The 288,358-nt window shown below is 41.6% G+C and overlaps 3 protein-coding genes, 1 long non-coding RNA gene and 1 pseudogene across 4 annotated transcripts; 3 read left to right on the top strand and 2 right to left on the bottom strand.

The window, feature by feature from the left end:
- The first annotated feature begins 13,965 nt into the window (after positions 1 to 13,965).
- Mid2 (midline 2) lies at positions 13,966 to 124,615 on the top strand. Its single transcript, XM_059250914.1, has 10 exons — positions 13,966 to 14,071; positions 26,984 to 27,699; positions 42,847 to 42,942; positions 89,857 to 89,964; positions 91,528 to 91,676; positions 105,918 to 106,045; positions 107,217 to 107,360; positions 118,096 to 118,257; positions 119,738 to 119,945; positions 120,310 to 124,615. Exons 1-10 carry the CDS (start codon positions 14,068 to 14,070, stop codon positions 120,710 to 120,712), a joined length of 2,118 nt encoding a protein of 705 aa, XP_059106897.1. The 5' UTR covers positions 13,966 to 14,067; the 3' UTR covers positions 120,713 to 124,615.
- LOC131900271 (U6 spliceosomal RNA) lies at positions 28,712 to 28,812 on the top strand (annotated as a pseudogene).
- LOC131899451 (small nuclear ribonucleoprotein G-like) lies at positions 59,995 to 60,305 on the bottom strand. Its single transcript, XM_059250915.1, has one exon. The coding sequence runs from the start codon at positions 60,303 to 60,305 to the stop codon at positions 60,075 to 60,077; it is 231 nt and encodes a 76-aa protein (XP_059106898.1). The 3' UTR covers positions 59,995 to 60,074.
- A 10,890-nt stretch (positions 124,616 to 135,505) lies between the features above and the next one.
- Positions 135,506 to 150,220, top strand: LOC131898898 (uncharacterized). Its single transcript, XR_009376036.1, has 3 exons — positions 135,506 to 135,581; positions 140,001 to 140,067; positions 150,128 to 150,220. It is a non-coding gene; the product is annotated as an uncharacterized LOC131898898 (long non-coding RNA).
- A 23,049-nt stretch (positions 150,221 to 173,269) lies between these two features.
- On the bottom strand, positions 173,270 to 175,841 carry Tex13b (testis expressed 13B). The gene is made up of 3 exons (XM_059250584.1): positions 175,707 to 175,841; positions 175,047 to 175,531; positions 173,270 to 174,945 (listed from the first exon to the last, which is right to left on the bottom strand). The coding sequence occupies exons 2-3, from the start codon at positions 175,497 to 175,499 to the stop codon at positions 174,217 to 174,219; spliced, it is 1,182 nt and encodes a 393-aa protein (XP_059106567.1). The 5' UTR covers positions 175,500 to 175,531; positions 175,707 to 175,841; the 3' UTR covers positions 173,270 to 174,216.
- Between the last annotated feature and the right edge of the window lie 112,517 nt (positions 175,842 to 288,358).

Genomic DNA, 288,358 nt, shown 5'->3' on the forward strand with positions numbered 1-288,358 from the left:
GCTGTTCTGGACCTTGCTCCATAGACCAGACTGGCCTCAAACTCAGAGATCCTCTAGCCTCTGCCTTCCGAGTGCTGGGATTAAAAGTCACACCCAGCTCTAAGCTTTCCTTTAATTCCTTTTTCAGAAGTTGTAAGCTTAGCTGGGTGGGATCTTGCCCTGAGGTCACCACACCCTTTATTCCATTTCTTAATATGTTTATCTCCTTGAATACAGGACTTTGTTCCATTCTACTTCCTGATAATCACTTTCTCCTCAAATTGTACATTTTGTATTTTCCTTGCTTAACTTACTCCTTTTCATTATAAATCTTCTTTAGAGTTAACACTAATAACCATAAGACAGAGTCTATACTAGGCTGATTTGGGATTTCCTCTGTCAAGGGAATTAATCCAAAACTCTTCATTTTAGCCTCAGGCAGACTCTTTGGATAAGGGCAAAAACAGCCGCATTCTTCACCAAAATATCACAAGAACAATCTCTAGGCAACATATTAATAGTCTTGTCCTTTGAAACCTCTTGAGCCAGATACCCATAGTTCAAATCTCATTTAGCACCATTGTCTTCCATGCTCTTACTAGTATAACCCATTAAACAGCACTTAAAGCATTCAACTGCTTTTCTAATTACAGTCCAAAGGTCCATATTCCTTCAAACAAAAGCATGGTGAGGCCTATCACAGCAATACCCCACTCCTGGTACCAATCTCTGTCTTAGTTAGGATTTCTATTGCTGTGAAGAGACACCATGAGCACGGCTACTCTTATAATGGAAAACATTTAATGAGGTGGCTTAAAGTTTCGGAGATTTAGTCCATTATTATGCTGTCACATGATGGCATGCAGGAAGACATGGTGGTGGAGAAGAAGCCAAGAGTTAATACATCTTTTTTTTAATTTTTTTTTATTTATTATGTATACAGTGCACATATCCCTGCAGGCCAGAAGAGGGCACCAGATCTCATTACAGGTGGTTGTGAGCCACCATATGGTTGCTGGGAATTGAACTCAGGACCTTTGGAAGAGCAAGCGGTGCTCTTAACCTCTGAGCCATCTCTCCAGCCCCGAGTTAATACATCTTGATTCACAGGCAACAGGAAGTGAACTAAAATACTGGGTGTGGCTTGAGCATATATGAGACCTCAAAGCCCGCCTCCACAGTGATACACTTCCTCCAACATGGCCACATCTACTCCAACAAAGCTACACATCCTAATAATGCCACTCCCAATGAGTTTATGGGGGCCAATTACATTCAAATCACCACAAAAACCAATAAATATATTTAGCTCTATGGCACCCCACCCTTCTGTTTTTCTTACCTCTCTGGCTGTATGTCTTGTATTTTTCTATGGCTACTTTTCCTCTATCACTCCTTAAATGTTGGTGTCCTCTAAGATTCTGTCCACAGCTCAGTTCTCAATGCATTGTGCAGACTCTTCCTTGAGTAATTTATCTGCTGTTTTAATTCCAATGTGTCTGCTTGTATCCACACCTGTGTCATCAGCCCTCATCTCTTCTGAGAATCACTGGAACATCCATTTTTCAGCTCAGCAATTCCAACTAGTTGTTTCATAACTTCAGTCCAAGCTAATCTTGTTGTTCTTCCTCATTTCCCCATTCCTGTGTCCCTCAAATTTCTCCTCTTCCATCTGTATTCTTTTTGAAGAACTTAGTGGCACTGCTATCCCTCATGTGCAAACAGAAACCTGACCTTTCACTTCTCCCTCAGTTATTTCGTCCCAAAGTTCTATTTACATTTTAAATCCCTTTCAAATATGTGCTCTCTTCATTACTTCTTACTTAACATAATGAAGTTTTTTTCAGAACAGCCCTCTTACTTCAGTCCCTATCCCCTTTGAGTTTATCCTTTCCATAGCTATTTGAGTATTTATTGTACTATGGAATTTCATCATGACAATTCTCCATTCAAAATCACATATTCTGAATTGTGTTCACACTCCTTGGAATGTCACATGGAACTTTTATGACCTATTCTGTGACAACTTCATCAACTTCCTTTCATTTCATTCCACTCCACGTTCAGTTTGTGTGCTCCGAATATCATCACTTCATTGAAGTTAGCACATTTCCTTTGGCTTTTGAGCTACTATCCCATCCTTCACACATGCCCTTCTTCCCTAAGTAGCTGCTATTCTTTTAGACCCATCTTTCCTTACTACCCCCTTCCACTACTTATTATGACTCTATTTTACATGGTCTGTAGCAGCTTGTAATTATTCTACTTTGCTACTTTTTAAATTGTCTGTTTGTCTTCCTCTTACTAAACCATAGGCTCCTTCAGGAAAAGGATTTACATTGGAAAGCTAAACCCTAGAATGATGAGTTTGATTTATATTATGTAAGATATATATGAAAACCAATCAAATTGTTTTATAGCTACAACCATATATCTTATTTTATTATATAAGTATACATTGAAATCTTTTGAAATGAAATAAAAATTGTTGTATTAATTGTCATATATTTCTGCTTATTTTGTCCGGACTACATTTTCACTCTTTGAAATTTAGATTTTCTTGGAAATTTAAAGTCCCTTCTAAAAAACTGTCTTCAGTGAACTTACCTATTCACTAACCAGCTAGTTTCCCACAGTTATACATAATTGAGGTTTTTTTTCCTTTCATGAAAATATGTCACAAATTAAAGAATTTAAGGGTTGGAAAACACTATTATAGGCCCTGTTTTCAGTGATTCTCAACTCATCTAAATCAATCTGTAAATAAACGTATCCTAATAATACAATACAATGTAATAATAACAATACAATGAGAAGTTAGTATTCCTAAAATTTTCTGACCTGATTTCAGTTCCACAGAGAAAGAGGAAGGAAAGAACTGACTTCTGAAAGCTGCCCTCTGACCTCTACAACTGTGTACTCCCACGCATCCATAACACACACACACACACACACACACACACACACACACACACACACTGCACAAATAATAAATAAAGGAAAAAAAGAGCATTTCTGGGAGGCATGTTGAGAATGGAATAGATGCAAAACTAGAGAAGAGACCAAAGGAGTTGACTATAGCTGTGTGATAAGTTGAGAAATCTGAGTAGTAAAATCATTGAGATGAGGCTGGTGTTTAGATATGGGCAGAGTGAAAGCAGAGTGGGAGCAACAGATGATGTCAGTAATTGAGGAGGTGCTATAAGAAAAAGAATAGAAATTTCATTTTGGACATGTAAACTTGAGGTGCTTGTGGGAACTTCTCAGGCTTGAAATAAAAATCGGCCCAGGTATTAGACTGAAGCGTTATCAGGATGCAGCAAAAAATGGAAACAGTAAAAATGGAGGGGACTACTTAAGAGCATTTGGGAAATGGAAAGAGCCAAGGGCTGAGGGTGGAATCCTGGTTAACATCCACAGTTTAGGGGCTGATTGATGGGGTAGAAGATGTTACAAAGGACAAAGTAAAAATATTAAGGTGTACAGGGAACTAGGAAACCAAAAAATGTCATGAAAATCAAACAAAAAGGGAAAGAGAAACAGCATCAAATGACATGGAAAGGTTTTGTGAAATAGAAAATCATGTTTAATGATCTGCTAAAATGAAAATAACACAATGTCTTGATTACTTTTCTATTGCCATTACCAAGGCAACTTATATAAGAAAGAGTTTATTTGGGCTTGCTTACAGTTTCAGAGGGTTAGAGTTAATGACCATCATCATGTCAGGGAGCATGGCAGCAGGCAGGTGTGGTGCCAGAGTAGTAGTTAAGAGCTTACATGCTGATCCACAGCCAGGAGGCAGAGAAAGAGAACTAATTGAGAATGGCATGAACTTTTGAAACCTCAAAGCCAACCCCTAAGGACCTACCTCCTCTGGAAAGGCCACAGCTCCTCCTAACCCTTCCCAAACAGTTCCATCGAATAGAGACCAAGCATTCAAAGATATGAGCCTATAGGGGCCATTCTCATTTAAACCACCACACACAACATTGTACTTTTTTCTTGACTCATCTAGTAGCTTCATCAAAAAAAATCGAATTTCAAATTTATTGAATACTGACTCCCTTTAACAGAGAATCTTAGAATTTTTATTATGTTGACAAATATTTATTGACCAGATGCTAGCCATTGTTCAAGGGCCATCATTAAACAAGACAGATTGGATACACACAATTTGGAGTTTATCATTGAAATGTAATGTAGCACATTGCTTAGGGACCAGGGTCTAAATCCTGGAACCATCACCAACTCAGCTATGAGATTGAGAATAAATTACTTAATGTTTCAGTCTTCATTTCCTCATCTACAAAATGAGTCAATTAAGGATTATTTTCAATATGTTATTATAAATATTAAAAGAGTTAATGCATGTGAAGTGTTCAGAACAGTGCCAAATATACAAAAAAGCTTAATAAATATTAGTTATTATTTTGGTGTGTGGGGGAAATCAACAAGTAAGAAAATAATATTTTGAGATAGGTATAATAGAAATAATTAAAATAGCTAAATTTTAAAGCACATAAAGCAAATTAGTGTGGCTACTTTAGATTGGATAGTATCATTTGAGACAATAATGTTTATGTTAAATTTTTTTTTTTTTTTTTTGGTTTTTCGAGACAGGGTTTCTCTGTGTAGCTTTGCGCCTTTCCTGGGACTCACTTGGTAGCCCAGGCTGGCCTCGAACTCACAGAGATCCGCCTGGCTCTGCCTCCCGAGTGCTGGGATTAAAGGCGTGCGCCACCACCGCCCGGCTATGTTAAATTTTGAATAAAAAGAATTATTTATAAGGATTTTTTTGCAGTGTTTGCTCTAGATTGAACAACATTCTCATTCTGAAAGTAAAGTTTTATTGTTTATGCATCGTTATGGTTACTTTTGCAGTAACAGCAGTGCTGAGTAGTTGGGATAGAGATCATATGCCCCACAAAGCCTGAAATATTTCCATATGCCTACAACAGAAAAAGCTTTGGCTATCTCTGCTCTAGGCAGAGGGAACAGTAACTGCAGAAGCTATAAGCATGAATCAATGTAGAGTGCTCAAAGAACCAAAAGAAATACTAAGATGGGTAAGAGCAATACCGATGTGTCTGACTTCAAGCCAACTTTTATTTCCACTGGTCATTGCAAGTACCACCTTCCCCCCTTCTCTTCTACTTTTTGTTAGACAGGGTCTCACTATGTAGCCCTGGCTGGCCTTCAACTTGCTATGTAGGTCAGACTAGCCTCAAACAGAGATCTGTCCGTCCTTGCCTCTTGTGTACTGGGATTAAAGACAGGTACCACCAAACCTTTTCACACACTTCCCTTATAATAGCTGCTCATTTCTAGTCTTTTAATTTGATATTAATACTTTCCCCTGCTTTTGTGTATTCCTAAGGATCACCAACAGCATATCATTGATATCTGTGTGTATTCATGTGTGTATGCATGTTCATGTGTGTTCAGGTATATATATACATGTGTATACAAGTACCCATGTGGAGGCTAGAGTTACCTAAACTTTAGGTGCTAGCTCTCATGGATCATCCATCTTATTTTTTTTTGAGACAGAGTCTCATTAGAACCTTTGGCTCCAAGTTAGACTAGGCTGGTGGCCAGTGAATCCCCAGGGATCCACCTATCTCTACCTCTCCAGTACTGGTATTAGAAGCATGTGCCACTTTGTTCAGATTCTATGTATGTCTAGGGATCAAATTCAAGACATCAAACTTGCATGGAAAGCATCTTACCAACTGAACTATTTCCATACTCACTTCACCAGTCTTTTCCATATTGTCAGTGATGTAGTAATAATTCTATGAGGCAATAACATTTGAACTAATTTAGAGCAACACTGTTCACCTACTGTAGGCCAGTTCATTCTTAATAGGTCGTCTTAGGGTTTCTATTGCTGTGAAGAGACACCATGACTATGGCAACTCTTTTTTTTTTTTTTTTGGTTTTTCGAGACAGGGTTTCTCTGTGTAGCTTTGCGCCTCTCCTGGAACTCACTTGGTAGCCCAGGCTGGCCTCGAACTCACAGAGATCCGCCTGGCTCTGCCTCCCGAGTGCTGGGATTAAAGGCGTGCGCCACCACCGCCCGGCGACTATGGCAACTCTTATAAAGTAAAACATTTAATTGGGAGTGGCTTACAGTTTCAGAGGTTTAGTCCATTATCATCATGGTGAGAAGAATGGTGGCATGTAGGCAGACATGGTGCTGGAGAAGGAGCTGAGAGTTAGTTCTACATTTTGATCTGCAAGCAGCAGAAGGAGACTGAGAGCCTCTAAGTGAGCTTGAGCTTCTGAGACTACAAAGTGGGCACCAACAGTGACACACTTCCTCCAACAAGGCCACACTTCCTAATAGTGCTATTCATTATGAGCCAAGCATTCAAACACATGAGTCTATGGGGCAATTTCTATTCAAACCACCACTAGGTTTATATTAACAGGATGCACTGTCTCCAATCGTTGCCTTATTTTAAAGATTTATTTATTTTATAAATATTGATGTTTTGTTTGCACATACATCTGCAGATCCCATAAAAGGTTGTGAGCTGTTATATGGGCGCTGGGAATTGTACTCAGGACCTCTGGAGGAGCAGCCAGTGCTCTTAAACTCTGAGCCATCTCTCCAGCCCCTTCATTGTCTTATTTTAAAGTTGCATTCTGATCTACTTCATTTCACAAATGAATCTTTTGATTAAGATTTACTGCTTTGAATCTTAATTTAACATTGATCAATATTCATCACACACACACACACACACACACACACACACACACACACACACACTTTACCTAAATATCTATGGCAGTGCTTCCAAACTATGTTTTGAAGATTGTAGGGCATTGTAAGATGTTGTTTTACTGTGGTGTTAGAGATGGAATCCAGTGCCTTACACATGCTAAACAAGCATTCTACTATGAGCTACATTCCCACCCCACTGTGAGATGTTAATAAGTGGATAGACCATAAATGTTTCATGGTCAAACATGTTGGGGGAAATGTTAAACAAAGTACAAATAGATTTTATTTCTGGCAGAACTTCTTAGAGTCTTAATATGCTAATGTGTGCTGTGAGGCTCTGAGAGAGACTGTAGCATTTTCTACACATCTTTGATCAAATCCTCCTTTTCTCATAATACCAGTTAATGTCTTAAAGGACACTAAATTTATAGAGCCAGTTTAAAAATTAGAATATAGGCAGTTGAGATCTGAGTCATGTGTCTGACCTCCCATCATGAGCCTGTTATGACTGTACTAGTTCTGTTAAGAGAGCTTCTCCATATTCTCAGTATGTGTTGAAAATTAGGGTAAATCTAGGTCAGGTTGCAAAGGTCATTTCTGGACCATATTCTTTTTATCAGTTTACTTATATTATGTGGCAAATACTAGCATTTACTGTGATCCAGGTCCTGTTTGATGTGTTAGAAGTACACCAGTGATAGAGATAGGCAAAACTTTCAGTCTCATGGAATGCATATTTGTGTTTGTGCATAGATATGTGAGTGCATATATGTGAGTGCAAAAAATAAACATGTGATTTTTTAAATCTGGTGATAAGTTTCCCAAAGAAAAGACTAGGCTATACTACATTAGAGGATGATGAAGACAAACAGAAGGGGCTACGTTAGATAGAGTGTTCAGAAAGGATTGTCTGATTAGGTGCTATGTAATCTGAGGGAAGACATTAGACAGCCATGTGGAGAGTGGAAGGAAAAACATTGCAGAAGAAGGAAAAGAGTACGTGGAGTTCTTGGGGGTGTGTGTGTCTAAGAGCAGTGTACAGTTCCAGGGGTGTCAGAAGGCCAGTGTGCTTAGATTGTCATGAGCAAGGATGAGAGTTGGATAAGATGAAGTTGGAGAATTTGGCAGAGAATGGCTGTTATTAGTCAGGGTTCTCTAGAAGCACAGAACTTATGGAATGAATCTCTCTCTCTCCCTATCTCCCTGTATATCTCTTTATCTCTCTCTCTATCATCTATCTGTCTATCATCTGTCTGTCTGTCTGTCTGTCTATGTGGGAATTTATTGGAATGACTTGCAGGCTGCAGTCCGACAATGGCTAGCTATGAGAGGAAAGTCCACGGATCTGGAGTTGCTGAGTCCCACGAGGCCGGGTGTCTCAGCTGGTCTTCTGTAGATGCTGGAATCCTGAAGAAGTAGGCTAGAATGCTAGTGAAGGAATGAATGTGCTGACAAGGTGAGGGCAAGCAGGCCAACAATGAACACTTCCTTCTTCCATTGTCCTTATCTAGGCTTCCAGCAGGAGGTGTGGCCCAGGTTAAAGGTGTGCCTTCCTGCCTCAAGATCTGGATCAAAGAAGTATGTCATCCTGCCCCAACATCCAGATCAAAGGCATGTAGTCATCCTGCCTCAAGATCCGGATCACAAGTGTGCCCTCCATTTCCGGAGGATTGTAGTTCATTCCAGACATAGTCAAGTTGACAACTAAGAACAGCCATCACAACAGCTAATGCCTGGTCTGGCATACCTTATGCAATCTGAAACTCCTTTTAATGGCAATGAGAGGAGGAGACTCAAGAGTTTTAAGCAGGGAATGAAGCTTTAAATGATAGGGTTTCCATTTTGAAAGGATGACTGGCCAGTGTGATTAATGTAAGTAAAAGTGAGAAAATGAAAATCTGACTCGATTATAAGTTAGATGTGGGGCACTGGGGCATGGAAAGTGTCAAGGATGACAACCCCAGTCTGGTTTAAGTAGTTAGATGATGCCACTAAATGAAATGAGGAGGGGTAGAAAATAAGAGTTCATTTTGGGCCACATTGTTTGTGGGGACCTGCCCCACCGGGAACTTAGGTCACCTGTGAAGAGGTGGCCTGGAACCGGAAAGGTAAGTGCGAGCCGCTTGCTGGTTGCCCAGCCTCCCTCTTACCCGGAGACAATCGGACACAGCAGGGAGTCAAGTCAAGCAAGAACTCGTTTATTGATAGGCAGTAAGCCTCTTTTATACCAGAAAACCTCAGAACCCTAGGAGGGGGTGAAGGAACCAACCAATCATTTTAAAGGTCACCCTATTTACAAGTTGTTTATGTCCTGACACCATCTCCTGTTTTTTAGTATCTTATCTTAGCATAAATAACTTGAGCTAACTTCCCTTCTCACTATTTGTCTGTAATCTCCATACAAACAACCCAAGCTAACTTTTTCTTAGCCTGTATCTATTCTCTGCACAAACAGCTTAAACTAACTTCCTCTGGTACCATTTGTATCCACTCTCTGTTCGTAAACAGCTTAAAGCTTAAGCTCTGTTTGTCTAAATTTCTCTTAGCATCCTCTTTGCAGCCCATGTATGCCCCACAATTCTTAGCATTGCCTATGAGGCAGCCAGGTAGAGATGTAAAATACTTATAAGAATATGCAAGCTTGGCCCCGAGGGAGAAGTCTGAGCTGAAGATGAAACTGGGATCCATCAGTATATGGATCATACTGGAAATCATAGGACTAGAGGATGTCCCATAAGAGTGAGTATTTATGGAAAGGGGAACCAAGGCTTGAGTTCTGGGGCATACAGTCTTCAGGAGCAATAAAGCAGGAGGAAGAAACAACGGAAGTTGAGGAACAGGTAGTGAGACTGTAGGAAAACCAGGAAAGGTGTGATGTTGTGGAAGCCAGACAGGAAGTACCTGACACTGTTGATTGGGAAGGCCTGGCCAGCAGTAAGGGTTAGTTAGGCTTGACCTGACGGCACATTAAAACTCCAGGAACAATACAATGCAGATAGCAGTCATACATGTTTATTACAGCAGTTCAGAAAAGTTACAAAACTGACGAAAGCAGGAGCCGAGTATAAATAAAATAACACAGTGCACCAGGCACATGCCATTTCTCCACGTTAGGAACATAATTATTTTGAATCACTCTGTCTCAAGCAGCCTTTGGAGCCTGTTCACCACTGGAGTTTTAGAACAGTGTCCTATTGACGAGACTATGCCAAAAGTGCTTTTCTTCTCACCATCCTGTAAAGAGCTGCTTGGTTAGAAAAGCCTTTGGTCAACCTCTGGATTTCAGACAAGTAGCTGCTTCTTTTGAGAGCAGTATAAGGTCCCCTTCTGCAGAAGCAATGATGCTCTTGTACGACAAAATCACCCTTCTGTGATTTTTTTTTCCCCAATCTGGAACAGACAGGCTTCTGTGCTGTTCTCTGAAGAAAGTATCTGGAGCCACTCCCTCCCCCTTACATTCTCAGCTGGAAAAAAATAGCCCATGAGCTGCCCCTTTCATACTGCGGGCCTGTGGTGTGGTAAGTCTGCTTCAGATTAATTCAATTAAACACCTCCAGCTGCATCTGTCAGACATCTTTTTTTATGGGCCAGATTTATTTTGTTAATAGGATCAACATATGTTATATACAAAGGTAACCATTAAATAATTATAAACAAATAATTTCATCACACATTCCCAGCCAATTTTGCATCTCCTGCCAGATACAAAACATTTACTTTAATAAATTTACAGTGAGCAATTTGCATAAAACCATTGAAAGTGGGGATATTTTCAAAGCAGCTGCTTATGTGATGTGATTAGCAAAATCTCCCCATCCCCCATTCCCACCCACACAAGCCATTAGTCATTCCTTTGAATTAATACATTGAAGGCCTCTGTTAAAATTAAAATATTATCTCCTAATAGAGAGACAAATGAAGCTATTAACATTTAGCTTGAGTTAGTTGATTGAATTCCTTAATCACTTAGCAAGGTCCTTTGTGAAAGCGACCCAGCAGCTGTTAAGTTTTGAGGAGGGAAAGGAAGGGTCCAGAACGTTCCCTTGGAGGGAAGTTCTGTACAGAGCTCTGGTAAGTCAGGGCCCCTTTCTGAAACACTGGAAACTCAGGTGCACGGGAGATGGCTAAAATTCAAAGGATGGGATCATTTCTAAAAGGTGAGAAAAGCCATTAAAGGCAAATCTCCTTTACTGTCAGTTCCGTCAAGAGTGAGCTGGATTTACTCAGGTACATGCCTAATGCAAGTGGTCATTTCTTTACCTTTTAGAAAAGTCTCCATTGCTCTGTGGGGATCTTACCAAGTGAGACTGAAGAACAATTCGCAGGGCCCAACTGATTTCTCACTTCAATTTGTGACTCAACTTTTTTTGTAGATATACTTTTTCTGTTTTGTTTTAAACTATCAAACAGCATCCCCCCCCCCCCGCCCCTTTTTTTTGTATTTTAGAGACAGCGTTTCTCTAACAGCTCTTGCTGTCCTGGAACTTGCTCTGTAGACCAAGTTGGCCTTCAACTCACAGAGATCCTCCTGCCTCAGCCTCCCAAGGAGTGCTGAGATCAAAGGTATGTGCCACCATGCTGGTCTCAAAACAAATTTTTTTTTTTTTTTTTGGTTTTTCGAGACAGGGTTTCTTTGTGCAGTTTTGGTGCCTATCTTGGATCTCACTCTGTAGACCAGGCTGGCCTCGAACTCACTGAGATCCACCTGGCTCTGCCTCCCAAGTGCTGGGATTAAAGGCTTGCACCACTGCCCCCCCCCCAGCTCAAAACAAATTCTTAATGCAGAATATCCAGTTATCAAAAGATTTCCATAAATACTAACGTTAGTTCTAGGTTCACATTGTGTACAGGGTGTTACTGGGCTCTTCTATACATGTGCTGACACATATAATTTGCTTGCACAAGTGGGAATGATCTACACTTGTTCAGTATACTTGCCCTTTTTTCACTTGTTTTCTTTGGTAGAATATACATAACATATAATTTGCCAGCACAATCAGTTTCTGAGGTATCTTTACAGAGAACACGTACATATATACAAAGTACCTCCTTTCTTTTCTCACTACTAGCTAGTAGCATATCACACCCAGTTTTGTACTTACCTTTTTTTTTTTCACTAATATCCTAGGTCTCTCAGCAGGCAGACTAACTCCAGACAAATGTATGTATAGACGCACACACACACACACCAAATATACATATAATTATTTTTTAACACTTATGTAGTATATTTGCCCACTCTATTATGCCAGAATCAGCAGACTTTTCTGACTCATTAACTTAGAAAAAAATCAAGTGTTTCTTTGTGTCAAAAGTCCCATGGCATAGAATTTACCCCTCTGACCATTTCCCAGGATACAGTATAATATTATCAACCCTATGCAACAAATCCCTAGAATTGCCCCCATCATTTTATTTTGCATTTTCCTGGTGGATAGTCATGTTGAACATCTTATTATCTGCTATTCCCCCCCCCACCTTTTTGAGAAATACCCATCCCTTTGTCCTTTGCCCATTTTAAAACACAGGACTCCTTTATATATTTGTTATATATATATATATATATATATATATATATATATATATATATATATACCATATATGGTTTTCCAATATTTTCTCCTATTCCCAACTGTGTTGATTGTGTGCTCTGCTGCGTAGGTGTTAGGTGCTCTGTAGTCTCATTTGTCATTTGCTTTTCTTGTCTGTGCTTGGGTATGACGCATTAACTTTTACATCTCTCGGTACTGCACTTCCCTTAAGGTAACATGACTGGGTTTTTCCCTTCATTTCCACCCCAGAGTTCTCTAGCACACGGTTTAACAGCGCTGTTGGCTGACTGCTATTGGTTCCCGGACAGGACACACCCAGCTACCTTCATTTTTTTTTTTTTTCTGGATTTGTTCCCAAGCACAATAATAAGAGGCTCATGTGAGAAGGACTGTTTTCTGATTGCTTTCCTCTTCTCTCTTTTTGAGTGGAGCTCAAAACAGTATCCTCTGGAGCAGCTTCCTTCTCTCATCCACCTTAAGTGGGGCAGTGGTCTTTGAGCCAATGATAGGTCAATAGGCAGGCTGACTCCAGAGCAATGGGAGGCTCCTGGGTTCCAAATGGACCCATCATCTTACTAGTGACATCGAATTCCTGGATGGCTAGCATCTGCCTCATTGACCTCTTGTTAATGGCCATCTTGTCTTGTTGGTCAAGGATCTGAAGGTGCAAAAGAAACCTTACCGGCCATACACTTTTAGGGTTTTAATCCACCCCAACAACTTGTGCCCAAGGCCAATAGAACACAGCCATTCTCCCTTTGTAAAAAGAAAAAGGGGTTGGGTTTCCTTCAATTGTCTGCCCTTCTCTGTCTCCACTATTTTTGTTTTACTCTCTAGTTAACTTTGCATAGAACAGCTTCACCAGTAGGACCTGTGCGGAGGATCCAGGCAGACTCTTCTCATTGGCGGGTGTAACGGCCTTTTCCTTGCTCTAATCTGGGGGTTTGTAGAGGTAGTGGGTGGTGGGTGGGAGAAGAGTTTGGCCATAGTCTTCCCTCTGCACTTCACACACAGTACCCGCTCGCAGACACACGCACACACACACACACACACACACACACACACACACACACACACACACACACACACACGCCTGCTCAGGCCCCTTCTCCCTGTGTCTTCCATCAAGATGACAGGGCGCTGGAGAAAAGGCTGCTGGAATCAGCTGGTAGGTACAGTAGTAATCTGAACCCCACCCACCCGCTGCCTTTGCTTGCTCAGGTTTCTCCGGTCACTCCTGCCAGGGGAGAAAACATGTAAGCGCGCCTCCAGAGGAGGGGCTCGGGGAGCTGGGAGTGGCGGGGCGGCGGAAGGTGAGCCTAGGAAGGTGGCCCAGCGCCCCTTCTGCCCGGGCCCCTCCCAGTGCTCCCTTGGGGTGTCAGCTTCGGCTCCGCTTGCCCCTACTCCACCCTCCTTTCGAAGGGATTGCCTTTTTTTTTTCCCCCTCTGCGGCGGCGGAAATGACAGTGTGGTGCTGCGGTGGTGTCATGGTGCTGCCTCTGGACTGAGAGGCGAAAACTCCTAAGTTTCGCCCGGGAGACCCAGACGCGGGAACGTCTCGGTCTCCGTGCTGTCCCCTGTGGGGCGCGCGGGCTGGCGGATCCCGGCTGCTGCGCGGCGGCGGCGGCGGCGGCGGCTGCAGCAGCGAAGGCGGGCGGCGGCCTAGAGTGGTGGTGGCGGCGGCGGCAGCGACAGCGGCCCGGGAGCTCGCACGGGAGCCCAAGCCAGCTTGCTGCGGAGGCCGGCGAGCGCCCGGCGCTCTCAGGCGCGCGAAGGAGATGGCTGGCACCCGGGAACAATATGGGTAAAACGCGTCCCCTCACCGCGGCCCTGGGGGGGTCTAGTGTCGCCGCCCGCCGGGGCTCGGCCCCGGCTCCGGTTGCTCTTCAGGTGCTGCCGGGGCCGGCGCCGGCCGAGGACACCCGGGCTCGGCGGGAAGGGGGGAGAACGGGGGAGACGGGGAGACCGGGTCTGCAAGGCTCCAGGCGGCAGTAGCGGGGCCCAGGGTGTCTGTCACACTGTGGTGACCTGGGTTCCTGCCGCTGCCCTCGTGTGAAGGAGTTTGCACTCCTAGATCCCAGGCAGGGGAACGGCCCGAGGCCTCCCGCTTGGCCAGGCCAAGCCGGGAGAAAGCAGTGGAGCGGCTCTCCTGGCGCCTAGGCGCAAGTCTGGGAAAGGGCGCAGCCGCCTTCCCACGCTCCCGCAATCCACGGCGTCCTCGGCCCGGGCGGCACCCCTAGGTTGGCGGTTTGTTCGGCGGAGCTGGCGCAGCAGCCTGCGATGCTGCGGACACCCGGCCGGCGGGATCCCGGGAGAAACTTAATCCCCTTTTCACTGGGGAAAGGCTCTTCAAGTCTCTGTCCCGGTGGTTCCTTCTGGCCTAGCTGTGAAAGCAGCGCCGTGGGGGAGAGGGAAAACTTGAGTGTGTTCACAGGACACACGGCTACCGAAGCAGGGACATGGGAGGCTTTTCCATTTTGGGTTCGTAAGAATTAAGTAAATAACGGCAGAGCAGATTTACTCTAACATTACTGGTGATGAGCTGGTTTAGGTTATTTCGCACTTCACGTGCAGCACATTATGTATTTATTTCGGAGGCATTTCTATTTCGAGCAGGAAATTAGGACCCTGAGATGGTCGGACTCCTCACTTTTCGCTCTCTTCCGCACTCCTTATGCACTGTCTCTATTATGTCTCTTATTCCTGCCTCCCAACATTTGCCCAGCCAGATCTCTCACCAGAGTCCCTGCACTCTCAGCTTTTCTCTATCAACCTGTGCACATCCAGCAACGCAGATTCTTGCTTTTGAATCACTTTTTTTTTTTTTTGAAGATTTCTGGCGGTGGGGCTGGTGAATGGCAGTTGTGTGTCTCCGAGGGGGAGTATTTATAAAGGAAAACACTGGAAACTGTAATAATAGACAACTGTTGAGTGGGGATTAATTAATCCGATTCTCAAATTGAACCATAAGGGCTGATTTTAATCCCATTCTACTTCCTCTCTGAAATCGAAACAGATTTCTGGTAATATTCCAATAGGAGATGGGGTTGCCAAATAGAGAGTTCATATTCCTCACTTCTGCTTACAGAGCTTTTGCTATACTCTGGATTACCCCCCCACACCTTTTTTTTTAACCTCCTCCCCACTCATCACTGCCCTGAGGGAGAGTCAGTCTTCGCTATTTTTATATATTACTGCTCAATCAATTAACTTAATGCAGACTCATAATGGGAATTAAATTTCTCTTGATTGTTTCTTACAAAACTTGATTCATGTGGTTGAAACACAAGTCTTGGAGCCAAGAAGATCAGAGAGTCCATTCCAAATATGATGTTGCATTGGCTTCACGGCCTTTGGACATTCGTATGACCTTTCTTTCACAGTTGCTGCACTTGCATAAAAGGCATAATATTATGTGCTGGGTATTGTGAGTATTGGCTTGGTCCTTTGAAGATAAAAGGATTCTATAAACCTCAGCATTATACTTTTCAATGAAAGCACTTCATTTATCCCTTATTGGGTTACTGGGTTCACTGGGTATAAACGGGAACACTAATTTACAGAAACCTTAATTTGCCATTATTAGTCCCCTTGGGATTCAAATTGCCATTGTAATTTAGACCTTAAGTCAATTTGTTTCACCAAATGTATGTGTAACTGAATGGAAACATATACAATTAGGCATAGAAAGTAATGGTGATGATTTTAAGTCGAGTCATTAATCATATTGATTGCGCTCTAACTTAACAGTCTGAGTCAGACTCATTTGAATATACAACCTCACCCATTTTTAGCCAACATGGGGGCAGTTAGTTAATGCCCAATAAAAAGTGGCATAGATAGTTTTAGGTCTGGCTATACAAGTATGATTAGCACCTTGCAGCAATGAGTCAATATTTTTTAAAGCACCTTTAATTTAGTACAGAGGCCTCTGCTGGCTGGGTTGAGGCCCCAGGCCTGACCCAGTATGTGGGGCTCATATTTGTCCTATGCTGAACTCTACTTACAGCTCCATGGTTAGGACTGGGGCAGGGTTAGGGTGGGGGAGTGTGATATGTGGAGTAGGAAGAGAGGTTATGGGCCATGGAGGGCTCTTTCTCCCATTTACTTTCATAACTACTGGGATTCCTACCTAGCATGTTGTACCTTGCAAGACCACTTCTGCGAGGCACCGTTGCAAAGAGGAGCGACATGGTTGCTTCACGAACAGATCACCTGAACAGTGCAAAGTGACTTAGATAAAATTGGTTTGGTTAATCCTTCCTCTAAGAACAGGGCAACTTGCTCCAACTTGCAGATCTTAAAATAGTGCCAGTGGAGTCTCATAATTATGTCCAACTAGTGTTCTGAGTAGTGAACCTTTCCATTCCCTCCTCCCATAAAATCTGCTGACACCACAATTAAGAAGGAAACTACAGAAGATTGTTTTTTTAATCACTCAGCCAACATCATTGGCTTGACAAAGAGGAAAGAATACTGTCTTTGGTTGTCAGGTCCCTTAGAACTAATTTTTTTTTTTCAACAGGAAGGTAGAACCCTAAAGGCAACGACAGGGATGAGGCACAAAATTATGTCTCAGATGGCTGTTTTTAGAGATAACTGCTTGTTTTTGTGTGTCTGTCATTCACTCTTTATAGATCTTGCTAAATTTCTAGCTGTTAGCTGTGGGACTCAGCTGCTAGAAGAGGCCCGAGTGTGCTCCAACTCCATTTAGTGTGGAGTTTTCCTTCTGTCTTTTGTGCAAAAGAAAGCTTTGAGTCTATGATGTGCCTCCTTAAGCTGAATGTCCAGTGTATCATCAAAGTATGAGGTGTAACATGTCCTAATGGATATAACACAGTTCAAGAGCTTTTAAAGGCAGTTACTTCAATTTTTACACTTTATTTGTGCGCATGTGTGTGCATATGAACACGAATGTATGCCGTAGTGTGCTTGTGGAAGTTAGAGGAAAATGTGTGGAAATCAGTTCCTTCCTTCCACCACATGGGTTCTGTGGATCAAACTCAGGTTGTCAGTCTTGGTGGCCAGCGATCTTTCTAGCTGAGCCGTCTCACTGGCCCTAAATAGAGCCACTTTTTGAAATTTTGGTACAAAGTCTGTATTGTGCTAACTGTCTCTATTTCTGGATCCTCAACAAATACTGTGTTCATCACTGAGTGGGACACAGAGGAGGCTAGAAAAGTGCTTCTCTCTGTGTTGAAGCATACATAGCATCGAGTGAGAAGTTCAGATGAGTGGTGGCGAGAGAAGAAAATCCTCCTTAAGTATCTGCCCTGTGCAGATTGCTAGACCCCTTTACCCTTTCTCCTCCCCTGCAAGGGTTGATATATGTGGTGCTACCCATTTTCACATACTAAAACTCTACTGACAGTTTTCTGTGAGCTGAAGAGGTTTGTGTTCTGTGGCTTTTTCTGTAGGCTGCTTTTTCATCTTTTTGTTTTTCATGACCATAATCACATAACATTTTTTGGAGTCAAACTTCCAGATCCTGTATTTTTCCCTAGAAGGCCTGTAAACTGAGGAGGCTACTAGATGGCATAAGATGCTTCAAGTAAACATGGCAGAGGGATTTTGAAAAACAAAAAAAAAAGTAATGACATCCCATCATTATTTACTCTATGGGAAATTTGCCTGAATAGAATATACACTATGATGTTGGTTCAGCATAAATGGGTTAGAAAAGTGTGGGTTCTTGTGTCTCCACAGCATTCTGCTTGCCTGACCTTGGGCTTGGTCTCAGCCTCTTTCTGCAGGTCAGAGTCCTCTGGTTGATGATGAACAGTATCCTCTGGCTCTGGATCATCCTCTTACAGAGACCAGATGATCCGATAACAAACCCATTATATAATGAAAACTCTTCCTGAAATCTAAAATCTCAATATTTTCAATTTGCTCTGATAAGAACATAATATGTAGGCATGGAAGACAATGTTAATTCAGGAGAGCAAAATGTGTGCATGTATATATATATGTACAGTCCAGAGATAGAAAAACGGTTTCTAGTCCAGAATCCTCTATCACTTTGTCTATAGTCTTTTGTTCAGTGTTGCTAGGATCCATGTGGTTCCCCGGAGAGTAGAAGCTTGATTTAAAATAGGCCTCTGTTTTCTGTCCCTTGTTACTGACCAGAACTTGGGGTCCTTGCAGCCTAACTTTCAATAGAATGCCCTACATACATACATTACAAGTTTTATTATGTAGACGTGGAAATGATTGCCCATCCTGGTAGACCACTAAATACTTTAAAAATCACTGAATATTTAAAAAAATATTTCATTGAAAAAGAGAGGATTGGAAATTCAGTCTTAAAATGGATGAACATCTGTACTAGTAGCATAGGTAAATAAGTTTGTTCTTTATTTGGTCCCCAAACATAACTTTGCCAGTGTAATCTTCATTAACATAATGGTGTTATGAATTATACTTATAATTCTTGTCAAACATTATAAGTTACCTCAGCAACTCCATTTTTGGTTACTTCGATTAATCATTTTTTAAATAATATTTTATTCTTTGAAAATTTCTTATTTATACAATATATTTTGATCATACTTTATGATTAGTCTTTTGTATTTGTGGCAGACTTAGAACTTTTGGTTTTGCTATTTTGATAATCATTTTAATGATGACTACATTATATAAAATACTTGAAGTGTTAGGTTTAGGAGCTAATTATTGGAAGGGATTAGCATTAAATTCATGTACTATAAAATGCTAAGTAGGCTTTAATACCTATTAGGTAGGAACTAGATCAGGTTCTCTGTACCGGTCAGTAATTAACTTCCAGTTCTGAGCTCTCTCAATGTGTGAAGGAAGCCTAAAAGAAAACAGTAGAGATAATTCTCCCCTCAGGAGGACCCTAGCCTAAATGGGAAGACATATGAGTGACACACTATAGTTAAACCCATGGTTTTCCTGGGATTTTTGTGGAGAAGTGTAATTGTCCTCTCTCATGTCAATTATATGTTTGGGATGAATTTCCAAATGTTATTAGCTTGTAAAAAAGTGTTCCGGGTATATCATGTGTGAGTGTGTGATGCAAATAAATGTAATTTAAAAACAGGTTAATTTAGTTTATCCTCATTGGATCATCACAAGAGCCTATGCTATGCATACGACAGGTGCTTTTAATTAAAGAGATAAAGAAGCTATGGTCTAATGAATTTAAATGTTTTGCTTAGCACCACTAAGGTAGCACTGTTTAGATATAAGACTCCAAGAAGACTCTATTATAAGAATGAAATAATGGTTTTTAAAACTATAAAACTACTATGTAAATACAAGATTATTGTTATAATTAATTATAGTCATTGACAACCTACCTAACCTCCATTTTTTTCTTCTATTTTGAGTCCTCATGTAGAATATAGAGAATTCTATGCATTGGCTATTTTTATGTTAGAATTTTTGACAGTTGCTTTGTAACTCAGTCTGGCTTTGAAATCATTATATAGATCAGGCCATCTTTGAAATAATTTGTGATCCTCCTGCTTCAGCTTCCCAAGTGCTGGAATTACAGCCATGTACCAACATTCACAGGGCTCCAAAAGATCTTCTCCGAACTTGAATGAGTCATTCAGTAATCATAAAGTTCTTGTATTTGGTTGTTTTCTTTTTCAGTTTCAGAAGATGTTTGCATTGGTTGATATTCACAAGGAATTCCCCTCCCCTTTAGTTGTTCACTGAAACATTCATTATAATCTTCCTTGAGGTACAATGGGTAAATACATCTACTACACTTTTCATTAGCTTAGCCAAGACACAGTCATACACCTTGTCTCTTTAGTTCCTTTGGTGATAGTGTTTATCACTTCTTAACCTGTCTAGTTACGCTTGTAAATAAGAGTCATGTTTTTAGTACTCGTTTATAGCATCCAAGATCTCTTCTTTTGCAAGATGATAAACAGAAAGAACTCTATAATAATAGGATATGTGATCTAGAAAGCATCTTAAAGGATTATCCAGTGATCCTAGTTCAACTTGAACAGCAGTTTGTACTTGAAGAAACAGACTAAGCCTGGACTTACATGTTCATCTTCCAAGGAAGAAGCATAGTTTCTGATATTTTCAGGAGAGTCTCATGGGTAGTTAATGCTAATATCCTGAAGGATGGTTTTGGTATAACTATTTTTTAAAAATAAAACTCTAGCTCATTTCTTAATCAACAGCCCGGAGGTAAGGCTTAGTTTTTACATTTATGGCTTTTCTAGGAGAAGAAGGGTAGATTGTAGTGTGTGTGTGTGTGTGTGTGTGTGTGTGTGTGTGTGTGTGTGTGTGAGAGAGAGAGAGAGAGAGAGAGAGAGAGAGAGAGAGAGAGAGAGAGAGAGAGAGAGAAGAGAAGATCCATACTCAGAAGATCTGGAAGATGACAACTATATAGGCTATTAGTTGCTGGACTATGTCGGTATTTAGTTACGTTCAAACAGCATTGGAAATAATAGAATTCTGTCAAGTGCAGATCACAGCTGCTTGATCATAACTCTTGATCAGAGCTAGCTAATGCTAGATTTGGAGGGCAATACTTGAATCAATTTTTCATCTTGTAAGTGTAAAATGTGTACTGTTTTGAAATCTTAATCACTTTCATTGAAGCATTTTCTCTTCCTTTTAGGTAGTAGTGATGGGGCATGACTTATTTCAGCACTTGGAAGGCTGAGGCAAGAGAATTGTTAGAGCCTAGCCTAGGGTACTCATTGAGACCCTGTCTCAAGAGAAAGAGAAAGAGGGGACAGAGGGAGGGAGGGAGCGGCAACCCCCTTTTGTGTTTCTCTCCAGGCACAGAGCTTTGTCATACCTCACCACTAAGCTTACTTTCACTGGTAACCCATCCTTCCCCTCTCTTCTTCCTATTTCTTACCAAAGCTCAAGCTGAAGAGGATAGACAGTGAAGATAAACTCTGCAGGAATAATTTTCTAGCAGAAAGAAAAGAACATGCACATTTGTCTTTGTACCGGGAACTAAATCATCTGGAGGGAAACTCTAGGTTGTAGGCACATAGGTATTTATTTCTTTTTTTTTTTGTTTGTTTGTTTTTTGTTTTTCGAGACAGGGTTTCTCTGTGTAGCTTTGCGCCTTTCCTGGGACTCACTTGGTAGCCCAGGCTGGCCTCGAACTCACAGAGATCCGCCTGGCTCTGCCTCCCGAGTGCTGGGATTAAAGGCGTGCGCCACCACCGCCCGACTGGTATTTATTTCTTAATATGTCAGTTGATTCTACCATTTCGTGTATTTCATTAATGTGTTGTATGACAAGCAATTGTGTTTTCTGGGGAAAATGTTGTGATTACCTGTCATTGGGTCATACTCTACCAGATTCAGTCTTTTTTTATCTTTAGCACCCTCTAATTCCAAACATATCAGTGATTCAAAAACTCTGAAGTTGCAACATTTTCTCATTGTTTTGTTTTTGTTGTAAACCTTCCTCTGCTAAAAGCATTTTGTGGTGTAGATAGAGATTAAGTGGTGTTTTTTTTTTTTTTTTAAGCAGCCATTTAAATATTTTTTAAGGCTGGGGGTGGGGTGGGGGGTGGTGGTGGTCGGCGGCGGCGGCGGCGGCGGCGGCGGCGGCGGCGGCGGCGGCGGCGGCGGCGGCGGCGGCGCACGCACGCCTTTAATCCCAGCACTCGGGAGGCAGAGCCAGGCGGATCTCTGTGAGTTCAAGGCCAGCCTGGGCTACCAAGTGAGTCCCAGGAAAGGCGCAAAGCTACACAGAGAAACCCTGTCTCGAAAAACCAAAAAAAAAAAAAAAATTTTTTTTAAGTGAAAAAGAACTGAAGCTTAAGAATTCTCTGACACTTGTTGAACATTGTAGATGTCTCAGGACATTGCAAGACCTAGACAGGGACTTGCTGACCTAGAAAAACAACTTAAGTTAGCGATTCAAGCTGGGAGTTGTGGCGGGCCTGTAGTTCCAGCACTAAGCAGGTGAAGCAGGAGAATCAGTAGCTCAATGTCATCCTTAGCTACATATTGAGTTCAAGGCCTGCTGAGATGCAGGAGATTCTATCTGAAAAAAAAAATGAAGTAAGCTATCAAGAGGAGTCAAAATCCCAGAAAGGAAGTCCACACATATGCGTAGTTACACCTACTCCTTCCCTCTTCTAGGTCTTGATTACTAGTATGCTTTTTATTCCTATGAGTTTCCCTATTCTAGGCATTTCATATAAAGGGAATCACACAATATACTACATTTCTGTGCTGGCTTCTTTCATTTGAAAATATATTTTAAAGGATTATCCGTATTGCAACATTAATCAATACTCTATTCACTTTTATTTTTTTTATCTTTTTTTAACTTTAATTAAATAACTTTTTTTCATTTATTTTACATACAAACCACAGTTTCCCTTCCATCCTCTCCTCCAAGTGCCCCCATGTTTCCCACCTACTGCCCTCCCTTTCCACTCCTTGTCTCTCTCCCCTTTCCAAAAGGGGCAGACCTCCCATGGGCTTCAGCAAAGCATGGCACATCAAGTTGAGGCAGGACTGAGCTCCTCCCCTTGCTTCTGTTCTATCTTATGGATAAACCATGTTTTGATCATTCATATATTAGATGACAGGCTTTGGTTGTTTCCTTCTTGGCTACTATGAGTGTTGCTGCTGTGAACATTGGTGTACATGAGTTTTTGAATGAACACATTTTTTATTTTATTCGGTACATACCTGGCAGTGGAATTGCTTGAGCAGAGGTTAGCTTTACATTTAACTCTAGAGGAAATGCCAAACTACTTCCCAAAGCAGCTGCACCATTTTACATTCGTGTCAACAACAACAACAACAACACACAACACACACACACACACATATATATGAGGGATTCAATTTCTTCACATCCTGGCAGACACTCGCTACGCTACTTTCCCTTTTTGTTTGCTTTGTATTACTATAGCTATTCTAGTGTGTTTGTTTGGTTTGCATTTCCCTAATGGCTAATGATGTTGAGTATCTTTTTTATTTGTTTGCTGGCTATTTGTTTATCTTCTTTGGAAGATCCTTTGCCTTTTCATTCTGCTAATGGTGTTGTTTATAGCTCTAAAGGTTTAAAATTGGATGAAGTAGCATTATCTGTATTGGTTGCTTGTACTTTTGCTGTGACAACTTTTCATGTTGTCTAAGTCATCTCAGATTTACAGGAAAATTTTCTTCTAAGACTTTTACTCTTTTGGTTCTTATACTTAGATGACTGATCCATTTTCATTTATTCATCTTGTAGATTGAGGTTTTTTTTTTGTGTGTGTAGCCCAAGATCTCACTATGTAGTCCAGAGTGGCCTTGAACTCACTATAATCCTTTCCCTTCACCTCTCAAGTGCTGAGATTACAGGCACACAGCACCATGCCTAGTTTGCATTATTTTTGTATGTTGTAAGGTAGGTTTCTAACTTCATTTCTTATGCACATGGACATGAAATTCTCCCAGAACTATTTGTTGAGATTATTCTTTCTTCGCTGAATTATCTTGGAAGCTTTGTCAAAAATAAGTTGGCTGTAAATATACGGGTTTATTTCTAGAGGTTTTTTTTTTTTTTTTTTTTCTAAGTTTGAACATTTGCTGTGCTATTTGCAAGCAAGTATGACCTTGGGCAAATTACTTTTTTGTAATGATGGTACTTATTTTTTAATAAAACTGTGAAAAAGGTAATTGGTATTGTAATGATGCTTAAATAGTAATGGAAGTAGGGAAAATGGAGAATAGTTGCAGACATGCTGAAACAGGATTAATGAAAATCAGGAGCCTTAATAAATGAGAAATGAATAAACAGTTGTTTGAGGAACTTGCAAAAATTATTCAATCCCTCAAATTGGCAAATGGTATTACTGTGTCTTAACAAAATGAAACAGAATGGAGTGCCAGGCATGGTAGCACATGCTTACCATCCCATCCTGTCACTTGGGAGACAGAAATAGGAAGGTCAGATGTTAGAGGTCAGCCTCAGTCTAACCTCAGTGACCTTAAGTAACTATCTTAACTGATTGCAGTTCTGTAAAAATAATATAAGGGGTAGCTTATGTAAGTAATTTTCTGTACTTTGTCTATCCTTTCTATTGTATTCTTTTGTTTGCTTGTTTTTGATGTTAGACTTTACTGTTAAGGACACCTGAGAGTCCATTGAAAGCTATGAACAATCCTCTTCAGGTAATAAATACATATGACATGCACACACTCTGCAGACATTTCTAGGAGGTTCAGAAACCCCTAGTTAAAACTCCTAATTTGACCTTGTATAAGGCAATTGTGCCCCAGAATGTGTTTCCCCAAGCTTACTTTCATAGTGAGATTCAAGGGTCATATTGATTTGGGAACACATTTTAGAGTTGCATATGAAATTGAAAAGGTATTTCCCCACAAAGAAGCATTTATACAGCACCCTCTTAAGGCAGAGGAACTGTGGTACTTTAACTGATTTTCTGTAGGTGTCAACATGTAGAAGTGACTTTCAGCATTGCTTCTGACCAACCTAGGTAGTTTTCAACACAGATACTGTGGAATGCTCGAAGCCCTGAAAGGGTTGTAATGGAAGTGTAGTGTCAGATGGAGATAGTCCTAGAGGAAGGAGTCAGAGAGGCAGACAGATTCAGAGGGACATGGAGAGATGAAAATAGAAGCGGAAGCAGGCCATTTAAAACCCCTCTTGTAAATAGTCAAGATAACTTCAGTGAAGGAAGTAAAAGATGATTAGAGTAAAGGTGTGGGGGAAAAAGCACAGACCTTGGCAGGAGACTGCTTTCTGCTCTTGCTTTGTGTTTCTGGTTGACTTACTAATGACCCTGAGCCTCATTTTCCTAAGTAGGATGGGTCTAGTAATAATACCATATTCACAGTCTGAAAAAATTTAATGAATATTGTATACAAAGTGCTTAACATAGTATTGAGAACCCAGTTAAATAAATAATCAATAAGTGCTATGTATCTTCTTACTTTTGGTTTGAGTAATACTTTATTAGCCATTATTGATTACCTATTTTGTGCCAGTCACCATGCTATGAATAAAAATACAAAATTGTTAATGCTGTCCAGGAGAGGAGGGAGTTAGTTGGAAATACAGATATGTTAATGAAAATGTTCTAGAGGCCCCCAGTATTTGAAATAATAAACACTTTCTAGGCTTGCAAGAACATTCATCATTTAGGGAAATTTGAAAGAGGAAACGATTGCTTTTTTTTTTTTTCCAATGATGGTCAGAGAGTATAAGTTCATTTGTGGCCATGTTCAATTTGAGCATCTAAGGGGTGTCAGGTAAAATTATCTAAGGAAATAATCTTACCTTGTGTGGAAGTTGTAATCTTTCTTCTCTAAAGGCATCCAATTATAAGATTTCTATATAGACATATGTGTGAATATATGTCTAAGTACCTGAAAATTGTAAAATGAAACTATCACGTCTTTTTTTTTTTTTTAAGTGTAGCTAAACAAATCTTTGAACCTATTAAACTAACTGGGAGTGTCTGCCTTATAAAGAAAATCCTTCCCATTTACAGCCCAATTTACTGTAGGAGATTCCATTAAATAGATGGTTAGTTCAGCTCATTGAACAGGTTTGATTTAGAAACAACTTTTTGTGTATACATTTATTGTACTTAAGTGCTAGATTTTTGGGATTGCTGTCAGAGGACTATGCACATATCACTAATCAGTGACAATATTTGAACAAACACCAGTGAAAGAATCAAAAAAAGTGACAAACTGGTTTAGTTCTGTCAGTTGGGAGATTTCTTTTTCTCTCTGGTCCACACTTAAATGAAAGTTACCACATCTGAAGATTTTTGGCTGTTCAACTTGCCAGTTTCCATCTAGATCTTGATTTGCATCTGATCACGCTTTAGTAAGCATGAAAACACACATGGAAGATGAGCTTTGCAACAGGAAGGTGCTAGTTGAAAAAAATATTTAACAATAAAACCAAACTGAAGCCATAATTGATAGAAGTTGTTCCTAAGTCTACGGTTGAAATTTTTTACTACTCAACTTGAGGAAATTAAAGAGTTTTTGAAGGTGAGGGTTTGAGAATGTGAAAGAGAAAACTATCATCTTTTGTCTCTAATGACTCAGTTTACTTAGAAATAGGATAAAACAAGTTTCTATGTGTGGTAATATGAAGTGATTCAAGTTCACACTCTGAAGAAAAAGATATTATCCTGCACTGAAAGCTGCATTTCCCCAAAGCTGTCTGCCTTTTTTTTCATGCATACCCTTAGAATGGAATCATTTCAGGAAGGAGAGAGCGAGTTTGAAATATAGCCTTGTTTTCCTTCCACTGGATGTAAAATAGGAGCAGCCCTTATATCTTGCCTTGACATGAAATAGAAAGCAATATTGGAGAATAGGGATTGAGAAATTTGTAGGGCCTCCAACTCATCACAGTCTCAGAGAAGAGATGTCAGTGGAGAATTTAGGAGAGAATGATCCATGCCAATTGTGTGAGCTGGAATGGTAATGTTAACCAGGAAGCCAAGACACAGAGGTGGCCACTTGCTTCTATTTATTAGCGAAGGAAAAAAAAAAAAAAACCAACAACCTCAAGCAAGTGTCTAAAACAAGATTTGAAGGAGAGTGGGGTGCAGAAAGCCTTCTTGATTAATTTCCCAGTAACTCCTATTGCTTAAGCATCCCTGGGGAGTCTATCAGGCCGAAAGTCTCCATTGGTTACAATATAATTATTCTACAACCACTTTTCCTTTGGAAATGCTTAATGACTCTTACTTTGTATTACTTGCAGGTGAAAGCCCAGCCTCTGCGGTTCTTAATGCCTCAGCAGGATTATTTTCACTAAAGATGGAAACACTGGAGTCTGAATTGACCTGTCCAATCTGCCTCGAGTTGTTTGAAGACCCCCTTCTGCTCCCTTGTGCTCATAGCTTGTGTTTCAGCTGTGCCCATCGCATCCTGGTCTCAAGCTGCAGCTCCGGTGAATCCATTGAACCCATTACTGCTTTTCAGTGTCCTACATGCAGGTATGTTATCTCGCTGAATCACCGGGGCCTGGATGGCCTCAAGAGGAATGTGACCCTGCAGAACATTATTGATCGCTTCCAGAAGGCTTCAGTCAGTGGGCCCAATTCTCCAAGCGAGAGCCGTCGGGAGAGGACTTACAGGCCAAGCTCCGCCATGTCTAGTGAGAGAATTGCTTGCCAATTCTGTGAGCAGGACCCTCCGAGAGATGCTGTGAAGACATGCATCACCTGTGAGGTCTCCTACTGTGACCGTTGCCTTCGGGCCACACACCCTAACAAGAAACCTTTCACCAGTCATCGCCTGGTGGAACCAGTTTCAGACACACATCTTCGAGGGATTACCTGCCTGGACCATGAGAATGAGAAAGTGAACATGTACTGTGTATCTGATGACCAATTGATCTGTGCCTTATGCAAACTGGTGGGTCGTCACCGAGACCATCAGGTCGCTTCCCTGAATGATCGATTTGAGAAACTAAAGGTAAGCAATATCCTCGCCACAATTTCGAATTAATACATAGTTGTACAGTTAGCAAGAGCCCCAATAAACGTAAATAGGATAAGTATGTCAACTCCAAGTTGTTTTCATGGGGAATAACGTATTCACTGCAAGTTTTCACTGGAACTCATCTTTTGCATAAGCCTGATTGCATTTGTGTATTTCTGTGCAATTCTGGGAAAGTAAGCCCATTGTCCACTTCACCAGGGTGACAGCAGTCTCACTTCTCTGGGACACATTGCACATCACAGATCTTTGCTTTGATCTTTCCACCTCTTCTTTTCAGTATATGAGTACCTGTGTAGGTGTACTGCAATTAGCATATGTGCTAATTTGCATACGTTTGGGTGGGTCTCTGTGGAGGTGTGGGCGGAAGTGTCTGAGTATCTATGTGGATGAAAGATTTGTGGAGGACATTAGTACATGTGTTTGCAAGGGCTGAGGATGTGGCTTGGTAGAGTGCTTGCCTAGCAAGTGCCAAGTCCCTGGGTTCTATTTCCGGCTCTGCGAAACAACAAAAAAATGCCTAGTCAGTATAGCAAAGAAAAGAACACTTGGCATTAACCATTGCAAATTGCCTTTGAGCACTTAACTTAGAGCTAATTCTTATACCAATGTATCACCAAGTCAGGAGGTGTGGTTAAACATCTGAACTAAAAATTTAAACTGAAAGTAATGACTGTTAACTTAGTATTTGCTCTTGTGCCCGTGTTTGTTATTGTAGGCCCAGGCTAAAATACTCGTTTTCAGTCTCCATCTTAGAAGTGCCAAGCCTTTGACTGGTGTTCAGTGGGCAGTTCTGTGAAGTTATGTTAAATAACATTTGTTTTCAAGTCTGAGTGCCTAGTTTTAAAAGTACTCTTACCTCACCTTGATGTTCACAAATGTCAGCTCTAGCAAACTGTTCTATTCCTATTATCTTCCTGATATGTGGTATAATTTTTCTCAAGAAGGAAGCCACTTAACATAGATTCCATACAAAATAAAATGTTTAGTGCTTGCTTTGGCAACACATACACTAAAATTGGAATGAAATAGAGAAGATTGGTTAGCATGGTCTTGGCGCAAGGATTATGTGAAGTATTCCATATCTTTCCATGATTGGAATATATGTAGTATGGAAAAAATATTTTCAATTAAAAAAGCTTAAATTTGGTAATGCCTAAGGACTTCCAGAGGACTAAAACATGTAGTGTACATTAGATGCTGGTATATAAAAATCAAGTGTATAATTCCCCACATTGCTGTATAATTAAAAATAATTGTTATTTCTTCAATGAATATTATATTATCATACATTGAATTATAATGTGTTCATTATAAAATAAAATGAAATCTAACAAAAATAAAATGTTTAAATGAATAGCAAGATTAGCACCCTGAAATACAGTCTATGCACATAAGCCAAGCTAGAAGAAAGGCCCAGATTCCATGCAAGCAAGGCAAGAAAGCAATGGAAGTTTTCCTTCTGTCGTAATCTGGTGAACTTATTATTCAGATTTACATTAAAGGAAGTGTTAGTAAGGATAACAGTACTCAAAATAGGATACAGTTTCTTGTCTGTAATTTACTGCACACATATTTAGAGTGTCACACTCTAAGTATTGATTTGTGCCTCTTTTGATAATTATTTGTTTCTAATACATAACCTCTTCTCTTTTTAGTTAAGAGCAACTGTATGCCTAACGTGTATAAGAATCAACATCAGTCTTTTGATTTCAGTTGGTGAAATTTTCATTCTTGTAGGGCTGCAGGGGGGAATGTTACTGACTGAAATTCTTAGAGTCAGCAAATTGTTGGGCCATGGACCTGATCTAGTCAAAGCCTTACACTTGGGAGTTTCATAAACCGAGATTCTGTTATACAAAGTGATTTGGTTAATGTTAGCAGACCTGTTTAGTAATTGGGCTGGAACTGAAAACCAGTCTCCAGGCAGAGTCAACTATCTTTTTTTTTTCCACTGTTGTCTGCTATTACACTGTTGTTTCCCCTCTGAAATGTGACTTAAAACTTAAATCTGGCCGGGCGGTGGTGGCGCACGCCTTTAATCCCAGCACTCGGGAGGCAGAGCCAGGCGGATCTCTGTGAGTTCGAGGCCAGCCTGGACTACCAAGTGAGTCCCAGGAAAGGTGCAAAGCTGCACAGAGAAACCCTGTCTCGAAAAACCAAACCAAACCAAACCAAACCAAAACAAACAAACAAACAAAAAAACAAAACCAAAAACAAAACCAAAAAAAACACACTTAAATCTGTGCTCCAACAACTACTCATTCCATAGGTCACGATACACAATTAGCAGCATCAGGAAAAGGACACAATTACTTAACATTCAGCTTCACAATGGCAAAAGATGGGGGTGGGTTGTAAGAAGAGTGGGAGATATGGAGAGGATGGAGCAATCACTGCCAAATATTTTCGGGTGTTAGGATCATAATAGGGCATTGGCCTTGAAAAATATTCCAGACAGAAATACCGGCATCCATATGTACTGCTGAGATAACAAAGGGACTGAGTAGAGTCAGCCTGTATCTACAGGACACTGGCTTCTTGAAAATAGCTGAAAACATGGGGTGATTGAGCAGGCATTTGGCAACATGCAGCTATAGTCCCCGTCTCCAGGGTTGGGTAAACACAAGTGTATTTTATAAAAAGATGCCTTAGCCTGTGACTAATCAGTAATTTTTGGAGAAAGAGTGGCTATATTTTTTGACAGTTTCCCTTTAATTTTTAGGAAATGTGCAGAAAAGTCTGCTTATAAATTAAGTGGAAACTATTTTTGCTCATTTTTGGATAGAGACTGGAAACATCTGAATCATTCCCAACTGTGTGGTTTGTTATGTTGTCTGGAACATCTAGGGCTTTGGAAAGGAGAAGGAGATGCTATGCGTGTGTGTGTGTGTGTGTGTGTGTGTGTGTGTGTGTGTGTGTTTGTGTGTACAAGAGAGGGGGTGAGGGAGGAAGGGAAGGTCGGGGAGAAACAGAGAGAGGCAGAGGCGGTGGGGGTAGGGGGACTTGGAGAATTTGCTTCATCCAGTGCTAAGTTTCATTCAACAGAAAAGAAGCCTGACTTTTAATGTCATATGTAATATTTTGTTTGAATTTAAAATTAGAAAGCGTTTATGATTATTCACTTGATTCCTTTCTAAGGAGACTAGAGAAAGCCAGGTAGCTGGTAAAGGCTGTGTGGGAGATGACCTAAGAACATTCCCCTGGTCCTGAGAGGAACAGAAAGTTCTGTCAGAAAAGGACAAGAATGATCATGTATACTCTGCATACACACTAACTCATGACACACACACACACACACACACACACACACACACACACACGCACACAAAGTTGACTTATGGTCAATAATTGACGCAATGTTTATTTTTATTTTTGACTCTGGGGCTTCACTTTTGGCCTTTTATAACTGCCTTTTATGTACAACCTCCTTGACGAGGATTAGTGACCTGTAATGCTGTTCAGCAAAAAGCAGGCACACCATTATGGTACAGAAGAAAGGTCAGAGTAATCAGAAGCTAGCTTCCTTTTTGAACATGTCCTCAAAATGGAGTTGAGGACTTGAGGGGTACTTATATAATGTTTTATGATTTTGTTTAGTCTGCCTGTAGGGTTGAGATTCAGGACACACAATCTTTAGAAGACTACCAGTGCTTTAATTAATTCAAACAGTACTCGTGGTCCTGACAGTTACACATACCTTACTTCATGATACATGCTATAATTTTATAAAACTGCTTCACATTTTAGAACTTCCATTCATAAACAGTTCCCATCTTATAAAAGATTGATATTATTATATTATCTAATGTTGGGTTTATATAGAGAGGCCAATTTCAGTGGCTCTCTCCTGCTGGTAGACTTCAACTTAATATTCTAAAATCTACTTTTTATCACTTGCTGCTGATTTACATTTTCCCCTCACAACTCTCAAATTTGCTAGCTTCGTCTACTCAGATAAGCTTCTTAATGGTGTACTAAACATCCACCCCCCTTTTTTTCTTACTACTTTTACCAGTGTTCTTCTGTTGGCCTGCTTAGGAACTCTGCTGGTTTTTTAGAGCTCAAGCCAAACTCCACAAGTCTGCTCCAACATACTACAGATACATCATAATTCCTTGAGGCCAGATGCAAAGTCTTTGTTTCTTCAGTATCTTCCTTAGTGTCCACCCAGCACATGTACATAATATCTCCTTAAGAAATTCAAATAAATTATGTCTTCATAATGACATGGGTTTTTCTGTTTGTTCTATTTTGGGTTGTATGTTTTTTTTTTGAGGCAAGGTTTTGTTATGTAACACAGGCTGACCTTGAATTCATGATCTTCCTGAATTTGCTTCCTGGGTGCTAGGATTATAGGCGAGAGCCACCATGCCATGGATTATAATTATTTTGTAGGACGTATACTAGTGCCCATAGCTTGATTTGGTTCTTATCTTAGTAGACACAAATCAGTCCTGCCATTAGGAATACCTTGGAAATCTGAAAGTGCCTTCTGTGAGCTACTGACAATTTTCAAACCCAGAGTGTGAGCAAAAGTATAGCATGTCCTTAATTTTAAGTGTCTATTCATTTTGATTACTGGATTTTCCAACTGCCTAACCCTATGGTGACATCTGTATAAATCAGATGTGATTATTATAATTCTCTTTGAGAGTGATGTCTTCACATTTCCATACCCACAGCCTGCCAAAAATATAGCTGATGAAAACCAGGGGGATAGAGGAATTTCCTGAAGGGGATAAACAAGCACATTTTCTTTTTCTCCTTTCATTTCCTCTAATTCATCACTACAAATAATTCTTAAATAAAGCTACATTTACATATCAAGAGTCTTGTTGTTACAATATATTACCTGGAATTAGAGTAAGCATCTTCCATAGGGAAGTAAAATACACACACACACACACACACACACACACACACACACACACACACACACGAGAATAGAGGTTGAGACAGAGCTAAAGATTCCCAGACAAAGAGAACGGAGATACAAGACTTGGAGACTGTTCAAAGGAAAGCTACAGGAAGAGTTAAAAGGTTGAAAAATAAGATATTCTAGAATCTTGTCACCTTGATTATTGTCCTTTTTCCTACTCAGACACTCTGTCATCCTCTTACCTATTCTCATTCCACCACCTTACCCCTGTCAATTGTCTGTGCACCCACTTGACACCCACTTCTATTGGCTAAGACAGATACCCTCACAGCTCTGTACCAGTGAGCATTTGATTATAGCTGAACCAATATGAGCATGAATATAAACATGAGAAGATACATATCTTTATGAGAGACTGGGTTGCGAAGAGGGTATATTTGCATAAATATGTATGCATCATCATCTGTGAGTGTGTGCATTCTTGCATGAATTGGTGACTGAGAATGGCTCTGTGGCATTGTACCAGTGTGTCTATAAATATGTGTCACTGTATGTGAAGCTGAGAGAATGTCTGTGATATCTACTGGTAAGTTGGGCAGGTGGGGATCATGAGTATAAGACACACTTTCTGTAGACACCTTAGGCAGATTCTCTAAAGAATCTATGACGCTGTATCAGTGTGTCTATAAATATGTGCCACTGTATGTGACTAGAGAGATTGTCTATGATATTTACTGGTAAGCTGGGCAGGTGGGAATCATGAGTATAAGACAAACTTTCTGTAGACACCTTAGGTGGATTCTCTAAAGAATGTATCCTAAGACGAGGGGTAACTCTAATAAATGAGCCAGACATCTATGCTCAATTAGAAAACTCTTCAGTAGAGACCAGGGTGGGTTATCATAGATGAAGGTAGAGGAAAAACTTGTTTCTATATCTTGCTCACTTGGGTCTAGAATCACAATAGCTAAATATAACAAGAAAAACAGCACTCAGTTTGATACATTTGCTACCAAACTTAAAGAAAAAAAGAAAAAACTGAGTTGGGATTTGTACTCTCTGAGGTGTGGTGATGATTGGAATGGATGTGTTTGTGGATAGGAAGGCTAATACCTGTCAAGGGGTTCTTTGGCTAGCCCTGTCTTCAGCCTTCAACTCAAGATCGTAAAGTTACTATTGCTTGTAAAGCTGGCTTCTCTCTTGTTTCTTAACTGTTCAAGACTTCTCCCCCATCATATGTGTGTGTAAATCCAGAACCAGGTGTGGTGTTGAATGCCTACAATCTTAGTACTTGGGAGGTAGAGGAAGGAGGATGAGGAGTTCAAGGTCATTCTTGGCTCATAGTGAGTTTGAATACACCCTAGACTACATGAGAATGTGTCTCCAAAAAAAAAAAAAACCCACAGAAAAACAAACAGGCAAGGGCATGTTAGCACATGCCTGTAATTTCAGCACTTGGGATGGGCAGGTGGGAGGGTCACTGAAAGTTTCAGGTCTGCCTGATCTATATAATGAGTATGGACCAGCCAGGACTACATAGCCAGATTGTTCTCAAAAATAAGAAAACAGAACATGATTCTAAAACAAAACAAGAAAATCAGGATAACTCTGCAAATGGCCTATGTGGGTGTTTGAGTAAGTGTATTTTAATTTCATCTCTACTAAAACTGCTTTCTAAGGCTCATCTGAATCCTTGTTTTTTCCTTCCAAGATTTCATCGATTTCTCTGCCTCTGCACTCATGTAGTATTAATGGGACCCTGTGCTGGAAGATATTTTCTGTTGTCCCTCTGCTTTACGAGCAAGTTTAGCAACTAGAAACTCCAATTATTTGTGCTCTCACCTTTCTGTTTTGAGATCGTTTTGTCCCAGGGCTTTTAGTCACCAGTGTCTGAGCTAAATCATTATTTTGAAGATACTTCCAAAGATGATGGATGATTCCGATTACTCTCGGGTTGATGAGAATCTTATCTGTTAACTATTGGACAAAGGAACCGATTACATAAACATAAAACATGTAAGGAGAGATTAAGGAAACAAGAATTACTGAAGTTAAAGGAGTGATGTTTGAAGATGAAACTATGGTAATGTCTCTTAAGTTCATGAACACTTGATGTAATGAGATCACACCTTTGTTCTTTGTCTCACCTGAAGATAGAAGAACCATTAACAAACTGTAGCATCAGGGATTTGGGATTGAGAATCCTTCATTCACTTAAGAGACAATGACCACTTACTTTGTTTATTGAAAATTTTGGGCATCGTGGCAGGAGCAGGAGTTACAAGAAATAAGGCATAGTCTTTGCTACAGTGGGGCTTTGAGCTTAGCAGGGAAGACAGACACAGTAATTGAAAAATCCAATTCAGTTTGATTGGTAGCACTATGGAAATTTGCATAGGATACTCCGAAGCCCAGAGTTTAGGTCAGGGAAAAGATGTCATCAGGTTCAGAACTGGCAATTGGAGAGGGATTTGTGATTAAAGAAGGGTCAAACTGGAAAGACCTGAAAGGGCTTGATGAGTGAATGACTACAGTGGTTTTAGATGGTGGGGAGAGTTAAAGAAGGATGTTTGAGTTGGGAATGTCTTAAAAAATGGAGGCACTGAAGACAAATAAAGGAGTTAGGAAGAGGCAACATGTAATTCAACATTCATTCATCAAATATTTGCTGACCACCTATTAGGTGCCAGGCACCAGAAAAGGTGTTGATGTTACAGTGATAAACACAGTTTAATCTCAGCCCTAGTGTACTGAGGAGAGACAGACAATTAAGAACACGGTTTTAAGACAGTGCAAGCATGAGAAGTTATGAGAGCCTCAGAGGGACAGTAGGCGAGACTTTGGGTAGATTTTGGACCTCCTTATTGGGGAGTGGGGGAAAAGTGAGGAAAATGAAGATGTTCTGGTTAAGAGAACAGCATGTGTTCAAACATCTTATGTTATAAGACTTGAAAGGGCAAGGATTCTAGAAGGAATTGAAATTCAAGTTTTTCCAGTGGCTGAGAAATCATGGCTAGAGGAGGAGATTTAATTGGCTTCAGAATGGAGGTACAGCCATGAAAAAGCAGGCTGGAGGGGGTCAAGGGTTGACTCTCACAGTACACTCCTGGTCAGAAATTATATATGAAGGAAAAACAGATGAAAGAGAAAGAAAAGATTGTAGCCAAAAGATTGGCAGTGATGGGGGACAGTGCAGGTAGAATGGGATTCTGAGGCTTCTACAAGAGTAGAGTTGGCTTTTACTCACTATTATGAGTGTTATCAAAATAAGTGCTGTATTTAGATTTTTAGAAAGTCTAAGTAAAATTTACCTATTTAGGCTAAATATTTAATTCTGGTATGCATCCAAAGAGGAAGGGAAGCATGCAGAATGATTCAAATAACATTCCTGGTCATGACAGAGTGGTGGTGTGTGAGTCTGTGCTCAGTGTTTGCAGAGACATCGGAATGAAAGTGGGGGGTGACAATGCATGTCACCTGGCTTGAGAGTCTGGCCATTTTCTAACAAACTTTAAGTAGAGTTGGCCCGTGTGATACACATCTAGTACATCATCTGCATCTCATTGTAGGATATAGCTTGTGTCTATACAACAGCAAATAAATGTTGGGGGAAAGAATAAACTCTGGCATAAGGGTGTGGGCTTCAGTTTGTCGACCAGATGGTGTGTTCTGTTGTTGAAAGGGCATATGTAATTGATATATAAAGTGACAGACTGAAGCAAAAGCGAAGTAAGTATTTCTAAGACAAACATTTGGGGGGTGGGGAGAAGAAAAAGGTAGAACATGACGTGAAAAACATATTAAGATTTTGGCTTCTGGTTTTTGGAAGAGCAGGTAATGTCCATGTATGGATAGGATGCAAAAAAAAAAAAAAAAAGGAAAGAAAAAAGAAAAGGAAAAAATGCTGAAGAATGGGCATCATAATACTGACTCAGATATTTGTTTTGCTTGTGGAGACAAGTTCTCACTCTGTTGGCTAGAACTCATGGATGATCTTCCTGCCTCAGCCTCTTGAGTTCTGTGATGATGGATTATTTTGTAAATTGGTTTCCTCCCACCACACTGAGGTTTGAACATAGGGCCTTATACATGTTAAGCAAGTGCTGTACCACTGAGTTATGTCCCTAGACCTCAGATGATTCTGATGCTGATGATTTTTGTCTGGTCCTTGTTCCTCATCTACCCCATGTTTCCTACTCCTTACCCTGATCTCTATTCACATCCTTTTCTTGCTTTCCACAACTCAATTATATGACATGGGGATCCATGGAAGTTGCTTTCATCTTTAATAGCTTAACTTTGGGGTTGATTTTTTTTCCTTTCTTGCTCCCAACCCCTGCCCCAACGTTCAATTCCCATATCAAAACCCCAAAGTTCTGATGTTGCCTAGGTTTCGACAACATTCTTCCTGTATATTTTGGAAAGCTAGATAGGATACAGGCCTTTGATGGCAATACTAGATGTCTTAACAGAACAAACAAAAAATCTGGACCCTTTTTCAGGTCTTATGACTGTATCAGGTAAGTGTGTATAAGTGCACACATGTGTGTGACTACATATGCCTCCATGGAATGGAGCATGGCAAATGGAGAGCAGGGCCCTTTAATGAAGAGCTGTTTTTTTTTTTTTAACATGTGACTAAATTTATTGAGGGAGTCAATAAGAAGGAAGAATGTTACCTTAAGTAACCTGTGTCTAAGGAAGTGAGAACTAAAAAAAAAAAAAAAAGCAGCGATTATTTAGGTGAGTCAGAGAGGGCATTTTGAAAAATGGGATGCTGTCTGAAAGAAGAGTGGCCTGTGCCTGGCCTCCTGGGTAGAAAATCATGTTCTTTAGGAAAGGGAACTACAGAGCACAAAGAGGCCAAGGCTATACAACACAAACGAAATGGAATTAGGGTGAAAATGGAATCAGTGTAGACTGCCAATTTAGCTAACACAGGCCGCTTACAATCTCAATTATGGAAGCCAGCCAAGTCTTCCCTTCTTCTTGCGTTGTTTAGACACATGTACAATTTTATGAGAGCTAGAATGTAGTCATTAGAAGGTGAAGAGGGTCTCAGAGTTTCATAAGCTAAAATGGCTTCTCACCCTCACAAAAAGGGAAATGCAGAAAGACTCAGAGGTAACCTCCTGCTGCAGGAAATGGGAACTTCATCCTGCTCTCTCTGCCAACCTCCTGTCTCTGTTTCCTCCCAGCAGATATCTCCATTCCAATCTCCCCTGCCACTTTGGCTCTCTTGATGTCATGGTTCAACTGTTTTGAGAAAGTTGTACTAACTGGGCTTGGACAGAGGGAACCTAGCCCAGTCATCAAATGGAATACATAGAAAGGAGCAAAACAAAGCGATTCTTCAAAACTGAATTACAATAACAAAGAGACATGTTTATTTTGACATGAAAAGATTCTGTGTCTGTGCATACACAAACACACACACAAATCAACTTTGTTTACTCAGACATGGTATAGACAAGATCATTACATGCCCAAATTAATCCAAGTCATTCAAACCTAGAGTGGTCCACAAATTTTAGTTCTAAATGATTTGTGAGTGCTGGGCATTTTGGAAAGGGTGAGGAGATAGACTGCATAATTGCTTCAGTTCACTGCTTCCCTTTGCATATGTTCATTATTGAGAATCAATTCCAGTTTGAAAGGAGGCTTTAATTCCTTACAAATGAATAGGAAGTAAGTAAATGTTCACTGTTTTCCCCCAAATTACGTCTCATAATGTAAGAAAACAGTGGCAAAAAGCCATCAACAGATGGTGTTTTCATTAGCCAAAGATTTATTTTTCAAAGCGTTTTTCATATTAATGAAGCAAGGTTGAAATTAGAGTCATCTTGTCAGTTCTAGAACTGTGTTGTTAAAATGGACTGGCATTCTGCAAATTGCTAGGGGGCCAGAGCAAACTAACCATTTGCCATCATTTCGTAATGGTAACCCAAGGCCTGTAGTCTAACCAGACCCTAAATTATGTGTTCAGTCCTAATTTTTGTTTTCCGTAGCTTTATACAAGCCACGACTCTCAGTTCAGGGCCATAAATGAGGAGCGCACAGCAGGGATCTTAGTCCTGTTCTGCAGTATGAATTATTTATGATATATCAATTTGAAGGCCAGCGTTACAACAGGTCTCATGTACTTGTTAAAAAAAAAATTCTCCCAGTGGAATCACATGGAAACACATTTCGGTGAGAAACACAGAATTTTAAATCGTTTTTCTTCTCTGGGTTTATCAGTCAATGGACAATTTATCAAATAGGTCGATATAATGATTTTTGATACTCAGGATTTCCATTGATCTGGGAATGCAGACTACTCTTCAGGAGGAAATTTTTGACTCATTGGCTCCATTAGTAATTTTCCCCTCTCTAATTTACACTAGACCCTTTGATCAAACTGAGATCTATTCTGTTCACTTTATGGTCAAACTTTTGGAGAGGAGTCTAGGCTTGCCACCTTCTGATGAACTCTATCCCTGTACGCTTTAGTGTCTACTTCCAAAACCCTACTGAAACTCCTTTTACAAAGGTTACTTGTGACCTATGATTACCCAATCTAGCCCACCCCTCACCTTTAAAAAAATAAATTTTCACATTTCTCTTGGTCTTTGCATATTTGACAGTGATGAATCTTTTCCTGAAACATGTTTCTCCTGATTATCCTCTGAGTTTGGCCCAGACCCGCATTTGCAACTGCCTTGAATGTTACAGTATCTTTACAACCAGTGTCCCTGCCTCCCAGGCTTTCCTGTTTTGCTCTGTTCCCCATATTGCTGCTAGGCTAATATCCTAAATGTGCCATGATTATGTCATTTCCTTATTCAACAGCCCTTGGTAAACCCCAATACGAAAACAAATAGGTACAAAACCATTTGTACATTCAGGACTCTCAAAACAGGGCTTTTTTTCCCCAGGTGGGTTCTCATTAGGAAGCATTGGTTGGCCTGGAACTTGCTCTATAGCCCTGACTAGCCTAGAACACACAGAAATTAGATTTGCATGTCTTTGTTTCCCAAGTGCTTGGATTAATGGTGTGTACAACCACACCCAGCAAAACAGGGCTTTGATCTCCATTTTCATCCTTATAATCTGTGTTCTAGTCAAACTAAACTCTTGATTGATCCCTGAATAGGAACAATATTTGTTTTTTTTTTTTCTTGAGAAAAGGAGCTTACTATGTTGTTCAGTACAAAGTAACTAAACAACAGTTCAAACTCCTAGGCTCAAGTCGTCTTCCTGCCTCAGCTGTCCCAGTAGCTGGCACTATGGGTGTGTGCCACCACTCTTGGCTGCTTTATTTTTATTTTTGCTCATCTTATTCCTCGTGCCTGGAATACCCTGCCTTCCACCATCCCTGTCTGTTAAATCTGTTAAATTCCTGCTTATCCTTCAAGATCTGTTACTGCACCCTGAGCACACGAGATACTCATATGTTTTTGTTATGGCAAATCTCTGAACTGTCATTTCTTCTTTTTCCCTTTGGCATCTATTTAGTTTAGTGATTATGCCTAATTCAGTGATTGCTGCCCTTCCCTTGTCCTTTCCCCCCAATCCTTTCTACTGAGAACAAAGATTTAGATGATAGCAGAATTAAAGAAAGCTGAGAGAAACACCTCCAGAAATAAATGAAATAAAGCAGAGGTGGCATGGGCTACTTCCATGGAACTGAAGCTAGGGAAACCAAGAAAGATCTGCGTACTAGTGACTTTTCTGTTGCTATGATAAAATACCGAGACCCAAACCAATGAATACAAGAAAGAGTTTCTTTTGGTTTAAGGTTCCACAGGGATAAGAGTCCATCACCGTGGGGGAACCATGGCAGCAAGAGCAGGCATGAGGACAGGACTAGGAAGCTGAGATATCACTCCTTCATCTGTTAGCAAGAAGCAAAGAAAGTGAACTGAAAATGGGGCAAGGCTATGGATTTTCAAAGCCCACTTCTTCCAGCAAGGCTATCACCTCAATAAACAGTGCCAAAGTGTTCAAATACTCGAGTGTATGGAAAATATTTCACATTTCAACTATCAAAGTAAGACATGAAGGGAGCCAGGCAGTGGTGGCGCACACCTTTAATCCCATCGCTCAGGAGGCAGAGGCAGGTGGATCTCTCTGAATTCAAGGCCAGCCTGGTCTACAGAGTGAGTTTCAGGAAAGGCTCCAAAGCTACACAGAGAAACCCTGTCTCAAAAACAACAACAACAACAACAACAACAACAACACAAAGACATGAAGGGAAACAAGAGTTAAGCTGGTCTTCAAAATTCCGTTTGAGAACAAGTGAAATCAGATTAACCACCGTTGCTATACATACATTTATATGAATATATCCTTTTTGACACATTCACAAAACAATGCCAAGGCTATTAAGGAGCCACAGCTACTTCCTAGATAGGAAAAGATTCAAGAACATGAGATCCCTCTCTTTGTCTACATCCCTTTACTCCTCAGTGTCCTTCCCATCCTCTCTTTCAATAGCATGAACTTTGAACAGCTATAAATCATAGCAACCATGGATATAGCGATGAAACAGTGGCCATGACCCTGGGAAAGAATACTACCAGAATAAGGATCTAGGAACTGGGGTATTACGTTTGGGACAGATGTGGTAGTATTGAGATAATGGATAAGAGAGTAGTATATACTGAAACCAGTTCTGGAGGGGAAGCAGCTATCAAAACTAAAATCTGGAGATAGGGAAGAATGAATGTCTATGATCAATATAGAGAGACATAATATTTTATTTTTCACTGAAGGAATGGGAGAGAGTAGCTTGTTCAACTGGAAATATGTTAGAGTTCTAAGTACTGGTACAGCTATGTTATGTTCAAAATATCTGCAGTGATTCTCATGTGAACCTAAAAGGAGCTGTGTACCAGTAAGTGACGGTAAATAGTAGACATTTTCCAGATAGAATCAGGCTTTGTGTTCGAAACTCTTGGTGTTTTGTGGAAGGAAAACTGTGCAATATAAAGTTTGATTTAGATGAATATCGCATTCCAGGTACAATATACTTTTTTTCATGAAGAGGCCTACTAATAAGTATATAATATTATAAATAAAAATGCAAAGCATTATAGAATATTGATTCAAAATTGTGGATTAGTTAGGAATCCAGGCTTCAGTCTTAGCTTTTGCTACGCATTTGTTTTATAGCTACAAAACACTTTACCCTCACTCTGTCACTCACTTCCTCCTCATTAAAATGCTAGCATATCCTTCTTTGTGAAATTGTTATAGTTCTGATACATATGAAATTGTCTGGCAAGAAGCATTCCTTCAATAAACTATAGGGCTGGGGAAACAATTCAGTTGGTAGGCTGCTTGCTGTGAAGACTCAAGTTTGATCATCAGAACCCATAGGGAAAAGCTGAGTGTGGTGGTGTGAACTTGTAACCCCAGTGCTGGAGAGGCAGAGACAGGCAGATTTCTGGGGCTCCCTGGCTAGCCAGCCTAGCCCAATTGGTGAGCACCAGGCAAATGAGTGTCCTTTTTTAAAATGCAAGGTGGGTGGCTCCTGATGAACACAATTCAAAGTTGGCCCGTGGTTTCCACAAGCGTGTACACACACATGTATATGCACTTGCATACATGTGCACCCACACAAACATGCACCTCCCATGCATACGCACATACAAATTATAGTTTTCTTAGTCTACTTAAGCATAAAAAGCATAAAAAAATTACCACCTTGTTTCTCTTGTGTTGCTGGACTTGATTTGAGAGCAAAAGGAGAGGACTACGAAATGATTGAAAAGTTAAAGATAATATAAAATTATAAAAAGTTTAGATTGCCTTAATGTCAGTAAATTCCTACATTAGCCTGCAAAGTCATGGATGTTACCTCTTCCCCAGTTGGGCATATTTACAATTCTTGGTCTGTAGCAGACATGGTAAATCTGTGAAATATGAATCTACTGAGCTGGTGGTGTGACTCAGTAGTACAGCACTTGCTTAGCATGTGTGAGGCCCCCGGTTCTGTATCCATGGAGGAGCATATACCTACAATCCTGGGACTTTGTGGGCTGAGGCAGGAGGATTGCTTTAAGTGTGAAGCCAATATGGGGTATAGAGTGAGGCTCTGTCTCACCTTTATGATATCCCCCCACACACACAAAAGAGGGAGAGAGCTCTGTCTTTTGACTGATTGATTTCCATATTACATTGATTCTCAAGTTCATTTTTCTTTTTTTCCCCCTTTCTCCTGTTTCCCACTGGCCTCATATCATCTGTGATGGCAGCAAACTCTGGAGATGAACCTTACCAACCTGGTTAAACGCAACAGCGAACTAGAAAATCAAATGGCCAAACTAATACAGATCTGCCAGCAGGTTGAGGTATGTAACAGTAATATTTGCAATTCTTTTATTGGATGTAAATTAGATGGTCTTTGGAGGGACTTTGGTTTTGCCAGACTGTAGCACAGCCATTTGGAGTGAAGGACTGAATGGTAGTGTAGATGATCTCATGCCTTTAGGAATTTTGTTCTAATAAAGGTCACAGATATGGATGATTTTTAAAATTAGTTAAATGGGTTGAGGGTAACAACAGATGAAGAGGAACTCCCTTCTTTTCAAACAGTCGGTGGTATGAGAATCATATAGGAAGTGATCCTTCATCAAAATGGATGTCATCACTTGTAAAGTCATTGCTGGACAATTTGGGAATCATGAATCCTCAGGGTAGGGTGATGCTTATTCAGTATAGCATTCTTTCTGATCATCACTGTTTCCTCCATTCCTAGCTCATTCTCCCTTCATCCCACAGCCTTGGTCTTAGCTATGCCCTCACTCCTCATCTTCTCACTTAGTTTTGATTCCCTCTACCTAGTCTTTTTGTAATCAACAAACAATATCTATGATTAAATTGTCTGTGAATTATGAACTGCTGTACAAGTGTAAAAATCTTACCAACAGTGAATGTTAAAAGAGCTTAGAAGGGGAGTTCAGTGCTCTTTGGCAGGGCAGAATAAAAGAAAGGTATTATTTCTCCCTCTTTCTCTTAAAAGCATGTATGAAACTCCATATATATATATATATATATATATATATATATATATATATATATATCATTTTGTTTTGTGTGTGTTTATGGAATAACTGATAATACTACTTAAAGTCTAAATACAGGCCGATAAAATATAGGATTTCTCATGGGCAGTGATTGGGTAAATTTTTTTCTGATTCTATATAGTCTTATAATCCACTCTTAATCTTACTTGTATGACAGATAAGTGTAAGAGATCAAGTTTGTTTTGTTTTAAGTGATGAAATAATTTTATCATGATCCTGGTTTAAGACTGAAGAATATCTCCTAAGGCAATGCATCCTTACGCATAAGTAATTCCACATTCCCAACTGATTGGTCTTCTTAAAGTTTTCGGTTTCTTTTGCTACAGTGAACATACTTAAATGATGAACATACACTAGTAATATAATCTCTGCTGGGCAGTGATCTATATAAAGTCCATGGGTACTGGTTAAACTCACATGTGAAACTGTAGAATGGGATGCTGTGGGTATAGGGAGAAGTATAAAGAATGAAAAGGCGCATTGGAGTGTTGGAAAACTGGATTCCAGACTTTCCTATTCTGTGAACTAACTGCTAACATGAGGGTGAGTCAGTTAGGACCTCTGTTTCAGTGTCCTAACCTGTGAAATGTGACGACAAAGTGACACCGTGCTTTTGGCTGCCTTTCCAGATTTCACAAGTCATGGCTCTGTCAATGGTTACTTTCTTTATTTTGTTCTTTTCCTCTACTATTTCATTCTTTTCAAGAAGGAAGAAACAAAGTAGAAAGTTATTATTTCTGAGTGGTTTTCAACCAATCAAAATCCCTCTGTGTTTCATTTTATCAAAGCTTCTGATTATGCTGTCAGATTATAGCGTAAGAAATCTATAGTGTTGAGGGGACAAGAGAGTATTGTAAGCAGAAAATTGGATACGGGATCCCTCAGTTTAGAATTTGCATGATTAACAGGGGAGTAATAGATAAGAGTGAATAAAATATGGTTAAAAATAAAACTATTCTTGTATTCATTCTAATCAAATGACTACCAAGTATAGAGAAAATAATAGGGAAAAAAAGCAAAATTGCAGTTTATCCCATTTCTCTTTCATGTTAGAATCAATCTCTCTAAAATCTCTTTTCCTGATACCTGGGAAATTTATCATTCTGGCCAGCCTCACCTAAGCATAGCATTCTTCCAACCTTTCACAGGCCGTTCTGGAAACCAGTTCTTTTGATTATTTGCTCTGCTCGTTTGAAGTGGTATCAGCAGGCCTCATAAAATAATCCATCATTGTGTTAGTAGGGGAGGATGCACTCTGGCCTTTGGATAACAGGTGATTTTTCTTTCTTTGGGTGCTGGGGCAAATGCTAGGCAAGTATTATACCATGGAGCAACATCATAGCCCAAGAAGTGATAGTTAGAAAGTAGCTTTCTGAAGTTAGCATTCAGAAGTTAACCTGTACCTTAAGTAAATCGTGCTAGCACTACCATGTGTAAGTAAAGTAAGAGAGAATCCCATGGTGATCCAGCAAAGCAGCTATTTAAATAGCACCCTTAGGGATGCTTGTTAAATCCCATTATGTGAACCACTGCCTGCTCTGGCTACACAAAAGATCAGCTTTTGCTACTACCTTTTTATGTATGGCATCATGCTAGGTACAGGAAAATAGCTTAGGCATACTATCTATACACACAGTGGCTTACACACTGTACAAATCCACTCTGATGTGGTTACACCTGTACAGGGCTATAGATGATGGAATAAAAACACTAGCTGGGATCCAACAAAGAACAGGGAGACAAAACAATAGTGTTCAACCTGAGTCTATAGTTTAGGAGTTAATGATGTCTAGTCTGTTCAGTTCAGGATTCTGTCCTGAATGAAGTTGGGAGGAGTGGTAAGGAGGTGACAGTGAATCTGGCAGGAGTTAGGGGAAAGGTTTGCAGGTGAATGTGATTAAAATACATTGTATAAAATTCTCAAAGAATTCATAATTTTTAAAGAGCCTGTCCTGGACAGGGCCCCTCCAGGAAGGTTTATGGAAGTCCATGGCTTTTCTTTATGACATCATCCCTTCTGAAAGCTTAGAGATATGCCCTTACCTTCCCCTTTAATAATAGGGTGCATCCAGACTACCTATTATACTCATTCAACACAGAGCCTGTATGTCCAAAAGGCTTCAGGACAAGCCTCAGGATTAATAATGCAGTTAAAGAAGGGACTTGAGATTTCAAAAATACTTGTAAGTACTTTATGCAGTGAAATAAATAGTAAGATAATGCTAATTATGAGAGCCAGACACTGAATGGTGTCTGGATTCCCCCCGCCCCCCATTTTATCTCATCTAGATTTGTCTGTAGAGAATGACTACTATATTCACAGTGTAATTCAAGCACTTCACATGGGCGGTGGTGGAGGATGCCAGCTACAACAATTTGGCAAGAACAGGAATAGGTTCTATCCCTGCCAAACCTGTTCCCCTTCCTTATTGTTTGCGAGTGTTTTTGTCACAGATTGACTTTTCATAAAGAGTCCATAAATACTGCCTTCCCATTCTAGTTTTTCTCTCTTCCCTATTCTCCTCAGAAAGTAAACAAAGCTGGACTCTTCCTATTATTACAGAGACAGAGATTAACATCACTCCAGATTTATTAACTGAATTGTATGTAGCTTATGCTTGAGGCTCAGCTTTCAGAATCCCAAAAATAGGTGGTTGGAAATACTTTCATTTAGGGCTGGAGAACACGGGAAAGGGGGAGGTAGATGCAGGCCCATAGCTCTCCTTTAATCTGGTTAAGGAAGGGCATGCTTTGACCTTGATACTCTGGCCACTTGAACTCTATATTTAGTTCTTTGTCCTGGCTCATCAAGCATCCTTTGTTTATTTTTCCAAAGGAAATCTCTGTATAACGCATAGCTAAGGGAAAATGTATACCAACAGATGGTTGCTTCCTTTTGACTTCCAAGACGCCACAGTTTTGTGAATAATAGGCATTCCTGAAAATTTGCCAGGGAAGGAAAATAGTTAACTACGTAGTACTCAGTGCGTCAACAGTGTTTCTTGAGCATGCACTATGTACTCAGTGTGCTGAAAGGTTTAGGGAATTCAAAAGAAACACGTGGCTGATGATCCCCAGGAACTTACAGTCTGGCTAGGGAAAGCACAGCCTGTAGCAAGAAAAGAAGAGCAGCTTGTAGCGGAGGAAGTACAAAGGAAGGTAGCACATTCCATCTCCCTTTGTCTACGTTTGTTCTGAGCTTTTAGACCCCGAGCACATCAAACAAACACATAAACAAACAGCACTTTCCTGAATATTTTGTGTGCCGCTTTCTTTTACTTCTCTCCCAAACTACCACAATATAAGGGCTAATCCACCTCAGAGGCTCTGCGGGCAAGGTGATATCATCTGTCTCCTCTCAAGCCTTTCATGGGGCTGGGCAGCACTGCAGTGTCCAGACAAGAAAGAGACAAAGAAAATGGAAAGAAAGCCTTTGGGTGCGGTGGGGGGTTGCTTCCTTGGCATTGAGGAATTGAAGCTTTATGTCTCTTACCAGTTTGTAGTTCCAGTTGCTTTTGGAAATCTTTCTCTTCGGTCTTGAAAGTTTAGGTGGCTTTATAGTCTTCATCTCTGTTCCTGTCACTTGGGTACTTGGTTTAGGGTGGGCATGAGTGTGTTTAACAGGAGCCTAGCCATTTCTCTGAGTGGAAAGAAAATGGATATTTTTAAAGGAAATCATTTTTTAAAAGCACTTTCTATCATGATTTCAGCAGTGATCCTTAAATACATAAGGTGGTTGAGCTAGAATTAAGAATAGAATCTAAACCATTTGAACACACACACTGAGGACATAATAAAAATGAATGAGTAATTACAGTGAAGTGAGTCCAATCAGGGGAATTTTTTTTTAATGAGAAAATGCATTTTAGCTAAATGCTTAAGGAGGAAAAATAACTCTCTGGAGAGGTAGGCAACAGAGCTATTAATGAAGGTGCAAATGTCAGCTTGCGGGGCGGCGGGGAGCGGGGGAGTGGTACCCCGTGCTCTTGGTGTATAACAATAAATAGAAAATGGTTCCTGCCTCTAAGGAATGTGCAGATTGGCTGAAAACCTGTCAGACAAAGTGGCAAATCAAATGTGAAGGAACCCTTGTTGTAATGAACACAAATGTATGATGACAGGCTGGCACGAAGGAAGAAACATCCAGATGTGCTCAGGGGACTTAGAAAAGAATGCAGAATGGAAATGAAAGTGGAGTTATCTCGAAAGTGAATAAATTTTTGCCAACAAAAATGAGATGAATGATTGAAGGGGCTGCATGCAGGAATATAAAGAGGCGATGGACATAGAGATATTCAGGAGACTAGAAGAACGTTGATTCCACCAAATCTAAGATTTGAGAACCATTGTAAAAAGCAAGTCTGGAGAAATAGCTTAGACCCAGAAAATGATGGGCTTTGTACGCCATGGGCAGATACAGTCTAAACTTTATTCTAAGGAATATAAGGATCTATGGGATGATTTTAAGCAGATGACTAGCTTGATAAAATCTGTGCTTAGAAAAACAGCCAAAACTGTGAGATGGTAAATGGAGCAGGAGTCATGGGTCACAATAGAAGAAAAAAAGACTACTTAGATTTTAACTGATACAGGGAAAGTCTATCACCATACTACCTTGAATCTGGAGATCTCATTTGATACAGGGAAGGATGAAGGGCCTTCTGGAGGTAGTGACAGTAAGGTTAGGGAGGAAGGGAAAAAATCAAAACATTTCTAGAAGGTAGAGTTAATATTACTTGGTGATGCTATGGGTGACTGTGTGTAAGAGAGTATTAGGATAATCCACAGATTTATTTCTTCCTTGACTGACTGACTGAACACATCTATTGCTTTTAACTAGATGAGGAAATACAGAATGAGTTCTTCTTAGACATTGGTGGTTTGGTGTGCTTGGATTAGATAGGATAGATAAGTCAGATAGGAAATGCCTGGTAAGCAGCTGCTGGCTGAATATGGATGTCAGGAGAGAGGAGGAAAGCCATCAGAAATAGAGACTCAAAATGTCAAGGAAAAAGAAGCCTTCATGATATGGAAGATTTGACAGAGTCCACTGCTACAGAGACATCAAAGAAGATACTACTGGCCTTTGAGGGAGAAGGGTGTGTGCAAAGAGGATGGAAGACAGATTTAGAGAGGTCAAGGAGAGAGCAAATTATAAGGAAATGCAAGCTGTAAGAAGTTTGATCATGACCATGAAGGAAGAAATGGGCAGGTAGTTATTATCTTTTTTACATGCAGAACAGTTGGACACATACACATATGCAATCTTCTAGCTATTTTTGTTCTTTCTCTGTGTAATAACAATAGGAATCACTAGATCTACTGCCTCCAACCATACATGTTCCACCTCCCTTCCCGATGGCATCCAGCCACCCTTCCACACAGGACTGTCTTGCCTGGCTCCAAGCCTTGATGTTGACAGCTTGCTTCCAGAAATGGTTGTGTAGGTTCTGGATTTCAGTATGCTATGGTAGCTTTGGAGCTGAATAATCTGTAGTTACACTAGCAGCATAATGTTAGGACAGAGAGCTTCTCTTAGCTCAGTTTCATCATCTACACAGTTTGTACTGATACCTTGAAAGGTAGGGTAATTCATGTAAAGCACCCGTGACTGCGCCTGGTATAAGGCCAAAGCTCCATAATGGATAGTAGAAGGAAGGGGGAGAGAGAGGGAGAGGTGGAGCAGGGAGAGAAGTAGGTAGGAGCAATTGTCAACAGTAGTAATCACCTTCGGGTGCTACACTTACTGCTAGAGAGTCCTCTCCTTGGCCTTAGGACTTGCAGAATTATTTATCACTATCCATGAGGCACAGGAGAAGGTCAATCATTCCAAAATGCTTACAATCAATTTCAAGATCAGCAAATGTATACCAGAGCTTCCCTTGGAAGGACACAGTGGTAATAAAATTGTAACACCTAAAACCTGGGTGTCTCAGCCCCATGGCTCTTAATAAACTGCAAGTAACTTTTACAAATGTGACAAACTAACATTTTGTGCTCAGTGAGCTTTTTCCCCCCCACTTTTATTTGGTAGGTCAAAGTTCACTGCCATTCTACCAGAATAACAAAAGGATTTTTTCCATTGATACTTAAGTAAACTTGTCTATTACTCTGTCCAAATTCCTCTAGATTACTGCCTCTAAGGAAAGGCAAAAGAAAAGTTGGAGAGAAGAACACATGCCTTCAGCTTGAGTAGTTTATAAAGACAGGGAGTTCTTTGGGATTTAGTGTTTGTTCGAGAAAATGTTTAGTGAGCATTTTTATAAAAGGTAGAAGAGCAAGAAAAGCATACTTGATAGCTCCCAAGAAGGACTTAGGGCTACCAGTGCCTTGTGAGAATGAAATACTCATTTTGAAACCACTGTGGAATTACAGGTGGAGAAAATAGTTTCCACGAACAATGGAAAATAAGTGCATACTGACCTAGTCGGTCTATTCAGCAGTGACTAATTCAGAGTATTACATTCAATCTTATTAAGTATATAGCAATTGACATTTAATACAGATGGAGAATCTAAATCTATTGTGCAATCTGAAGTGTGGGCACAACCTATTTTTATACTACAAAAGAAAACACTTTATAATTTTTCAGACACATAATGCATTCAATCCTTCTTCAAAACCACTTTGTGACAAAATCTGATATATTGAAGTAAAATAACAGTTTTGAGCATGTTAACTGTTGCAGTGGGGATATTTAGAGGGTATAGATACATGATGAGGTTGAAGGATAAAATGAATTCAGACTAATATTATTCCCCCACTCCTTTATCTTTAGGACAAGATTTCAAGTGTGGTTACGTCTTCTTAGCCAAGATGGTCCACATAAGCATGCATTCTCATTCTGTTCTAATATACTCCTTCAACATGACAAGCCTCATATTGTAACCCCATTGCCCATTTGCTTACTATGCTTCTCTATTTCCCATTACTCAGTTTCACAATCCCAGAATTCACTAAATGACTAGAACATTTGCCTAATTTTGACCCTTCCTGATTGCTTAACTCTTCAAAGTTTTCCTCATTCTTCATTTTCTCTTAGAACAGTGGCAATTTAGCTAAAGACCTATCGAACCTGGCTTGTACCCTTGAATACCTCTAGCTCTCCTTTTACCTCGTTTCTCTTATATCATCTCAACCAAAAGGGAAAAATTACTTTGGCCTAAAATGAAAACAACCGTTATGACAACCACCATGCATATACAGCCATTGAAACATCCTTTTTTAGCTCTGTCTTGAGAGAGCAGTCCAGCAGCATGGTATGCTTAGCAGGGACTGGGAGGAGAATCATATTTAGGTAATTTATTCTTGGCATTGTGCTAGAGGAATTCTTGTTTGCATTCTCAGTGTTTGAGGCAACCTTGTGATAGAGTAGGTGATTTCCCCACTTCCAAGCAATGAACCCAAGGGTCAGAGGAATGAGATGCCCTACTCAAGGTCACATGTCCAGTAAACTGAGATGTGGTTCTAAATCTCTGGCTCTGAAGCTCCTGTTTTCTGCACTGTACCGTGCAGCTTAGAAAGCCTATTTGTTCTCTGGCCATTGATTCGTATAAGGAGACAGCCCTGGAAAGCCCACTTTTTTTTTTCACTAAATCTCTGAATCTCTAGAAGAATAGATGGTCTGTCTGGGGACTTGGCATTCCTTAACCTAAGCCTCACTGGCACATATTCTTGCCTTTGGTCAATCTTTGGCAGCCCAGGTTAGGCCCCCATATCCTATGAGGCTGTGTTGGGGGAAAAGGAGAGAGAGAATAAAGAAGGCCTCATTATCAAACTCTTATTGCTCAGATTGTTTTAGGACCATGTACTTACTGAAAATAAGGTAGTCAGCTCTAAGTATCAGCACTATCCAGCCTATAGTCAGGCAGTTTACTATGGGACCTGGGCTTGCTTGCTGAAATTGCCTGCACTGTCCTTCTTCTAAAGGCTAGGCATCACGACAGCACAGGGTAAAAGGAGTATCTTTGAGACACAAGTTTTCTAAACAGTTTCAAAGAATTTGGCAGTAAAGAGGTGTTGCCTCAAGTATACTTAATATTATCACGTTGAAAACGGACTCTAAAAATAAACACATTACCAGTGAAAGTATTTCATTTGATTTCCTCTGCAAAAATGAATGCATTTTTTTGTGTGTGTCAGTGGTAAACTTTTGTTTTTTGATGGAATGATAATTGAGAAGTGCATGTACACTCAGGATGTTAGCTACTTACTCCTTCAGCACAGAAAGGCAACCCTACATCTCAGCCCATATGACAGTTGAACAGTATTTGGGCATGCTGTCTCTGTCCTGGTCATCTCTCTAAGAGCATATATCCCAGTACCCTTGCATTGTGCAACACATCTGTTTACTTTATAGATGACTGCCTGGGTGTTCATCTTTGTGCTTGTAGAGGAACAAGGGGTGTGTGTACTGAGATGTTTGTGTTTAAACTGGGTTGTGGGTATTGCTTTGACCCCTGGATTTTCTTTCCCTGTAAAGGGTTCTTTGGATTCATTGTTTCAGTTCCTTGGTGTTTTCTCCATAAAACCAGGAACAATAGAGAACTTGGCATTTTGTTTCTTCTAATCTAAAATATTATCTCTCCCATGAGAAGCTGACTTGCCCCCAACAATTTCTCCTTTTCCATATACCAAGCCTATTTCACGTTCTCCTCCATAAAACCAAAGGCCCAAAACGGTTTTGGAATAATTGTAAGCATGTGAAATTTTAGCTCAAAGATTTCATTGTAACAATTGGAGTCCATGTTACATAGAACCACACTGTTCCACCCTTTGCTCATCAAATGCAATCTGTGTACAAGTGATCATGCATTAGCATCAGTCAGCAGGCATCTGAATGTCCAAAGATGTCTTAGTAGTAAGATCTCAGGTCCAGGGACAATCTTAGGACATAAAGTGGCAAGACTAGGCAGGGAAGGATGACAATGGTGGATGGAGAGAAGCAATGTGTAAAGGAAGAGGAAACAAAGCAAGCCATTCATTTATTTTCTACTGATCCTACTACAAAGTTCTTGCCAAGTTCCTCGGGGGTGTTCTAGCAACTGAAGAGCCCTGAGTCTTTCAGCCCTCTGGGGGCTCTTCTGGGTTTCTGATTGCTGTATGGTCACCAGCCAAGAGATCCAACCCAATTCAGGAAGATTCCATTGGCTTTCTAATGGAATGGAACTTAATGTTGTTTTTGATAGCCTAGATTGGATGCTGATATTTAAGAAGCAAACATCTGATATCACAGATGAGTAGGCAAATTGCATACTGCTTGTTTGCCAGAGAATAGAATTAAGCACCTTTATGATTTCACACTCCATTTCTGTTAAAGCCAGGATATTGGCGGCAAACCATCTGAAAAGAGCCCACTGACTTACAGTGAGTATTGCCAAGTTCCATGCTAACCTAGTGACATGGTAGACTGGAAGGTAAAATCAAATGATGCTCTTGGAGGATGGGGATGGGGCTGGTGTTGATAATTTTGTGATCTTTTATTTTTTTTTAAAGACAAGGTCTCACTATATAACTCAGGTTAGCCTGGAACTTACAGTGTAGCTCAGGCTGGCCTCAATTTCACAGCAATCCTCCTGTCTTTAGCCTTCTAAGTGCTGGAATCACAAGTTTGAGCCACCACTTTGTACTTTGTACTTAAAATAAACTCCTCCAGTGAGACAGTAAAACTTCAACCACTTTTTCCCTCTGTGGACTTTTATCAAAAAGCATCCATTAAACTCCATTGTGTGTCTAGCTTTGTGCTAAGTGCTATTGGGGATTGTAACAGGTGTCTTAAGTCATGATGCTCGTCTTTAAAGACTTTATAGTCTAATTAGCAGAGCCTACGATATAAAACAGCAGTGAGCACTAAAAATAGGAGTTCATGACAGCAGGATTGAGAAAGGCTAACATTCTTATTACCATCAACAATAGATAACACTTATTAATATTTAATATGCACCAGGTAGTGTGCTAACTACTTTACATGTATTATTTCATTTAATCCTCTCAAATACCTCTGAGATAGGCACTTTTATTATCCTTAGTTTTCATTTGAGAAAATTCTGCTGAGATAAGGGACTTGCTCAAGGAGTGCAATAAAAGATGGGGCATGGAGGGACCTGGTCACAAAGGATTGTAAAATAATATTAAGAAGTTTGGAATTTACCCTAAGGTCAGAGAGAAGCCAACTGATATTTAGCATGGAACTATTTAAAGCATGGAATTAATGTGTGTGTCGGGGGGATTAAATTATTCTGTGTGACTACTGGATTAATAATTCTGCAGGGGAACTAGGGATATATCTTAGTGATGGACTGCTTGCTTAGCATGCATAAGACCATGAATCCAACCCTAGTATTGGATCGAGGGAGAATGTACCATGAAGATAAAAAACTGGAGCAGACTAGTTAGGGAATGCTGTGCTTGGTACATGATGCCCTCAGTACACATTTCTTGGATGGGTAGATTAATTTAACAAAGATGCTTTGTTAGATTTAGTGGGGTAATAATTAGAAAGGACAGAGGAAGGAATGAATTGGAGTTATACTTAGCAAGTGAAATATATGGAATGTCATGATTCATTGGATGTACAGACAAGAAAAAAGAGACAGTTCAGAACAATGAATGCCAGTGTTTCTGAGGAGTTAATCATGTGGCACTTCATTCATTACATTTAAGGACATTAGGGAAGATTTAGATTTAATGGGAAGGAGATGAGTTCAACTTTGGAAACACAGTTTGTAGTGCCCATTTTTAGATAAACAACAAGAACAAAAAAATCCAGTAAGTAATTAAGTATATGGGTTCAGATTTTAGGAGAGGTTTGGGATGGAAATATAGATAAGGCAAAATAAGGATCTTTTTCAGTGTAATAGACTTATTCTTCAGTTGGATTTGCTGGGCTGAAGATGGCTCAGTAGTTAAGAGCACTTTCTGTGCTTGCAGAGGACCAGAGTTCAATTCCCTGCCACCACATTGTGGGGCTCAGAACTACCTATAACTCCAACTCCAAGGCATCCGATGCCCTCTTCTGGCTTCTGTGAATATCTGCATGCACACATAAACCTAATTTTTAAAAATCTTTTAAAAATTGGATTGTGCTAATGATTGCATAAGTCTTTAAACATATCCAAAGCCATTAGATTGTTGACTTAATAAAAAATTAGATGTATTGATTGTATGGGATGCAATTTATATCTCAATAAAAATAGGCAAGAAACTAGCATTCAGTGGCAATTGAAGCCTTAGAAATAGATGAGATCAGGCTGGGTGGGCATGGTGATATGCACCTGCAATCCCAGACACTTAAGAGACTTGTGGGAAGATTGAAAGCTCGAGGTCAGCCTGCCTTATTTAGTGAGACATTGTCTCAAAATAAAGTAAAAAAGGGTGTAGCTCAGTGGTAGATTGCTTGCCTCATGTGTGAAAACCCTAGATAAATCCTTAATACAGGAGAAATAAAAAGAAAAACCAACCACCCATACCAAAACAAGGCAAAAATCTCAACCATGAAAACACCAAAAATCGAGTCTGCAAGAATGCCAGCATTCTAAGAATACTGGCATTTAAGATGTGTGTGAAGGAGCTGGAATGTTAGGAAGAAAACTGAGACTGGTGTCATGGAAGCTGAGGGAAGACAGACTTTCTAGAAGAAGTAAATGGGTTTTCAGGGTTTGAGATGATATGAAAACAAGCCTCTTTAAATGCCAGTGGAAATTAACCAATTGTCAGAGAGAGACTGAAAGGCAGGAACAGGGAAGAGTATTGACTGCATAAGTGAGGAACACCAAAAGAGGAGACAATGAGATCCAGAGCTCAGGAAGAGGGTGGGCTTTCTAGAGGGACATACCCCTTTCCTTTCCCTAAAAGACAGAAGGAAGGGAAAATGGTTGAAGAGCGATGCTTGTTGGGTGTTTTGTGATATAATTTTTATTTTTTTCTCTGAAGTAGGAGTGCCATGATTTTGCTGCAAACAAACATGGAGGTGCTGGGACTTGAGGTTTGAAGACTGGACTGCTGTGCTTATAGCTGGGCACCACAAAATTAAAGGGGAGTTAGTTTCTTCATAGGCCACACATGTAGAAGACCATGGGAATGAATAATGTTTTCCAAGGGGAGGCCACTGATTAGATGAGAAGAGTTTGGGAGCTTGTGGAATTCTCTACACAACTAACCTAATCAAACTCTCTGTCTCTGTCTCTGTCTCTGTCTCTCTCTCTGTCTCTCTGTCTCTCTGTCTCTCTGTCTCTCTCCTCTTCCCCTCAATCACTATCTGAGATAGGGCCCTCATGTAGCTGGATAGTATGCAGCCAAGGATGACCTTAACTTCTGCCTCTGCCTCCCAAGTGCTGGGATTGCAGGTGTGTGCCAGCTCACCCAGTTTAAATGGTGGTGGGGCTAAAACCCAGGACCTCGTGCAAGCTACGCAAGCACACTACCAACTGAGCTACATACTCAGCCCTTCCATAAAACTTTCTGCCACATCTGAAATGATTTTACTTTTTATAGTTAAGACATTAATACACCTGACATTATTTTAGGATATATGACGTCTTGAAATTTACTACCAGGGAGATAGTTACCGTGTAAAGGCCATTTGTTAAAATATAAAAAGTCCTTTTCTCATTAAATGGGTGTGTTGCCTTAGTCATATATTGAGTCTTCATGTGGACTTAATCCTAATTCTATACTGTTTTCTGTCCCATTGATTTAATTTTCTACTCATCTGCCAATGCTTTATTATTTTAATTATAGTGGTTTTAACAATTGGACAGGGCATGATGGCACACACCAATAATCTTTGTACTTGGGAGGCTGAGGCAGGATCATCATGACTATACCACCAGTCTAGGATACATAATTCAGGCCAGTCAGCCCTATATAGGGAAAGCTTGTCACAAAACAAACCAGAACAAAACAAAACATATTTAGTATCTGGTATCTGTTTTCCTATTGTTTAGGTACTAGTTTTAAAATATGAAATACAAAATACTCCTATCCAGTTATAAGTCATACTCAGTTTAGGTTGTAATTATTATCTTATTACAATTGCATATTAATTTTTGGAAGAAATACATTTTTATGATGTGAGGTTTTTCATCAAGGAACCTGATAATAGTACATCTCTATATTTTTCAGTTGTTGTTTTTGAAATCATTTCTTTAATATTTTTTTCCAAATAGATACTGTTCCCCTTTGTTAAATCGAATCCTAGGTGTTTTATAGACCTGTTGGAAATGTGTTACTTTTTCATTTTCACTTTTAAAAAGCATGTGGAGAAAAGCTTTCGATTTTGTGTGTTTTCTTGCTGTACTGATAATTTTAGATCTATAGTAAAGTAGTCTCTTGGATTACCCAAGATGCTTTTATCTTCTTTACAAAAATACATCAATTACTTCATTTTCTTTTGCCTCAACCCAACATCAAGAGCTATGATGTCAGATATTCTCACTTTGTCTGTGATTTTACTGGAAAGGGCATGTCACCTTTAGCATGTTACCATCTAGTATGGTGTTGGTGATTTGTTTTGAGCATCTTCAAGCAACTTTTTTTAAAAAAGAAATAGAGTTTTCATTTGGTTTGACTACTGAATTTTTTTAAATTTTAGAATGTGTTACTATAATTTCATATGTTGGTAAATTTTCTAATGTTAAGTCATTCTTTTATTTCTAAAATGATACTTTATTTCTTTGTTGCCATGTTAAAATTAATTTTTAAATGCAGTTAGAATTTTTTATATATATTGAGAAGTGAAATAAATCTATAGTCTTACTATTTTTGATTATCTTTTTTGGCTTTGAGTATTGTGATATTATACTAGATTCACCAGATGCATTTGAGGTCTTTTTATCTTTATCTGTGGTTTTAAATGAATACAATGATGTGGAACTAATCTGTTCTTTCAAGAGACTCTAGAATTCAGCACTCCAACTGTCTGGACCTGGAGCCTATTAAAATCTTCACGTAACTTTCCAATCTTGAGTAAAGTTAGTAGTCTCTTAATATTTTTTACTTCTTCTAAATACTACCTAAAATTAGGTAGTATTTCAATAATTTTTCAACTATGTGTCATAAGTTTACATGTAATATTCCCTTGTAATTACTTTAGTATCTATCCAGTAGTGTGTTGGAACTGGCTGCCAGTTCTATGCCATTCCTTTGCATTTGGGGCTTAGTGGCTACACACTGGTGCTTCAAGTCCACCTTAGTGGAAATTTTATACTATAAAAACAAGTAAGTGCCTTAAATTGTGACCGACTGTTGTATCTTTACCAGCCCACTATTTATTGTCTATAGCTATGGGCATCTCTCCCTTTCTGTTGTTACTATTGTATTTTTTTGTGTGTATGTATGTATGTATGTATATGTATTTTTGAGACAAGATCTCACTATGTAGCAAAGATTATCCTAGAATTCTCTGTGTAGACCGGGCTGGCTTTGAACTCAGAGATTTACTTGCCTCTGTCTCTGGAGTGCTGGGATTCTTTCATTCCTTTTTCATTGAGCTTTGAAAGAGCCACTTTTTATTTTAGTTATGATTATAGTTATCTATGGTGATTTCATTAATGTCACCTTTTTAAAAGTGAATTTCCTCTCTTTATTTACTTTGATTTCCTTTTCCATTTTTTGAGTTAAATTGTTAATTTATCTATTATTTTATAGTCTCTTGAGTCCAATTTTAACAGTATCCAATAGATGTTTTGTATTAAGACTATGTCCTTGGGTCTAGAGAGATGGCTCAGTGGTTAAGAGCACCAGCTGCTTTTCAGGATCTGGGGTCAGTTCCCAGCACCTACATGGTAGCCAACAACCTCCTGTAACTCCAGTTCCAGAGGATCTGATGCCTTCTTCTGCTTATGACAGCCCCAAACAGACATGGTGCACAGATAGACGTGCAAGCAAAACGTCCAAACGCATAAACTTTAAAATAAGACTTTGCTCTTTAATTATTTTCTATAGAATTAACAATTTCAATTTTGATGTTTTTACAGTTATTTAAGAGCCTGTTTCTTAATTTACAAGCAGTTAAGGATTTGGAAATTTATTTTTTGTGATTTTTAGTTCTCTTTTGCAGAATAAAGATCATAGATGATGGAGTTTAAATTCCATACTGTTTTAATGTAACTTTGTTCTTTGTGACTGAATTTAAGAGAAGAATGCAAAATTTCTGTAAGCTACAAAATTCTCAACTCAGCTACTATATTGATTTATTGATAGTTTTATTCAAGTATTTAAATTCTTATTTATTTGTTTGTGTATGCACATGTGTATGTGTGTGGGGATGGAGGCCAGAGGAGGATATTGGTGTCCTGCTCTGTCACTCTTTGCCTTATCTCCTTGAGACAAGGTCTCTTTGTGAATCTGGAGCTTGCCATTGCTCAGCTAGGCTGACTGGCCACTGAGCTCTGGGGTCCCAACTGTCTGCGCCCCACTCCTCAGTGCTGGGACTACAGCTGTTCATTGCCCAGCCTAGCTTTTATGTGGGTGGTGGGGCTCCAAACTCAAGTCTGCACACTTACAAGCAGCAAGTGTTCTTATCTCTTGAGCCATCTCCTCAGCCCTCTTATTTTTTTGTTACTTGATCTGTTTTATACTGTAGCTCTATCTTTCCCCCTTATCATTTCTCTTTGTCCTTTCTTCCACTCTTTTATAGGCTCGGGATGGAACCCTGGGCCTCTTGAATCCTAGACAAGTGTTATATCACTTAGTTACAGCCCCAGGCTTTTTCTTATTTTTAAAGTATTTATTTCCTATATCAGTAACTTTCAATTTAGAGTTATTGAATTGTGTTGTCAACAATCTCAGATTATTGAGGAAATTCATACTCTCATACCAAAAATATACCAGCAAGCAGGTGGGACTTTCTTTCATGTTTTCCTTTACCATGCAATTGCAGAATGAGATCAAATTCAGTCATTTACACCTAGCCCTTTTGGTCAACTCTCTAGTAGAATAATAGATATTGAATTCCAACTAAAGTTGAGAATAGGACCTACCAATTGGTTTAGGGTGTGTACTGACAAATATGTGTTATCCTGTAGGACTAGCCTCTTCTTATAAATATGACAGTTGAGTTTTCCAGACTTGAGTTGCTTCCATACAGAAAGAAATCAGTGAAATAAGAAATAGTTTCAATTGAACAGTTGAATGTCCTCATGTTAGACTGTCTTTCCTAATTCCCGTAACCTCTGCATTCTCCAAGTATCTCCCTTTCTGTTCTACCCAGCGATGTTCTAGTCTTCTGTGTGTCCAATGTTTACTTCACAATTTGTTTTTTTCTCTCTTTTTTTTTAATATCACAAAAGTTTATTTAGCAAAAAGTTTCATATGAAAATGTACATGACCCAATTCTACACCCCAATCAAACAGTCCTTAGGGGAAGGATGTGGACTCCTCTGCTGAACAGCCATTGTTTAGACTCTTTCCAAGGCTTCTAACATGATGATGCTGTTTCCTCGTATGACTACCATGCTGATGTTATTCTGTTGCCCACTAGTTGCCATTTCCACACACTCATCAATCACAAGATTCATAAAGGGATCAAAGCCCCATAGTATTCCTTGTACATGTTGGCCACCATTTAATTTCAATGATAACTTCTTGTCCATAAATTTCTTCAGCTCAGGAGGGTGGGCCTCGCTCATGGCAACCTTTCAGCAGACTCAGTACAGTGGAAAAGCCACAATTTATTTTCAATGACCTGAAATTCACAGTGCTGTGTAAATGAATGAAATACCATTTTACAAGGACCTGCATTTTTATAATGGACAAGATAAATGCTACCACCATGGTTCTCTCTCCTGCAGTAGACTCCAGCATCTCTAGCCTGTGTAGTTATGGCTGCCTTTGATCTTGCTGGTTAGCCCAGGGTAGCCTCTAATTCAAAATCATCTTGCTTCAACAAACTGAGTGCTAGGATTACTGGTGTACACCACCATGTCCCAGTTTCATTTAGCATTTTGAGACAGAGATTCATGCAGCCCAGGCTGAACTGGAGCTCATTTTTAGCCAAGGCTAGCCTGAACTCCTGACCCTCCTGCCATTGCCTCCCAAGTGCTGGGATGATGGGCACAATCTACCATGTCCAGCTCAATGTTTTTTTTTAAGACAATAGAAACAGTGCATAGCGCAAATGAGTGTTTCTATTTTTCCACTATAAAACATGATGATTATTCAAGTATGTGTGGCCTTTGAAAATCCAATACCAAATTCTTCTTCATACATACCAGATTACAATAAGTCAACTGCAAAGGTACTTCTTTTTTTTTTTTTTTGGTTTTTTGAGACAGGGTTTCTCTGTGTAGCTTTGCGCCTTTCCTGGAACTCACTTGGTAGTCCAGGCTGGCCTCGAACTCACAGAGATCCGCCTGGCTCTGCCTCCCGAGTGCTGGGATTAAAGGCGTGCGCCACCACCGCCCGGCCCAAAGGTACTTCTTTATATAACTGGTGAAGATAAACTATGGAACAGGCACTAGATTCTAGTATTAAGAAATTGTGTCAATCCTTATGCAATAAAACATATTTTTGAGGTGTCAACTAAAGTAGTGGGGAATGAAATCATTTCTTGCTTTGAAATACTGCAGCAGAAAGGGAAAAGAACAAATCGAACCAACAGAAATGTTGATGGCTTTTGAAGCTAAAGGATGAGCAATTGGGGTTTCATCATGCTGTCTAGCTTGAGACGTGCTTCGACAATTTCACAACAAAACTGTTGAAGATGGCAGTAATGTTTTCACTGCAACCAGTTACAAACTGTCAAAATGTATAAGGAAAGCGTTTTAGAGCTTTCCTTACCCTCTTGTCAGTCAAACTCCCTAGATCTTACGTTTTTTAATCAAAGTCCTGTATCACCACTCCAGTACTAGCTCAGTCTTCTCCTATGCCCACTGTACCTTCCTTTGTGCCCATTGTTTAACACCCTCCATTGCGGAGAATTTGATAACAGAGAAATAGCTAGGTACAGGCTAAACCACATTGACAGTCTAGATCTAGCCCATGGGAAACTGGATAGTAGTAGCTCTGTCCTTTGCTAGGAAGTCTGTTTGGAATATGGCTCTGAGGACATGAGATCTGAACTTGGTAAGAAATCACAGACATGAAGTATCATCATTTATTCAAATCAAAGTAAGAGAGTAAGTTAGCTCCCTACCCAAATAAGGGCAACCCAAACTTTCTGGTTCTAGCTTATTAAGTGGAAGAAGGCTGATTTATCTCGTTTTATAGCATGGAAGTAATGTCTGAGTAATAGCTTAAACTTTTAAATTATTTAGAAACATGTTCTCATGTTCAAGTACATGAGTGTGTGTGTGTGTGTGTGTGCCCCCCCACGTGTGTGTACACCAGATGGAGGCTCCAGTGTATGCCAAATAACTACGAAAAGATTATGGAGAGCTGAGAGATAGTTCACTGGACACAGTGCTTGCTGTGCAAATGGGAGGGACAGAGTTCAGAACCCCAGAACCCACCTAAAAGGTGAGAAGTCATGGTAGTTAACTGTAATCCCACCACTCAGGAGGCAAAGACAGAGGATCCCTGGAACAAGCCAGCTAGCTAGACCAGCCAGAATTGGCAAACTCTTGGTTCAATGAGAGACCTTGTCTCAAGAAAAAAAACATGGAGAGCAATTGAGGAACGCACTCAGTATGAACTTCAGAACTCCACATGCGTGTGTGCCTGCACGCATGTGAACATGGACACACACATTTGTAATATACATTTTTAAAAAGTTATGAGAGCAACCATTTTCAGTGCTAAACCAAAAGCTGAAATGTGAGCCACCCTGTGTTACAGTAAGACAAGTAGGATCATGAATCAAAGCCTGAATTTCAGCTTTGGGCAAAAGAAGTGTTGCCTGTTTTCAATCCAGCACAGCAAGTTGGAGTGAGAGAGGAACAGGGAAGGCAAACCATATTTATTTAACTCCTACTATGTACTAGGCACTGCGAGGTCCCTATCTCTATTAGTTCATTTGTTTTTCACAACTGCTTCTGAGATAGTTAGTGTTATTTCTGTTTTACAGGTCAGAAAGATAAGCTCAGAGATAAGTGACTTGTTCAAGGTCATCGGTCTTATAAGTTTCAAAGCTGGGATCTAGACAATCCTACTTGACTTCAAATACGGAGCTCTTTCTGCTTGCCTCTGCTGCCTCCTGGGGTAGAAAAAAAAGTGCTAATAAAACACAGAAACAGCACATGAAAATCCTCAAAAGAATGAGGGGCAGTTTTCCCAAATAATAGTTTTAGCTACAAAGAGCATGATCAAAGGGCAGGACAGCTTTGATGGTTCCAATGGTACATGGGTGAGCTGGGGATGTAGTTACATTGCTAGAATTGCCTGCCTAGTGTGCACAAATTCTTGGGTTCAATGTCCAGCACCGAATAAGATCCTAGTACTTGGGAGGCAGAGGCAAGAGGATCAGAAGTTTAGGGTAATCCTTAACTACACAGTGAGTTTGAGCTCCCACTGGGCTACGATACCTCGGGAAAAAAAAAGAAAGAAAAAGAAAAAGAAAGAATGGGAACATAGATGTCTGTTTTGGAATTAGGCAGCCCAGCTTGTGTTGGAACCAACACTTGCTAGCTTATGTGATTTTGATAGTTCACTTTACCACTCTGGGTCTCAGTTTTATCATCCATAAAATGCAGGCATTAGTATCTGCTCCATATACCTCATGGATGTTGTGAAGATAAATATAGACATGAAATATCTCCATGATGACTCTACAGAACTGTTAATCTCCCCATGCTGTTACTAGGTAGATATAGGTGAATAAGGTTAAGGATGTAACTAAGGACAAATTTATATGGAAAAGAAGCTCTATAAAGGTAATCTTTTGGTTAGCAACTATTGGGGTGGGGAGACACACGTTTACTTGCCTTGCCCTACTGGTGGTGGTTCAGAGAGTTACGTAATATGAACATTATACATGCAAATACACATATATGGACACAAATACATATATATGGCTTTTCACTGCAAGGCAACAGTTTGTGGGATCCCTGGGTAAGCCTATGTTATCCTGTGACTCCGGTAGCACTTTTATAGTACCAGAGTTGCTGTTATTTTGATAATCAATCCACCTTCCTACCCCAATGCCAGGCAGGCTAATAGGTGGATTCCCTGCTATGCTACATAGAATGGAGATTGAATGGGGCAGGTATACATTCATTGATGTGTTACCAAGTATTTTTAATGAGCCTCCTGTATGTATATAGATATGTACTCTGCTTGCATCTCAGAGCACAGAACAGATGGAATCCCCTCCCTCCAGAAGCACCATAGAAGAGACTAAAGCTAAATGCAATTGCAGTGTTATATTTTTTTGTAAGTAAGAGAATATGTTAGTTACCTTTCTTTCTTTGACACCTATTTCTTCTAGATTCCAGCTAATATCTTTTGGCCTCAGAGCCTGGGGATTGTGTTAATTATGGGGTAGCCCAGAGCAGAAAAACAAGTTTGTACCAGCCAAATTCCTTTCTAGCTAACCATATGAAATGTAATTGGTGTTTTGTCAGAAATCAGTCGTTGACCTCCCTCCTGGCATAGCCCTTTTGCTCTGAATAATAATAGTAAATAGGTAAAGGTGTGGTTCCTAGTAGGGAGAGAGTGAATCCCTCTTGGCAGTGACCTTTTGTTCTGAACGATGATGAGAAGTATGATGGCGTGGCAGTAGGGAAAGAGTCTATCTTATTTTTAGAGGCAGAGCTAACCCTGTCCTACAGCTTGGAGGTCACTGCATTTGAGAATGAGATCAAGAGGTGTAGATGTAGAAAGAGTAAGAGAAGGGACCTGAGAAATCTCAGGGAAAAACAAATCATGCATGGCCCACTATGTTCCAGAAAACAAAGCAGATTATATTTTTAAACTGAATAAAAGTAATTCAGATGATAAAACAGTACTTGCTTGATTCTGCAGATGTAAATTCTATACCAGTAGGAGTCACTGTTATCATCATTGACGTAGTGGTAAAATAAGACAAAGCAAAAGAAAACTGACACTTAGCATACATTAGAAAATATATAAGATGATTTAATTACATCATTTAATAAACATATACAAACCTTCTGAGACTAGGTGTTAGTATTGTCCTCTATAGAGGAGGAGAAACTGAGGCCACTTCTTGTTAGAGAGGCTTACCTAGCAGTATGTTTTGCTTTAAGGAACATTTTTAAAAATCCATTTCCAATCTTAGTTAAATTTTGTTTTTCAGTTTGTCACCCCACGATTTCCAGGGAACCTTTCTTCCTTTACATTGCCCTTAGAAACTTTCACTTAAAACATGTTCTGGATGATGTGCACATATGTATGTATGTATATATGGACAGACATCGATATATTAATATAGATCTGATTCTTTTTCTCTTTTTTTTTTGGTTTTTTGAGACAGGGTTTCTCTGTGTAGCTTTGCGCCTTTCCTGTATCTCGCTCTATAGACCAGACTGGCCTCGAACTCACAGAGATCTGCCTGCCTCTGCCTCCTGAGTGCTGGGATTAAAGGTGTGCACCACCACTGCCCAGCCTGATTTCTTTTTTTTATCATTAATAAAATTTTATTTTTTTTATACTTTTAGCTTTCTGACATCTCTCCATTCTTCTACAGGCTTTCCCTGTCATTTCTAAGCATTTAAATAGGAAACTAAACCTTTATATTTCATACCGTTATAAAAATGCTCTTTTATTTTATTTTTTATAAATATTTTTATTTTATAATTAATTTAATTTTACATATCAGCCACGGATTCCCCTGTCCTCCCTCCTCCCACTACCCAGCCTTCTCCCCACCAGTTCACCCCCCATTCCCACCTCCTCCAAGGCAAGGTCTACCCGGGGATTCAGCCCAGCCTGGTAGATTCAGTTGAGGCAGGTCCAGTCCCCTCCTCCCTGCACCAAGGCTGAGCAAAGTGTCTCAGCATAGGCCCTAGGTTCCAAAAAGCCAGCTCATGCACCAAGGACAGGTCCTGGTCCCACTGCCTGGGGGCCTCTTAAACAGTTCAAGCTTATCAACTGGCTCATCAACTGGCTCACTTATCCAGAGGGCCTGGTCCAGTTCCATGGGGGCTCCTCAGCTATTGGTTCACAGTCAGCCTGATTCTTTTTCTTAACTCATCACCATCAAGTGCACTAGTCTTTCCTACCATATGAAGTAGTTGAGACCTTTGCAAGTATATCCTCAAGACATATTTGTCTTTTGTCACAGACTTGGAGACTATTCTGAGACTTCCTATCTCAGTGATGTGCTCAAACACAACTCCTCAGGTTCTTGTCCTTGGGGCTCTGCCCTGGTCTTTCTCTATCCTCTCTCTTTACTCTTGACCTGACTGACCCATGTAGCTTAGAGGAATGTGCTTTCTGCTTTAGCTGATTTCATATTTCTGCTTGGGTTTTGTTTTTTTCTGGTGATTATCTGCCTTTTCTGAACATGGAACAAGGACTTTGGTTTTTGTCATCTGAAATCCACTGATTCTGAAAGAATCATTTCTTTCTCTGAATAATTCCCTTCTTGTCCTTAGGTGTTAGACTTGGAATTTCCCTGGACCTTCTAGTAGAGATTGCTGGCTCTGAATGTGTGTAGGGAATATTTGGATGCTGTATCCTTCTTCTGGAGACAAAGGTCTTGGGGAAGAATGCTTATGATAGATGTGAGTGCAAAGAACATCTAAATTTTCCCTGCAGCTCAGTCTGAGACAAAAGGTATAAACTTTTCTTCACTTGCCATGCCTTTCCCTCCTTCTATCATTCTGGAAATCACAGGCAGGACAGCTTTGAATAAAGCTTAACTAGAAGTCAGACGCTGTTTCTGGTACTGCCACTGCCACCCATAAGCTTCCTGAACTCAGGCAGAGCAGCATGTGGACACCTCTACTACCTGTTGTACTGCAATTTCCTGATCATACACATTTCATGTGTTGAACTATCAGCTTCCTGAAGGTGGTGGCCATGGCTTTGCTATAGTCATTTTGAAAACTACAATTCCTAACAGTTCTTTCTGATCCATCCATTTCCTATACTGTCTGAAGGATTGGGCTTTCTAAAATGCAAATGCATCATGTCACTTCCCTTCCGCAAAGACAAAAGTGATTCCTCATTGCACTTAAAAAGATTTATAAGACCCATTATGATCAAAATTTTGTTTCCCTAATTTATGTTACTAGTTTTTTGTTTTGTTTTGTTTTTTTTAGCATCTGCACTTTGTGTTTTGTTCACCAATTTCAAACGTACTTAAGCGTATGTTTACCTTTGGCCAGGTACTTGAAGTACAATGAGGATAGAACGTGTCCCCACAGGAGTTAAACTGTTTTTCTTTTCTTCTGGCTGACAGTTTGTCCCATAGGGCTCTGTTCAAGTGTCTTTCTGCCCCAGGAAGCTATTCCCCATGCCCCATGCATCTTTTTAGTTTAAGTGCCTCCCTTCTCTGTGTCCAGAGTACCCTGAACATACTTTCGTCTCAGCACTTCTGTGTAATAATATTTCTCTCCATCAGGCAAATCTCTAAGAGTAAAGTATCCTGTACTCCTTTAAAACTTTTTTATTCTTCTCTCATACAATACATCCTGACCATAGCTTCCCCTGCCACCTCCACTTCTCCCAGTTCCCCCCACCTCCCCTCTCTCCGAGGTCCACTCTCCTGCCCCATGTCTGTCGGAGCCTGCCAACAGTCAGCTGGGTAGCTGGGTGAGGGTGTGTGGATTGTAGAGACAATGAAGAAGACAGAAAAGTGTCGAGAGGTCTGCAGGTCAATGCCGGACAGTCCCAAGTTTATTTCACAGCCAGCTTATATACAGTTTTGAAGGACAGAGGTAGAGCAATGCACAGCACAGGCATTTAGCCACCATCTATCCTGCCTTGCGTCAAGGAGCAGGCAGTTTCTTTTTCTATCTCAGTGTACCTCTGGCTGGCATCAGCAGGCTGCATCTAGCTAGATAGTGTGTTCCTTCTTGTGGGCTAATCAGGACTTTCTCACAGCCCTTCAAGGAGACTCTGTGGGCTAATCAGGACTTTCTCACAGCCCTGGAGCAAACAAGCCTGAACTCTCTTGACTCAGAATAGACTTCAGATTCAAACTGGGAAACTGAGTCAGTTGTGGGCTCCCACAATTCCTCCCTTTTTATTTATTGTAAGACTCCACTGAGTCTCTCAGATGACCATGCCTGTCTTAGGTGTTTCTTTACCACAGTCCAATCTTACCCATCATGGGAGGGTGAATTCCATTGTTCACATCTTGTCTTAGGTTGAAAGGAGGCAAAACAAACTTACCTGTCTTTGGCTGCCAGCCTCTGGTGTTAAGTCAGAGGAATGTGCAGAGTTTTACTCTGTGGAGTTCTGAGCCCAATCTCCATAATGAGTTCAAAAATCAGCTTGAGAATCATAGACAAACAGATTATGCCTACTAAGTAAGACACATGCTCCAATACCTACAACACTTCTCAAGAGCAAAGTAAATGATGACCATGATGGGATAGCCCTTTTAAATTGTTCTAAAATATCTTCTGCTGTTTTAGCTGCATCAAAATCCAATTTAGCCTTTTTCATTTCTATAATCTCTTGATGTAATTTAGCCAAATCAAAGGATTCATTAGAATCATGCCAAATTCCTTTAAGATGTGCCTTAACCCTTTTTCATCCAATAGCACTTTCATTATACACAGAAGATGTAACACAAATCCACTCATAATTACAATGACATTTCAAATGTTCTCTAGTTTTCAGGCTTTGAAGTTCATCTCCCCAAAATTGTACTGCTTCATACAAAGCATTCAATTTACGTTCCATTTTCACATCTATATCTTCTTAAGTCTCTAAAGTCATAGAAACATTCATAGACAATTGATTAACAGACTCTGTTGTCTGGATGGATTGAGACAAAGCCACTGAAGCAACAGTAGTAATACCAAGCATAATAGCAAGAACTGTAATTCCTGCTAGAACTAACCCAGCAACATGCTTCTGTCTGCTTAAAGCTTTCTTTATTTCCTCAATCACTTGTAACCCTTTATCATCAAACCATGGATCACTCATATATATTGGCAATATTACAAAAGAAAGTTGTTTTAACACCATTACATGAATACGGTTATCCATTTGAGAAATACAATTGGTTAAAATACAATTAAGACATGATACATTAAACATAGAACTGTAGCTTGTGGTTTCTCTCTGGGTCCTGACAAGCCCCTGCAGTCCCATAGCCCACTTATAAAATAAACACACAGACACTTATATTATTTAAACTATTTGGCCTAATGGCTCAGGCTTCTAGCTAGCTAGTTCTTCTATCTTAAATTAACCCATATCTATTAGTCTATAAGTTGCCACGTGGCTCATGGCTTACCGGTACCTTACATCTTGCTTGTCATGGCGGTGGCTGGCAGCATCTCTCTGCCTCAGCCTTCCACTTCCCAGAATTCTCCTCTCTGCTTGTCCTGCCTATACTTCCTGCCTGGCTACTGGCCAATCAGTGTTTTATTTATTAACCAATCAGAGCAACACATTTAACATACAGAACATCCCACAGCATTCATAGAAATATTTGCTTTACCAATTAAAAGAACATAGGGCATTTTGACACAAGCTAAAACAGTTCCTTTCAAAGGAAAAACAGGTTTCAAGTGACTGGAATGCCCTACAACTGTTCCTATGTCAGCAGCAAGTTTCCAAACATAAATTTGTGGAGATCCAGTACTGGAATACCAAATTCCAACTGACAGTCCTTGGTCCCAAGATTCTGCTGTAGACACTGTATAAGAGTCACTATAATTGTCCTGATTTCCAGACCAATCAAGACTATATTGCTGTGTCCATGTGATGTTATATTTTAAAGAAATAATGCCAGTACATCGTCTTCATAACAAAGTTCTGTTAGACTCTTGCAGTTCTTTTGTGCATGGAGGAAATTGTTGAGGGGGTGAAATATTACTTATCCAATTACCTCGAGGAAGCAATCCAAGATATCCCTCCAAAGTAATATTTTTTTTTGCAAAACATACAGGAATCCCTTTACCAATATCCCATATAAGAAAATTGTGAGAAATCTGGAACTCTTGGGTTGCAAGTCGATCTAAAAGCTTGGTATCATTAATTGCAACTACAATTTCTTTTCCTTCCCAAGTTGCAGGATGTAAAATTGGTGGATCAGGAACATAGGCCCAATAGGTCTCCCTCTGGTGTCTCTGGATGGTCATCAGAAACATCAGGATCAGCATCTCTCTGCTCCATACACCGCACCAATCTTTCAGGCAACCAATGAGTTTCATTTTCATCCTGTGAGAAAACATAAAAATGCGCTCATCCCCATATTTAAACAGGGTTGGGGCCCTTCCATAAGCCAGTACAAGGATCTTTACATTTAACTTGAGCAAGTTTTGTGGTGGTGACTTCATGCCAAAAATCAATCAGCTGCAGATTTTCCAGTAGCATATACATTTAAAACATTTTTAAAAACAAATAAGGCATGATTCAAAGCATTATGTAGTAACTAGGGGTATAACTCTCCCTTCTTTTTCTTTTTCTTTTTTTGAAGTTGCATTTTGAGATTGTCATAGGTTTGCTCAAAAATACTTGTCCTTGAGGATTATAAGGAATACCTTTTTTATGTTCAATTTGCTATTGAGAGCAAAATTGATAAAAAGCTTTACTAATTTATCCAGATCCATTATCAGTTTTTAATAACTTTTGGTATCCCCATATAGGAGAAACATTTCAGGCAATGAGCAATTTCATGCTTAGTAGCCTCCATTAAAAATCCTGAATAAGTATCAATTGTCACATGCACATATTTCAATTTTTGTAATGTGAGTGACATCCATTTGCCATAAATGATTAGGAAGACAACCTCAAGGATTTACTCCAAAGTGTAGTACAGTCAAATATTGAGAACACGTAGCACATTTCTTAACGATTTGGTGAGCAGTTTCTCTTGTTAAATCAAATTGTTTTGTTAAGTTTTTACTATTTTGATGATATAAAGCATGTGATCACTGAGCAAGCTCAACTTGAGATAAAGTGATCAACTGAATAAATTTATCAGCTAAAGCATTACCTTCACCCAATGAACCAGATTTAAATGTGCTCTAATATGTTCTACCAAATGTGGCAATTTTCTTAAATGAATTGCCTTCTGAATTTGTTGAAATAATATTCTTATTTGCTCATTAATAGTTTTAATATAAGAAACCGTTTCTATAACTTAAAGAACTCTACAAATATATTGACGATCTGTATGTAAATTAAATAAATTATCTTTAAGAACTTGAAAAACCAACAGCTCAACTCAACAACTTGAGCTGAATCAGGAGTAGTTTGAACTACATATCCTTCACCATTAATCACATAAGCTGCTTTCCCATTAGAAGAACCATCAGTAAAAAACAAAGCAGCATCTTTTACTGGAGTATATATTAATACTTTAGGAAAAAGAAATGAATGCATCTGAGCAAACTATACTTGTTGATCAGGAGGATAATGATTATCAATTTGACCGAAAAACTGAGCAAAAGAAATTGCCCAATAATCATTTTGAAATAGCCAATCAGTTTGTTGTTTAGTAAATGGAACATTTATTACATTTGGTTCCTTTCCAAAATACCTTCTAGAATCAATCCTATTCCATTTTCCTGTGGCTCCTGCTTCTCATGGCCATCACCTGGCAAAACTATTAAGATCCATAACCCTCATCTGTTTCCCATGATCACTCTATGTCTTTAAGACCATTATCATCTGGGAGACTCTTAAATTGCAAAGTTTACCTGCCAGAGCAAGGTGCATCCTTGTGTATAAAAGCATTGAGGTGCAGCTTTAATAGTTCACATCCCCTCTGACCATCTACAACTTACCATTTACCTTCAGGTCACACCTTTCACTATGTTTCCTTTTCTGGTTCAGCCATAGACGAATTCCTTTTTTCCCCTTACCTAACATTATTTCTGTCTTTCACCTTTTCTTTCTTTTCAGACAACATGCAAATTTTCACTAAAGTTCTTTTCCTTGTAGTTTCTTCCCAGCAGTTTAGAACATTGCATAGGTGTAACATTCCAAACAAGAATAGAAACATGTAGATATATACATATATCATAACAAAATCCTCTTTTACACTAATATATTAAAAACCTGTATCAATATGAAATATTTCAGATTAGCAGAAGTTTTTCTTATCTTAATCAATAATGATTTGTAATCAATTCTCTTAAATGATGACAAGTATTTGTAACCCATTAAACTCAAATGACCAGAATTCATGTATTTTTCTTTTCCTGTGAAGGCAAAAACATAATTTTTTTTTCCCAAAACATCTGAGTATGCAGGCTGGTAATTCAACATTTTTTTCAAGCAGTATCAGGACAGAGAAGGGTTAAAGTGGGTTAAAGTTGGAAGTTGCTGGCCAGCAGAAGAGACCTTGACATTATCACAGTGAAGAACTTGGCTTAGGAAGGAAAGGAGGCACAGAGTGTGTCCTTGGCTGCCAGTGCTCCTGAAAAAAATTTTTTTTGTTAACTTCTCTGACTATAATAATTAACAATTAACATCAGATTCTCTTTTCGACGTTTGTTCAGCTTGCTAATTGTAGGAATGAACTCCCTGCCACTTCATTTGCAGCTTCCGTCTCTGCCTGTTCTGCTCCGAGAATGCATACCCTCACCCTCTGAGAGCTGCTGGCTGGCTGCAGGCTTCTCCTGCTGGCCAAGACCAGCTCCACTCATGCTGCGGGCCTCATAGCAAGACGGAGGGAGGCGGCCCTTGCCATGCCTCTCTCTCCTTCTCTTCCAAGAAAACGAGAAAGATTAGTAGACAGAAACAAGTAACACTGACATACACATAAAGCTCCGTTACTTCAGCACTGAGAGGATGGCCTCACTCATGGTTAGCTAGTCTCTTCTAATAGATGGCTTCTCTTGCAATATGCAAATCACACCTGGCAGGAGCTACCTGCTTATCTCAGTTTAGTTGGGGGACCCAGTCCGCTTAAACACATGGAACAGAACAGTAACATAGTAACAGTCAGAACACAGGCCAAGACAAAGAGTGCTCACATTTACATTTACCAGCTGCAGTGAACAGATCTGAAAGTGAGACATTGGGCTAATGGTTTGAGATCACGACACACTTAATCTCTCCAGATGAACCGGTCATAGTCAGGAATGGAGGTGGGGGAGAATCTTGAGGTGTGAGAGAATCTTCATTATAATACTTAGCAGCCTCTTCCTCTAATTCTGCCTCATTGCCAAAATCTAACTGGTCATTATCATCAAATAACTTTGTAAAAGCATCCACGTAAAGCCGTCTCTCTGACAGAGCAGAATGTTTAGTTTCAGTTTTACTTCGTTCAGGAAACACTTTATGCCTTTCAGGACTAAGTTGTCCTGAATTAGTGTCCAGAGACTGAAAATATCTGTTTTAAGTTTTTCTGACCATGCTTATCATAATACTGTTGTATCTTAACTCCAATATGTTCTACAAATTCTAAAAATTTACACAATTGCTTACGTCCTACTTTAGTACCTCTAGCCTTTAAGGTATTTTTAAGTAAATGTACAAACAGCTGTATTCTATTTCCTTGGCCCATACTTATTTTTACACTTATTCACGAATTTTTTTTTTTTTTTACCACGCATCTGGTTTTTTATTTACACTTATTACTTTTAATCTCGAGTTAACTCACACAGCTTCCAGTTTTTTCAAGTGCACTCCTTTTTCTTCTGTGGTGTCCATCATGGACTCCTCCATACCTGCCCCTCACTTGGCGCCACTTGTCAGAGCCTGCCGACAGTCAGCTGGGTAGCTGGGTAAAGGCATGTGGATTGAAGAGACAGTGAAGAAGACAGAAAAGAGTTGAGAGGTCTGCAGTCAATGCCGGACAGTCCCGAGTTTATTTCACAGACAGCTTATATACAGTTTTGAAGGACAGAGGTAGAACAATGCACAGCATAGGCATTCAGCCACCATCTATCCTGTCCTTGTGTCAAGGAGCAGGCGGTTTCTTTTTCTATCTCGATATACCTCTGGCTGGCATCAGCAACCTGCATCTAGCTAGATAGTGTGTTCCTTCTTGTGGGCTAATCAGGACTTTCTCACAGCCCTTCAAGGAGACTCTGTGGGCTAATCAGAACTTTCTCACAGCCCTGGAGCAAACAAGCCTGAACTCTCTTGACTCAGAATAGACTTCAGATTCAAACTGGGAAACTGAGTCAGTTGTGGGCTCCCACACATCTCCCCCCTGAAAAGAGCAGGCCTCCCAGGGACATTGAATGAACATAGCACAACAAGATACAATAAGACCAGGCACACACCCTCACATCAAGGCTGGGTGAGACAACCCAGTAGAAGAAAAAGAACAGGCAAAAGAGTCAGAGACACCCCCCACTCCTACTGTTAGGAGTCCACAAAACACCAAGCTAACTACCATTTTATATATATATGCAGAGGACCTAGCACAGACCAATGCAGACTCTGAGATTGCCACTTCACACAGAGAGCCCCTATGAGAACTGCGTAGTTGATTACTTGTGACCTTGCTCTCCTGGTGCCCTCCTCAACCCCTCTGGCTTCCATAATTTCTCCTCCCCAACTTCTGTGGGGTTCCCTGAGCTCCAAGGGGAGAGACCCTATGGAGACCTCCAACCTGGGCTCTCTCTTCGCCTAATGTTTGGCTGTGGGTCTCTGCATCTGCTCCCATCAGCTGCTGGAGGCAGCCTCTCTGATGATGGGTATACTAGGCACCAATCTATGATTATAGCAGAACACCGTTAGGAATCATTTCATTGATTTTTTTTTTCCAGTTGTGGTTGATTCTACCCCAGGTCTCTGGGCTATCCAGCTTCCAGTTCCTGGCCATCCAGAAAGTGTCAGGCATGGGATCCCTCTCCTGGCCTGGGCCTCAAATTAGACCAGTCATTGGTTGGCTACTCCCACAAGTACTGGCCACTGTTGCTCTAGCACATCTTGCAGGATAGATTGTAGGTCAAAGGTTTTGTAGCTGAGTCGGTGTCCCAGTCCCGCTGTAGGAAGACTTGCTTGGTTACAGGAGATGGCCTGTTCAGGCTCCATATCCTCCATTACTAGGAGTCCTTACTAGGGTCACCCTCATGGATTCCAGGGAGTTTCCATTGCACTAGGTTTACACACAATCTCCCAAATGCCCTCCAATTCCAGTCATCCCTCCCCATATTCTCTCCCCATCCCCACAACCCAGTCCCTTTTATTCCCATCCTCACTTGCCCAGTCCACCCGCAAAATCTATTCTATTTCCCCCTTCCCAGGGAGATCCATTCATCCCCCTCAGAGCCCTCCTTGTTACTTAGCCTCTCTGGGCCTATGGATTGTAGCATGGTTATCATTTACTTAACAGTTAATGTCCACTTAAAAGTGAGTACATAGCATGTTTGTCCTTCTGGATCTGGATTACCTCACTCAGGAGGATTTTTTTTTCTAGTTCCATCCATTTGCCTGCAAATTTCATGATGTCATTTTGTTAAACTGCTGAGTAATATTCCATTGTGTAAATGTGGGAAAAGATTTTCACCAACTCCACATCTGATAGAGGACTAATATCCAAAATGTATAAAGAACTCAAGAAACTAGACATCAAAAACCCTAAGAATTCAATTTTTAAAAATGGGGTACATATCTAAACAGAGAATTCTCAACAGAGGAATCTGAAATGTCTGAGAAATACTTAAAGAAATGTTCAGCATCCTTAGTCATTAGGGAAATGCAAATCAAAACTACTTTGAGATTTCAACCTTACATCTGTCAGAATGGCTATGATCAAAAATACAAGTGACAGCTCAGACTGGAGAGGATGTGGAGCAAGGGGAACACGCCTCCATTGCTTGTGGGAGTGCAATCTTGTACAGCCACTATGGAAATCAATTTGGCTGTTCCTCAGATAACCGTATCTACCTCAAGACCCAGCTATACCACTCTTGGGCATATACCCAAAGGATGCTCAATCATACCACAAAGACACTTGTACAACCATGTTCATTCATTGCAGCTTTATCATAGTAGCTAGAAACTGAAAACAACCTAGATGTTCCTCCACAGAAGAGTGGATAAAGAAAATGTGGCATGCAAACTTCTTTTTTATACCCAGCACATACCTTGGTACTGGTTGTTTTGAGAAGTGATAATTAAGTAAATAGTTCCCTCTGGTGGCTAGCTCTTAGAAGTACAATTTTTAATGCCCCAGCAGGATTAGCCAATACCTAGGTAGGGTAATTTCTTCCTTTCAAAATAAGAAAGGAAATATTTAAAAATACATAATCTCCTAGAACCTATGTTGTTATTCAGATATTTCTCCAATTTTTCATATTTCAGTAAACAATATTGAGATGACAAAACATAAAAAGAAAACAAATTTGGGCAATTGTGTAAAAAGAAAATCTAAGAGCTATTTATCTCGTAATGAAGAAATATAATACAGCACAGTTCTCCCTCAGTATCCATGGAGGATTGGCTCAGATACCAAGATTCACAGATGCTCAAGTCCCTGGCATAGCATGGTGTAGTATTTGCATATAATCTAAGTATGTCCTTATATATACTTTAAATATTTGTAGATTACTAATAATAGCACAGTGTATATGCTATATAAATGGTTGTTGTACTGTATTGCTTGGGAATACAATCAAATATCTGTACATACTCAACGCAGAATCAAATTTGTTCAGACATTTTAAATATGAGGTTGGTTAAATCCACAGGTACAGAACTTATGTGAAAAGTTAACTGTATGGACTTTTCCATTATACCTTGATTTCAGAGCAAGCACACTCATACTCATTCATTGATTATTTTTAACAGATTCAGAGATCCTCCTGCCTCTGCCTCCTGAGTGCTAGGATTAAAAGCATGTGCCACCATGCCTGGTCTTTCAACAGATATTTATAGCTTACCTACAGTATGTTAGGCACTAGGCTATGTGTTGTCCAAACACGTAGTGAGCAATGCCCTCACCCTTAAGGAACTTGCATTCAAATTGTAGGGGGCACAAAATTAAAAACCCAATATTCTTATTAAGTGAGGTACAGAATGATTTGTGTGGGGAGAGGAAGAGATATAAAAAGAGACTGAGACTATATTGGATCCAACTATTTTATCACATATATGTAATTGTTAGAATTTCAGAAAACCGCAGAAACGTTGCTTCCCCAGGCCTGCCTAAATCCTTATGGGGACTCTAGTTTTTAAACTCATTTGTGCTACCTCCTTTTAAAAATAGATTTATGTGTTTATTTGTGTGTATGTTTTGCCTGCATGTATGTCTGTGCACTGTCTGCATGCCTGATGCTCATGGAGGTCAGAAGACAATGTTGGAATCCCTGGATCTGACAATATAGACGGTTGTGAGTCACTGGATATGGGTGCTGGAAACCAAACCCAGGTCTTTTGTGAGAGCAGCCAATGCTCTTAACCACTGAATCATTTCTTCAACCCTATGTTCTACCAATTTGTAGTGTGGTCACATCTGCCTTCCTTACAATCACTGGTCTGTTCATCATTATAATTTAGTCATTTCTGTAATGTTTTGTAAATGGAATCATACAGTATTCAAAATATTATGATTTTCTATGTCACTCATCATAATGTCTCTGTGATCCATTCAACTTGTATCAATAGTTTTTTTTTCTACAATTTGATATGGTTGGTAGTACATTCTATTATATGAATGTTTCCCTATTTGCTTATTATACTCTCAGCAAGGAATTTCAGTTGTTTCCATTTTGGTCCTATTATTATTATATATAAGTTATGTGTACACACTTGCGTAAATGTTCATATTTCTAGAGTAAATGCATAGAAGTATGAGCTAGAGACTTTGGTATCTTCTAAATGGTTTATAACTAATTGCTGTGTAGTGGACAAGTAGTAGAGGGGGAAGAACACCAGATAAGGAGTTCAAAGACTTATCTCTGGGATGACTCTGTCACTTATTAGTAATACAGTGTTGAATGACTCCATGCTTTTTCCAGGACTCATATTTTAACAGTAAGTGATGAGGTAGAAATCTATGGGTTTTTTTTTTTGCCAATCTTTTTTTTCCCATATCTAATCTGCCCATGGTTCTGAAGAGATTTTTTTAAAGTAGGTCTCTCCCTCATTCCACACAGAAATTTTAACTGTGTACATAAAATACTAGATGCACAACCTAGATTTACCTTTCCTGCTTTTTTCTTTCTTGTCCTAAGCAATTGCTTTGTATAAAAAGGGTGTATTGAGGGAGACAGTAGAGAACCAAAGGCTATAAAGGTTTGATGGTCTCATCCCTGAAGAGAAAGTACTCCAAAACCAGCGCAGAATTGCCATATGAAATTATGTTAGAAAAGCCATTCCTAAGACAGTTATGTGGAGCAAATTGTCCCATCTCTTTGCTGTCAAGATTTTTGGTAGCTAGGCAAGGGTAAAATAAACATGGTATATATATGTAAAAATACAGATGTGTACATTGTTCACATTTCTACATATGTTACAATATGTGTTCTTGTATTTTAGCACAAAACTAAGAAAATAAATACACAAAGTATTTCCAGAGAATAATTCTAGAGAATATGATTATCTTGAGAGGAATTACTAAGAGGAAGAGAAGCCTATTTTCTCTGCCTCTGTCTGCCTATCTGTCACTTACACACACACACACACACACACACACACACACACACACACAGAGTGATTAAAATCATAGACATGAACAGACTGCCTAGTTTAAAATCTTGCTTTTGATTCTAGCTATATGACCTTGTGCAAGTTCTATAATCTCTCTGTTTCCTAATTTCTTCTTCAAAAAGAATAATGAATGCTAGTGCCTTCTGCAGAAGGCTAGTGGGAGAAGTAAAGTAGCTAAAAATACATGAAGTAATTAGAAATGTGATAAGCAGCAGAAAGTGTTAAGTATTATGTATCCATCCCATAAGCTGACAGGAAATTTGTCTTTTAGTCAATACCTGTCTGGTGTTCAACTCATTTGCATTCTTACACCGCTAGAGATGGCTTAGCTTCCATTGCCCACTTGTCTGGCTCCAACAGCCATTCCCCATCCACGTCCTAATCTCTCATGCCCCTGCCTTACCAGAGAAATCAACTTAGGAGCTGAGACTGTTAATTGCTTAACTATGCCCAAATAACCCTTGACTTCCCTTCCTAGGTTGTAGTTACCCAAGTACAGGGAGCTAAACATCATATTAATAGTTTCATATATACCTTACTTCTTAAGGTAGACACCTCCCTCCATATCTAAAGGAACAGATCAGACATATTGGAAAAAGTCCTGCTTCCTTTAGTTATTTTTACTTAAAGCTTCAGTAGTGTCTTTGAAATGTTGTGGTGTTTTGAAAACAACATAAAAGATGTCTTTCTTTCCCTTTATTCATTTGAACCTAGCAGCTGTCTGCTGGAAGTGCTGGTGCTGATGATGGGGCCTGTATGTGTATGTCCTTAAAGTGTGATCTGGCTTAACACCTTAGCTTTGATGCTGCCACACTCAGTCCTATGTCTGCTTCATAAACATCGCATTTTCTTGAAGGCATCATGGTAAAAAGCAATGATTTTTTTTTGCAGCTTTGTAAGATGGCAAAGCTGTTCATAACAGCTTCTTGGTAATTCATCAGCTGTCCAATTTACCTCTCACTTTTCCTTCTCATCTCTCTCATACAGAAAGCAACAGCATGCTGAATGACTTCCAACTCGGGCTCTTTTCTCTGATGTTATGGAGTCCGAGAAGGTGGGACAGAACAGTAATGGGAGACAGGAGGTGGGGAGATTGTTGCATTCTCTCTGACTTCTTTGAGTCCTGTGCCTGCTTTCTCTCCCCTCTGTATTGTTAATAATACTTCAGGTGATATTATAGCACCAAGATCCTGACTCAAAATGGCAGCATATCTTTCCATAGTATATCTGCAACCTTCATACTTTTCTCTTTTTGTGTGCATATAAGCACATGTGTGTACATGTGCATGTGTGTACATGTGTGGAAGTAAAGGGCTGATATTGGGTGACTACTTCTACTCCTCCCTGCCTTATTTTCTAAGACAGGGTCTCTCACTGAATCTGGAACTTAGCAATTCAGCAGGACTAGCAGGCCAGTGAGTTCCAGGCACCATCTTGTTTCTTGTTTTTCTTCAACACTAGCAGTGAAAGTGCACACCACTATGCATGGCTTTTTAGAGATCTTAACTGGGGTATTCACACTTGCATGGCAGGCACTTCACCCATGGAGTCATTACCCCATCTCCATTTCTTTCTTTTCCTTAATAAAACACCATCTTGATTTGTACTTCATGGTGGCCTTGGTCTCAGAAACCTCCTGTCTCTTGAGAGTTGTAAGTATAGGTGCAAGCCATTTTGCCTGATTTGAAATCTTGTTAAACATTGTGTGTGTGTGTGTGTGTGTGTGTGTGTGTGTGTGTGTGTGTGTGTGTGTACATGTGTGCAGGGGCATATGCCTGTATGTGCATGTGCCTGTGGAGGTCAGCAGAAGTCATTTGAATGCCTTTTCAATCCCTTTACACCTTCTTTTTTTTGAGATCATGGTCTCATTGTTGAACCTGGAACTTGCTGTTTGGGCTAGACATTTTGTTGGTCAGCGAGCTCCAGAATCTCTGTCTGTTCTTTCCCCCACTACATTGGGGTTACAGGTTCTTGTGGCTACACCTGACTTTTTGCATGTATGTTAGGTATCTGAACTCTGGTCCTCATGCTTGTGCAACAAGCAATTTACCCACCAGACTGTCTCGCAAGCCCTGCCTCGATACTTCCAACCTTACTTCACTCCATTGCACCTGCAACCTGATCTGCTTCACCAGCAGTTCTCTGCTGTTCTTCCTTATGCTCTTGCTTACTCTATTCATACCATTCTCTGCCTGGGCTCTTCTCCCTTTAACCCCACCTTTTTTTTTTTTTTTTTCTTTCGAGACAGGGTTTCTCTGTGTAGCCTTGCGCCTTTCCTGGAACTCACTTGGTAGTCCAGGCTGGCCTCGAACTCACAGAGATCTGCCTGGTTCTGCCTCCCGAGTGCTGGGATTAAAGGCGTGTGCCACCACCGCCCGGCCTTAACCCTACTTCTTCATGCTCAACTCATTTCTTATTCACCTAAGCCAGATCGGCTATGGGAAACGTCAAAATTTTCCTTGATGATCTTTTTCCACTGGCAAAATTCGATGTTTCCTGGTATGTTCTCATTAGGATTTTGCTGTATTGCATTATATTGAGTATTCTTTAAATTGTGATTAGTTGTATTCACACATCCTTCTTTCTACTAAATATTGAGTTCCTCAAAGGCAGAAGCTGTGTTTTTTATCATTACATTCCACTCCTTGTAAATGGCAGGCACTCATTGTTTGCTGAAACAAAAAAGTTCTCCAAATGATCTTTAATGCTGGAATTTTAGGAATTTCTAGGTGGAAGGTGATGATCTATTTGAGTAGATGATTTCTTGGTTGGCACTAACTTGTCGAGTGGAGGACATGAACATAAAAAATGAAATTCACTTGAGTCTGGGTGTGTGGGATAATTTACCACCAAATATGTATTGTTCTGCCTGAACCAGAAATCTCAATGCCTTCTGAACTCCAGCACAACTCTCTAGGACTGATGATGTGACAGTGGAGAGGAGGGCGTGGGTGAGGACATTTCTCACAGAAGCAGAGAGAAGGCTGATGAACTTTAAACATAGGAATGAAACAAAGACTTGGAGACTGAGCACCTGAGAGATTTCCCCCTAAAACTGTCAAGTGCATTTGTGATGGTTTATTGATTGACAGTTGAGAGGGTTTAGAAACAGCAAGGAGATAAGGCTCTGGGCATGCCTGGGAGGGGTTATCTAGATAGGGTTCATTAATGCAGGATGATCCACTTGAACTGTGGGAGGCATCTATGTGGTGTCTTAGAGTGAATACAAAGGAGAAAGCCAGCAAAGCACTAGCACTTACCATCCTTTGCTTATGACTGTGGATGAAATGTAACTAGCTGTCTCAAGTTCTACCTTCTAAGATACCCCTGCCATGATGTACTCTTGGACTGTGAGCAAAGCAAGCTCTTCCTTAAGTTGCTTTTGTCAGGTGTATTGTAGTAGCAATAAAGAAAGCAGTTAATGCAACATCTCTGAAAGGAACCAAGGTTCTAGCCCACTTACATTCCAATACAGAGTTTTAACACTTGCCAAAGTAACTATTTACACTTAAAAAAGGTCTTTGTAACCCATGGCATTTGAAACCTCCCATATATTTATTTCCTTGCAATGGCTGTCACTCAAAATCCTCTCAACAAAAGAATTTGTGAATTTATACTAGAGAAGGGTGGACATTTGGCAAGACTAGACCTTCCTTTACAGTCAATCTTAGAGCTGGGAAATTCTCAGTAGTACAGGGTTTGCTTAGCATGTATGAGGCCTTAGGTTTAATCCTCACTATTCAAAAGAGATGAGTGGTGTACAGCTGGAAAAATATGCAAGTCAAGGTCTCACTGCAGTTGAGAGGAAAGTAAAACATCATGGCATCAAGAAGAAAACCTGGGACCTTGCCAGGGCGGCCTGGGACCTAGTACTTCTTCTTTGAAAGGGTGAGGCTGGGAGTCTTTGTCTTAAATATCACAAACTGCTCCCCAAAGTCTTTTTCAGGTAGGTGGATCCACACAAATAAGTTTGCATGTTGCAGAATACTATTTTAAGGTGTGTTGCATTCTTTTATGTTGTATTTGTTTAACTCTGTAAAGCTGTGTTACTGTGCCTGTCTAAAACACCTGATGGTCTAATAGCGAGGCAGGAGAAAGGATAGGCAGGGCTGGCAGGCAGAGAGAATATATAGAGGGAGAAAAAGAGAAGAAGAAGGAAGGAGCTAGCAGCCAGCGAAGGAAGAGGACTCCAGGGGCCAGCCACTCAGCTACACAGCAAGCCATGGAGTAAGAGTAAGATTTACAGAAGTAAGAGAACAGGAGAAGCCCAGAGGACAAAGGTAGATGGGGGTAATTTAAAGGTAAGGAAAGCTGGCAAAAAATAAGCCAAGCTAAAGCCAGTCATTCATAAGTAATAATAAGCTCCATGTGTGATTTATTTGGAAGCTGGGTGAAGGCCCCCCCCCAAAGAGCCAAAAAGCAACAACATTTGCAGAATTGCCCCAATGATATCTTCAAGGGGGATCATTTTTTTCAAATTAAGCAAATTGGTATTTTTATTTCTTTTAGTGCTCTTGAGATCATAAAAGACAATTTTGTATTTGACACTAGCAGATCTTTTAAAAATCAATCTATCTAAAAATCTATCAACATACTACATCTTTTTTGCTCATTCACTACAAATGTCATTTGTTCCAAAATAATATCTGTATAAATTTAAGGACAAATTAAAGCATAAAGAAATAAAAATCCTTAAATTTCTCTGTGAAGAATGAGCATGGCCTGAACAATAGAGAACAGTGAGGTGTCCTTGCGGTGACTCACATCTGTCCTCATCTCTGTGAGCTCACTAGTCTTTCTTTTTTTCTTTCCATGATAATATATTGCCTCATAATTTTTCTTTTCTTATTTTTTTCATTAATTTTACATACCAACCATAGAGTTTCCCCTCTCTCCTCTCTTCCTATTTCCTCCCTCCACCTCCCATTTAGACCCCCATCCACTCTTCCTCCTCTCAGAAAGGGACAGGCCTCCCATGGGAGTCAAGAAAGTATGGCATATCAAGTTGAGGCAGAACCAAACTCCTCCCCCCTGCATCAAGCCTGAGCAAGACATCCCACCATAGGCAATGAATTCCCAAATGCCAGCTCAAGAGCCAGGGACAGGTCCTGATCCCACTGCAAGGAGCCCCACAAATAGACCAAGCTACACAACTGTCACACACATGCAGAGAGCCTAGGGCGGTATCATGAAGGCTCCCTAGCTGTCAGTCCAGAGTCCATGAGCTTCCACTAGCTCAGGACAGCTGTCTCTGTCGGTTCCAAGGGTGATAAATTTTTATACATAAAATGTAGTATAAATTTTATATAAAATCATTTAGCTAAGCCCACTAACTCAAAACAAATAGCAAAGTTCAAATAAAGAGCTGGAGTCTTTCACACACCAACCAATCTACCAAAGACATTTAAGATAACCTGAGAGTTATTTTCAACTAAAGGTTCATATTTAACTGAAAAAACCTTACTGCATATGCAAATAAAACTGTAAACAAAACATTGGGCTTCCAAATGCCTTCCAAGTAATTTGAGTTATTTTATTCACATCATGAAGACAGATTTTCCCTGGAGTTTTTCCTGTTCAGAAAACATTTCAAGACCTTGCTCTTCTGGGCTGCTTCTTGACATGGAAACATTTTAATGTCATTGCTTTAGCCTTGATTTGGAATTTTGCCTCTTCAGCCAACTTTCTGCTCTACTAGCTGTGTGCTTGGATTTTTTAAATCTCTCCTGATGTAATGGCTACAAATCCCTTCCCATCCTAGCTCCCAAATTTCAACCTAAATTTTCTCAACAAAATATATTTACTATGGCATATTTTCTAAAGTTTTGTCTCCTTGTTGTTTGGCATTTTACTTGGCCAATTCTATTCAACAAATGTTCTATAAGTATTCATTTTGTACAAGGCATTGTTCCAAGTACAGTGGATATAACAAAATGGAAAAATCTTTCCTCAAGGAGCATGTTTTCTAATTGAAGTTTTTTGAGCTAGGAAAGTGTGTTAGTTACAAAATAACTGACAAAAGCAATTGAAGTAAAGAGGTGTTGATCTTGGTTGATAGTTTGAGGATATGGTCCACATGGCAGAAAAGCTATGGCAGCAGGAATGTGAACCGGATGGTCACATTGTATCAGCAGTCAAGAAGCAGAGAGAGGTAAATGCTAGTCAGCTCACTCTCTCTCTTTCTTATTCAGTCTAAGACCCCAGACCATGATGTGGTGCTGCCTGCACTCGGGGTGGGTTTTCCTTCCTTAATTAAGCCTTTCTGGAAACACTCTCATAAATACAATGAGAGCTGTGTTTCTTTGGTGATTTAAAACCCAGTCATGTTGACAATGAAGATTAACCATCATGAGATGGTTTCTTATCTTTGATATGTCCTGTTAACACACAATAACTTCCTCCTCTTCCCTCTCCTCCTCCTCCTCCTCCTCCTCCTCCTCCTCCTCCTCCTCCTCCTCCTCCTCCTCCTCCTCTTCTTTTCAAGACAGGGTTTTTCTGTGTACCTTTGGCTCCTTTCCTGGAACTCACTCTATAGCCCAGGCTGACCTGGAACTCAAAGAGATTTGCCTGCCTCTGCCTCCCAAGTGCTGGGATTAAAGGCATGCTCTACCACTGTCCGGCCACAATAACTTAAGTCATCTTTAAGTTTGTTATTAGCCCAACTGAACCAATGGTATTTCCTCTTCATTAAAAAAGTTAACTGAGCTCTCCTTGGAGGAAGTGAGAATGGGAGGTGGGTTGGGGGGAAAGGCTGGGGGGTGGGAGGAGGGAGGACAGGGGAATCTGTGATTGAAATGTGAAATGAATAGAAAATCTCTTAATAAAAAAAAAGGCCGGGCGGTGGTGGCGCACGCCTTTAATCCCAGCACTCGGGAGGTAGAGTCAGGTGGATCTCTGTGAGTTCGAGGCCAGCCTGGGCTACCAAGTGAGTTCCAGGAAAGGCGCAAAGGTACACGGAGAAACCCTGTCTCAAAAACCAAAAAAAAAAAAAAAAAAAAAAAAAAGTTAGCTGAGGACATCCATCATCTTACTTTCTTTCTCAAGAATATTCAGTGGAGAAATGGCTCAGTGGTTAGGAGAGTTTACTGCCCTTTCAGAAGACTGGAGTTTAGTTCCTATGCATTCATGTCAAGCCACACACAACCACCTGTGACTCCAGCTCCATTCTCTTCTGACCTCTATGGATATCCCACCAACATGCACATACAGGCACAGTCACATATACATACATAAAAAGAAAAAACTAAATCTTAAAAAATATTTTCAGGAATATCATATTGCATAAATAATAAAGTTCTTGACATGGTGTCTCATTCAAGTCTTATTGTTTGGCTTGAAATTTCCTTCCTTTTTAACTTTTAAATCTCCAACACATTCCTTCAAAGTTTAGTATATCCCATCTCATTCTGGATCTTTTCCACTTGCTCACTAAGAGTGTGGTGTTTTCTTTCATTTTCTGTGTTTATAGTTAGCATAGCTCAGCTGGTAATTAATTAACTTATGCTACTGTGATTGATTTGTGACATACAAATGCATACACACACACACACACACACACACACACACACACACACCATTCTTCCTCATCTAGATCGCTAATTGTTTGAAGACAGGGCCTTAGCAGACTGCATCCCACAATAGGTGCTTAATAAATGTTTGAAGAAGGTAAAGGAAGAGTTATGGGGCTGCATGGCAATAAGAATGATTTTGAGGGCAGAGAGCTTAAAGAGGCTTTTTCAAAAGTATGCGAAGGTCAATAAAGGACTCAATGTATTGGCAACTTGACTTAAATCCTCATTTCATTACTAGAGGAACTTTAGGGAGATTGAAATGACAATAGAAAAGGACTTTGGGACTACTGAGAATTTACATGGACTATGAAGGACAAGTTTGGTGTGAGACTGTTTCCTAGTGATCTCATAAAGTCTCACCAACATGACTGCCTAGACATGAGCTGAACAAGGACAACAACAGACATGCCAAAGTGGATGGGGGGAAGACCATGAGGCCTCAACACTCCACAAAGCACTACAGGCAACTAAGGAATGCTGAGAGTGGGAGAAATAGTCTTCCCCAGGGAAGTGCACACCACTTGGCTATGTAATTCCAAACGGTGAACCCTGAAAATATACATACGAGTAATATTATACAGATTGAGCAGACTGTATTTAGGATTATTTATGTATATGCATATATGCATGTAAAAATTAGTGAAAAAAGAGACCATGAATTTGAAGGTGAGTAGGGAGGGGTATATAGAAGAGGTAGGAAAGAAGATAGGGAAGGAGGAAATTATGTAATTATATTATAATATCAAAATTAAAATAAAGAAAAAACTTGTTTTTAAAAAGTTACTAAACTCAAATAACTATAATAACATTATTGACAAAAGATAGTAAATCAGAAGTGGAGATTAGACATGGAGGGAACATGACAATTTAATCTTTAGATATCATATATAGAATTAATATTAACACAGAGAGCCAACTGGACATATTAAACAAGCAGTAAAAAGGAGAATATCATTCAATTCACTGCAACACATACTGGCATAGTGTGTACTATGTACCATTCTCTATTCTGGAGATAGACAAAACACAGCCTCTGCCTCCAGACTTTATGATTAAGTGGGGAAAACACTCTAATACAATTGCAGTAATATGAATTAGTAAGCAGAATTACTGAATTATGGAAGGTATTATGTAAATATAAGTAGGAGAGTGACTGATTGTGTAGTTACCAATGAGAAAAAGTTACAGAAGGGATGATTACTGAGTTTGAAGAGAAATAGAAGTTTTCTCAATAAATGAGGACATACCTTGTCAAGTAAAGGATAATCTCAGGAAAAAGTATAGGGCATACAAATGCATGACATTCTAAACAACAGTAAGAAGTCTGAAATGATGAAAGACAAAAGGATGTCAGAATAAAGATGGGTAGTGCAAAGGGGATCATGATTATCAGAAACCAAAGACAGATGCTCTTATGGTGGGCTAGAGAGGAAGGATGTGTAATTGTTAAAAGTGTGCACCCTAGAGTTGAACCTGGATCCAAATCTCATCCCTATCACTCTTAATTGTATAGGCTCGAACAAGTCACTTAATCTCTCTGGGCTCATGTTTCCTTATCTATCAAATGGGAATAGTGATACCTGCCACAAGTGATTGTTTTGGGGGATTGAAAGGTGATAAATAGAAATGATTACAGTGGTGCCTGGCATAGCATGAGTGTGCTGTAGAGGTTAGCGTAAGGTATAAATTACAAGTAACGAGGCACTGCACCATTCTCTACTCCACCAGCAGCAGCCTGACAAAGAAATTTTAATGGGAAGTGTCTATGTTTCCAGGTATCTGAGCAATGATCCTGGGGAACTAGAGAGATCTCTTATTCTCAGAGGAATGAGAGTTCCTTGAAATGGTATGATGTCTACTTTGGAAAAGTAGATTTAACTTAGGGAAAGAGTCTAAGAAAAACAACAATGGAGACTGTTTATATAGAATAAATAAAAGCTGTCGTTATTGTATCCTCCCCCCCCCCCCGAAAGTGGTAATAAAGAAAAGTAAGGTTGTCATTCATTGGCAAACATTTTGGTTAAATAAGAAATACAAAATTGGGGCTGGATAGATGGCTCAGTGGTTAACTGGCTGCTAACAGTTAACCTGACTGCTCTTGCAGAGAGCTCGGGTTTAGTTACCAGCTGCCACATAGTGGTTCACAACCATCCATAACTCTAGTTCCAAAGGAACCATCACTCTCTTCTGACCTCTGAGGGCAGGCATCAGGTACATACACGGCGCACATTCATACATGAAGGCAAAACACTCATGCACATGAAATTTAAAAAAATATCTTAAAAGGCAATATAAAATTATCCAGCAGGAACTGAGGAACTCTGTTCGGTTGATGGCTTCTCAGAAAGGAAGAGTCAGTTGGGTTTTTTTTTTTTTTAAAGGTGTGGGCCCTGGTGGGTTGACTGCATTCCAGTGAATGGTCCCCACCCAGAAGTATATGGGCAAAAAAATTAGACTCAATGGGTTCTTTTCTTTCTTTTTTTTTAAGTGTTGAAAAGAGGACAGGAAGATGAGGAGGGTAGGGATAGTTCTGGAAGGAGTTAGGGGAAGTGGTTGAGGGTGAATATGCTCAAAATACATCATATGGAATTATAAAATAATTAACAGAACCCTTTTAAAAATATCCAGCAGGGAGCTGAAGGAGTGAGGAGATAAAGGGTCCAGGGGATTTGGAATATGTAGAGGAATCTTTTGAAGAGAGAGTGTGACTGACAGTCCAGTCCCTCCTCCCCAGCTAAACCAGCAATCTAGCTCCTTGGATTTTGATGCACTCAAGGAAACCACTGTCTATTTCTCGGCTTTCTAGAGCTCTGCTCAAGTGGTCCTTGAATACACTCTTGGGATAATTGTGCTTCTCTGTGTCACTGCTCTGTGTGCTGCTGAAATGGAACTGAACCTTGTGTGCTGGCCCCTGCCGATGTTCCTCTTCCACTAGCCCAGGCGTTCATTTAAAAGAGCTCAGTTTGAAATATGGTATTGCCACTTAATTAGCATTGCGATATGGAACAAATTAGTAAAATTCTCAAAGCCTCTGGTTCTGCATTTGTGAAGTGAGGGGAAAAAAGCTTCTGCATTGAAAAGTTATAATGATCATTTAATACATGGACTATTTTTCTGTGTAGTGTTTGGCATATTGAGTGCTTCAAAGATGTCTGCTCCTTGTCTCTTCTTTCTCCATTATATCTGGGGAGTCCCATAATCTCTCTCCTGCATTCATTTTAGCACCTCATGGGACTTCATTCCATCCAATATCAATAGTAGTAGAGAAGAGGAGATGAAGAGATCTGTCCATGGAAAGGCAATGAATAGTGGCTGTTCATTCAACTCCATCCTGACTTTGCAGCAGAGATATCTTGATGTAGACAGTATCTCAAAATAGGAAAAGTATTTAGATATTGGATAGAAATTCTTTCTAAGCCAAGAAATATGAGTAAAACATTATGACAACTATGTGAAAAAATATCTACACATTCATATGTTTCATGTGAAAATAGATCTGCACATTCACATATTTAAAATCAGAAGGGAACAAGGAAAATGGAAAACATTTTAAGCCAGTAGAAATATGTTGTTGCACTGGAATCTTAATATTATTGTGCCTGTGGAAGAGGATCTTCTTTCCTTGAGACACATGAATCTTCTTGCCTTCTTTTCAAAAGAACAGCAGGAGGACAGGGTGCTGGAGTAAAGAGATTTGCACAGTGGGAATAACATTTCCCCATCTCATCTGTCCTGCCCAGCCTTCTATTAACCATCATCACCTACCAGAGGCCTGGAGAGCTTCCTATCTGTGGTCCTTCAATGCCCTTGCATCATTAATATCATCATCTCTACTCTTCTTCTAGGAGTGGATCTTATCGAGGGAGGTATGGAAGAAGTTGTGCATGTTTAGCTGTCAGTCCGAACCTTTGAGAGCCAGCAGGGGACAAAGGCAACAATCACTGTCTAATACTTTGGACTTTCTTGGCAGGTGAATACTGCTATGCATGAGGCAAAACTTATGGAAGAATGTGACGAGTTGGTAGAGATTATCCAGCAGAGGAAGCAAATGATTGCTGTCAAAATCAAAGAGACAAAGGTAAACCACAGTGCTTCAGTGAAACCAAGGTGCAGTTGACTTTTGACAAAAGTTGGAGTTAATTCCTGACGATTGCTGTTTGAAATTGAATCATAAAATCAAAAAGAAATGGGGTCGTAGGGAGAGATACCAAGTAGTAATATTTGGCCTTTGCTGAGTCTGATAAAAAATGATGGCAGCTCTGGGTGCTGCAAACATTCTATGCTTTGACCTGGACGTTGGTTGCGTGTGTGTGTGTGTGTGTGTGTGTGTGTGTGTGTGTGTGTGTGTGTGTTCATTTACTTAGGATTTAGGTGCTTTACTTTAGCATGATTTCAGTTTAATTTTTAACCTTTATTTTGTGTGTATGGGTGTTTTGCCTGGATATATGTCTATATATCATGTGCATGGAGTGCCCTTGGAGGCCATTGGATCTCTTGGGACTGAAGTTAAGGTCAGTTATGGGCCAGCATGTGGATGCTGAGAATAGGACCCAGGTCTTCTGGAAGAGTAATCATTGCTCTTAACCACTAAGCCATCTCTCCAGCCCCCTTCTCTCACATTTTAAGGTAATAAAGACAAATAAATAATGGTAGAAACATAGGTTGGGATTCTAGAATAAATGTGACTGCCATCTTGACTGCTTGGGACTTATAAAATGTGTTGGGAAACTATTGTGACTCTGTGGGAAGGATGCAATCTGATATGGTAGAGGTGGGCATGGTAGATCAGAACATGATGCTGCTGAAGCCAGGAAAGCAAGTTTGGAGATATACAATGATTTCTGGTATGACTTCTGGAAGATGTAAAGCAGACTAGTGATAGAACATATGGAAAGGAAAAGCATATTAATTGCTAGAGAGAGAATAGCATCATTTAACTTATTAGATATTATAGATGAAAGGGAGAGAACAGAGTCAAAGAACTGAAGATTTCTAAGCAGGGAACTGAAGAGTAAGGGTTAAAAAGGGATCAGGTTAGAGTATCCATGCAGCCTCTGTATGTTTTTAGGCTTGTTGGCCTGCTGGTAAATGATGGTGATTATAAACCCTTGCTGTGGGTACAATGGGAAATGTTGCAAGTACCTCATTTGATGACCAATACTTTGTGCCATGCTGGGTGGTTCCAGCTAACATGAACTGAAGTTTCCAAGAATACATTGTGGTAGGTGTAAAGACACTTAGAGAAATATATGCAGCTACTCATAAATAAAAATGAGCTACTTTTGTTAAATGTGTGCAAAAATATATTGCCAATAAAATGTAAACAATGGTGATCTCTAGGTGGTAGAATTTCTTTTTACATTTGTACTTTTTTTGTAATTAACATACATTGCTTTTACATTCAGAACAATGTTATTAATACAAAGAGGAGGTAAATAACAGAGAAATGGCTCAGTGCGAAGTAAATAATCAAGATATAGATTGGGCGAGAGACTTAGCAGCCAGGATGAGAAGGTGAACAGTTGATGCAGGGGCCATGGAATATTAATAACCCTTACTTTTATAATCACTGGGGCAGATCTCCTTCATGGTATTTTATTGTTTTTAATTAAGTACAGTATGTTTTATCTCATCTTTTAAGGTTATGAAACTGAGAAAATTGGCACAGCAGGTTGCTAATTGCCGCCAGTGTCTTGAACGGTCAACAGTCCTCATCAACCAAGCTGAGCACATCTTGAAAGAAAATGACCAAGCACGGTTTCTACAATCTGCAAGAAATATCGCTGAAAGGTATATATGCTCCTCATACTCCTTTGAAATGCCTGCTCTTGTGAAAAGGGGCTGGCTCAAAGTCACTTAATTCTCTTCAGCCATTGTATAGTAGCTGCCACCTGAAGAGTTTTACCAGCTAGGTAGTTATTGAGCCTCAGTGATAAATTACCCTGCAGATTTCTGGACCCTTTTCTCTGTCTTTGCTGTCTGCCAGCTGTTTTAATACACAGCCTTAAGCTTCAAGCTAGGTCTTGAGCAATCTGTTACTCTTGTGGTGTATGAGAAGAGAAACACTGGATTACATTGGTAGGATGTGTCTTTCCTAAGCCTATGCACTTTAAAAAAAATCAAATTCACCCCTATTCTCTTGCCTCCAATTTCTCTCCTATGCTTTTATTCTACTTTTCCCTCCATATTTTGTGTGTTCTCTTTCTTTCAAAACTACTGAGTTCACTTATTGTTGTCTGTATGTGTGTGGGTGTATGTAAAGTTTTTATTGTTTGCACTTAGGTTTTTCTTGCATAAATTCCTTAGAATAGTAATTCTTCGGCTTTTGTTTAATCACTTGGTCTTTTGAAAATTAATGTCATGAGCATTGTTCCAGAGTGTCAAAGAACTCATGGATCATTAACAGTCTATCTATTGGCCCAGAGTCAATGCTCTAAAGTAAATAATTGTCCAGTACAGCCACCAATTCTTCAAGGGGTGCAGTAGACCATTAGGCCATATTGTGGGGATTTATTCAGGCAACTGCACATAGTTAAAAAGGAGGTTTATTTTGGGGGTATCTTACAGCTAGTAAAGGGGTTTGTTACAGGATCTGGGAGAGGTGAGGTGCAGTCTAGCTGGGTTCTCTGGAGAACTCCACTCGATCTACCATCCAGTATCCAGGATCACCAGGAACCCAGAGAGCAGGCATATCTGGATCTCGGGTCTTAAGGGCTCCCATCTTGGCCCCACCTGAGGGGCAGGTCATAGATAGGCGTGACAGTTACCAGAAGCCTCACTGGGGGTAGTACTTCCAGGTCAAAGCTGGAACAGCTAGCTACCACTACAAGGCCAGATATGATCTCCTTTACAAATTTCCCTCTTATTCATTGAAGACTTTTGGTTTTTAAGTTCATGATCTTCCTCCTATTGGTCCTGTCATCATTCTGGAAAAGTTCATTCAGACAACTAACCCACGTAATACTCTAACCACCTAGCCATCCATCCACCTTCTTCTCCACGCTATCTTCTCCAGAGACTCCCAACTTGGATTCATTTCATCCACTCATTTTTCTGGACCACAATGTCCAGTCATTATCATCACTCAGAATCACACAATCATAAACTAAAGCATCACATTTTCTAACCACAGCCTCTTCTTAAATTCAACCTTATTAAGACCTCTAAGTCTTGAATCATATACTTCTCTAGTTTCTACAAGTGACACTTATCTCTACTTTGTTCAAAGCTTATTTGGGCTTTGTGATTTATCACTTTAGCCAATCTTTTTTTCCCCCAATTCACCTTCACATTACCCTTTAGATAATCAGTCTGACAAAATCCCAAACCTGAATCAGTCTACCTTTTTCCATGCCTGTATTTGACTTTCTGAATTTTGGTAGAGAAAAATCACACAACAATCACAGGACTGAGTGTGCAGTACTGACCTAACTCTTTCTGTGTTGCTGTGGTCTGCTTTCTTTTCAACCTATCTCCATCATGCTATTTCAAATCTGACGTACTCACCTTAAATTTCAACACTGCCATGTTTCTACTCACGTTTACTAAATTGTGTAGATAATGGTAAGTATAAAACGACAATGTTTAACTTCTCATATCAAATTTCTAGACATAGTTATGTCCACATTCCTTACTTCCACCTTCCTTCTGTTCTAATAAAAAATTTGTCTTCTCATTTGTGATTTGGCTATGTGCATCCTGGTTTCTTATAGCTTCAATTTTCCACACAGTTGTTGGTTTCACAGCCACTTTTATGCCCACTAATGTCTCTATAGCCAAAAAACCAAATAAAAGCCCATAATTGTCTTCTCCCTCATACCGTCTCCAGTTGTCACTGGATTTCCCTTCTCTTTGCGGACAACTGTTTTTCTATTTCCTCACTCTTTACTTTCATTAAATGTTAAATCTTGTTTGCATAAAAGTGATACTTTGTATATAGTTAGAATGTAAAATATAGCAAAATCATATTGCCAGAAACATCACTCTCCTGTTATCCACTTTCTGTTCTCCGATAATGATGAAGATCATGATGATGATGATGATGATGATGATAACAACAATTTATTTTATTTTGGACACCTATTTTAACCTTTTATTAGTATAAACACAAAGAACCCTTACAAACATTTTATAAGGTAGATATTAATCTTTCCCGATTTTACAAATGAGACCATAAAACTTAATAAGCTTAAATAACTTGCCTAAGATCACCCAACTAGTGAGGGACAGAGGCAGTGTTCAAATCTGAGGAGTTTTGCACCATTATCTACAATTTTTCCAACAACACCAAGCAATTTAAATTCTGTTAGATATTCCTATTGATATGACATTGACATTGATATTTTAGCTATTCTTCATTTTAGATATTGACTTCTGAAAATTTGGCAATATTTTCAGTAACTATTTTGTCAAACATTTTAGCTTGCCTCCTTATTTTTTGAAGATCCCAATTATATGTTTATTAAGATGTTTGATGTTGTCCTGTAGTTCACTGATGTTCTAGGGAGATTTTAGGATTTTTTCTTCTGTATGTTTCTGTTGATATTTTTCTAGTTCACTAGAATTTTGGTGTATAATGTTTAATCTTCTATTGACCCTTTGAATATATTTTTCATCTTAGATATTGCAGTTTTCATCTCTAGCAGATTGGTTTGGGTCATTTCCAAATATCTTCCATCTCTGTAGGTTATGTGTTGAGCAATGCTGCAATGAACATATGACTGCAGAAAGGTTTTTTGACATATTGACTTTTTCCTTTGAGAAGTAAGAATATTGGATCATATAATAGTTCTATTTTTCATTTTCTGAGGAAGCTCCATGAAACTTGCTAACATATATATATATATATATATATATATATATATATATATATATATATATATATAAAATAACTACACTAATTTATATTCTCATCAACAGTATACAAGGATTCCTTTTCTTGATATTTTTGTCAACTTTTATGATTATTTTTTAAAATGATTGCCATCAAAGCCTACAAACTCAGATTTTCCAAAATTTTGCCAAATTGTGTCTTGGTTATTTGTTCTTGGTCATTTTTACTAGACACAAGTGACTTTAAGTTATGGGATCTTGTCTTTTTTGTTCATCTTTCTCCCTTTTATAGTCTCTCTTACTCTTTTTCTAGGAGTATAATTAACTAGATAGTGGGCATCTAAGATTTTTTCCTCTAATTGAAAAACAAAATCTTATCTGGGCCTTGTAATGTTGTCCAGTAATTCCAACTGTTAGGGAGGCTGAGACAAAAGGATTGAAAAGCTCAAGTTCCGTTTGGGCTGTACTGAGTTGAAGGTCAACCTAAACAGCTTTAGTGCAATCTATCTCAAAGTAAAATGTAAAAAGAGTGCTGAGGATGTAGCTCAGCCAGTTCCTACTACCACAAAAATGCCAAATAGCTGCTTCTCGTTTTCCATGATTTTCGTCCTCTATTTCTGCAACATTTATTTAAATTGCCTTTCATTTTTCATTTCTTTAAAAGATACTCATTTTTCAAATAAGTATTTATTCAACATTGAGCACATTTGCCCTAATACCCTCCATTTTTTCAGTTCTCTCTTCTGTTGGTCTCTTTTGTTCTTGAAAATTTCACCCCCATGGGAGGAATTACCCTTTCTGAGTAGGTGGGGGGTGGGGTAGGAAGGAGGTAGGGGGAGGGAACTGGAGAAGGGGAGGGAGGGGAAACTGTGATTGGTATGTGAAATAAATAAATAAATAAATGAATGAATGAATGAATGAATAAAAGAAAGCTTCACTTCCACTTTCATGTCATATATGATTTTATGAATCTGTATGAAATCTAGAAACCACAAATGAGAAGAAAGCATATGATGCTTTTTGAGACTGGCTTCATTTGCTTAATATGAATATCTCTAGTTGCCTTCATTTTCCAACCAATAAAATAGTTTCTTTTTTCTTTATGGACCCCAAAATACATTAATATATATATGTTAAACACACATGTGCGTATATCATATTTTCTTCATTCTCCTCTTGTTGGGCACCTAGGTTGGTTCCATAACTAGACTATTATGAATAGTGCTACAGTAAACATTGATATACAAGAACCTCTGTGATATGTTGACTTGGAGTCCTTGGGGTAAATACCCAGGAATGTTATAGCTGGGTCATATGGTAGATCTATTTTTAAGTCTTGAGTAGCCTTCATACTGATTTTCATAACTAGTTTACATTCCCACTAGCACTATATAAGAGTTTCCTTTTATCCATCTCCTGGCCAGAATTTATCATTTTTTAAATGACTATCATTCTGACCTGGGTAAGATGTAATAACAATGTAGTTTTTATTGGTATTTTTCGATGGCTAGTGAAGTTGAATTTTTTTTCATGATTGTTGGCTGCTTGTATTTCATCTTTCTATTTTTGGATTTGATCTGTGTGTGTATATGCATGCATATATGTATGAAGGTGCACATGTGTTTTCCCATGCCCATTTATATGTGTGCGCATGTGGTGAGGAGGGGACAACCTTAGGTGCCATTACTCAGTCTCCATCTATTTTGTCTTTTGAGACGTGTTTTCTCACTGGCCTAGAATTAACCAAGTAGGTTAGGTTAGCTGGACAGTGAGCCTCAGGGATCTACGAATCTGCCATCCCAGCACTGGAATAATAAGTGTATGCTACCATATCTGGCTGTTTTTTTCATGTGGGTTTTGAGGGTTGAACTCAGGTCCTCATGTATGCACAGTAAGCACTTTACCAACTGAGCTACCACTCCAGCCCCCACATTTTATCTTTTGATAACTATTCATGTCATAAACCCATTTATTGATTGTATTGTTTGATTTATTGTTGTCCAGTATTTGGAGTTCTTCGTATAGTCTAGATATTAACCCTCTGATCATATAAAGTTAGCAAATGTTTTCTCCAATTCTGTTGGCTGTTTCATTACTCAGTTAACTATTTCCTTTGCTAGACAATTTTTAATTTCATGAGGTCCCATTTATCCATCGTTCACATTATTTCTTGAATGACTGGATAAGTTATACTACAGAGCCATATTAACTAGAATAACTAACTAAAATGATCCCTGACTCAAAAACAGAAACATAGATTGATAAAATTAGAATAGAAAATCCAGGTATGAACCCATACAGCCACAGCCACCTGATTTTTTACAAAGATGCCAAAAATACGTATTGGAGGGGAAAAAAGTAGTCTCTTCAACAAATGGTGATTGTGAAAAGGAATATCCACTTGTAGAAGAATGAAGCTAGACCTCCACCTCTCACCCTGCATAAATATTAACTCCAAATGGATCAAAGATCTTAATGTAAAACCTGAAACACTAAAATTGTTAGAGGTTAAAAGCAGGAGGAATATTTCCAGACATGAGGTAGGATGCAATTTTTTGTCTCTTTGAGACAGGGTCTCAATTATAGCTGTTTTTACATGGAACTTTCTCTGCCACACAAACTGTCGTCAAACTCTGAACAATACTCCTGCCTCAGCCTTCTGAGTGCTAAGAATATAGGCATGAACTGCCATAGTTGACTTTCTTAATTTTCTGTCCATCTTTCTATTAAAATTAAACCTTCAGCATTCGTACTTTTACTTACAAGAGACCTTCCTTTTAAAACATTCTATTAATTCCTTGAGAGTTTCATGCACTGTATTTTTATCATATTCACCCTCTCTCCCAACTTTTCTCATCTTCACCTCCACCTCCTTAGCTACCCAATTTCATAGTCTTTCTTTTTGCTCACCAATCATGTACAGTTGGTGCTACCCAGTTACTCTTAGATGTGTGTCCTGCCCTGTAATGCGGTTGACAGATCAGGAGTTACACCACTAAAGAAAACTGACATTCCATCTGTATCAAATGCTATTAAATGCAAATAGCTCCTCAGCTAGGGGTGGGACTCCATGCCCATCTTCCCTCCTCCATACTGAGATTTTGTCTGTATTGAACTAGTTAGTGCATGTCTTGTGCATGCTGTGAGACTTGTTGAGTTCATATGTGCAACAGCCCTGTTGTGTCCAGAAAACAGTTTCTTTGAAGTCCTTCATTACTTCTGACTCTTAAAATTTGTATGTCCACTCTTCCTTGAAGATCCATGATCCGTGAGGAAAGGAATATGATACAGGCATCCTAAATGGGATAAGCACTCTGTAGTCTCTTATTCTTTGCATGTTGACCACATGTGGGTCTTGTGTTGATTGCTATCTACTGTAAGAAAATATCATCTGGAAACCTATAGTAGGAATATGTATATGTCAATAGAAAGAGTTTAAATGAAGGTACTCTATAATAGGGGGATAACACCCCAACTAGATACCACAGCCTAACACATTAAAAAAAATCTCAGTGCAAAGGAATGTGTTATCTATTTTGGAATTTTTGGTCAATGGGATCCCATAGATCCTGAAGAACATTATAGACTATTGCCATTGCTCTTGGTTATTCTGCAGAACTTGGTGCTAAGAATTTATTGCTGAAGACACCACAAAGCTTGAATCATAAAACATGGAGAAATTAAGCAGGTACTGGCCTGCTTTCATAGTGATGGAAAGTACTATATAAACTACTATAAGAGAAAAGTAATCATCAATATCATTGAACTGTGAACTCCGGGAACTACAATAAAGCCTGGCTTGGCAAGATATAGCCACTGGTAAAATAGTGGCACAAATGCCATGGGTGTAACCAATCACTTTCTGCTTTGGATCAAAGGCCTGCTTTGTGAGATGGAATTCATACCTGGAATCATTAATGGGGACAAGAATCTGTGGTTAGATAGGTCATAATCCCTAGAGATGACCTATTATACTGTTGTTCTGCTAAATGGCCACAGTATTAAAATGAGTCGTAATGAGTTATTGCTATGCCCATAGAGCAGTGCATTTCTCAACCCTCATCAGAGCACAGCTATGTTGACGATTCCCAAATCTCTAGGTAAATCTTTTCATGGGCTCAAGTGTGTGGAAAATAAATGATCCTTGTTTCTTTCTTAGCGTTCTATTGTTATTTTTTTGTGTTTATAAACTATTTGCTTGTGTCTTTAGAAGCTCTGCATTGTCTTAGTTTCCTTCAAGTTTCATCCTCTTTTATGGGCACGTAGATTCATAAATATGCCACTTTTTAAAAGCATTTAGGAGACAAGTTGATGATAAGTGAAAATTAATTTACTACCAGTTTAGCCAAAACATGGGAAGACTTCTAGATTCTTTCAGTCCTTCTATTCCAGAGTTCCAATGTTACAGAAAAGATGAAACAAAAGTCAGGAGATATACATAGGTTAAGATATCAGAGCTGTGTGAAATATTTTTCTAGGAGGCAAGTTCCTCTGACTGGCACCAGCACTTAAGCCTTTCCCTCTACCCAGCACAGGATTCTTGGGGAACTGATCATTCTTTGGGATTCATTGTTTCAGCTCTCTGGTAGCCAAAGGGAGAGGCACAAGTGTCTGTATAGTATCTCCTCTCCAGCCAGGCCCATTACATCACTTTCTGTACTTCCCTGAATACCTGGTAAACTTTTGACTTCCCTTTTAAATTTCAACACTGAAAGGTGCTGGGAAGCTATGAGGGGGCGGGGGCAATTTGTTGCTTAGTGAACTTTGCTGTAGGATTATAAGACAGAGTGCCAGTTTTTTATTGTTGGATCTTGACTGTCAGTACTGTAGGTGTTTTCTTTTGGGTCTGTTTCCCTTGGAAACACCCTTCTGCTTTTGGGAGGCAGTGTATATGGAGTATACGGAGCGGGGCAGGCTTATAGGCCCTGCTGTCAGCATTCTAGGGGCCAAGGAGGGAAGGAGACTGAGACATTCCAGACTTTTTTTTTTTTTTTAAGTAAAATGTCAAAACTCTGTCGAAGTAAACCTCACATCTCCTGCCAGGCTAAGGAAAGGGCAGGTTGAGTGGATCTGTAGCTCTTGCTAGTCTTCATGCATACTTTCATCTTTGTGTCACTAAATGAGCTCGTTGTTGTTGGCTTCCTCATCCAGCTTCCTCTGGTCTGTTGTTGGTTACTGAACATCTGTCCCTTTCTAGCTTCCAAACATTTGTTGACAATCTCTTAGTTGCTGGCATCTATTTGTTTCATTCTCTTTGTATTTGTGGGTTTAGGCCATTTTTATTCTTTTTCCTTCCAGTGGGATATTAGGAAAGCAGAGATGAAATATATATTTAAACCACTATATTTAACTGTCTTTACTCTGCAGGCCTCTGAAATGTTTTCTCCCATCTTAACATTATTGAAAGTGTTCTTTTCAAGGTCACCAAAAGAAGACCTTGTTGCTAAATATAAAAGATGCTTCTTTGTTTCATCTTTGCCTTTCATCTTATTGGTATCTCAGGAGCATGTGTCCCTACTGACCACGTTTACTTGCAATCTCCCTGTTTTGTCTCTCATAAAAATTCCTGTTACCTGTCTGTTTTTCTTTCCTTTCCTTTATTTCTCTTTGTTTTCTTCTTTCATCATTGAGAGCAGATCTTCCTTGATCTATTTCCTTAATGATACTGTTCTTCCTGATTCAATATTAGGACAGTTTCTTCTCCCTGCACACAGTTTTCCTTACAAATCCATTAGCCTTTAAGGCTTCAATTTCCATTTAATTATGATCAAATGCTATGTTGATGATTCCCAAATCCCTATGTAAATCTTTTCATGGGCTCAAGTGCATGGAAAATGACTATCCATGTGATACCACTTGAGAATCATCTACCTAATATAAATATCTTTTTCTCTGGTCTCTCACAGAATCTGAAATTCATCCCTCTTCTTATTCATTGTATTGTATTAAGGTGCTATCACTTTACATAAAATTAAATTTTAGCTGGGAGACATATACCCCTCCAACACTTACTTGATGATCTTGTGTGATGATCAAGGCTTTGAAATATTGCCATGAGATGCTAATGTATAAACACAGAATTAGGTTATATGTGGTATGCAGAGAGTATTTGTAGTTATCATTACATGCATCTCAGCTATTTGTTTTGTAAGAATTTTATGAAGGGGACCAATGAGATGGTTCAGAAGTTAAGAGCACTTTCTGTGTAATCATGAAGACTAGAGTTAAGATCCTACCACCTGGGCTGGAGAGATGCCTCCCAGGTTAAGAGCACTGGTTGTTCTTCCAGAGGTCCTGAGTTCAATTCCCAGCAACTACATGGTGGCTCACGGCCACTTATAATGAGATCTGGTGCCCTCTTCTGGCATGTAGCCATACATGCAGGCAGAACACTGTATACATAATAATTAAATCTTTTTTAAAAAAGATCACATGGCCAGGTGGTGGTGCTGCATGCCTTTAATCCCAGCACTCAAGAGGCAGAGCCTGGTAAATCTCTGAAAAAAAAAATCACACCACCTACACAAGATAATTGACCTACCCATGCCTGTAACCCCAACTCTGAGTGGTACAGAGACAGAAGGATTGCTGGAATTGTCTGGATTCTAGTACACATGAAAAACATGGACTCCAGGTTTGGGGAGAGATCTTATCTCAAAGGAATAAGTGGATAATGATAGATGAGGACTCCACATCCTCTTCTGGTGTCTGCATGAATGCATAGGCTCATATACCTGCACACACACAAATAAATAGATGAATATTTTTTTAAAAATTTTTATGAAGTAGAATTAGTGTCAACAAATATTTAATTATATACTGTTTTGATATAGTTATTCTCTGACATCTATCAATTTCAGTTCCAATAAGATATGTACATCAGCACTGAGATACAGCTCCACACTGTTATCCTCAGTAGCCTGAAGAGTTCTCCTAAACTTCTAGAGACCTCAATCCAGACCAAACCAGGATTCATGGATTTGATGTAGAAAAGAATTTCAAAACTAGCCAGTATGATGAAGCAGAGTTGGAGATTTTGTTAAAGGTATTTTAATATGACATTAAGCACAGGGGTTAGGAGAAAGAGGTACCCATGGAAACAAAGGCACACCCAAGAGCATGAATGTGACCTTCCCTAAGAGAGTTACAGAGAGGAAAACACACCCATGTATCAATATGAACTCCTCAAGGGAGTCACAGAAAATAAGACATACACAGAGGATAGGTGTGGGCTCTTCAAGGAAGAGTCATAGAAAATAAAGCATACCAAAGTTGCGGATATGGGCTCCACAAGGGAGACATACATATAGCATTAACCGTATATACCATTGTGGTGGCTCTCAGTTACAGCTTAAAAGGTTACTAGATAAGAAACCTTTTCCCCCTCTCTTTCTCTTTTTTTAAAGAATTGAGGTTATATGGTGGCTCTGGAGATGCCTTGGACTGAATTCTCATCTGATGGGTAAAACCAGAAGACACTGTGGTCTCACAAGGGGCTTAATACATGCCTTTTCTCTGTAAATGGGCTTTCTGGTGAGATTCTAGGAAAATACAGGTTTACAGCTGGGAAGTAAGAAAGTCAAGCAGTTGTTAATTGTGCTAAAATACTTCCTTCATTTCTGGCAAGAAGCGTCTGATTTCTGGGTGAGAGGCCCTGCCTTTCTCATGTCCCCAAATTTTCCATCTTTTTATCTTGTCTCATGTAGGCATTGTTTAGTATAGACACAAAAGCTCTTATATTTAAAAAAAAGCTCTTATATTATCTTTACTTATAATCTAAATGCTTTTTAATCTTAATTTTCATTTCTTCAATTTCTCATGTATTTGGATTTTTTTTTGAGGCAGGATCTTGTTATGGTAGCCCAGACTGGCCTGGAACTCATGATCTTTCTGCATCAACTTCCTGAGTTTTGGGATTCCAGGTGTGTGCCAACATGCTCTGCTATGTACTTGCTCTTTAAAATCTTGTCAGCTATTGTCCCCGTAGGACATTGCTATTATTGCTGTTATTTTTGAGACAGGATATCAGTGTATAGGCTTGGCTAACCTAGAACTAACTCCCTAGTAGGGCTGGCCTCAAATCCTAGAAATCTTCCTGCTGCAGCCTCTTGAGTTCAGGGATTAAAGGTATGCACCACCACATATGGCTTGTTTTCATGTTGCTGTTGTTTTATTTTTTACATTTATTTGTTTGTTTGTTTTTCATTTATTTATTTATTATCCATTCATTTATTTATGTCTCTTTGTGGGTATGTGTGTGAACTCATATGAGTGAGATCAGAAAACAACTTATGACAGTTGATTTTCTCCTTTCACAATGTGAGTTCTGGAGATCAAACTCAGGTAGTCAGGCTTGGTGACAAACACCTTTACCCACTGACCATCTTACTGGCCCCATTGTCCCATTGTTTTCATATTTTTTGAATCATTTTTTTTCAGGTGTGTGTGTGTGTTTGTGTGTGTGTGTGTGGGTGTGTACAGTAAATTAGAGGATTGAACCCAGAGATTTTTGACTGCTTAATCCGTCCTCTACACCCTTTTCAGTTTTGTTTGCAATCTCGTGCCTGTCACAGACAGTGATCTCTGGCAGAAGACACAGCACTCCACTGTCACCTGCAGCAGCCTAAGGAGCACTTTTCAGAGACCTTTCTTTACTCAAGTGAAGACAAGGTTCTTGACTACAAAAAGAATTTCAGGCTGAGTCAATACGAAGCGGAAATGGAGTGTATTAGGAAGAAAGTTTAACATAGATTTGAACGTGGGTGTCAATAGAAAGAAAGGTACTTGGGAAAAGGATACAATACAGTCAAGAGCATGAGTTTGGGCTTCTCAATAAAGCCTTCCCCCTGAATGCCTTAGCAGTAGCTGAATAGAAAATTTTAGAGGCTTTTGAATTATATAGCTTGGGGTGTTTCAAAAGAAACGCCTCTACTCTGTCTCTTTTCTCCTTTTTGATAAGTGAAATAATGGAATATGTCTGTAGGAGCCTTGGGTAAGATTGCAACCTGATAAGGCAAAACCAGGGGTTTTTGGTTACACAAGGGTGTTAAGACATGCCTTTTATTGTAAATGGGGTCGTTATTGTGAGATCCCTTAAGAGTTGAAGGCTTATAGCAGACATCCCTTAATTTTCCTGCCCTGCTATCCTGCCTCATTACTACGTCACTTACTGCTTATTCCTAGGGGACTTAAAAGATCTGACTGACTTCCCTCCAGTATAGCTTTAAAACTGCTCTTAAAACATAAATGTAGGCATATCACTCCTTTATCTAAATTGCTCCAATGGCTCCTATTATTCTTTGGTTAAAGGTCTAAGCTAAAAACAGGGCATATAATACCCTACATGATTTTGCCTCCTTCTCTACCCTTTAAGCAAGGGGGATCATATTTAGCCTTTGTTAAGTATTCATCATGTAGGTCATAGCTTAAAAGTAACTTCCAGCCAGACATGGTGGCACACTACTTTAATCCCAGCACTCTCGAGGCAGAGGCAGAGGCATAGGCTGGATCTTTGAGTTTGAGGCCAACCTGGTCTACAGAGTGAGTTCCAGGTGAACCTGTGCTACACAGAGAAACCCTGTCTCAAGCAACAACAACAAAGTAACTTCCTCTGGGAGAGTTGTCTTTATATTGAGTTTACCGCTTATTTATTTATACTGTCATGCAGTCTATTCCAGAAACATCTTCGTTTTCAGAAATAGTCAATAGCTATTGTTTATAGATATGCAGCAGAGTATATGTTTTTGCTCAATTCCTCATTCCTTTACAAATGGCTCAAGTATAAAAAAAAATTCTGTTCTGATTTTAGTCTACTCCATGCCTCTTCTCTCCACTAGAACATACATAGTGTTTCCAAGGTAATGTTTCCTTCTATCTTGCCATTTGTATGCACAAGGACCTTCATTGACTCTGATTTAGAAGGTCTGATACAGGACTGAAACTTGACTATTTTTGTAAAAGCTCCCCCAGATAAGTCTGATTAATCATGGGATCAGAAGAATTGCTGACATACATAAAACGTTCACTTAAAATTAGGAATAAATAAATGGTTATGGAAACAGAGTTTAGAATCAAATGGATATGGATTCAATTAAATTTTGACTTTTACTATTGTGTGTGATCTTGGCAGCTTACTTAGCTTTTAAATGTGCATGCTTCCTCACTTACAAAATGGAAATAACATCTACTACATAACATTGTGGTAAGGAGAAAATTAGATAATTTATGTAAATTTTCATTTTCATGCACAGTGCCTTATGTATATACTAAGCATTCCATAAACATTAGCATCATACTGTTGTTGTAAGTCATTCAGTTAGTCATTCAACATATATTTATTCACTATATGTCTAACATTGTTTTAGGAACTATAGAAGAAGATACAAAATAGGATCCTTATTGCTGGGTCTCTTCAAAGTAGTTGGGGAAATGAACCCAAGGATGTAACTCAGTTAGCAGAGTGTTTGCTTAGCATCCACAAAGCCGTGGGTTGAATCCCCAGCACATCCTAAATTGGACATGGTGGCACATGTCCATCTTCCTGACCCTCAGGAGATGGAAGTGGGAAAATCAGGAGTTCAAGGTTATTCTTGGCTTTGTAGCAAGTTCAAGATTAGCCTGCAATACATGATACTCTATCTCAAATAAATAAATAGATAAATAAATAAATAAATATATAGGTGGGAAAGAAGGAAAAAACTAGTTTTGGGACATGAAATTATCACAGTATTATGGAATCAGAGAATAATATAATGAAATATAAATATTGTAAATGATAAAATAATGAATAGTATTAATGGGAAGGCATTAATCCAGCATGTTGGTTTGTCAGTTAGCATGAAAAAAGAGATGTAGAAAAACAATCTTAAACTGCTCTTACCAAGCCAGCAGAGGTCTACTTTGATGCTGCCTGCCAGATGGAAAATGATGCAGAGGGGAAAAAATCCTGTATTTACTTCTCAAAATTAAGACAGGATGGAGGAGTGTGTTTGAGGGGTGAACATATGTGTATAAATATGGTACAACTCTTAATTGGTTCCTTACGATTAAAATTGAAACTGTTTCTGTTGGAAAGGCAGAGATATGGTATTTTCACTTCCAAGTGATTTATTTTTACCTCGTTAAATCAGAAATCAAACACTAGATGAAGGTTCCAAGCCTATTTTGATGTATATTGATGTATTTTTTTTTTCTTTTCAGGGTCGCTATGGCAACTGCGTCTTCTCAAGTTCTGATTCCAGACATCAATTTTAATGATGCCTTTGAAAACTTTGCTTTAGATTTTTCTAGAGAAAAGAAACTATTGGAGGGGCTAGACTATTTAACAGGTGTGAATGTACTGTGCTTTCCTTCCCATTTTTTTCTTTCTGTTCCCTTTTAGTCTAAAGTAATCTGAAAAGGAAAAGATTTACGAAGAGAATTTTTTAATAAGCCTTTACATAACACATGTACCTTTTCAGAAAAGATCAGGTATGTTCAGGGTAGTATGGTTGTAGACCACATGTACCTTTTTAGAAGCAATATATTTTAGTTCATGTTACATAAAAGAAAAGTGGACACCTTAGGGGCTATGGCTCATTGGCAGAGATCTCAACCAGTATTTCATATAGTTCAGTCCTCAGTAGCAGCAAAAAATAAGAGTTTTACCAAAACAAATTTGTCAAATTTGTTTCTTATAAAGTATCATATCATTTCCCTAAGCTGTTAGGACTCAGAATTAGTTTTCCAGACAAATTTTTCACAACAAATAGGTGTCAGAAGTGACAGCCTACAATTGTTAAACTGATTGAAATAAAGACTAATAAATATCTATGAACAATGCAAAGAAAGTAAAGGATGAAACCAGCTTATTAAGAATGCTTGGTACTTTCAGGATTACTCAATGTTTGTTTCTTGAGAAAAATCTACACACAACCTTATCGTTTGAAGTGATATTGTTATTGTATCAATGCAGCTATTACTTGTTATCTCCTTCCTTCCAGACACTATATATTAACTTTGTATCATTATTCTTCATAACAAATCTATATGATAATGCCCATTTTACAGTGGGAAATTCTTATTAATTTGCATTTTAAATACGGTCAAATATCTAGGAAAAGATTATTTTGAAATAAAAATAGGTTGAAGTCCATGTAACAAGAAAACACTATTTTGCTTTGGTATATACATATGTGTTTTGACAGGCATTCTAAAAAAGTGGAGAAGTCATTACAATTACTTAGTCTTATATATTTGCCATGAAAGTGATTGGGGAGAGCTTGAGGTCTCAGCACATTGTTTCAGTCTGCGTGATTCTTGCCAAAGTTTGTCTATTAAGACAATTTCTCCAGAGCTGGGGATGTTGCTCAGTGGTACTGTGCTTGTCTAGCATGGGCTTGTCTAGCATGGGCTTAATCCTCACAGCTGAAAAAAATAACACAAGAAACAAAAACTCCTACTTCTTCTGAAAAGACAAGATACTTCCTTACCATTTTCTTTATGTTTTTTTTTTTTCAGCCCCAAACCCACCATCTATCCGAGAAGAACTCTGTACTGCCTCCCATGACACCATTACAGTCCATTGGATCTCGGACGATGAGTTCAGCATCAGCTCCTATGAGCTTCAGTACACCATATTCACTGGCCAGGCTAACTTCATCAGTAAGTCATGGTGTAGTTGGGGCCTGTGGCCAGAGATAAGGAAATGTAAGGAAGCAGTAAGCTGCTCAAGATTGGCCGGTGCGCCACGAGGCAAGTGTTTGTAAGACATGTGAGGTTGTTTAGTATAGACTTTCATAGACAGTGTAAGCTCCCCAGGGTATTGTAAAACATTACTGACGGCTAATAAGCCAGTTGTGTGTTTTCTTGCTGGGTAGTCACTGGGATCAGCCATAATGGTTTATGTAATCCTTAGCCTTTTCTCAGTCCATACCACTCCATTGATCCAAAGTGCTGATTAATATTTGTTCCTGGGTAGCTAAGTCACCACTATTCCATGTGTGTGAACCTCTCTCACTGAGTCTCCTCCCATTTCATTGTCATGATAAAATTATGTTCAAAGACCATCACTTCCTTTATTAAACCTATTTGTTTCTATGAACATGTAGCTCAGTCTTCTTCCCCTATCATTCTTCTCTTTACTATTTCTGCATTTCCACAAGTAATTCCAGTAATGTATAGAAACATAACAGAGCCAGGTACAGTGACTCATGTTGATAACCCCAACATGAAGGAGGTTGAGGTAGTAGAATTGCAATTTCAAGGTCTGTGTCAAAAAGCAAACCAACAAAAAGCAGTATCAGTGGATCCTAGCTCTTTAAAAGGCTGTTCTTCAGCCTCCATGTTAAGTTGGGTTCACCTTCTGTTGAACTGGAGAGAGACCAGGCACAGTAGGAACTTAACTGATTGACTGCACTCAGTAGGCATTGAGCAGAAAGGTCCCCTCAGTTCACAGGAGGGAGAGGGTTGGGGGTAGAGAAAGCAATGGAAACTGTAATGAGTCTTTTTCTGCCCCACAGGCAAGCCAGCTCCCAAATAATGACACAGAGACTTATTAATTATGAAAGCTCAGCCTTTAGCTTAGGCTTGTTTTCAACTAGCTGTTACAACTTAAATTAACCTGTTTATAGTAATCTATGTTCTATCACATGGCGTTATCTCATCTTTCATCTTGCACTTCCTGTTTCCTCTCCGCGTCTCCTGGCATCTCCTGCACCTCTATTATCTCTTCATTCTTCCTCTCTCTGCCCAGAAGTCCCACCTATACCTCCTGCCTAGCTATTGGTCATTCAGTTCTTTATTAAGCCAATCACAACAATGTATCTTCACACACTGTACAAATATTCCACAACAGGAAACAAAGCAGAAAGAAAGCTGAATTCAAGCAGTTGCTTTTGCAAAGCTGCAAATTAATATTTTCTTTTACTTTATACTTTGCATTGATGTTTATCTTCACAGACCAACATGAACAGACTTTATTCAAATATGCCCTCCTTATGGGCTTTCTTTTTCTATTTGGTGACAATTCATGGGCAGAATTCTGTTTTGTGACAGTAGTGGGGAGGAGAGATAAGCAGATATTTGGGAGTAAAACATTAAAAAACACTTGCCTCATGCAGCTCCAATCTAAGCCACTTGACTCATGTAACCATATGTTCCTGGGCATCTCTTCAGATTATGAAGTCACAAGCTCTAAGGTCTTACTATAAGTTTCCTCTTCCAGTTTACTCTATAAGTTCTGGAAGCCAGTGTCAAAGACAGGAACTGTCGTCTACCTTCCTGATAGGGAAAGAGCAATTCCCTCCCAGAAATTGAGAACAGGTTTGAGAATTGACAAACCTAAAAACTGTCACCTCCGGTTTCAAAGCTACAGAATCCTTTGTAAATGAAGGCCTAAAGGAGTTGCTACTAATGCTACTAATGATAAGGTTAATAGTATCTTAAAGGAATCCTAATCTTCTCTTCTATCAGAGAAGTAAACATCTCTGCTTGTACGTTTCTAGTGAGGCCATGTTCATCTTCATGAAAACATCCATTTGATTGTTGGACAGCTATACATTATCTCCAGTACTTCCTTTGTAAATAATGACAAAGTAAAGCTCTGTGTGCATTCTGCTTTGCCGTTCTCACTCATATTCTCTCATTTAGTCCTCATGTGCTCTTAGCCTTCTAAAAGAGATTGTACTGATTCAAATTTTATATATGAAGAAACTGGTGTTCAAGTTAAGTGAGTTTCCCAAGGATATAGAACTCCAAAATGATGGGTCAAGATCGGAACCTGTGACTGCCAGACTTCAAGCTTGATGTTCCTTAATTAATCTTTTTGTGCCTCATTAACAAACTTATTCCATCTGTCACATAACAGTTCCTTAGGCATTTTAGATAACTCATATATAACTACTAAAGTTACATTTTTATATCTCAACATTTTTAGTTCTTTTGATGCTCCTCATACAATATTCTTTTCAGACCTTTTATCAGCTTAGTATTCTTTTTATGGACAATCTTCTGTTGGTCAAAGTGCTTTTACAATGTGCTTTGTGTCAAAAGTGAATAAAAGTGGTTTGACTTCCCCAAAGGATAGATGAATTATGTCTTTTTTCCTCCTCTGAGACAAGGTCTCTTGTAGTTCAAGCTGGCCTTGATTTTACTGTGTAGCAGAGAGTGACTGAGCTTCTGATTCTTCTGTCACTACTGCCTGAGTGCTAGGATGTACTACTACATCTGGTTTTTTGTAGTACTGGAGAAGGACTCTAGGGCTTTCTTCATACTGGGCAAGCACTCGACCAACTCACGTGTATCCCCAGTCAGCAATGGGTTATGTTTCTTGTGCATAAGCCACTTCCTTCTTTTTCTGTACCTTGTTTGGCAGCCAAATTTGCTACTGAATGTTCCCAAGCATATACTTAACTGAGAATCCTACATATGATAAGTTCTATCTGCACTCAACTCAAACTCATCACTTTTGAATGTATCCCTGTTACATTTTGTCTCGTTACCCTTGACTCTGCATCCTATCATGCCAGATCCTCTTAGATCTGGTTTCTACTTTCCAGTATATTTGATTTTCCTCTCAGCCTGACTTCTGTGCTTTCATAAATCAACCGAAAGTTCAGCAGGACAGGAACAAAAGCAAAGCCCTGCAGCAAAAATTCAGATGGCAATGAGTAATTTTTTAAAGATGAATCCTCCCTCTGCAGTTCTAGCTGGCCTGGAACTCACTGTATAGACAAGACTGGCCTTGAATTCAGAGATTCCCTTTGATGGTTTTTTAGTGGTGCTCTTACCCTGTGAGGAAAAGTCACGAAACACGACAGAATCCACTAACAAGAGTTTTATCAAGACAGAGAAAGGGATAGATGTGATCAGGCCTGTGGAAGGACATGTGTGAGAAAGAGAGTGGGGGGAACATGGGGCCTGCCTTTTAAGGGCCAGCTCGCACCTGCGCACACAGGCCCACATGGCTATCCCATGCATGCGCATAGATCATGTGGTCACGTCCGTGCAATTACATGACCACGTAGCTATGGGTCATGGGTTATGCAGGACGTATGATCCGGAAATGACTAGGCAGAGATGACTAAGTGTCCTGCCAGGCATGCGCGACCATGGAGGCGTGGTTAGAATTCCTATCACCCTTTCCTCTGCCCCCTATGTACTGGGATTAAAGGCAATGGACAACCATTTTACTAGAAAGAAATATGAATGATGCTTCAGATTCCCAGTTCTATCAGTCAGGCAGGCCGGCCACTGTTGAATGAATTTCAGTGATGAGAGCTACTTTCTCTTGAGACTTTTTTCACATTGTCATTATCTAGAAATTCCTTCCTTGCTTGCTTCCTCGCTTCCTTCCTTCCTTCCTCCCTTCTCTTTCTCCTCCTCCCCTTCCTCTTTTTGTTGAGGCAGGGAACCCTGGTTAACCTGGGACTCACAGCAATCCTCCTGCCTCAGACTCCCAGAGTACAGGGATCATAGGCATATGTCCCCCTACCTGGTCAAAATTTCTTTCTTGTTGGTTGAAGTTAAGTCAAAAGAGGTAGCTCCCCCTCTCTCTTAACTTTCCCCCTGATTTTGAGCTTTACTACTGCCTCTTCTAAGATTTAAATGATCACAATTAATAAGGTTCCAGGCCATACTCTCAGTTGAATGAGAATTCCAACAGGTGTTTATCTTCCTGGTTGCTACATTATCTTTCTGGTTCAGTGTGTTTGGCGTTACAAGACCATTGGCCATAACTTCTGTCTGGTCAGGCAGTCTATAGCACATTGCAACAAAGACAGAACTTCGTTACTTTTTCTTTTCACTGATGCAGTTGTCTCCACCACACACGTACACCTCACCTTAAACACCGTACACCCCACCTTAAACGCGTGTCTCTTAAATTTCCTTATTTTGGCATTTCCCTTTGAATAAGAAAGAGGTGTGCTTTCATTACCACAGTTCATCAAGTCTTACTGCTAACCGCAAAATCGTATATTTACCTTTATAAACTTAGGAATGGTAGTGAAGGAGATGGTTCAGCGGGTAAAGTGTGAGCACCTGAGTTCAGTCCCCAGAACCTATGTAAATACATCTCAGCAAGGTAGCACACTTGTAATCCCAGTGTTGGGGAGGTAGAAATGCATAGATCCCTAGGGCTTGCTGGCCAGACAACCTGGCCTACTGGATTAGTTCTAAGCCAGTGAGACTCTACCTCAGGAAAAAAAAAATAGATCGTGCTTGAGGAAGGACATCCAGGCTTATCTTCTGGTCTACACACACACACACACACACACACACACACACACACACACACACACACAGAATGATTTCAAAATTAAAGAAAAATTGTAATACCAGCACAAAGAACACCCTGTACTTTTTACCCATATTTGCTTGCTGATGATATTTTACTTTTTCATCTGTTACCATTATCTCTGTATTTTAAGAACCATTTGAGAGTAATTTGCCTCCATCACTCCTTTTCACCCCTAAATTCTTCTATGTAGGTTTCCTATAAGGAAATGTCCTTTAAACTTGATTGTTTTTGTGTTTGACAATTTCATACATGTAAACAACAGTATTGTGATTGCTCTCTTCCTGACATCCTCTCTTATCTCACATTTCTATCAACCTCCCTCATCCTGATGAGGGTATTTCTCAGAATGATAACTTTTGATTTTGTTTTGTGATCCATTTAATTTAACTAGAGCCATCTGTATGACCATTAGATTGGAACTGGCCATCTAAGCCCTGTGGGGGCATTAGAGGGTGTATACCTTAAGGCAGTGATTATCTCCCTCCCTGAATCTATCAGTATCAAATAGTTTATCAGTGAAGGGTAAGGTTCATGTACTCTTCCTCCATCCACGCCTGACTGGTGATAGGCTGATTCTTTTTTTTATTTTGTTTCCGGATTTGTTTATTTAATGTATATGAGTGTTAGCTTGAATACATCCATCGCACCATCCCTGGTGCTACAGAAATTCATGAGCTCAGAAGGGCCCATTCTTATGCAGACTCAGTGCAGGCATCCACACCTGCTGAGTTCTGATTACACTGGCTGAGTCTTGCCCAGAAGATGGTGAGTCACAGCTCTGCTCCCTATCTTCTGGCTCTTACATTATTTCTGCCTCCTCTTCTCCAAAGTTCCCTAATCCTTTATACATCTGTCAACTTTAAGAAATTTAATATCAGAAGCATGTGGATCTCTGTGCGTTCAAGGTCAGCCAGGGCTACAAAATGAGATTCTGTCTCAAAAAAAAAAAAAATAACAACCACATAATACTTTCATATAACTCTCCATTTGTATTTCAGGTTTGACAGTTAATTCAATAATATTCATTTTAATATATAAAGAGTCTAGCATTGATCTTGATAATCTAGGGTTTAGCATTACATTTAATTATTGTATATTTGGCTTTCTTTAGCTTGGTAGACTTCCTCAGTCCTTCTTTGTCTTTGATAATCTTTGCCTTTTAAAACAATGTCCATTTTCTAGATGTGATGGTACACATCAATAATTCCAAGCAGGAGGATTACAGCTCAAGACCAGTCTAGGCTACATAGCACAACCCTGTTTCCTCTTACATTGTTTCTTAATTTGGATTTATCTAATGCTTCCTCACAGTTATATTCAGGTCATGCATTCATCGTTGGAATAGTGCATAGATGATAGAATATAACAATAACAGTGTACTTCTTAGGATATCATCTCTGGATGCATGCAATGTCCATTTATATTACGTTCCTGGTGCTAATTCTGATTATCTGACCAATATGTTACCTGACATTTTAAAATTATGTATTTTTAGTTTCCCCCTCCCCCTGCCCCCCTACCAATAAGCAATCTGTGTAGTGATGCTTTAAAACCATAAAAAATATCCTCCTTCTTCATCAGTCCCATCTCATACCACTCTTACCCCTGATTGGGCACCAACTGATGATTTTTGTTCTATACAGACTTTATATGATGATTGTGAAATGACAGTTCTCCAGCTGAGCATTCTCCCACACTTACAAATTGTCACTCAATTATTCTTTTGTGTAGCAAGAGCCTCTCCCTATTTCATCTTTTTATTTATTCATCAGTGGAGACTTGTGGATGCATTTTCATCAATGATTTAGAATTCTTTAGTACCTTCATTTTTCTTGTGTAAATGTCCCAGATTTAGTCAGCAAGACGCTTTAAAGGCACCTCCAGGGGTTTGTGATATTTTCCTGTTCTTTTTGTGAGCATTTTGTTTTGCTTTCTGGCCTAACAAAAAAATATTGCAGACTCATTTTAACTTTACCCTACTCAAACCTTCAAGTCAGCTATTTTCCCAGGAGCCCTGGTTACTTTTAGTAGAACAATTATATTAGAAACTAAAACCTTAGTCACACACACACACACACACACACGAAATACACTTAATTGTTATTCTTCTGTTGCTGTGATAAAGCACCATGACAAAGATAACCTACAGAAGAATTTATTTGGGCTTATGATTCCAGAGGCTTAGAGTCTATGACAGCATAACTAAAGTATGGCAGCAGGAGCATCAGGCTGATAACTCACATATTGAACTGAAACGGGAAGCAGAAAGACTGAACTATGAATGGCACATGGCTTTTAAAAGCCCCAGTGACATACTTCTTCCAGCCATACCTCCTAAACTTATCCACATAGTGCTACCAACTGGGGACCAAGTATTCAAGCATGTGAGCCTATTGGAAGCATTCTAATTAAAACTACCACATATACATGTGTATATAATCTACATATGCGCACATCTATATGCAAATATGGAAGCATGTATAATTGCCTGTTAATATCCATGTGGGTTTAAATGACCTCCTGAGGATTCCAGAATCTGTCAAGGCTCAAATCCCTACATGGAATGGTGTAGTATTTACATACAATCTATATCCATCTTCCTGTATACTTTAAATTATTTCTAGATTATTTATACTGCCTTGTAAAGTATAAATTCTGTAAATAGTTATTCTATTTTTAGGGAATAACATGAAAAAAACATGTTCAATACAGATATAATTTAGAAAATTATTTTTAGCCTCAGACATCTTGGCACATACAGAGAGGCTATGGCTGAGGTTGAAGGATCACGAATTTGAGGACAGCCTCATCTATTTAGGGAATTTCAGGCTAGCTTGGGCTACATGGTAATGTTCTGTCTCAAATCTTTAAATCTGTAGTTTGTTGGGGCTGGAGAGACAGCTCAGTGATTAAGAAGACTATCTGTTTTTACTGAGGACCTGGAATAATTTTCCAGCACCCACATGGCAGCTCACACCTGTCTGTAACTCCAATTTCAGGGGATTTGACATTCTCTTCTAGTCTCTGTGGGTACTGCGTACACTTGGTGCACATATATACATATAGGCAAAACATCCATAAAATAAAAATAAATCTTTTTTTAAACACCTTAAAATCTATAGTTGATTGAATCCTTGATTGCAGAACCCACAGATAAAGAGGGCTAACTGTACATATTTTAGAAGTCATACAGTGTTGTCTGAGAGGCTTTTCCTGAGGAGCGCCCCCCCACCCATACCTACCCACCCCAGAAAGGGAACTCACAATAGACAAAAGATGACTGCACCGAAGTTCAACTTGCTAAACCAATGTAACTCATAAGAGTATGGGTAAACGGTTACTTGAAAAAGCAGGGATAGCTTAAAAAGCAACTTTATCACTCAAAATCCCACCCCAACAAGAGTCATGGCTTCGGCAATTTGCAAGCCTGGAGTTCTGAGCACAGTTTGCAGGCAGTTCGATGTTCTCTCTCTTCACACCTTGGCTGGTAAAGTCTCCTCCCCAGTAGTTTACTTACTCCTTTATAAAACTGGGGAAGGGCCTTAGAGCACCTTCCCAGTTCCTTCTCCCAGAGGTGTGATGTTTTGTTCTCATGAGCCTCCTGCCCTCTCGTGGAGGGAAAGTTTGAGTGAGGGAAAACTGCCAGACCACATGCAGCCACAGCAAGATCACCCAATTCTAATTCATCTCCACAAGTTAGTTCTCTCATTCCATATGTAAGCTCTTTTCTCCACAGTAAGAATCTTATGTCTCTCTAGAAACCTCATCCAATGATTGAGGGAACCGGATGCAGAGATCCACGGCCAGGCCCCAGGTGGAGCTTCAAAAAAAAAAAAAAAAAAAAAAAAAAAGAATCTTATGTCTCAGCAACATCAATGCTTTTTGCTCAATCCTGTCGTGTGTCTAAAATATTTTTAGAATTGCTTTGCTCAGGGGCTGAGGATGTAGCTGCCTGGAGGATCACTTAAATAGTCTCCCCTTGACTGTATTTTTTTATGGTCATTATTCCTTTAAGATGCAGTGGGTTTAATTTGTTTCAGTTTGTCTTTAGTCCCATCTGTGCTAATTTTTTTGTTGTTGTTGACTTAATTTTAACCTCTTGGATTTATGTGTATTTTTCAAATTTGAAATTAGAATTTATTGATTTAATTTTAATGAAAAATTCCTTAAAAGGGAAAATATGCAAAAAAACTATACTCAGAAAATCATCCTTTTTTCTGGCATCCCTTTTAACTTTGTTTTTTCTAGGTTGTCCTTACTATGGTTATTGTTTTTGTAAATCCAAGAAAATGTAATATGATTTATTATTTACCTTTCCCTCGAAAATGCTATATAATATATGTGGTCTTTTATAATTAGGATTTTTCAGTTGACTATATTTCTTGGAAATCATTCTCAATCAGCTCATAGAGAGCATCCTCCTTGCTCTTTTTTTTAGTAGCTACATGGTACATGGTACTTGACTGTAAAGAATATCTGTAGCTGCTTTTTTTTTTATAATTTTGGGAGACCCTATAGTTTCCTCTTTGTGATAAAAGTTCTTCTGTGTATGTGGTGCTCATACTATCCAACGATAATGCAGTTAGGCCAAAGCTTTGTTCTAGCCCTTATCCATTTTTCACAAGAGTCACTTAACATCACAACCAATTCTTGTGCTACTTCTCTAGTACATCTTTTTGTTCCCCATTATGATTTTTGTTTTTGTTTGTGTATTGCTTGATGCTTTGAGATAGCCTTGGCTGAGCTTAGAAGTTGCTCTATAGCCAAGGCTGACCTTGAACTCCTGATCCTCCTGCCTCTACTTCTGAGGTGCTGGGATTAGAGGTGTGTACCACCATGCCCAGTTTATGTCTCACTTTCTAGTTCTAATTTAGGCCCTTCCTACCTATCTCAAATTAATTATGAATCTCTTGATCAGACCCCGTGTAAGATACTCACAACATGATTTCTAATTTCTATTCTCACTAAACCTTTCATTAGAGCTGTATAAAAATGACTAAATTTGGTCCTTATTTTTCTTACCCTTTCCTCCCCATCTCCAGGTAGAAGTGTGTTTTAAAATTGTATACCAGTTGAGAAACAGATAACAGGAGAGAGAAGCGGGAAAAGAAAAGCAACAGAGTAGAGTATCAGAATTCATTTTACTGAAAGCTAGCCAAATACTTGCTTTTCATTACATATATTTCCTCCTGTTTAAATTAATATTTGTAATCTCAAGATTACAAATCTCAAAAAGCATTCTTGAGATCCTTTTTCCTGCTTGGGAAGAAAAAAATCTTTTGGACAATAATATAGTTGTGGAGCACATGACCCCGGAAGAACATGGGAATCAAGGCAGGAAGAGCTAACATGTGTCCTATCTGAGCAAGCAGATTGTGTCCTGCTTTGCCATGCTATCTTGACTTCTTGGAAATTAAGGGTGCAGCTGAGGGTGGAAAAGCAGAGTACTATAACTCTGGAATTCTCACTATCTTATAGGGACAAAGGGCTATATATTGTCATTCACCCCCACCCCCACCACACACAGTGCACAGCTCATTGGTGTAGGATAAAAAGATCACAGGGTTCTACTTTGAGCACCATCTATGACCGTGGGCGAGTCACTTTCCTTCCATCCTTGTTTGCCCTGTGAAATGAAGGAAATTCACGCCTAGGTGTCCTTTCTGCTCTGGGCTTTCATGTCATTGAGCTCTGTACAGGAGCTTTTCCATCCATGCAGTGCCAGACTGAGTTCGCACAGAAACAGACTTCAGCAGTAAAGATCCAGAGAGTTCATAACTGTGAGAATTTGACCATGTAGAATAGTGGCCATTCTTGTGTTCTTTGGCAGAAAAAAAATGATATAAATTAGCTTTGGTCAGTGGTTGCTAGATGCCAGAAGCCTGGCACAATTCTAAGTGTGTGGCATATAAATAAATCATGAAAGCTTAAGTGCTGGTTCATCTCATTATATCTTTCAAGGCTCAGAAGAAAACAAAATGAATTCACGTGGGTGGGTTATAATTGATTTTCAGTGTTTTTTGTTTTGTTTTGTTTTTAAATCCTGGCTTTTTTTTTTTTACCTGTTGATTGATGCCTTTGTCTTTCCCTACTTCACAGGCCTGTATAATTCAGTGGATAGCTGGATGATTGTGCCCAACATTAAACAGAACCATTACACAGTGCATGGACTCCAGAGTGGGACACGCTACATCTTTATTGTGAAAGCCATAAATCAAGCGGGCAGCCGGAACAGTGAACCCACCAGACTAAAAACAAACAGTACGTTGTGAGATTCTAGGAGGAAAGACCCATTGTCCTCTCTGTGCCAGGGAGGACAGTTAGCCTGAGAGACTCCCATAGTAATGTGTGAGAGCAGTGGTACTGAGCGGAGGAGCTTTACTGTTGTGCTTTGTGTGTGGGATTTATTGGTGTCCATGGGTGTTTGTGGACTAAGATACACAGAATAGTGTGTGGCTTGGAAAAAGGTTAGAGAAGGGTTTTTCTCTGCCTTCCACCCCTGTCTCCCAAGCTTGGGAGAAAATTCAGTTTAAGAGTATTACTTATGGTGATCTACAAAGCTCTACCACAGAGAAGCCATATCTCCTAGGAACGCTCTTGATCACAACTGATAGAGTTTAACAAGTATTTCCAAGTAGCTTAAGTAAATAGTGGTTTTCCTTTATTTGCTTGTCTTTTTTTTTTTTTTTAAACTGCCTGTCATACATAGGAAGAAGTCTGAGGGCAGCATGTTCATGGCTAGTATAGCAGCTCTGAGATCTCATGGAAGGCTGGAGCTCCTTCTTTGTGCATTGGTTTAGCATCAAGGCCACAAGATGGCCAGTGCAACTGCTGATGTCTTACTTCCCTCACAATAAGAAGGGAAAAGTTGGTAATCTTTTAATCAAGGAAACAGAAGCTTAACTGGAAATTTCTTCCAATCTGTTTGACTTGAGCTTCCTTCTTATTAGCTATCCCTAGCAGCAAGGAAGGCTGGAAGACTGAATGAGAGAGAGAAAAAAAGAAATAGACACTGTATTAGCACACGGTGTTTGTCACAGAGGCATATTATATACTAAAGCTCTTGCTATACCCAGCTCCTGGGCCTGGGACAGTGTTTTTATCATATGGTTATGAGTTTCTGCAGTGAAACACATGTTATCTTTCATCATTGATGATGGAGCAGCCATTGTAACAAAGTTGCCTAATTATATGCACACCTCAATTTCAAGAAAGCAAACATCTCCCGTTGCTGAGCTCTTCTCAGTTTTTTTTTCTTTTGTGAACAGTTGTGTCATTAACACAGAGACTTTCCTACCTCAAACATTGCAACACTCTTTAAAAATCTACCCAAATCCTAACCCATTCATTGAAAAAACCAAAGTACCAAGCATATTTGAGGATGCGAGATTTTGTGTGGTCCCTTTTAATTTCATAATGTATGATGGAAACACTTTACTAGCTCCCATTTGCTTAGAAATATGGCTTCCAGGAAAGGACTCATATGAGAGACCCACATTTTTCACACAGAGGGAAAATAATGCCTGCATGAAGGTTATCGTCGGGGGAGTGACTTCTATTCTTAATTGCAAATTGTGTCATCTTGCCTGCTTCCTTAATATAATCCAAACTGCAGCTGATCTGCACTTACCCACGGATCAACATCATATTGACGCTCCTCTGCTAATGATGGTCTTGGAGGGGGAAGGGACAGCTCTTCAGTGCTTGATCATGCTTCCCCCCTTTCTTCTACTTTTTTCAGGCCAACCCTTTAAGCTAGATCCCAAAATGACTCACAAGAAGTTGAAGATATCCAACGATGGATTGCAGATGGAGAAGGACGAAAGCTCTCTGAAGAAAAGCCATACCCCAGAGAGATTTAGTGGAACAGGGTGTTATGGGGCAGCAGGAAATATATTCATTGACAGTGGCTGCCACTACTGGGAGGTGGTCATGGGTTCTTCAACATGGTGAGTGGATCTTTCCTTTCCTTCTCTCATCTTCTCTGCTGTTAGGTTCCTAAGAGATTCAATTCTACAGCACAGCTAAAGGACCAAAAAGTCAAGGTTAAGAGTTAGGCGATAAGAACAAGTCCTAGAAAACTTGGCCAGCTTTTAAAAGATAAAATCATGGGAAATATAGTGGGCTAGGAGATAGGAAGTGTTGTATCATTCTAATTGCTGGCTTTACAAGCTCTGGTGATATTATCATTATGTATGTAAATGTAAACTTGTAAAGGAAGAAGCACATAGTGAGTCACTCTTAGGTCCTAAATAACGTCTAACAGAATTCATATCATTCGTAAATTCTTTTCTGTCTTTTCCACTGTCTCAGGTATGCAATTGGTATTGCCTACAAATCAGCTCCAAAGAATGAGTGGATTGGCAAGAATGCCTCTTCCTGGGTCTTCTCCCGATGTAATAGTAACTTCGTGGTGAGACATAACAACAAGGAAATGCTGGTGGATGTGCCCTCCCAGTTGAAGCGTCTAGGTGTCCTCTTAGATTATGACAACAACATGCTGTCTTTCTACGATCCAGCTAACTCTCTCCATCTCCATACTTTTGATGTGACCTTCATTCTTCCAGTTTGTCCAACATTCACAATCTGGAATAAATCCCTAATGATCCTGTCTGGCTTGCCTGCCCCAGATTTTATTGATTATCCTGAGAGGCAGGAATGCAACTGCAGGCCTCAAGAGTCCCCCTATGTGTCTGGGATGAAAGCCTGCCATTAAGTGTCAAGAGAGCATGTGAGTCACTGGCTCTCCAGTTCAGCACTTCTTCCCCTCTCAAGCCTCCATTAGTGTTTCATATATGAGATACAAAATAAAGTTCATTGGGAGCACCCAAAATAACTAGATAGTGTAGACTTAATTTTTGTGCATTAAAGCTTATGTTCGAATTCATGTATTGAGTTACTCAGAACAAATTATCTGAATAGTGTGGGTTTATGCCATTGGGGAAGATTTTTAGAGAATATCTCTGTCATCATTGGAGAATTAAAAATTCCCAATGATTTGGGAGTATAAATGACACTGGAAGGAATTAGCCTTTCTAGCAGTGGCTTGTTTGACCAGGTAAAATTTGCACAGTGTCAAATTATCACATATTGTATGTCATTTTTTAATAAACTAATAATCAAGGTGTTATGAGAATATCATACATGTGTATATATAATATATAAAATGACTGAATTCATTTTATGAGCAAAATGACATAGATCATTTTATCTATTACATATATACAATAAACCTTAATTTGTTCATATAAATGAGAAATATATTGAAAAGGAAAATAAATTATACTGTCCATTCTTATTCCCTAGATGAGACATCACAGTAGACTGGCGGTTTTCTCTTCTTCCCTTTTAGCCTTTCTTTCCCCCTCTTGTCACACATACAAACACATGCAATCATCAAGACACAGGAAGTAAGAGAGGAGCTCTTGGTTAGATTAGGAGAGATGTGTGGACAAGATTGCATAAGAGATGCTAATGCTACATTGAAAATTGATTCTGGTAGAAGTGTACTGTGTAGCATAATTTCGTTGATATTATTTAATAGAGGAGATTTATTTGAATTATTAAAAATTGCCATAGACTATTTCAAAGAAATATAGTTTTGTTACTCTCAAATACATAGTTACTAGACTTAAGCTGGAAAATAGAGTTGCATAAGGGAGTTTCTATAGAACTCACCTTATTTGATCAGTAAGAATAGTGTTACAGGTTCAACAACTATATGAATACAAATGTACTTGTATTTTCAGATGAAGCACTCCTGAGACACTATTTTCCTCGATAGGATCCATACTTATTCTTTTGTGATTTTGTTTATGTTATTCATTCACTTCATGACAAATAACAAATTCCATCCTACTTTTCATCAGACTAGTTAAAGGAAATTGAGCTTCATGGTCTGTTACTTCATCAGTTATTTTGCAGAGATTGGAAACGCCAGAGAAATAGAGCCTTCTCCCAGGAGCAAAGTCTACTCTGGGTAGTTGTAAAATGATTACCCCTGTGTAATTGTAATGTGACAGTAGTAGCCATTACCTGGATTGTGTGTAGCCTTGATGCAGTGTCAAATGTTTCCCCCTCGTTCTACCAGCATGGTGGATTCTTATTTATTAATTTGTTCAATGAACTATATTAGATGCCACACTACTGCTGCAAGAGTGCACATATTACTAAAATACAGTCCTTGCTGTCAAATGACTCACTCTTATGCACAAGAGACAACATATCTCTGTAAATCCCACTTAATAACACTTATGGATTGTTTGCTTATCTACCATGAAAAGCAAGATCAGTGCCGATACACAAAGAAGGCTCAGATTTACATGTCAAGTGGTGAAGTCAGTTTCTTTGGCTTTAAATGTCATATGTACCTTATGGCTCATCAGGAAATGAGCAACCTCAGTAAAGCTCTGCAGTGCTGGTAACAAGCTTGGGATATTAGAAAGCTCCCAGCCTTGAGATTGAGATAGTTAGTTCTAGCTTCTCTGCCATAAACTAGCAGTGTGACCTCAGGAAAGCACTTCTCCAAGCCTGTTTCCTCTTCTGTAAAATGATTCCGATTTTATAAGGCTGGTGTAAAAGTTTAACAAGGTAGTGTGTATCAGTTGCCTAGCACAGCACCTGGCATTCACTATGTGTGCCACCATCATTCATCTTTCCCCCAATATGATTCATTTATTTTTTTGGAACAAAGCTTTATTCCCTATTCTATATTTGACTGCAGCCTGAGACTGCCTTTCCTTGTCCCCTCTTCCCTCAGTTAACTAGCAACCTCCCAAACTGGTTTATGTGACCCTCTGTGGCACTCCTCTGGCACACTGAGCACCCCCTCTCAGCAATAATCACATTGTATGGTAGTATTTTTCAGGATGTCATTTTCTGAATGCCATCCTCAGCAGACCCATTTTAGATCCACCCTTAGTGATTTCTTCCTTAAAACAATGGATTCTTGGCCCCTACTCCTGATATACTTAATTAGACTGTCTGGGAACATAAATAAACTTACATTTGTGACAGGCTTCTCAGGTTATTCTGATTCACACAAAAGTTTAATGTATAGTAATTATCTTCTCGACTAGAGTGGGAATACCTTGAGGGTAAGGACTGTGGTTTTTGTTGTTGTTGTATTTTTAATACCTAGCACAGTGTCTGGAACAAAGTAGTTGCCTGGCTAATGTTTCTTAAAAGAATGTATGAATGAACAAATGAATAATCAAAATTGCTCTGTTTGACTGTGATGTCCATTAGTGGTATTTGTTATTCTTGGGCAAGTTGGTTACTTATTTAGTCTGTATTGATATTAGTTTGTAAATGTACCAGGGCTTATACATACAAATGAACATTGTTCCAAATTGACAGTTATCATGGAGGATTGTCTTTGGAGCATGTGGTACCATTCTCCCAATAACATTTCATGTTTTCATGAACTTCAATGAACTTTGTTGTTCTTTGAAGGTAGATTTAAGTTTTCATTATAGGCAGAGTTAAGCCTACTGAAATAGGCTACTGAAATATAAACTGGGAAATTTAATAGGGTTTGTGGTAAGCAATGAAGCTTGACTTTGAAATCCCAACTTCTGAGGCACATAATTGAAATGCCTTCCAAGAAACAACATGGTGGCAGATTACTCAGAGGGCTATGATGGGTTCCAGATATTTACTTCAGTAAACTTAAGGACTTTCATAAAATACTGGCAATGGCAGGGACCAGAGGCTACCTCTAGCTAAAGCCAGTTGCACAAACGGAACATGACCTACATTTAACATCTTCAAGAAATGTGATTCCATAAACGTGGTTGTTGTTGCTTTACTTGATCTAACTATTCAGAACTTTTTCTCCTAGAAAATTATTTTCTGTCTGCAATTTATGCTTGTTTCCACTTTTTATATTGTCTTGTTGAAGAAAGCACAAAATAAAGCTAAGCTTGTTTTGAGAATACGAAAGAAATTTTAATGCCACATTGATGTTCTTGCTACTTGTAAGAGTAACTGCATCTGGCTGTGTTTTTATTATGTAATTCCATTGTGTGTCTTTGGATGCAGTGAAGTTCATATTGCAACAAAATCACTTATACATGCTTTTCAGCTCAAGCATTCTAGGTGAATTCTCTCAGCTTTCATGGTTTACATATTTGTATATGACTACCTGGATGGATCAATTAATGGATGGACTTTTAAATAAGCTCAGATGCTGAAACCCCTTCTTTCAAGGAATGGAGAATGTGAGGCAGGTAGACATTAACCACTCCCACAATTATTTGTAGCTCCTGAAGCCAATTCCAGCCTGAGAGCCATTGGGCTGTATTTGGCTGTGCATTACAAGTTGGCCAGATTTATTGCCATCAGGTCAGACAAAACTGCCTTTTATGGTGTGGTCTGCCAGCGTCAGAAATATGCTGTGTTATTGTTATTGGCTAGAATATTTATTAGACTATTGTTGGACTATTTTTTATCAAATGCTTTACCCCAGGCTTGTTTGTACTGGGAGCTCTGGACGAATAGTGTCTCTCCTAGTAACAGAAATATGAGCATCTGTGGATTACACAGTTTCACCCCTCTCTAAAGATCCCAACCCATCCAAAATGCTATATTATGAATTAAATAAATATATATGTATTCATGAGTTGTTGGTTGTCTCTCATTGGAGTTTAACTGGGGAAAAGACTAAGTGAAAGATGGTCATGTGTTGCCAGAATTTGGTAAGTGGCTCAGGGAGGGGTGTGTGTGCACACCAACAATTGTGTAATTGGTAGAGATCTCAGCAAGTAAAATCTAGGAGGCTCTAAATTTGAGGTCCAATCATAAAGACTTTGGTTTTAGGAGAAGAATATAGTCAAAACATCTAAAGAGATCAAGGTCCAAGGTCTAAGGGAACATGATTCATCTAACTTCAGATATTGTAGCAGAAGGCAAGAATTTAACAATTCACCTCCCACTGCTAGAATCTATTAGTTAAGACCAGAACATGATCACAATTGAGATGACTGACTTACTGTTAAACATCTGGCCTGTAGGAGGACCTGGGAGAGTTAAAAGACTCATTGGGCCTGGATTGGACATATCCTATTCAAAGTTGCCACTGAGCTGAGACTAAAGGGTCATGTAACATGGAGTGAACTAGTCAAGGGAAGTAGAGAAATGGATTGAAGAAAGTGGTCAGACCAAGGATGCATAGCTCAAAGGCAAGTGAATTAATACACAAGACAAGAACTTGAAGCACTACAGGTTTTGTTGTTCAGCTTTCTACAGCTCCACATTGGAATGCCAAAATGTTGTTTTTTACTTTTTAGTCTTTGCTCTTTGGCTCTTTTGGGGGGCCCACCATCCAGCTCCCAAATAAATCACACATGGAGGCATATTATCACTTATAAATGACTGGCCTTAGCTTGGCTTGTTTCTTGCCAAGCTTTTCTTAACTTAAAATTATTCCATCTACCCTTTGCCTTTGGGTTTTTTCCTTTTCTTATTTCTGTATATCTTACTTTTACTCTTAATCCCTGGCTCGCTGGTTGTGTGGCTGGGTGGTTGGCTCCTAGCATCCTCTTCTCTTGCTCCTTCTTTTTCTGTCCTCCTAGATTTCTCCTTCTATTTATTCTCTCTGCCTGCGAGCCCTACCTGTCCTTTCTCCTGCCTTGCTATTGGCCATTCAGTTCATTATTAGACCACCAGGTGTTTTAGACAGGCACAGTAACACAGCTTCACAGAGTGAAACAAATGCAGCATAAAAGAATGTAACACATCTTTGCATCATTAAAGCAAATGTTCCACACCATAAACAAATGTAACATACCTTAAAATAATATTCCACAACATCAAAGTGCTTAGCTTGGGTCAGGCACAGTCTGAGAAATCCATCAACGACAAGTCTTGGGATTAGGAAAGTGGTCATTCTTGATAATCTGACGGTCTAGATTATGAATTTCATGAGGGCTAGGACTGTGTTTCTTATATTTGTTGCTGAGCTTCAGCACCTGATACATAGACACTACCAATACATAATTTGTTGAGTAGGTGAATGAATGAATGAATGAATGAACAATGTGAACAATAACTTAAACTAGTGCCTAGACCAAGACTCTCACTTCTGCCATGTAAGAAATGTAGAAGTTCAGAGAAAAGTCTATATAGAGGAAGGTGGTACACAGGACAGGTAGGTTGCCCTTCCAAATGACCTAGGAAGTGGAATATTTTTGGCAGTTTCTTATACAGATATGGAAACCTGTCAAACAGATTATCTGAAATTTAAAATGGAATTATGCTAGACCAGTATTTGTATCTTATAGTTAGTGAGTAAAGGAGGATGGGAGGAGAGGTCTTAACAGGAAATCTCAAAAATAACGATGGTACAAATAGCAAGGCATGATGGTACATACCTGTAATTCCAGCACTCTGAAAGGCCGAGACAAGCAGATATAGAGTTCTAAACCAGCCTGGGCAATGCAGGGAGATAGTCTCAAAACAACAACAACAAAACAAACAAAAAAACCACATGTACAGGGGCTGGAGACATGACTCAGCCCTTAAGAGCACTGGCTGCTTTTCCAGAAGACCCTGGTTCAATTCTCAGCAACTACATGGCAGCTCACACCTGTCTGTAACTCCAGTTCCAGAGGCTCTGATACCCTCACACAGACATACATGCAGGCAAAACACCAATGCACATAAATTAAAAATAAAAGAAAAAACGTGTAAATATGTGGGGAAGATGGATACAGGTGCTCTGAGTAAAATAAAATGTGTGGAGGATTATCACCCTAGAAAAGAATCTTAGGGTGTTCATAAAGTAATAGTAACATCGTCTACCTCTATGTTGAATCCATTGTATTCTTGATGATTGTACCCAATATCTAACACTCTTGGTGGTAATGCTGATTAGACTTGTATAATTATGTTCACTAAATTTTAATTAGTGGAAATCCATACTGTTAAGATAAGAAGAAAAAAAAAAAAGGGCCGGGCGGTGGTGGTGCACGCCTTTAATCCCAGCACTCGGGAGGCAGAGCCAGGCGGATCTCTGTGAGTTCGAGGCCAGCCTGGACTACCAAGTGAGTTCCAGGAAAGGCGCAAAGCTACACAGAGAAACCCTGTCTTGAAAAACCAAAAAAAAAAAAAAAAAAAAAAAAAAAAGATAAGAAGAGACCTTGAAATTATCTGTATAAAGTTGGGCATGGTCAGGGCCATGCTGATGTTAGTGGCCTGCACTGTTACTTGGGACCATGATATTGTCTGTGCCAGGGCTGCTGCCTAGGGCCATGTCTGGGTCCATGGCCCAGCAGCAGCCAGGGTCTGAGTTGATGTTCATGGCTCCTGTTACCACTGAGGGCTGTGGGGATGCCCAGGGTCTGGACAGTCACCTGAGACCATATTGGTGTCCCAGAGCCTTGCTACTGCCAGAGTCATACTGATCTGGGTGGCCTAAGATGCCACCAGGCCATGGTGACATCCAGGACCTGAGCTGATGCCGAGAGCCATATCTGGGTTCCTGCTGCAGCTGGGGTCTGTGATGATGTCCATGGCCTGGGTTACCACAAGGGATCATATGAACTATGCATGTTGAAATTTGAGGGCAGTGCTGAGCCGGCTCCACTCCTCACTGGTCCTGGGATAGCTGGCCCTGCCCCTTGATGGACACTGCAGCAGGAGAGCTGGCCAAATCCCACATGGGAGAGGTAGTCCTGGCACTTACTCAGGAGAGATGTCCCTACCCCTTACCATGGATGTGGGAGAGCTGGCCCTGACGGCATGGGCCTAGGAGAGCTGGCTCTGCCCCTCAACTGAGGGGGGCAGTTGCAGTAGCCCAGACCAAACCAGCTCAGCTACCACTCAGACTCACACTCTGGGCCTTGGGTTGGTGTAGTTGGAGTTTTCTCCAGTCCCTCCCAGGCCCGCAGGTGCTCAGACCCAAATAAACACAGAGACTTATATTACTTATTAACTGTTTGGCTGTGGCAGGCTCCTTGCTATCCAGTTCTTATATCTTAAATTAACCCATTTCTATCAATCTGTAAGTTGCCACGTGGCTTGTGGCTTACCAGTACTTTACATCTTACTTCTCATGGTGGCAGCAGCTGGCAGTGTTTCCTGACTCAGCCTTCACTTCCAGAATTCTCTTCTCTGCTTGTCCTGCCTATACTTTACTTCCGGCCTGGCTACTGGCCAATCAGCGTTTTATTTATCAATCAATCAGAGCAACACATTCACAGCATACAGAACATGCGACAACAGGTTGGCCCACTCTAACATCCACCCCATCTATGACCTGCTGGAGTGCGGGAAGGGTCTGGTCCTGCAGAACAATAACCACAGGATCTCCATGACTCAGGGCAACAACAGGGTATCCGAGAGGAGTTTCAGTGAGGGTCCAGTGACAATGGTGTGCCAGAGGCCTTGAACCAGACCAAAGACTCATTGTAATGAACATTTGTAGGTAGAGATGATTGGACAAAAGGGTATACTTCAGGACACACCACAGCTCCCAGTGCCACTAGGATGAATGAAGAGGGGTTGGGAAGATGGAACAGTGAGGTGGGTTTTTGTTTGTTTTGTATTGTTTTTAATTAATTTGGGGGGAGTTTCTTTGGGGAGGATACTGCAGGGGTAAGATGTGAATATGAAGGGACTGGGAGGTGAGTGGGATTGGGGTGCATGATGTAAAATTCCCAAAGAATTAACAAAGATTTATGCTATTTTTAAAATGCTAGTCATAGTGAGACACACCTGTAATATCAACATTTGGGGAGACTGAGTCAAGAGACTCATGAGTTTGAGCTAAGCCTGGCCTAGATAGTGACATGTTGCCTAAAAATTAAATTTATCCATGAGTAGGTAAGGTGGCTTAATGAGTAAAGATGCCTGTCACCAAGACTAAGGACCTGCCTTCAGTCCCTGGGACTCATATGGTGGAAGGAGAAAACAGAATCCTACAAGTTGTCCTCTCTCTCTCTCTCTCTCTCTTTCTCTCTCTCTCTCTCTCTCTTTCTCTCTCTCTCTCTCTCTCTCTCTCTCTCTCTCTCTCTCTCTCTCTCACACACACACACACACACACACAAATTGTGATAAAAATTTTATTTTAAAACATTATTCATGCAGAAGCTGGAGAGATTCCTCAGTTAAGAGCATTTGCTGCTCTTCCAGAGGAACAGAGTTCAGATTCCAGTACCCATGTCAGGCAGCTCACAATGGCCTGTAACTCCAGTTCCAGGGGATCTGACACTGCCTTCTGTCCTCCATGGGCATCTTCACACTCAACTCTAACTCTCTCTGTCTCTCTCTGTCTCTCTGTCTCTCTGTCTCTGTCTCTGTCTCTCTCTCTCTCTCTGTCTCTCTCTCTCTCTCTGTCTCTCTCTCTCTCTCTCTCTCTCTCTCTCTCTCTCTCACACACACACACACACACACACACACAGAGTGTAAATAAATATTATTCATGCAATACAATTTATACCTGAAAACGTAAGAACCAGAGGACAGAAGATTTGGCCTCTGTGATTACCTGACCTTGGTACTGAATCTTTCAGGCCCTCAATTTAGGTATATTTGGATATTCCTTTAGTTCTCAGTCCATTCCAAACCGATGTTCTGTAAGGACTGGCAATAATGAAAGGATGGATGTGAAGATCAGCAGAAGGGAAGGAGAACAAAAATTCCTTAGCTGACCCTGATTTTACTGCCTTTTGCTTCCTGTGGCTCCCACCTTTACCTCAGGAAAATCAAAGCTCTATAGAAGAAAGGCTTTACTCCATCATTCTGGCATCCTTGCACTATCCAAGTAGGCCCTACAGGCAAACTTGGCCCACAGCTAGTCTGACTCCTAGAAGAATGCCTATGATTCTCTTCCCAGAGCACAGTAGAATGGGAGTCTGGGAGGGACTACTTTAAGGCTATATTACATTTGGCCCCTTCTCTCCATAGGAAAGCTGTCATCAGTTTCACTTTGCCTCCAATCACATGGGTTCTGATGGGACCCAGGCTTTCTAATCATTTTCTTCAGCATAGATCCTAGAATATAAAGCCAATCATAGTGTAAGTAGACTTGGCTTCTGAGTAATGGAACATTCTGCAACATACACAGACGTCCTCAGGCCTTTTGTGGGGAGAGCATTCTTCTTGGTATTTGGACTACCAGAAACTATACTTTTAAACTTCTGTTTCCTTTCACTGAATCTAAAAACTCATTCATTGTATCTTTACCACTGCATCAGTCAGGCCTTGGACTTAGGCTTGCCTTGTGTATTTGACAGCTGTTTGCTATAAAATTTCCCATTTTTGGTATATTATAGCACCTTCCTTTATTCTTCAAGGAGCTGAATTGAACAAAAAGATGTAAATTATAAGGGTGTGTTTCCTGCCAGTTTACATCACAGGGAAAGTTCCACTTCCTGGGCTTTCTAACATAGCTGGAGAAGTAACAGATCTCCTCTGCAGTGTGATATGAGGCCAGCTTCACAGACAGCAGAGTTTGCCTCTATATTCTATCATCTGAAAGCTACCTTTTGTTTGAAAATATGTCTACTATAAGCCTGTACCACATTACCAGATGAATGATTGATTGATTAATTGATTATTTACTATTTTTTTCAGGCTGATTTCAAGATCCCTATGTATCAGAGACTAGTCTTAAGCTCCTGATTCTCCTGCCTCCACCTCCCAAGTACTGAGATGACAGGCATGTGCCACCACATCTGGCTTCAGCTGACCCTTTAAAGCCTGAAAATTCAAAATTTCCTGCCTCTCCTTGTCACCCCTTAATTATATAATGAATTATCTTTAGAAGGTCTTTTTTTTTAATATTTTCTTGGTTACTGAGAAGGAAGAATATAGTCAATAAGAATATTTTTTACCTTTCTCACTGCTGCGATAAAATATCTAATAAAGTAACTCAGGAAAGGGCTTCTTCTGACGCACCACTTGAGGGCGTAGTCTACAATGGTGGGGAGTTATTCCAGCAGAATTTGGAGGCAGTTGATTGTTGTTGGTTGTTTTTGCTCTTTTGGGGGGCCCACCACCCAGCTCCCATATAAATCACACACAGAGGCTTATCTTACTTATAAATGCCCAGCCTTAGCTTGGCTTAGTTTCAAGCCAGCTTTCCTTAACTTAAATTATCCTGTCTACCTTTTGCCTCTGGTCTTTTCCCATTCTCTTACTTCTGTAAATCTTACTCTTATTCTGTAACTTGCTATGTAGCTGGCTGGCTGGCCCCTGGAATCCTCCTCCTTCCCTGGCTCGCTCTCTCTTTTTTTTTCTTTTTCATATTTCTCCTTCTATATAGTCTCTCTGCCTGCCAGCCCTGCCTATCCTTTCTTCTGCCTTGCTATTGGCTGTTTACTTCTTTATTAGACCATCAGGTGTTTCAGACAGACACAGTAACACAGCTTCACAGAGTTAAACAAATGTAACATAAAAGAATGCAACACACCTTAAATTAGTATTCTCCAACAGTTGGTCCCATTTCATCCCCAATGAGAAAGCAGGAAGATAAAAGCTGTCCTCAGCTAGCCTTCTCCTTTTGATTCAATCTGAGACCCCAGCATACTACAGATTGATGCTGCCCAGATTTGTGTTGATTCTTCCCACTTCAATTGACCCCATCTAGGAACGTCCATAGACACGTCCAGATGTTTGTGATTCTAGATCCTGTTGACAATATTAATACATGCAGTAGGGATATATAATTTGCCAATATCTTTCCATTAGCACATTATTCGTGACTAATTTATCAATCCTTCTAATTGTTCCTTGAGTTTAAAGAGCCCAGTTTTCAATAACAATGTTAAGAAGACATCGTGGGAGTGTGGGGCCAGAAGTAAAGGCCTGATAGAGATTACGTATGTGGGCATGCTAAAGCTACCCAAACCAAACCTTGAAATGGACAGGGTGGCCTACTTGTCAGTTTGCTGATCAGGTTCTATTCTAATTTTACTTAGCAACATTTTCCAAGAATTTACTTTGCACAAGTCTCTATATCTTGGTAAGTGTTTCTACTTTCATCTGTGTGTGTTTAAGAAATATTTCCTTTCTCAATTACCAATAAATCATCAAATTCAGAGATTTAAAATTATATGGGGTAATTATTAAATTGCACACTCTATTATAAATATCAGCAATATTTTTCATCTTGGTATCTCCCCCACCCAGTAATGAAAAGAATGCTAGGAACATAATGGGGAGTAAAATTTGTAAGTATAAGTTCTCTATTGACTCCTTGGATATTCCACATCATGCACCCCAATTCCACCCACCTCCCAGTTCCTTCATATCTGCCCTTCACCCTTGCAGAAAGAAAAGAAAATTTAAAAAATTAAAACCAAAACAAACAAAAACCCACCTTGCTCCTCCATCTTTCCTGCCCCTCCAACACTTCCTCATTCATCCCAATGGCATTGGGAGCCAAGCTGCATCATGCAACATACTCTCCTGTCCCATCAGCTTTACTTGTAAATGTTCATTGCAATGAGTCATTGGTCTGGTTCAAGGCCTCTGGTACACCATCATCACTGGACCCTCACTGAAACTCCTCTCGGATATGCTGCTGTTGCTCTAACTCATGGAGATCCTGCTTGTTATCCTCCCACTGGACCTGTCCTTTCCACATACTCCAGCAGGTCCTAGATGGGGTAAATGTTAGGGTGGGCCAACCCAAGGCCCTGGATGTGGGCCTGGGTAGTAGCTGAGCTGGTCAGATCCTGCCACTGGGCCTGCCCTCTCCGGTGAAGGGTAGAGCCAGCTCTCCTAGGCCCGTGCCATCAGGGTCAGTTCTCCCTTGCCCGTGTTGAGGGATGGGGCCATCTCTCCTGAGTGCAAGAGGCCAGCTCTCTGGGCCCAGGTCATTGCAACCAGCTCTTCTGTGAGGGTGAGGGACAGCTCTCTTGCTGCAATGTCCAGTGAGGGATAGGGCCAGCTTTCCCAGGGCCAGAGAAGAGCAGAGCCAACTCAGCCTGGCCCTCAGATTTCATCATGCATGGTTCTTATGGCCCCTTGTGGTAACATGGGCCACAGACATCAACACAGACCCCAGCTGCAGCAGGACCATGGACCCAGACATGGCCCTCGGCAGCAGCTCAGGCCCAGGTATCACCATGCCCCATGCAGAAGCTCAAGTTACTCAGATCAGTATGGCCCCAGTGGCAGCATGGCTCTTGAACAACATGGTCTCAGGTGGCTGACCAGACCCTAGGCATCCGCAGGGCCCTATGTGGTAACAGTGTAGGATCTGAGGAAATGCTGATGGAAGACCTAGACTCAAATAGTATGCAAAAACAAAGAGTGTTTATTATACCAGCATGCATGTGGGGTCATTCACTTGTACAAAATGGTGAGGACCCGAGAGGGATGTGCAAGCTCCTTTTAAGCACAGCTAAGGGGAGTTTCAGGGTCAGTTTCCTAACTGGTTAATCAGGCAGTGGTTACATTAGTATATTTTTATTGGCTGAGGTCTAGTTTTATTATTTTTGGACACATCTGCACAAGCTTGGACGTGACTCAGAAGGGGCTGCTGGGTTTGTCCTTGAGATACTGTGAGGTTGACTTAGACCCTTTGTGTTTGTTTTCTCCCTCTACCTTGAATGTAAGGGCCTTGTAGATAGATGCCCTTTGTTGGAAAAGATATCTGTCCTTCTCAGAGAACTGGAATCTAAGTTCAGTTGTGAAAGGGGGAGAGTTTAACCCCTTCAACAGGAACCACGGATGTCAACTCAGACCCTAACTGCTGTAAGGCTGTGGGCCCAGAGATGGCCCTTGGCAGCAGCTCATGCCTGGATGACATAATGACCCCAGATGGCAGCACAGACCACTCATATCAGCATGGTCCCAGTGGCAGCATGGCTCTCGGACACTAACGTGGCCCCATGTGGAAGGCCAGACCCTGAGCATCCACATGACCTTCGATGGTAACAGGAGCCATGTACATCAACACAGTCCCTGGCCGCAGTAAATGTTTCTTAAATGACCAGACCAAACAAGTGTATATTTGTGTGTTGTGCGCAACAATTATAAGAAGACCACTTTGATCCTCCATGCCTGGAAATTCATAGAGAAAGAGCCATTCACACTAGCGATCATGTCATATATGTTGCCCAACTATGTATGGTACAACTTCACTGACACTCTGGGACTGATTCTGTTCCTACGGAGGGGGATATGAAAGACCCTTTCTGCTATCACATTGAATGAAGCTGGCCTTTCCAAAAATCAACCTCTGTCTGTCTGTCTCTCTCCCTGTCTCTCTCTCTGTCTCTCTGTCTTTCTCTGTCTTTCTCTGTCTCTGTCTCTCTGTCTCTCTCACACACACAGAGACACACACACACCTTATCAAAACTTTAGACAACAGCTTCATATTTGGTAGTCATTCAGGCTATTAACAAGCCATTAAATTCTGTTGTAGAATATTATTTTAAGATGTGTTTTATTTGTTTATGCTGTGAAACATTTGTTTAATGATGTAAAGATGTGTTGCATTCTTTTATGTTGCATTTGTTTAACTCTGTGAAGCTGTGTTACTGTGCCTGTCTAAAACACCTGATGGTCTAATAAAGAACTGAATGGCCAATAGTGAGGCAGGAGAAAGGATGGGCAGGGCTGGCAGGCAGAGAGAATAAATAGAAGGAAAAATCTGGGACAAAAAGAAGAAAGAGCAAGAGAACAAGGACAGGAGGATGCTGGGGCCAGCCACTTAACCAGCAACCGAGTAAGAAAGGAAGATATACAGAAACAGAGAAAGGTAAAAGCCCAGAGGCAAAAGGTAGACGAGATATTTTAAGAAAAGCTGGCTAGAAACAATCCAAGCTAAGACCAGGCATTTATAAGTAATTTATTTATTATTAATTATTAATTATAAATAATAATAAGCCTCTGTGTGTGATTTATTTGGGAGCTGGGTGGCAGGCCCCCCAAAGAGCTAAGAGTAAAAAGCCAAACAACTACATTTTGGTGCCCAAAGTGGTACAATAGAAACCAGCAACACTTTAAGATGTGGTTAATTTAATCCACCCAGTAATCACATGCCCACGAAGTTTATTAAGGCCTCCGTAGAACAGGAAGGTCCTGTGCCCAGATCAGCAGATTCCTGCCTTGCCAACTGCCCGCAAGGGTTTTAGCCGTAGCGACCCATAGTATGGGGTAATCAAGTTTAAGGCCCAACACTGAGAAAATGGTCTAGTCCAGTTGCTTCTGGAATCCTGGTTGAGTAGGTGGATTTCCAAGATAGTCACAATACACTTTTTTGATCAAAGACACAGTTTTCCTACTCTCTGAGTCCTCCCATTCCCTTCCTCTTGGCAGTGCCTTCTCAACTTTTTTTTTTTACGTAAATTAACCCATTTATTAGAGCACAGGCAGGTCTCAAACGGTATGCTTCTACTGGTCTTTCAGTTCCTTCAGTCTTCTGATGGCGGACTTCACTGTGATGGCAGAAGTCATGTTGTAGGTCCTGGCCCCACCAGCCACTGTTTTTATCCAGGCACCTCCCTCTGGACCGCCTCTTTTCGGAGTCATTTCCCCTATCCCCGCCCTGAGACCGTGGCTCCCACGTGGTCCGAATCCCTTCGCTGCTGGCAGAAGTGAGAGAAGAGCAGATTGGCTTTGCAAACCGGGTGAGTGCTTTCTCCCGAGCAGTTGAGAAAACCCTCCCCTGCTTTTCCTGGATTCAGATGGGCAGGAGATAGAGTAGGCCAAGCGGCTGACCTTAGGCGGAGCGGCTAGCGACCCTATCTCCTGATGGCCGGCCCGTGGGAGGTACCACCTCTCTAACCCTGGGGTTCAGCCGCTGTCCTGGCAGAAGTTCCTTGGGGCGGAGGGACTGCCGGTTCCCGCTGCGTGCACGTGGCATGCACAGGCTGGCTCTGTCTTTGGAGCAGGAGGGCTAGTTGGTCAGGTCAGCCTCAAAAGTTTGTTGTTGGTAGGGAGGACAAAAGGTTCTCGACAGGCACGGGGGATAAGCGTGTGAGGGGTACAAAACTGTGTACGTGGCGAGCCGCCGTTAAGGTGAGCCCACCACTACTTATAGTTAGATTTTTTTATTTATTTATTCCAGACAGCTGGGACTAGACCCAGGTATTCCGGATTTAAGTGTAACCCCGAGCATTTTGATCAAGGGGCCTTTAAAGGGCAAAACCCACATCCTATTATCAGCTGCAGAGGGAGGTTTGTACAAGTAAGCAGTTTAACAGAAGCTAAGTTCTGTTAGTTGGAGTATTTTGGTCTCGGGTCCTAGAATAGAGATGGTGATTTTCCACAGTATTCTCCATCAAGGAGATCAAAGTCCCATTAAACCTGATATGGCTTCAGCAACAGTGCAAGATGGAGGGACCTCTGCACTCTTTTGCCCTGTCACGGAGCTTGTGTGTGTAACGTTGTGCATGGGGGAGAAGCAAGTGTATGTTTTACACAACTGCAGAGTTGGGATTGTGTGTCCGGTGACTTGGTGCCATCAAAACCGCAGAAGGATGTGTAGAGGAATGTGGTATTATAGTGTGTGGGCGTGTCTGTTCTTTTGCACGTGCAGAGTGCTTGCAAGCCTCTGAGCCTGAGTGCGAGCCTGGTGCCTGGGCTCTACGTGCGCATGCGTGCTGGGGGGAGGGGAAAACCACCTGGAAGGCCAACCTAAAGCCCGAGTTGGGGCCCACACTAATGTAGTCTGTGTAACTCTTCTGAGCAGCTTTTGCTACCTGCTGGAGGACATGTTTCTTACCCACAGGTTTCCCCCCCCTCCCCCCAAAAAAACCGGGGTTTCTCTGTGCAGTTTTTGGTGCCTGTCCTGGATCTTGCTCTTTAGACCAGGCTGGCCTCTAATTCGCAGAGATCTGTCTGCCTCTGCCTCCTGAGTGCTGGGATTAAAGGCGTGCACCACCACCGCCGCCTGGCACCCCCAGTTTTTTGTTTGTTTCCTTTTCTTTCCTCAGTTGGGCAGAAGAGTGACAAGGGCCTGTTGTAAACCTGAGGAAATTATTCACCACCCCCTCCAAATGCCTACAGTTTGCATATAAGCTTAGAGTTCGCGAAGTGGCCATTCAGAGTTCCCTGGTTGTCATTTAGAGAGGAGAGGGACAGACCCAAATACGTTACTCTATTTGCTGTTGTAGTCTCTTGATTGTGTGAGGGATGAAATGGAACAGGTGACTCAGCTGTTATTTAGTCATTATTTGGGACTGTCCTTAACTTGATACAGCTTTGAGGGGTAGGTATTATATTACATGTGCTGGCGGGTCTGGCGGGTAGAGCCAAGGTGCCCCACAGTGGGTGAGAGACAGAGATGCCATGCAGACAGTGCTCAGTGAACAGTTTTATTTGGTGGGGGGAAAGAGGGAAAGAGAGATAGAGAAGGGTGAGGGGTTCCAGAGGTGCATTCCTCCTGGGAGGAAAGTAGAAGAGAGGGAAATGGGAGGAGTTTTCCCTTAAAATAGGCTTTTATGCCAGGGCATAGGGTGGCCCCAATTGCAGGATCAGAATATTAACAGTAGGTATGCTGCTTCTGTGAGACAGAGTGCTCTCAGAACGAGAAGCCTGTGAAAAAAAGACGCCCCCCCCCCCAATAAGCTTACAGGAGGAAGCCTCTGGACTACAAGTACAGAATTTCACTGTACACCATACCTGCAGATGCCGTCTCTCCCCTAGTCTGTCCTGGGATATCATTAGTGTTGGAGAGTATTGTTCAGCTGCTTGGCAAGTGTGTAGGTAGTGTGGGGAGTATGAATCCAAGGTTGAAACTTTATTGGATCCATGCTTAGGAGGCCCACTAACTTGGGTTCTGACCCCATCTTTACCACTGAGTAACAGAGTGTGAACCTAAGCAGTCTCCTTAATGTTCCTGTGCTTCACTTTCTACACTTATAAAGTTGAATAAGAGTTCACAGAGTGATCAGAAGTGTAAATAAGACTATAATAAACTACTAAGCACATGGGAAGCCTTTAATAAATAGCACCATATCTACAACTATGCATGTATGTATAGAATGCCCCTTTATATCCTAGCAGAATTGATTCCAGGAATCTTCATTTATACCAAAGGAAATTCTTGGAGTCTCAAGTCCCTTACATCAAGTCTTATTAAACTTCTTGTAGGGGAGGGCAGGGGGATAAGCAGTTAAGAGCACTTGTTGCTCTTGCAGAGGACACAGGTTTGATTCCCAGCACCCACACGGTGGTTCACAACTGTCTGTAAACTACAGTTCCAGGGAATCTCATACACTCTTCTGACCTCTGCAGGCACTGGGTGTGCATGTGGTGCACAGATATACATACAAGTAAAACATTCATACACATAAAATAAAACAAGTAAATCTAAAAAAAAAAAATTGAAAACTCAAAATCCCTTTCCCCACTTTTGATACATTTTTGCCCAAGGAAATTTGATGATACTCCAGGTATATAGGTACATACATAGGTATACAATGCAAAACATTTCTGGATAATCCTAAAGAAATTTATTGTATGAGAATTCTTTGGTATACATATAATTTTTTCATCTATTAAAGACAAAAGGAAATCAGCATACTAAGTAGATGGATGTGCTTTATTTTTATAGACAGAACTAAATCATGGTATTGCAAGATATAGAACATCTATAGTTTTCAGAGATGAATGATAGCTTTAATTTTATGATTGTCAATACTGAGATCTCTGCTTTATATAAATGTGTAGTACAAAACAATGCAGATATATTTAGGGCTTTTCCAGAGATTCTTGGAACTTCTGTCATAGTTCTAAGTCAAAAATCACTTGGATTTTTTTTTTTTGAAATTCAAGTCAGCAGCTCAAAGAGAAATTTAAAAATGGAACATCCTAATATAATACAAACCAAAAGTATTCAATATATGCTGAAGAATGACCGTAGGAGGATATTAAAAGTCTTTTTTTCTTAATTAATCCATTATGTCTCTACAGAAGCAGAAAACTGTACTGTAAAGTACTACAACCCCTAATATATAGCAGTCTACAATCTGAGCTGAGCTGTTTCAGGTAGCATTTGCTACTGCTCATAACAGCATGCTCAGTGCAAGTGTACATGTGTATTTAGAGCCAAGTCTGCAGTGAAATTGCATGATGGGGAACATTTCCAGAAGCACCTTGGATTCATTAAGCATTTAATTTTGAATTAAATTTTGGTCATTATACATCTAGAAACCTCATATTTGTCACCAACTTTTTTTTGTGATCTCCACAATCAGTTGGCATTGCTTTAGCTTAAGATGCTATGTCTTGGAGAATGTGGTTCAGAAACCCCACAGTTATAAACCTCCTTGCATATTTGAGTCTTATAAAATGCAACTTAAGTTATAATCTATGCACATACCCACAATATACTTTTTTGTTTTTTGAAACAAGGTCTTTATAGCCTTGGCTTCCCTGGAGCTCACTATGTAGACCAGGCTGGCCTCAAACTCACAGAGATCTGCTTGCCTCTGCCTCCTAAGTGTTGAGATTTAAGGATGTATGCCACCATGCCTGGCCCTGAAATATACTTAAATCATCTCTAGTTATATGTGGCACAATATAAAGCTGTGGTTCTCAACCTTCCTAATACTGCAATCCTTTAATACAAATTCTTCATGTTTTGGTGATCCTCAACCAGTAAATTATTTTCATTGCTACTTCATAACTGTAATTTTGCTACTGTCATGAACTGTAATGTAATATCTGATATGCAGGATATCTGATAGGCAACCCTTGTGAAAGGGTCATTTGACTCCCAAAGGGGTTGGAACCCACAGGTTGAGAACCACTGATATAAAGGCTGTATAAATAGTTGTTATATTGCATTGTTTAGGTAATAATAACAAGGAAATGTCTATATTTATTCAGTCCATTGTTTTCTCAATTATTTTTGATTCCCAATAGCTGAATGTACAGATGTGGAACCCAACATAAGGGCTATTGCAAATACATCTACATACGTATATGTATTTATAACATACAGATATATAAAATGTATAATTATATGTGTACATCTAATGGTATTAAATATTTTCTTCTGATAGAAGATATTAAGCTGATTTCTTTTTGGTTTCTTTTAGGCATATCATGTTGTGCTGCCCTCATCCAGAGCCCACTGAGTCCATCTTGTGAAGTCATACACTGGAAGTAAGTGGGACTTTGTTTTGAATTACAGTGTTCAGGTCCACCATCAAGTTACCTGGATTGTTCCATTGGCCTCCAAGCCTTTGTAATGGCCTTCTTCCCTTCCCTTCCTTCCCTGATCACCCTGTCCCCGCACTCTCTCACTTGTGTGATCCTGTACACAATCCTTTCCCTTGCCAGCACTCCTAATACTGAGAAGGCTGAGGCAGGAGGATAATGATTTTGAGGCCAGGCTATACTATACAGTGAGATCTTCTCTCAAAATAATCCCTTTCCTTATTTGATAAAGTCACCCAGAGTAGCTACACCATAAGTGGTAGATAGCTAGGTATGGTGTTGCATGCCTTTAATCTCAGCATTTATGAGGCAGAGGCAGCAGGAGGACCTCTGAGTTCAAGGCCAGCTTGGTCTATATAGCAAGTCATATATATGTGTGTGTGTGTGTGTGTGTGTGTGTGTGTGTGTGTGTGTGTGTATGTATGTATGTGTATAGCAAGCCAGAGCTACATAAAGGGACCTGTCTCAGAAAAGCAAAAATATATGGTAAATATGACTGAGGTTGTAGCTCAGTGGTAGAGCCCATGCTTAACATTTGTGATGCTCTAGGTTTGACCCCCAGCACTGAACACTCACAGAAAAAAGAATAAAAACAGTGCTCTGTGACACATGCCTGTAATCCTAGCACTCAGGAAGCTGAGGCAGGAGAATAAGTTCTTGGCCAGCTAGGGCTATATAGCAAAATCTTACCTCAAGAAAGACCAGACCACCTCCTACCCCTCCTTAAAGATGGCAATGGCAATGACAGTATATTTATTAGTCAGGGATCTTTTTTTTTTTTTTTTTTTTTGGTTTTTCGAGACAGGGTTTCTCTGTGTAGCTTTGTGCCTTTCTTGGAACTCACTTGGTAGCCCAGGCTGGCCTCAAACTCACAGAGATCTACCTACCTCTGCCTCTCAAGTGCTAGGATTAAAGGCGTGCACCACCACTGCTCAGTTTAGTCAGGGTTCTTTAGAGGAACAGAACCAATGGGATGAATATGAGTATATGTATGTGTGTGTGTGTGTGTGTGTGTGTGTGTGTGTGTGTGACACACACACTAATTTCTTCAGTCAGCTTATGTTAAAAATAGTAACAACAGCTGCATCACCCAAGAGGCTGGGGACCTGGTAGTTGCTCTGTCCTTGATACTGGCTATCTGAGAAGTTGAAGTTGTCCCACAGTAGCTGTCTCTCCTTGAAGGTGCTGACAACCTGGTAGTCCTCAGTCTACCAGGCACCAAAAACCTGGAAGATTTCTGGAGATCCACTGGTCCTTAGTCCATGATAGAAGCCTGGAGTCTTAGTTAGGATTACTAGTGCTGTGATGAAACACCACACCCAAGAGCATCATGGGGAGGAAAGGGGTTATTTTGCTTAAACTTCCATATCACAGGAAGTCAGGGCAGGAACCCTGAGGCAGGAGCTGATGCCGAGGTCATGGAGGAGTGCTACTTACTGTCTTGCTTACATGGCTTGCTCAGCCTGCTTTCTTATAGCACCCAGAGCCATTAGCTAAGTAGTAGCATTGCCCACTGTGAGCTGAGCCCTCCCATATGAACCATCAATCAGGAAAAATATCCCACAGACCTGCCTACAGCCTAATTTTATGGAGGCATTTTCTCAGTTGAGGTTCTTTCTTTTCAGGTGATTCTAGCTTGTGTCAAATTGATATAAAACTAGCTGGTACACCTTGAAATTCTGGATTCCTTATCAGGGAAGGAATCAGCAGCAGCAATAGGGTAAATTAACTTGGTGTCGAGAGGGAAAGACATCAATCTGCCATCTGCCATACCCGTTTTCTCTGGGCTGCTACCAGGAGTGGCCTCCTATAGTCAGCCTGGGTCTGCCCACATCAGCCAAGGCAGTCTGGATACTTCTTCAGGTGACACCTACTGAGGTGATTCTAATTTGTGACAAGTTGATGTTGAAACCAACCCTAATACCTAGCGATCACTGTATTGCTCTGCTCTAGTTGCTACCAAGGACTGACAGGTGAAGTGGCCTGTGGTTAGAGGCTGTTAGAATAGTGAGGCCAGCTCTCCTGCCTGTCACAGGGGGCAAGGGGTGAGGGTCATTTTTCCCTTACCCTTGCCACCCCATGGCATAAGAGGAAAGGGGCAGGGGCAGCTCTCCTGCTCTCACACCCACAGGCCAGCTCACCTGTGCCCGTGCCATCAGGGTCAGCTCTATTGTGCTGCCAGGTGAGGGTCAGGGCTTGTGGTAGGGGCAGTGCCAATTTTCCCACTCTCGTGACTTCAGCACTGGCTCTCCCACCTGCCAAAGGCGGTAAAGGGTCGGGGAGGGGAGGTCCTCTCTCTCTCTCCCACTCCACTATATGGCAGATGAAGGGTGGAGCCGGACCTCCCACGAGGGGCACCGGATAATCTGCATCTCTGTGCTGCAGTTGGTGCAGGGCAGGGCCAGTTCTCCTTAGTGCTGCAACCGGTAAGGGGCGGGGCCAACTCTGTGTAGCCCTGTCCTCACTGCTTTTGGTGGTAATAGGAGCCATGAACATCCACACAGGCAGTACAGACTGTGGCTGTGGCAGGTCCACGGACCCAGACGTGGCCTCTGGCAGCAGCCCAGGCCTGGATGACACCATGCCCAGCCTGGTTGTCAGCATAGGCTACTCAGATCTGTATGGTCCCAGCAGAGGCCTTAGACACTAACCTGGCCATAGGTGGCTGACCAGGCCCTTGATGTCTTTGTGACCCTTAGTGGCACTATGGGCCATGGACATCAATACAAGCCCCCAGCTGTGGTTGGACAATGGGCCCAGATTGTTCCTTGACAGCAGCCGGGCTTGGATGTCACCATGCCCCTGGTTGGCAGTGCAGGTCACTCAGATCTTCATGGACCCAATGGCAGCTTGGCCCTTGTACCATGAAATGGCCCCAGGTGTGGGCCTAGACCCCGGTCATCCACAGGGCCTTCGATGGCAACAGGAGCCTTAGACATCAGCGTACACTCTGGCTACATCAGGGCCTCTGAGTAAAAACGTTTCTATAGATGCTTATAATGGGAACTGACTCTGTCTAGAGTGTCAGAGATGTCCTTCAAGAAGTGATAACAACAAAAGTCCAATAATATATGTGTATGAAAATACAATGAAACGCAATGTATGTTAATAAAACAAAATTCATTAAAAAAGATATTCAGATAGAAGTGAATTGAATGCAGAATTGTGATAGATGGAGGTGGATCCTGAGTAGATAGAAGTGTTCCAGGTCATGGAAATAAACCTGTACACAGGCCTGAAGCTAGATATATAGTGGATTTGAGGAATCAGAAGATGTCTCATAGGAGTAGAGCATTTGAAGTACTGCTGTAGCCATATAAGAATAATGTGATTGAGGGCTAGGTGGTGAGGGATTTGGGCTCTATTGTAGCGACAGTTAGAAATGTTCCTACTTAAGGGTTATGATTAGGTGAGTAACATGATCCATTTTCTCTGTATTTGAATGTTTCTTTTGTGTATGAATTTAAAAGAAAATTATGTGTATGTGTGTGCTCGTGCGCACGCACACATGAACCATGATTTGCCTGTAGAGGTCAGAGGACAACTTTTAGGTGTCCGTTACCTCCTTCTGCCTTGGTTACTGAGGATTAAACACAGGTCATCAGACTCACACAGCAAATATTCATTATACAGGCTGAGTAGGTTATATTTAAGCATATGTATTATATGTGTGTGTGTGTGTGTGTGTGTGTGTGTGTGTGTGTGTGTATGTGGGCACACATAATAGTAAAAAGAGGCCATGAAATTAAGAGAGCAAGGAGGAATATATGGGAGGATTTGGAGGGAGAAAAGGGAAGAGAAAAATGTAATTATAATCTAAAACAAACAACAAAACATGCAGCCATTTTGCTGGCCCTGTTTGTGTTTCTGAGACGTGGTCTCATTTAACTCAGGATAGTCTTGATCTCCTCTTTTGTCTCTGCCTCCCAAGTGCTGGGATTATGGGCATATTTCACCAAGCCTTGCTTTGTCTGTTTCTTTAAGTATGTAAAAGTGTCTAGTCATTGTAAAAAATATACATCACAGAAATAGATTAAATCGTGCAAGTCCAGTTTGTACATTAGCATATATTTATCCATATATATATACACACTCAACATGCATATGTAAAAAATATATGCAAACATATAAGCACAACTAATATGATACCATTGTATAACAAAAAAGTGGATAATCATCATATTTCCACTTCCATGTGTGGAGATCGTTATTTTTTAAAATATCTTTTTATTAATTCTTTGAGAATTTTCTACAGGGAAGAGATCATGTCTTTTTTCTTGAGACAGGGTCTTCCTATGTAAAAATTATCTTTCCTCTATTTGATAAGCCCAATACACTTCCTGTAGGAAAGAGGATTATGTTGAACTCTTTTAGTTGCCACTTTTCCAGATGAGGAGTCAGTGTCCTATTCTACACTGACAGATTCTTAAATGGTGACTCTTTCTGGACAGGATGCATTCTTATTTATTTATTTATTTATTTATTTATTTATTTATTTATTTATTTATTTATTTATTTTTACATACTGGCCACAGTTTCCCCTTCCTCCTCTTCTCCCAGTCCCTTCCCCCCCACCAATCCCACCCCCAATCCACTCCTCCTCCATTTCTGTTCATATCTCCCATGGATATCAACAAAACAGGCATATCAAGTTGCAGGAAGACTAAGCACCTCCCTGTGTATTAAGTCTGGGCAAGGTGACCAAGTATGAGGAATAGGTTCCCAAAAGCTAGTAAAAGGGTCAGAGACAACTTCTGTTCCCATTATTAGGAGTCCCACAAGAGGACCACGCTACACAACTGTCACATATATGCAGAGTGCCCACGTCAGTCCCATGCAGGCTCCCTGGTTGAGTGCCTAGGTCAGTCCCATGCAGGCTCCCTGGTTGTCAGTTCAGTCTCTGTGAGCTGCTAGGAACCCAGGTTAGTTGATTCTGTGGATTTTCTTATGGAGTCCTTGACCTCTCTGGCTCCTACAATCCTTTTTCCTCCTCTTCTGAAGGATTCCTGAGCTCTGCCTAGTGTTTGGCTGTGGGTCTGCATCTATTTATATCAGTTGCTAGATGAAGCCTCTGTCATGACAATTGGCCAGGCACCAATCCATGAGTATAGCAGAGTGTCATTAGGCATCATTACATTGATATTTTTTTTTCCCACCAGTCGTGCTAGAGATTGAAGGACTGGCCACCTCCTACAACCTATACCAGGAGAGTAAGCCTACCTCTGATACTGCCTGGAGGCACCAGGACCCACAGGCTAGATGACTCAGAGACCTAGCATGCATTCTTGTAAATATACCATAGTATCTGAGTGACTGCTGTTTTATTTAGCATATTCTATTTCTGTGTTTTTACGTGTGATTGCCTATAACATGATTCTTAATCTGAGGGAAAACTACTTCTCTAGGGGGCATTTGGAAATGTGTGCAGGTGCTTTTCATTTTCACACTTAATTGAATATGTGTATATCTCTATGGACCATTTTATTAGTATTTAGCAGAAAGGATCTAGGAATGCTGAGAACTGGCCTATCCAAATTGCCAGGTGTTGCCAGATGTGGTGGCACATGCTTTTAATCCTAGCACTTGGAAGACAGAGGCAGGTGGATTTCTGTGAAATGGAGCCCAGCCTTATCTCCGTGGTGAGTTGCAGGCTATCTAGGGTTACATAGTAAGACCTTGTCTAAAAGTGCACGCGTATACACACACACACACACACACACACACACACACACACACACACACACACACACCAAGAAACAAAAAACTCACCAAAAACCAAAAACCAAATTGCTAGCTATGAAAAATGTTTTCTTGTGCTTATCCAATCTTCATAGCAATGTTCTATACTTGTATATTTAGGTTCAAATATAAGCTCATCTCCTTATATTTGTCAGTTTGGGTATCTAGATTATACTAGTCTTACTCTGTGTGCTCTAGTTGCCTGTATTTCTTGTTGCTATGGAAATTTGTATATGACATTTTACCATTTTATAAATTAACTGCTCAGAGGGACACAGTGTAGTGTATGTAATTTGTCTTCTTGGACCTTTTAGTATTTTGCACAGAGATTCCATATGCTCCTGGGGATCTGGTGAAATACATGTTATTTCCTATCCTGGAATTTTGGCCATTCCACCGCCTTTATTCTAGTGTAGATTAGTAACTAGCTATAAATGCTTTCTCCACAACTCCCCAGAGGTATCTTGACTTTAATTCAATCTGTGGCATATGTTTTGAATCAGAATTATTTCATTGTAAGTTGCAGAAATTGATTTTGATAATGCAAGCAAAAGTCAGACTACATGGAAGCACACTGGAGTTGTTCAAATTCAGAATGATGATACTTGGAAAACAAGGTCTTCAGAAATCAGGAACCCATTCAGGAGGCAGAGGCAGGCAGATCTCTGAGTTTGAGGTCAGTCTACAATGGTCTACAGGACGAGTTCCAGGACAGCCAGGTCTAAACAGAGAAACTCTGTTTTGGAAAAAAAAAAGCCAGGAACCAAAGAGCTTTAGGCATTTGGGCGCCGGGGCGGGGGTGGGTGGGTGGGGGAAGAACCTCTGTCTCTAGTATCTTCAATCAGGATTAAAAATTTAAGGATGGAGCTGGGCAGTAGTGGCGTACATCTTTAATCCCAGCACTCAGGAGAAAGAGGCAGGCAGGCAGATCTCTGTGAGTTCCAGGCCAGCCAGGGCTACTCAGAAAAACCCTGTCTCAAAAAAAAAAAAAAAAAAAAAAGATATGCTGAAGAGGTGGCCAAGAAGTGGCTAAGGGAACTGCTCCCTGAGGTTGATTCCCTGTCCCTACATGGCAACTTACAGCTGTCTGTGAGTCCAGATCCAGGATATCTAATGCCCTGTTCTGGACCCCGCAGGTACCAGGCATGCATGCATAGGCAAAACACTTACACACATAAAATATTTTTTTTTTAATTTAAGGATGGAATACTCATCCCAAGGACTGTTTGAGATTCCTTGTTAATATAAAAGGTCAGTGAAAAATAGCAACTAAAGGAAATATAAACATCTGTGAATGAAAATGTTGACTAAGCCGTTAAATATGTACATCAGGATCTCAGAAAGGGTTTGACTGGGATTAAAGAATAAAGAGCCATAAGCATAACTGAATTAATGGACATAATTTAGACTTCTTTGGAAGAAAGTGAGAGATGATGTCTCTCTCCAGCAGGCACGTACTGCTTTTGCAGTAACTTGAGGGTTGATCGTGTCTCAAGGAGGAATTAGACAGACCTGGAGACTGAAAAAAAAACTTGAAGATGTAGAACTCAAACACTGCTGTAAACATCCCATTTCCTAGGAATGAAATTGTTACGTGTAAGTTTTAATGGGATGTAGCCTCTTTTTGCCAACGTTGTAATAAACACCATACTTTCTTCTCTAAAGCTTATCATTTGTGTTGTACCTGTCCCATGCTATGTGTTTCATGAGTGCCATTTTATTTACTCTTCACAACAAATTAATTATGTAGATATTATTTTTTAGAGGCAGGGTTTCTCTGTGTAACAGTCCTGGCTGTCCTGGAACTCACTTTGTAGACCAGGCTGGCCTCAAACTCACAGAGATCTGCCTGCCTCTGCCTCCCAAGTGCTGGGATTAGAGACATGTGCTACTATGCCTGGCTATTATTTTATACATGTGTTCCCAGAGTCTTTGTTTGTTTTCGAGACAGGGTTTCTCTGTGTATTTTTGGTGTATGTCTTGGATCTCACTCTATAGTCCAGGCTGGCCTTGAACTCACAGAGATCCGCCTGGCTCTGTCTCCTGAGTGCTGGGATTAAAGACATGCACCACCACTGCTCGGCTCCTGGAGTCTTGAGAGAGTTTAATTTACTCAAGGTGTTATTACTTGAAAGAGTTAAATAGGACTTAAAGTTTGAGTTGAAAGACATAGATTTCATGTAAGTGTGATACACTACAAACAATAGGTATAGGTTAAGATTTTTGGCCCGGCAGTGGTGGCGTACGCCTTTAATCCCAGCACTCGGGAGGCAGAGCCAGGCGGATCGCTGTGAGTTCGAGGCCAGCCTGGACTACCAAGTGAGTTCCAGGAAAGGCGCAAAGCTACACAGAGAAACCCTGTCTCGAAAAACAAAAACAAAAACAAAAACAAAAACAAAAACAAAAACAACAACAACAACAAAAAAAAAGATTTTTGAACTTTCCCTGTGTACCACATACTGTGCTTAATACTTTAGGCATTATCTCATTTAGTCTTTATAATAACCTTACAAGCAAAATACTATTGTTGTCTGTAATTAAATGATGAGTTTGAGGCTTAAATGTATTAATTCATGACATGGTTGACACATACACATTTTAGTAAATGGAACAGTTGAGCTTGAATATATTTGCTGGATTCTAAAACCTATATGTTTTTTGGATACCTTCTCACATAGCAAAACCCACACAATCTATAACAACAGTTCTCTTCCTCGACCGTGTATTAAGCTCACCTAGTGAGCTTTAAACAAAATAGTGGTGAACCTCATCAAAGATTCTGATTTATCAGAAGTGTGGTCCAATTACTGCATTATTTTTAAAGCTAGTCATTTAGTTTAGTCAATAGATGTTAAACGAGTGTCTGTTCCATTCCAAATGGTCTCTAGGCATTTCTATTCAAGCAGGAGCTATGGATGCCTTACAAAGCCCACAACATTTCTGAATGTTTAGTGAGCGCTTGTTCTCACAGATTTGGAGGCCCGCTGAGACCTAGCTGGTTAGGAGTATTCTCTTGGACACCTCTGATTCAGACTGAGGTGGCTCTCTCTGCTTTTTTTGTGGTAGTACCACAATCAAGCTACAGTGGCTTCATGTATTTCTAATCTCCCTTGGACCAGTGGACTAGCTGGCTTTGCTTCGAAAATAAGCACCACCTTTTGGTGTGCAGAATTGGAAGGTTTATGGGCCAGAGCCAAAGAAGTTGAACCCAATAGTTCAGTTTAGCTGGGAAAGATGATAGAAAACAATATATAAGTACATTATCAAGTATAGTAGAAGGTACCAAGTTGTATTGCAAAGAAAATTAAGTTTTAGAAGCTACTATGAAAGCAATGTGTAGCTAGGACTGTGTGATGGCTTATCTTGCTTGTCAACTTGACTACATCTGGAATGAACTAAAACCCAAGGAGCTGGGCCCACCTGTGAAGGCCACCCACTCTAAATCTGGGCTGCGCCATCTGGTGGCAGCCCCCCAAAAAAGGACATGGAAGAAGGGAACTTGCTTTTTGCCTGCTTGCCCTCACTCTCAATGGCAAGTTCATTTGTCCTGCTGCTGAGACAGACATTCCTTCATTGGTGTTTGAACTTGCTTCTTTGGGGTCCTAACATAGACTGAAGACCAGCAGCTCTGTAGGAATTCCCTGGGATTCTAGCACCAGATCAGGACTGCTGGCATGTCTAGTCTCATGAACTGAGGAGCTGCTGGATTCTTGGCTTTTCCATCAGGGAGACAATCATTGTTAGACTAGCCAGATCACAGCTTGTAAGCCACACTAATAAATCTACTTTTACTATGCCTTAAATATATTAAATATATGAATATATTAATCATATCGGTTCTGTTTCTTTAGAGAACCCTGACTAAACAGACTGAGCCATTGTTCTTAAAGTGATAAGAATGATACTTGGGCTGGCATTGCCTCAGCCATGTTGAAAATAATATAATCCTAAAAGGTGAAGAATCTTACATCTAGCTAGAAATGAAACCAGAGCCTAGGCCTCCTTCTCTGCCTCCCTTTCTTCCTTCTCTGTTGGGATAGTCTCATTTTGTAGGCTTGGCTGGTCTCAAATTCACAGAGATCTGCCTGCCTCTTCATCCCGTGTACAAGGATTGAAGGCATGTACTACCATACCTGGCTTTGCATTTTGGTTTCTTAACTCTCTAAACTACAGTGTTTGAATCTATAGTCTTAGAATTTCCTTTTACCAGAGGCACAAAAAATAAGTTGTAGAGAGCCATTATGTCATTTTCTGTTTCGGATTACAGTGGTGGTCTTGATTTTCCTGGACGGATACTCTGAGGAAAAGAAAAACTATGGGACCTGCTAGTACCTCGAGTTTATTGTCTGGAGAGAAAGGTAAGTAATTTGGTGTAGAGAGAAGTATAAAGGGAAGCCTTCCTACTCTCTTTTATGGCTGCTTCCTGTGGGGAGCAGAGGCCAGTTATCCTCAAGAGACTGTTCACTTGCCAATGACATTCTAACATCTCCCTTTGTAAACCCTGCTTTCTTCTATCCACCTTTATTCCTCATTTTGTCCTGTCTTCTTGCTGACTGTATGTGCCATGCTTTCAAAGGTGTGCAGTAGTTAAAAAAGAAAAATCCAGGGATATAGATATGTGTGTTCCTGTGCATTCTTTATTTGCCTATATGTACAAGTATTTGAATGTAGGCTATAGTATGAATTTGTTGAAATAACATTCAGTAATGCCTTATTCTTCAACATTACCAAGTAGGCTCTGTTGCAGTGTGAATGTGAAATGTCCTCCATGAGCTTATATATCAAAACACCTGGTCTCTAGTTGGTGCTGGTGGTTTGTGTAGGTAGAGTTTCTCTGTGTCCTGGCAGTCACTCCCACATAACCACACAGAGACTTATTATTAATTACAAATGCTTGACTGATAGCTTAGGCTTGTCTCTAGCCAGCTCTTACAGTTTAAATTAACCCATTTCTATTCATCTATGTGCTGCCCCAAGGCTTGTTTACCTCATCTATGAACTTCCCATATTTCTTCTTCCATGTCTGGCTTGAGACTCCCCAGACTCTGCCCTTCTTCTTCCCAGCATTCTCTTTGCCCTGAAAATCCTGCCTAGCTACTTACTAGCCAGTAAGCTTTTTATTAAGAATGAGAGCAACACATTTTCATAATGTACAAAAGGATTATTCCACAGCAGGTTTGGAACTTTGTGAAACCTTTATTACACAGAGTCTTGATGAAACAAGTGGCTTGGTGGGGGTGGACCTTGGGGCTCATTTCTGTCTTCTGCGTGCTGCTTCATTGCAGGGGCAATGTGAATAGCCAATTCACAGCCCTACTGCCAAGCCTTCCCTGCCACAGTGGACCGTATCTCCTTGAACCAGAAGGCAAAGTAAACCCCCTCCTCCTGGAAGGGTCTTCTTGTCAGAGATTTGATTAGAGCCAAAAGAAGAGTAATTAATGCAGGCTCAGAAGGAACTTCACCCCAAGTAGTAGTCTGATGTTCAAAGGAAAGCAAAATGCAAGAAAAGTCACTTCAAATATAGTATATAGCTTGACATCCCTGCCTAAAATTTCTGAATTAATTGTAATGTAAATTATTTGATTTTTTTTCAACTTGACTGTCTTGAGAAATACCTAGGACATTAGTAAAGAATGATTCTGAGCTTTCCTGGGGGGCATTTCAAGAGAAGATTAACTAATCTCAGTGTAGAAAGACCTACCAGTGGGCTGGGGGTCTGTATAGAATTAAAGTGAAGAAGCAGCCCACTAGCATAGGCAAATTCATTGTTGTTCTGGCTGCCATGAGTTGAGCAGATGTGCTTCACCAAAGTCTCTGATCATGATGCTTTTGCCTTAGTACAGACAGAGAAACAATTGATCCCAGCCAACTATGGGCTCTGAAACTCTTGCACTACAAGAAATCCTTCCCTTTATTTTGCTATTTTTCTCGGTTACGTGGCACATCAATAAAAGTTTGACTTAACTTATTAATTATGTAAATTAAAATGGTTATATCTTGACTGTGGATGTCAGGGGAATTTTTACGATTTACTTCATGTTGGACAGGAGCTAAAATACGTTCATAGGTGTACTAGTTACCTTTCTCATTGCTAAGACAAAATAGCCTACTAAAGCAACTTAAGAAAGGAAGGGTTTATTTTGGCTCACAGTCTATCATGGCAATGAAGGCATAGTATCGGGAGCAGAAAGCAAGCAGTCACACAGTGTCCATAGTCAGAAAGCAGGGAGAGATGAGTGCAGATGCTCGGCTGTCTCCTTTTCATTCAGCCCAGACACTAGTCTGTAGAATAGTAGCACCCACATTTAGGGTGGGCCTCACCACCTCAGTCATCCTAATCTAGAAAGTCCCTTACAGACATGCTGAGAGGTCTGTGTCCCAGGTGATTCTAGGTCCTGTCAAATTAGCAATGGGTGCTAACCATCATGAGACCATCCCCTGTCACCTTGACATATGAACACTCACTGATGTGACTAGTGTAGCTAGCTAGCTTGTTCCTGAGTTCCTCTGTCTCTGCCTTCCAGGTGCTGCAATTACAGCCACACCCACCTGGCATGCACTTGAGTTATGGGTGTTTCAAGTCCAGTCCTCAGGCTTGCACGGTAAGTACTTTAGCCACTGAGCTATACCCCTAGCCCTGGACTTTTAAACTATAAACTTCTACTCTTTTTGTTCTCATAGGCTCAGGATCATCCCATAATGCAAAATACTTTAAGTTCATTTCCAAGAGCCCCCATAGTCTTTAAAGTTCTAAGATTGTTCAAAATGTCAGTGGAGAATTCTCTTCTGAGACTCAGGCAGTCTTTTAACTCTGAGCCTCTATAATAAAAACAAAGCAAAACAGGTTACATACTTACAGTCTTTAATGGAACAGAGTAAACATTCCCATTCCAGAAGGAAGAAATGGGGATATAGCAAGGAAAAACTGGGTCAAAGCAGGATGTAAACCTGGCAGGGAAAACATAACTCTTGGAGCTTTCTATCAGGCGTATGGGGCTCATGATGGAATGAATCATATGGGCTTAAAAGAGCTTGGGTAGCCCAGCCTTTCCCATGCTGCCACCTGAAGCACACATAGCCTCACTCTTGAGCTGCCTGTACTGCATACAGGGCTGTGACTTTCCTTAGTGATGTCCCACGACCTTGGCATTTCTAACATCCAATGATGTTTATTGCAGCTCAGGCTTCATCTTTATAGTTTTCAAACAGTGACCTTGTATGGCTTCCTCATAGGAAATTTTACCTTGCCTCACAATTGCTTGACCTTATCAGACTTCTGGAGGCTTTGTATAAGCCTCGATGAACCCTAGCTCTTGTATCTATTTTGTCTATGAAATGAGTACCACTGCTGATAGTGTGAGAGGTAGATTAGTCCTCTTGGACTACAGTTGTATGGACTCAGTGTACCTTACAGCCTGATTCTGGGAAGACACTTTCCTACGTGGTTCAGTTTGAATAGGGAATCCATCTCAGTTGAGGCTCTTGGCTTTTAAATGAATTTAGACTTTTGTAAGTTGGAGCCATAGATGGGTAGCGTTTTACCCTTAGGTTACCTTCCTATTTTCCCAGTGCAGAGTAAAAGATTTATCTCTAATGATGCTACTCACTTGTCTTTACTGCAATTTTAACTTTTTTTTTCTGCTGCACTAACTCACACATTTGTTCATTTACTTTTGCCTGCCCCCTCTATCTCATCTCATCTCTCTTTCTGTCTGTCTGTCTGTCTCTTCCACTATAGACATGGATAAGAGCATTCAGCAGGAAACATTGACGTATTCTAAATGCTGTCCTGTCTTTATATTTCTGCGAACAAACAAGTTAGTCCATAACTTTGAATTCAGCTTTACTGAAGTTCTCAGGACATGGACCAAATACAACCATGTTCTTTGCCAGAATACAATGTATGCATAAGTTCTAGTTCAGTTCCTAATTGAGTCTTTATTTTCCTCCGAGACTTTGTGAATCTCTATGTGTGCATTTTTCTTTGTATTCTAGTCTTATAAACGTCCACCAGAATGGCCCATTAAACTCTGCTGTATTACAGCTTTCGAGGGCTTTGCCCAAAGTTGCAGACTTTTCCACATTTCTTTTATAAACCATTTCTAAAAGTCTAAGAACCACATGTTGAGGTTTCTCACAGCAGGGCTCCATTTCCTTGTAGCAGTTTGCAGTTTGAGTGTCTCTGTCTCTCTCTGCTGTGACAAAATACCTCATAAGCAACTTGAGGAAAGGAAGGCTTATAGAGATCATAGTTTCAGGATCTGGTCTATCATGGCGAGGGAATTGAAGCAGCTGATCACATCTGTGTTTAGGAAACAGGGAGAGGTGAATTTAAATGGTTCAGCTTATTTTCTCCTAGTTAGTCTGGGACCCCAGCCCTTGGAATGGTACCATATAGATTTAGAGTGTGTCCCCCGACATCAATTAACCCACTCTAGAAAATTCCTCACAGTCATGCCCAAAGGTTTGTTTCTTAGGTGACTGACAATATAAACCATCACATTGCATTTATTTGTGGTATTTCTACTTGAGGACTAGCTTGAAGGGCTGTAAAAATGTGGCTTTATTTCTGCATGTTTCATGTTTTGGTATGAAGGCATGTTTATGCTAGTTACCCCAACTCTTCCTCTTACAGCTGCTTCAAGTTCTCTTGTTTAATCTTCTGTGAAGGACCTTATAAGCAAAATGTTATTTTGATTTTACTTTTTTTTTCTATTATGTGATTAGTATCTCCTGGGAGCCCATTACCACCTTGTTCCCACCCTTCTCCCATTTTATTTCATATTTACTAGGGTAATAATTTTTGATTAGCAGTACTATCTATGAAGCTCAAATTTTTAACAAATAGGGTTTCTATATTATACAGAATATATTCAACTAGATATTCAAGTGTTGGAAGGATTACTGATGCTAGTCATCAAGAGCCACAAGAGAGATTTTTGTGGCTATAAAAAAACCAGTTTTCTCTAGAAATTATCTTAAGTGATGCTCACCTACTACAGCCGGTGGACCAAACAAATCCAGCTAGGTGCCTAGTTTTACGTAAAATGTTACTGGAAAACAGCTATCCATTTACATGGCTGCTTTTATGCTAAGATGGCAAAGTTGAGTTATTGTAAAATATTGGAAACCCCAAATTATTTACGAAGCCTTATTGATGTTAGCCTTCTGGAAATGGAATTATATGTAGTACTTGTACCCAGTGTTTGACTAGCTTTACTGTGAGGAAAAAAAGTTCTACTTTCTTTACGAGCAGAAAGTGTCAAGTCAGGATCCCAAAGATGGACTAGGGAGGGAGGCTCACTGGACCTCTTTGTTCCCCTTCCCAATGTGGCCACACTGATCAAATCTCCTTTGTCTGCTTTCCACTGTGAATTTGTCTCTTTAATTGGCCTGTTGAGGTTGAGTGCCCAGTGCTGTTTTTTTTTTTTTTTTTTTTTTTTTAATTTTTCGAGACAGGGTTTCTCTGTGTAGCTTTGCGCCTTTCCTGGAACTCACTTGGTAGCCCAGGCTGGCCTCGAACTCACAGAGATCCGCCTGGCTCTGCCTCGCGAGTGCTGGGATTAAAGGCGTGCGCCACCACCGCCCGGCTCCAGTGCTGGTTTATTAGGGACTGTGACCCTAACAAGTCTGATGACAATTAGGGAAGTCATGGCTGGGAGAGAAGACTCAGTTTGTCAGTAAGCTAACCCCAGGTGGGGAGGAAAGTTTGAGGAGTCCCATACAGTTGCTTGAGTCACTTTATCCCTAAGACATCCCCATCTTCCTACACTCTGCTTCGTGAAAGAGATGAGAATTTGGATTATGTTCCAGATTCTTGAGGAAGCCCGACTCTTGGTGAGCTTTCTCCAGTCAGCACACCTCCCAGTTTGCCTTCCTATTGGTCTGTGGCTTCTCACAATTAATTCAGTGCTTTGAATTTGCTTATCTACGATAGTGACAAAGTATTGCTTGTAGGGGTAGCCTGAGTTCAGTAACACTTTGAGCTGTATATATTCTTTTTGAGCCATTGTTAGCAATTGCCATTTGGTTCTTGGTTTGTCTTTCAGAGTCCAGCTCAGCCATTTCTGGTTCTGTTGAGCCATTTGGGCTATTACACCATGGTATGACAGGCAGTGTCAATTTGGAAGGCTTTGCAGGCCTTTGAGCCCTTGGGGTACTGCTGAGCAATAAGAGTGTGGAGGAGATGTCTGCTGTGATTTATGGAACTGTGTGTATTCTCTTGGTGCCTTTGGCACCCCAGGAGAGAATTCTAGCTGACCAGCCTTTTGTAAACTCAGAATAGCATCTGAAGCAGCACAGGGGAACATTGATCTATTCCTGGACCTCCTGAGAACAAACCTGTAGCCATCTTAATTTTGCATTTATTTTTTTTAATATATTGCTCATTATTTTTGACATATCTCATTAAAATATGTGTGTGGGGGAAGAGCAGAAAGTGTTTTAAACAAGTTAAACAAATTTGTTTGTATTGGAAGAAGCATTTCATATGCTAACAGGCATTGAGGAACTTTAAGAGATAGATGGTTTATACCTGTCTGTTCTCAATATATGAGTTAAGATGTATTGCAACAAATTTCCCTTTGTAATGTGGCTGGGAACCTTGAAAAATAGAGGAGAATGAGAAGGTTCTGCATGAGGTGTGTGTTAAACTAACCTTGTCTTACAGTGATAGCTTCTCAGTGGGCAATGGTATGGACTTGGAAATGGAATATGAGGTATACATGAGGAAAACGGGGAAAGGGAAGAAGGGGGTGCGGTAAGAATTTTTGTTTGGAACTAGAGGGGAAAAGGTCAGATGAGTTTAAATGGATTCTGAGTTATGAAAGATCTTGGTTACAAGGTTAGTTTGAATTGCAGCTTTAATTGAATGGCATATTACAAAGTGAAACAATTATCTAATACATTTGAGTGGTACAAAACACTGATGAAAATAAAAGGAGTTTCTTACTCATTCAGAGTTTCCAGAAAGCCAGCTTTTGTATGGAGTACTGTTGTGTGACATTATTACTGGGAAGACATGGATAAATGTCTATTCACTGCAGATAAGAAAGCAAAGACAGACCAAGGTTAAGGATACCACCAAGTTGCAACTTGGTTTTATTGGGGTTCCATATAGGAATATGGTGAGGAGTTAATTCTAAGAACAGAAATGACTGAAAGACAGCTGAATCACCAAAGTCTTCCCTAGCATGGGTGACAGCTCACAAAAGCTGGAAATCTGGAGCACACTGTACAACTTGCAGGCAGCTCAGTGGGTGTAGGAGAGTGTCTTTTCTGGGCTGCTCAGTTGGTTTGAGCCTATAGCGGCCACACCTCCAAGTACAGGAGTAAAGGATGATAAGATGGCATATCTTTTTTGGAATGGGTCTTAAGATGTCTATAACAGCCTTAGCTGTGCCAAGCCCTTTTTTAAATCAATAAACTCTTGATGCAAATCACATCAGATAAACTACTTCAAACTTAAACATTACCTTAGCTTTTACCAAACTCTGGATTATTAATATCAACGTAATTCTAATATAAACATTATTTATTTACAACTAGCATGGCTATTTACTATGTGTATTTACACTTCTCACAAACTTACGTTCAAAAGCAAACTCTCTAAAGGACTACTGTTATCACTATACATATTTACAACTGTTTACAAGCTTATTTATTTATACTTCTTACAAACTTAGAAGAGATTTCTTAGAAGAACTATTTACCAAACTTATATTTAAGAGGAAACTCTATAAAACTATTAGAAAGAATCTCTTAACAGAACTAACTTACACTAGCAAGCATCTAGAAGAGATTTCTTGCCTAACATTTAGAAGAGATTTCTTAACATTTAACAAGACAGGAAGTGCCCAAATTATTTCTAACATTCAGAGTTTATAATAAAGTTCAGAGTTAATAGTCAGTCAAATCATAGTCAGCGTTGATAACCTCCTTAAAGTTCTCTTTAAAGTTCCCTTGACAGGAGGAGATAAGCACCTAACTTGGTAATGGCTCTTAGAGTTGCTATTGTTATGGAGTTGCAACACTTGGGATGATGCCATTCCCTAAAAGTCACCTTTCCTGCTAGGCTTTCTCAGCTGTTCCAGAACCAGCAGAATGTGCCCAGCGATAGAAGGTTTCTTAGCTAGGGCCTGTCCTTTTACCAAAACTTATTGCAGCTCCCCCTGAGTGACACAATTCAAACAAATGCCATTGACTTCACTCAGTTACATCAGAAGCATCACCTCAGGGTGAGGGTGAAACTACTGTATTGAGCTGCCATAAAGCTCTTAGAAAAAACTTCCTGCACAGTTCTTAGGCACTATCTCAAGCCTGCATTGATTTGCCACTAGTCAGACAAAAGTGGTGTGGCTCCAAGTTTAACTGAGGGTAAAATAGTGGTTTTTAGACATGACTGAGTATAAAATGGGGTAAGATTCCCTCTTCTTTTTTTTTTTTTTGGTTTTTCGAGACAGGGTTTCTCTGTGTAGCTTTGTGCCTTTCCTGGAACTCACTTGGTAGCCCAGGCTGGCCTCGAACTTGCAGAGATCCGCCTGGCTCTGCCTCCCGAGTGCTGGGATTAAAGGCGTGCACCACCACCGCCCGGCTATCTTCTTAATTTTTGAAGTTGCCTTTTAAGTTTATCATGAGCGGTTTTTAATGATGTCAATGTTTCTTTCTTTAATCTTAAGTCCAACTCAATCCCACAAACTCTTTTTCACACCTGAAGCCATCTCCCAGTGTAAGGACCATTTTCCCTTGTTTTCTAAAGGGTTTTTAGCATTTTAACTATCTCCTGAGAGGCAAGCTGTTTGTCTGTTCTTAGTTTTCAGGAAGTAAAGCTAAACTTTCTAACAATGCTTGGAAAAGTAACTTAACTTTCAGCTGAAAATCAGGTTTTTGGTGGGCAGTACTGCCATTTTGAGCAGAAAAACTACATTTGCCATACTGCCTTTTTCTATATTGTCCTGCAGTTACAAATGACTGTACAAACTACATTTCCCATACAGCCTTTTTCTATATTGTCCTGCTGTTACAAATTACCTTACAAACTACATGTCCCATAATGCCTTTTGGGTACACCATACTTCTGTTTCCCTTTACAGGGTTTGGTTTTTGCTTTTGTTTTTACAATGGGGGATTACTTTTTCTTCCCTAAGCTTGATTTGGAATGCCTGTGTTACCATTTAACAAGTGTACCTCTCAAATTAGATCTTTCACTTGCTACTGTTCCCTAAGCAGGTCATGCTTGTCTGCATGCACTCAGACTAGTGTTTTGTTTTTGTCAGAAACAATAAACCCTAGGGGCTTGCTTTCCACTTTACCAGGTTAGTGAAAGAAAGTTAAAAAAAAATCTTTTCAGAAATTTTCCCTCCCAGACAGTTCTCCATCATGTTCTGGCTTGGCTCCTCCCCAAGACAGAGTCTCTGACACTACAGCCAAGGCTTGACTTCACTGCTTCCTCCATGCCAGCAGCTTCCTCAAGCTGCCCTGCTCTCAGCAACTCTCTGCCTAAACTCTTGTTTCTAGAGCCATTACAGGTGATTTTCCCATACTGATATTATCTCCAGGTGAATCTAATTTTTGCCCTTACAGAAAGAGAAAAAAAAATCTCTGTGAAGCAAAGACCTGAAAGGCTTTTTAGCTTTTTAGAAAGAGAGGAAGAGATTAAGTTTTTCCCAAGAAAGCTTTCATTTTTTGAGAAAGACCGCCAAGTTTTCCCAAGACTTCTGTTCTCTAAACTTCTGACTTCATGGCCAAGTGAAAACAGAATGGTATTGTACAAGTTTTCTCAGGCACTGCTGGCAGAGCAGGAGGTTTTGTCTCTCTCACGTCCACCCCAGGGAAAATTTCTTTCCTTCGCCACTTGGACTCAGCATTTTAGCTGTCCTCAGGTCAAAAGCTTCCATAGGAATCTTTTTCTGCCCATTTTTCTCCTCTTTGATAGATTTTTTTTTCTGATTTTTCCGAGAGTTTGCGTTCACAGTCCCATAGTTGGAAATCAAGGATATAGTGCCTCTGTCTTTTTGCTTATCCTAATTTTTTTCTTATGCTATGTTCTTGCATTTTACTTTATATTTTTGTCTTCTTATCCTATATTTTTTTCTACACTGTATTCCTACTTTACCTTACATTTTTTCCTTAATTTTTACAGATAGAATTTAAGAGAGAGAAAAAGAAAGGAACCTTAATAGTGAGAAATCTATGTTGCAGCCTTACTCGGGCATCTTTCAGCCACTTTCACTTTCACTCCTGAGAATAAAATACCATCAACTTTGTCAGTTCTTTATCGGAGTACCTTACACCCATGACACCCCCTGATACCCCTTTCGCTATGTCTCTGGGTCCCTGTTCAGGCACCATCTGTAGAGACCAGCCCTCACTTTTTCCACCCAGGGTACTCCTGAGGAGTGAGGGATAAGAAATTTAGATAAAAATATAGAGGAGAGAAACCTTTGTGGGCTCCTACACCCACCCTCCTTTGTTGCTGAAGTTTTCCTGTGTCCCAGCCTGCTGGCAGTCGAGACAAATCTCTCCCACTTGCAACCCCCAATAAACACACAGAGACTTATATTACTTATAAACTGTATGGCCATGGAAGGCTTCTTGTTATCTGTTTTTATATCTTAAATTAACCCATTTCTATAAATCTATACCTTGCCTCGTGGCTCATGGCTTACCAGTATCTTACATCATGCTTCTCCCTGTGGTGGCTGGCAGCTTCCCCCTTCCTCAGCCCTCCTGTTCCCAGAATTGTCCTCTCTCTTTGCCCTGCCTATACTTCCTGTCTGGCTACTGGCCAATCAGTGTTTTAGTTATCAGTCAATCATCCACAGCACTTCTCCTTTTTTTTTTTTCAAAAAGGAAAGTTTTTAACTTTAACATAGTAAAATTACATATAACAAAACAATTATCAAGCAAGAATTATACTTACAATATCTAGTCTATTTGTATTTGGCAAAATTAAAGAAGATATCCTATCCTATATTTGTGAGTCTAAGGTTTTATATCTAAATTATTTTTTAATCATAACTAAGGAAATTATAACTATCTAGTCTTTAACTACATCAAAGGCCTCAGAAGGTTATAATATTACCTGAGAAATGGTAGAAGGATGTAAGCAACTTTCGGGAGTCTTGTAACAGTAGACAGAGACAGCTGGCAGCCTGGTCAGTCATCCAAAGATCCTCTGTAAAGTTGGGGCATCTGTCTTCAGCCCACAGGTCTAGAGTCTCTCAGTCACTTCTCTCTGTGTCCTGTAGAATGTCTGGCAGTTTCCTCTGCAAAGCAGGAACCTGAAGGACCATTTTGCCAAGCAAAGTTTAGTGGTCACCTTCCTATGGGTCCTGCATGTCCAGTCGATCAAGCAGTCCAGGCAAGAACAATTTCTTGCCCAATTGCGTATCTTTACCGAGAAAAAGATAAACTCCATGTAGAGTGTCTTCGATGTCCATCCTCTCTGAAGTAAATCGGTGTTGCCAGGAGCAGACATGTCTCACTGTCCAGAAAGTCTAAATTTTTAAAACATTTTAAATACCATATTCTGTAGGTCTTTGAAGTGTTTGAAGATTATCTACCTAATTGAATTACATCTATGTATACCTAGAAAACTTAACATGGCTGTAGTTTGGCTATCATAGAAGACTAATTATTAATCTGTATTTCTTAATTATCCATTACAATTTCAAATGAGCTGTGCAAACATAATACCTTAAACAAGAGTAGAAATATATATACAGCATAACAAAATTAAGTTTAAACTTGTATCGATAAACTAAAATCTATACCAATGTAAAACATTTTAAACAAGTTGCTCTTTAAAAGTAGGTTCAATAATCTACCCTTTCATCCTATCATACCTAAACTATCCCCTTTTATTCTTTAGAAAGAGATTGTATTTATAATCAACCTGCTTTAAATAAAGATATTGGTTTTTCTCTGTCCTACACCAGAGGGCTCTTCTGATATGGAACACAACAATCTCTCTACATTTTTTTTTTCTTTTTTGTAGGAATATGCTTGGTTTTAGAGAAGGAGTGAGCCAATTCCATCTCCAATGCCAGATTGGTATATTTGGGAATTTGGGCATAGTTTCTCATACTTCTTCCTGCTGGAAGAGAGTGCTGAATTCTTATGGGGACATAAAGAAAATTTTAGGCTTATGGGGTAGTCCATGAGGCTGTATTGTCTGAGCCAGTGGCCTTGAAACCATTCTGGATGTTGGATCATTTGGGCCATGATGTCACTGGAGACCTTTCAGGGGGTCTTGGCTAGTCAAACCTGATGTATCTTAATCTGGAACAAATCCATAGCCTCTTGCTTTCTGTGGAAACAAAAGCAGAGCCTCCTTTCCAAAGCAACATATGCTTAAATCCAAATTTTGAAATCAAGGTATCTTTAAAATATACATATTGGTTTAACTCAGCAGTCTTTACAATCAAATGTCTTTCTGCAATTAAAAATCCCAAAGACAGCACAATCCAGATTCTCTGTGTGTTATCCATCTTTACGTGGCTTATTTTTTATATTACTTTTACTTTCTCTTTAAAGACTTAATTTTCTAAAAGTATCTATTTCTTTATATAATTGCATATATTCCCTTTTCTCTCTCTTCCAAGTCTACATACATTTTTACACACATTGCAAACCATTTAAAGTCTTGTTCTATTTGAATCTGCTGTAAACCATTTAAAGTCTTGTTCTATCTGAATCTGCTGTAAACCATTTAAAGTCTTGTTCTATCTGAATCTGCCTCGTTGTGTAACTATTGCTTTAAACTGCAGAGGTTAGTACTAAAGCAGAAGTCTTGGCTGTTAGCTCCACCCAATTTAGCTTTTCAACATGGTGGAGATAATTCACTGCTAGCGCTGGGAGCCATAGTGGGTCTATGCTTTTATCCAAGCAGTGTGTAGCCCAGAAACCTTTTTTTTTTGTACTAGCAAAGGCTAAATCCACCACATAGCAGCAGCGTAATGTGCAGCTTGGAGATGCATCCTTCCCGCCATACTGCTGGTCAAGCTCGCAAGCCAGGAACCCACCATATAGTAGCTCAAACCTGCAGGCTGCAGCTAACTTGAGAGAAACAACTAGGAAGCTGTCTTTAGCTCTGTTTTAGAATCTTCTTTCTCAGGTTTTAGGTGGAAACTCTTGCCAACCCATTGGGCGCCATTTGTAGCTGAAATTTTCCTGTGTCCTTGCCTGCTGACAGTTGGGACAAATCTCACCCACTTGCATCCCCCAAGTAAACACACAGAGACTTAGTTTACTTATAAACTGTATGGCCATGGCAGGCTTCTTGTTATCTGTTCTATAAATCTATACCTTGCTACGTGGCTCATGGCTTACAGGTATCTTACATCATGCTTCTCCCTGTGGCGGCTGGCAGCATCCCCCTTCCTCAGCCCTCCTGTTCCCAGAATTCTCCTCTCTCTTTGTCCTGCCTATACTTCCTGTCTGGCTACTGGCTAATCAGTGTTTTATTATCAGTCAATCATCCACAGCACTCCTTTTTTGGTTTTTCACGACAGGGTTTCTCTGTGTAGCTCTAGCTGTCCTGGAACTCACTCTGTAGACCAGGCTGGTCTCAAATTCAGAGATCCACCTGCTTCTACCTCCTAAGTGATAGGATTAAAGGCATGTGCCACTACCGCCTGGCATAACCTTTTTTTAATATCTACCAACTGATATTTATTGCCTCCAATATTCTTGTGGGCCACCAGGAACTGAGACACACTTGTTTCCAGCATCTACCCAAGTCTAAATATTTTTAACATTAATAGTATATCAATAAATTCACAATTCAGCATGGACCCTGTGGTAGTTTGAATGTAATTAGCACCTATAATCTCAGAGGGAGTGGCACTATTAGGTATGGCTTTGTTGAAGTAGGTATGGTATTGTTGGAATAAGTGTGTCCCTGGGCTTTGAGGTCTCATATATAATCAAATCATACCCAGTGTTTCAGTTTACTTCCTATTGCCAGCAGATCAAGATGTAGCACTCTTAGCTCCTTCTCCAGTGCCGTGTCTACCTGCATGTTGTCATGTCCTGCCCATCCTCATTTGCATACATTGGTTAACATAGCCAGGCAATCATACCTTCCAAACTTATCTTTGCTTCTGCCCATTCCCATTGGAGTGCCATTTATGTTGTGTGGCACTACTCCTGAGGAGTCATGAACAAATGTCCATTTACTCCAAATAGGGAGTATAGCTAGAGTTTTCCTGCCTGGCCCACAGTCAGGAAAAACTCTCTCACCTGCCAGCCCCACAGCCGCTCAAACCCGACCAAGTAAACACAGAGACTTATATTGGTTACAAACTGTATGGCCATGGCAGGCTTCTTGCTAACTGTTCTTACAGCTTAAATTAATCCATTTCCATTAATCTATACCTTGCCATATGGCTCGTGGCTTACCGGCATCTTCACATGCTGTTTGTCATTGTGGCAGCTGGCAGTGTCTCTCTGACTCAGCCTTCCACTTCCCAGCTTTATTCTCCTCCTTGTCCCGCCTACGCTTCCTGCCTAGCCAATGGCCAATCAGCGTTTTATTTATTGACTAATTAGCAACACATTTGCCATACAGAACATCCCACAGCACTTCCCCCTTTTTTTTTTTCAAAAAGGAAGGTTTTAACCTTAACAAAGTAAAATTACATATAATTTGGGAATTTGGGCGTAGCTTCTCTTAGTACTTCCTGCTGGAAGGGGGCGCTGTATCTTATGGGGACACAAAGAAAATTTTAGGATCATGGAGTAGTCCATGAGGCTATATCGTCTGAGCCAGTTGCCTTCAAACCATTCTGGATGTTGGATCGTCTGGGCCATGGTATCATCGGAGACCTTTCAGGGGGTCTTGGCTGGTCAAACCTGATGTATCTTAATCTTGAACAAATCCATAGCCTCTGGCTTTCTGTGGGAACAAAAGCAGAGACTCCTTTCCAAGGCAACACATTCTTACATCCAAATTTTGAAGTCAAGGTATCTTTAAAATATGCATATTGGTTTAACTCAGCTTCCTTTACAATCAAATATCTCTCTGCAGTTAAGAATCCCAAAGACAACACAATCCAGATTCTCTGTGTAATATTCATCTTTACGTGGCTTATTTTTTATATTAATTTTACTGTCTCTTTAAAGACTTTATTTTTAAAAACTATGTATTTGTTTATATAACTGTATATATCACCTTTTTTGTCTCTTTTAAGCCTACGTATATTTTACACACATTGTAAACTATTACATCTGAATCTGTCTTACTGTGAATCTATTGCTTTAAACTGCAGCAGCTGTGGCTGCTGGCTCCACCCACCTCAGCTTCCCAACATGGCAGTGGTACATTTACCACCAGCTCTGGGAGCTATCGTGGGTCTATGCTTTTATCCAAGCAGTGTGTAGTCCAGAGACCTCTTTGTTTTGTACTAGCAAAGGCTAAATCTACCACGCAGCTTAATGTGCAGAGGACTCATTCCCGCCATACAGCAGGTTGAGCACGCACGCTAGGAACCCACAAGTAGCTCAAACCGGCAGCTGCCACTCATTTGAGAGAGACAATTAGGAAGCTGTTTTTAGCTCCGTTTTAGAATCTTTTCTCAGGTTTTAGGTGGAAACTCTTGCCACCACGTTGGACGCCATTTGTAGCTAGAGTTTTCCTGCCTGGCCCACAGTCAGGAAAAATCTCTCTCACCTGCCAGTCCCACAGCCACTCAGACCCGACCAAGTAAACACAGAGACTTTTATGGCCGTGGCAGGCTTCTTGCTAACTGTTCTTACAGCTTAAATTAATCCATTTCCATTAATCTATACCTTGCCACATGGCTTGTGGCTTACCGGCATCTTCACATGCTGTTTGTCATTGTGGCAGCTGGCAGTGTCTCTCTGACTCAGCCTTCCACATCCCAGCTTTATTCTCCTCCTTGTCCCGCCTACGCTTCCTGCCTAGCCAATGGCCAATCAGTGTTTTATTTATTGACTAATTAGCAACACATTTGCCATACAGAACATCCCACAGCAAGGGAGCCTACAACAGACCAAAGCAAGAATACTCCTAACGTCCAACTTGGTGCACTCATGAGTATAATGGAGGTTACTTACAGGAGTATAGGTGAGTTATAGGCCTACAGTTACTTACAGAAACTGAAATGAGTAAAGACATTTACATCACCAAAAGCCCACCCCAACATAGGTGATGGCACATGAAAGCTGGAACCAACTTGCAGGAAACTCAATAAATTAGAGAGTGTCTTTTTCAGGTATCTAAGCTAGCTTATACTCTTTTAGACAGCTTAGCTGGTCTCTTCCTCTTCCAGGAAGCTGCTGGGAAGGAAGTATCTGTTGCACAAATTCTAAATGGTCTTATTATAAAAACCCAGAGCCAGATATTGGGGTAAACGCTGAAAGATCAGAGGAAACAAGCCACAGCTACTTCTCACCTTGCCAACTCCTCAGCTGATCCTTTCTCCACGAATCCTCAGACTGAATGCCTCTGAGTTCTTAGCTGAAAGGGCTCTAGTTCCTGTCTTCTCTCACCTTACATGCCTTTCTCTGCCCAGCCATCACTTTCTATCTCAACCTTCCTAGTGCTGGGATTAGTGGCATGTGTGCTTCCTAAATATTAGGGTTAAAGTTATATGCCATCACTACCTGACTCCTATGTTTAAATTTGTGGTTGGCTCTATTCTCTGATCTTCAGGCAAGTTTTATTAGAGTACACCAAAATATCACTACAGGAATCCTAATACATCTGGTCAGTTTCAAGGACTTCCTGAAGCTTTTGAGTTGTTTGCTTCCTGAGTCTTTATTTTTCTTTGGTTTTTCAATACAAGGTTTCTCTGTGTAACAACCCTAGCTGTCCTGGAACTAGCTCTGTAGACCAGGCTGGCCTCAAACTCAGAAATCTGCCTTCCTCTGCCTCCTGAGTGCTGGGATTAAAGGCATGTGCCACCACCACCAGGCGCTTCCTGAGTCTTAATGAGCCTCCTTTTAGAACATCTGAGTCTTAAGAGCTTTCCTATAGGGTGTAATGTTTTACCTGAAAATAAATTACTACACAAGAACCTAACCCAAACTCTTAGTGTCACGGGACATAAGAATATGATATAGGAGTCCAGCTGTATATAACAAGCTATACCTTGATCAACAAAGGAGTCCTTCAAGAGGAAGGCCATTTATCAGGGAATATTTGGTATTATTCAGCTTTTAATATATATAAGCTGTCTTCTGCTATGAAATTCTTATGTGCTCATATACTACTAGGCCATATAGCAAACAGAATAAGCTTCCCAGACCTACTGCTGATCTACTAGGTAATACCCTTAAAGAGCCTAGGAGACAGGCGGACTATAGATGCATAGCTTTGTTTCTTGTGCAAATGAAGCACAGACCATCGCATTCCTTCAGGCCAAATGGCATTTCATAGCATTTGACTCCGAACAAAGGGTTTTTGCATATCCAGGTTCGAGTGAATGCTGGGGCAGAATTCCTGGTCCAAGCAGAGTTGTGTGGCCAGAGAGAAAAGAACAAGGCAGATCTTTTGTAGAGTGTGGCTCAGACTGAGGTGTAAGGAGCAAGGGAGGAAAGAAGGAGGATGTAGGAACAGAGGACAAAGATGAGATCGAAGGCATAAGTGCTTAGTTACTATTAGACTATAAAAGAACAGAAAAAGAAGGGACAAAGAAGAACTGAATGTGAGCACGGAACTGAAGCTGCATAGATAGAATTTTGTTATAGAGTAATAAAATAAACAGATGAAAGAGCATGGTGTATATAGATTCCTTTCCCTCAGATAACCCCACGCTGAATGTAGCATCTTCCCCAGGACTCAGGGAAGGATTTTCTCAGGGCAAGCCCCTGGGAATATTCTGATAACTACCTTTGTCAGAGAGTTTAGATGCTTGTCAGAAATTTTACCCAATGTCTGCTCTCAAGCACACTGGCCAAGTGACAGTGTAGTATTCAACTTAACTGTTTTTTAAGCACTATCATTAACAGACTGCTAATACTGTCAAGAATATGTTATGTAGCCAGGTGTGGTGGTGCACACCTTTAATCCAAGTACTCTGAGAAGGCAGAGGCAGGTAGATCTCTGAGTCTGAGGCCAGAATGATCTACAGTGAGTTCCATAATAGGACTACATGGAGAAAACATGTCTCAAAAAATGTTATAGTGTTGGGAACATGCTCTAATTGATGAAGTGCGTGTCAAACAATGATGAAGACACGAGTTTAGATTTGCTAGCACTCATGTAAAGATCCAGGTGTGGTAGCATGTACCTGTAATCCTAGTGCTGGGGAATCAGAAACAGGATCTTTGGAGCTCTCTGGCCAGCTAGTCTTGCTGAATAGGTGAACTCCCGGGCAGTGAAAGAACCTGCCTTAAAAGTAAGGTGCATGGGGCTGGAGAGATGGCTCAGCAGATATGAGCACTGGCTGCTCTTCTGGAGGACTGTAGCTGTAGTTTTCTCAAGTCCCATTTGGGACCGCAGCTGCTCAGACCCAAGTAAATACACAGAGACTTACATTACTTATAAACTGTATGGCCATGGCAGGCTTCTTGTTATCTGTTCTTATATCTTAAATTAACCCATAATTCTTATTTATGTTTAGCTATGTGGCTTGGTACCTTTTTTCAATTTTTCCTTCACATCTTGCTTCTCATGGTGGCGTCTGGCAGTGTCTCCTGACTCAGCCTTCCACTTCCCAGAATTCTCCTCTCTGCTTGTCCCACCTATACTGTTCTTCCTGCCTGGCTACTGGCCAATCAGCATTTTATTTATCAACCAAATCAGAGCAACACATTCACAGCATACAGAAAGACATCCCCAGCAGAGGACCCAGGTTTAATTCCAAGCACCCTCATGGAGGCTCACAACCTTTTGTAAGTTCAGACCAGAAGATCTGTTGCCACCTTCTGGTCATTTCAGGCACTGCACACATGTGCACAGACATACATATGCAGACAAACACCCATACACACAAAATCAAAATCTTTAAGCAATAAGGTCTAGAGCAATAGAGGAAGATAGTTGATACTGATCTCTAGTCTCCACATGCATGGATACTTATGTGCATGTATGCCTCCTACATAGGATCATGTGCACATGCATATGCACACACATACCACATACATATACATACACCACATACAAAAGTGTTTTTCAAATGTTATCTAGTAAAAGTTGTTTGGAAAAGTCACTTAATCTCCCAGTACAGTAGTGATTACAGTACTTCTCATTGAGTTAATCCATGCTCACTTTGGTCCCTGGCACATAGTATAACCTTGGAGTCAGACCTGGTTAAACCTGCCTACATGACCTTAATTATTTTTTTTTTTACTTTTATTGCTTCTTTGTGAATTTCACATCATGCCTTCTGATCCTGCTTATTTCTCTTCACTTCTGCCCTCTGCCCTTGCAACATTTCCCCCTAATCAAAACCAAATTTAAAAGAAAATTCAGAAACCAAAAAAAAAAAAAGCAAAACAAAAAGGAGAATCTCATCATGGAAGCTGTAGTGTGGCCCATTGAGTCACCAAATTTACCTTTTAGTCTATTCCTCTTTACTTGTAAGTGTTCATTGCTGTGAGTGATTGGTCTGGCTCGAGGCCTCTGGCTTCTGCTATGCCACCAGTAATGGACTCTCACTGGGGCTCCTCTTGGAAATCCTGTTTTTGTCCTTTATCAGGGAGATCCTGCTGTTTTGGATCTGTAGGTTCGTCCCCTTCACATGCTTCAACGGTTCATAGATTCAGTGGATGTTGTTCCTGGTTCTGGGCCTGGGTGGTAGCTGAGTTAGTCAGCCTGCCAGCTTTCCTTCCAGCATTACCTGGGCAAGCTCTCCAGCACTGCCTCAGCTAGGTCACCCAAAGCACCCCACAAGAAGGTGTGGGACCAGTTTTCCTGCTCTCCTTAGATCTGGGTCCCCCATACTCAATATCACCAGGGCTAGCTCTACTGTTTTGCCCAGGCAAGGTATAGGGCCCTCTCTCCTGATGGCTGTAGGGGGAATGGGGGGGTGGGGTAGGTGGAGCAGGGTCAGCTCTCCTGCTCTCATGCCCTCAGGGCCAGGGTGGGTTTCTTTGGCGGGCCCTTTTACTCTACAGCCACCGGGCCACAGACTCAGACATGGCCCTAGGCAATAGCCTGTGCCCAGACATCTCAGTGGCTCTAGGTGGCAACACCAGCCACCCAGATCAGCATGACCCTGTGGGAGGCACGTTGACCAAATTATTTTAACCTTTTTTTCTCTTTATTTGTCTTTAATTTCCTTATATGCAAGATGAAGTAAATTATAGCTAAAGTTTTCCTGTGTCCCGGCCTGCTGGCAGTAGGAACAAATCTCTTCCACTTGTGTCCCCCAAGTAAACACACAGAGACTTGTTTTACTTATAAACTGTATGGCTGTGGCAGGTTTCTTGCTCTCTGTTTTTATATCTTAAATTAACCCATTTCTATAAATCTATACCTTGCCACATGGCTCACGGCTTACCAGTATCTTACATCATTCTTCTCCCTGTGGCAGCTGGCAGCGTCTCCTGACTCAGCCTTCTTCCACCCAGCATTTTCCTCTCTCCTTGTCCTGCCTACACTATCCTTCCTGCCTGGCTACTGGCTAATCAGCGTTTTATTTATCAATCAATCATAGCAACATATATTCACAGCATACAGGACATCCCACAGCAGTAATTTTTTTGGTTTTGTTTTGTTTGTTTGTTTTTTTGAGATAGGGTTTCTCTGTGTAGTTTTGGTGTCTGTCCTGGATCTTGCTCTATAGACCAGGCTGGCCTCGAACTCAAGAGATCCACCTGGCTCTGCCTCCCAAGTGCTGGGATTAAAGGCATGTGCCACTGCCACCCAACAGATGAAGTCAATTTTAAGAGGGTGTAAAAAAAAAAGCTTCAAACAAGCTTTTAAAATTATTATTGCTTTTTCATCTCTTTTAGGTCCTTCCAGTTGCACAATTTGTTAGTGTTCCAGCTACACCTTTTCTGTCAAGCACTGTGTAGTCCATACTGTGAAATCAAAGACCTGAAGTAAGTTGGTTTGCTTTAAACTCCTAAGGCATTAAAGATAAGACTGGGTTACCAGACATTACAATTCCAGCAGATTGGACCTTAAAACAAAATATAGCCAGGACTCAGCTTATCTATGCACAGTGGAAGAGAACTACAAGCACCGAATAGGTAGAAATGGTTCGTTCTAAGAACTCCATTCATCCCTCCTGCCTTTTCTCCTTTAGATGTGGTGTTTCTGCTACAATGAGAGTGTGGTAGGTTGGAGTACTTGTAAATTTTGTATTAGATACCTTTCTTGAGTCTCAGAAGAGCAATCTATTTTCCTACCAGACTCGTATTGTCTGTTTCCTTTTAGTTTGTTCTTACGCTAGTCCATGCAGCTTGATGATCCTTTTCTCTCCATCCATGTCCTACTCTGTGCTTCATTTATTCCTAATGGCCTCTCACTGCCCTGGACTTCTGTCCTCACTCATCTGCAGGTGCATTGCCCCCCTCCCTCCCCCTCTCTCCTACTCCCTCCCTTTCCCTCCATCTCCCTTCCGGAATCCCCCACCCCTTTGCCACAGATACCAGTGTCTGCTGTCCTTTTTTTCCCTCCCATCCCTGAGGAAGAAACAGCCTTTCCAAACTCCAGTGGGTAAATTAATTTTCTTTATTTTTGTGAACATCTTATTACTTTCAAAACATAGGTACATAAAGAAAGAAAAACCTTTTACTCAAACTTCCCTGTCCTCTTATATCCCATACCACACTGCCTTCTGTTCCCTGCTGATACCTTGTTTGCTGAATGTCTTTCCACACCATTTCAATTAATACTGAAATGTAAGTTTTCTGGATACAAAATGAAAAGTTCATAACATATTTCTATATAGCACACGTATACATATCTAAGAACCTTAAGTTTTTTATTTTACACAAAACAAAATGATCCCTTTCCTAGTACTGTTTTTCTTTTAATACCATTGGCTACACCTCCCATACAGCTATCCAGTACACAAGATCATTTTTTCTCTTCTTGGATTTAAAGCTTTCTCTGTTACTGCCTTAATGACCCAAGTTTCTACTAATGTGTCTTTCTTTAGAACATCTCAATCTTAAGGAGCTTTCCTGCAGGATGGATTGTTTTACTTCAGGAAATCTCTGCAAAAGTACTGCCCTTATTAGAGTTGAAATGTTTGTCAGATATCTCACCCAAATATCTTTTCCCAAGCATGTACTTAGTGACAAAATAGCCCTCTCTTAACCTTGTATCTCACTTGACTTCTTCCTTTCATAGCCTAGAGTCCTTGGACAGAACTGGCTCTCAAACTGGGGGTTTCGGCCCCTTTAGGGGTAGGGGTCAAACAACCCTTTCCCAGGGGTAACCTAAGACTATTGGAAAACACAGATATTTACATTACGATTCATAAGATTAGCAAAATTACAGTTAGGAAGTAGCAATGAAAGTAATTTTATGGTTGGGGGTCACCACAACATGAGGAACTGTATTAAAGGGTTGCAGCATTAGGAAGGTTGAGAATCATGGTGTAGAAGTTCCCCTCACTCCTCAATCCTGGCACTTTAGTTTCACACTACCCTGAGTTTTCTTGATGATCCAAAGTAAACACCAGACGCAGTGGACATTTTTCAGTCAGCTTCAGCCTCTGTATCCTTGTCTTTTGATTCTTTACCTGTTCCCAGGCTAAGCATTTCATTGCCTGACAGGTTGCCAACTCAGATTGGTTTTTTTTGCCCTCCAGTTGACATGCAGCACTATGTAGAGGCAGTTTTGGTTGTCAAAACCGAAGGGGGTAGGGAGTGGGTCACAGAGACATACTGTGGATAGAGGCTAGGAATCTGCTGAACTCCTTACAATGCACAGGAACTCTTACCCCACAGCAAAGAACTGTTCAAATCCAGATGTCAAGTGCAATGAGATTAGGAAACTCTGCAGTAGAGGGAGCTGAACAAGCCCAAAGGATGTTCAAAAAATTGCAGACTGGAGTTCTGGCCTCCAATCCTGAAGATAACTGTACCGTCATCAACAACAGACAACCACACCACAAAAGGTTCTTGTTCTCCAGGTTCATAGTCTCTAGGAGATGGTCAGTATTCTTCCAGTTGTGTCTCAGTCTGGTCCAGGTACAGTACTTCTTCTACCTGAGGACTAGAACACATATACAGTTCCTCTCAACACATTTTACAGCCACAGAGGGGAAGAAGCAGACTGATCTCCCTCCTACTCCTTACTCTCCCCACTTCTACCTTCCTCTACTCCTGGGATAAAGTTCTGTTGTACTTTACATTTCTAAATACACTGAGAGCTTTTTAAATCCACATTCTCCTTCATTTAGCGCGCTGCTGAGTGGGAAGGAAGAATCCCCACCAGTTAGCACTGTGCTTTGGCCGATATAGACCGTCAAACCCTCTGTGTACTATCAGTTGCTGACTCACCTTGGAGCAGTGGCATGACTTTCCTGTTCAGAGCTGTCCATGGTTCTGCCCACTGAGGACTAGGGAAGAGTTCTGGTAAAAGGCTGTACAATCACAAAGTCCTTGCTTGCATCTGGTGCTGGCATCCTCCATAGTCTTTCAGAATTCTCATAGGGGTGGCAAATCTCTGCCAAGTTAATTTGAGTCAAGCATAAACCCGAGGTTAACCCATCTCCAGCTTCATTTGATGGCTTTATTTCTTGTGTTATTTCTCTCTCAGAACGTGAGCCTCCTATCCAGTTCATTCCTGGGAACAACTAGCTGAGGCTTGACCCATTTCTGGCAATAGAATTCCCTCAGAACATAGGCATCCCACCCAGTTCATTCCTGGAGACTTGGGATAAAGGAATCCTCACTGCACGCTCTCTGCTTCTTCAATTCCCCTCCAATTCCATTATGTTCTTTAATGGTGCACTGTTTTGAAACTACATTTCTGAGCCAGGCATGGTAATACACACCTGTAATCTCAACACTTAGGAAGTGGAGTCAGTCATCCTTGGCTACATAGTAAGTTTGAGACCACTCTGGGCTAGATGAGACCTTGTTTTTTTTTTGTTGTTGTTGTTGTTGTTTTGGTTTTTTGGTTTTGTTTTTGTTTTTTTATAGAAACAAAAATCAAGATATAAAAGAAAAATGGTTTGATATGAGAATGTTCTAGTACACACACATACACATAAACACACACAAACACAAAGCTAAAGCAGTTCTGGCGTATTGAATGCTAATTATCTGGAGCACAAAAGAAATCAAAACTTTTCCCTCCCACACCATCTGTACCCATCCCGTTTTCCCCTCCCCATTCCCATGAAACCCCTCCCATTCTCCTTTTCCCATCTCTGAAAATTGATTTCCCTATGGGAAATTCTGCTCTGTGTCACATTTCTGAACTCACTGAGGGCTTTCCAGCCAGGTTAGCTTCCCACAGCGGAAGCAGTTTTCCTTCTCTGAAAGATTCACAGTTTTACACCAAGGGCAGTCCCAATCCCCAGGCCTGTGAAGTGCCATATTTCTCTGCAGCTGGCTATCTTGGCTATCTTTCGGGAGTTCTTGGAGGTATACTGTCGGGCCCTCAGTGTCAGACATATTCATGTCAGTGGCCATGAAATAGGGAGGCATCTGAGGTTCGGTGACAATGCTTAGTGGTGGGGATGGGGTGGGTGTGACTGGGAAGGGGCTTTCATATGAGTATGTGAATGAGTCAGGGAGTTGGATAGTAACAGGTTGTGGGGAGCTTGTGGACCTGCTAAGATCTAAGGGCTCAGAGTCAGAATATGTCGGTATTTCCACAGATTTGTCTTCCCCTTCCCTGTCCTCTCCCTCCTCTCCCTCTTCCCCCTCCTCCCCCTCCTCCTTCAAGCCCGAGGGATAATTTTTCCACTCCACCGCTCCAAGATGCTCCAGGGTGTTTTTTTCCAGCTTTCCTGTGCCTGCCAGCTCCTCAGAGGCAGCCATGGCTGTAGCCCCTTCCATCTCCCTTTCTGGTTCACGAACTGCTTCGTCACTAGCTGTCACCTCTTCTTTCTCGTGTGCATTTTGTGTCTCTGTCTTTGCTCCTTGAGCAGTAGCAGGGGCTCTATTCATGATTGGCATCTCTGCAACTGGAAAGGCCCTCAGCTCCTGGAGAGAAGTGGGCAGAGTTGAAATGTATTCTGGGAATGGGTTATGGTCATACGGGTGGCATAGGGTGGGGATAAGACTGGATTAGGAGGTAATCTTACCGCATGTAGTAGCTTCAGTCTCAGCAGGTCCCGCTCTCTCTGCAACTCTGCCAGTTTGGTGTGGGCCAGCTGAAGCTGGAAGGCTGCCTCCTTGCGTTCAATCTCTCGCTGGTCTGTGAGCTTCTTCAGGTCTGATGCCAAGGCATGTGCCGCTGACCTGTGCAGGCTGGCAAAGTCGTGAAGCCATTGCACTCTGCGCCCCTGCAAGTGGCCTTGCCTCCAAGCGAAGCGAACACCCAAGGCCAGGCTGCCCCAGGCACAGGCTTCCCGAGCCTGGCTAGGCATCGCGCCATCCTCCAGGAGGATTCTGAGCTTTTCTTCCACCTCCTCCCAGGACAGGGCCAGGTTCTCAAAGTAGAACTGGGGGCCTTTTGTGTGCTTGGACATTTGCTCATTGATGAACATTAACACTTTGCCGTGCCGGAACCCACTAGTGGGATCGTCGGGATTCATGATTGCTGAGTGTCTTAGGGGCTTTGCTGACCCTGTAAGAACAGAACAATCTGTTGTAGGTCTTTGTTAGCACAGCCTTGCCCCTTAAGTCTCCTATAAGGTCCTTAGCTCTCCCTCCCCCTGTGGCTCGCCAGCCACATTTATCTAAAAGTGACTCCTTGGAAGGCTTTTTTTCTCCCTAGGACACACTCCCCCACCAAGACTCACCTCTCCCGTGAGTGGCCAGAGGAGGTACAAGTCCAGCACACCTGCCACAAAACCAGCCTGACCACCAAAGGGGACAGAGGCAAACAAGCCAAATAGCAGTCCTCTCTCTCACGTAGCCGGCTCCAGAGAAAAGGACTCGTGAGGACCAAGTCTTGTTTGGAAATCTCGCGAGTTTTGCTCTTGGACTGTTCCAATTTCCAGGACTGGAAGGGGGAGATGAAGTAGCGTCCCCGCTCTTGCCCAAAGAAAAAATGGAAACCAACTGCTGGTAGGATTGAAACCCATTGAAATCAGAAAGAAACAAGACTAAAACAGACCAAAAAAAAAAAAACCCCATATAAATAAATAAATAAATAATCTAAGCAAGTTTCAAAACTCTTACCCCCCAGTGTAATAGTTTGTCCCGTGTTTGAAAAGCCCGCTCTTAGGTATGGAATGTTCCAGAATTGGAAACACACAGGGGTTTCCTGACACAACTAAATCAAGAGAGTATAGTCTGGCCATAGCTCCATCTGCCATTGTCCACTATAATAATTTGTGGTCATTTCTTTCCCCCAAATGAAGCACCTCCAAACTACACCTGCCGCCAGTGCCTCTTCAAGCATCACCCCATATGGCACTTAATAATCAGGCCCCTTTCATTTCTTCCGTTCACTACTGAAGCTCTCCGAGATTACGCAGGAATCCCTCCTATCTCGTCATCAGAAGTATCTGATAATGTCTGTTAAAATGCTCAGTTAGGGGCCTGGAGAGATGACCCATCCGTTAAGAGCACAGCACCACATGGTGACTCACAACTTATAACTATAGTTCCTTGGGATCCAGTGCCGCCTTTTGGTGTGCAGATGTACATGCAGATGAAACACCCATAAGCATAAATAAATCTTACACATTGAAAAAAATGCTCAGTGACTTTCTGAGGTATAAACCTCAGAAAGCAAATCATAGGCTGAATCCTGTTTTGCCATTTTGTTTTGTTTTGTTTTTTTCGAGACAGGGTTTCCTTGTGTTTGGTGCCTGTCCTGGATCTTGCTTTGTAGACCAGGCTGGCCTCGAACTCACAGAGATCCGCCTGGCTCTGCCTCCCGAGTGCTGGGATTAAAGGTGTGCGCCACCACCGCCTAGCCCCTGTTTAGCCATTTCTTATATAACCTTCGTAACTGAATTTTAGTTTCTCTTTCTGAGCCTATGTCGAGGACCAAATGACAAAAGTACACGTACAGTTTCAGGGTGTTTTCTGTGATTCCTTTTTTAGACAGAAACTCATTATGTAGACCATACTGGCCTCAAACTTACAGAGATACATCCGTGTCTGACTCCTAAGTGCTGGCATTAAAGGTATATGCCATTAGTCTCCACTCTGATTCTGTTTTTGTGAAATGTATAAAGTAAGAATATACATATATCCTTTTTTGCATATTTCTATATAAAAAGAGAACTGAGGTGGGAGAGTATAAATGCCACATTTAACATTTGTTATTTAAGGGAGGTGGGCTCAGAGGAGCAGTTAGGGGAAAGTGGATTTCTTTTTAACTTTAAAAAATTCTCTCTGGTTTCATTTGTTATAAAGAAAACAGGTTTGTATGTATTAAAAAACCTCTAGCATTAGCCAGGCAGTGCTGGCACAGGCCTTTAATTTCAGCACTTTGGAGGCAGAGGCAGGTGGTTCTCTTGAGTTCGAGGCCAGCCTGATCTACAGAGTTCCAGGACAGCTGGATCTATGTAGAGAGTCTCTGTCTTAAAAACAACTACAAAAAACAAACAAAAATCTGGAATATTATATGACATTTTAGTAGTAATTTTCTTTGGAATATTATTTTCAATAGGAATATCGAATTTTTTGTTTGTAAGGTTTTGTTTTTGTTTCTGTGACAAGGTCTCACCTGGTTGGCCTAAAATTTCTATGTAGACCAGGCTGACCTCGAATTCACAGATCACCCTGCCTTTGCCTCTGCCTCTGAAGTGCTAGGATTAAATGTGTGCACTACCAAGCATGGCTAGAGCATTTTCTAAAAAAGTATTTTTGTTGTTATCAAAGAATGTTTAGAGGCTGGAGACATGGGTCAGTGGATAACAGCAGTTGCCACACAGATTGAGGATAAGAGTTTTGAATCCTCAGAATCTACACAAAGCCAGGTATGATGGGTACTATCTCTAATCCCAGCACTCTGGAGGGTAGAAGTCAGGCAGCATCAAGTTGCTCAGAAGTCAGCTAGCCTGGCTTTGTGGACAGCAAAACAAAATATGTAGTCAGTGATGGTGGTCCACGCCTTAGATTCCAGCACATTGGAGGCAGAGGTGGGTGGATCTCTGTGAGCTCCAGGCCAGCCTCATCTACAGAGTGAGTTTCAGGACAACCAGGGCTACCCAGAGAAACCCTGTCTCAGACAAAAACACGCGCGCGCGCACACACACACACACACACAAAACAAACAAACAAACAAACAAACAAACAAAAAACAAGAGATGCAGTCTCAAGGAGGAATACCTAAGGTTCCACTCTAACCTACAGACAGACACAGCCATGGCAAACACATGCCCACAGTCACACAAGTTTTTTTTTAAGTTTATGATAAGATGTGCTGAATAGAAAAAAAAAGATAATTTTCCTGATACCATCAGATAATTGTAAATATTCTTTTAATGATTATTATCAACATATATTCATTATGTGAAATGGTGGGTTTTATTATGACATTTTTATAAGTGTATGTTGTCTACTTTGCTCATAACCATGCCCCATTATCCTCTCTTGTCCCTCTTATCTTACTGGTCCCCTTCTCAAATAGTCCTCTTCTTACTTTGTCATATATATGATACACACACACACACACACACACACACACACACACACACACATATACATACATACACACACATATGGGGGGGAGTGAGAGAGATTGATTCACATAAGAAAAAAGCTTTCATTTGTCTTTCTGATTGCGGCTCATTTTCTTAATATCATGACCATTTTCATCTATTTTCTTACAACTGACAAGATTTTTTTTCCTTTTTTAATTATTTTGTGTGTGAGGTATATATATATATATATATATATATATATATATATATATATATATATATATATATATGCTTGCCTGTGTAGTTGCATTTGGAATCCAGAGGTTAGTGTTGTGATACTTTTTGCAATCACATTTCTACCTTATTTTTTTATTACATTTATTTATTCATACACATGTGTTACAGTGCATATGTGGAAGTCGGAGGACAACTTGCAGAATCCTGGGTATCAAACCCAGGTCATCATGCTTAGCAGCAGAGATACTTACCCACAGGTTTGTTTTCCCATGCCTACTTTTTTTCACATGTTTTTTTTGCATAGCATATTTTAATGTAAACTATTAATTTATGTATAGAGTTCAGTAAATACAGTGTCCTCTTTCAGAGAAATATTTTTCTTTAAATTTTTTTCTGTATTTTAAAAATAAATTTATTTAATTTACATCCTGACCAGTTTCCCCTCTCTCCTCTTTCAGTCCCCCACTCCACCCCCAGTTTGTTCCCAACCCCAAATCTACTCCTCCACCATTTCTGTTTAGTAAAGGGCAGGTCTCCCATGTATATCAACAAAACATGGCATATCAATTTGCAGTAAGACTAAGCACCTCCCTGTAGCACGAGTCTTAGAAGGTCTTATTAATAAAAACAAACCTGGAGCCAGGTACTGGGATCCACGCTGGAAGATCAGAGAAGCAGAACAAGCCACAGCCACCTCACCTCACCAGTTCCTCAGCTGATCTTGTTTCCTCAGTCTGGAAGCCTCTGAGATTTTGTTTTGTTTTCTTTTGTTTTTCAAGATATGGTTTCTCAGTTCTCAGTGTAGCCTTGGCTGTCCTGTAACTCCCCCTGTAGACCAGACAGGTATCAAACTCACAGAGATATGCCTGGCTCTGCCTCCCTAGTGCTGGGAATAAAGGTGTGTGTGCCACCATTTTCTGGCCTCTTTGTCTATCTAGTGGCTGTTTTGTTCTCTGACCCCAAATAAGTTTATTAGGGTGTACAATATTTTGGGGAACATAATATCACCACATTTCCCCTTTTTTTGTCTAAAATTTTAAAAAGCTTATAACTAATACAAGAAGAACTATATCCAAAAGTATATACAATATATGTAGTCAAGAATTACATTAATGATGTCTCTTCTACTAACATTTGACAGATTCAGACAAAAAACTCCATTATATATGTTAACAATGTCCAGTCCAGTGACATTTGATGAACTCAGACAAAAAATTTCATTACTTATCCTATTTAAATTGAGTAGTTCCTTTTAAAACGTAGATTCAATAATTGATCTTTTTATCTTATCACCTCCCCATGTATTAAGGCTGGGTAAGTCGACCCAGTATGAGGAGTAGGGTCCCAAAAGCCAGTAATACAGAGACAGCCCCTGCTCCCACTGTTAGGAGTCCCACAAGAGGACCAAGCTACACAACTGTAATATATATGCAGAATGCCTAGGTCAGTCCCATGCAGGCTCGTGGTTGACAGTTCAGTCTCTGTGAGCCCTTCTGAGCCCAGGTTAGTTGGTTCTGTAAGTTTTCTTATGGTGTCTTTGACCCCTCTGGTTCCTACAATCCTTTCTCCTCTTCTTCTGCAGGATTCCCTGGGATGGTCTGTATGTCAAGTGTGTTGCTCTGATTGGTCAATAAATAAAACACTGATTGGCCAGTGGCTAGGCAGGAAGTATAGGCGGGACAAGGAGGAGAATAAAGCTGGGAAGTGGAAGGCTGAGTCAGAGACACTGCCAGCCGCCAGGATGACAAACAGCATGTAAAGATGCCGGTAAGCCATGAGCCACGTGGCAAGGTATAGATTAATGGAAATGGATTAATTTAAGCTGTGTGAACAGTTAGCAAGAAGCCTGCCATGGCCATACAGTTTGTAAGCAATATAAGTCTCTGTGTTTACTTGGTCGGGTCTGAGCAACTGTGGGACTGGCAGGTGAGAGAGATTTGCCCTGACTGTGGGCCAGGCAGGAAAACTCTAGCTACAATTCCCCGAGCTCTGTTTAATGTTTGGTTGTGGGTCTGCATCTATCTATTTCTATCAGTTGCTGGATGAATCCTCTTTGACGACAACTGGGCTAGGCAGGCACCAATCTGGTCACAGGAGATGGACAGTTCAGGCTAGGTATCTTCTATTTCTAGGAATATAAGCTGGGGTTTTCCTTGTAGATTCCTGGGAGATTTCCTTGTGCCATGTTTTTACCTGACCCTGAAATGCCCCTCTTTTCTAGTAGTCTCTTTCAGTATTCTCCCCCTCTGCTCCTCCAACCTGATTGCTCATGTTCCCATCCCTACCCACCCTCAGTCCACTCAAGAAATCTCTTCTATTTCCCCTTCCTAGTGAGATCCTGTCCTTGTTTTTCATAGCTGAATTACTCCATTGTTTAAATGTATCACATTTTCTTTATCCATTTCTTGGCTGAGGGGCATCCAGGTTGTTTCCAGGTTCTGGCTATTACAAATAAAGCTGGTATGAACATAGTTGAGCAAGTGTCCTTGTGGTATGCTTCAGCATCCTTTGGGTATATGCCCAAGAGTGGTATAGCTAGGTCTTGTGATAGGTTGATTCCCAATTTTCTGAGAAACAGCCACACTGACTTCTAAAGTGGCTGTACAAGTTTGCATTCCCACCAGCAATAGAGGAGTGTTCCCCTTGCTCCACATCCTCTCCAGCATGAGCTGTCACTTGTGTTTTTGATGTTAGCCATTCTGTTGTGTGTAAAATGGAATCTGAGTCATTTTGATTTGCATTTCCCTGACAGCTAAGGATGTTGAACATCTCAAGTGTTTCTTGGCTATTTGAGATTCTTCTGTTGAGAATTCTGTTTAGATCTGTAACCCATTTTTAATTGGATTATTTGGTTTGTTTTTGGAGTTCTTTATATATTTTGGAAATCAGCCCTCTGTTGGATGTGGGGTTGGTGAACATGTGTTCCCATTCTGTAAGCTTCTATTTGGTCCTATTGACAGTGTCCTTTGCCTTACAGAAACTTTTCAGTTTCACGAGGTCCCATTTATTAATTGTCAATTGCTGGGGATGTCTTTCTGTATGCTGTGAATGTGTTGCTCTGATTGATTGATAAATAAAATGCTGATTGGCCAGTAGCCAGGCAGGAAGAATAGTATAGATGGGCTAAGCAGAGAGGAGAATTCTGGGAAGTGGAAGGCTGAGTCAGGAGATGCTGCCAGCTGCTGCTGCCACGAGAAGCAAGATGTACAGATACCAGTAAGCCACGAGCCACATGGCAAGGTATAAATTTATAGAAATGGGTTAATTTAACATGTAAGATCTAGCTAGCAAGAAGCCTGCCACAGCCATACAATTTATAAGTAATATAAGCCCTGGTGTGTTTACTTGGGTCCAAGCGGCTGCACAACTGGCAGGTGAGAGAGATTTGTCCTGACCATGGGCCAGGTGGGACACAGGAAAGCTACAGCTACAGTTAATCTTAGTACTGGTGCTATTAATGTTCTGTTTAGGAAGTTGTCTCCTATGCCAGTGCATTTGAGATTATTTCCCACTTTCTCTTCTGTCAGGTTCAGTGTATCTGGATTTATGTTGAGGTCTTTGATCCACTTGGACTTGAATTTTGTGCAGGGTGATAGATATGGATTGATTTTGCTTTCTTTTACATGCCAACATCCAATTATGCCAGTACCATTTGTTTCAGATGCTTTCTTTTATTTCATTTTATAATTTTGACTTCTTTGTTGAAAATCAGGTGTTCATAGTTGTGTGGATTAATGTAAGGGTCTTTGATTCAATTTCATTGATCCACATGTCTGTTTTTATACCAATACCAAGCTATTTTTATTACCATAGCTCTGTAGTAGAGCTTGAAATCAGGGATGGTGATAACCTCCAGAAGTTCATTTTTTTTGTACAGTATTGTTTTAGCTATCCTGGTTTTTTTTATTTTTCCATATGAAGTTGAATATTGTTCTTTCGAGGTCTGTAAAGGATTATGTTGGGATTTTAATGGAGATTGCATTGAATCTGTAGATTGCTTTCGGTAAGATTGCCATTTTTACTATGTTAATCCTGCCTATCCATGAACATGGGTGATCTTTCCATCTTCTGATATCTTCTTCAATTTCTTGACATGATCATTTATTGAACCTGGAACTGGTGGTTTTGTGTACATTGCCTGGCCATTGAGCCCCTGGGTTTTCCCTGTCTGAGGCCCTCAACACTGGGATTACAGAGGTCTGCTACCACCTTCGGCCTTTTCCATGGGTGCTGGGGATCAGAATTTAAGTTCTAATGTTTGTACAGCAAGTAGTTCATCCACTGAGCCATCTCCTCAGCCTACAATTTTGTTTTTCTTTATGAATGATTAAAACATCATTGTATAACTCTCTCTCTCTCTCTCTCTCTCTCTCTCTCTCTCTCTCTCTCTCTCTCTCTCTCTATATATATATATATATATATATATATATATATACACATATATATAATGCATTTTTTGTTGGACATCTAGGCTAACTCCAAGACTTAGCTATTGTAAATAGTGCCATAATAAACATGGATGTGCAGGTATTTCTGCTGTATACTAATTTCAGCATCAGCTCTGCCAGATGGTATTTCTAGCTTCAGTGTTTTGAGGAACCTCTATGTTAATTTCTATAGTTGTTTGCATCAAGTTTGTGTTTGTTACTGCCCCCATGTTCTCTAGTATCTCAGTGTAGCTGTGATTTGTATTTCGCTGATGGATAAAGATGGTGAATATTTTTCTCATAACTATTTGTAATTACTTTGAGAACTGTCCAATTCATTTGCCCATTTGTTGATTGGATGCCAATTTTGGTGTCTGACATTCTGAGATTTTTATATATTATATACATTAACCACAATCAGGCATATACATGTTAAACATTTTCTTGCTTTTCGTTTTTCTTTTTCTTTTTCTTTCTTTTTTTTTTTTTTTTGGTTTTTTTGAGACAGGGTTTCTCTGTGTATCTTTGCGCCTTTTCCTGGAACTCACTTGGTAGCCCAGGCTGGCCTCGAACTCACAGAGATCCGCCTGGCTCTGCCTCCCAAGTGCTGGGATTAAAGGCGTGTGCCACCAATACCCGGCCTTGCTTTTCTTTACTGTGTTGTTTCATTTGCGCTGCATAAGCTTTCTGAATTCTTGTAAAACTATTTGTCCATGCTCTTTTGTCCTGGGCTATTAGAATGCTCTTCAGAACGTCCTTGCCTATGCCTATAACTTGAAGTGTTTCACCTTTTTTCTTCTAGAAAGTTCAAGGTTTCAAAGTCTTAAGGTCTTGATCCAGGTTTGAATCAGTTTTCATGCAGGATGAGAGATAAGTGGTTTATTTTCATTTTCCTACATGTGGCTATCCAGATTTCCCAGTACCATTTGTTGAGGCTGCCTTTTCTCCATTATATGTTTGGATGTATTTATTGAAAACCATGTGGTTATGTGCATTTAATTGTGTTTTAATTTTTATTCCATTCGTCTACATGCCTGTTTTGGTGCTAGCAACATTTTGTTTTTGTTAGTATGGCTCTATAGTATCATCTGAAATTGGGTACAATGATTCCTCTGGCATTGCTCTTTCTGCTCAGAATAGTTTTGTCTATTTGTGGTATTTTGTACTTCCATAATAAATCTTACCATTGTGTTTTCTGTTTCTGTGAAAAATGTAACTGGAGTTTTTAATGGGGCTTGCATTGACTCTGTAGATTATTTTTGGTAGTTAACCATTTTCATAATATTAGTTCTGCCAATCAGTGTTCATAGGGAATCTTTCTTCTAGTATCTCCTTCAATTTTTTCAGCTTTTTAACCTTTTTTAAAACTCCTTGGTTACCTTTGTTAGAAACCCTTCCCCTTTTTGGATATTATTTGGAATGAAATTCTTTTCTTGATTTCTTTCTCAGTATGTTCAATATTATTTAGGAACGCTACTAATTTTTGTTTATTTTTGTATTATCTGACTAAAATTGATTATCAGATCCAGTAATTTTAATGGAGTCTTCAGGAATATAAAACTTACTTCTCTTATTGTAATAACAAAGCAACTTAAGAAAGTAAGGGCTTATTTTGGCTTATGGCTCAAAGGTCCAGCCCATCATGGTAAGGACATAGGGACGGGACAGCGAGGCAGCCAATAACCTTGATCCACAGTAAGAAAACAGAAAGAGATAAATGCTAGTTCTTAGCTAACTTTTTTTTTTTTATTCCAGTTCATGGAATAATGCCACCCACAATAAGGTGTTGTATCTATCTCTAGTAACCTGATCTAGAAGCTCCTTTAGAGACATACTCAGAAATTTGTTTCCTGTATGGTTCTAAGTCAAGTCAAGTTGATAATATTAACTGCCAGAATGGTCTTATAAGTATAGGATAATATTACTTGGAAATAAGGATAATTTGACTTTTTCCTTTCCTATTTGTATCCTCTGTTATATGAATACTAAATGGTCTTATAATAAAAACCTGGAGCCACTATCAGGGTGAAAGCTGAAAGATCAGAGAAGCAGCTACCACCCCTTATCTCACCAACTCCTCAGCCTGAAAGAGAGAGAGTTCCTGTCTTCTCCCACCTTATATTCCTTTCTCTACCAGCCATATCATTTCCTGTCTCAACCTTCCTAGTGCTGGGATTAAAGTTGTGAGATCCTGAGTGCTGGGATTAAAGGTATGTAGCTTGAGTTTTCCTGCCTGGCCCATGGTCAGGGCAAATCTCTATCACCTGCCAGTTCCACAGACGCTCAGACCCGACCAAATAAACACAGAGACTTATATTGGTTACAAACTGTATGGCCGTGGCAGGCTTCTTGTTAACTGTTCTTACAGCTTAAATTAATCCATTTCCATTAATCTATACCTTGCCACATGGCTCGTGGCTTACCGGCAACTTCACATGCTGTTTATCATCGTGGCGGCTGGCAGTGTCTCTCTGACTCAGCCTTCCACTTCCCAGCTTTATTCTCCTCCTTGTCCCACCTACACTTCCAGCCTAGCCAATGGCCAATCAGTGTTTTATTTACTGACTAATCAGCAACACATTTGCCATACAGAACATCCCACAGCAAAGGTATGTGTCACCATTGCCTGGCTCTGTTTCTCTTTTAGACCAGATTAATCTCGTGTAGCCCAGTGTGGCCTTGATGGATCTCTGCCTCTGCTTCCTGTATTCTACGATTAAAGGTGTGTGCCACCACTGCCTGGCATCTGTGTTTAATCTAGTGACTTATTCTGTCCTTTGATCTTCAGGCAAGTTTTATTTCTTAGATTATAAACAATATATCGCCACAATCCCTATTATTTCTTTTCTCTTGTTTAAATTCTCTGGATAAAACTTCAAGTAATGTATTGAGTAAGAATGGAGAAAATAGACACCCTTTTCATAGAGGAAATGCTTTCCCATTTTTTCCTTTCTTAGCCTAACATTATATGTTTTTCTCTCTCTCTTTTGCTGTTTCTTTCTTTTTTCTTTTTTTCTTTCTTTCTTTTTTTTTTTTCTTTTTGGTATTTCGAGACAGGGTTTCTCTGTGTAGCTTTGGAGCCTGTCTTGGAACTCGCTCTGTAGACCAGGCTGGTCTCGAAATCATAGAGATCTACCTGCCTCTGCCACCTGAGTGCTGGAATCAAAGGCATGAGCCACCACCGCCCAGCAGGATATGTTTCTTTTATTCCTAATTTCTCAGGGCTTTTATCATGAAGATCATTCAGGTTTGTCAGTAGCCTTTTTACAGTGTGTTAAAATGATCATGTAATTTCTGTCACTGATTATTTTTATGCAATATTTATTCATTTTTGTATATTAACTATTCTTGCATTCCTCAAAATAGATCAATCTGATCATGGTTAATTGTTTTTTTATTAGTGTGTTGCTCACTTCAGGTTAAAAGTATTTTATTGAGAAATTTTACATCTGTTTCCATGAGGGAAATTGGTCTTTTACTTAGTATAAGAAGCTGATAACAAGATAATACTGACATAAAGAAAAATAACACTATCAAACTTATTCTACAGTATTTTGTAAAATGGTTTGAAGATGTGACCAGAGAGATGGCTCAATGGTTAATGGCTCTTGCTGTTCTTGTAGAGGACCCTGTTTGGTTCCTAGCACCCACATCTTCTAGCTCACATCTGCATGCTAACTCTAGCCCCAAAGGGTCTGACTCCATCTTCTGGTTTCTGCAGATATTTGCGGACATATGGCACATGTACATAAAGCAGGTATACACATGTACACATAAATAAAAAAATAAAAAATAATTTGAAGAGCATGTATATTAATTCTTCTTTTAAGGTCTAATAGAATCCCAGTGAATCCTGGGATTTTTTTTGTTGGCAGAATTGAACTTTTATACTCATTATAGATGTTTTCAAGTTGTTTATTAGCTCTTGTTTGGGTTTTAATAAGTCAGTGTATCTAGAAATTTATCTTTTCTAGTTTTCTAAATTGTTGGAATATCCATTTTCAAAATATTCCTTAATGATTCTCTGCACTTCCTTAGTATCAATAAAAATGCCCCCCATACTCAATTTTTTTTTTTTTTTGATTTTTCGAGACAGGGTTTCTCTGTGTAGCTTTGCGCGCCTTTCCTGGAACTCACTTGGTAGCCCAGGCTGGCCTCGAACTCACAGAGATCCGCCTGGCTCTGCCTCCCAAGTGCTGGGATTAAAGGCGTGCGCCACCACCGCCCGGCCCCATACTCAATTTTATTGAGCTTTCTTTTACCTTTTTTGTTAGTTTCTAAGTATACCAATTTTGTCTATTTTTAAAGGAACCAATTATAGTCTTCATTAATTTTAATGTCTTTATTTCATTATTTTCCAAACTGACCTGTCCTATTTATTTTTCTTTATTTTGATTTGGTTTATTTTTGCTTTTTTAAAAATTTGAGGTGCATGTTAGGTTGTTTGAGTAGTCTCTGATTTTTTTCTATTTTTCTTTTATTGAAAATAGATCTTTTTCATACAACATATTTGATTACAGTTTCTCCTCCCCCAACTCCTCAGCTCCTCCCCACCTCCCCTCCCATCTGAATCCTCACCCTTCTTTCCTTAGAAAACAAACAGAATGATAATAAAATCAAATGAAATAAGATAAAACAAGCCTGAATATGACAAAACAGAAAAAAAAGAACTAGAGAAAAAGCATAAGAAACACACATGTTAACACCCACAGGAATCTCATAAAAATACTAAACCAGAAGCCATAATATAATATGTAAAGGACCATAAGATTAAAAAAATTTTAATCTCTGACACAACATTATATGATGCAGAGAATCTCCAAAGATGCCATTGAGTTCACTTTGTGTTGAACTCATCTACTGCTGGGCATGGGCCTGGCCTTAAGAGTGGTTTGTATCCCCAGTGAGACTCTGTTGGAAAAAACTCATTTTTCATTTTTGAGTAGTTATTGATTGGAAATAGCTTCTGGGTTAGGGATAGGGGTTTGTGTTCTCTTTTTCTCTGAGCTCTGGGACTCCATCTGGTGCAGACCTATGCAGGCCCTGTGCATGCTTCTATAGTCTCTGAGTTCATGGGTATGTTGGTCCTGCTATGTTTAGGCCTTGTTTCCTGGGTGTTCTCCATCCTCTTTGGCTCTTATAATCCTTCCGTCTCCTCTTTTGCAGGGTTCCCTGAGCCCTGAAGGGAGGGATTTAGTGGAGATACTAGGTTTAGAGCTGAGTGTTCCAAGTTTTCACTAACTCTTTGCACATTGTCTGGCTGTGGATCTCTGTGTTTGTTACTATCTACTGCAGGAGGAAGTTTCTCTAATGATGGCCAAGCACAGCAGTGATCTATGAGTATAGCAGAATGTTGTTAGGAGTGATTCTACAGCTACATGAGTTCCCATGGGGCCCATTTGATTAGATGTAACCCAATCTTTGTACTGGAAGCTTCATTTGGTGACAGGATATGTCTAGTTGGGAGTCTGTCTCCCCTGTTATTTGGCTATTTCATTTAGATTGCCTTTATAATATGTATATATTTTGGTAAGTTTCTACTATATTAGATTTCCATACTACTTCTTAAATGCCCCTTTATTTTAACTGTCCCTCCCTGTAATCCCTCCCACAATCCCCTCTTCTCCTCCTTCCCAATTGATCCTCTCATTCCAGCCCCCTCACCATATATGCATTATATCTATTTTATTTCCCTTTCCTAATGAGATCTATCTATTTCCTCTAGTTCCTTACTCTATTCCTACCCTTTGTAATTCTGTGGACTGTAGCTTGGTTATCATCGCCTTTATAGTTGATGTCTGCATAGAAGCATATACATAACATATTCATCTTTCTGAGTCTAGGATACCTCAGGGTGATTTTTTTTCTAGTTTCATCCATTGCCTATAAGTTTCATGATGTCATTTTTAATGTCTGAGTAATATTCCATTATCTAAATATATTACATTTTCTTTATCCATTCTTCTGTTGAGGGACAGATAGGTTTTTTTTCAAACTTCTGGCTATTGTGAATAAAACAGCAATGAACATGGTTAAGCAAGTGTCCTTGTGGTAAAATGAAGTATTCTTGGGATATATACTGAAGAGTAGTGTAGGTGGATCTTGAAGTAAATTGATTCCCATCTTTCTGAGGAACTACTGCACTGATTTCTGTAGTGGTTATATGAGTTTGCACTCCCAAGTTGTATTTCTTGGATGCAGCCAAAGGATGGATCCTGTTTTTACATCCATTCTGTTACTCTGTGTCTTAAAGTGGGGAATTGAGGCCATTGATGTTGAGAGATATCAATGGTCAATGATTGTGATACTTGTAATTTTGTTGTTGTTTCTTGGGGGAGACCACCAAGGCCAGCAGAGTGTTGATCTATATAAGGTAAGAATGAAGTCCCATTAAACACTACTTAGTAGCCTGTGTTGGTTCAAACAACTAGAGTCTGACACTGGGTAGTTTCAGACATATTTAAGCACAGCACAATTTGGTGTAAAATTTCCTGGTGATAATTAACTCAATCCTGTGTATAAAACAAAGCTTAAGACATGATTATATTGCAACTCCTTGTAAAGTATGTGTGACTTCTTCCATAAAGATGAGTTCTATAGATTGACTACATGTGAAATCTTAAGGATCCATGGGAGGATTGCTTGTGTTTTCTCAGTCATATAGACAGTGTACCAGTCACCAGGCTATAAACCACCTGAGTTGCTGTTTTTAAAGTATATGCAATATCTCCCCCAAAGTTGGGTTTTATAGATTGATTGAGAAACAGTGCTCAAGATAAGGGTCTGAGGAGGGTGACTGAGATAAACATAAGAGTCTGGGGGAGCCAGATGTGGCATGGCAGTACAGATAGCACAGAGGTCACCAGGCTATTAACCACATCTATGTCCAGCCTTCTGGGTGGAAAACAAGTTTATACATCTATTCCTTTGAAGAGACAACCCTGCATGTTTAACATTCCTGGTTTTCCTGGTACTCATCTGTGAGCCCAAAGACCTCTGTGCGCCTTATAGCTGCTGCTATTATATGTGTATTTCCCTTCTTTTGCCTTTGCTGGTCTGGATTTATTCCCTGTGTTTTCATATGTGTACTTTAGTAGGTTGTACTTTACCTGCCAGCACCTTCTGTAGGGCTGGATTTGTAGATGAAACTGCTTAAGTTTGGTTTTGTCATGGAATGTGTTAATTTCTCCATCTATGGTGATTGAAAGTTTTGCTGAGTGTAGTAGTCTGGGCTGGCATTTGTGGTTTTTTGGAGTCAGCAGAAATCTGTCCAGGCCTTCTGGCATTTAGAGTGTTCATTGAGAAGTCAAATGTTATTCTAACAGGTCTGCCTTTATATGTCTTGGTCATTTTCCCTTGCAGCTTTTAATATTCTTCCTTTGTTCTGTACATTTAGTGTTTTTATTATTATGTGTCAAGGTGACTTTATTTTCTGGACCAGTCTATTTGGTGTTCTGTATGCTTCTTGTACTTTGATAGGCATCTCCTTCTTTAGGTTAGAGAAATTTTCTTCTATGATTTTTTTGAAAATATTTTTGTGCCTTTGAGCTATGTTTCTACTCTTTCTTCTATTCCTATAATAATAGGAATATTATTATATTCCTAAGATCTTAGGTTTGATTTTTTCATAGTGTCCCATATTTCCTGTCTGTTTGTGCCAAGACTTTTTAGATTTAACATTTTCTTTGACCAATGTATCCATGTCTTTTATTGTGTCTTCAAATTCTGAAATTGTCTTCCATCTCTTGTAGTCTGTGGGTAAAGCTTGCCTCTGTGGATCTTGTTCAAGTTCCTAAAGTTTTCATTTCCAGATTTTTGTCAGTTTGGGTTTTCCTTTATTGATTCTATTTCCACTTTCAGGTCGTGAACAATTTTAATTTATTTCCTTCCACTTTTCTGTATTTTTATAGATTTCTTTTTGGGATTTATTAATTTCCTTTAAGGACCTCTATCATATTCAGAAAGGCTGTTTTAATGTCTTTTTTTCTTGTGTTTCAGCTATGTTGGAATATTCAGGGCCTGTTGAGGTAGGGTTGCTGGACTGTTGTGGAGACATTATTGTCCTGGCTGTTGGTGATTTCAGGTTTTTTGTTTGTTTGTTTTGTTTTGTTTTTCGAGACAGGGTTTCTCTGTGTAGCTTTGCATTTTTATGCTGGCATCTAGGCATCTGGGATTTGGAAGATTGTAATTCTAGGTGCTGATATCTGGTCTGGTCTTTGTTGGTGGGTGTTTGTTCCTTAGTTTGTGTCCTCTCTTGTTCTTAGGAGAGTGGCAGCTATGTGTTGTCTGGTAGGAAATCTTCTAGGGTCCTGATTGGTGTGGGGACTGGGGATTCCAGGTAAAATGTATTTCCGGGTATTAGGGCCTGACACTTAGGAATGAGGATGGGCTGGGGATGGTAGAGGAGTGTCACAGGAGGGAAGAAAGCAGAGTGTTTCACTAGAATCTTCTTAGTTAGTTCCATGGGAATGAGAGCAGAGAGTGAGGAGAGACCACAGCAGAAGGTCTGCTACAGAGCTGGGGATGAGACTGGGGGATTGGACTTGGAGGAGAGATGGGAAAGAAGAGCTGCAGTTAGCCTACTTGCTTCCCTGGTCAGAGTGGCCTTTGAGTTCCCAGGAAGTGCCTGCTGGAGTTGGGGGCTGGGACAAAGCAATGGTCAGGAGAATGAAGTTTGGCAGGGAAGATCAGTGTGATCTATTGGAGATGGGCATAGGAGGAGAAAGGAGGCTGCCCTGTGGCAGGTGTTCTGCTGCAGAGCTGGGGATGAGAGTGAGGAATTGGATTTGGAGGTGCAAAGGGAGAGGTGAAATTCTGCAGTCAGCCTACCTGTTTTCCTGGCTGCAGTAGCCTGTGGGTTCCCAGGGAGTGCCTGCTGGAGTAGGGGGCTGGGATGATACAAGAGTTGGGGAGGGAGGTTAGGAGGGGAAAATCTGTGGGATCCATTGGAGATTGGTGGGGGAAGCCTGGCACAGGTTTTCTACTGTAGATCTGGGGATGAGACTGGGGGATTGTATCTGAAGGAGCAGAGGGAAAGGAGGAAGTCTGCTTCTTTCAGCAGGGATTGCATAGTGGCTCCAAGTTCTTTATTTAAGCACTCATAATTACAAACTCCCCTCTTAGAACTTCTTGTATTATATTCTGAAAATTCTAATGAATTGTTTTCATTTTCAGATACAGGATTTTTTAAATGTCCTTATTGATTTTTTCAGTGATCACTCCAGAGTGTTGCTTAATCTTGCATATATTTATATATTTCCTGTGGTTTCTCTTGCTATTAAGTTGTAGTTTGATTCCATTATGACCTGATAAAATGAAAGAAGGTTTTTCTTTTGTGTTTGCTTTGTGACCTAGAATGAGTTCTTTTTAGAGAAGGATCCATTTGGTGCTTAGCATGTGTATTCCAGAGCTGTTGGATACATTGTCCCATAGCTGTTGGTTAAGTCCCTTTCATCTGTAGTGCAGTGTAACTCCAGAATTTCACTGTAATTTTTTTTGTCTGAGTAGTCTGTCAATTAATGATAAGGAGTATTGGTCTAGCTATTCATGATAATGGGCATTGAAATCACCCACTATTATGGTATCTGGACCTGTCTTTCCTTTTATCAAGTAGGGTTTTATGAAATTGAATGTACCCCTCATTATAATATGTAGTGATCGTATTTGTCTCATCTAATTTTTGCCTAAAGACTACTTTATTACAACTATAGTTACTCCTGCTTGTTTGCAGCTTCAACTTGCTAAATTTAGACATGCTTTTCCATCCTTTTGCTTTAATCTGTCTTTGCCAGTGAGCTGCATTTCTTTTTTTTTTCACTTATTTTACATACTGACCAGTTTCCCCTCCCTTCTCTCCTCTGGTTCCTTCCTCTACCTCCCTCTATACCCCCCCATCCACTCCTCCTCCATTCAGAAAGGGGCAAGCCTCCTATAGGAGTCAACACAGCATGGCACATCAAGTAGAGGCAGGACCAAGCTCCTCCCCCTGCATCAAGGCAACCCAGCTTGGGGAATGGGTTCCCAAATGCCAGCTCAAGTACCAGGGACAGGTCCCAATCACACTGCTAGGAGCCCTACAAACAGTCCAAGCTACACAACTGTTACATACATGCAGAGGGCCTAGGTGGGTCCCTTGCAGGCTCTCTCACTGTGGGTCCAGTGTCCGTGAGCTCCCACTAGCTCAGGTCGGCTATCTCTGTGGATTCCCCTGTCACAACCTTTACCATCACCGCCCCCTACTCCCCACTCCCGGCTCCTACAGTCCTTCCTCTCTCTTGAACAGGACTCTCGGAGCTCTCTCTGCTCAACAGGACTCCCAGAGCTAGACCCAGTGCTTGGCTGTGGATCTCTGCATCTGCTTCTATCAGTTACTGGATGAAGGTTCTATGATGACAATTAGGGTAGTCACCAATCTGATTACAGGAGAAGGCCAGTTCAGGCACCCTCTCCACTATTGCTAGGAATCTTAGCTGGGGTCATTCTTGTGGGTTCCTGGGAATGTCCCTGGTACCAGGTTTCTCCCTAACCCATAATGACCCCCTCTATCAAGATATCTCTTTTATTACTCCCCCCTCCATCCCTCCCCCAACTCGACTATCCTGATCCCTCATGTTCCCATACCTGCATCCCCCCTCCCCCACCCCCAGTTTACCCCCGGAGAGCCTCTTCTATTTCCTCTTCCCAGGAGCATCCACATGTCTCTCTTTGGGCTCTCCTTTTTACCTAGCTTTTCTGGGGCTGTGGATTGTAGCTTGGTTATCCTTTACTTTACAGCTAATATCCACTTATGAGTGAGTACATACCATGTTTGTCTTGCACTCAGGATGATTTTTTTCTAATTCCATCTATTTGCCCTCAAATTTCATGATGTCATTGTTTTTTTAGTGCTGAGTTATTATTCCATTGTGTAAATGTACCATATTTTCTTTGTCCATTCTTTGGATGAGGGGCATCTAGATTGTTTCCAGGTTCTGGCTATTATGAGTAATGCTGCTATGAATATAGTTGAGCAATCGTCCTTGTGGTATGATTGAGCATCCTTTGGATATATACCCAAGATTGACATAGCTGGGTCTTGAGGTAGATTGATTCCCAATTTTCTGAGAAACCATCATACTGATTTCCAATGTGGCTGTACAAGTTTGTACTCACACCAGTGGTGGAGGAGCATTCCCCTTACTCCACATCCTCTCCAACATAAGCTGTCATCAGTGTTTTTTATCATAGCCATTCTGACAGGTGTAAGATGGTATCTCAGAGTCATTTTGATTTGCATCTCCCTGATGACTAAGAATGTTGAGCAATTCCTTAAATGTCTTTCAGCCATTTGAGAATTCTGTTTAAATCTGTACCTCATTTTTAAATTGGATTATTTGGTATTTTGATGTCTAGTTTCTTGAGTTCTTTATATATTTTGGAGATCAACCCTCTGTCAGATGTGGAGTTGTTGAACATTTTTCCCATTCTGTAGGCTGTCATTTTGTCTTTCTTATTTACTGTGTCCTTTACCTTACAGAAGCTTTTCCTTTTCAGGAGGTCCCATTTATTAATTGTTAATCTCAATGTCTGTGCTACTGGTGTTATAGGCAGGAAGTAGTCTCCTGTGCCAAAGTGTTCTAGGCTAGTTCCTACTTTCTCTTCTATCAGGTTTGCTGTGATTGGATTTATGTTGAGATCTTGAACTTGAGTTTTATACAGGGCAATAGATAGGGATCTATTTGCATTTTTCTATATTCCAACATCCAGTTATGCCAGCACCATTTGTTGAAGATGCTTTCTTTTTTCCAATGTATAATTTTGGCTTCTTTGTCAAAAATCAGGTGTTCATAGGTGGGTGAATTTATGTCAGGGTCTTTGATTCAATTCCATTGATCCACCTGTTATAATGCCAATACCAAGCTGTTTTTATTATTATAGTTCTGTAGTAGAACATGAAGTCAGGGATGGTGATACCAACAGAAGTTACTTTATTATATAGGATTGTTTTAGCTATCCTGGATTTTTTGTTTTTCCATATGAAGTTGAGTATTGTTCTTTTCAGATCTATGAAGAATTGTGTTGGGATTTTGATGGGGATTACATTGAGTCTATAGATTGCCATTTTTAATATGTTTATTCTATCTATCTATGAATATGGGAAATCTTTCCATTTTCTGATATCTTCTTTGATTTCTTTCTTCAAAGACTTAAAGTTCTTATCATATAGGTCTTTCACTTGCTTAGTTAGATTTACCCCAAGGTATTTTATATTATTTGTGGCTATTGTAAAGGGTGGTGTTTCTCTGATTTCTTTCTCAGCCCATTTATCATTTGTAAATAGGAGGGCTACTGGTTTTTGTTTTTGTTTTTGTTTTTTTTACTTAATCTTGTATTCAGCCACATAACTGAAGGTATTTATCAGCTGTAGGAGTTCCCTGGTAGAATTTTTGGGTCACTTATGTATACTATCATCATATCATCTGCAAGTAGCGAAAGTCTGACTTCTTCCTTTCCAATTTGTATCCCCCCCCCGAGCTACTTTTGTTGTCTTATTGCTGTAGCTAGAACTTTAAGTACTATATTGAATAAATATGGGGAGAGTGGACAGCCTTGTCTTGTTTCTGATTTTAGTAAAATCGCTTTGAATTTCTCTCTATTTAATTTGATGTTAGCTGCCAGCTTGCTGTAAATTGCCTTTATTATGTTTAGGTATGTCCCTTGTCTCCCTGATCTCTCTAGGACCTTTATCATGAAGGGGTGTTGGATTTTGTCAAAGGCCTTTTCAGCAACTAATGAGATGATCATGTAGGGTTTTTTTTTTTCAGTTTGTTTATATGGTGTATTACATTGACAGATTTTCGTATGTTGAGCTATCCATGCATCTCTGGGATGAAGCCTACTTGAGCATGGTGGATGATTTTTTTTTTTTTGGATGTGTTCTTGAATTTGGTTTGCCAGTATTTTATTGAGTATTTTTGCATCAATGTTCATGAGGGAGATTGGTCTGTAATTCTCTTTCTTTGTTGCATCTTTGTGTGGTTTGGGTATCAGGGTAACTGTAGCCTCATAAAAAGAGTTTGGTAATGTTCCTTCTTTTTCTATTGTGTGGAACAATTTGAGGAGTATTGGAATTAGCTCTTCTTTGAAATTCTGGTAGAATTTTGCACTGAAACCATCTGGCCCTAGGCTTTTTTTTTTTTTTTTTTAGTTGGGACACTTAATGAGTGCTTCTATTTCCTTAGGAGTTATAGGTCTATTCAGATTGTTTATCTGGTCTTGATTTAATTTGATATGTGATACCTGTCCAGAAAATTGTCCATTTCTTTTACATTTTCCAACTTTGTGGATTATAGCTTTTTTAAGTATGACCTAATGATTCTCTGGATTTCCTCCGTGTCTGTTATGTCCCTCTTTTAGTTTCTGATTTTGTTAATTTGGATATTCTCTCTCTGCCTTTTAGTTAGTTTGGATACGGGTTTGTCTATCTTGTTGATTTTCTCAAAGAACCAACTCTTTGTTTAATTGATTTTTTTCTATTCTCTTTTTTTCTATTTTATTGATTTCAGCCCTGAGTTTGATAATTTCCTGGTGTCTATTCCTCCTGGGTGAGTTTGCTTGTTTTTGTTCTAGAGCTTTCAGATGTGCTGTTAAGTCACTAGTGTGGGATTTCTCCAACTTCTTTATGTGGGCACTTAGTGTTATGAACTTTCTCTTAGCACTGCTTTCAAAATGTCCCATAAGTTTGGGTATGTTATGCATTCATTTTCATTGAAATCTAGGAAGTCTTTAATTTCTTTATTTCTTTTTTGACCCAGTGGTGATTCAGTTGAACATTATTCAGTTTCCATGAGTTTGTAGGCTTTCTGTAATTTGTGTTGTTGATTTCTAACTCTAAGCCATGGTGATCTGATAAGATACAGGGGGGTTATTCCAGTTTTTTTGTGTCTATTAAGATTTGCTTTGTGACCAAGTATGTTGTTAGTTTTAGAAAAGGTTCCATGAGGTGCTGAGAAGAAGGTATATTCTTTTGTGTTTGGGTGAAATGTTCTATAGATGTCTGTTAAGTTCATTTGAGTCATAACATCTGTTATGTCCCTTATTTCTCTGTTAAGTTTCTGTTTGACAGACCTGTCCATTGGCGAGAGTGTAGTTTTGAAGTCCACCACTACTAGTGTATGGGATTTGATGTATGATTTAAGCTTTAGTAATGTTTCTTTTACTAACGAGGGTTGTAAGCAGAGTTTTCCTGTCCTACAGCTGTACTCAATCACCAAGAGGCTTAATATTAATTACAAATGCTCAACCAATAGCTCAGGCTTGTTACTAGCTAACTCTTACATTTAAATTAACCTATATTATTTATGTTTTGCCACGTGGCTTGGTACCTTTTCTCAGTACAACATGCCCATCTTGCTTCTCTCTTATTTGCTTGCGACTCCAGTCTCTGCCTGTCTTCCAGTATTCTCCTAGTCTGGTTCTCATGCCTAACTTCTTCCTGTTCAGCTATTGGCCAGTCAGCTTGTTTATTAAACCAATCACAGTGACAAATCTTCACAGTGTACAAATGTACAAATCTCCACAGCAGTGGGTGCTGTTGTACTTGGGGCATAAATGGTCAGAATTGAGACTTCATCTTGATGGATTTTTCCTGTGATGAGTATGAAATGTCCTTCTCCATCTCTTTTGATTAGTTTTAGTTTGAAGTCTAGTTACACTAGCTTGCTTCTTAGTTCCATTTTACTGGAAAATCTTTTCCCAACCCTTACTCTGAGGTGTAGCATGAATCTTAAAAGGTCTTATTAATAAAAACAAACCCGGAACCAGGTATTGGGGTGAACGCTGAAAGGTCAGAGAGACAGAACAGGCCACAGCTAACTTCACCTTGACAAGTTCTCAGCCTATCCTGTTTATTCAAACTGGAAGCCTCTGAGTCCTCATCCAGAATGGGTTTCAGCTGAACTGCTGCTCAAAAGCCTAAAAGCTTAACCAGGCTCTAGTTCCTGGTCCTTACACCTTATATACCTTTCTGCTTCATGCCATCACTTCCTGGGATTAAAGGCATGTGTCACCATGCCTGGCTGTTTCCAGTGTGGCTTTGAACTCACAGAGATCCGGATGGACCTCTCTTTGCCTCCAGAATACTAGGATTAAAGGTGTGTGTGCCACCATTTTCTGGCCTCTTATGTTTATCTAGTGGCTGTTCTGTTCTCTGACCCCAGATAAGTTTGTCAAGGTGCACAATATATTGGGGAACACAATATCACCATACTGAGGTAAAGCCTGTCTTTGAAGTTGATGTATATTTCTTGTATGCAGCAGAAGGATGGATCCTGTTTTCATATCCATTATGTTAGCCTGTATCTTTTTACAGGCAAATTGAGTCCATTGATATGAAGAGCTATTAATGACCAGTGATTGTCAATTTCTGTTATTTTTTGGTTTTGGTGGTGGTGGTGGTAGTGTATGTATATGTTTCCTTTCTTTGGGTTTTGCTGTTGTAAGATTATCTATTGCCTGTGTTTTTGTGGGTGTAGGTAACTTCTTGGGTTGGAGTTTTCCTTCCAGTACTTTCTGTATGGCTAGATTTGTTAATAGGTATTGTTTAAATCTGGTTTTGTTATAAAATACCTTGTTTTCTCCATCTGTCATTATTGAAAGTTTTGCTGGGTATAGTAGTCTAAGCTGGCATCTGTGGTCTCAGTGTCTGCAAAATGTCTGTCCAGGACCTTCTGGCTTTTAGAGTCTCTATTGAGAAGTTGGGTGTAATTCTGATAGGTCTGTCTTTATGTGTTACTTGGGCTTTTTCCTTTGCAGCTCTTAATATTCTTTCTGTATTCTGTATGTTTGATGTTGGGAAAGTTTTCTTAAATGTTTTCTGTGCCGTTGAGCTGGGATTCTTCTCCTTCTTCTATCCCTATTATTCTTATATTTGATCTTTTCATGTTGTCCCAGATTTCCTTGATGTTTTGTGTTAGGAATTTATTAGATTTAACATTTTCTTTCACTAATGAATCTATTTCCTTTATGGTATCTTCAATGCCTAAGATCCTCTCTTGTATTCATTTCTTGTATTCTGGAGATGCTTGTATCTGCAGTTCCTGTTCTCTTCCCCAAATTTTCCCTTTGCAGAATTCCCTCAGTTTGTGTTTTCTATATTGCTTCAGTTTCAATTTTCAAGTCTCGAACTATTTCCTTCGCCTGTTTGATTGTTTTTTCTTGAATTTCTTGGCTTTCTTTAAGGGATTGGTTGATTTCTTCCATTTTTTTTTTTTTTTTGCCTTTTCCTCGATTTCTTATGGGAATTTTTCATTTCATCTTTAAGGGCCTCTGTAATCTTCATAAAGTTATTTTTAAGATTATTTTCTTGTGTTTCAGCTGCGTTTGAATGTTCAGGTCTTGCTGCTGTAGGATCACTGGGATCTGGTGGTGCCATGTTTCCCTTTCTGTTGTTGAATGTATTCTTACACTGGCGTTAATGCATCTATCTGTTCTTCCAACTGGTGTGGGTTGTGCCTATGCCCATGTAGTCTGCTGGGGTATCAAGGGAGGGCTGGCCATGAGGAGGATTACCAGATTCATGGGTTTGAGCAACAGAGTGGGTCTTGGGAACAGAATCCAGTGGGTGGCAGTGGTTTTTCCATTTTTTCATCTGCATAACTCCTATTCAGTTTAATTTGCCCTCATATATGTGCTCAAATATTTTTCTCATATTTCTTGATCCTCCACACCCCTTTTCACATTAGACTGAATTGTGTATCCTACAACACATTCTATGTATTTCTTAGGTATTTTTCTCACTAGATTATCATCTCTGATGTTATAATCTTTTTCCTGTTAACTTTGCATTCCTTAAGGGCATAGCTTATGTCTTAGGCATCTCTATGTTTTGAGCATCTATCACAATGATAAGCACCCAATAACTTGTTAAATAAATTGAAAGAATTAATCCCATTAATAAGAAAAAGGAAGTACCTTTTACCAACACCACTTTATTTCCTGGAATGTTATTTTTTTCACAGACTAATTTTCTGTCACCTCGAGCATCTTGTGTCAGGGATCTCCTCTCAGTATTTGAAACCAACTGATATGTGAGAGTTGGAATTTGTAACAAGTACCCTGGAAGGTTCCAGAATGAAGCTTCTATGTAAATGATGAAAACAGCAAAGCTGTATTTTGCAGACATTGAGGAAAATGACAGTAGGATACTTTGTTGTTTTTATTCATATCATTCTTGCCAATTTCTGTTTCTGTGAGGGGGATGTGAATAAGGCAATGGGGTAATTCTTTTGTTCTCTAAATTTTGTACAGGTGCCTTAGCTCTTCTGATTCTGGTAGGGTGCTAACTTCCATTCTTAGCATGAATCAGTGGCTTACTGAGCTTGTGTTTTGTCAAACCAAATCAGAAGCCACAGCTTTGCAATCTCTCTGTGAAAGTTTAAAAGATCCAGATTACAAGTTACAGAATGCTCAATTAAGTTGTAATTGTTACTATTTTGCAATGATTTTTTTAAATATAAAATCTAATATAGGTGTTATCTTGCATGTATTTTGATCACAGAGGAGTCACCGAAAGGAACAATAACAGTGAGAATCTCTCAAAATGTCCCCATGTAACATGGTTAGCAAGGGAGTTTATATTTCAACTGTAAATATATACCATAACTCACATTTATTGAATAATTACTTTGTACTAATTGTGTGAAATGCTTCATATGCATGATTTCCTTTAATCTCTGCAATAACTCTGAGAGGTGCAGATTATTATTCGAACTTCAACAGAGGAGGAAATGGAAGGCTCACATCATTAGGCTAAATAGATGAAAAAAACAAGACACAATTCAAAATCCAGATGTATCTAACTTTAAAGTTCATGGTATTTGTGCTGGCTAGTTTTATGTCAACTTGACCCAACCCAGAGTTACCTGAAAGGAGGAGACCTCAGTTGAGAAAATGCCTCCCTAAATTAACTCATTGTATGCAATGCTTATAATAATCCTATAAGGTAGGTTTTATTATCTCTATTGTATGGCTAAAGAAAGCAAGGATCCAAGGAAATTTGACCTTTCTCATTTCACATAGCTAAGTGATATATTAAGGATGGGATTCCAAAATTTACCCCCAAATCTGATATGCTTTCCATATCATGCCACATTTTGGAGAAATTATACTCATATTTGTTGAATGTTATTTTAAGATGTGTTATATTCATTTATTCTGTGGAATGTTTAATAATACAAAGATGTGTTACATTCTTTTATGTTGCATTTGTTTAACTCTGTGAAGCTGTGTTACTTTACCTTTCTAAAGCACCTGATGGTCTAATAAAGAGCTGAAAGGCCAATAGTGAGACAAGAGAGAGGATAGGTGGGGCTGGCAGACAGAGAATAAATAGAAGAAGAGAGAGAAGAAAGGGGAAGGAGAAAAGGAGAGAGAGGACCGTGGTGATATTTTATTTGTGCTCTAACAAATAAAGCTTGCCTGAGGATCAGAGGACAGAGCCAACTACTATATTAAGCATAGAGGTCAGGCAGTGGTAGCATATGCTTTTAATCTTAGCATTTGGGAGGCAGAGATTCATCCGGATCTCTATGAGTTCAAGGCCATACTGGGAATAGAGCCAGGCATGGTGGCCCATGCCTTTAATCCCAGCCCTAGTTAACCATAGAGGTTTGGAGGTCTGTACAGACATACAGGAAGTAACAGAGATGGGCAGAAAGAGGAAGTAATGTAGCTGAGCAGAGAGAGGAAATGAGATGGCAGGACACAAGGAAAAGCAATGTAAAAATTCTAGGCCTATTGGCTGAAGATGGATGCCCCAGTGTTGCAGAGGAATTTTGGATGACTGTCTAGGTAGCCAGCTGTCTCTGTCATTTCTAGAATTATGGAAGTTACTTGCAATGCACTTCCTGTTTACTTAGGTAATATTATATCCTGCTGAGGTCTTTGATGTAGTTGAAGACTAAATTGTAGATGTAACCAACCTTCTTATTAAATAAGAAACACAGAACCAATGCAAAGAAGAAAGCCAAGACGTTAGAGCTAAGAGCTAAAACCTTACTCTTCCTCCTGTGGTGGTCCTACCTCTCTGAACCAGAGCTACTTTCTGTGTTAAAGTCCTTATATAGAATTTCTGTTCTGCCTTCTCATTGGTTGTAAACCCAACCACATGACCGCCTCGTCACGGCCTGTCTGTATAGACCTCCAGGTCTTCTATGATTGGTATTGAGATTAAAGGCATGTGTATCCAATACTGGCTGTATCCCTGAACACACAGAGACTTACCTAGCTGTGCCTACCAAGTGCTGGGATTACAAGCGTACACCACCACTGCCCTGCTTTCCTATGGCTTGCTAATAGGGCAACTTTATTTATTAACATACAAATAACATTTTAATACAAATAAAATATCACCATACTAAATAGTTATAATTTTCCTTGGTTATGATAAAAGTAAATTAGATATGAAACCTTAGACTCACAAATATAGGATAGATAGAATATTTTCTTTAATGTTACCAAATATAGACTAGATATTATAACTGTAATTCCAGCTTGATAACTGTTCTATTATATGTAATTTTACTATGTTAGAGTTAAAACCTTTTTTTTTTTTTTTGATTAGACAGGAAAGCGGAAGTGCTGTGGGATGTCTTTCTGTATGCTGTGGATATGTGTTGCACTGATTGGCTGATAAATAAAGGTGCATATGGCAGGGCAGCTTAGAGGCAGGTGGGAAATTTAAGCAGAAATACAGAAAAAAGAAAGGAGAGGATGGAGAGACGCCAGCTACCGCCAAAGGAGCAGCAAGATGCTAGCAGACCAGTAATGCCACAGCCACATGGCAACTTATAGATTTATAGAAATGGGTTAAGTTATAAGAGCTAGCTAGCAAGAAGTCTGCCATAGGCCATACAATTGGTAATTAATATAAGCCTCTGATTATTTTATAAGCAGCCATGGGACGGCAGGGCTGGGCAGGACCAGAGAAAACTTTCAAATACAGAGGATGCCAGGGGCCAGCCACACAGCCAGCAACAGAGTAAGAAGGCAAGAAAGAAATATAACATGGAAAAAGGTAAGAGCCCAGAGGCAAAAGATGGACAGAATAATTTAAGAAACCAGCCAAGTTAAGGCCAGACATTCATAAGAAAGAATAAATCTCAGTGAATTTATTGGGAGCTTGGTGGTGGGCCCCCAAAGAGTAAAAAAAAACACAACTACATTTTGGTATTCCAACATGAGGCTCAAATACCTACCTAGAGCCTAGAAAGCTGAAGAAAATAAAACTGAACATGGCACCTTTAAGAGTTTCTGCCTGACGGCAAGCCCTTGAGCAAAGGATGCACTAAAAAGCTAAGTAAAACAAAACAAAACAACAACAAAACACCTAGCAGCGTGGCTTTCGTGACCAGAGAAGCGGGAGGAACCAGCAGCCAAAGCCACACGTGGAGGTCCACACTGCTTAGCAGTTTAAAGGCTCATGAGGTTGAAAAAAGCTAAATGAACAAGTTCAGGTGGAAAAAGCCTGTAAACAGGTTCCAATGTGTTTTACAATGTGCATAGGCTTAAGAAAGAAAGAAAAAGGATATAGACAGTCATAGAAAGAAAGAAAGAGTTTAAAAATAATAAAGTTGTGGGGGCTGGAGAGATGGCTTAGAGGTTAAGAGCAGAGGCTTCTCTTCCAAAGGACCCAGGTTAATTCACAGCAACCACATAGTGGCTCAAAACCATCTGTAATGAGATCCAGCACCCTCTTCTGGCCTGCAGGCACACATGCAGGCAGAACACTGTATTCATAATAAATAAATAAATCTTTTTTTAAAAAGAGTAATCTAAAAAAATAATAAAGTTGTTAAAGAAAGTGTTAAAAATAATATAAAAGAAAAAAGCCACATAAGATGGGAAATGCATAGGGAATGTGAATCCTGTATGTTACTGTGTTGATTTTGAATTTTTGATTGCTGATAAGCAAACAGCAGCTGCTGAGAGACATGGGATTGAATGAGGGACAACTGAAACAAATCAGCCTAGATATTGTAAGAGTGCCTTAACTTTAAAATGGAAATAAAACAAAATGTATTGCTTTGGAGAAGTGGTTTTGCTTCTGTTTCCCCAGGAAATGAGAGCTTGTGGATTCCTTCCAGGTTAATATGGATCAGGTTTGATCAAGGGAGATCTCCTGAATCTTGGCAGGTAATACACATCGACGAAGGTTATAGCTGGTCTTCCCAGGACTTGGCCATTATCTCAATTTTCTTAGGGATCCCTAAAGATGCTTTTGCCCACAGACAACATGAAGCAGTCTAGAGAAGATGATGCTCAAAATTCCCAAGAGGTGGAGTAGGTGGTCTTTGGTTACTTGGTAGGTTATGGATGTTTGTTATCATTTAGGGAAATATAGGAATATAGGGAAAAAAGACAACTATTAATTTCATACTTTTAATTGGAATACATTTATACTTGTTACACTGTATATATGTTTCTACTCTTGTTTGGGGTATTGTACTTATGCAGCTCATTTAAAAGTGCAATGCATAAATAAGAAATGACAGTAGTTAATCTATAATAATCAAACTTGTAGTCACATTAGATATGTTTTAAGGTAAATAAGGTATATTTTAGATAGATAACTAACACTTCAAAGACCTATAGAATATGGCATTTAAAATGTTTTATTTTGTTTTCTTGGTTTTGGGGGATCTTGTTGGTGTATTAGGTCTTTGTTAGATGTTTTGAGAAAGAACTTAAAAGTTGTAGTTAGGGATAGTGATGAGAATCTGGGAGGACTTGGGAGAGGAGAAGAATATGATCAAAATATATGTAAATTGGAAGTTGTATTAAATAATAAAAATAAAACAATAAAAAAGAATAGCTACATATGCTGGATATGGGGCTAGATGTGAATGATGTTATCACAAGTGCTTCAAATTACAAGGCTGCCCCTTAGGGACAAGTATATAATAAACATCAGCTGAACCAGGAAACAGGCCCCTGTATGTTGGAGATCTTAGGAGGAGGTCTCTGGGAAGGTGAGGTAGGAACTGGAACTCTTGAAAGGAAGGGGGCATTGTTGTCCTTGTGATTGAATCTTGAAGGAAGCAGAGAGACACAGAGGGAGACAGTGAGAGACAGAGACAGAGACAAAGACAGAGAGGAAACAGAGAGACAGAGACAGACAGAAAAAGACAGAGACAGTGAGACAGACACACAGAGACAGACAGAGAAAAATGCAGAGGGAGGGGGCAGGGGGCAGAGAGAGGGCAGGGGGAAGAGAGAGGATGGTGAAGAGAGGGACAGGCCCCAGAGAGAGGGGCAGGCCCCAGAGAGGAAGAGAGGCAGAGAGAGAAGGGGGGGGGCAAGAGATAGGGTCCTAGAGAGAGGGGCAGATGCAGAGGAGGGCAGAGGCAGAGATAGAGGGGCAGATGCAAAGAGAGAGGCAGAGAGAAAAAAGAAGACAGTAAGGTGCAGAGAGAGGGGCAGAGAGCAAGGCAGAGAGACAGAGGCACAGAGACAGAGGCAGAGTGACAGAGGCAGAGAGACAGAGGCACAGAGACAGAGGCACACAGACAGAGGCACAGAGACAGAGGCAGAGAGACAGAGGCACAGAGACAGAGGCACAGAGACAGAGGCAGAGAGACAGAGGCACAGAGACAGAGGCAGAGAGACAGAGGCAGAGAGACAGAGGCACAGAGACAGGCAGAGAGACAGAGGCAGAGAGACAGAGGCACAGAGACAGAGGCAGAGAGACAGAGGCACAGAGACAGAGGCACAGAGACAGAGGCAGAGAGACAGAGGCACAGAGACAGAGGCAGAGAGACAGAGGCACAGAGACAGAGGCAGAGAGACAGAGGCACAGAGACAGAGGCACAGAGACAGAGGCACAGAGACAGAGGCAGAGAGACAGAGGCACAGAGACAGAGGCACAGAGACAGAGGCAGAGAGACAGAGGCACAGAGACAGAGGCACAGAGACAGAGGCAGAGAGACAGAGGCACAGAGACAGAGGCAGAGAGACAGAGGCAGAGAGACAGAGGCACAGAGACAGGCAGAGAGACAGAGGCAGAGAGACAGAGGCACAGAGACAGAGGCACAGAGGCACAGAGACAGAGGCACAGAGACAGAGGCAGAGAGACAGAGGCAGAGAGACAGAGGCAGAGAGACAGAGGCACAGAGACAGAGGCACAGAGACAGAGGCACAGAGACAGAGGCAGAGAGACAGAGGCAGAGAGACAGAGGCACAGAGACAGAGGCAGAGAGACAGAGGCACAGAGACAGAGGCAGAGAGACAGAGGCAGAGAGACAGAGGCAGAGAGACAGAGGCACAGAGACAGGCAGAGAGACAGAGGCAGAGAGACAGAGGCACAGAGACAGAGGCAGAGAGACAGAGGCACAGAGACAGAGGCACAGAGACAGAGGCACAGAGACAGAGGCAGAGAGACAGAGGCACAGAGACAGAGGCACAGAGACAGAGGTAGAGAGACAGAGGCACAGAGACAGAGGCACAGAGACAGAGGCACAGAGACAGAGGCAGAGAGACAGAGGCAGAGAGACAGAGGCACAGAGACAGAGGCACAGAGACAGAGGCACAGAGACAGAGGCAGAGAGACAGAGGCACAGAGACAGAGGCAGAGAGACAGAGGCAGAGAGACAGAGGCAGAGAGACAGGCAGAGAGACAGAGGCAGAGTGACAGAGGCACACAGACAGAGGCACACAGACAGAGGCACAGAGACAGAGGCAGAGAGACAGAGGCACAGAGACAGAGGCAGAGAGACAGAGGCACAGAGACAGAGGCACAGAGACAGAGGCAGAGAGACAGAGGCAGAGAGACAGAGGCACAGAGACAGAGGCACAGAGACAGAGGCAGAGAGACAGAGGCAGAGAGACAGAGGCACAGAGACAGGCAGAGAGACAGAGGCAGAGAGACAGAGGCACAGAGACAGAGGCACAGAGGCACAGAGACAGAGGCAGAGAGACAGAGGCAGAGAGACAGAGGCAGAGAGACAGAGGCAGAGAGACAGAGGCAGAGAGACAGAGGCACAGAGACAGAGGCAGAGAGACAGAGGCAGAGAGACAGAGGCAGAGAGACAGGCACAGAGACAGAGAGACAGAGGCACAGAGACAGAGGCAGAGAGACAGAGGCAGAGAGACAGAGGCAGAGAGACAGGCAGAGAGACAGAGGCAGAGAGACAGAGGCACAGAGACAGAGGCACAGAGACAGAGGCACAGAGACAGAGGCAGAGAGACAGAGGCAGAGAGACAGAGGCAGAGAGACAGAGGCACAGAGACAGAGGCAGAGAGACAGAGGCAGAGAGACAGAGGCACAGAGACAGAGGCACAGAGACAGAGGCACAGAGACAGAGGCACAGAGACAGAGGCAGAGAGACAGAGGCAGAGAGACAGAGACAGAGAGACAGAGGCAGAGAGACAGAGGCACAGAGACAGAGGCACAGAGACAGAGGCACAGAGACAGAGGCACAGACAGAGGCAGAGAGACAGAGGCACAGAGACAGAGGCACAGAGACAGAGGCACAGAGACAGAGGCAGAGAGACAGAGGCACAGAGACAGAGGCAGAGAGACAGAGGCAGAGAGACAGAGGCACAGAGACAGAGGCAGAGAGACAGAGGCAGAGAGACAGAGGCACAGAGACAGAGGCACAGAGACAGAGGCACAGAGGCACAGAGACAGAGGCACAGAGACAGAGGCAGAGAGACAGAGGCAGAGAGACAGAGGCAGAGAGACAGAGGCACAGAGACAGAGGCACAGAGACAGAGGCACACAGACAGAGGCAGAGAGACAGAGGCAGAGAGACAGAGGCACAGAGACAGAGGCACAGAGACAGAGGCAGAGAGACAGAGGCACAGAGACAGAGGCACAGAGACAGAGGCACAGAGACAGAGGCAGAGAGACAGAGGCAGAGAGACAGAGGCAGAGAGACAGAGGCAGAGAGACAGAGGCAGAGAGACAGAGGCACAGAGACAGAGGCACAGAGACAGAGGCAGAGAGACAGAGGCACAGAGACAGAGGCAGAGAGACAGAGGCAGAGAGACAGAGGCAGAGAGACAGAGGCACAGAGACAGAGGCACAGAGACAGAGGCACAGAGACAGAGGCACAGAGACAGAGGCAGAGAGACAGAGACACAGAGACAGGCACAGAGACAGAGGCACAGAGACAGAGACAGAGAGACAGAGACAGAGGCACAGAGACAGAGGCACAGAGACAGAGGCACAGAGACAGAGGCACAGAGACAGAGGCACAGATGACCCGTCCAGCAGGTCAGGTTATTCGAGGGTCTCGAGGAGGGAACCACCTGAAAGCCAATGGGGGCGAGAGAAGAAGGAGACCAGGCGCATAAAGAAAGACAGAGTCAGTCTGAGTCGCGTCAAGGTCTCGTTTATTGGCAGGGTGTTGCAGCTTATAAGCAGGATTTCAGGCAGGGAGGGGGAGCAGGGAGAGTGGAAAAATTTTCTTGAGAAGTCAGGTTGGTCCGAGGGTAGGGTGTTTCTTTGGTCCCAGGCTTCTGCAGCTGGCCGATTACAGTTTATGCCAAGTGATTTATCTAAACGTAAATTTGGTGGTTAGGCCAAGGACGCCCTGTTTTTGCAAGACTCCACTAAGCAGAAAAACTTAAGACATAACAGTCCTGGGTCAAACAGTCCTGGGTCAGTCTCCAACAAATTCCCCCTCTTTTCTTTAAAAATGGACCATGTTTGTGGTTGAGCTTTAAGAGGTCTGGGGGTCTGAAGGAATGGCTTCTGGAGGATCACAGGGGCCCCGTCCCTCTATGCTATGAGAAAGAGATCCGGGAGACAGCATCTCCCCAGATTCAAACACTACAGGCGTCCCCATAGTGCGGGAATCAGCGGACCGTGCGGTTTTTTGGAGGGAATGGAAATTGATAAGTGCTGAGCGTTAGGCTGCTACCGCACAACCATTATGCAACGGGGCATGTAATCCAGGCTCTCGGGATATTAGGGCACCCATGTCCCCAGCCTGTGCAGTCACAGCTGCACTCCAGTCATGCCTGGAGCTTCCCCTCACACAGGGGCAGCCTCACCCGAGTCGAGGGGTCTGTGTGGGGCATCTTCATCGTGGTCCAAGGGATGTTAGGACCTGAGGACATTGAACCTGAGTCTTTGGGGGGGCTCCGGGCCGCTCTTCTCCGTGTCTAGTCTGTGATAGTGAATTGAAATATGCTGTGGTAAAGCCAAATCAATCTGATTTTTGATAAATCGAGTCAACTGCTGAAAAGCCCAGGGGCCAAAGGTGATGAGGAGGAGAAGAATAATCAAAGGAGTTAAAATGGTGGGTAACAGGGTGGAGAGCCAGGGGGATCCTTGCAACCAATTTTCAAACCATCTGCACTGATTTTCAAACTCCCTTTTTCTCTGAGCTAACCTTTCCCTTAATTTTTCCATGGATTCTCTGACAATACCAGTATGGTCTGCATAAAAGCAACATTCTTCCTTTAGGGCGGCACATAAACCTCCCTCCTTTAGGAACAGCAGATCTAGACCCCTTCTGTTTTGTAGTACTACCTCTGAAAGTGAAGTGAGGGACCTTTCAAGGGCTGATATGGATCTTTCTATAGCCTCTAGATCGGTGGTCATGGCCATCTGTAACTGCATCAGGTGGTTATTTTGTACAAGAACAGTGGTTCCTGTACTGACTCCAGCAGCAATGCCTCCAATGCCTAACAAGAGGGCAATAGTCATAGATACAGGCTCTCGAGTGTATCTACCCCTCTGCTCAAAGAATTCTATTACTGAGCTTTCCTCATGATATGTGACACGAGGCCACAGCTGAACAAGTACACAGAATTCATGGGATTTATTAAATATCTGAGCAGATATGCAAGGGGTCAATCCTGTGTTACAGGCCCAGTAGGACCCGTTGGGTGCTTCAAGATAATAGCTCCCTTTATAGGGTGTCAACGTTTGTTTACAGAGGTGGCTATGGGTCGATGGAATTTTGCCCAAACAAGAACCTCGTCCGGAGACTTCAGGGAGTGTTAGTTTATGTGGCTTAGTCTGACACCTATTGCTCGGGGAAGTGAGGTTATTGGCAGTGGACTGAAAGGCGATTCCTTCATAATAAAGGGGACTGGAGGTAAGGCAGAGCCAGCAACCCAAGGTTTTGTTTGGATTTGTGGCATTTAGGGCCAGATAAGCTCCCTGGACCAATTTAAACAATCTATCTCCTGTTCCCCCAAAGGCAGTAAGGAGAGTTCCATTAGTGGAGTCTACGATGGTAGTCACGGTGCTTGTATGGTAGGGAAAGGGACGAGGAGGAGGTGAGGGGGGAGGAGGTGATGGCACCTTTTCATGATTGGAGGGAACCTTTTGGTCAGAGAGAACTAAGTTGGGTCCTACCGACTTTGGGTACAGGTTTTCTATTGTTAGCAAGATCTTGAAAATGACTCCTTTATCTGTACCATCAAGATACTAGCGGAGTCCCCATGTTTTTCCTGAGGGCCATTCTCGATTCGCCCTACCCTGAGGGGTGAAGGTTATGTTTAAAGGTAATGATAGCCCGGGATGATGGGCTGTCCCAGTATAGGAGCTAAAGCAAAAATGTCTATTCGTGCTAGGCTTACTGTATCCCCTTGTAACTGAAATAAAGTCCCAAGATGAAGTTGGTTTCCAGTAAGCTGTCCCTGTAGTTTCACAACCCCATCGAGCACAAAGGAAGGCCTCGAATCCCCGACATCTGGCAGCCGTGACTCGGCTTCTACCATCCTTAGGGCAGACATAAAAGTCAGATTGTGCTAACCTACAATGAGCTGTAGGACTAACACAGCCTGGGGCAGTCATCAAGGCAGGGTTATTATCATGGAATGTCCCACAAAGGCTTGTCCAAGTGGTTTTAGGACTGTGAGGAAATTGATGGCAGTTTGGGATCGTTTGACCTCCTGTACCATTTAACTGGTATTGGCCAATAGTAGGTATATCCTAAGAATCTAATCCTGCAGCCAGCTGACAGAAGTCAGGAGTGAGTGATGGCCACCAGGAATAGGGAGCATGGTTTGCAGTAACGCTCCAGACCTCCTCCCCCCCGTTACTGTGAAAATTCGCCAGGTAAGCTTTTTAATAGCATGGGGGCTTTCCTTGGAGATGCAGGAGAGGGGAAGGGGGAAGAGTAGTAAGCAAACAATGAAGCAGGGGTTGGTTTTCCGAGGCCCGCAACGAACAGGTCCTGCCATTGAGATGTCCGTGGCTCCCTTTATTTTTTTAAGCCGGAGGCATTTCTGAAAGAAAAAGAGAGAATTTTTGTCTCAGGATTGTGTCCTGGACATAACAGTTATTTTGTTCCTTAATCTAGGGAGGCAATCTGTGTAGAGTAAGGCTTAATCAGTCTTTTTGGTAGCCAACGAGCCCCATTTTCCTTGGAGTCATAAATACATGCAGACCCCTTTCCCCAGATTATAACTGGCTCAGGACCGCCCCATTTTTTGGTTATTGGATCTTTCCAAAGGGCCTGCGCATATCCTTGTTTGGTTTCTGGGTGCCAGTGTCACTCAGCCGCAGATTTTCCGAAAGCGTCCAATGTCAGAAAATTTAATACGAATAGGGCGTGAGAAAGCAGAGCTTTGTGGTTTCCCTTAAGGGGAAATAGTGTCTCTTGTGAGCTGAGTTTATTAAGAGTATTTTTTAAAGTTTGGTGAGCTCTCTCCACGATACCCTGGCCTTGAGGGTTATAGAATATTCCAGTGATGTGTTTAATTCCTAATTGTAAACAAAATTGTCTAAATTTGTTACTAGTATATCCCGGACCATTATCAGTTTTTATACATTTCGGCTGACCCACCACTGTGAAGACATGTAACATATGATTGATAACATCTTTGGTGGCTTCTCCACTATGAGCGGAGGCACAAATAAATCCACTGAAGGTATCTACAGTAACATGTATAAACTTTAATTTGCCAAAAGAAGGAACATGGGTGACATCCATCTGCCATAGTTGTCCAGGTATAAGCCCTCTGGGGTTCACTCCATAACGAGGTTCAGGTAAGAGCATCAGGTAATTTTTGCAGCTTTTTACAATTTCCCTAGCCTGTTCTCTAGTGATTGAGAACCTTAGTCTCAAAGTTTGAGCATTGAGGTGATGAAGGCGGTGTGCCTCACGAACGGCTGCTACCTGATCATGTTCCAAATGAGAAATCAAGATAGAACGTGTAGCAGAATCGGCAAGTTTATTTCCCTGAGCTAGGGGTCCAGGTAGGCCTGTGTGGGCACAAATATGGCCAACATAAAAGGGTAGCGACCTCTGTCGGATTAATTTTTGTAATTCAGAAAACATTTGGAAGGTGGGAGTAATTGGTTGGATTATTGGGACCATTTCTAAAGCCTGTAAAGCCCCTACCACATATCTACTGTCTGAATACAAATTAAAGGAGCAATCTTCAAAATTTTTAAAGACAGCAAGGGCAGCATATAGCTCCACCAGCTGAGCTGACTTGAAAGGGGTTGTCATAACGTTCTTTTGGCCATTGAGGACATAAGCAGCTTTACCATTACTTGACCCATCTATGAAAAGCACAGGAGAGTCCAGGTGTAACTCGAACCCTAAAAACAGGAAGGGGTATTGGGTTTGTATCTTCTCTGGAGCTATATGAAATCCTCGGTCCTGAAGTGTGGTAATTATCTTTTGAGCTACATTTTGTGTTTTTTCTTCAGATTTCCCTGCTATTAACAAATCATCCATATAATGTATAATATAGACTTCGGGGTATTGGACCCTCACTGGATCGATAGACTGAGCTACATACTTTTGACATAGTGTAGGGGAATTGGCCATTCCTTGGGAGTCATTGCTAGGAGCTGGGGAGCTTGGAGTCTCTGTTTGCTATAGTAAGCTTTTTATCAAATAATGTAAATGCCATATTTACCAGATCTTTGACAGGTTTGAGGACCATTATCTATTAAATGTATCTGAGCCAAACAAATCTAGGCCCAGTCTTAAAAATATCTCTAAGTTTGGTAACAATAACCAGGCCAATTTGTTCTCCTATAAATATATTAGTCAAATATACCTCTCAGTTTTTTTTATTTAAATAGAACAGTTTATGTTTTAAACTAGTATCTGAATAGCCAGATAACTAGTATTAACTTGTATTCCTTAACACAAAGGACATGCAAACTCAGACATTCAAAACCAAACATACATGTGGCCACATTTTTCATTCATACCTGTAGAGTAGACAGACATTTTTACAACTATGACCCTTTGGAGTCTCAATGTAACAGTAGAATAGCAAGACAAAGAAATCTGAAACATATTTCATTTATATATATATATATATATATATATATATATATATATCAAGTCATTTTTTATAAAAACATTATTTTTTATCTTAACCAGCAATAATTTGAAACCAAGTCTCTTAAATGATGGCAAGTATTTGTGACCCACTGAACTCAAATGACCAAAACCCATATCAATTTTTATTTTTCCTGTGGAAACAAAAGCATAATTTTCCCAGTATCTTGAACTGGTAATTTAACATTTCTTTTTAAGCAATACCAGGACAGAGAAGGGTTAACAAGAGAAGAGGCTGGCCGGCAGAAGAGACTTTGAAGTTATCACAGTAAAGGGAGGGAAGGGGAGCAGTGGGCATAGAGCGTGTCCTTGGCTGCCAGTGTTCCTGAAAAAAAAGTTTTTGTTAACTCCTCTGACTAAAGTCTAGTGGAGAAGAAGGGAACTGTCCCATAGCGTCCGTCACAGTCAAGTCAACAATGAGAACAATTAACACATTACAAACAAGACCAAGGGTACACGAAAAAACTTTGCCCCAACGAGACAACCAACAAAGCTCCAAGAACAATGACAGCCTGATGTGCTCTGGGGGAGGGGGAGGTAACCCTCCAGGCTCAATCACACCAAAAACAATCCAGACTCGAGGATCTCTGTCCTTGATCAAACAGACATCAGGGGCTTCCACATCCCTGTCAGTCAGACATGCACCCTTTTTTTTTTTTTTTTTGGAAGAGAAGGAGAGAGTAAAGTAACAATGATCACAACAAAACATACAAAAAAAAACCCCACAAAATGGCTCTGACAAATTCCCAGGACAAAATACAAAGTGGCACTTCCTCCCACCGTGGGGGAAGATACCCAAAGATGCTCCTAAACCAAATGGTCACCTCTGAGGTGGCCTTAGGGCTCTGGGACGTCTCCCTTCACCGCCAGGTTCACTGTCCGGACACGTCTGTCCCAGTGAGAGCCTGCAAAGTACAAATCGATCGACCGGTACAAAACAAAAGTAACATGACAGAGAGACACAGACAAGACAGAGAGCGCTCTTACCGGTAGATGTCAATAAACCTCTGGACCCTTGGGTGTCAGGCAGGGGGAGTCTGAGAGAAAATCCTCTGTAAGGGCTAGTAAATGTGAAACACGCCCGTCTCCCTCTGCTTCCTTTAGAACATCTCTAATCACACCATAAAAACTAAAAAAGGCATTTGGGATGTTTTCCCCATCTTTGAGTATCTTATTAATACCTTTTCCTACTTTATTCCAAGTCAGAGGGTGAATGCCCGTGCCGTTGATAACCAACCAGGGACATTTCTCCTCCACAAAACAAAACAAAAAAATTTATTAAATCTTTCTTTTTTACTCTTAATCCCCTCTCCCTGAGACTATCCTGCATCTCTTTTATGAAGAGAGCTTCTTTAGTCAAAACTTTACCCATGGCTTATAGGACGACAAGTCTTACCTCAAGGTAGCCCGCGTCGCACGAGTGATGCTGTCCGGGTGCCTCTACCAAAATATGTATGTCCGGCCGGACCTTCTTTCGTCTGTCGTCCGATGGGTCGCCGTGCCTCGAGCCCCACGTTGGGCGCCACTTGACCCGTCCAGCAGGTCAGGTTATTCGAGGGTCTCGAGGAGGGAACCACCTGAAAGCCAATGGGGGCGAGAGAAGAAGGAGACCAGGCGCATAAAGAAAGACAGAGTCAGTCTGAGTCGCGTCAAGGTCTCGTTTATTGGCAGGGTGTTGCAGCTTATAAGCAGGATTTCAGGCAGGGAGGGGGAGCAGGGAGAGTGGAAAAATTTTCTTGAGAAGTCAGGTTGGTCCGAGGGTAGGGTGTTTCTTTGGTCCCAGGCTTCTGCAGCTGGCCGATTACAGTTTATGCCAAGTGATTTATCTAAACGTAAATTTGGTGGTTAGGCCAAGGACGCCCTGTTTTTGCAAGACTCCACTAAGCAGAAAAACTTAAGACATAACAGTCCTGGGTCAAACAGTCCTGGGTCAGTCTCCAACACACAGAGACAGAGGCAGAGAGACAGAGGCAGAGAGACAGAGGCAGAGAGACAGAGGCACAGAGACAGAGGCACAGAGACAGAGGCAGAGAGACAGAGGCAGAGAGACAGAGGCACAGAGACAGAGGCACAGAGACAGAGGCAGAGAGACAGAGGCACAGAGACAGAGGCACAGAGACAGAGGCAGAGAGACAGAGGCACAGAGACAGAGGCACAGAGACAGGCACAGAGACAGGCACAGAGACAGGCACAGAGACAGAGGCAGAGAGACAGAGGCACAGAGACAGAGGCACAGAGACAGAGGCAGAGAGACAGAGGCAGAGAGACAGAGGCAGAGAGACAGAGGCACAGAGACAGAGGCAGAGAGACAGAGGCACAGAGACAGAGGCAGAGAGACAGAGGCACAGAGACAGAGGCACAGAGACAGAGGCACAGAGACAGAGGCACAGAGACAGAGGCACAGAGACAGAGGCAGAGAGACAGAGGCAGAGAGACAGAGGCAGAGAGACAGAGGCAGAGAGACAGGCACAGAGACAGAGGCACAGAGACAGAGGCACAGAGACAGAGGCACAGAGACAGAGGCAGAGAGGGGCCCAGAGAGATGCCTAGAGAGTGAGAGACAGAGGGGGAAGCTGAGAGAGACAGGGGGCATGAGAGAGAGCAGGGCTGAGAGACAGAGAGGAGAGGCCCAAGAGAGAGGGGGTGCAAAAGAAATGGGTCAAAAGAGAGAGCTGAGAGGGGGCCAAGAGAGAGGGGGGCTGAGAGTGGCAGGGCTGATGGGGAGGGATCCAGAGAGAGAACAGGGCTGAGAAAGAGTGGAGAGAAAGGGAGGCTTGAGGCACACACACACACACACACACACGCACACAGGGTCCGGGTGGTCAGAGAGAGGGGTGAGGCTGAGGGGGAGGGAATGAGCAGAGCTGAGAGGGGAGAGAGAAAGGAGAGAGAGAGAGAGAGAGAGAGAGAGAGAGAGAGAGAGACCCAAAAACACAGAGAGAGTGGCTGAGAGAGGGCCCAAGAGAGACAGGGCAGAGAGAGAGGGGAAGAGGGGCTGAGAGAGAGAACAGAGAAGGACTGAGGGGGGCCTGAGAGATGTGAGGACTGAGGGGGGAGGACTGACAGCAGGGTTGATTGAAAGAGGGGAGAGAGAGAAGGGGAGGCAAGAGAGAGACATGCCTAGAGAGAAAGGGCATGAGAGAGAAGCCAAGAGAGGGGTGGAGAGAGAGAGAGAGACAGAGAGAGAGAGAGAGAGAGAGAGAGAGAGAGAGAGAGAAGCTGAGACAGACAGAGAGGGGCCTAAGGAGACAGAGTAGCTAACTGAGAGGGGGCGAGAGAGGGGGGCCAAGAGAGGGAGAGGGTGCTAGTGAGACAGGGACTAAAAGAGTGAGAAGACGAGCCAAGGGAGAGGCCGAGAGAGGGAGGGGGGTCAAGAGAGAGGCACACATGGAGAGAGAGAGGTGGGGGCTGAGAGACATAGAAAGGCATTAGAGGGGCAAGAGTAAGAGAAGACCAAAGAGAGAGGGGCAGAGAGTGGGGATGCTGAGATGGGCCAAGAGAGACAGAGAGAGAAAGAGGGGCCCAGAGAGAGAGAGAGAGAGAGAGAGAGAGAGAGAGAGAGAGATAGACAGAGACTGAGAGAGAGACGGGCCGAGAGAGAGACACAGAGAGAGACAGAGAGAGAGAGACAGAGAGAGACAGAGAGAGAGAGAAGGCCTGAGAGAGAGGGGCTGAGAGGGGGAGGGACAAAGAGAGAGGGCTAAGAGACAAAGGGGCTGAAAGAGATAGAGAGTTCCTGAGAGGGGGCTAAGAGAGAGGGACAGAGGGGCTGAGAGAGATAGGGGTGCAGAAAGAGGGGGAGGCAGAGAGAGGAGGAGGCAGAGAGAGGGGGAGGCAGAGAGAGGGGGAGGCAGAGGGGGGCAAAGAGAGGGGGAGGCATAGAGAACAGGAGACAGAGGGGGGGAGGCAGAATGAGAAGAGGCCCAGAGTGGTGGGGCAGTAAGTGGGGAAGCAGAGAGAAGGGGAGGCAGAGAGAGGGGGAGGCAGAGGGGGAGGCAGAGGGGGAGGCAGGAAGGGGTGGAGGCAGAGAGGGGGAGGCAGAGAGGGGGAGGAAGAGAGAGGGGCAGGCAGATAGAGGGGCAGGCAGAGAGAGGGGGAGGCAGAGAGAGGTGGGGCACAGTAAGGGGGAGGCAGAGGGGGGGAGTCAGAGGGGGGGAGGTAGAGGGGGAGGCAGAGAGAGGTGGAGCACAGAGAGTGGGAGGTATAGAGGGGGGAGGCAGAGGGGGAGGCAGGAAGGGTTGGAGGCAGAGAGGGGGAGGCAGAGAGGTGGGAGGAAGAGTGAGGGGGAGTTAGAGAGAGGGGGAGTCAGGGGGAGGCAGAGAGAGGGGGAGGCAGAGAGGGGGGGCGGCAGAGAGAGGGGGGCGGCAGAGAGAAGGGAAGGCAGAGAGGGGGAGGCAAAGAGAGGAGTAGGCTGAGAGAGGAGTAGGCAGAGAAGGGGGAGGCAGAGAAGGGGAGGTAGACAGAGGAGGAGGTAGACAGAGGGGGAGGCAGAGAGAGGGGGAGGCAGAGAGAGGGGGAGGCAGAGAGAGGGGAGGCAGAGAGAGAGAGAGAGAGGGGAGCGGCAGAGAGAGAGGGGGAGCAGCAGAGAGAGAGGGGGGGCGGCAGAGAGGGGGGTAGCAGAGAGAGAGGGGGTAGCAGAGAGAGAGGGTGGGCGGCAGAGAAGGCTCAGCAGAGAGAGAGAGAGGGGGGGGAGGCAGAGACAGGGAAGGCAGAGATGGAGAGGCAGGGAGGGAGAAGCCCTGAGGGGGGAGGCAGAGAGGGGGAGGTAGAGAGAGGGGGAGGCAGGAAGGGTTGGTGGCAGAGAGGGGGAGGCAGAGAGAGGGGGAGGCAGAGAGAGGGGGAGGCAGAGAGAGGGGAGGCAGGAAGGGTGGGATAGAGGGGGAGACACAGGGGGAGGAAGAGTGAGGGGGAGTCAGAGAGAGGGGGAGACACAGAGGGGGGAGGCAGAGGGAGGGTTTGGCAGAGTGGTGAAAGCAGAGAGAGGGGGAGGCAGAGAGGGGGGAGGCAGAGAGTGGGGGAGGTAGAATTGGAGTCAGAGGTGGAGACAGAAGTGGAGACAGAGAGAGGTGGTGTGCAGAGGCAGATCAAGAGGGACAGAGGCAAGCAGAGGAGCATTGAAAGAAGCTGACTGAGAAATGCAAAGAGAGTAAGACCCAGAGGTGCTGAGAGAGACAGAGAGGGAGAGAGGGTGCGAGAGAGGGGGAGCTGAGAGACATATGAGGGGAGGAGAGAGAGAGAGAGAGAGAGAGAGAGAGAGAGAGAGAGAGAGAGAGAGACAGGTGGGGGTTTAGGGGGAAGGGACCAGTGGAGAGAGCAGGGCTGCTTGAGAGAGAGGGGAAAGAGAGAAGGGGGTCAGAGAGAGAGATAGAGAGGGACAGAGAGTGAGTGAGAGAGAGAGAGAGAGAGAGAGAGAGAGAGAGAGAGGGAGAGGACTAGAAAGAGGGAGGGGCCGAGCTAGAGAGAGGGGCAGACAGAGAAAGGGGCAGAGGAAGAGGGGGGCAAAGAGAGAGAGAGAAGCAAAGAGAGATGGGGTGCAGAGGCAGCGAGGCAGAAGCAGAGAGAGATAGGGGTGCAGAGGCACAGAGAGAAGTGGAGGGAGAGAGAGGGGCAGAGGTAGAGAGGGGCAGAGAGTGAGGCCAAGAGAGACAGAGAGGTACAGAAAGAGAGGGAGGGGGGAGCTGAGAGATAGACAGAGGGGGCTGAGAGGGGGGAGGGACCAAGAGAGAACATGGCTTAGAGAGAGAGGAGGGTAGGTAGTCTAGAGGGAGGGGGGAGGGAGGGAGGGAGGAAAGGAGGGAGGGAGAGACACTGGCCAAGAGAGAAAGAGGGGCCGAGAGAGAAGCCCAGAGAGTAAGAAGGGGGCCCAGAGAGAGAGGGGCTGAGAGGGTGGGCAAGAGGGAGGCCCAAGAGAGAGAGAGGACTAGAGAGGAGGGCCTGAGAGAAAGGGACCAAGCTGAGAGAAGGAAAGAGAGAAAAACAGGCCCAGAGAGAGGGAGGGGCTGAGCTAGAGAGAGGAGGCCAAGGGAGAGGGGGCTGAGAGGGAGAGGGGAGAGAGAAGAGGGACCGAGGCAGAGAGGGGGCAGAGACATAGAGAGGAAGAGAGGCAGATGCAGCCAGAGGGAGAGAGGCACAAGCAGAGAGAGGCAGGGGCCTAGAAAGAGAGGGAGGAGAGAGAGATGAGGACTGAGAGAAAGCTGACCAAGAAAGACAGGGGCCAAGTGAGAGAAGGGAGAAAGGGGACAGGGGGGGGCTGAGAAAGAGCGGGGGCATAGAGGGGGGTGAGAGAGAGAAAGGGGTTCAGAGAGAGATGTCAAGAGAGGGGCAGATGTGGAGAGATGGGGAAGAGATAGAGGGGGCCATTGGTAGAGAGCAAGGGGGCAGAGGTCAGGAGAGGGAGCAGAGATAGAAAGAGGGGACAGAGGTAGAGAGAGGAGGCAGAGATAGAAAGAGGGGACAGAGGTAGAAAGAGAGGGGGCAGAGTTGAGACAGGGGAAGTGGTAGAGGGAGGGTGCAGAGGTAGAGAGGGGGCAGAGGTGGAGAGAGGGGGCAGAGGTGGAGAGGGGGCAGAGGTGGAGAGGGGGCAGAGATAGAGAGGGGGCAGAGGTGGAGAGAGGGGGCAGAGGTAGAGAGAGGGGACAGAGGTAGAAAGAAAGGGGGCAGAGGTAGAGAGAGGGGGCAGAGGTAGAGAGAAAGGGGGCAGAGGTAGAGAGAGCCAGAGGGAGAGAGGGGGGGCAGAGGTAGAGAGAGGGGGTCAGATATAAAGAGAGAAGGTGCAAATGTAGAGAGGGGGCAGAGTTGGAGAGGGGGCAGTGGTAGAGAGGGGTAGAGTTTGAGAGTGGCAGAGTTGAGAGAGGGGCAGAGGTAGAGTTAGGGGGGACAGAAGTTGAGAGGAGGCAGAGGTAGAGAGGGGGGGCAGAGGTAAACAGACAGGGCAGAGGTAGAGAGGGCAGAGGTAGGAAGAGGGGGCAGAAATAGAGAGAGGGGGCAGAGGTAGAGAGACGGGGCCGAGGTAGAGAGGGGCAGATGTAGAGAGAGTGGGAGCAGAGTTAGAGAGGGGGCAGAGGTAGAGATGGGACAGACTTAGCAGCAGAGATTCATAGAGGACCAGTGGTACAGAGGGGGCAGAGGTGGAGAGGGGGCAGAGGTAGAGTGAGGGAGCAAAAGTAGAGTGAGGCACAGGTAGAGAGGGGGCAGAAATAGAGTGGGTGCAGACGTAGAGAGGGAGCAGAGGTAGTTAGGGGGCAGAGTTTGAGAGTGGCTGAGTTGAGAGGGCAGAGGTACAGAGGGGTCAGAGGTAGAGAGAGGGGGAAGAAGTAGAGAGAGTTGGCTGAGGTAGAGAGGGGACATAGGTAGAAAGACAGGGAGAGGTAGAGAGAGGGGGCAGAGGTAGACAGAGAGGGGACAGAAGTAGAGAGAGAGGGGAGAGAAGTTGAGAGGGGGAGAGGTAGAGAAAGGAGTGAAAGGTAGAGAGAGGGGGTGAGAGGTAGAGAGGGGGCAGAGGTGGAGAGGGGGAGAGGTACACAGAGGGGGCAGAGGTAGAGAGGGGGCAGAGGTAGAGAGGGGGCAGAGGTATAGAGGGGGCAGAGGTGGAGAGGAGGCAGAGGTAGAGAGACGGGGGCAGAGTTAGGGGACAGAAATAGAGAGAGGGGTCAGAGGTAGAGAGAGGGGGGTCAAAGGTAGAGAGGGGGCGGAGGTAGAGGGAAGGGGCAGAGGTAGAGAGAGGGGCAGAGGTAGAGAGAGGGGAGAGAAGTAGAGAGGGGGCAGAGGTAGAGAAAGGGGTGAAAGGTACAGTGAGGGGGTGAGAGGTAGAGACAGGGGTCAGAGGTGGAGAGGAGGCAGAGGTAGAGAGAGGGGGTAGAGTTACAGATGGGGAGAGGTAGAGCGAGGGGGCAGAGGTAGAGAGTGGGGGCAGTGGTAGAGAGATTGGGGGCAGAGGTAGAGAGAGGGGATCACGGAAGAGAGACGGGGTCACGGAAGAGAGAGGGGGTCACGGAAGAGAGAGGGGCCAGAATTAGAGAGAGGGGGCAGAGGTAGAGAGGGGGCCGAAGTAGAGAGAGGAAGAGTTGTAGAGAAAGGAGGCAGAAGTAGAGAGAGGGGACCGAGGTAGAGAGGGGGCAGAGGTAGAGAGAGGGGCCAGAGTTAGAGAGAGGGGCCAGAGTTAGAGAGAGGGGCCAGAGTTAGAGAGAGGGGGCAGAGATAGAGAGAGGGGACAGAGGTAGAGAGAGGGGGCAGAGGTAGAGAGGGGGCAGAGGTAGAGATGGGGAGAGGTAGAGAGAGGGGACAGAGGTAGAGAGAGGGGGCAGAGATAGAGAGAGGGGACAGAGGTAGAGAGAGGGGGCAGAGGTAGAGAGGGGGCAGAGGTAGAGATGGGGAGAGGTAGAGAGAGGGGACAGAGGTAGAGAGAGGGGGCAGAGGTAGAGAGGGGGCAGAGGTAGAGATGGGGAGAGGTAGAGAGAGGGGACAGAGGTAGAGAGAGGGGGCAGAGGTTGAGAGAGGGGGCAGAGGTAAGGAGAGGGGGCCACGGAAGAGTGAGGGGCCAGAATTAGAGAGAGGGTTCAGAGGTAGAGAGGGGGCCTAGGTAGAGAGAGGAAGAGATGTAGAAAAAGGAGGCAGAAGTAGAGAGAGGGGACCGAGGTAGAGAGGGGGCAGAGGTAGAGAAGGGGGCCAGAGTTAGAGAGAGGGGCCAGAGTTAGAGAGAGGGGCCAGAGTTAGAGAGAGGGGGCAGAGATAGAGAGAGGGGACAGAGGTAGAGAGGGGGCAGAGGTAGAGATGGGGAGAGGTACAGAGAGGGGACAGAGGTAGAGAGAGGGGGCCGAGGTAGAGAGAGGGGGCAGAGGTGGAGAGGGGGCAGAGGTAGAGAGAGGGAGCAGAGGTAAGGAGAGGGGGCCACGGAAGAGTGAGGGGCCAGAATTAGAGAGAGGGTTCAGAGGTAGAGAGGGGGCCTAGGTAGAGAGAGGAAGAGATGTAGAAAAAGGAGGCAGAAGTAGAGAGAGGGGACCGAGGTAGAGAGGGGGCAGAGGTAGAGAAGGGGGCCAGAGTTAGAGAGAGGGGCCAGAGTTAGAGAGAGGGGCCAGAGTTAGAGAGAGGGGGCAGAGATAGAGAGAGGGGACAGAGGTAGAGAGAGGGGGCAGAGGTAGAGAGGGGGCAGAGGTAGAGAGAGGGGGCAGAGGTAGAGAGAGGGGGCAGAGGTAGAGAGAGGGGGCAGAGGTAGAGAGAGGGGGCAGAGGTAGAGAGGGGCCAGAGTTAGAGAGAGGGGGCAGAGGTAGAGAGAGGGGACAGAGGTAGAGAGAGGGGACAGAGGTAGAGAGAGGGGGCAGAGGTAGAGAGGGGGCAGAGGTAGAGATGGGGAGAGGTACAGAGAGGGGACAGAGGTAGAGAGAGGGGGCAGAGGTGGAGAGGGGGCAGAGGTAGAGAGAGGGGGCAGAGGTAAGGAGAGGGGGCCACGGAAGAGTGAGGGGCCAGAATTAGAGAGAGGGTTCAGAGGTAGAGAGGGGGCCTAGGTAGAGAGAGGAAGAGATGTAGAAAAAGGAGGCAGAAGTAGAGAGAGGGGACAGGTAGAGTGGGGGCAGAGGTAGAGAAGGGGGCAGAGGTAGAGAGAGAGGGCCAGAGGTAGAGAAAGGGGGTAGAGTTAGAGAGGGCCAGAGGGAGAGAGAGGGTGCCAAGGTAGAGAGAGGGGGCAGAAATAGAGAGGAGGGCAGAGGTAGGGAGAGGGGCAGAGGTAGAAGGGGAAAGGTAGAGAAAGGAGGCACAGGTAAAGAGAGGGGGCAGACGTAGAGAGGGGGCAGAGGTGAGAGTGGCAGAAGTTGAGAGAGGGGGCAGAGGTAGAGAGAGGGGGGACAGAAGGAGAGAGAGAGGGGACAGAAGGAGAGAGGGGGCAGAGGTAGACAGTGGGGGCAGAGGTCGAGGGTGGGTGAAGAGGTAGAGGGGGCAGAGGTAGAGAGTGGGCATAGGTAGAAATGGTTGCATAGGTAGAAGGGGACAGATAGATGGGGGAAGAGGTAGAGAGGAGGCAGAGTGAGGGAGATAAGTGCAGAGGTAGAGGTGGGCAGAGGTTGAGCATGGGGCAGAGATAGATTGGGGCAGATATAAAGAGAAGGGGACAGAGGTGGGGAGTGAGATGTAAAGTTTGGAGGTGGAGTTGTATACAGAGGGGGCGTTGGTAGCAGAGGGGGCAGAAATAGAGAGGGGGCCTCGAAGAGGGGGGATTTGAGAGGGGGGCAAAGGTAGACAGAGGAGTCAGAGTCAGAGAGATATGTGTAGAGGTAGAGAGGGGGCCAGAGGTAGAGAGAGGGGGATAGAGTAGAGAGTGAGATGTAAAGGTTGGGGGGCAGAGGTATGTACAGAGGGGAGCATTGGTAGCAGAGGGGGCAGAAATGGAGAGGGGGACCTGGAAGAGAGGGGGACAGAGGTAGAGAGGGGGCCAGAGTTAGAGGGGGAGGCAGAGGTATAGAGAGGAGGCAGAGATAGATTGGGGCAGAGGTAGCGAGTGAGGTGTAAAGGTTGAGAGGGGGTGGAGATATATACAGAGGGTGGTATTGGTAGCGGAGGGGGCAGAAATAGAGATGGGGGACAGAACAGAGGGGGGGCAGAGGTAGTTAGTGGGGGGCAGAGGTTGAGAGAAGAGGACAGAGGTAAGGTGAGGGGGCAGAGATCAGGAGATTTGCACAGAGTTCGAGAGGGGGGCAGAGGTCAAGAGGGGGCAGAGGTAAAGAGCGGGCAGAGGTTGGGTGAGGGGGGCCAAGGTACAGAGATGGGCAGAGGTAGAGAGAAGGGGACAGGAGGAGAGAGGGGGGTATAGGTTGAGAGTGGGGGCAGAGGTAGAGAGGGGGCAGAAGTTGAAAGAGGGTACGAGAGGTAGAGAGATTGGGGCAGAGTTAGAGAATGGGGTGCAGAGGTAGAGATGGGGGCAGAGGCAGAGAGGATGCTAGAGGTTGAAAGAGGGGTGCTGAGGTTGACCGGGGTGGCAGAGGTAGAGAGAGGGGCCAGAGGTAGAGAGATTCTGGCAGAGGTTTAAAGAGGTGGGCAGACATAGAGGGGCCAGAAGTTGAGAGGGGGCAGAGTTAGAGAGAGATATACAGAAGTTAGAGTGGTCAAGGTAGGGAGTCGCAGCAGAGGTTGAGAGATTGGGGCAGAGCTCTCGATGGGGGCAGAGTTCCTGAGAGGGGGACAGAAGACCAGAGTGGGGGCAGAGGTGGAGAGTGGGTACAGAGGTTGAGAGTGGGTGCAGAGGTACAGGGTGCAGAGGTAGCGTGTGGCCAGAGGTAGAGAGGGTGGCATTGGTAGAGGGGAGCATAAGTAGACTGGGACGGGTAGAGAGGGGGCAGTGTGAGAGAGATAAATGCAGAGGTATAGAGGGGGGCAGAGGTAGAGAGAGGGGGCAGAGATAGATTGGGACAGAGGGAGAGAGGGGGCACAGTTAGGGAGAGAGGGGCATAGTTTGAGAGGGGTGCATAGGTAGAGAGAGTGGGGCCGAAGTAGAGAGAGGGGGCAGATGTAGCAAGGGAGATGTAAACGTTGGGGGGAGGAGGTATATACAGCGGGGGGCATTGGTAGCAGAGGGGGCAGAAATAGAGGGGGTGACCCAGAAGAGAGGGGGCAGAAGTAGAGGGGGGGGAAGAGGTAGAAAGAGGTGTGCAGAAGTTAGAGGGGGCAGAGGTAGAGGGGGGAGCCGAGTTTGAGAGTGGACCAGAGGATGAGGGGGGCAGAGGTAGAGAGATTGGGGCAGAGATAGGGAAAGGGGGGCAGAGGTAGAGAGAGAGGGGCAGAGGTAGAAAAGGGGGCAGAAGTAGAGAGAGGGGGCAGAGGTTGAGAGAAAGGGGCAGAGGTAGAGAGATTGGAGCAGAGGTAGAGAGAGGGGGCAGAGGTAGAGAGAGGGGGCAGAGGTAGAGAGAGGGGGCAGAGGTAGAGAGAGGGGGCAGAGATAGATTGGGGCAGAGGTAGACTGAGGGTGGCAGAGGTAGCAAGTGAGGTGTAAAGCTTGAGGTGGGTGGAGGTATATACAGAGGGTGGCATTGGTAGCGGAGGGGGCAGAAATAGAGTGGTGACCCCGGAACAGAGAGGGGGCAGAGGTTGAAAGAGGAGGGCAGAGATAGGGAGCGGGGGCAAAGGTCGAGAGGTTTGGGCAGACGTTGAGATGGGGGCAGAGTTAGAGAGATGGGGGCATTGGTAGAGAGATGGGAACATTGGTAGTGAAGGGGGGAGATAATAGTTAGGGGGTGCCTGGTACAGAGGATGGGGCAGAGGTAGAGTATAGCAGGCAGAATTTGAGAGAGGAGGGCAGAGATACAGGGGCCAGACTTAGAGAGGGGAGTAGAGTTAGAGAGAGTTTGCTGAGTTAGAGCGAGGGTAGCAGAGGTAGAAAGGGGCAGAGGTAGAGAGAAGGGGGCAGATGAAGAGATGGGGCAGTGGTAGAGATAGGAGGCAGAGGTAGAGAGAGGGGGGCAGAGGTACAGAGATGGGCAGTGGTAGAGAGGGAACCAGAGGTAGAGAGAGTGGGCAGAGGGATTTAAGGGGCAGACTTCATGAGAAGGGGCAGAATTCGAGAGTTGGGACAGAGGTTGAGGGGGGGGCAGAGTTAGAGGGACAGAGTTCGAGGATTGGGGCAGAGGTAGGGAAGGGCGTAGAGGGAGAGGGGGCAGAGGTAGAGAGATGGGGGCAGAAGTAGAGAGGGGTCAGAGGTAGAGAGGGGGCATAATGTGAGAGGTAGTGCAGAGGTAGAGAGATTGGGATTGAGGTAGAGAAGGGGGGTCAGAGTTTGAGAGAAGGGACAGAGATCGAAAGATTGGGGCAGAGCTCGAGAGATGGAGCAGAGGTAGAAATAAGGGACAGTCGAGAACGAAGAGGAAAGGGGCCAGAGGTCGAGGGAGAGAGGCCAGAGGTATAGAGAGGGAGTATAGGGAGAGAGAGGAGCAGAGTTTGAGAGATGGGCAGAGGTAGAGAGGGGGCAGAGGTAAAGAATGGGGTGCAGAGGTTGAGAGAGGAGGGCAGTGATAGAGAGATTGGGGCAGAGGTAAAGAGGGGGGTCAGAGTTAGAGAGAGGGGTCAGAGGTTGAGACAGGTGAGCAGAGGAAGAGTTGGCAGAAGTTGAGGGGGCAGATGTAGAAAGAGGGGGCAGAGGTCGAGAGGGGCGGATGTAGAGAGAGGGGGCAGAGGTTGAGAGGTGAGCAGAGATCGAGAGTCGGGGGGCTGAGGTCCTGAGTGGGGCAGAGGTATAAATGGAGTAGCTGTGAGAGGGGGCAGTGATAGAGGGGCTGAGAGAGATAGGGGAGCAGAGGCAGAGAAGAGAGAGGTGGAGGCACAGAGAGGTGCAGAACGAGAGTGAGGGGGAGAGAGGGTATGAGGGAGCTGATAGACAGATGGGAGCCGAGAGGGGAAGAGACATGGGGCTAAGATGACAAATGAGAGGGAGAGGCAGAGAGGGAGGGGTGGGCTGAGAGAGAGTGAGGGGCAGAGAGAGAGAGAGAGAGAGAGAGAGAGAGAGAGAGAGAGAGAGAGAGAGGGTGGGGAGAAAGGAGGTGAGAGAGAGGGATATAGAGAGAGGCAGACAGAGGGGCCGAGGGGGACAGAGAGGGAGAGGGCAGAGAGGGAGAGGGCGAGAGGGAGGGGCAGTGAGGGTGCCAGAGAGAGTTGGGTACAGAGAGAGAGGTGGCAGAGAGAGGGGCAGACAGACAGAGACAGAGGACAGAGAGAAGGACAGAGACAGAGGGACAAAGTGGGGGCAGAGAGAGATGGGGGCAGAGGGGGAGCGGAGAGTGGGCCAGAGAGGCAGAGTGAGAGAGAGACAGACAGAGGAGGCAGAGAGCGAGGCGAGGCAGAGAGAGAGGGGGGACAGAGAGGGGCAGAGGCAGAGAGAGGAGGAACAGAGGGGCAGGCAGAGAGAGGGGCAGAGGGGCAGAGAGAGGCAGACAGAGCGGGCAGAGAGAGGGGCAAACCAGGACAGAGAGAGAGAGAGACAGAGACAGAGACAGAGACAGAGACAGACAGAGAGAGAGACAGAGAGAGAGAGAGAGAAACACAGATAGAGAGGGGGGACAGGGACAGAATGGGACAGGGACAGAGAGACACAGATAGACAGAGACAGACTAGCTAGCTTCTGTGGAAGGAATAAAACATCCCTGACCCTGAATCTCTGCTTTTCCCTGCTGGCGGGGTCTTTTTTCACATGGCACTCAGATTTTCTGGTGTCTTTTTCTAAGTGATTCCTAAAGTGTCCTGGAGCAGGTAAGATGATGACATCCTTTTCTGTATTGTGTATTGGCAGATTGTGGACCTGTCACCCAATCAGACTGTGTTGTCAGGATTTGGGCATTATGTTCTCTATCCAACCAACATTGGAGAGACCTTGACCTCAGCGGTAACGCTTTGAGGTCATAAGGGTTTGCAGGTCCTACATGAAGAGTCGAAACACCTCGGCTGCCAACTACAGACCTTGTGCTGAGTACCGGGAGAGTCTGTTTAGGAAGCTTTTGTTCTAGGCTTGCATATGAAAGGGATGGCCAATAGGAAACTTGGGATAAAATTCAGGTGTTTTTTTTTTTCCCTCTAGGATTGGGGAGTTCAGTGGAGACAGTCTTGCCACACACACCAGGCTGGCTTTGGACTTGGCATCAATCCATCTGCTTCTGCCTAGTGAAGTTGACTTTTTTCTTTTTTAAATGTTTAACATTTTTATTGCAAAAGACACAAAAGGAAAATACTTGAAGTTAAAAGCAGTCTGTTATCTATGTGTAATCACAAATAATTGCAGGGAAATAGTATTTGTATAGAATATAATGTTACGTAAACAACCATATGCCAAGAAACTAAAATATGCGTCAAAATCTGGAATAGTTTGATGTTGGCTAGTTCTCTAATATTATCTTGAAAGTCAAGAAATGCTATTGCTTAAATCATTCCTACTAGGAATATTTACATATTCATAATATTTGATGTTCAAATAGTTATGTCCCCAACATCGATGCATAAATAATTCAGTTTACAACAAATGTTGTTGACTGTAAAGTTCAAATTGGGATACAATGTTTCTAAATTTATAAGAAATCTAGAGATTTCTAAATATTAACTAAGCTTTGAAAATTAATTGAAGGATTTGAATCTGTGTAATAACTTGGTCAATGTCTAAAGATTGGTACAGTGAATTGCTGTGAGATATACTATGAAATTTCATGAAGTGTACCCATTACATGAATTTTCTAATGCTTTCTAAGAGTTGAGCATGTGGTAAAGGCCTTGCCACATCCTTAACATCTGTAAGGTTTCTCACAAGTATGGATTCTGTTAAGAGTGGGAAGAGGCCGGGCGGTGGTGGCGCACGCCTTTAATCCCAGCACTCGGGAGGCAGAGCCAGGTGGATCTCTGTGAGTTCGAGGCCAGCCTGGACTACCAAGTGAGTTCCAGGAAAGGCGCAAAGCTACACAGAGAAACCCTGTCTTGAAAAACAAAAAACAAAAAAAAAAAAAACAAAAACAAAAAAGAGTGGGAAGAGTTGAAACCCGGGTAAAAGACTTTCCACATCCTTAACATCTATAAGATTTCTCACCAGTATGGATTCTGTGGTGAGCTTGAAGATTTGTATGATGGGTAAAGGACTTGCCACATTCTTTACATTTGTATGCCTTCCTTCTCTTTGGGATGAATTCTCTTATGCCTGGTGAGGCATGAACATCTGTTGAAGCACTTTCCACATTCCTTATACTTGTATTGTCTCTCTTCATTTTGATTGCTTATATAATGCTTCTGTTGCATCTGGTCATGAAATATTCCTGATACCAATTTCTGGATATAATCTTGGATATTCTTCTGTGAAAATAGGTCTTGTGTGTAGCTAGAGTTTTCCTGCCTGGCCCACGGTCAGGGCAAATCTCTCTCACCTGCCAGTTCCACAGCCGCTCAGACCCAACCAAGTAAACACAGAGACTTATATTGGTTACAAACTGTATGGCCGTGGCAGGCTTCTTGCCAGCTGTTCTTACAGCTTAAATTAATCCATTTCTATAAATCTATACCTTGCCACATGGCTTGTGGCTTACCGGCATCTATCTTTACATGCTGTTTGTCATCTTGGCGGCTGGCAGTGTGTAGCTGGAGAATTTCTCTCCAGCTCCTGCCACCAAGTCCCGCCAGTCCCAGAGCCCACTTATAAAATAAACACAGCCACATGTGAAGACGCCTATACTTCCTGCCTGGCCACTGGCCAATCAGTGATTTATTTATTGACCAATCAGAGCAACACATTTGCCATATAGAACATCCCACAGCACTTCCCCCCCCTTTTTTTTCTAAAAAGGAAGGTTTTAACCTTAACAAAGTAAAATTACATATAATTTGGGAATTTGGGCGTAGCTTCTCTTACTACTTTCTGTTGGAGAGGGGCACTGTATCTTATGGGGACACAGGAAGGAGGAGGGAAAGAGAGACCGGCTGGAGCCACTGCCAAGACAAGGAAGATGTAAAGTACCAGTAAGCCACGAGCCACGTAGCAAAGTAAAGATTAATAGAAATGGGCTAAATATAAGAGTAAGAGCTAGACAATGATAGGCTTGAGCTAATGGCCAAGCAGTTTAAATAATGTAAGAATCTGTGTGTTTATTTTATAAGTGGGCTCCAGGACTGGCGGGACTTGGCGGTGGGAGCTGGAGAAAAATTCTCCAGCTACACTTGTGTTTGGTGGGAACACAGAATGCCTTCACCATGGCCCCAGGTAGCAAGCAGGCTTCCAAAGTTTACACACTCTCCACCATCTTCATTTCCTCCTTTCTGTGTCAACAGCGCATGAACCATTCCACTTCTCTATCACTCAGATTTCTCCACTACATACTTCCTTATACTAAGGCCCACATGCCCAGCACCGCAAGGCACTGGAGTGGCACATAGGTGTCTTCTCAACAGCCAGGGCCTAAGGACCCTAACTGGCTAGTCCCCATGTGAGCAGAAGGTCATCAGATGGGGGTGGCTGTCTTCCTGCCTCGATTTCTTTCTTAAATCACTGATCCTTTACAGGTTGGTAGATTGTCGTCTTACAGATACATACAGGGGTGCTCTGCCTCTGTCCTCAACAGAAGTAAGAACCTGGTACTCCTAGGCTTAAGTGAAAATGACTTCAAGGATTTGGGAGTACAAATGCCGTGTGGTGCCCTGATTTGTCTAATATGTAAACTTGAGATATTCTAGTAACTCACTGTTATGGGCAAAGTGGGAAGGAAGCTGACAGGATAGGCATGTCGGATTTTCAGTAAGAAACAGCTGCAGTTAAAAAGGAAAAACTTAGGGCAGGCCAAACTTAGGCAAAATGACAAAGTAAATGTAATTGCCAATAGACCCCTGTTCTCCTTGGATCTAAACACAGGAGCAGAGGCAGATAATAGGCAGCTTGTATCTCATTGCTAAGAGAAACTTTGTAGTAGAAAAAGAACATGAGACCTGTTCTTTTTAGGTTTGTCTTGCTAGGTTTGGCTAAACTCCTAGATCTGTTATATACTAACTATGTAATCAAGATAACTTAATGTCTCTGAGCTTCAGTATCCTTGACTGTTAAATGGTGATAATGCTGCTCATTGACTACTTGAAGTCAATATGAGGATTGAATTGAGAACTCAACTGTGAATGTCCCTAGTAGATATACCCATAGCACATAGGAGGTACTACATGTTAAGCCAAATGCATTTCTCCTTTTTTTTTTTTTTTTTTTTTTTGGTTTTTCGAGACAGGGTTTCTCTGTGTAGCTTTGCGCCTTTCCTGGAACTCGCTTTGGAGACCAGGCTGGCCTCGACCTCACAGAGATCCACCTGCCTCTGCCTCCCAAGTGCTGGGATTAAAGGCGTGTGCCACCACCGCCCGGCACATTTCTACTTCTTATACCTGCTAGTATGCTAATGTGAACATTTTGGGTGTCTTTGGAACCCAAGGGGGATGAAACTATAATGGTACGATTTCAGGCAGTGGAGATCTCAGCCTTCTGTGATCAGTGTCCATCTGCCAGCTCAGCAGGCTCACATGACACACAAAGTAATTTTTAATTCCAATACAGCTATGCTCTGTTGGCAACTAACCAGTGGCCAGGTGGCCATGTGTTTCTTGTACAGAACTAGAACACATCATGGCAAGTAAAGGCTTAGTGTAAAAGTGCCATAGTCCAAAGCCAAGTTGATAGACTGAAGCAGAACTGAACTCAGCATAAAAAGCTGATGGCAAGGCTGCAACAGGAACTGCTGATCTACTAACAAAGTGGTGTCTTTTTGATTTCAGAAGCTCAAGAGAGTGCTTATTACCAACCAACCAAAGGGAATTGTGTATAACGTGATTAAATCTTGAAGGTTAGGGACTTCCATAGTATTCTCAGAAAGATGTGAACGGAATCATATTATCGATATTGATGTAAACCTTGGTGCTTCTTTAAATGTAGAGTCGCCTAATAGTGGCATCACCCTACAGCTTGTGTGCTACAATAAAGATTCTAAATAACAGCAAGGAGAAATTGTTTTGTTGGGATGGAATGCCATTATGTGTTTTTATGTAAATTGTGGTGCCATTTCTCATTTCACTTGTGCTTAAGTCTTTCAACTAGCATGCTTGTACTGTATTTTCAGGCCAACTTTCAACCCTTTATAATCTGGCACATAGCAAGGTCATAGCAGTGTGCAATAACATTGAATACAAAATGAAGGATCATACCGAGTAGCCATAATTTTCTGACCGCAAATAAATTTTGAGCATTAGAATATATATACCAGAGATGAAATCAGTAGAAAAATACATAATTATCCAAATAGATGAGAGAAAGACACGGATTATTTAAAATGGTAAGCTGGAGTCAATCCAGGGATAATTCTGTCTGAATTGTAAAGATTAGAGGAAAGGTATTTTCTATGAGCATTTTACCAGGGTCTGAATCTTATTCTTGAAACTGTATTTTGCTCTGTAAATATACTAGCACAAATTATTAAGAAGTATATATAAGAGGTCCATTAGTAATTAGGGTATCTAGGGGAAAGACAAGAAGACAGATGGTGTTCAGTAAATATTAATTTTAAAACTATTTATCTAAACTATTTATTTTTTAAAAACCTATTAGAGGTTGGGGTTTTAGCTCAGTGGGAGAGCGCTTGATAGGCCCTGGGTTCAGTCCTCAGCTCCAGGGGGCAAAAAAATTTATCTAAGCTAGTCAAAGTGGCTCACACCTGGAATCACAGCACTCAGAAGCTCAAGCAGGAAGATTGCAAGTTTAAGCCTAGCCTAGGCTACATATTGAGATCCTAACTCTAATAACAGGAAGGTTAGGTATCTAGTCAACGTTCCAGCATGGATGGGGGAAGGGCTATAAGACCCTATGCCTAGGTTGAAGAGCTACAAGAGTCAAAGACTGCTAAGGGAGGGAGAGTCAGTTTTCCTTCAGAGATAAGCCCTCAGAAAGGTTCCCCAAGCCCAAATAGTCTATATACAATACAGAATGGGAATGTGAATTAGAGAGGGGGTGGGGGTACAGGAGGAGCTGGAATGGGGAAGGAGGGGAGATATGACAAAAAATTCATTATACTCACGTATGAAATTATTAAAAAACTAAAAATAGGAAAAATTTAAAAGACTGGCTATTAGAAGGTTAAGGGAAAATAAGATTGTATACCCATAATGACAAAGTTCACATTAAGTCACTTCCCGAGCAAATGTTTCTGTAGGACTGATAGATTTTGGAGAGAAAACACTGGCTTGATGGTTCATATTGTTGGCATATTTGTGATGAGATCTCAGTGTGTGGACTTTTTTGTTCTGTGCATGATGTGGACAGAACAGGTTGGGGCAGAAGAGAGGATGTGTGGGTGCATGGGGCCTAGAGGTTGGAAATGGCTTAGGTGGGATGAAATCAGGTGGACAGAGGGGACTGGATTGATGTACTGATTTGTGTCCTGGTCCAAGCCTGGAGTGTATGAATAGATCTGGCTGAGTGGAAAGGTTGGATGTGGTATGAGAAGAGCCTGACAAAGCCTAGAGGTTAGTTTCTATAAAGGGTCATTTTTATTTGAAACAGGGTCTCATGCTATACTCCAGTAGTTCAGGTCACCTTGGACCTCATTCCAGTCCTCTGCATCAGCCTCGCAAGTGTTGGATTAGAGGTGTGAGGCACCACACCAAGTGAGATGGTCCTTTGCTCAGACGTTTATAGAGGAAAAATGTGTGAAGTCATAGCTGGAGGTATGTATAGGATTGGACAAAGCAGGTCATTTTTTATCTATCTTTTTGCCTTGTTTTAAGCTAGATGCATTTGTAGAGAAGGAAGTAGAAATATGGCAGTTTCATGAATCAAATCAAATGGACTGGTGGCACAGGTTATTAGACAAGGTAAGAAGGGACAACCATTTTGTCATTTTTAAAAATTAAGTTTTATTTGCCAGTTTTATGCATGTGTATAATTAATTTTCGTCCTTGTCACCCCATTAAACTGTTTCATTTCCCATTCTCCCACTAAAACCCTTCTTCCCTACAAATTTGCTTCCCACTTTCATGACTTATGTGTGACCATCTGAGTTGAAATAGGATTGCCTGAGTGTGTGTAGGTGGGAGGTTGTTAAACGATTTGAGTGGTTACTTCACTGAAGAAAGTGACACCCTTTCCCTCTGCCACCATTCCCTATCAATAGTCCCTGAGAAGAGTTGTGGCCTCATAAACCCTTCCCCTTTCCATGACAAAATGTTAAAAGGTTCAATAGTGTGGGGTCCTTGTATAGGTAACCACAGCCTGTAGGGAGTTCATGAGTGCATTGGTCATTCCATGGGCTCAAAACAGTGTTTCACAGCACTCATCCTCAGACTCTGGCTTCTGGCCTGTGTAATTTCCCACCTTCTCTTCTCTGAGCCTTGCAGTATGGTGGTGTATGTGTGTGTATGTCCCATTTAGAGCCTAGTACTCCACAGTCACAGTCACTTAATTTTTTTTTTTGCACTTTGATAGATCCAATGTGAATCTTTTTATTACCTGCCATTAACTGCAAAGAGAAGCTTTTTTGATAAGGACTAAGAGCTATACTTATCTATAGGTATGAAGACATATATTTAGATGACAGTGTGATACTATGTCAGTTCAACAAACCAATATTGGTAGGTTCTTCCCTAGGGCCTATGATCTCCCCAGTCATGAGTTCTTGGCCGGGTACAGTACCAGCATCTCCACCTGTGGATTGTGCCTTGAAAGAATTAATTTAATTTAATTAGAAAATGTATGGCAGCCATGCCACTATTGAACCAATGGACATATCTTGCCAGATGGGTCATTATAGTAGCTTTCATTGTTCATAGCTGGGTAGAACTGTTGATGGCTTTTCTCTGCCAGCAGCCTGCATAGCACCTACAAAAGTTAGCAAGGAAGAAGCCTCCAAGTCAGTACCAGTGCATGTTGTCTTCAGTAATAAGAATTGAATTCTGCTGGGCAACAAAGAGCAACAGCAATAGCTTGCATTACTTGGGAACGGGGTGTCGATGAGACCCTCCTCAAACCATTTTATCTTTTTTTTTTTTTTGGTTTATTCTAGATGGGGTTTCTCTGTCTTATAGCCCTGGCCATCCTGGAACTCTTTGTAGACCAGGCTGGCCTTGAACTCACAGAGATCCTCCTGCCTCTGCCTCCCAAGTGCTGGGATTAAAGGTGTGTACCACCAGTGTCCAGCTCCATTTTATTTTTTGAGACTCAAGGAAATGGGGAAACATACTATATAATTGGATGGATGGATGGATGGATGGATGGATGGATGGATGGATGGATGGATGGATGGATGGATTTACTGAGTCATATCATGGAGCAAATCAGATTGAGAACCTTACACTTAAGAATAGGAAGGCTACTGCAGATATCTGTTGCCTTAACAGAAGATTCTTTTTCTTTTTTATGGCAATGACACAGATCATTTACATGAAGACACATTTAGTAAGACAGAAGCTTTAAAAACATAGGCCTGGACTCAACTGGCAGTTTTCAAGGAGAGCCCCAGAGCTGATTGCATATAGACTTTATCCGTCTTGTGTCATCTGTGGGAGGCCAGCTCCCACCTTTTCAAGGATTCCTATGAGGAGGAGAGAGGAATAAGAAATTTTTAGATAGAAAGATAGCAAGCAAAGAGGAGAAAGACAGAAATACAGGATAGCTTCTGAAGGACCTGGGTCAATACCCAATGGCCCCTTCTGCCTCTGCAAAGGGGCTTTTTATAACAATGCCAAGGGGCAGGGCAAAAAGACCTCCCCCCCCCTTGCTAAATGAAAGCATACCACAGAGCCAAGTGTAGACCCTTCCAAACACCTGGTAACCACGCCTGTGGTCAAATCATCCCCTTATGCAGCCCTGCTGTGTAAAGCGAGCTCAGATTCTTGGAACCTGAGTAAGTTCTCACTAGAAAACCTCTGTGGGTCTCTACAATTATCCCTAAAATCTGAAGAGTATTGTTTTTCTAAATCTGTTCAACTTTGTGGAGGATACAAATATGAAATAAGCGGCAGTGACTGCTGTTTCTTATATAAATCCGTCCACTAGGTAGGGTGTAGCCAGCAGAGGCACCTTAATGTAAGCATCCCCAGCAATATTCCATGCATATAGTACAGTATGTTTTTTATTCTGCTGTCGTAAGAGCCTTCTAAGATGGAAAGATGGTATTCAGGGAAATTATGATTAGCTACACTGGAATACAGCCAGGGTTTTCAACACCCAAACCATGCAGAGAAACAACAGAAACACACACACACACTCTCTCCTCTGCCTCTCTCTCTCAGAAACTAAAGAGAATATACATGTACATGTTATATCTTATGGTGATGATTTTAAATTTGTAATTCATAAATGTGTTCAAGGACAGCCTAGACTACAAGAAACCATGTCTTAGAAAAAAAAAGTCCTCAGAGATATAAAGTTAAGTGAATCATTTCAAAACTGTATATGTAGATATGTGTATATACAATTTGTCTATAAAATTGTGTGTGTTTTTCCCAAAAAAATTCATAGAAAAAAATATATGTATATGAAACTGCTAAGAGTGATTACTCCCGGCTAGGAGAATTTGACAAGTGGGGGAGTAGAGGAAGCTTTCTTCTGTAGAAGAAACCTCTCTTCTACTTACTGTTTTATGCCATTTGAATGTATTACTTTTGTAATTAATAGACTTGATGTTAAAAAACAAATCTCAAGGCTAGGACTTAGCTTAGTAGTAGAGCATTTTTTTGTAGCATGTGCAGGCCTTGGGTTGAATCCCTAGCATGGAAAGAAACATAAATCCAACCATGCAGCAGAGTTATTCCTTCTTACCCGCTTCTCTTCTCCTTCCCCTTCCTCTCCACCTTTCTCTGCTCCCTCCTCTTCCTTTCCTCCTCATTTGTTTTTTCTTTAATTTCTTTTTACATATATTTATTTGTATGTTGGGGAGGCATGCATGTGTGGAGGTCAGAGGACAAGTTATGGGGATAGCTTCTTTCCTAGTATGCTCCCTCGCAAGTACATTTACCCAGTGAGCCAACTTTTTAGATATGTTACATTTTTGTTTTAATTACAAATGTGCATGTTTCATAGCACCATGTGCATGTGTGTGCAATTGCTCGCAAAGGCCAGAAGAGGGCATTGGACCCCTGGAACTGTAGTTACAGATAGTGACAAGCTTTGTGGGTGCTAGGAACTAAACTTGGATCCTCTGAAAGAGCAGCAAGCATTCTTATCCTCCGAGCCATCTCTCCAGCTCCTCACTGAACCATTTTGCAGGGATTTTTTTTTTTTTAAACATCACTCATTATATAGCCCAAACTCCCTTTGAACTCTGTGTAGTTCAGACTCCAATCAAAATTATGATCATCCTTCTTCAGCCCTTTGAGTGCAGGTTTAGCAGATGAATGGCAAACTGCAGGGTTTTTTTTCTTTTTTAATAATAGCCCAAGGTTATTGTATCCTAATTCTGGAGGTTAGAATTCTAATAGGTCTAAAATCCAAAGGCTAGCAGAGCTACAGTCCCTGTAAGGGTTCTGGGGGCAAGCTGTTTCCTTGCCTTTCTAGCTTCCATTCCTGAGCTGATGGTTCTTTCTGTTGTCTTCAAAGCCAGAACTGTGATGTCTTCTCACAACTCTTTCTTAGACCCATTCCCAGTTCCCTACCTGCCCATTTTAGTGTTCTCTTTTTATTTTTAAAGCCTATCAAGTCCAATTTGTGGTGATCAAATACTCTTGGTTGTGGGGAAAGCCCTGGGGACTGGGTGGTCTACCAGTGGTCCCACCCTTTAAGAAAACGGACTCTTTTTCTCCAAGCAGGAGACAGAAGAAATGCGGGCATGGTCGTTCATGCCTGTAATCCCAACATTCAAGAGGTTGAGGTAGGGGGACTGACGAGAGTTCAAACTACCCTGGGCGTAGTGAATTCTAAACCAGCCTCTCAACAGGTTGAAATCATGTTGAAAGAAAAGAAGAAAGAAACAAAAAGGGAAAAGGAAGGATTAGGGAGAGGAAATGAAAAAGAATTAGCTAGAGAGCATGGAATAGGGGTGCTGGTGGTTATCTAGAGAATCACTCAGCTCGGTTCCCTGGCACAGACAAAGAATTGAATGTCCATGAAAGACAAGACTTGTCAGCTTTATTCCTTCAGAGTAGGAGAGGCTCCAAGTCCACTAAAAGGACTAAAGGGAAGCTGGCTTGAGTGTTTTTATAGATTACCCTTTCCCCTCTTGGTCTAGTTTAGAGAGCTCCACCCTGGCCTTCCTGCCCGTTTTCTTCCAATGTCTTATGGGAACAAGAAATTTCAGGGAGCCCACTTCCATTTCCTTTGTCTACCTGTGTCCATCTAACTATCCTTCAGAGCAGGCATTTTCAGACATGATAGAAAAACTCAGAGGAAAAGAAAAGATTTGACAATAGTAAACTTAAAAAGTTTCTTAATGCGAAAATTTACATTATAAATAAAGTCAAAACCCTAGAGATCAACTGAAAAGTGATGGGTATACATGTATAAAGGGTTGGCGAATATCCATAATGTAAACAGCAAGTCACTGAGAAAACAGCAAAAAATGACTGAATTTATCCTCTTATCTAGCTCAAAAGTCATGTGTGTACGAGAGAGAGAGAGAGAGAGAGAGAGAGAGAGAGAGAGAGAGAGAGAGAGAGAGAGAAATTTTCAGACATAGTATAAAAGAAACAGAAAAAGGTTGTGGATATAAACTCAACCATGCCCATATTTTACAACGTGATGAAAAAAAAGAGACCATGAATTTGAAAGCGAGCAAGGAGGGGTATATAGGAGAGTTTGGAGGGAAGAAAGGGAAGGAAGAAATTATGTAATCATAATATCATAAGTAAAAGAAAAATGGTAGAATGGGAGAAATTATAGTGACTCTAGTACATGCTGCCTATAGGAAACCCATTTTAAACCTAAAACAGGGACTTGGAGTGCTTAAGAACAGATACTATTCTTCCAGAGGACCCAAGTTCAATTCCCATTAGGTGGCTCATAACCACGTGTGACTCTAGGTCCAGGGGATCTGACACTTTCCAGTCCCTGAGAGCACCTACACTCAGGTGCACATACCCACACACAATACACAACTAAAAATAATATTTTAAAATTAATATAAAGCATAAATTATATGTAAGAGACAGGAAAGTATATATGAATGTCATCACAAAAATACATTTCAAATTAAATGAACATTGCTAGAAATAAGACATTTCTTAATGATAAGGTGTCTTATTCATTGTAATTATGTAATCCTTCCATATATATGGATCTAATAACTGATATTTTAAGTACTTGAAGCAAAAACTGGCTAAACTTAAGGAGGACTAGGCAAATCCAGTTTTAGAGATTTCAGTACCCATCTCTTGATAATTGATAGATAGCCGATGGAGGGAGACAGGAAGTATATAGAAAACTTGAATTCTTGGTAAGATGGTAAACTGGAAGCAGCTTCTGTATGGCCCAGTGGAGAAGGAATGCCAGAGTAAGAACAAATAGACTCTGTTTTAAAGGAGGAAGACCATCAGAGAGATGACATCTAAGAGGACAGAGGAGAAAAATCACAATGTTGTGAAAAGAAGTATGCCAATCCAAACCCAGCTCCAGCCACATGGCTCCTCAGTGGGGGTGTGGAAGCAGAAGCCTCATCCAAAAGATCGATAATCCTGATGAAGTGACACTGTGTTCTATCCACCAGACAAGCCTACAAGCCACACAAGGCACAAATCAAGCTGTAAACATTGTACAGAGAGTGCCTTTGATGGCATGAGTCATCAGTGGAGAAGCTGTCCTTGATGCAGATGTTTACGGCTTGGAGCCATCTAGAGGAAATCTAGAGTTAAAAACTGAGCTACCCTTGGGGATTCAGAACAGGGAACAATCAAAGTCAAGCCTCATCAGCTCAGCACACTTTCAGGATAAAAGAAATCCCTGGGAAGCAATTGTGAGGCACAGAAAGGCTAGACACCGACAAGCTAAGTATAGGATGGCAGGCGGGTTGGCTCGGGCAGTAAAGTGTATAGAGAAAGCCAGCTGTGCACTTGGTATGTGGAAGCCAACCTCATGAATTGAGAATGAATATGGAACTTAATAGCCCCGACCCTCAGGTTAGTGAGCGGGTCAGCTTCTGAAACCACCTATCTGCCAGGAATTCACTTCGGTAGTGCACTCCAAGAACTAAAGACCACTCAACACCCACAGCCTCATTCCTCCAACGGGTTATTAATATTTAGTGGACTTTGAAAATAAAATGATAGGCCTGCCTGTCTAGACATCAGTCCTGTGGAAGCTTCTCTCACTCTCAAGGCACTTAAGATACACCTTCTAACTAAAATGTTAACCACTGTGGAATCTCAAGAAGGTGGGAGAACCTTTCCAGCCCACAGACTACAAAGCTAAGGGTAGCCAGAAGAGGCTCCTGGTATGAAAAGAGGGGGATTATTAAAATGGAGATAGCTCTGGCAAACATCAGATATGGTTGCAATACAGGCCCAGCACAACATAACTCATAGGAAAGCCAAGACTCCAGTGTCCCATGGACATCCCCATCTCTTACCACATATATGGGGGGCGGGGTCTGCAATTTTTAAGGACCCAGAAAGAAGCTTCTCCATTTATTTTTTAAAAAATTTTTATTTTCTCTGTGTGTGTGTGTGTGTGTGTGTGTGTGTGTGTGTGTGTGTATCTGTGTCTATGTAAATGTAGGCATATGGGTGTTGCAGTGCCCTTAGAGGCCAGAAGAGAGTGTCTCATCCCTTGGAGCTGGAGTTACAAATGTTTGTGAAACACCAGACATATATTGGGATCTGAACTCTCGCCCTGCCCTGGTGATGAACAGCAAGGTGTCCTCTTAACTGCCGAGCCATCACTTCAGCCTCACTTCTTTCTACCTTGTGTTTCCCCCTTTTTCTATATGTTTACTAGTCTTTTCAGTGTGTCACATTTTTAAAATAAAACTTGTTTTAACTTTTTATTCCCCATCATGCATTTATCCAGTTTTGTTTACACTTTTTTGATTATTAAATATTTTTCTCCTACTGATTCCCCCTCCACTTTTCCTTTCCATGGTATTATTAGTAATATCCTGACTTTATCTTGCTGTTTTAAAGCTTTTAGCTTCCTGTCTTTTATTCACCTACTTATATTTACATAATTTTTGATCACAAGCTTTTTTGTTATTGGGGAATTTTTGTATTTCTCTATTTCCCTTTTTACCTTCTGACTCTTTCCCCTTTATTATTATTATTCCCCTCTAGTCTTTTTAGCTTTTATTTCTTTAACCCTGTACCTCTTGTTTTTTTTATTTTCCTGTCCATTTCCTTTATCTCATTCATTTACTATTTCTACATTTAACCTAAATAATTTTTTAACTTCATAGTATACTACATTAATTCTGTCATTTTCATTTTATGGTTACTGGTGATGTATGATTGGTTCAATAAATTAAGAACATTTTTATATCTTTCATGGTTTGGTATCATTGCTGTCACAGGAATTTTTTTCTCTCTGAGTGGTCCTGCAGATTAAGCCCTCAAGACAAGGGTACCTACTAAGAAGATCTTCCAAATGAAGCTGAAAAATAATCCAAACCAAAATATACACAACAATTGTAACACAGAAATACTAGGAGCATGAAAAATTAAAAACAAAGTAACTCATTGAAAATACTATAACCTCCTCAAACTGAATTCAAGGACTGAAATAGATAAATGCCAGATGAAGATTTCAGAAGTTTACTGGTAAAAGATAGTCATTGTTATCCAAAGGATACAAACATTACATAAAGGGAATAATAGAAGGCTAGAGAGAGAAATCAGTGGATAAGAGCACTTTTTGCTCTTGCAGAGGACTTGGGTTTGTTTCGTAGCTACCCACATGATGGCTCACAACCATCTATAAATCCAGTTCCAGAGGATCCTGTTGTTTGAATCTTTAGATGGTCTTTTAATAAAACCAGAGCCAGATATCAAAGTGAAAGCTGAAAGATCAGAGAAGCAGAACAGCCAGCCACTAGTCCTTACCTCTACGAAATCCTCAGCCTAAAAGTGAGTTTCTGTTTCCTCATGCCTTATATAACTTTCTCTGCCCTGCCATATTACTTCCTGGGATTAAAGGCATGTGTGCTTCCCAAGCAAAGGCATGAGATCTCAGGTGCTGGGATTAAAGGTGTGTACCACCACTGCCTGGCTCTGTTCCTAACGTGGCCGTGAACTCACAGAGATCCAGATGGATATTTGCCTCCCAAGTGATAAGATTAAGGGTGTTTGGCCACCACTGTCTGGCCTTTATGCCTAATCTAGTGGCTGGCTCTGTCCTCTGAGCCTCAGGCAAGTTTGTTAGGGTACACAATATATCCTGACAGGATCCAAATCCCTCTTGGACCTCTGTGAGTACTAGGCACGCACCAATGCACAGACATACATACAGGCAAAACACATGCATAAAATTAAATGAAATCTAAAAGAAAATTAGATTAAGGAAGTAAAGAAATCAATCCAGGCCTTCAGATGAAAGGCAGCAATATAGAAAAAGTTGGAAAAATGGATGAGAAAATACATAGTGCTAATGGAAAAGTCAGTGGCATAAGAGAAATTCATCAGAGATTTTAAAAGTTAGAAATGGCCAGGCGGTGGGTGGCGCACGCCTTTAATCCCAGCACTCGGGAGGCAGAGGCAGGTGGATCTCTGTGAGTTTGAGGCCAGCCTGGGCTACCAAGTGAGTTCCAGGAAAGACGCAAAGCTACACAGAGAAACCCTGTCTCGAAAAACAAAAAACAAAAACAAAAAAAAAAAACAAAAAACAAAAAAAAAGTTAGAAATGAAAAACTCAATCCAATAGAAAACATTACCTGTATATAGACTTGCCCAAGCAGATGAAATAGTACTAATAGTGGAGAACAAAGGCAATGAAATATGACATTAAAATATAAATTTAAGAAAAGAATATAATCACAATTCCAAGAACTCTAGAATACAATCAAAAGAACAAACCTAAGGATTCGCAGGATAAAAGAAAGAGATGAGATTAAAAGCTAAAGGCGAGCAAGAAAGACACAGGGATCACCCAATGACGGAGAAATGGATGAGATCTACATGAACAATCTGGACATGAGTGGGGGTAATGAAGGGCAAGGGTCGAGGGAAAGAGAGCTTGGGGGAGTGGGAGATCCCAGCTGGATCAAGAACAGAGAGGGAGAACAAGGAATAGGAGATCATGGTAAATGAAGACCACATGAGAATAGGAAGAAGCAAAGTGCTAGAGAGGCCCACAGAAATCCACAAAGATACCCCCACAACAGACTGCTGGCAATGGTCGAGAGACAGCCTGAACTGACCTACTCTGGTGATGGGATGGCCAAACACCCTAATTGTCATGCTAGAAACCCCATCCAACGACTGAGGGATCTAGATGCAGAGATCCATGGCTAGGCCCCGGGTGGAGCTCCGGGAGTCCAATTAGCGAGAAAGAGGAGGGTTTATATGAGCAAGAATTGTTGAGACCAAGGTTGGATAAAGCACAGGGACATATAGCCAAACGAATGGAAACACATGAACTATGAACCAATGGCTGAGGGGCCCCCAATGGGATCAGGCCTTCTGAATAGGTGAGATAGTCGATTGGCTTGATCTGTTTGGGAGGTAACCAGGCAGTGGGACCGGGTCCTGTGCTCATTGCATGAGTTGGCTGTTTGAAACCTGGGGCCTATGCAGGGTCGCTTGGCTCGGCCTGGGAGGAGGGGACTGGACCTGCCTGAACTGAGTCTACCAGGTTGATCTCAGTCCTCGGGGGAGGCTTTGCCCTGGAGGAGGTGGGAATAGGGGGTAGGCTGTTGGGAAGGGGAGGGGGCGAGAGGGGGGAGAACAAAGGAATCTGTGGCTGATATGTAGAACTGAATTGTATTGTAAAATAAAATTAAATTAAAAAAATAAAAAAATAAAAGCTAAAGGCATAGTGAGACTAATTCATGAATGAAGTAGTAGCAGAAAATTTCCCAAATCTAGAGAGAAATGTACATCCAAACATAAGGCATATTTAGAATCCTGAGTAGATAGGCCCAGAGAAGTACTTATCCATAACATTGTAGTCAAAATGTCAAATATACAAACAATATTAAAATCTACAAGAAATTATGATTTACCTAAAAAGTCATACATCAGAATAACATCAAATCTCCCATCAATAACCCTAAAAAGCCAGGAAAGCAAGGAGCAATCTGTTTCAAACATTGAAAGTAAATAACTGTCAACCAAAATAGTTAGGTCCAGATAAAGTACCTTTTAATTTCAAGAGAGAAAGACACAAGAGAGAGCTAGGAATGAATCTACCATCCCCAACACAATAAATCAGTAATGTTCTAATGCTAAAGGGGAAGACAACAAACAAGCAGAAAAAATTTGAATACAAATAGCCTCATTTCATCATTAAAAAGATGCAGACTTGCAGACCAGATTAAGAACAACGTGATGTTTTGACTCCAAGCAATCCACCTCATTGGCAAAGACACAGACTAAGGATCAAAGGATGGAGTGAATCTACCAAACAAATAGAATCTGGAAACGAGCTGGCAGACCTAGCTATTCAGATACCTGACACAGTAAGCTTCAAAATTAGAAAATATAAAGGAGTCAACTATGTAGGCAGAGTTTTCCCATCCCAGCAGCTGCTTCCAAGTTGTCACATGAAGGCTTATATTAATTAAAATGCTAAGACAATAGCTCAGGCTTATTACTAACTAGCTCTTACATTTAAATTAGCCCATTTCTATTCATCTATGTGCTGCCCCAAGGCTCATGACTTTTACCTCTATCCCATTTTGTGTGTCTGACTTGTTCTCCATCTGGCTGACGAATCCTCGAACTCCACCCTTCCTTATTCCATCATTCTTAGTTTGGCTTTCCTACCTAAATTTATAGTTTTCCTTAATAGCAATTAAAAAAAAAAGGTACAAAACTTTGGACTAACAAAGATAAGATAGATGATAGAGTAACTGTTTTGTTATATATAGTTTTACTATGTTAAAGTTAAAACCCTTTTAATTAGAAAAAAAGGAGAAATGCTGTGGAATAATCCTTCTTTACATTGTGAATATGTTTTACTCTCATTGGTTAATAAAGAAGCTGATTGGCCCATAGTAATGCAGAATAAGGCTAGGCAGGAAAGCCAAACTGGAAATGCTGGGGGGAAGAAGGGCAGAGTCAGAGATGCCAGTCAGCCAGCCACCCAGGAAACGAGACATGCTAGAGGACAGGCAAAGCCACGAGCCAAGTGGCAAAACATAGATTATTAGAAATGGGTTTATTTAAATGTAAGAGTTAGCTAGTAACAAGCCAGAGCTATTGGCCAAACATTTATAATTCATATTCGGCTTCTGAGTCAGTTATTTGGGACCAGGCAGTTGGAGCAGGAAACATCCATGTATATAATTGTACATCAATAAGTGGGACAATTCATCAAAATGCATAACAGATGGGGCTGACATGTAGCTTAGTCGGTAAATGTTTGCAGGGGGGCCTGAGTTCAATGCTCAGCACCATATAAACTAGGTGTGATGGCTCACAACTAGTCTGAGCACTTGGGAGTTAGAGACAGAAGGATCAGGAGTTGAAGGTCATCCTCAGCTGTATAGTGAGTTTGAGGCCAGCGTGGATTACATGAGACCCTGTCTCAAAAAAAAAAAAATAATTGATACTTGGAAAGAACTGCACACTGGAGCTCCTGTTTCCATAAAACAAATGATAATAGAGATAAAGGGTCATATAGGTCCTGTATTGTGCTGTCAAATACCAGTCTCATATTTAGATATGTTATCCAAACTAAAAGTAAGCTTCAGAGTTAAACTACTCTGTAGGTCCAATCGACTTGACAGATATTTACAGGATATTCTGTAACAGCTCATTCTTCTCAGTTCATGGAACTTTCTCTAGAACAGACCATGTTCTAGGTCACAATGAAAATCATAGCTGATTCAAAATGATCAAAGTAATTGCTTGTATTTTATCATATCAAGACAGAATAAACTTGAGAATAATAGCAAGATATGCTGGTTAGGTTTATACCAACTTGACACAAGCTAGAGTCATCGAAGAAAAAGGAATTTGCATCAAGAAAATGCCTCCATAAAGCAAGAAAATTTCTTCAGAAGATCAGGCTGTAGACAAGCCTGTAGAGCATTTTCTTAATGAGTAATTAATGGAGGGTCCAGCCCATTGTGAGTGGTGCTGTTCCTGGGCTGGCTGGTGGTCCTGGGTTCTAAAAGAAAGCAGGCTGAGCAAGCCATAAGGAGCAAGCCAGTAAGCAGCATCCCTCCATGGCCTCTGCTTCAGCTCCTGATGTGTTTGGGCTCATGTCCTAACTGCCTTCCATGATGAACAGTGATATGGAAGCATAAACCATATAAACCTTTTCTCCCCAAGTTGCACAAGAGAAATCTCAAAAACAGCACAAGTACTTGGAGTCTGAAAAATACTTTCTTAAATGAGAAGTGAGTCACTAAAGAAATAAGGGAGAACATTTTGTTCAATCTTAGAAGGCATGCAGCATCCCTCCATAACTTATGAGAACATTGGGATTCAACAAAGACAGTTCAAAGAGTAAAGTTTTTGTTTGTTTGTTTGTTTGTTTGTTTGTTTGTTTTGGTTTTTTGAGACAGGGTTTCTCTGTGTAGCTTTGCTCCTTTCCTGGATCTCACTTTGTAGAACAGGCTGGCCTTGAACTCACAAAGATCCACCTGCCTCTGCCTCCCGAGTCCTGGGATTAAAGGCGTGCACCATCACCGTCTGGCTAAGAGTAAAGTTTATAGTAACTGGTACATACAATAAAAATTCAGAGAGATCTCAAATAAATAGTATAATGATTCACCTCAAGGTTTTAGATGAGCAAGTAAAAGTGAAGCCAGAAAGCATTAAGCATCAAAGAATAATGAAAAAGTGAAATGGAGACTGAAAGAACAGTACATGGAACCAATCAAAATATTAGTTTGGAATATCAAGTTGACAAAACTATTTAATTTTACCAAGAGCAAGAAAAAAAGAGTCAAATTAATAAAATTACATATGAAAAAAGGGAAATTACAGTAGCTTCCAAATAAGTCCATAGGACCACCATTAGGGAAGCCTGAGAAAACTTATGAAATGGAAGTCTAGAGAAAACAGTACATTCCTATACACATTAAATCTACCAAAATTCAGTCAAGAGGATACAACCAATTTAAACATCCATAGTAGGCAGTGGTATCTAAACAGTATCGAAGAATCATACAACAAAGAAAAGTTCGCAACCGGATAGATCTTCTGCTGAATTCTACCAAACCTTTAAAGAAGAGCTGCTACTAAAATCCCTTAAACTAATCTATAAAATAAAAAGATAGTAATGCTACCAAATTCATTCTGTGAAGCCAGCCTCACGATGATTTGAAAACTCAATAGGGACAGAAGTAAGAAGACAAATGCAAATCTGTTTACACGATGAACATCAATACAAGATTTTTTCAATTAAATATTTGCAAGATGAATTCAAGAGCATGTGGTTTCACCCCACACATACTGACAGGAATCACCATGTAGACACAGTAGGTTTATTTTATTTTTTAAACTTTTTAAAAAAGATTTATTTATTTTTATGTATACAGTGTTCTGCCTGCAGGCCAGAAGAGAACACCAGATCTCATTATAGATGGCTGTGAGCCACCATGTGGTAGCTGGGAATTGAACTCGGGACCTCTGGAAGAGCAGCCAGTGCTCTTAAGCTCTCCAGCCCTGACTCAGTGGATTTAAAAATTTAGAGTGCCTGAAGTTGGGAGGGAAAAGAGGTTGTGGGGGGGGATAGTGGATGAGTTTGAGAGGAGGGAAGAAGGTGAGTCTGATAAAAATACATTATATACATATATACAGTTCTCAGTTAAAAAGCAAACAAAGACTCATCCACTATATCAAGTCAAAAGTAGCTCATAATATGGAAACCAATAGATACAAAACAACACATAAATCCACTTAAGGACAGAAATTATGATCATTGAACAGATGCTTAAAAAGCCTTTGATGAATTTCCACATCCTTTAAAAATAAAAATCCTGAAGAAAATTTGAATAGAAAGAACACACTTCAACAAACAACAGGCTGCATGTAATCATACTATAGCCAAGATTATACCATGTGTGGAAAATCTGAAGATGGTTCCTCTAAAATTGGGGGAAAGAGTGGTATCCATGATTGCTGCTTTATATGATGTTTGAAATCTTAATGAAAGCAAAAAGTCAATATAAAAGGGATGTGGATAAGATAGGAAGAAGTTGCTGGGCGGTGGTGGCACAAGCCTTTAATACCAACACTGGGAGGCAGAGCCAGGTGGATCTCTGTGAGTTCAAGGCCAGCGTGGTCTACAGAGTGAGATTCAGGGCAGGCACCAAAACTACACAGAAAAACCCTGTCTCAAAAAAAAAAAAAAAAGAAAAAAGGAAGAAGTCAAATTATCTGTTTTGAAGATGTCATGATCCTATAATTAAAGACTAAAATTTCCACCAGAAAACTCTTAATCTGATAATCAGTTTCATTTCTAATAATTTTATTTTTGATAATAATTACATTAAAGTAACTAAGTTTCTAAATTAACTATGTAGCCAAGGCAAGTGTTGAATTCACTCTGTGGTCCAAGCTGGCCTGGAACTAATAAACCTGCCTCTTTCTCCTGAGTGCTGAGAATTATAGGCAATGCCACCATGCCTGATTAAAAATTACATTATCCATTTTCCCCACATTCATCTCTAGATTCATTGTAATGCCAAGAACAATTCTCAAGAGGTTCTTTGGGAAAGAAATCGACAGGCTGAATATCAAATTCATAGGGACATACAAGTAACCTAGACCTGCCCAAAGAACTTTAAACTATAAGAACTAACGGAATTTAGCTTACCTGACTGCAAGACTTTAAAAATCAGTATGAACAATGCTGGTATAAAGAGGATATAGAGCAGTTGAACAGACTTATCTAGAAATATACATGTGGACCACTGATTTTTTTAAAATAAAGATGCCAAGGCAAATTCCACTTAGAAGGGATATTTGTCAGCCAACAGTGCTGGGACAATTGGACAACTGTATGCCAGTGAATGCCCCCCAACTTTTATTCCACACCATGTATAAATGTTAATGCAGAATGAATTCCAGACCAAAATGTAGGAACTATAGTCATCAAGATTCTGGAAAGAAAATGGGAGAAAGGTCTAGTCATCTTGGTTTGGAAAATATTTAGTAAGACATAAATCTTGAGCTAGAAAAGGAGAGAAACCAATACATTGGACTTCATGGGACTGTGAAATGTTTCCTGTTCAAATTGCCCATGTCAAATATAAAAATGCAACTAAAAAATTGGAAATATTTGCAAAATATGTTTCTGACAAAGGATTGGTATGTAGAATGTGTAAAGATTTTTGAAAGCTCTTTAATGAAAAGTTAACAACTCAATTTTTGAAATGGCAAGAATTTGAGCAGACAGTTCACCAAAGAAGACAAACAAATAAATGAAAAGACATTCATATTGTTACTTGTTAGGAAAATGTAAATTAAAGCCACATGAGATACTGCTACACACTCTCTGCAATGGCTTAAATTAGCAACATTGACCATAATTAGCATTCATTAGGGGCAGAACTCTGAAACATTTATTTGGAATGTAAAATTGTATGTTCAGTTTGGCAGTAAATTTGTCAGTTGCTCACAATATTATAAACACACACACATACACACACACACACACATACATGCACACGCATACATGCACACGGTGTGTGCATGGTGGGCTTTCATGAGCTCTCCATACACCTTTACTTGGGTTTCAGGAATCAAACTCGGGTTGCTAGGCTTGTGTGACAAGCGCTTTACCTGCTGAACCATCTTGCAGTCATTATTGAGACAGGGTCCTGCTATGCAGCCCAGACTTGAGACTCACAATGTTCCTGCCTCAGTCTCCTAGAAATATGCCACTACACCTGGCTTACCAAGCTAAATAGTTTTCTAACATGCAGCTAAACCATTTCTTTCCTAGGTATTTTTTCAAGAGAAATGACATCACATTTATACACATCAATTTACACATGAATGTTTAGAACAGCATTAGAAACAACTCAAATGGCATCAGTTGGAATGGATAAACAAATTTATGTTGTAACCATTCGATAGAATACACCAAATTTTTAAAAAGAGGAAACTTTCCCTCGACCCTCGCCCTTCACTACCCCCACTCATGTCCAGGCTGTTCACGTAGATCTCATTCCATTTCTCTGTCATTGGGCGATCCCTGTGTCTTTCTTGGGGTCCTGTTTTCCAGGTAGCCTGCCTGGTGATGTGAGTAGCAGTCCAGTCATCCTTGTTCCACATCTAGTATCCTGTTATGAGTGAGTACATACCATGTTTGGCAGTGGCACCGGGTCCTGTGCTCATTGCATGAGTTGGCTGTTTGAAACCTGGGGCCTATGCAGGGTCCCTTGGATTCGCCTGGGAAGAGGGAACTGGACCTACCTGGACTGAGTCCACCAGGTTGATCTCAGTCTGTGGGGAAGGCTTTGCCCTGGAGGAGATTGGAATGGGGGGCGGGCTGGGGGGAAGGTGAGGGGGGCGGGAGGGGGGAGAACAAGGGAATCTGTGCCTGTATGTAGAACTTAATTGTATTGCAAAATAAAAATTAAAAAAAAAAGCAAAAAAAAAAAGGAAACTATTGACTCACATGACAATATGGGTGAATCTCATAAAAATATGCTGAATAAAAGAATGTATAAAAGAGTAAATAATATATCATTCCACTTTTTATAAAATTAAAGAAAATTCAGAAAATATTCTATAGTGCTCAAAAGAATATCAGAACTTTCTTGGGAAGAGGGGTACATTTAGGAGGGATGAAAGAAAATGTTTGCAATGATAGATATGTTCATTATATTTTTGTGATTTCAATAAAAAAAAACTGTTCAATTTTACTTTTAAAATGTGCCCAGTTGTATGCCAATTATACTTCAGTATATGGATGTAAACACATATTCACATATACCCTCACAAACATAATTTGTGGTTTTATGTGCATGGGCCTATGGTAGTTATGTGCACCACATGCAAATGCAAGAGCTTGAGGAGTCCAGAAGAGGGTGTTAGAGCTCCCGCACCTGGAGTTCAGGCAATAGTAAACTGCCATGTGTTTGCTGAGACCTGATCTCGGGGGCCCCAATAGAGCAGAAATGCTTTTAACCTCTGAGCTATCTCGCCTGTCCCCCAAAGTCATTTAAAAGTAATACTTGTTCAATTCCTTTTTCTGAATTTGGGGTCCCAATAGGGTATCACAACTAATTCCTGGTAAGACTGGGATTGGAATTTAAGTGTTTTTGCTGGTATGGTTGTATAATCCTGTAATGCCAGTACTTGGGAGGCAGAGGTGGGAAGATCATCACAAATTTTAAGTTGACATGGTCTACACAGCAACTTTTAGACTAGCCAGGGTTACATAGTGAGACCCTGTCTCAAAAAAAGAAAAGAAAAACAAAGAATTTCAGTGTTCTTATTCTGCATATTGCTCTTTTTAGTATACTGAGTGAAGAGTTCAGATCAAAGGAATGATTATCGTTTGGTGGGTTTTACAGGCTTCTATATTATACTTGTGGGAAAGACATAATGAAAAGGGTTGTTTCCCCCTCCCCCAGAATACTTTCAGTAGTGTGCTGCAGCCTATCTGTAGTGGTTAGTGAAAGCTGACAGTTATTTTTTTTTGAATTTGCAAATTACTTATTCAATAGTGGTTAATAAAATTTATAATTAAATTATATTAAAATATAGATAATATTCAAACTCATCGCTTCCTAATTTTTTTAGTATCTTTTACTTTCAGCTATTCTTAATGTTTCTATTTTTCCATGTATATGTATGTGATACGCACTCATGTGCAAATGCATGTGAACATTTGTAGAAGTCCCATGTTGACGTTGGGTGTCTTCCTCAGTTACTTTCAACCTTATATATTGAGGCATGATCCCTCGCTTGAACCAAGAGTTCACTGTCCTGTCTCCATCTCTAGAATGCTGGGATTACAGGGAGGCCTCTACATGGGTGCTAGGATAGAAATTTTTGTCCTCTTGATTGCATAGCTAGTGTTTATCCACTAAGCAGTCTTCCTAGCCCCTCTTTAAGATTACAATGAGGTTACATTGGTAGCTTGATATTGGCCATAAGGAGAGTAGGTATAATAATAAATTGGCAAGCACAATACATTAGGGATATTCCTTCCCCTTCCCCTGAGAACTGATTTTTAAACTTGTACTAATACATTTCTACCTTAAAAGCACCATTAAAGTCTGGCTTGGAAGGCAATGTATCAGTGCCTAAAGTCATGATTGGTGAACGGGGGTGGAGGGGTGGTTAGTGTCCTGGGGCCCAGCTTCTTAAACTGTTGTTTGTCACTCCACATAGCTTCATGTAACTGAATGTGTGTGTGTGTGGGGGGGTCACAAATAATTTGACAACAGTAAAAGGGTTGTGGACATACAAATACCAAAACTAATTTCAAATCAAATGTATAATAAATCCAAGGAGTTTCTGGCATTGTTTCCCCGTTATCTCATGTGACTTCATTGCAGTCTTGGTTCTGAACAAAATGTGCTCTCTTTGCACTGTGCACATGGACCAACACACAACAAGACAGTGCACACCTGCAACACCCTGGCTCTGTGCCTTTGAAGAGAGGCAAGATAGATTAGGTAGACAGGTACTCTTTAAGTGATTAACGTATCTTGGCAGCAGGTTGACCCAAAGTAAAGGAGATGAATGCACAGTAAAGGCAGAGATAACTCCCTAATCAGTTCTCCAATACAAAGTGGTCAGCACTGCAGTCATCTGCACACAAGCAACAAAAATGGACTCAGCAGGTTGTATTTATCTATTTATGCATTAGATAGATAGATAGATAGATAGATAGATAGATAGATAGAAATAATAGTCAAAGAAAAGAGACCATCAGTTTAACAGGGAGTGAGGGGTGACATGGAGGTGTTTGTTGGAAGGTGGGGACATAGGAGGAGTTGGAGGGAGAAAAGGCAAGGGGGAAAATAATGTATTTATATTTTAATTAATATGTAAATTTTGAGGGAGGCGCTGGAGGGATGGCTCAGCAAAGTACTTGTTGCTCTTGCAGAGGACCCAAGTTCAATTCCCAGCACTTACATGGCTGCTCACAAACATCTGTAACTCCGGTTCTGGGTGATCTGACACCCTCTTCTGTTTTCCAAGAGCATCGTGTGCACATGTTGTACACAGATACACATGCGCGCAAAACACTCATACACATAAAATAAATACATTAATAATACAATGGAAAGGCAAAGCAAACTGTCTTTCATCATGCTTTCAGTTAGCTTGTGAGCCCACGTGAGAAGCCAATGCTTTTAAACCAAAGCAGCTTCTAAGTACCTGTTACTGTGGGTGCTTAAGAAATGTCCACTGTTCTCCTAAGGGCTGCGGGTGGCAAGGGGCGCCTGGACAGCACAGTAGAGTTGACCCGGTAGACAGGGGTGCAGGTGAGCCAGCCCTGAGGGTGTAAGAAGGACATAGCTGGTACTGCCTCCCTTGTCTGCAGTGTGGTGGTGGGAGCGAGGGAAAGATGTCCTGCCCTCTTGTCTCTGCCACCTCCAGCTGGCAAGAGAGCTGAGCCTCCACTCTTACCAGCTGCAACACTCTGGAAAGTGGGCCATACACCTTGTCTGGGCAGCACAGTGGAGCTGACCCTGTTTATGGGTGTGGGTGAACCCCCCCTCCCCCAGAACATGAATATGAGATATCTAGCCCCGCCCCTTATCTGCCATATGGCAGCATGGACAGGGAAGAGATGGCCCACCCTGCGCCTTCATGCCGGAGGCAGGTGAGAGAGCCGCTCCTGCCCCTCACCAGCTGCAGCACTCGGGAGAGCAGACTCTACCCCTGCCCTAGTAAAGCACACTAGAGCCGCCCCTGTTCCCGAACATGTGGATGAGCCAACCCTGAAGTGGACATGGGAGAGCTGTCCTCACCACTCATCTGTCTTGTGGAGGCATGGGCGGGGGAGAACTGCCCCCCACACACACACCTGCGACAGAAGAGGGAGCCGACCCTCCCCCTTACCAGCTGCGGCACTCAGGAAAGCAGGCCCTGCTCCTCGCCTGGGCAGCACAGTAGAGCTCATCCTGTTGGCAGAGACACGGGTGAGCTGGCCCTGAAGGTTTGAGAGTGAGATTACTGACTACACCCCCCTCGTCTGTCATGTGGTGGAGAGGGTGAGGGAAAGATGTCCTCTCCCCCTTGCCCCTGCTATCTGTGGTGGGCGAGGGAGCTGACCCTCCTTACCAGGAGAGTGGGCCCTGCACCTCGCCTGGTCAGCAGAGCAGAGCTGACCCTATTGACAGGTACAGGTGGGCCCTGAGAACATGTGCATGGGAGATCTGGCACCACCTCTTTATCTGCTATATGGTTGTATGGGTGAGGGATAGATGACCCCCCCTCACCCCTCACCGCCTATGGTGCCCCTGAGGTCATAAGAGTGGGAAAGCTGTCCCTGCCCGTCACCAGCTGCAGCACTAGGGAGAACGGCCCCTGCACGTCGCCTGGGCATCACAGTAGAGCTGTCCCTGATGATCTAGGTGTGGGAGAGCTGACCCTGAGGACATTGTAGGCATTGCAGCTCCGATGGGAAGGGATTCTGGCATTTGGGAGCCAAGGAACACTAAGTGTTACAGCTCGGATGGAAAAGTATTCTGGCAGTGGTGAGCCAAGGAATACCACAGGTCACAGTAAGCGTAGCAGCTTACAGCCCTGCTCCAGGGAAAGGCTCCTTCAATGTAACAGCTCTGCTCTGGTAGGGGAGGATTTGCCCAGCGAAGTTGTTACAGTTCTGCTCTGGTTTCTGGAGTATAACAACTCTACTCCGCTAAGGGCAGGTTTTCCCAGCAAAAGTTATAGCTCCACTCCACACCGCCCAGGGTCCTTCTCTGCTCCTGAGAAAGATGGTCTCACCCAAACCTCTTTCAAGAGATTTATTGGGAGGGAGGAATCCAGGAGAGTGGCTGCCTCAGTCAGGGTGGAAGGCAGCAGGGAACAAAGTCCTTCCAGCAAGCTGAACAGACACAGGGCTTGTATAGGGATTCTTAGGGGCGGAGGTTTTCCAGGGAGATTTTCAGGGCAGGAATTGGTCAGATTTCAGTCATTGAGAACAGATTGGCTAGATCTTGTGCTCAGGGATTGGTTGGTTTTCTGCTCAGGGATTGGTTGATTTTCTGTTTAGTTGGTCAGGGGCTCTGGTTTCAGGGCCGAAGTGTTCACTGGTCCTTTTTAGCCTTTTGGCTCTAATTTCAGGGCCAGGGCATATTTCTTTCACTAGCTCTTATTCTAGGGCCAAAGTGTGTTTCTTTGGCACTGGTTTCAGGGTCAGGGTATATCTCTTTGGTTCTGAGTTTGGGGCTAAAGTGTTTTCTTTCACTGGATGGGGTCTTAGGAGCAGGGTGTTTCTTTCACTGGCTCTGGTTTCAAAGCCAGGTGGATTTCAGGGTCAGGGTGGGTTTCTTTCAGTGGCTGTGGTTTCAGGCCAGAGTGGTATCTTTGGCTGGGCCTTTTACCCTACAGGCATGAAAGCAGAACTGCCCACCCCTGTGGTGATATTTTTTTTTGGGGGGGGGGTTGAGACAGGGTTTCTTTGTGTAGCTTTGCGCCTTTCCTGGAACTCACTTGGTAGCCCAGGCTGGCCTCGAAATCACAGAGATCCGCCTGGCTCTGCCTCCCGAGTGCTGGGATTAAAGGCGTGCGCCACCACCGCCCGGCGCGCCACCACCGCCCGGCTCTGTGGTGATATTTTATCTGTGACTCCTAATAAAGTTTATCTGAAGATCAGAGGAAAAAGCCAGCCACTATAGTAAACATAGAGGTCAGGCAATGATAGCACATGCCTTTAATCCTATCACTCGGAAGGCAGAGATCTGTCTGGATCTCTGTGAGTTCCAGAGGCCACACTGGAAACAGAGCCAGGCGTGGTGGTACATATCTTTAATACCAGCACTAACCATAAAGGTCTAGAGGTCTGTAAAAACAGACAGGAAATGACAGAGCTAGGCAGAAAGAGGAAATGAGTTGGCAGAACAGAAAGGCATATAAGTGTGGGTATACAGGAAGTAGGTCTCTTGGGAAGGTGTGGAGTTGGTGAGGTGCAGTTAGCTGTGGCTTGTCCTGTTCCTCTGATCTCTCAGGTTTTAACCCTGATATCTGGCTCTGGGTGAACTAGCCAGGACAGTGCTGAAGCACTCCCCTTGGTGGTGAGGATGGAGAGCTGGCTGGCTGACCAAACCTGCAACTACCCAGGCCCAGAACCAGGGTTGTGAGTTGGCCCATGCCAACATCCACCCCATCTATAATCTGTGGACTCGAAGCTGCAGGATCTCCACGACACAGGGCAACAACAGGATATCCAAGAGGAGTCCCAGTGAGGACCCAACATGGATAGTGTAGCAGAAGCCAGAGGCCTCAAACCAGACCAACGACTCTTTGCATTGAACACTTGCTAGTAAAGATACATGGACAAAAGGGTTTACTGTGTGACTCACTGTGATACACTACAGCTTCCATGACGAGATTTTTCTCTTTTCTCTTAAATTTTATTCTATTTGGGGGGGGGGATTGCAAAGGCAGAGGGTGGATATGAAGGGATGGGGAGATAAATGGGATCGAGATGCATGATGTGAAAGACACAAAGAATAAATAAAACGTTAAAAAAGGAATGTCCACTGGTTGGGCCAGTAAAATGATTGAGCAGGTGAAAACACTTCCCGCACAAGCCTGACCACCCAAGTTTGCACCCTGGAGCCCATGGCGGAACTGTGGCACATGTCTGAACTCACACAGAACACACACATCAAAATTTAAAAATGAAAGTCTTAAAAAAGAAGCATCTACTGATGGCAGATGGCTTATGTGGGAATGGACACATGACAGGAGACTAAAAATTATAGAGGATTTCCTTAAGATTAATGTATGAAAGAGGCCAGTTGGCTGAAGACTTGGAATCCGTCTTTGAGCTACATGCAGCAGGGTACATGAGAGTAAAGCCCACAGCATAGAAATGCTAGAGGAGGGTGGTGCTTTATAAATAACCTTATAAAGGGTGCTAAGACTCCTGGCCCAATGCTTTTGAGCACATACCCCCCCCCCCAACTTACTAGTTCATACCCATTCTCAGGAGTGTCTTTATCTTTCTTAAATTTCATTTCTATTAACCTTACCTTCTTATCCCTGGTGCAGTGTTTTGTTCTGAGATATAAGAAACTGGAATTTGGGCTGGAGAGATGGCTCAGAGGTTAAGAGCACTGGCTGCTCCTGCAGAGGTCCTGAGTTCAATTCCCAGCAACCACATGATGGCTCACAACCATCTATAATGAGATCTGGTGCCCTCTTGTGGTCTGTAGGGACACATGCAGCAGAACACTGTATATATAATAAATATATAAATCTACAAAAACGAAAGAAAGAAACTAGAAATCTTCACTGCTACTCCCATAGTCCAGATTCAGATCCACACCTATAACAGAAGTCAGTCCCTTTCCCCAGGTAATTGCATTCTCACCACCTTCTCCAATCTAGGTGTTTATTGATAAGCCATCCCCTCCCCTCTCCTCTTCTCGCCAACAAAACTCACTTGCCATGTATGATCTAGAGCTCTAGGCACCAATCAGGGACTAATTTCATAACCTAATCAAAGATTAGGTATTAGTGGTCAGATGCCATCTTCCAATTCCTCACCACATAGTAGGTTTGAGTACATTTTTGGTTTTGTGGTGCTGGAGAAACAAGCCCAGGGCCTTACCCATTGTTTGGAAGACACTACCAGTGAGCTATATCCTCGGCCTTTTTCTTTTTCTTTCTTTTCTCTTTTCTTCCCTCTCTCTCTCCCTCTATTCTTTTGTTTCTTCCTTTGACAGGGTCTCACTGTATTGTCCAGGCAGTCCTTAAACTGACCCTCCTGCTTCGGGCTTCTGTGCAGCTGGGATTATAGGTGTGTACCACCGCACCAGGTGCTCTTTAAGAAGAACACAGAGAAACTGGTGGGGGGGAAATTGAAAGCCTGGAAGTAGACTGAGAGCAAGTTAATAGACAGGGAAAACATCCATGCTGTATAGGCAGCTTCTGGCTAGGCCCTTAGGTAGAGGAAGCTTTAAATAAAAAGAAAGGAAAAGGAGGTGAAGTGGTCAGGTCTCTCTCAGTAAACTCTTGGTATTTTCAGTGTGGTAGCAGCTGTGATATGAACCTTAAAATTGCAGCCTTTCATTTAGTATTCACATATCATTTCCAATGGTATTTTCTGTTGATACATTTTTAACATCTCCACCCCTTACCCGCCTTGTATCCAGAGTCAACTGTCCCCTGAAGTTGTCACTAGTTGGTAGACTAGACCCTGAAGCTTTCTGTTATCTGTGAGCTTCTGTCATAGTCATGGGTCTGAGCTCAGGTAGCAACTGCTGAGATTTCCAGGTCCTTATGTTCTGGGGCAAAGAATTGCACCAGAGATAAATGGTAAGGTAATAGAAATAGAGACAATTTTTTAAGAAAGAGAAAAATATGTCTCAGAATGGCAACTAAAGGGAGCAGTGACTCTGGAACAGAGAGGGGGGGTAGGAGCTTTTTTTTTAATCTTTATTTTTATTTTCTGTGTATGAGTATTTTGCTTGCATGTATATCTGTGCATCGTATTTGGCCTGCATGTATATCTGTGCATCGTATGTATGCAGTGCTTTTAGAGGCCAGAAGAGAGTGTCTTATCCCCAGGGAATGGAGTTACAGACAGTTGTGAGCCATTGTGTGGGTTCTGGGAATTGAACCTGAATCCTCAGAAGAGTAGCCAGTTTTCTTAACTACTGAGCTGTCTCTCCAGCTCCAAGCCTTGGTTGCTTTGACTTTTCTTGCTCACTTTTCTCTTTCTTGCTTTTCTAATTCTTAGTTGCTTTCCATTACCTGTGCGTTTCAAACAAATGATTGTTTCAATTTCTCTGTTCACTTTACTTTCTTGCTTTTCCAGCTGCTAGAAACCCTCCCTGAAAATACTGGAAATTCAGTGACATGTTCATTCTTTAGTGTGACTGTACCATGCTCCATTTCACCAAGCCACTCTTTAATTAAGATGAGAATAGACTGGGCATATTCTGCCTTCCACAAAAGAAATAGTTACTAATAAAAGCAATATCAACTTTTACTATTTAAAAACATCTTTAGACGGCCTCATAGTTTACTGCATTTTCTCAATTAATTTTGTGAAGTAGATTTTATTTTGTGATACTGTGCATGAAGCCCAGCAATATCAAATAATTACCTAAGATCAATATGAGTTAGCAAGTTGACAGAGTGAAAATTCAAACCTATGACACCAAAACCTGTGCTCTTGACAATCATACCACACTTTATTTAGATTCCAGCTAGAAATAGAGGAATGGGGAGTGGACACTTAAAGAATCATTTTATTTAACAAATGCATATGTACTCCCTATTATGAACAAAGGTGTGCGGAGTATAAGGAGATAAATGTGCATATTCGCTGCCCTTAATGAAATTAGTAGGACAGATGAGACAGGACCACTATTTAAATGCCTCTAATAAAAGCAGAGTTAGATCAGTACCATGGCATAATTATGATAACTGCCACTTATTGAGAACATACAATATGTCAGATATGATGCATTCTGCATATGTTTAATTCTCATGATGACTCAGAGTATTGCTCTATTTTATACATGAGTGAACAAGTGCAGTGGAAGGTTAATTAACTTCTCTAGCTGGGAAGAGAGTGCTACTAGACCCTAAGAGGAAGAATAGGCTCAGTCAATGCACACCTCTTTTTGAGTGAACTGGAAGTGTATGCACCCACGACAGTGTCTGTAAACCTGAACCACCAGTGGCATTAATGTTACATGTACCTCAGCCAGCACTAGTTTTAGAGCAGTGGAATACCTGGGTCACATTCTATTTGCAATCATGAGAACAGTGAAGGGACCCTAAATACCATCATCAGGTACCCACCCCCACCCTTTTTTGTTTAAAATTAATGAGTATACAAAGTGGCACAGAATGCCAGAATACTATACATTGGAGGGCTTTAAATAGTAAATTTTATGTGTACTTTACCAGATGAAATGAAACACTCGTGTTAATATAAATGTTATTAAAAATACTTGCAAATAAATAAAGATATCAAACACCAAAATTTTCCAGACCCAAAGTCTATTCAACTTAATGAACTTATACAGTCAGAATTTCTGTAAAGTTTGCTGTATGCATGCAGGTTATATTTGCCTTTTTAATATTATGCTAATTTTTTATTAAAGGCAAATAAATGTAACCTGCATGGTCACAGAAAATTTCTGCAATTGGGTTCAAAAGCCCAAAATACACTGTTAATGCACATACACACATCAGTTGAAACAAATTAATTTCTGATAAATAAAAATTGTAAATGAGCTGGGTGGTGGTGGCATACATCTTTAATCCCAACACTCAGGAGACAGAGGCAGGCTGATCTCTGTGAGTTTGAGACTAGCCTGGGCTACAGAGTGAGTTCCAGGACAGACTCCAAAGCTACACAAAGAAACACCCCCAAAAAAATTTTAAATGAGCTCCTCAGTTGTTCTAACTATATTTCTTCTTAAAACTTTTTATTGAAAATTTTTTTCATACAATATATTTTAATGTTTTCTCTTTCCCACTTCCTTCCAGATCATCTCCATCTCCCTACCCACCCAACTTTGTATTTTTTCTTTCTCTGTTTCTCTCTCTGTCTTTAAAAACAAATAACATAAGCAAAAGAATCAAGAAACAAAAATCACACAAAAACAAAAATCCAAACAACCAAGCAAAAGATAGATAAGACAAAAAGTGCCCAAATGAAGCAAAACGAGATAAAAAGTCTACAAAAATACCATTGACTTTGTTTTGTGTTAATCAACTATTCCTGGGCATGGGGCCTGCCCCGAGGTGTGGTTAATATACCCAGTGAGACTCCATTGGAGAAAACTGATTTTTCCTTTGCCAGCGGGTATCAATTGCAAATAACTTATTGGTCAGGGGTGGCAGCCCATGTCCACTTCCTCCTCTCAGTGCTAGAACCTCATCTGACTTGGACTTGTGCAGACCTTGTCCATTCTGCCAGTCTTTGAGAGTGTGTATGTGCATCGGTCTTGTTGTGTCTGGAAGACACTGCTTCCTTGGAGTCATCCATCCTCTCTTGCTCTTACAGTCTTTCCATTTCCTCTTCCACATAGCTCCCTGAGCCCTGATGGGGGAGGGGCTGGATAAATTTCTTAACAGCAGTAGTACAGAGGTTGGGGTTAGCAGGGTAAGGATTTTACAAAAGAAGTCAGAGGCAAGAGAACATAAGGCTTGGAAATGATAATACAGGAAATCATAGCTAAGTAATAAAGGTGATTTTTAGCAAGAGAGCCTTGAATGAATGGAAGTAGAGGCTATCCATGGACTTGAGGACCTAAGGAATGGAGTGGTCAAAGTGTTAGCATGGAAAATCTGGGAATAGAAGATTGTGTGTGATTAGAAGATGGGATGCTTCAGTTTATAATGCTGATTAGTTGCTGATTCTGCTGGACTAGGGGGAAATTTCAGGGGTGGCTACTGTATGTGTGGCGAAGTTGAAAGATAGTGTCCTTTTAGAGGACGTCAAGGAATTGAGTGGCAAGAGTTGTCAGATGGATTATCTTTAGGGATGTTGAAATCATTCATGATAATGATAGACTTTGAGATGAGAAAAAGGCTGAGCAAGGACCAAAGTCATTGATTAATGAAAGGGCAGAGTCCCAAGGTAAATTCATAAATGGTTAGGAGAGAAAGGGGTTATAATTGATTGACCTCACAAGGTCAGGCTTAGGTTGTATAGTCTTTTCTTTTGTTTGACGAATACAGGAAAATAATGATCTGAAAGCAGAAATTGGGACAAACAGAACACTACCCTAAGCCATTAGGTTGCAATGAAGTTCAAGGGGGTGAAGGGAACTCTTGATGGGCCTGAAGATATAGGAAAGTTACTGAACATGGTGAGACAATTCCAAAGATACAAACCCAGTTTTCTGCTTCTGGAAGAGGACTGTCAGGTAGGAGCAGGGTCAAAGATGATGATGGATGGGGATGATGGTGGAATAGACAGCAGGTGCCCAGAATGGGAGGAGAGATGATCTATGTACGGATTTAGTCTCAGCAGATTCTTAGAGGACAATAGTAACTCGGCCTAATGGCTGGAGTTTCCTCTAGCCTGTACTTCATAGTGCAAAACCTGTTACTGATATAGCCTGGAGTGGTACCAGCCCCAGGACAGACAGTTTCTGTCTCTGTCCTTGTGGTCTGGAGTGGTAGCAACCTTAGTAACTAGAGCTGCACTTCTCTGACCAAATCCTGTCTCTCTACTTTGTTGTGACTAGAGCTATTTTTCCAAGTCATTTAACTCCTTTGTCTCATGATCTGACCAGCATTTCTTTCTCAAGCACTCTGTCAACCTTCTTCATTTTCATCTCTAGCCAGGCATGGTGTGACACACTTATAAGCACTCAAGGGGATGATGTAGGACGATAACTATGAGTTTAAGGTGAGCCTAGTCTAAATAGTGAGTTTCAGTCCAGTCAGGGATACACATCAAGACTCTGTCTCAAAACAAAACAAATTATTTTCAGTTCTATCAACTGCCTCCCCAATATTTCCAATAGCCTTGCCTCTGGTATATCCATTTCACTTACAAAATAGAAAAAAATCCAAATCTAGTTCATACCAAAATTTCTACCATCTATAGATAGCAAGTGGTTTTAGTCTTAGCTGGGCTTTCAACACTACCTTGGAACCATGTGTCCATTGCTAGCACTGTGTCCTGCTCACCCCAAAAGCCATTTAAGTGATTCTTCTATCTTTCGAAATCCTTCACCCCATATCTCCCAACAAGCATATCACCTGGACTCCCACTGAACTCTAGATAGGGGGTCTATAAATAACCTTAACTTCTTTCCAGTCAACCTAATCCATCTTTACAAAATTAGCAATGTAAATTTAGACATGGCATCTGTGCTCCATATCTTCCTTCCTTCTTAAGAAGAAGCTTGTGGTACTGTTTAACAACCCTCCCTGCTCCCCAGCTGTATCTTCAACTTCCCTTTGCTACACGTTTACTGTTGTATCTGATGTACACACACACACACACACACACACACACACACACAGACACACACACACACAGAGAGAGAGAGAGAGAGAGAGAGAGAGAGAGAGAGAGAGAGAGAGAGGTATAAATATGTTCCAGTGTCATTCAGCATAAAACAACAAAATGTCCTTTCGAACAAATATATCTCTGACATTTATTAAGCCCATTTTGACTGAATTAATTCTGCTTCCACCGCACAACAGCTTGTATGGGGGTGGGGGTGGGGAGAAAGGAGAGTAAAGTAGCAGAAGGGAGAGGAGGAGGAGAGAAAGGGGGAGAAAACAGCAGAGGTGCTGACAACGTCCAAAATGATGCTTTGCTATAAACATGGGAATATTAAACAGCTATTAGGATGATGTTTATAGAGCACATGTGTTAACATTGCAAAGCATTTATAGTGCCTTTTAATTGAAAAACAAGTTAGAAAATAGTGTGTGGGTTGATTTCTTTATTGGAAAAATGTGTGTAGTGTATGTATAGTACAATGATAGGCCATAAAGATAAATACCAAAATGTTACCAGTGATTGTTCTGGTCTGAGTGATAACTCTAGTTCCCAAATATCTTATAACTCTCTTATATTAAACACACAAATTTTGCAAGAACAAAACAGCCTCATGCTCATAGATCAGTGCCTTTCTCAGCCATCATCAGAGAAACTTCCTCCTGCAGCAGATGGGAACAAATACAGAGATCCAGAGCTGGACAATGTTCAGAGAGTGAGAGACCTTGGAACACTCAGTCCTAAATGGGATGTCTTCATCAAACCCCTCCCCTAAGGGCTCAGGAAACCACGCAGAAGAGGAGGCAGAAAGAGTGTAAGAGCCAGAGGGGATGGAGGACATTAAAGAAACATGGCCCTCTTAAAACAACATGGTTGATGCACCTATCAACTCACAGAGACTGAGGAAGCATGCACAGGGCCTGCACAGGTCTGCACTAGATGGGGCCCTAGAGCTGAAGTAGAAGTGGACACATGCCCTCATCACTAACCCAAAAGCAATCAGCAGTTGATAAGCACATGCAAATGAAAATTTAGTTTTCTCGAAAGGAGTCTCACTGGGGAAACCAACTACTCCGACGTACAGACTGCATGCCCAGAAGTAGTGGCCAACAGAAAACAAACTCAATGGCATGTTTTGAAGGTTCCTTGTCTCATAATGTTGTGTCAGGGCTCTTTTTTAAAAAAACTATCTCATTTTTTATTTTATTTCTATATTTTTTCTTCTCTCATTTCACCCTACAGGTACTTTGCATATATATTATGGCTTCTAGTTTAGTGTTTTTATGGAATTCCTCAGTGTGTGAATGAGTGGGTTTCTTTCTTTTGCCTTCTCTTGTGTTCTTTTTCTTATGTTTGTTTTTTTTGGTCCAATTTCAACGTGTTAGTTTTTCTTTTAGCTTATGTTTTATTTTCTTTTATCCCACATAAGCATGTCTGTTTTCTAATGAGAGGCAGAAAGGGGGTAAATCCAGATGGGAGGTGAGGTGGGAAGAAACTGGGAGGAGTAGAGGGAGAGGAAACCATAATCAAGATGTAATACGTGAGAAAAACTATCTATTTTTAATAAAAGGGGAAAAAAAGAAAGCAACAAAAAGCTATGAGATAACTTGCTTTAAAAGAGGGAAGGAAGGAAGGAGAGAAGAAAGAAAAGTAAGGAAGAAAAGGAAGAAAAGGAAGCAAGGAAGGAAGACACAGCCTCCCTAGATACTAGGTTATTCTTCCCTCTCCTCTACCCTTATCTCAGTCCTTCTCTTCAAATCTGAACATTTTGAATAGTCCCCATTCATGGCTTCCATTTTGTTCCTTCTCTCTGCTCTTTATTATCAGTCTCCCACTTGTCCTCACCAAGGTCTTCCAAGATAGCCTTGTTGCTAATTTACTGAATGTTTTTCTACTTATTTGCCCCTGACCAAACTGTTGGGCTGAATTTGATACTATACTGCATTTTTCTCTCTGCGTCATCGTATTCCACCATCCCTTAGATCCCAAGACAATGAGGTTTCTTTGCAACAAATATTTGAACTGCAAAAGCAAACAAATTTGAATTTGAATCATGTCACTGCTACCAATTATTAACATAGACTTGGTCAGGTTACTCTCATGTCTTTGAGCCTCAATTTCCCCCTCAGTAAAATGGGAATGATAATGCCTACATTATAAAATTTCATTTGGCATTAAATGAGGTGATATTTGTAAAGTATTTAGCACCACCATTGGCACATGGAAGATGATATTGACATTTGGATTGCGATTATTCCTAGTTCTCTAAATTCTCATTCATCTTCCTTTTTAAAAGCCAATACTCTCAGCCCAGTGGTGGTTGTGCATGCCTTTAATCTCAGCCCTCTCAAGGCAGAGGCAGGCAGATCTCTGAGTTAGAGACCAACCTGCTCTACAGAGTTAGTTCCAGGACAGCCAGAGCTACATAGAGAAACCCTGTCTCAAAACACCAAAAAATAAATGAATAAGTAATAAAATAAAAACCAATTCTTCTTATTCTCAGCATCAGCCCTGGATAATCTTATCCAAGTTCATGGCTTCAACCACTAATTTCTACTGATAAACTTACAAATATAGACTCTGATCTAGACCTTTACCCTGAGTTTAAATCCTTCTTTTAAAAAAATCTGCTTGAGGAAGGCAGTTAAAAACTGGAGGCCATTTTGTTCCTTTTCCCCAGAGGCATTTGGTAATGGACAGTTATTTTAGTTGTCATTAATTCAGTTGTCATTAATTCTTATTTCCAGTGAGTTGAGACTAGTGTATTTCAAAGCACCGGTCATCAGTCAGTGTACAGGAGAGCCCCCTCCCTCCTGCTCAGTGAGGAATTATGCTACCTCAGAAGTCAGCAGTGTCAAGGCTGGGATACTCTGGAATAAGTAATTTTTGAAGACCCAGATCTCCATTCCTGTATGAACTGTCCAAGTGATGATGAATGTAGACCTCGTGGTTTAGAGAAGGTAGTAACATGATTAAGATCACAGAAGGATGCCAGACAGTTGTGGCACATGCCTTTAATCCTAGCACTCGGGAGGCAGAGCCAGGTGGATCTCTTGTGAGTTCGAGGCCAGACTGGTCTGCAGAGTGAGATCCAGGACAGGCACCAAAACTACACAGAGAAACCCTGTCTCGAAGAAAAACAAAACAAAACAAAACAAAACAAAAAAAAACAAAAAAAAAAACAAGAAAAAAAAATCACAGAAGGAGCTGGCTGTGGGGTACATATCTCTAGTCCCTGCATTCAAGAGGCAGAAGGAGGAGGACCTTGTGTTCTTGGCCAGCCTGGGTTCCATAGAAAGATCCTCCCCCCCAACACACACACACACACTCATGCATGCATGCACGCATGCACATGTGCACACACATGCACAAATGAGCACACACAAATACATGCATGCACACTCAACACTCACATATGTCCCTTTATAGCTATGTCCAAAAGACAAAGTCTTAGGAAGAGGTTAGGTCAGGTGTGTTAGGTCATAATACTAATGAGCAAAGGTAGAGGGTCCAAAAAACTTTAAGTCTTGAGATTATGATCGAAAAGTTGCAGGGAATATGAAGGTTCTCAAGAATGCACAGTGTGCTTCCAAGCCTGACAACAGTAAAAAGGCCCATATTATGTGATTCCACACATTAAATTCATGAATAGGCAAATATATAGAAGCACAAAGTAAATTATTGGAGCCTGGAGCTGGGGCTGTGAACTAGGCACAAGTGATCTTGTATGAATAAAAATGTTCTATAATTGATTCTTAGTGATAACTGTGTTAAAGCTATTAAGGAACAGTATACATTAAACAAAACAGCTCTGCTGTGGACTAAACATTCAGGTATCCCCAACATGGCACTAACAGAAGCTGTGCTTTAGGAAGTGAAACAAATGGGGGGTGTCACCGAAGTTTAGGAAAGCCACCATAAGATGGTATACAAGACATCAGAGTTTGAGAGATCCTGAAGTAGTTATTTGAGTGCATACTGAGTAGGAGCTTCCTTTCTGAGTCACTAAGGAAGTAGAAAGACTGAGAAGGCTATGTTGAGAAGTTAAGGAGAAGATAGGCAGAGGATTGGAGAGTGGAAGAGTGTTTCCCTGCTAACTCTACCACTGAAATTCCTATTCAGATGTGTATAATAGAAAACTTAGAAGGGGTTAATGGTGAGGAGTATAGTTTAGTGTCTACTAAAAACTAGATCACATGACCATTTATGAATGGAGCTATTTTTCCTTGCTGATCTGAAGAGGACTGGAAATAATGGAGACTGCCTTTTTTTGGAGGAGGAATCACTTTGTTTCAGATTGAGTGGTCTGTATAGGTTGCCAGATAAAATATAGGCAGTCTAGTTAATTCAAATATAACATAATCGATAAATCCTCTCTTAGTATAATAGTGTGCTAAATGTTTCATAATACTTATGCCAAATTATTACTCATTTATCTGAAATTCAAATTTTCCCTTTATTTGTAAAATATGGCAATACTAGCCAGGCATCGTGAAGCACACCTTTAGTCATACTATTTGAGGGACAAAAACAAGTGGATATCTGTGAGTTCGATGCCAGCTGGTCTACATAGTGAGTTCCAGGCCAGCCAGGACTATGTAGAGAGATCTTATCTCAAGTAAAAAATAAACTTGATACTTTTGTTCCTTACCAAAGCAGTATAGTGGTGGGTCCAGGGTCTCTTCTCTGTGAGTAGCTGTGCCCATCTGTGGTATTTGCATTGGTCCTTTTGTTTTCCCCAGGCTGACTTGTAATGATACACATTTCCAGCATGTTGTTTTCTGTGTTTACTATGCTTTCCATAAAATACTGATGAGAGAGTGCTGGAATCAACACATAAGTCATGAATAAGTACAGTCTGACAGTTCCCCCCACACACACACACTTTTTTGAGACAGGGTTTCTCTGTGTAGCCCTGGCTGTTCTGGAACTAGCTCTGTAGACCAGGCTGTCCTCAAACTCAGAGATATGTCTGCTTCTGCCTCTCAAGTGCTAGGATTAAAGGTGTGTACCACCACCACCTAGCCCTGACAGCCCATTTTTATGCTTCTAAATAACATCAGCTTAAGATCATTCATAAAAGAAGGTGTAGATTGTTGTCCATCGGTCCCCAAAATTAAGGTTAGATTTCTTGTAACTTTGTTGACAGATTGAGATTATTCCTCAGCCAGTCAAAGAGTTGACGACTGTTACAGCCAGTCCTTAAAAGATATCTGCAGAGGGTGTAGACCAAGATCAAAAGGTGGGAAAAAGGCTGAGAGAGGAAAAGAGGAAGTGAAAAGGCAGAGCAGAGGATGGAGCAGGAAGGATGTCAGCATTGAGTCAGACAATAGGGGGCAGAAACAGTTCCATAGAAAGGACTTGGGGAGAGGGCTGAATATGTTAGACTCTTTCTAAATCGTTTTTCTCTGCTTTTTTCCCCCATTAAGGACAGACACTCATTGTAATTTAGCTGTCTTGTTTCCACTTTGTGTTAAGGCCCCATGCAAATGCAGGAATCTCTGCATATCACAAGACTTGAAACTGGCCCAATGAAGTTCACAATTGAAGGAGGACTTGAGCTGCCCTCCAAGTCCTACTGCAACTTAATATGCCATGTTGTGTTGATAACCATGGGAGACCTGCCCTTTCCTGAACACAAATGGAGGAGGAGTGGATTGGGGGGTGGGAACAGAGGTGGCAGGACTGGGAACCATTTAGTTTGTTATAACCAAGGGCCATGGCGACAGAAAGGAAAAAGGCCTTGTCCTAGCTTATGACTGTCATCGAGTTCTCTGCTCCCAGAGAACTGAAAAGCTAGAGAAGCTCAAAAGGCAAAAGGAGCCAGGCATGGTGGCAGACATCTTTGATCCCAGCACTCAGGAAACAGAAGCAGGCAAGTCTCTGTGAGTTCAAGGCCTGGTCTACATAGTAAGTGGGAGGCCAGCAAAAAGGAAAAGAGCGGCAGTGACTTCAGTCACACAATCCATTAACCCTTTTAGAGAATGAAACCCTGCAATTTTCATGCTACCGCAAAACCCCTGGAGCACTTAAGTGGGAACAGGACTTATTTGACTTAGCAAGGGGCCTCCACAATGGAAGGAAGAACATTCCTTAGCTTGGTCTATGCTTCCCTGAAAGCTCAGTCAGTTGGAAGGCTTCTCTAGACTCAGGCTGAGTCACAGAACCCAAGCCTTCAAGACTAAAAGACACAGAGACAGCAGGGTTTATTCAGTTCCTGTGCATCAGGGAACCAGCACTTCAACCTTAGCCAACGCTCTGAGCCAAAGGATGACTGCGGTTGGTCGGCACAGGCACATCTGCTTGATCAAGAGTCATTTGGAGACTACTGGTGCAGTTCCACTTCAGCTGCCCTCCTAGTCTTAGTGCATCTGGATATGCCACGTTTTGTTGATATCCACAGGAGACCTGCCCTTTCCTGAACAGAAATGGAGGCGGAGTGGATTGGGGGCTGGGAACAGAGGTGGCGGGGGTGGGGGGGAGGGTACTGGGAGGAGAGGAGGGAGGGGAAACTGTAGCCAGGATGGAAAAAGAAAAAAAAAAAACCTTTGTAAAGTGCTGGCTGAATTGTCCTGACCATCTAATGGCAGGGACAGTACAGGTGGTGAAGAAACAAAAGGAAAGAGGGCCAGAAAATAGACAAAGTTGCAAGAAAACCCTGGGCTGTGTGTTAACTTTTCAGTTCTCCTCACACACCTGTGCACGGAGTTGTACTACGAAGGTGCCGATTTTGATTCATTGAAAGAGTTAACTCGGTGACTGAAGTCACGACCTCCCTTTACTTTTTGAGGCTCGCCAGGGTTTCATTTGTCTTTCTCAATGAGCCATTTGTGCACCCTCCCCTTGAATACACACATTCCAAAGTTCAAACCCCAGATATTCCCCTTCCCCCGCAGCCCAACTCCAGTCTTTCCAGTGCTTCCTCTTCCCAAGCCTCTGTATCCCAGTTGTCCTCATTTCCTTCACCTGTAGCCACAGACCGTGGAGGCCGGAAATAAAGGAAATTATGGAGGAGGTGGAATAAGAGCTAGAAGACAGAGGCGAGGACCTTCTAGAATGAGACAATGCTACAGGTGTGTTCATTTTACAGTTTCATGAAGTATATTCTTTATGCCAGTCATTCATCCTGTCCTGAGTAATAGTGTGGGCTTACAGTACAGAGGTTCAAATACCTAATGTTGGCACTTCCTGCCCATACAGGATAAGCCATAATAGGATCAGTGCAGCAGGTTGAGTGGAGCCCCTGACAAACTGGAAAGCAAAAATACTGTTTAACAGAAACAACTACTCAGATGCTGGCAGTTACAGCCATGGGGGCCTGACTGTGTGATACTGCAGCATCGAAAGAAAAGTCAGCCTGCTGTGATAGTTTGTCAGTAATCCAAACACTTGGGAGGTTGAGGCAGGAGGATCAAAACTAAAGCCTAACCTACACAGTGAGACCATGTCGTGTGTGTGTGTGTGTGTGTGTGTGTGTGTGTGTGTGTGTGTGAGAGAGAGAGAGAGAGAGAGAGAGAGAGAGAGACAGAGAGAGACAGAGACAGAGACAGAGAGAGACAGAGAGAGAGAAAATTGATGTGCTCAAATATGGGTACAAGTATGGTATGGCACCTTCATCAGTTCTTGGTATTTGAGCCTTTGTACTTTGAAGTATAAAGTTACTGTTACTTAGGACATGATGAATGATGCCTGGCATGAAGATGGTACATTACGAAACTGAAAAATGAATATACTTGTAGCTTTCTCTTCTAGAAGGTCTTTCCCTCCATTCCTATCTTGTCGAATCCTGTCCAGCTCTTACACCACCCCCTCAGTCAGGTCTTCCCTTATTTCATACTCCCCCATTTTCTGTCTGTGGCTTGTTTTATGGCTACAGTTGGGGAAGATAAGGGCAAGAGAACCAGTATACAGAGGAGTCTTTGGTGGAGAGAGCACTGGAAATGGCCTGTGAACATCCTGGGAGCATTCCACCCCCTACCTTGCTGTGAGAATGCTGGGGTTCCACTTGCCTGCTTCAGCCCCTTCTTTATGTGGGTTCTGGAGATCCTAACTCAGACTTTCATACTTGATTGGCAAGTGCCACCAAGCTGTCTCCCCAGCCAAGACCCCGCCTCACCAAAACAACAAGAAGAGGGCCCATGGGATATCCCCAATTATTTCAGTTATTAAGATGCCAGTCATTACATTCAAAAGAAAAAATATATAGGTCTAGCTGTACACATCTTTAGGCCAGATCCCTGCAAGTTTGATGTTTGCCATTCAGTCGTAAAAGCTTAACTCTCTACAGTGGTCTCCCTCATCCAAGGTTTAATTTTCTGTGTTTCAAATATCTGCAGTCAACCATGTTTCAAAAATGATTACATACAAAATCCTAGAAGTTGACAAGTCATAAGTTTTAAGTGATTTTATTATATTATATTGAGATAATTATTTTTAGATATTACTGTTACTCTTAGTGTATATTGTTACTTACTGTTACTCTTAGTATGCTATAAATTAGTGTGTATAATTTACAAATGAAACTTTTAAAAAAAGATTAATTTTATTTGTGTATTTGTGTCTGTGGGAGTGTATGTCACATGTATGTGTGGTTGTTTGTAGAGCCCAGACAGGACATCAGATCCCCTGGAGCTGGAATTAGAGGTAGTTGTGAGCCACTATGGGTGCTGGTAATCAGACTTGGGTCCTCGGGAAGAGCTCTTAATTGCTGAGCTATCTGTCTACCTCCATATAAATCAGCAAGCCGGATGGTGGTGGCACACACCTTTAATCCCAGCACTCGGGAGGCAGAGCCAGGTGGATCTCTGTGAGTTTGAGGCCAGCCTGGGCTACAGAGTGAGTTCCAGGAAAGGCACAAAGCTACATAACCGTGTCTTAAAAAACCCAAAAACAAAACAAAACAAAACAAAAAAACCCTTCAGCACAGATGTATGCAAAGGGAAAGAACATAGTATATATAAGTGTATTATTTATACTTAATGTCACCGTGACAAAGCATCTGAGAAAAGGAACTTAAAAGGGCAATGATTTATTTTGACTCACACTTTTAAAGATGTCAGCCAGCTACTTTCATTGCTTTGGGCCTAAGGCAAAGCTGACTATCACAGCAGCAAGAGAATCTAGCAGAGGCTGCTCACCTTATGACAGCCAGAAAGCAGAAATAAAATAAATTTAAAAGTTCTATCAGTAAGAACACACAAACACACACACACACACACACACACACACACACACACACACAAACGGGTTAAGGTCAAGGTATATCTCTCTGGAGCACATCCTCAGTGGCATACTTCCTTAGACTAAATACTATCTCTTGATTTTTATCACTTCCTAATAATGCCTCCAGATTATAAATCCACTGAAAGATGGACCCATTGCTTAAGGCAAAGGCCTTATGAAGGTGTTCACTTTCAGTGATTAGACCAATCAGCTTGAGACCAAGACTTGAACATATGAGTCTTTGCGGGGATACTGTTAGGATTCTGTACATGCACAGCTCGGGGTCTTGTCTGGCACCTTACGCCACCAATGGGTGACTATGTACTGCCTTAAAAAGATGGACACAGAACTCCATGCTCTCTCTCTGTGCTCTTTTCCTGTGTTTCCTCTCTCTGTTCCTGCTCTGTTCCCTCCACCAGGCCTGGCTCTCCCCCACTTCCCTCCAATAAAGCTCTAAAACTAATATTGGGTTCTGCCATGGCCCGTGACTCTTCTGCCTACCAACCAGCGCTGTTCATCCTTTCATTGGTGCCGTGACTCAGATCTTGGGTAGGAAGTTTTCTTCACAATCAGTGTCCAGAACTGAATGTTGTGGAACCCTGTACTGAGGGCCTATGACCGTGCCTGCTGCCAATGCTGCCGCTGCCGCCATCGTAGTACCACGTTGGGACTGTGCTCATATGACCACTGCTGCAGCCGTGTCCCACTGTGTCCTGCTACTGCTGCCGCGATTGGTGAGTCCCTTCCCATGGCTCTGCAGCCTGACTTATATTCTTCGCACCAAACCTCCTGGGGGGGTCTTCAGGCCATGCTGGCAACAACACATTTTCTCTCCTGACGAGGCGGTCAGTGCTGTTGGACCACCAGGTGGTCCACATGCTGTGTATGCTCCCAGCCCTTACTCATAACATGATGACGACGTTCTGGGTAACTTGTGCTGATTCATAGATCCTTCCTCTACCTCAGGGACGCTTGAGATAGCACCCTAGGATCCCAGTTTGTTATTTTAATTTTTTATTTTTCTCTCTGCTACAGTCATGGGACAAAGGGGTGGATACCAGTAAAATTGGCAGATACCAATAAATTTGGCTGTATAATAGCTTCACAGAAACTTTTGCCAGTGAACGGGCAAATGAAGAGTTACTTTATTCCCAAGCTTTCTGCTAAACCTCTGAACCCTTCTCCCTCCCCATTTCTGATGTTTTCTCTGCCACATGCAACCATTTCTGTCTATCTGACTTCCGCTTTCTGCTTTCCACTTTCCGGCAGTGGGTGGGCTTTAGCCCACCTCACCTTAACTCCTGAACAACTAGGCAGGCTCTGTACTGTTGTGTGGGCCACTTCTGCTGACTCTCACTCAACTCACCTTAACTCCTCCCACTCGTTCTCAAGCTGCTGTGAGAGGCACAGACAGGTCTGGAAGTGGGCTAAGATCCATACAAATAAGTTTACAGTAATCAAGATGGCTCTTAATCCAGAGATCACTTTATAGTCTGTCTTTAGGCAAGTCTTCCAAAAGCTGTTCTCAAGCTAGCAAACATCAAGGAAAAAAAATTCAAGACATGGAGTAAAATCAGTCTCTTGTTCCCCAGACCTCCTGACTAAAATTTAAGCATCTGGAGAGCAAGGCTCCTGACCCCACAGGCGAAAGTGTCATCTGTGGCATTCAAGGTGCGCCAGGGAAGAGATAAAAAGCCTGAGGATGAAATTGCCAAGTGCTGGCACACCCTGGCTCCCAAAAGCTGTTGGGTCCCTGTTTTAAGTGAGGAAAAAGGCCACGTAGGATAGCGAGTGCCCCACCAGGCCACCAGTAGCCTTGTTGAAAGTGCCACCTAGAAAGACAACCGGCCAGCTGACTGCCCCCAGGCACCAAGATGCATGGGAACATCAAGCTAAGACCTCCAGCAGACCTAGGCTTGGCTACAGGCTCGCAGGGAACCCAGAATGCAGCATGGAAGAGATCTGTTTCTTTCCTTCTGGACAGCAGAGCCACTGACCCGGTCCTGGGAGTTTTGGGGTCTCACTTCTCCTTGTTTCCCTATTGTCAGGGTACAAAAGACAGCCTTACCCACCTCACCAGATTTAATTGCATTTTCAGAGTTACTTAATGGGAAAAGATTTACAGCTAAGATAGGAGCTTTCATTTTATCGCTATTTCCATGTGCCTCTCTCCAGACCCACCTGCCTGTGTTTCTCATCCTCGTGCATACAGACAAGGCCCTGATCATTGCCTTGTCCCTAATTCCAAAGAAATAAGTTCTCATGCACCACAAGCTTTTCTCTTCCCAGTTCCCTGTTCTAACTCACTGCTCAGATAATGGTACAGGACCACCACAGAACTGGAGTCCAGAGATCATCAAGTAAGAAACTGTAACAGCTAAAAGGTATTTACACCCTCAGACCCAAAAGCATCTGGGCTCTACAAAATCAGACTTTAATATAATCATCTATTACTGTTAAATGCTCTCAACAATTGGTCACCTGTGTCTCCTGGATGCTAAACTAGTAAAGGAAACAGGTACCTTAAAATAATCTATCTATAAAAATTAAAAACATGTTCCAATCTCTCTGTCTCTCTCATTAACACTAACCAACATGAGCAGAGTACTAAACACTACAATGGTCACTAATCTTCTCATGGCTACTTCTTAACATATTCCAATTTTTTTTTCCAAAGCTCCACAAACCAGCTTAAATCCATCTGGACAGGTCGGATCTACCTCAGGCCTTTCCTGTCTCATCAGCATCCTGTCAGACACAAAAGCGGCCAGGGTGCCAAGCCAAGAGGGATGGATGGCTCCAGAGCAGAGGACCACCAAGAATCTTGTCTTCCTCAGAAGACTCCCTTCCCTATTCCTCCTAAGAGCCAACTGATGCCCACCAAGTCAGCTGGAAGCAGTTTTTCCAGGAGAAATGACACCCCTATTCCTATTTACTTGTTTTTTTTTATAATAAGCAAAAGTCTGGAATGTTAGGATGCTGAACATGCGCAGCTTGAGGTCTTGTCTGGTGCCTTACGTCATCAGCAGGCGACTGTGTACTGCCTTAGAAAGCCAGACACGGACCCCCATTCTCTCTCTCTGTGCTCTCTTCCTGTGTTTCCTCTCTCTGTTCCTGCTCTGTTCCCTCCACCAAGCCTGGCTCTCTCCCCCCACCCTGCCTTTCCCTTCAATAAAGTCCTTAAACTAATATTGGGTTCTGCTGTAGCCCGTGACTCTTCCAACAACCATTCATCCTTCCAGCGCCATTCATCCTTTCAGATACCACAATCCAAACAATAGCAATAGAACTTGACACTATCAGTGGTTTCCGGTATCCACTGGATGCCTCCAGACATAGCCTGTATGGATAGGAGGAGGCTACTATACTTAGAATAGCAGACAATAGTCTCAAAGTATTATCTTTTCTTGGTCACCAGCCTTCATCCTGTCTACCTCTTTCCTTCCTTTTGGTTTGTGGCCTAATACAATTGGAGCTGTTGGCCATATCACCCTCTATATTCATATATGTTAGTTTTTTGGCTGCGTTGTGTTCTTACCCAGCAAGGAAATGCCACGAAACACGACAGAATCCGCTAACAAAGAGTTTTATTAAAGGTAAAGGGACAGAGAGTGAACAGGCCTGCGGGAAACACGTGTGTGGAGAAGAAGGAACCAGGAGCATGGCGCCTGATTTTTTAAAGGCTGGGCGTGGACAGATCAGCGTCACTACTACACGCAAGCGCGTAGATCACATGGCCACGTTGCACGCTTATGTGGCCAGTGAAACGTCACGCATCTCGGTCCCGCGAGATGCCCTGACCTGGAAATGGCTATCCTGACCTGGGCCTGGCTAGGCGGAAGTGTCCGCCAGGCATATGCGAACATGCCTGACCGTGGGGGCGTGTTGTAAATCTTTCATTCCTGACTCTTTCTTTTTTAAAAAAGAAAAAAAATTGTGGTTGACTGGGTATGGGGGCGACGTTTCTCTCAAAGACTGCTTCCAGCTGAATAGTGGGCGTTGGTTGGCTCTTGGGGGCAGGGGGATGAGAGAGTATCTTGTGAAGTCCTGGAATGATGGTGGGCAGGTCCTGGAATGAAGTTCTGCCGCTGTCCATCCGTGCTGTGGCTGAGAACCTTCCGTGCTGTGGCTAGGAACCTTCTGTTTGACAAGATACTGTTGACATAGAAAAGGCTTAGAGAGAAAGAATCATTATTATTTTATTTCGGAGTTTGCATTTGTCTGAGGTAGATCTGGCCTGTCCAGATAGAGACATGTGATATTTACCTGAGGTAGATCTGGCCTTAGTACTCTGCTTAATTTTTATCTGAGACAAGCCTTATTAGAGGTAGTTTATTTAAGGCACCTGTTTCCCTTATTAGGTTCGCATTTAGGAAACGCAGGTGATCAGTTGCTGAGTATTGAACAATGATAGATTATTGTATTACATTATTCCTTACCGCCTGGATATTGATGGTCCTTTTTTGCCTCCGGCTCTGTGTGGCCCTGGTTGGGAAATGAAGGGGTGATACCTTATTCCTCTGGAATTGGTGACAAGGCAGTGGATCCTGGTGTCCTCTGGAGCTTGAGAGTGAGAGGGGATACTGAGCTTGGGTGATATACCTGGCAGGATCTTGTAGCTGGATAATAACAGGCTGATGGTGCCTAGCAATAGAAGGGTTCTGGGTATCCCAGACTTTTGGGTCTACCTGAGAAGCTGGTAGGGGAAAAGAATTGTTAGAGTCAGAAGAGTGAGTAGCTAGGAGAGGTCTACCTGAGAATCTGGTAGGGGAAAAGAATTTTAGAGTCAGAAGAGTGAGTAGCTAGAAGTAAAGGAGCTGCTGGCGTGTCTGGGATGAGGCGAATGTGTGGAGCGAAAGAAATGGATGCTCCTACCTTAGCTAGAAGATCCCTCCCCATTAAAGGTACAGGGCAGCTTGGTACCACTAAGAATGTGTGTGTGAGAGGGATGCCCCTGAAAATGCAATTAAGTGGTGGTGTCTGGTGAGGTAGATAAGGCTGTCCCCCAACCCCGACAATAGGGAGACGAGCAGGAGAAGTGGGCCCCCAAAACTCTCTCAGGACACAGTTTTGACAAGGCTTTGTCGGTGCCCTTCGTGGGCCGGCGGTACAAGCCCGGGCCCAATGACCTTCTCTCCCACACTTGAAACAGGGACCAGACGGCTTTCGGGGAGCCGGTCAGGCAGTGCTTGCCAGCATCTGGCAGCTCCTTCTATGGGCTTTTTCATCTCTACCATGGTACACCTTAAATGCTATCGCCAGCATATCTGCCTGTGGAGTTAGAGGGCCGTTCTCCAAACGTTTAAGTTTATCCCTAATGTCAGGGAAGCTCTGTGAGACAAAGTGGGTCATTAGCAGCTGCCTGCCCTCCGGGCTCTCTGGGTCTAAGCTAGTGAACTCAAGTAGAGCCTTGGTGAGCCGCTCTAGGAAATGAGACGGATTTTCGTCCTTATCTTGAATAACCATTTTTAGTTTTTCATAGTTTACTGGTTTTAGGGCAGCCTTACGGAGACCTGTCAGGAGACAGGTAATAAACCTATCTCTGGCTAGACAGCCACCCTGGGTGTTATAATCCCAGTGTGGCTCCCGGTCAGGAACCGCCTCAGCTCCTGGAGGGTGTGAAAGGTTAGTTTGATGGATTTCGTCTGCGTGAATCCTAGCCTGCTCCCAAACCCGCCTGCGCTCCTCAGGAAGTAAGTTATTAGAAAGTATCATGAATATATCATGAAAGGTGAGACTATAAGATTGAGTTATATATTGAAATTGTTTAATAAATGCAGCAGAATTAGAAGTATAAGAACCCAGCTTACTTTCTATCTGAGAGAGTTCTGCTAGAGAGAATGGAACATGAACTTTAACCAGTCCATCCACACCAGCCACCTCTCGCAAAGGGAGAACAGTGGAAGGTTTTGGATGGCTGGAATCCGGCAATTTAGCAGCCCGAGAGCGGGTAGTAGGAGGAGTGAAGTTTGGAGCTAGGGCAGGGCCTTTGGAACTGGCCGCTGCCGAGGAAGGAACAGCTTTAGAAGAAGAATCCGGAAGAGGAGCGGTAGGAACAGTCGTTCTAGGAGCCGGAGCTGGAGGCCGAATAGGTGGAGGTTCATTAGCAGGATCTAGAGTCAGAGATTCCGGAGTTAGAGTATCCTCCGGTTCAGGCATAGCTAAGAGCATATGAGCAGGAGAGAAGGAATCCAGAAGAGACGGTTTAGCACTGAGAAAGAAAAACGCAATTATGTAGGGAAACTCTTTCCATCTGCCTGAGCGCTGACAGTAATTAGATAACTCCCGTAAAATATCGGGATCTAAAGAGCCGCTCGGCGGCCATTTTTTGTTGTTTTCTAAAGCATATTTTGGCCATTTTTTAGAACATAGATGAATTAGCTTAGGAATCTTTATGTGAGGCATTAAACTGAGAGGTTTTAAAGCTTCAACAAGACAGCCTAATGGAGAGGAAGGAGTAACAGGGTTGGAAGCCTTGTTTCCCATGTCTGCAGCAGAGAGGCAGAAAAAAATAAAAAAGAAAAAAAAACAAACGTGATCCGGAGCCAAGGCCCCAGGCGTCCCCAAGGCCAAGGACGGATACCAGGCACAAGCTGCTCCTTGGCTCGTCAGCCACAGAAGCAGGGGCCTCCCGCCACGTGAGGAAAGGATTCCCCGGGAATCCAGACAGCGTCTGCCGCTTCGTCAAGTCGGATGAATGCGTCGGCCCCACGTGGCCCCCAGGACGCACCCAACGGCGGTGGTCCCAACGCGAGATATATCTCAGGCTGCAGACGTGGGAGAGGGCTAGAAATCTCAGGCCTGCGATAGGGGCCGACCGTAGCCAATGAAGACCGTGGCCGGGGGTTCCCCCGGTCTCAAGAATAATTGTGAGGCGCCAGACGATCAACGGTCGTTCTCACAAATTCAGGAAACCGTTTACGCTGGCCAAAAAATGGGGGGACTCACCAATCGGAGAAAGCAGTGTTGCATGGAATTTTTGCGTTCAGGCGAAATGGAGAGCGGTCTGTCGCATACGGAGCAGAGTGTTGCAGTCCCCGGTTTACGGGTTTCCAGGCGCAGGGCTCCTGGAAGCGCCCGCTCGGTCTCGGCACCAAAATGTTAGTTTTTTGGCTGCGTTGTGTTCTTACCCAGCAAGGAAATGCCACGAAACACGACAGAATCCGCTAACAAAGAGTTTTATTAAAGGTAAAGGGACAGAGAGTGAACAGGCCTGCGGGAAACACGTGTGTGGAGAAGAAGGAACCAGGAGCATGGCGCCTGATTTTTTAAAGGCTGGGCGTGGACAGATCAGCGTCACTACTACACGCAAGCGCGTAGATCACATGGCCACGTTGCACGCTTACATGGCCAGTGAAACGTCACGCATCTCGGTCCCGCGAGATGCCCTGACCCGGAAATGGCTATCCTGACCTGGGCCTGGCTAGGCGGAAGTGTCCGCCAGGCATATGCGAACACGCCTGACCGTGGGGGCGTGTTGTAAATCTTTCAATATATATGTTGCACCTTCTGTTACAAGCATTATTCTACACATTTTCACTTCAACGTCTTTCTGCCTAGTGTGTTTCTTCCTGGGCTATCTCTTTCCTTTGAAAAGCTTCCACCAGTTCTTCCTGTGTTTCTGAAAAGCCATGTAGTGTTTATTGTACTGTTTTGTCATCTCCTGTCTACTCATTTTTCTCCACTACACTGAATGGATAAGCCTGACTCATAAGAGCATGTAAGAAATATTTGTTTGGAAAATGAATAAATGAATAAATATGTTATCTGCTATATGCAAACATGCATCAAGAAAAATACAGAAATTTTTCCTTCTCTAGCAACTCCTACATTTATTCAGTAACAATTTTGAAGAACCTGTTGTGTGCCATGGACTATTCTTGGTAGGGGGGCAGTACAGGACTGATCATACCAGAAAACATCTGGGCTCTCACACAACAGTAAGAGTCTAACCACAGTATGTATTATAATGTAAAATGGCAATGAAACCTATAAGGGGAAAAGGTTTCTAATGCGAAGGTGGAGTTTGCAGGTGAACTTTCCGAGAGAGGAGTCGGAGACAGGCTCTTTGAAACAGGTAACACTTAAACAAAGGCCTGAGGGCAAGGAAGGAGCCCATTAAACTGCTAGCTGAGGAAGGGCATATCAGGAAGCAGGAACAGCAAGTCCAAAAGCCCTGAGGTGAGAGCATCTTTATCATGTTTGAGGAATAACAACGACATCAGAATGGTTATGGAAACGAGAAAAGGGTAGAGTGGTTGAGAGAAGAGCTGAGAGAGAAAGTGAAGGGTCAGACCATGTTACCATCAACCTACCCAACCTGCACTGAACACAAAGCCTAGCTGAGTACGGGGATAAGGAATGTTTACCTTTCTAGAATGCATGGTGTCGACTTCAGGGAGATATGCACAGGTCCAAACAGCCTTCCCTACAGATAAATGTTTCCCTTAGATGTCTCCTTACCCAGAATCCCCCAGCAGGTTCTCAGATGTAAGTACCACAGCAGAGCAGGAACTGTTTGCCTTGGGAGGACCATGAGCTGGTGGAGAGTGGCCAAAGTTCTTTCCTGCTGCTCAGGGCTGGGAACGGGTTATGTTACCTCCACCCGGTTGGAAAGGGCTCCAGAGTTGTTATTCATCTGATATGCTGCTATATAGAAGAAGTCTCAAGTTTCCCACTTCTACACCTACTCTCTCTCAATAAGTCACACCAATAGTGAGGAGACCCAGGTTCTATGTCCCCATCTTTGCCTCAGCAACAGGCTGTGAGCCTCGGGACAAATGTGGCAGTCTGTACCATGGAAGTCTTGAGCTCTGTGTTTCATGTCAGGCCACTTGATTTCTAAGCCTTGCCTCAGGCTGCCCCACCTGTGGCTCAGCAAAGCTGAACTGTTTATTCAAAAGCAGAACAGAAACTGGGCTTTAACGGAACTGAACTAGTCTTTTCTCTTAAACTTCCCCCCCTTCCTGGCTTCTCTCCTGCCTGTCCTGACGCTCCCATTAGTTATGTCTACAAACAAGGGTGGGAGGCTGTCTAGGGGTAACACCTAGGAGCCAGCAGACCTGCAGAACTGTCATCATGCCTCAGTCATTCACCTAGAAAGCAGAGAGAAGTGTGTCTTTCTGGAAGGTGTAGGACACAGACTCTTGAGACTGCTGGAGTTCCTCGGGAGAGCCTCAAGTGGACTCCCCCTCACGATCAGTCAGGAGAAGAAGCTCACTGCCTGGGAATATGTTTTACCAGATGGTTGTTCTAAAGAGAAACTTGCTCGATGTAGCAGTTTGCTCTGGAATAAGCTACTGTGTAAAAGATTCCCGAGCTGTGGGTATTTCAGGCCTCGAGGCACAGTTTAATCCACTAAATGAGCATATGGAGGAGGACACAATTCATCAGGGCCTGACAACTCAGAAGAAAGCCACATGCTCTTCCTTGGCTGCTCTCAGCTCTGGGCTTCCTCCTGTGTTGCAGCTGCAAAGCACTATGGGACCCATAAGCCCAACTAATCTGAAGTACTAAACAGAGCAGAAAGACACAAGACTGGCATGGAGTAGGCTTTTGCAGTTGGGGTGCAGTTGGTAACCCAGTGGTCCAGAACCTGGAGTCAAAGTCATACCTCAGTTGAGGGAGGAGGACAGAAATTTCTTTTATACTCTTAAGAGTTAAAACAGCCTGCGAATTTGGCCAGGTCCAGGTTACAGGCTCAGATAGCCTTTTTTGTGAACTCTCTTTGTAAATATTGAAGTGTAGTCGGAACCAGGATGTTCACTTTACTTTAAAGCATGAGTCGTATGAAGCGGCATAGGTAGGAGCACCAAGAGCTAGTGGGATCCGTGGGAGCCATACATGTCTCATCTAAAGGTAGCAGCTACTATTCAGCTAGGCTCATGGTTGCCAAGTTGCAGTCCACCTGGATGACGCATTTCTGTTTTGTTTGTTTGTTTGTTTGAAAACAAAGATCTCTTTTCTCTGTGCGTGTGCGTATCTCTCTCTCTCTCTCTCTCTCTCTCTCTCTCTCTCTCTCTCTCTCTCTCTCTGTGTATGTGTGTGTGAGTTTGTATGTATGAGTGTGTGTTGAGTGGTATGGTTTCATGGGGCACAGGCTAGACTTGAACTTGCTATGTAGCCGAGGTTGACCTTGAACTTAGGATCTTCCTGCCTATACCCCCAAGGTAAAGGGGTTTGTGCCCCCATTCCCAGTTTATAAATGATTTTTAAATTATTACAGAGCTTTTGGAAAGGCCATATGGAAATATACTGTGGGAGAATTTCAAAATATATACATATAAAAATAATTTAAATGTAGTTACCCTATATCAGAGAAATAGTACCCCTACTAGACACCACAGGCTAACAAGTAAAAAGCTAAGAGCCAGGAATGGTTTACCCTTCTTGGAATTGTTGGCCAGTGAGATCTCATAGAGCTCCAACTACAGAATATACCACATACTTGTGCCGTAGAACATGGAGAAATCAAGCTTGTACATATCTGGAAGCTTCATCTCTACTGGCCAGCTTTCCATAGTGCTGGAAGATGTTATGAATGTTCTGGAAGATAAAATGGTCAAACTTACCCAGTCACACCTAGCTTGGCAGGATGTCCCCACTTGTGCAGTAGTGACACAATGTCATGAGAGGAAGCAACTACTTTCTGATTTGGACTTAAGGCCTGCTCCACAAGATGAAACCCACAACATACACCATTGTCTGAGCCAAGAGCCTATGACTAGCCAGATCATACGCTCTAGGGAGAACCTACTACTACTACTTTTTTTGCTAAATGGGCATATATTAAACTGACTCCTAATGACTTACTGTTATACCCATAAATTAGTTCATCTCTCAGCCCTCATCAGAGACACTTCTTTTTGCCATAGATAGCAGTTAACACAGAGACCCACAACTGATGCCAGTGCAAAGAATAATGTAGAATGCTCAGCTCTGAATGGACATTTGTATCACACACCTCCTTCAAGGCTCACACATCATCATGGAAGAGGAAGTGACAAGATTGTAAAAGGCAGAGGCAATTGATGATTCTAAGGAAACAGTGTTCCATACATGACACAGCAGTTATATGAAGTCACAGTGGTGATAACAGCATGCTTAAGCAGACCAAATCCCTAGTATAGAGTGGGGAGGTGGGCTCAACGTCCCACCTCTAGTTGAGGCAATTGATAGCTGTTGGAAGAGGGAGAGCTTGTTTTGTTTAAAGGTGTGGCCCCTGGTATGTTTTCCTCACTCACAGTGGATGGCCACACACTCAATAGTACATAGGCAGGACAAATTGGGCTCAGTGTACTTAACAACCATAAGGACACAAAGTTGGGAAAGCAATGAAGAAAAGGTGGATCTGGGAGGAACTGGGGAAGGGGTGAATATGATCAAAATATAATACATGAAATTCCCAAAGAATTAATAAAAAGTCATGCTTGAAACTGAATTTGTTTCCTTTAAATGCTTTATGAAATTGTTCAGTTGCATGCATGTGTGTGATAGATTCTGGTCACACTTACCCCTCTGCCTCTCTTTCCCTCCTCTTACTCCCACCAGCCCTTCTTCCCTTGAGTTGCCTTTCCACCACTTCGATATGTTGTTTTGTTTTTGTTTTGACTTTGTGGCCCGTTGGCTTTAACTGGCTTTAAGTGAGATAACCCAGGTCCAGAAAATCAAACCTATTTTTTTTTAGATTACTTTTAAAATTTAGCCTACAAAGTCATGGATTTTATCATGGCATCTTCCTGACTATGTGTCATTATACCTTTTTATTCATTCCCCTCCTCCGTTGCTCCCCATGACTCCTCCCCCATTTCAGCTGGTTCCCTTCATTCCTCTCGGTATCCCCTTCTGCTTTCTTATCCTTTCATTCTACTATCCACAGAGGAAAGATATTTATAAGAAATATTAGAATTTCTCATATTTCTGTGTTGGTAATTAATTGTATTTATAATTGTACAACAACCATATTGATAGCACCTAGTACCTGTGGACACTATCCTAAGCATTTTGCAAATAATAACTTCTTTTAAATTCTTTTGAAGTAGCCCTTGTTACATCTTAAGGATTAGGAAAATGAAGGCCAAAAATGTTAAGTAAGTTGCCCATGGCCCTTCAATTGGTGACAGAACCCGTATTTGCTCTTTGTCACTTTACTATGCTGCTGCTTCAAGCACAGCAAAAGCAAAAAATATCCAAAACTAAATACAGTCACTGGAGAGGTAGCTCAATGAATAAATTCAGTTCCTGTTTTGCCAGCACTAGGGCCTGAATTCAATCCCTGGATTCTATGTGTCTTAGTTTAGGGTCACCATAGCTGTGATGAAATACTATGACCAAAAGCAAGTTATAGAAGAAAGGGTTTATGTCACTCACAGTTCCATATAACAGTTCATCATCAAAAGCCGTAAGGGCAGGAACTCAAGCAGGGCAGGAACCTGGAGGCAGGAGCTGATGCAGCGACCATGGAGGGGTGCTGCTTACTGGCTTGCTCAACATGGCTTGCTCAGCCTGCTTTCTATATTTTTATTAATATCCCTTTTATTAAAAATAGATTCTTTTTTCATACAATATATACTGATTACAGTTTCCCCTCCCTCTACTCCTCCAAGTTCCTCCCCACTTCCCCTCCCATCCAGATCCACTCCCTTTCTGTCTCATTTGAAAAGAATAGACTTCTAAGAGATAACCACCAAATATAACAAAATAAAATATTGTAGGATAAACCAAAAACCGTCACATCAAAGTTGGACAAGACAAACCAACAGAAGTAAAAGAGCCCCAAGAAAAGCACAAGAGAGACTTACTCATTCACATACTCATAAATCCATAAAAATACTAAAATAAAAGCTATAATATATATGCAGAGGACCTGGTGCCGACCCATGTAGGCCCTGTACTTGCTGCTTTGGTCTCTGTGAGCTTTGCTCAGCTGATTTGGACGGACTTGTTCCTCTGGTGTCCTCCATCCCCTCTGGTTCCCACACTCATTCTGCCGCCTCTTCTGCAGGGTTCCCTGAGCTCTGAGGAGAGGACATCCCCAGCCTGCTTTCTTAGAGATCTCAGAACCACCATCCCAGAGATGACAGCACCTGCAATGGACTGGGCCCATCCCCATCAATCACTAATTAAGAAAAATTGAATTTAATTTGTATTTACAATAATGTGATTTTTTTATTATTAAAATAATCCCCAAAAGTTAAGAAAAGAAAAAAAGAAAGAAAATGCAATACAGGCCGGCTTACAGCCTCATCTTCTGGAGACATTTTGTTAATTGAGATTCTTTTCTCTCAGATGACTTTAGCTTGTGTCATTGACACAAGCACCACCATGTAAAAAACAAAGAGCACAGTAGTATGTGTTTGTAATCCTAGTGTCAAGAAGACAGAGACAGGCCAATCTCTGAGGCTCACTGACCACCCAGGTTAGCCAGCTAGACATGTTCCAGACAAGTGAAAATCCCTGTCTCAAAATAAATAAACAAAAAAGCAGTCAGTGCCCATGGAATGACACCTAAGGTTGGCTGATGGCTTCCACATGCAAGGGAACACATGTGCAGGCACACACACACACACACACACACACACACACACACACACACCAAAACCTCCACAATGCAGAACTAACATCCAATATACACCACCACCACCACCACCAAAAAAAAAACAAACAAAAAAACCAAAAAAAACCCTAGGCCTTTTGTTGATTATCTCTCCTTTAAAGTAAATTCAATGGAATCCACCAACTTTGCTATTTTCAACTGCTTTTGTTTGTACTTTGTGAGCTTCTTCATGCCTGAATCCCATCCCAACATTTTTTGTATTTTCGCGATATTCAATCCTGGTTTCTTTCTAGGACTTTCACATAAGTGAGTTTATCTCTTTGCCTGTTATTCCTGCCCTCAGAAATGCTACAGCTCTCTCTTTTCTTCGTCGTCCATTATAAATCTTCATCGTCAAAAAACACTGCTCTGATCTGACTATTGCATATTGTACATGTATCGAAACAACACATGGTACCTCATAAATATGTATAGTTACTATGTGTCAGTCAATTAAATAATATCCTATTCCCTTCCTCCCAGAATTCCTATCTTCTGCCAGGCAGATTTCCATGGAACTCATGCAACAATGATACAGACCACATTACCTTTTTTGTACTTAATGCTGTCTGTGTCGCCTAACAAAGCCTATCACAATCCTCTATTACTTAGTATTAACCTCTATGCTGTGTGTATTTGGCAACAATGTAAGCTTAGGAAGCAGGGACTGTATATTGACTACATGTTTTCCTGTTTCTTTCTGGGTACCAAGAGGTCTTAGAACATAATGGGGAAAAGCGTAAGCTTTGGATCAGTAACATCTGGGTGTAAGTCCTTGTTCTGCCCATGGCAAGTTATGTGACCATTGCATATAAAATACTTACCCAGGTCACTGTCATCTAGTAAACTGTTATCCCTGGGTAGCCTGTAATGTAGCTCAGATACCCTTAACCAACTTGTGCAGTTGTGAAATGTTTCGGTATTTTCATTTCAGTTTTAGCATCTCCAGTTTTGAAGATTCTTTTTGATCAGGTAGAACATTTTCAGAGAGTATTGTATGTAACTGATTCAAACATCAGGCCCCACACACATATAGTAGAACACGATTCTTCATCATTTGACTTCTCCTAAATGGAAACAGAGAGGGTGGTCTAGGATGCCTTTGTGTTCAATACGGATAAGCATGTGCATGTGTGGGTTGTCCACGTGGGTTCTGTGCAGCTACTCATATGTGTGATTTTTTTCCAAAGCAGACTTTATGGCATGTGTTTGTACAGTGCGTCAATACAAATTACTTAGGAGTAGGCGTCCCCAAACACTTTAATGTACACAGCCAGTTGAGTCACACTATCGGTTAACATACAGTTCCTGGTACTAACCCTTTCCAGCCTCTCTACTATCGCTAGGTAAGCAATCTCAGACTACTCAATGGAAGCTGACTCATTCTTACTGTTAAAACATGATTTGCCAAAGGACTTTCGGCATAGTTCTTCCCTTTGGTACAGGAAACAAATAGTTCCCAAATTCAACTGGACAGGAACCCTCATGGCCCTCTTTAAATATACACCTGAAGTCCCCCTGCTTCATAGTACAAATTAGCATTTTTCTAGAGGCTTCTGGAAGATTCTCAGTTAGATACCCAGAGTATACACTTGAAAACTGCAAGTTCATATTAGGTTCATTACTGATAGGAATTCCAGGCTTTGTACATGTGCACAGCAGGGCAAGGGTTACTCTCTTTGTATAGCAACATCACAAAATTCACTTTGAGAGTTTGATTTGTTGGAGTTCTTACCCTGAAACTTCCAATTTTGTTGTTGATACAACTAAAAATTACATGGTACTTTTTATTGTTTGCAAGGCAAACCAGTGTTAACCTGTTATTATTGTTGGGACTGATTATGTTTAAAAAAAAACCAACAAATATAATACATCGAATGCATCTAAATGAGGGTAATCCTTCAAAAGAGCGAGCTTGAGATACATGAATAGGAAAAATAGAGTTCACCATGCTGCTTTTAAGCATTTGGTGGGTGCTAATGTCAAACCAGATCCTTAAGCCACAGTGATTTAACTACACGTTAACAGCACCTGTTCTAGAGGCAGCTGACTCTGAAAGCCCTGGCTCTGGCATCTAGATGATTATTGAAACACCTTCTTTGGAATCATTCAACAGAAATAGAATATGTAGGCTCTAAGCACTGACAATATAATGCCTATTCAGATATAATTTAAAACTAAAAATACAAGCCATAAAACTATATTTTAAAAGTCCCATAAACTCTATTTCTTCGTGGTAACTGTTTTGGTGAATAAACATTACATTGTGAAAAGCTTTAGCTAAGGATGTCCCACACTCATTCTTTTGTTTCTGTAGATCGTTGTCTCTTTGATTCACGTGTAGCTTTCCTAAGAATGGCATAGATCTCTTATGGAAACCTCACATTGCCTCG

The sequence above is a fragment of the Peromyscus eremicus genome, chromosome X, assembly GCF_949786415.1.
Source record: "Peromyscus eremicus chromosome X, PerEre_H2_v1, whole genome shotgun sequence".
NCBI lineage: Eukaryota > Metazoa > Chordata > Mammalia > Rodentia > Cricetidae > Peromyscus > Peromyscus eremicus.

Bases quoted from the DNA above. Each gene is read 5' to 3' on its own strand.
- LOC131899451 (XM_059250915.1), bottom strand. From the start codon at position 60,305: ATGAGCGAGGCCCACCCTCCTGAGCTGAAGAAATTTATGGACAAGAAG.
- Tex13b (XM_059250584.1), bottom strand. From the start codon at position 175,499: ATGAATCCCGACGATCCCACTAGTGGGTTCCGGCACGGCAAAGTGTTA. The intron at 174,946-175,046 runs GTAAGATTACCT...ACTTCTCTCCAG, and splicing joins GACTGAAGCTACTACATGCG to GAGCTGAGGGCCTTTCCAGT.
- Mid2 (XM_059250914.1), top strand. The intron at 118,258-119,737 runs GTACGTTGTGAG...TACTTTTTTCAG, and splicing joins CACCAGACTAAAAACAAACA to GCCAACCCTTTAAGCTAGAT. The intron at 119,946-120,309 runs GTGAGTGGATCT...CCACTGTCTCAG, and splicing joins GTCATGGGTTCTTCAACATG to GTATGCAATTGGTATTGCCT.